The 254,164-nt window shown below is 48.3% G+C and overlaps 3 protein-coding genes and 3 long non-coding RNA genes across 16 annotated transcripts; 4 read left to right on the forward strand and 2 right to left on the reverse strand.

Annotated features, from left to right (window-relative positions):
• Positions 1 to 26,091: 26,091 nt before the first annotated feature.
• Positions 26,092 to 65,861, reverse strand: LOC140918461 (uncharacterized). The gene is made up of 2 exons (XR_012161191.1): positions 64,905 to 65,861; positions 26,092 to 26,755 (listed from the first exon to the last, which is right to left on the reverse strand). It is a non-coding gene; the product is annotated as an uncharacterized lncRNA (long non-coding RNA).
• Positions 64,948 to 86,127, forward strand: ATP6V0C (ATPase H+ transporting V0 subunit c). Its single transcript, XM_073362915.1, has 3 exons — positions 64,948 to 65,321; positions 83,413 to 83,596; positions 85,297 to 86,127. Exons 1-3 carry the CDS (start codon positions 65,246 to 65,248, stop codon positions 85,499 to 85,501), a joined length of 465 nt encoding a protein of 154 aa, XP_073219016.1. The 5' UTR covers positions 64,948 to 65,245; the 3' UTR covers positions 85,502 to 86,127.
• A 14,887-nt stretch (positions 86,128 to 101,014) lies between these two features.
• On the forward strand, positions 101,015 to 104,720 carry LOC140918466 (uncharacterized). Its single transcript, XR_012161197.1, has 2 exons — positions 101,015 to 101,471; positions 104,175 to 104,720. It is a non-coding gene; the product is annotated as an uncharacterized lncRNA (long non-coding RNA).
• Positions 104,721 to 109,602: 4,882 nt separating this feature from the next.
• Positions 109,603 to 133,857, forward strand: AMDHD2 (amidohydrolase domain containing 2). Of its 2 annotated transcripts, none has more exons than XM_073362923.1 (13): positions 109,603 to 109,684; positions 110,462 to 110,580; positions 112,762 to 112,866; positions 113,544 to 113,680; positions 117,092 to 117,231; positions 117,876 to 117,930; positions 118,820 to 119,032; positions 123,190 to 123,278; positions 123,968 to 124,112; positions 125,201 to 125,308; positions 126,044 to 126,112; positions 130,228 to 130,329; positions 130,962 to 133,857. In XM_073362923.1, exons 3-13 carry the CDS (start codon positions 112,784 to 112,786, stop codon positions 131,048 to 131,050), a joined length of 1,230 nt encoding a protein of 409 aa, XP_073219024.1. In that variant the 5' UTR covers positions 109,603 to 109,684; positions 110,462 to 110,580; positions 112,762 to 112,783; the 3' UTR covers positions 131,051 to 133,857. The 2 variants fall into 2 exon arrangements, with proteins under 2 accessions (XP_073219024.1, XP_073219025.1); XM_073362924.1 differs by having other exon boundaries at positions 109,611 to 109,689.
• Positions 126,775 to 145,372, reverse strand: LOC140918465 (uncharacterized). Of its 2 annotated transcripts, none has more exons than XR_012161196.1 (3): positions 144,222 to 144,975; positions 131,767 to 131,958; positions 126,775 to 129,260 (listed from the first exon to the last, which is right to left on the reverse strand). It is a non-coding gene; the product is annotated as an uncharacterized lncRNA (long non-coding RNA). The 2 variants fall into 2 exon arrangements; XR_012161195.1 differs by lacking the exon at positions 144,222 to 144,975 and adding an exon at positions 145,191 to 145,372 and having other exon boundaries at positions 126,776 to 129,260.
• Positions 145,064 to 220,553, forward strand: C10H8orf33 (chromosome 10 C8orf33 homolog). Of its 9 annotated transcripts, XR_012161192.1 has the most exons (10): positions 145,286 to 145,389; positions 147,670 to 147,737; positions 149,289 to 149,379; positions 150,891 to 151,028; positions 165,650 to 166,365; positions 172,903 to 172,993; positions 173,115 to 173,261; positions 173,429 to 174,871; positions 215,009 to 215,057; positions 220,539 to 220,553. XR_012161192.1 is itself a non-coding variant. In XM_073362919.1 (9 exons), the coding sequence occupies exons 2-9, from the start codon at positions 147,729 to 147,731 to the stop codon at positions 174,744 to 174,746; spliced, it is 1,344 nt and encodes a 447-aa protein (XP_073219020.1). In that variant the 5' UTR covers positions 145,287 to 145,389; positions 147,670 to 147,728; the 3' UTR covers positions 174,747 to 183,850. The 9 variants fall into 9 exon arrangements, 6 of the variants coding, with proteins under 6 accessions (XP_073219019.1, XP_073219017.1, XP_073219021.1 ...); XR_012161194.1 differs by lacking the exons at positions 215,009 to 215,057; positions 220,539 to 220,553 and adding an exon at positions 203,460 to 204,261; XR_012161193.1 differs by lacking the exons at positions 215,009 to 215,057; positions 220,539 to 220,553 and adding an exon at positions 186,865 to 188,593.
• Positions 220,554 to 254,164: the final 33,611 nt, after the last annotated feature.

Here is a 254,164-nt window from a genome sequence, read left to right on the forward strand (position 1 = left end):
TGCAATTTTGGCATCGGACCACCTTGCAACGGAATACATCAATAGGAAGGGGGTAATTGTGGATCACTGCAGGCGTTTCACTGATGTCAATGCGAGGTGGTCCAGGAACATGCATGATGCAGGCATCTTCAGGAACACCGGCCTGTACAGAAAGCTGGAAGCAGGGACTTTCTTTCCAAACCAGAAGATTAAAGTCGGGGATGTTGAAATGCCCATAGTGATCCTGGGAGACCTGACATACCCCTTAATTCCATGGCTTGCATAGGAAACCTGGATAGCAGTAGGGAGCACTTCAACAATAGGCTGAATAGGTTCAGGATGACCCTGAAATGTGTGTTTGGCAGATTAAAGGCATGCTGGCAATGCTTTTATGGCAGGTTAGACCTCAGTTAGGCTAATATTTCTGTGGTCATAGCTGCATGTTGTATATTGCACAATATTTATGAAGGTAAGGGTGAAAACTTTGCTCAGGGGTGGATTGCTGAGACAGACCACCTGGCTGCTGATTTTGAGCAGCCAGATACCAGAGCTATTAGAGGGGCACAACAGGGGTCAATTCAAATCAAGGAGGTTTTGAGGCAACACTTTGAAAATGAAAACCAGTATTTTATATTACTATGCTTGGGACTGCAGTGCTTAATGAAATCAAATTTTGCTAGGAAGCACTTGTGATTTTTGTGATCTAGGATTCCAGTAAGCAAATGATTAAACTGCTTGTGTATGTCTTTCTGCCACCTGCTATCACAATTTGTAGGAAACAAATAAATATTACTTATCATTCAAAAACTGCTTTTATTGCATCACCACACACACGCATATGCTTGAGGTACCAGGAAAGGGCTCACTTTCAGAGCTGTGCGTAAGTCCAGCTATCATTTGAAAAGGTGTCCATGGGGGTGGAGTGAACAGGAAAGCGAGAAGTCCTGGAAAGGAGAAAGGAATGCATCAAGTTTGGGGGGGGCACATGGGAAAGAGTTCTGAATGTGCTGAAGGGGCACAGATCTGCTCAGTCTAGAATGTTATGAGGGACTTCAGCATTTGAGTTTGCTCCTCCATAACTTTAATCATCCTCTCAGTGGCATCCTTAACAAAGGCCTCATTTTCTTTTCTGTCTTGCCTTTCAATTTCCCCTTCATTCCATGTGTTCCCTCTTTTCTGCATCTGAGTATTGCAGCAGCTCCCAGAACATGTCCTCCTTGCTCTGACTCAGGCATTTTCTTATCTGGAAGAGGTGCTCCCACAGTGTGTAGAGGGTGTCTCTGAAGGCCACATCTGCAGAATCACAAGGAACAATACACAGAAGTATGATTAAGTACATACACAGCATTGAAACAGTACAGTAAAAAACACCTCTAATAACATACCATTCACTTTCTCACTGACCCTTGACAAGCACACATGTCAGCAAACACCCCAAGCATGGTGAGTTTACCTCAAGGCGGGAGGCATTCTACATGGGGAGAAAAGCAATATGAAAGCATTGCGGGGCAGTGGGACAATATTCTAAATTTTCCCACCCTTTTCCACAGGCGGGGGTCATTGTAGCAGCTATGTCACTCCTGAGAGTAAGCAAGGATGCATTTTCACTTCCAACTCTGTCCCTATGCTGCTCAACTGTGTGCTGCTTTGGTCCCTGCACAAGTGATTGCAGAATGGTGTGATAAAGTTTCTTTCAATAAGGGAAGGAACAAAGCAGCTCTGCCACAGACCCGACCCTTCAGTAGAGGATTGCCAAGTACCTCCAGGAAAGTTTCCTAGAGATCTCTCTGTAGGATTCCTGTAAAATCTCATACTGGTTACCCGCACAGGGAAATGTCCAACACACAGAAACACAGCCAGCCTTGTACATTTCTACGCCTTCTACCCACCTCTGCACTTCACAAAGCAAAACCATGTACCGGGGGTATCCTCTCCTGCTTCTCGCTTGCCAGAGTGCAACTGCCAAGACTGGGTGGAGTGAAGAACAGCTCTTGACTGGACACACCACCAGGCGACCCTGCCATGGCCTCCACATCATCCTCTAACTCCACCTCTTCGTCAAGGACTTCGGTCTCTGAGTTATGTCCGCTTTCTACCAGCTCCAGCCCTGCTGAAGTATCCACAGGGCTTTTGGCAATGGAGGTGGAGTCACTGCCGAGGATAGCATCCAATTCCTTATAGAAACAGCAGGCCTTCAGCACAGCATTAGAGCAATGGTTAGCCTCCCTTGCCTTCTGGTAGACCTTCCGCAGCTCCTTTTCTCTGCACTGCACCGTGTCCTGATCATAGCCCTTTTCACACAAGCCTTAAGAAATCTGCCTGTAGGTATTGAAATTCCTCTGGCTGGAGTGCAGCTGGGACTGCACAGCTTCCTCTCCCCAAATACTGAGCAGATCCAAGAGCTCTGCAGTGGTCCAAGCTGGAGAGCATCTGCTGCATGGAGCCGCCTTGGTCAGCTGGGAAGATGCAAAGTGAGTTCTCTACACCGAACAAACAGGAAGTGGAATTTCAAAAATTCCTGGGGCTTTAAAAGGGGAGAGGCGGAAGGTTGTTTACCTGGCTGCAGGGCAGCAGAGTTAGAATTTCTGACCAGAACGGTCAGGATGGGCATTGTGGGACACCTTCCGGAGGCCAATTAAAGCAATAAAATCAAGCGCGGTGGCTACACTGGCACTTTGTCAACAAAACTTTTGCACAAAAAGCTGTATGTCTGTCGTCGAGATGGTTTTATTTTGTTGCCAAAAGTTTTGTCACCAAAAATGGCATTGCAGTGTGTACACCTCCACTGTTTTGCTGAAAAAGCTGCCTTTTACTAACAACGCTGTGTAGTGTAGACCAGGCCCTCGTTCAATACCCCTGATGCTCTACTGACTGTGTAATGCTTACAGTGCTTCTCTGCAATAGGAATGATCGCTGAGCTCATTGTTTTCATAGAATCATAGAATATCAGGTGTGACAGGGTCAGGCCAGATGGCTACAGGAGAGTGATCCTATTGGGATCCACTGCTAAAGTTCCCCCCCGCCCACCTAAGAGGGGGATCCACAGGACCTGGACACCAAATAAATCCAGGGGACAACTAATGAAATAACAGAGACAGGAGTGTGGTCAAAGGGTCAAATGAAGGGAACTGGCCGGGGACACTGAGCAGAGAACCCCAGACTGCGTCCACTGCTCCTCAAAGGCATCAAGGGAGTCAGTGGATGCTGCCCAGAGGAACTCTGCCCACATATGTGAACACATGGAGGATTGGAAATAGGCCACACAGTCACAGGAGACTCTATCGGCCAACCTCCTCACTCTGGTTTTATAGATGGCCATTTTAGGTAGGGCCAGGAGGAGGTTGACCAGGAGATCCCATGACTTTGTGGGGCCACGGATAGGGAGTGCATAAAGAAGAAGGTGAGGGGTAAAGTGCAGCCAAAAACATAATAAAATATTCGTGAGGAGCCGGAATAGGGGCTGCAGCCTGGCACACTCCAAATATATATGTGCCAGGGTTTCCCTTACCCCTCAAAAGGGGCAGGTGTCTGGAGTAGGGGTGAAGGAGCCACCAACTGATATCTCCGGCGGGCCTCGGGACCAATGTGGAATATAGGCTGGCCCACTGGGGCTCCTCGCCCTCCAAAGGTGGCAGAAGGTCCTGCCATTTTGTATCAGGGCGGGACACGAGGATGAGGGCATGAAGGGTGTGGCGCATAAGAGTGTATAGATGTTTCCTTAGCGCAGTCTGGAAGCAGACTGGCTGCAGCTCATGAAGCTTGTTCACGGTGAAGGGGTGCGGGGGTTTGTTTGGGTCCACAGGGCAGGGGCCCAATGAAAATGTCTGGTGGGCCTGGGGTGGAGGGTGGGAGGGGCGAGAGGTCGAGGTAAACCTGAGCAGCGGGCGGTAAAGCGGCTCTCACCTCCTGAAGTACGTGCCAGTGAGTACGAGGTCTGGAGAGCCCCACGCACTGAGCAAGCATCAGGGGATCCAGCCAGTCTCCCCGGTCGTAGTCCAGGAGGTCTCCGACTCTTGTGATTTCTCCCAGGACCAACCTCTGGCGCACCAAGGAGGACTCCACCACCTGCACGCAAAGCTGGGGGTTGTGTAGCAGGGGCTCCGTGAGGAGATCTGCCCCTTCAGTGGCCACCATGGACCTGGTCGTTGAAAGCAGTTTCCAGGTCCGGAGGATGTCCTGGTAAAAGACCGGCAGCCTGGAGAGGTCTCGCGGAAGACCTCTCAGATGGAGATAAAGGAGCTGCCACTCGTATCGGAGCCCTCGGAAGTGGTGCAGGAAGGCGTGCACCAGGATGCTCCACGCCGGACTACCTGCACCATAAAAGAGCCTCTGCAGGGCCTGGAGGCGGAAGACATGGACTTGAGTGTGCAGAAACTTCAGGGCCTGCCCTCCCTCCTCCAGGGGTAGATGGAGAACCCCTGCAGGGACCCAGTGCAGTCCTGACCAAAAGAACTGCACAATCAATGTCCGGAGGTTGTCCAGGAAACCCGGGGCCGGAACTAGGGTGTTGAGCTGGTACCAGAGCATGGGCAGGACTAGCTGATTAAGCACCAGTGCTCTCCCTCAAAGGGAGAGGCATCAGAGTAGTCCTGTCCATTTCTGGAGCCACTCTATCACCCTGCCCTCTAAATCATGCCAGTTCTCTGGTGGAGAGGGATGCATGGCAGAAAGGTAAACGCCGAGATAGAGCAGCGGACCCGCGCTCCACCGGATGGCTTGAAGCGCGGGTGGGAGGGAGCTCACCTGCCAGCCGTCCCTGACCACCAGGCCAGAGCTCTTGACCCGGGCGGAGGAGGCTGCCGAATAAATGGCCTGGCAAGCCTCCACCCGCGCCAAGTCGCCCGGGTCCTGGACCATGAGGAGCACATCATCAGTGTATGCCGATAGGACCAGCCACAGCTCTGGCTCCCGCAACACCAACCCCGTCAACCTCCTGCGGAGGAGACAGAGAAAGGGCTTGATCGCCAGAGCGTACAGCTGGCCCAAGAGGGGGCACCCCTGCCATACTCCTCGCCCGAAGCTGACTGGTTCGGTCAGGGTCCAGTTGAGCCTGACCAGACACTCTGTGGAGGCGTACAGCACCAGGAGAAAATCCACAAACTGGGATCCGAAGCCAAACGCTCACAGAGTGCTCAGGAGATACCCGTGATCCACCCTGTCGAACGCCTTCTCCTGATCCAAGGACAGGAGGGTGAACAACAGACCATCCCTATACCCAAGTTTCAAATGGTCCTGGACCAGATGTAGGTTGTCAAAGATGCTGCGGCCCGGGGACAGTGTAGGTCTGGTCTGGGTGGACCATGTCCACCAGCACAGACCCTAGCCGCAGCGAGATGGCTTTTGCTACGACTTTGTAGTCCATGCGGAGGAGCGAGATGGGATACCAATTTTGTAAATCGTGGAGGTCCCCCTTCTTTGGCAATAAGGCAAGCACGGCTCGCCTGCACGAAAGAGGGAGGACCCCGCTCTGCAAAGACTCGGCCCAGACAGTGACTGGGTCTGGGCTGAGGACATCCCAGAACACGTGGTAGAACTCCACGGTCAGCCCATCCATGCCTGGAGATTTATTGGTGGGCGTGTGACAGAGGGCTTCCGAGAACTCAGCCAGAGTGAGAGGCAGCTCTCGCTGGTCTCAGTCGCCCATGCTGACCATAGGGAGCTCCTCCCAGAGCACTCTGCAAGCATTAGGATCGATCGGATCCAGGGAGAAAAGGCTTGCGTAGAAGATTTTTGCTCTCCCGCACATCTCCACCGGATCCGTGAGGGGGGTGCTGTCTTCTGCCAGAAGGCGGGTGACATGTTTCTTGGTCCCCCTCTTTTTCTCCAGGGCGTAGAAGAAGTGGGAGCCGCGATCCCTCTCCCAAAGGAGGTGGATGCAGGATCGAACAAAGGCACCCTTGGCCCGATGGTCCTCGAGGGCCCGGAGCTCCTCCCGCTTCTCCCGGCATGCTCTGCAGAGGGGCGGATCCTCGGGGCTGGTGGCCAGACGCCTCTCCAGCTCTAAAACCTCCTGTTCCAACTGCTCTATCGCCGCATCCCTCCGTCAACTGGCACCCCGGGTGTAGTTACGGCAGAAGAGCCGGGCATGCACCTTCCCCAGGTCCCACCACCGCTGCGCTGAGGGAAAGGCACGCTGCTGCGCTGAGGGAAAGGTCCTCACCAGACCAGCCAGAACTCCTGTAAGGACATCACAAAACCCACATCCTCTAACAAGCCGTTGCTGAAATGCCAATAGGCCGGCCCCGGCCTCTCCGCACAGAGGGAGGCCGTCACGGTGGCTAAATGATGGTCAAAAAATGGGGCCAGTCAGATGCTGGAGGAGAGTGGGCTCATGAAAGGTGGAAGCGTGATAAATAAATGCGGTCCAACCGGGAGTGGCGCGTTGAAAGTTGAAATGTCATCCTGGTGGTGGTCGTGCGAGACGTCCACCAGGGAGTGATGTTCGACTATCTCCCAGAGGACGTCTGCGGCGGTCCGGCACTGCTCGGTCCCCGAGTGGTCCAGCTCCTCGAGGGTGGTGTTAAAGTCCCCGCCCAGGACCAGGCACTCGTGAGGATCCAAGGTGCTGAGGAAGGCAAACGCCTACTGATAGAATCGCAGCCACTCTGGGCCCAATGTCAGGGCAGAGACATTAACGAGGTTGACCACGAGCCCCTCCATACGGACCCAGAGGTGCAGCAGGCGGCCCGGCACAGCCTTGGCGACCCCCAGCACCTCGGGCCATGGGCCAACAGGGTCCCCACTCCAGCTGTATGAACTGTGAGATGGCTAAAGTAGACCCTGTCCCCACAGTCCAGCTGCCAGCTGTCTTCGGCTGCCAGATTCGTATGGGTCTCCTGCAGGAAAACCACAGAGTACCGCCCCCTGAAGAAAGGAGAGCACCTGGGACCTGCGGAGACCCATCCTACAGCCCCGGGTGTTCAATGGTGCGATGATGATGGGTGCCATGAAGAGGGCTGGGGGGGATCCTCGCCAGCAGGGACACTCGCGGCCCCCATTGGGCCATGCAGCGAACCGTGACCTACCCCGTAGGTGAGTAACGAGTCATGGAAGCCGCGGACCAACTAGTAGTCTGCGGCGGCCTGCTTCCCGGTCTTTTTACCCTCCCCCATAAGGGCCCTTGTGGCCCAGAGGATCTGATGAAAGTCCCCCTATCGCTGCAGAGCAAGCTGTACCTTGTGCGGGAGCCATGGACGTCTTCTAAAAACTCCCACAGCTCCTCTTGCAGCACATGGAGGGGTGGGGTTACTGTCTCCTGGCCATCCCGTGACAGGGCCCCTGGCACAGCCCTGTGGCCCACCGAGATGGGCAGGCAAGGTGCAGACCCCCGAGGGGGCGCCCGATGGGCTGGTGCCACGCAGCCTGTCTCGAACCCTGGGGCCATAGTGGGCGGCAGAGGGAAGATAGCAGCACCTAGAGGGTTGGGACAGGGAAACACAAAGGCCACTCCCTGGGGGTCATTTGCTGGAAAAGGGAAGGAGACAGCCCCGGGGCGGCAATAACATTGAGCGAAGTGGAGGGGATAGGGAGAGGGTAGGGCTGGGATCAAGGACAAGGGCAGGGACAGAGGTGAAAGTCTGGGCTTCAGAAGCCAAGCAACTGGGTGGTGGCACCTCCCCGTCAGGCTCAAGGGTTTGGGGGGTGGGGAGAGGGCACTCAGCAATGCCGAGCGCAGGCTCTATGGTTGGGTTGGCAGCCACAGCATCAGGAGGTGGACTGTCTTCTGTAGAGCCCCCGACAGGGAAGGAGGTTGATGGCTCCACACCAACGAGGGATGCCCCTGGTGGCTCAGGTCCCGGCTGCATGGCACTGGCCATTGCCTGAACAGGCTCAGCAGCCGTCAGAGGGGTGCCTTCTGCGGCCGGGTTGATGGAGGAGTCCAGGGGTTCCTCGGAGGCTGGAGCAGAAGCAATGGTCACGGGGAGGGAGCATGGGGAAAGAGGGACTGGAGTGAGGTCGCCCAGATAGAGGCCCGCTGGCAAAGGGTCGTCCTCCCCCTGGGCGACCAGGGTCAGACCCAGGGCCTCGATCTCCTCATATATGGATGGGAGATCGCTTTCCACCACCCCAGGGTTCTCCCTACCAGCACCCAAAGCGACGGTCACCTCGGGGCTCACAGGGGCTTCATATGGTACCAGGGCAGGCGGGGCTCCCTCGGGGGCCTTGGAGGGGAGGGACACCTGTGGAGGGGAGATACTACCTTGCGGTGCTGCCACGTCTTCCTCAGCAGGCACCAGTGGATGTAACACACCCGTGGGCAAACCGGAAGGCTTGGCATCGGTGCCCCCCTTCCTGGTCTTCGGGGGAGGCCTCCGCATCGGATGGAAGGAGCGGAGCTCGAGCCTTCCATTTGCCCCGCTTCCCCTGTACTAGGGCCCAGCCCTCCATGGCATCATCCGGGGGGCTGGCTAGCAGGGGTTGTGTCAGGGGGCAGAGGCGATGGCTCAGGGACTTGGGGGGTAATGGTGGGGCATCACGAGGGAGGGAAGATTCCCCCTGGGGCAGGCCCTCTCCCATGCCTGGTGATATCCCTGCCGCACCCTCCTCCACAGGCCCCACCAGACTGCAAGCAGCGGGGGCGGGGCTCTCCTGCTCGTCTGAGCATAATGGGGGAGGTGCCCATTGAGCCCGAGCTGGAGCAATGGTGGACTGGGAAGGAGGAGGGGTGGCTTCGGGCACTGGGCAGCCGGGGCGCCGGCAATGACAGGGCCGGTGCCCTGCTGGGACTCGGGGGTCCCGGATGCACCTCCGTGCCGGGCCAAGGGGCAGTCCCTCAGGACATGCCCCATCGCCCGGCAGAGGTAGCACCGGGCCTCCCCAGTGGAGTAATGCACCCGGTAATGGGCCCCCTGGTAGGGGACCAGGAATGACCCCTCGAGCGCTTCTCCGTCACGCGCCGCCAGCGGCAGTTGAAGCTGCAACTGCCAGCAGAACGAGAGGATGTGACAGAGGGCAGGGTCTTTGCAGCCCAGTGGGAGAGGGCTAACAACGGAGATGGGTTTCCCCAGGGTAGAGAGGGTGGGTAACAGGGTGGCATTGGGAAGAAAGGGAGGGACAGAGCTCAGGACCAGACGGACGCCCAGGTGCTCTAGCAGTTCCAGGGGGACGAACGTGCCCCGCACTGCCAGTCCCTTCTCCATCGCCACCTGTGTGGTGGCCTCCGATGCTAAGAAGAAGACGAGCTCCCTCCCACCCGCACTTCAGGCCATCAGGTGGAGCGCGGGTCCGCTGCTCTATCTCAGTGTTTACCTTTCTGCCACGCATCCCTCTCCACCGGAGAACTGGCATGATTTAGAGGGCAGGGTGATAGAGTTGGGAAGATTCTCCCTCTCCCCCAGACACCAAGATGCCCTTTTTATTCCTCTGCAACATGCCTCCCCCTCCATCCCCTTTACCTGTGTGCACAGGTGCAAGAGGTGGTACCTGACCTTGGACTCACAGTCTAGTGCTATGTTGTATTGTGCCTAGACTGATAGGGCAGCTAATTGGTTGTTAGTAAGAAAAATACCCTTGCCAATAACCATAGTCCCTTCCCAGGGATTCACTCACAAGGGCAGCTTTTTGCTTGTATAGTTGTTTTATCTTGGTCCATGGGGAAGGTAGCAAAGGGTGTGTGGCTGACAGAGCTGATGCACACTACTCCAATGCAGCTATCTGTTGAGTGTCTTTGTCATGCTTCACTAGTTAGTGAAACTTCACTTATACCTTATTTAATGGCCCCTTTAACTCAATGACATTTTAAATTCACTGGGGGCAAGGTGTGCTGTATTGAATAGGAAATGTACTGGCCTCCATCTAGACCGTAACCTCACTTTCAGTCAAACCCACCCCCTAACATGCTGTACAAACAGAAGTGAAGGCTTATGATTGTTTCCTCAACACTGTAAAGGGTCTCTGGGGAGAGGGGGAGCAGCTTTAGGGCCACAAGGCAAAGCTTAGTCCAAGCAATACTCAGCCCTTTAGAACATCATCCCCTCCCTAGGAGACACTAACTATATACAGAGTTTTGGAATTGCAGACGTGGAAGCCACAGGGGAATAACTGACTGGGAGGGGAAGCTGGGTTAGCATGTGTTTAACAGAGCCCGTAGGTCGGGTGGGTCATAATCAGGTGTGCAAGTTTCCCAAGCAAAGGTCTGGTTATTTTTTCAGGCAGGGCTAGTAGCTGTATTTTGGGCTGTCTTTTAAACCCTCTGGGTCCTTTGGTGCTGCTTTGTGCTGAGGTAGAACCCCCTCCAACCAGAAGCATTCTTGCAGCTGTGAGGGGATTTACACTGCTCTGCTAGCCAATGAGAGTGGACATTTTGTCTGAGCCCTCTCACTGGCCACTAGTCAGGGCAGCCTCCAGTCAATGTCCACTATTCCTGAGCTGTGGTGTTGAGCTATTTGGGTGAGTTCCTTCTCAGCAACTCTGCAAGGAAGGAGAGGCAAGATCTTGGACAGATAACAATTAGACTACACAAGTTTCAAGAAGGAGATTTTTGTCCTGAATGTTGGAGCATGACCTGTCCTCATCAATCTAGCCAGAACCTACTGGCAGGGTCTGGATCTCTGCTTTCCTTGTACACAAAGCAGAAGGGATAAAAAACACGGAACACCCAATGCCAGCCAGTTCCCCTCCTGTCTTTAAACTGGATTTAGAGGCAGAGGATGTATGTGGAGCTTGATATTTAATTAGTTTCCTGCTAACTGATGAACCTGCACCTCTGAAGTGGGAGTGGGAGGTTGACAGCAATGGTGACTCCCAGAAACACTTTTTGATGTCAGTGCTCATGCAATTCAGAAATAATGATGACCCACTCAATTGCCTCTGAGCTTTTAAAAAGCAAAGGGACATGAAATCTCAGTAAAAGTGGCAGAGTCCTGTGGCACCTTACAGACTAGTAGACGTATTGGAGCATAAGCGTTCATGGGTGAATACCCACTTCATCTGATGCATCCGACGAAGTGGGTATTCACCCACAAATGCTTATGCTCCAATACGTCTGTTAGTCTATAAGGTGCCACAGGACTCTTTGCCACTTTTACAGATCCAGACTAATGTGGCTACCCCTCTGATACAGTAAAAGTAAATGCATTCTGAGCCCAGCAAAAGATGCATACCACACCAAAGAGCAATAACATTCAGGTCAAGGATGAGAAGCACTGATTTGTGCAAGGGGCATGAGGAAGAAACAGACGAACTAGAAAACTAGATCTTAATTTCTTAGCTTATCTGCAGTAAAGCACCTCTCTTTTGGCAAACTGTCCCCTCTCCAAGTCACATTGACAGCCTTCCTTCAACAGGAAACCAAGAAAGGACCAAAGTTTGACAGAGGTTCTCAGACTGCTTCATGGCATGGACCACATCTTAACAGAAAGATTGTCTTATAAAGGCAACCCTTCCCACATGTGATTATGACACACAGGCCCATTGGTGGTTCACTGCTCTGACAGCAACTCTTGTGAGGCCTAACATACTCACTACACCTAACACACCGTTGTCATAATCTGTCTCTAAAAAGCATCATGTAGGTATCATACAAAAAGGTAACATGCTGGTCCCAAAAATCATTGTGTCTGTACAGGGTGTGTCCAGAATTATAAATATGCTAGAATTATGTTCTTAAACTGTTTGGCAAGCAATGCATAAGTCCAGTCTGCCTTAGACAAAGGAATATGAATTTGCTTGTCTGATCAGTTTGGTCATCTGGCAGAGACGATGAAGGTTCATTTACATGTAAGGTAAACCAAGCTAACCAATGGGGAGAAGATAGCATGGCCTCTGCACTACAGCAGAAGAGAGAAACTTTGGGCTTACTTTTCAAATACATTTCAGAGGTTTACTGGATTATAAAAAGAAGTGGGAGAGAACCCCTGAGTTATCCTTCACCCAGGGAGGCAGGAAAACCAAGCGCTTTGACCTCTGTTTTGGATTCTGGCTAAGGACTAGCCAGTTGTGCAGGAAGAATGACTATGGTGAGACACCTTCTATGAACAAAACCATGCAGTTTGTTAAATTGAGTTTCAGTCTTAGTAGCATATTTTCACTTGTGTTTGTTTGTAACCATTTCTATCCTTATTCCTTCCACTTTGTATCACTTATGCTAGTGTCCATTTGTTACTAAACTTGTTTTACTTTTAGTGTAAGCAAGCAATGGTTGAAGGGAAGGGTGTGTTAAGCCCAGATAGCACACAGCAGCCTGTTAGGGTATCTCTTTTGGATCAGTGAACTCAACACTCGAGGGAAGACAGTTGGGGGAAAATTCAGGCCTGGAAAGTTTATTGTGACCCTGCAAGAAGTAAGCTGGCTGGTGGAAACCAGGATGAGGTCAGGGTGCTGTAAGCAGGCTCTTGATATCCAGGCTCTGAACCAAAGCTGCATAGGAAAGAGGCAGCCAGGGTTACATGGCAGATGGTGGCACAGCCCCTTATCTGTCTGGGTTGAACCCCAAAGCATCCCAATGTCATGTAGACTGTCATGGTCATAGGGCTGGGCGTGTCTCTGTCCCATTCTGGTCTCTCTGAATGCACACTCAATTCTCATGCCTTTACCTCTCCTGGGGTGGAATCCCACAGTTTTCCCTCTTAGCTCTTGTCTATACTCATGGCAGCATGTAGAGTACAGGCACTGCACGTGTAACTACACACCACAGTGAAAGCAGGCTGTATCCACAGTTGTCGCTCCAGTATGTAACTACAAGCAGCAGTGAAAGGCGCTGGCAGGGGAAAGGCAGCAGGGAAAGAATCTAAATGCACCTTGCACCCTACCCTGCCAGAGCCTGTCCCTGCTGCTAGAGCATTTCATTGCTGTGGGGAAGGGCTATGGCATTGGGCAGGCAGTGGGACCCTACACCTCTAAACATACTAGTGTGGACATGAGAGACACTGCTTGGGCATGTGGGGGGTTCAGGTATGTAGGGCTCTCTGCTCTACTCACCTAAGCCATGCCTCACCATCTACACTGCTATTCATACCCATGCTACAGCCACTACTGTTCAAGACCAGGCCTGGGGGCTACAGTGTCCTGCGTACCCACGGGGCTTACTGGTGCATCACCTGTGGTTGCTCCCTTTGGGAGTTTGTGACCAGTAGTGAATATAATGACCAAACAGCCTTCTTAAAATAGAGTGGCGACTGTTCTCATAGTAGAAAGATGGCATAAGAGGAAAAAAAGGCTTTAAAACAACAAACAGTCACACCTATAAAGAACAGGAGGACTTGTGGCACCTTAGAGACTAACCAATTTATTTGAGCATGAGCTCTCGTGAGCTACAGCTCACTTCATCGGATGCATACTGTGGAAAGTACAGAAGATGTTCTTATACATACAAACCATGAAAAAATGGGTGTTTACCACTACAAAAGGTTTTCTCTCCCCCCACTCTCCTGCTGGTAATAGCTTATCTAAAATGATCACTCTCCTTACACTCTCCCAACTTGATTATCATACACATTGTAAGGAGAGTGATCACTTTAGATAAGCTATTACCAGCAGGAGAGTGGGGTGGGAGGAGAGAAAACCTTTTGTAGTGGTAAACACCCATTTTTTCATGGTTTGTATGTATAAGAACATCTTCTGTATTTTCCACAGTATGCATCCGATGAAGTGAGCTGTAGCTCACGAAAGCTCATGCTCAAATAAATTGGTTAGTCTCTAAGGTGCCACAAGTACTCCTTTTCTTTTTGCGAATACAGACTAACACGGCTGTTACTCTGAAACCAGTCACACCTATGTCTCTCTTAACTAACTCTTTGCTAGCTCCTGGTGGAACACCAGGCTGGCCCAACATCTTCAGACACGCCAGGATTCCTGTGTCAGTCTGGTTGTCCTGACCAGCTCTCCTTTAAATCAGCCAGTTCCTTTGTTCCTGGATTTTGGCCCTGTTTGTTAAAACCATTTTGGATGGCTCAGCCGGAGGACAAGTCAGCTCCTCAGGCCTATGGCTCTGCCATTGTTTGCCTCAAGTGTTTGCTGAGGAGTGGCATATCTTGAGCTATTCTTCCCTTCTAGCTTGTTTTTTCACACTGAACCCCAATACAGTCATACGCTAAACCTCTCAATAACCAGGTCAAATTCCAGTATCCAGCTGTTATTGCAGAGCTCCCCATCCATCACACAGGACACCTCTCTTTGCAAGTGAGTGAGGGGAGATTTGAGGCAGCTCAGTGAAGCCCCAGAGCTGAGCTCATTGCACAATCACAGCATAAGGGCTTCAGTGGGACAGAGGTGGAGCGCTTTGTGCTGGCTCTTTGCACCAGGGTGAATGTCATGATGTGTGTGTGTCTTTGGGGCCACAGTTAGGATGGGAGCTACAATCAGCTCCTACATGTCTCCATGTATTCAGCAAACAGCTGTAGAACAAGGACGGCTGAAGCAAATGTGATCCAATGCCTGATTCCAACCTCCATTGCTCTCCACTGCCTGTATAATGCCCCTGTGTGTCATTGTCCCAGAGACAAATGCTAAGCCCTCTGCCCTTCTGTTGGTTTACTACACGCCTTTCTTCCAGCTGGCATTTTCCTCCATTCCCTGCTCAAATCCATCACCATGCCCCATGCTGAACTTCTACAGTAACAGCCCTACTGATTGAAATGGTCTCCTTGTGTAAATTTTCCTAGTACACCTGGCCCCTTTTCCCATTTTCTTTAATTATCTCTCCCTTCCTCCCTATCCCCTCTGTGCCAGAGAGAGTATTGAACTTCTGCCATACTCTCCCCTAGAGACACCTGCCCCCCATTTATTAAATAATGCAGAGGGTCCTGCCCCAATTCCTTGCTGGGGAGGCCAGGATGGGTGTCTCTCTGTAGCCCATCTGCACTAGCAGAGGATTCTGGATGCATTAACTCTCTGCCAGCTGGGGACAAATACAAGATTGAGATAGACTGTAAACTGCCCAGAGCAGACCCACCCTTCCTGAGTGCCTGGAAAGCACTAGGATGGAGTGGGTGCTATTGCCGTTAATAATAGTACCATAATTTCAACCTGGGCTCATTACACTGTGGCACAGAATATTATGTCCAGAGTCTGCTTTCTACAGTGGGCCAGCGTGCTTTCCCAGTTACACCATCAGCTCCAGTAGAACAGCACCAGCATAACTGGGAGGAGAACTTGTCCCTGATCAAGCAGGAAATTCCTCGGCAACTTCAGGGAGTTATCAGGATCTCTTCAGGAAAGGCTGTGAACTGGGAGTCTGTAGTCAGTCACATGGGAATGCGTAGAACCCCATTGCCTTTATTTATATAGAGAGCCAAGGCATTATTAAATAATGATGAGATATTTGCTGACAATCAGGCTACTCCCATGTGATCCTGACTGGGTCAGCTGATTGGAAAAAACTGTCCTTCAGGAAGAAGCAACACACTCTTAATATAGACCATGGGACATGTGCATCTTTTCCCCCAAGCTGTTCTCTGTTCATTCTGCTTATAGCAAGCTGTGCTATAGGGGGAGAGGCTCTAGGAATGCATCTCTGAGCAAAGGGGACCAAACTATTTAGGTCTACACAGCAAGTTACTGCATTGCAAGCCAGGGTGTGAATCTTCCCCACACCAGCTTGCTCAGCAATAGCGTCCCATGCAGATACTGGGTACAGTGCAGAGTGCAGCCTACCTGATGCACTACAGATTCACACCTGGCTTGCAGTGTAGTAACTTGCCATGTAGACAAGCCCCTAGACTCACAAACTATGTGAAGTGGCAAAAACCAAAGCTGAATTGACCTGAGATGCCTAAAACCAAGCTAGTAGATGGTCTATAGCACAGATCTTTACTAATTGTTTTTTAAGCAGTCAACAATCCCATATCAGTCCTACACTACGGTCTCTGGGAGCTCCTCTCAGAGGCCATACACTCGTGATGTTCACACAAAAATTTCCACCAGTGAGAGCTCTAGTGCAGACATTTCCAGTGGCTTCTGGTCCAGGGCAGGCCCACAACATTTTGGCACCTGAGGCGGGGAGCTCAAATGACGCCCCCATGCCTCCTCGCTTGGGCCAAAACTTTGAAAGATCTCAATTCTGCCTTCTTCCTGTTCTACTCCTCTCATGGTACTGCTCTGCTACCTACCCTAATAAAGGAGAACATCTTAAAATGCCTTGTTCAAAAATTTTAAGTAACACTTAACTTTCAAACGCCTGAACAGCAAATGTAACTTTTCTAGTCTGCATAGTAAACACTTGCGTTTTTATCTGTTTGAATAATCAAAGTGGTGCTTTCTGCATCTTCTTGGTTGCAAAGATTTGAACTGCTTCCTGAAGGACCACAGCCCGGGCCAGCTCATGCTCTATTGAGATGGTTGCAAGGCCGACCAGCCTCTCCTGTGTCATTGTGGAGCGTAGATGTGTTTTTATTAACTTCAGCTTGGAGAAGCTGCATTCTCCACTGGCAACTGTTACAAGAAGTGTTAGAAGTATGCACAGAGCAACAAAAGCATTTGGAAAGAGGGTGGTCATCTTATTTGTGCACATATATTCCAGAACAGCCTTTGGAGTTGATCCTGCTGAAATGTATCTTGAAAGGGCTTTCAGTTCCTCACCTAAATCACTCGCATCAATATCTCACATGACTGCGTGTTCTCCTCAAGTGGGTTCAGGGAAGCAGCAGGAAACAGGAAGCTCTCTGAGAAGCTGGTGTTAATCAGTCCATGCTCCTGGGGGTGGTAGAAAGGTACATAAGAGGCTCCCCCTCCTCTCTCTCCCTGCAGCTCCTGCTGCTTTCTGTTATTCCCTCTCACCTTTTCTCCTGCCTGCCTGTTATGTCTCTTGTGCCCTCCTTCCTCCAGCACAGCACTCCACCATCTCTGTGCATCTAGAGCAGAGAGAATATGTATGCACCAGCAGCAGACACAATTTTCTACACTCTGGGTCCTAGTGGTGCCCCCCACCCCCACCCCAGTCTGGCACCTGAGGTAGCCGCATCAGTTCGCCTCATGGTAAGGCCAGCCCTGTTCTGGTCTTTGTGCCATTGTGGCTGATAAACTTGAAACAGACTCACTGCTCTCAAGTCTGTAAGTCCCTTCAGTTTCTATCCATGGAAGGTTTCAGAGTAGCAGCCGTGTTAGTCTGTATTCGCAAAAAGAAAAGGAGTACTTGTGGCATCTTAGAGACTAACAAATTTATTTGAGCATAAGCTTTCGTGAGCTACAGCATCCGATGAAGTGAGCTGTAGCTCACGAAAGCTTATGCGCAAATAAATTTGTTCGTTTCCAAGGTGCCACAAGTACTCCTTTTCTTTTTGCGTATCCATAGAAGGTGAGTTTATGGCAGGAGGCTTGGTCCAGGCCCTAGAGGTGAGAATAAAGAACTAGAAGTCAGGAGACCTGGATTATATTCCTGGTTCTGGACAAACCCCTTCACCCTCTCTGTGCCTTTATTTTCCCATCTGTGAAGCAGGGATAAGGATCCTTCCCTTCCTCTCTGGGGTGATTGTGAGGCTGAATGTATTAATGTGTGTGAAGCACTTGGAGATCTTGAGATGGAGGCTGCCGTGCAAAGCAGCATTGTACCTTGAAAGCATTTCATTTCCCCATGTCATTGTCTGAGCTGCCAAAGCTGCAACTGTTACAAATGACCATAACTTCATCCAGGTCTTTTTGAAATCAAGCCAGTGACTTTCACAGGCTGACTCTGTCATTGCAGAAAGCACATTTCCTTTTGTCTGCAGCAGTTACTGCCCCAATGTCTTCCTTGTTCTTGTATTATGGTGCATGTTTAAAAGAGGAACAGATAAGTTTCCACTTACGCCCTATAAATGTATATACCTCCTTCAAGTCCCCTCCTACTCTTCTTCCTAGGCTGAAGAATACTAGCCTGTATAATTCTTTATCATAAGCAAACCCATGGCTGTCTTCAGCCCTCTTTTCTGAGCCTTGTCATTCTCTGCTGGTTCTCTCTTAAGATGATCAATCTCCTCCCTGAGTAAAGGAGCCATAAACTCGAGACATTCCTGGCCAGCCAACATCAGGGATGGCTGGAGTTCTCCTGCACCTAAAGGGGCCTTAGATCAGGAAGGAGCCTGCCAGCCAAAACCAGCAGATGGGTACCTGTCCTTCTTGTAGGGCAGGGCTTCCCAAACTGTGGATCATACCCCCTGGGGTCATCAGGGACCCTTTGGGGGTCATATCTGGGCTGATACCCCATGTTGAGGGGATGCAGAAAAGGAAGGAGAGGGAACAGGATTCCATTCTCAGGGTGCAACGTGCAGCAGCCCTCCCCCACACTGCCCAACAGCTGTTGAGGGGTGCAGCAGCAGGGAAGCACTGCCAGACTCAGCTGGCAGGGTGAATCAGAGGCAAGAGAAAAAAGTCCCTCTTCCATCCTGCAAGGTTTGTGGGATGCACACAGTCCCAGGAGGATGTTTGGTGGGTTGCAACCCACAATGAGGTTGTCTTATCTGGCCCAATCACCATGGTAGCTGAACACCTCACAATCTTTAGTATATTTATCTTCACACCTGGCAGAGGAGGGCTATTATACCTATTGTACAAGTGGAAAACTGAGGCACAGAGAGGCTAAGTGACTTGCCTGAGAATGCACAAGAAGTCTGTGACCGAACAGGAACTTGAAGCCAGGTCCTGGGTTAGTGCCTTAAACACTAGACCACCCTTCCTCTTTATTGTGAGCTACTGTTCACAAGGACTCCAGATCCAGCAGTTTGCTGAAGCCTGGATCATGGGCTGCAAGGCCTGGCATATTATTGTCTATACAACACTTATGCTAAACCCTTAGTGAAACGGTACTCTTTATTTATGATAATAATGTAGGAAACTTTGGGTGCATTGCATTTGCACAAGAGTGATGTAGTGGTGGGAGTCTGCTATCGACCACCGGACCAGGGGGATGAGGTGGATGAGGCTTTCTTCCGGCAGCTCACGGAAGCTACTAGATCGCATGCCCTGATTCTCATGGGTGACTTTAATTTTCCTGATATCTGCTGGGAGAGCAATACAGCGGTGCATAGACAATCCAGGAAGTTTTTGGAAAGCGTAGGGGACAATTTCCTGGCGCAAGTGCTAGAGGAGCCAACTAGGGGGGGTGCTTTTCTTGACCTGCTGCTCACAAACCGGGTAGAATTAGTGGGGGAAGCAAAAGTGGATGGGAATCTGGGAGGCAGTGACCATGAGTTGGTTGACTTCAGGATCCTGACGCAGGGAACAAAGGTAAGCAGCAGGATACGGACCCTGGACTTCAGGAAAGCAGACTTCGACTCCCTCAGGGAACGGATGGCCAGGATCCCCTGGGGGACTAACTTGAAGGGGAAAGGAGTCCAGGAGAGCTGGCTGTATTTCAAGGAATCCCTGTTGAGGTTACAGGGACAAACCATCCCGATGAGTCGAAAGAATAGTAAATATGGCAGGCGACCAACTTGGCTTAATGGTGAAATCCTAGCGGATCTTAAACATAAAAAAGAAGCTTACAAGAAGTGGAAGGTTGGACATATGACCAGGGAAGAGTATAAAAATATTGCTCGGGCATGTAGGAATGTTATCAGGAGGGCCAAATCGCACCTGGAGCTGCAGCTAGCCAGAGATGTCAAGAGTAACAAGAAGGGTTTCTTCAGGTATGTTGGCAAAAAGAAGAAAGCCAAGGAATGTGTGGGCCCCTTACTGAATGAGGGAGGCAACCTAGTGACAGAGGATGTGGAAAAAGCTAATGTACTCAATGCTTTTTTTGCCTCTGTTTTCACTAACAAGGTCAGCTCCCAGACTGCTGCGCTGGGCATCACAAAATGCGGAAGAGATGGCCAGCCCTCTGTGGAGATAGAGGCGGTTAGGGACTATTTAGAAAAGCTGGACGTGCACAAGTCCATGGGGCCGGACGAGTTGCATCCGAGAGTGCTGAAGGAATTGGCGGCTGTGATTGCAGAGCCACTGGCCATTATCTTTGAAAACTCGTGGCGAACCGGGGAAGTCCCGGATGACTGGAAAAAGGCTAATGTAGCGCCAATCTTTAAAAAAGGGAAGAAGGAAGATCCTGGGAACTACAGGCCAGTCAGCCTCACCTCAGTCCCTGGAAAAATCATGGAGCAGGTCCTCAAAGAATCAATCCTGAAGCACTTGCATGAGAGGAAAGTGATCAGGAACAGCCAGCATGGATTCACCAAGGGAAGGTCATGCCTGACTAATCTAATCGCCTTTTATGATGAGATTACTGGTTCTGTGGATGAAGGGAAAGCAGTGGATGTATTGTTTCTTGACTTTAGCAAAGCTTTTGACACGGTCTCCCACAGTATTCTTGTCAGCAAGTTAAGGAAGTATGGGCTGGATGAATGCACTATAAGGTGGGTAGAAAGCTGGCTAAATTGTCGGGCTCAACGGGTAGTGATCAATGGCTCCATGTCTAGTTGGCAGCCGGTATCAAGTGGAGTGCCCCAAGGGTCGGTCCTGGGGCCGGTTTTATTCAATATCTTCATAAATGATCTGGAGGATGGTGTGGATTGCACTCTCAGCAAATTTGCGGATGATACTAAACTGGGAGGAGTGGTAGATACGCTGGAGGGGAGGGATAGGATACAGAAGGACCTAGACCAATTGGAAGATTGGGCCAAAAGGAATCTGATGAGGTTCAATAAGGATAAGTGCAGGGTCCTGCACTTAGGACGGAAGAACCCAATGCACAGCTACAGACTAGGGACCGAATGGCTAGGCAGCAGTTCTGCAGAAAAGGACCTAGGGGTTACAGTGGACGAGAAGCTGGATATGAGTCAGCAGTGTGCCCTTGTTGCCAAGAAGGCCAATGGCATTTTGGGATGTATAAGTAGGGGCATAGCGAGCAGATCGAGGGACGTGATCGTTCCCCTCTATTCGACATTGGTGAGGCCTCATCTGGAGTACTGTGTGCAGTTTTGGGCCCCACACTTCAAGAAGGATGTGGATAAATTGGAGAGAGTCCAGCGAAGGGCAACAAAAATGATTAGGGGTCTGGAACACATGAGTTATGAGGAGAGGCTGAGGGAGCTGGGATTGTTTAGCCTGCAGAAGAGAAGAATGAGGGGGGATTTGATAGCTGCTTTCAACTACCTGAAAGGGGGTTCCAAAGAGGATGGCTCTAGACTGTTCTCAATGGTAGCAGATGACAGAACGAGGAGTAATGGTCTCAAGTTGCAGTGGGGGAGGTTTAGATTGGATATTAGGAAAAACTTTTTCACTAAGAGGGTGGTGAAACACTGGAATGCGTTACCTAGGGAGGTGGTAGAATCTCCTTCCTTAGAGGTTTTTAAGGTCAGGCTTGACAAAGCCCTGGCTGGGATGATTTAACTGGGAATTGGTCCTGCTTCGAGCAGGGGGTTGGACTAGATGACCTTCTGGGGTCCCTTCCAACCCTGATATTCTATGATTCTATGATTCTATGATTCTATAAGACCCTGCTTGCAAAAGTGGATCAAACTCCTGTAACTGAAGACAGAGGTTCAGGAAAGAGAAGGAACCGAATGCAGATAACAGGGCAGGAAAACAGATGGAGGCTGTGACAGTATTGCTCTTGTAACTTGCTCCCTAAATCAGAGACGGGCTCCCTCCCAAAGACACCCAGCCTTTATTAGTAGCAGATACATGTGGTTGTGGGCAGCACTGGCGTCACTTCTGGCCTACCAAAGCCTGCCCCTGCTGAGTCTAAAATATAGTCTGCCATTGCTGCCTTTTTCAACCATTCTTTCAATGGTTTGTGTACTGCTGCATCGTCTGCCATTGCTGCGTCTTTCACCAGTATGAAATTCATCGGGCTTTTTGTTACGGCACAGGAATGGGAGTTGGGAGTTCAAATCCTGGCTCTGGCACACATTCCTTCTGTGACTATAGACAGGTGGTGGGATCTCCCTATGCCTTGGGACCCCATCTGTAAAATGGGGATAATAATCTTTCCTTTCTCCTATGCTGTCTCACTTGGCTATTTAGATAGTAAGCTCTTCAGGGCAGGCACTGTCTCCTCCTATTAGTTTGTACAGCACCTAGCGCAATGGGGCCTTTACCTTGGCTGAGGCCAGGAGGGGCTGCTAGAATGCAAATAATGAAGAGTAACTTTTAAGAAAATGGAAACAAAAATATTACCAAACAAACAGCCATTCCCCTCCCTGACCTGCAGACATGTGTTTCATGCTTAGCTTGGCTTCAGCCATCTCAGCATGTTCACAGAAACATCTTTTTCATGTCTGTTGTGTGAATAGGTAAGATTCCTTAGTGTAGTGAGATCTGAGAAGGAAAATCTTTGAATGGCCTTAATGGCCACTTTCAGCAAAGCCAAACTGGTTATATGATTAGTTGTGCTCAGCAGGGGTAAGGATGGGGGTGGGGAAGAGGAAACTCTTGCACAGGCAGTTCTCGTCTATATTTTTTCCTTGATCATTTGAAGAAGAAAAAAACAATCTTGCAAATGTTTCCACCCTTCTGCCCCGAATTGGATTGCAGAGATAGGGAGTGTCCAATACCAACACCAAGAGCTGACGCCACCCCTGTGACTGGGTCCTTGTTGTATCCTAAAACCGACAGGGCCTCTTTCCAGATCCAAATCAGATATGGCGCAATGATTTTGTAAGACCAGCTAATCCCATAAGATCTCCACCACTCACGATGGCAGCAGTCTCGCTCTATCAGCTGCAAGGCTGGTTTGCGAGAGTTTAGAAGACCCCAAACCTAATCCGGATCTGACTCATCTCTATTTCCCCTCACCCGCAACCTAGCAATAGACAAGGCATTCTTCACCAGTTCCTCTCTCTGCAAATGAAGGGAGAGGCAGCCTCTGACAGCAGAGATCCCAGTTGCTCTTCTCCACTGGTGCTCTCGGGGAGGGAGGGTCACAGATCCCACTGCAGTGAGGGCCCTGTGTGGGAATCACACCTTCAGGTACAGTGCCCTTCTCTGGTGTGTGGAGGAACCTAGAAGCAGGAGGGGGTGGATCTGACGTACAAAGCAGTGTTCTATTTTTTTCTAGGCAGGTTTAATGATAGGATCTTCAGAGGCTGGGCCCAATCATGGCTGAAAGCATCAATGCTTCTCTTTGGAAGCTTAGAGATGCGATCTAATGAGCCCGGGGCATGTGAAAGAATAAATGAGAGACAGTGAAAGGTCGGAACATGAAACACCATCCCAGGAAGTAAACTTTGCACAATATTTCTTTTCATGATCATTCCTTTTTCTGCTGTGAAAGGGGAACAGAAAGTCCCAGCCCTGGCTGGGGAACAGCCACTTGCTGAGTTTTCTTTGAGATTTTATGTTTAACATGCTGTGTGTGTTTGGAATGATCCCACGAAACTCAGAGCCCCAGCATTCTAATTCACAGACATTCATATAATGTGATGACTGGTCCCATGCCAATGTCAAGCTGAAAATTCCTTTCAATGAGAAACATTGTATGCAAAAATCCTCCTCTCAGATCTGCACAGCGGCTATGAACGCTGATTTCCTGCTCTCCCTGCATGTGCAGAACTCCCAGTGGCATCAATGAGAGATCTGCATGGGCAGGAGGGAATAGCCCAGGTGAAAGCTGGCATGTGGCTGAGAAAGCTGTTTAGCAAAAGACAGCCTAGATAAGCAGATGTGAGTTTCTCCTGAGAGCCCATTCCGTTTGATTAACGAATAGGGCCCTAAAATGTTGGTATGCAGCTTATTTTCTGGCATTGTGCTAGGGGAATCACTTGAAGTGCAGGCAAACCTGGATATTTACATGGTAAATGTGCTTGTTTTTTCCATCCTCAAAATCCCACTCATTGCCATCCTGTATGTCGTCACCAGACCCCTAGCTCTTGCCAACAGACACCATGGGGGATCATAAAGGCTGCGATAATGTAGACCTTGTTGAAGGAGAAAATGGACAATGTTGATCCAAGGTTCTCTAGCAATGGTCCATGAACCAACCATCACAGACCCCCAGAACCCTCCCTGCAGTCCTGAATGAAGTGTTGTTGAGAACCTAGCAGTGTGAGCATGTGTGCGGAGCTGCCAGGTTAGGAAGGGCAGATGGTCCATAAGCTCCATGTATTACAAAGAATGCCACAGAATTAAGATTTTTGTTGTGGGTTTTTTGTTGTGGGTTTTTTGTTTGCTTGTTTGTTTGTTTGTTTGTTTGTTTTGGAGAGTTAGTCAGCGTGGCCTAGTGGCTAAGGCGGTGGACTGGGGTGCAGGATATTGCGAACCTTGGCTCTACCACAGATTGGCTGTTTGACCTTGGAGAGGTCATTCATTTCCTCATTTCCCCCTATCTATAAAACAGAAATAGTGATACTGACCTGCTTTGTAAAGTGCTGGGAGATCTATGCATGAAAAACACTTCATCAAGACCTATGAGGGAAGACTGAAAAAATTGGGTTTGTTTAGTCTGGAGAAGAGAAGACCGAATGGGGACATGAGAACAGTTTTAAAGTACATAAAAGTTTGTTACAAGGAGGAGGGAGAAAAAATGTTCTCGTTTACCTCTGAGGATTGGACAAGAAGGAATGGGCTTAAACTGCAGCAAGGGAGGTTTAGGTTGGACATTAGGAAAAACTTCCAAAGGGCACATCTACACTGGCAAAGTTACAGCGCCGGCAGTTACAGCGCCGCTCAGCAAGAGCTGAAGGAAAACTGCTGTTGAGTGTTCACACTGTCAGCTGCCTGCGCAATAGCGTGTTCACACTTGCAGCGGCATTCGGAGCAGTGCACTCTGGGAAGCTATCCCACAGAGCACCTCTTTCTCTTCTGCCACTAAGAGTTGTGGGAAAGAGGAGGGGGTCGTGGGGCATCCTATCCCAATGACCCATGATGCATTGCTTCACATTCCAGAAATCCCTGTGCTTCCATCGCATTTGGCGCCATCTTTCAACAGTTTGTGTACTGCGTGCCCTGCCCTGCCTCTTTCGAGCTGCAGGAATGGATCCCAAACTGTTGACCAGTATGCTGCTCGCTCTGACTAACACATCACAAGTGGCAGTGGAGTTATTCCTTATACTACAAAGGCAAGAGGAGTGCAACATTGATCTCGCCACGTGTAGTAGCTGCGACATGAGATTGCTTCTGGGCTTAGGAAACAAGCACTGAGTGGTGGGATCACATCGTGATGCACCTCTGGGATGACGAGCAGCGGCTACAGAAATTTCGGATGAGGAAATCCACATTCATGGGACTATGTGATGTGCTTGCCCCAGCCCTGTGGTGCAAGGACACAAGAATGAAAGTTGCTCTGCTGTTGGAGAAGCGTGTGGTGATCGCACTGTGGAAGCTGGCTACTCCAGACTGCTACCAATCAGTCGCTAATCAGTTCGGAGTAGGAAAGTCTACAGTTGGACTCATGTTGACAGAAGTGTGCAGGGCCATTAATTGCATCCTGCTCCGAAAGACCGTGACTCTGGGCAACGTGTGTGACATTGTGGATGGCTTTGCACAAATGGGCTTCCCTAACTGCGGAGGGGTGATAGATGGCATGCACCTAGCCACCAAGTACATTAATTGCAAGGGGTATTTCTCAATGGTTCTCCAGGTGCTAGTGGATCACTGTGGGCGTTTCACAGACATTAACTCAGGCTGGTCTGTAATGGTGCATGACACACTCATCTTTCGGAACACTGGCCTGTTCAAGAAGCTACAAGCAGACCAGAAGATCACTGTAGGGAAAGTTGAAATGCCCATTGTGATCCTGGGAGACCCTGCCTACCCCTTAATGCCATGGCTTATGAAGCCATACATAGGGCAACTTGACAGCAGCAAGGAGCGGTTCAACAACAGGCCGAGCAAGTGCAGAATGACCGTTGCGTGTGCTTTTGGCCATTTAAAGGCCCTCTGGTGCTGCCTCTGTGGGAAGCTGGACCTGGACAATGACATTATTCCTATTCTTATAGCCATGTGCTATACGCTCCATAATATTTGTGAAGGGAAGGGTGAAAGCTTCACTCAGGGCTGGACCGCAGAGACTCAGTACTTGGAGGCTGCATTTGAACAGCCAGAGACCAGGTCTATTAGAGGGGCACAGCACAGGGCCATAAGGATCAGGGATGCCTTGAGGCAGCAATTTGAAACTGAAATCCACTAATATTTGTTGCTATGCTCGGGATTGCAGTGCTTATAATGCTAGGAGGTGATTGGTGTACATGATGCAATAAGGGGGGTTAACATAATTGTATGTTGCTTTATAGTGCTCTGTTTGATTTCAATTAGTAGAATAAAGATTGCTTTCAAACAAACACAATTATTTTATTAAAAGACAACAACTGGAGGAGAGAGTCAAACTAAAAAAAACCCAACAGCAGGGAGTGGGATAGAGGAAGGGAAGGTCCCAGGAGGAGGAGGGGTCCTGGGATGGCTAAAGATTTGTGTATGTCCAGGGATCATATCCAACCTTCTCCTTTGGAGTACAATGCAACAGGTGCTGTACTTCAGCAGGGCCAAACTGCAGAGGAATGAGTGTTGAGTGCAGTGGGTAGTGGGAGTCCACAGTGCTGGACAGTGAGGGGGAGGAGTGGAATGCTGCAGATATAGACTGGAGCCAGGAGGTTGATCAGAGTGTGTTGGCAGTGTCTGGGAGGCATATGGGAAAAAGTTTTGCGAGAGCGGCTGCAAGGGAGGGCGAGCGTGGCGCTGCTTGGTTTGAGTGTGTCTGCTTGGTGCTCCATAATCTTTAAGAGCCATTCCGTGGATTCATTCTGGCATGCCGTGTTCTCCTTTCAGTCCCTCTTCTCACTGTCCCGCCACTCCTTCAATTCCTGTTTCTCGGTGGCAGAGTGCATCATAACATCACGCACAAAGTCCTCCTTAGTTCTTCTTGGCCGCTTTCTAATTCTGCGCAGCCATTCAGCTGCCGATAACAAAGAGGGAGGCTGGACTCCTAAGGTCATCTCTGTGAAGTTTAAATGCAACATTTTACAGAAGCAGTATTGTTTGCAACACAGACAACGCTAATTCAGTGATTTAAAACACAGTCAGTACTTACACACCTGTCACTAACTGGCTGACCCCAGGCAAGCACACATGAGCCACAAGACCCCCAAAATAGTGAGCAGCCACAAGGGCAGGGTAAATCACTCTTCCCGGACCCTGCTGGCACACTGGGCACGTGGCTCTTGGGGAGAGCTGGCACTGTAGGGGAGGCCTGGTAATCATTCCTGTCCCCAGCCTTTCCACAGGATGTGATCATTATGGAAGATATCCCATTGCTGAGGATGAGCAGGGAATCAAAGGAGGGTCTTCTCCAAGCCTGCAGCTTCTGCCCTGGCATAGGAATGCGGCTCGCCTATGTGCAGCAATGGTTGTGTCCCCCACCCCACCCCCCTGGAATGGCACAGTGGCATGGGAAAGTTACCGTTAATGGGACAAGAAACAAAGCAGCTCTGCCAAAGAACCTGCAGCAGTGGATTGCCCAGTATCTCCACAAGAGTTTCCTGGAGATCTCTGAGGAAGATTCCCATGAAGTGAGGGAGTCAATCAACAGCGTGTTCCACTGCTCAGACTAGGCATGTGGTGGGAGACAAGCCTGCTTTCTGCAACCTCTCCTGTTTGCACTTTGCCAACATCTGACAGCTGTGACTGGCTATCCTCCTCCAGGGAAGAAAAGAGCTCCTGGGGGCATGCATCTGTGGCCTCTGAGTCATCCTCTGCCTCTGGGTCCCCCTCCCCCTCTACATCCTTGTCCAAGATTTCCTCCTCCTGGCTTGGTCCACTCTCGACTGGCACGCGAGCCACTGATATAGCCACAGTGGTCTTCGCAGTGGAGGTGGGGTCACCACCGACTATCGCGTCCAGCTCTTTGTAGAACCGGCAGCTCATGGGCACAGCACCAGAGCGGCGGTTTGCCTCCCGCACCTTGTGGTAGGCATTCCACAGCTCCTTCACTTTCACCCTGCGCTGCCATGTGTCCTGGTCATGGCCCCTTTCTATCATGCATCTAGAAATCTGTCTGTAGGTATCATAATTCCGACAGCTGGAGTGCAAAGCTTCCTCTCTCCCCAAAAGCCGATGGGGTCCAGCAGCTCGGCATTGCTCCAAGAGGGGAATCTCCTGCTGCATGGAGCGGGCATGGCCACCTGGAAAGATGCACTGAGACCACTGCACACATCAGCGAGTAAACAGGAAGGGGACTTTCAAATTTTCAAAGGAATGTACGGGGTGGGGCTGACGGTTGGTCACCTGAGGGCAGGGCAGTAGAGTTCGAACCGATGGCCAGAGAGGTGAGAACAGGCATTGTGAGACACCTCCCGGAGGCCAATCACAGAGCTGTAATCGCCACGGTGTCTACACTGGCACCGCAGTGCTGCACCCCCAGCTCAGAAAACTCTACGCCTCTCGTCGGGGTGGGTTTTTAAAGCGCTGCATCTGCGCAGTTTCTGCGCACTAAGTGGCTTGGCCGTGCGTGCACCTCAGGACTTACAGCGCAGAAAACTGCTTTACTGCGCAGAAACGTCCTAACTGTCAGAGCGGTTAAGCACTGGAATTAATTGCCCAGGGTGGTTGTAGAATCCCCATCATTGGAGATTTTTAAGAGCAGGTTAAACAAACACCTGTCAAGGATGGTCTAGGTAATACTTAGTCCTGCCATGAGTGCAGGGGACTGGACTAGATGACCTCTCGAGGTCCCTTCCAGTCCTATGATTCATAAGAGTTAGGAATTCATACTGTTATCATCAGTGTTCACGTAGCCTGGAGCAACAAAGTAGAAGAATCTGAGCTGAGCTTCAACACCCATGAAGAGACTGAGAGAACAAATTGCTAATCCGTAGGAGGGTAACAAAATTCTCCAGTAATGGTCCAAAAGCTGGAGAGATTGAAAATCATAATGGCAGAAAATAAATATCTACATCTCATGACTGTTGGTGGGAGGGGAAGAGCTGGCTCTGTTGGATTTAATTTACAAACTGATATCCTGGCAATTTGATCTAGAGAGCTGAGACAGAGCAGGCAGGAGAAAGGTGTTACAGAACAGTCTATCAGTCTGGTACAATCTGAAGCAGAACGACAGCAGTTTTCTTTGGCATGATCAATGGGCAGCAAGGACTGCACACAGCTCTTCAGAAACAGGACATGTCCTACAAGGAAACCGAGGTTTTAGTTCTCCCGATTTGATGCACTAGCACACGGCTGCAATTGTGGGATTGCAAACGCTGCGGGGGATGATTAAAAAATACCATCTGCTTTCCCTGAGTTTTTTAGCATGAAGATATTTCAGTTCCTGCCAATGGCTGTCAAATCCACCTCATACAAAGCCTACATTTTGAGCTAAAACTACTTCCCAGTGTTCTGTTAAGGGAGTGTGGTCTAATAGTTATAGCTTAAAAACAGCATGGCATCCCCACCCTCTGGATCTGCAATGAGCTCTCCTCTGCCAGCCAGGGGAGTGGAGGCCAAGATCTATTAAAAAAACATTAAAATACTAACAATACGTAGCTCTGATTATATCTAGTGCTTTAAAGATCTAAATGTTAGTTAGAATTCATTAAAAATCCACATCCGCCCACTTCCAACAGAGGGTAGGTGAGAAGTTTGGATTCCCTTGTTTCTAAGATTAGCCTCTTCAAAAGTGTCTCTCTTTGGGTCGTGACAGCATAGCTATTCTTCACTGGAGCAAAAATCCAGCGCCCCACGCACTTCTGTCCTGGAAGGGTTACTGGGTCCCTCTCCAGTCCAGCTGTGGGAGTTTCCCCACAACTAATTATCCCTTTTGTGCTGAACAGAGTCAAGAAGGTCCCACTGGAGAGGCCACATATTGATTAAGGGGACACTGCCAATTTAACATCAGGGGCCAGATCCCTGCATTAAGGCAGCCTTACACTGCTTCCCACAAGTCAGCACAACGAGCACATTCCACGATCAAACCCCTCTCTAATGGAATGTGATGGTCTGAGGACACTGAGGCCAGGGGACTTAACTCCAAAGCTAAGCCATCACTTGCACTCTGGTCTCATTTCTGCTTTCATATATGTTTGAGGCCACCTCTGCTTTTACAATTCCTTTACCTTATGAACATATTAATTAGCCTCTTACAGTTTGTATGCCAACTTCCACCTTCTCTGTATGTATATATATATATATATATCTTCTTACTATATGTTCCATTCTATGCATCCGATGAAGTGAGCTGTAGCCCACGAAAACTCATGCTCTAATAAATTTGTTAGTCTCTAAGGTGCCACAAGTACTCCTGTTCTTTTTGCGGACACAGACTAACACGGCTGCTACTCTAAACATATCAGGGAGGGTCCTCAGTGCATAGACTATGGGGAAATGGGCCATTCTGGGATCTGAATGTGGAGGAGGCTTGGAATCAACTTTAAGTCAAAGTTGTAGAAGCTCTCTGAAGCCTGCATCCCAAGCAAGGGGAGGAAATTCATAGGGAAGGGTTGCAGACCAAACTGGATGAACAAGCATCTCAGAGAGGTGATTAAGAGAAAGCAGAAAGCCTACAAGGAATGGAAGTTCGGAAGGATCAGCAAGGAAAGCTACTTTTTGGGGGTCAGGAAGTGTAGGAATAAAGTGAAAACTGCCAAAAGCCAAGCAGAGTTGGACCTGCAAAGGGAATTAAAACCAATAGTAAAAGGTTCTACAGCCATATAAATAAGAAGAAAACAAGGAAAGAAGAAGTGGGACCACTAAGCACTGAGGATGGGGTGGACATTAAAGATAATTAGGCATGGCCCAACACCTAAACAAATACTTTGCCTCAGTTTTTAATGAAGCTAATGAAGATCTGAGGGGTAGTGGCACGGTAGCTAATGGCAACAAGGATATGGGAGTAGAAATTACCACATATGAAATGGAAGTCAAACTCAAACAGTTTAATGGGACTAAATCGGGGGGTCTGGATAATCTCCATCCTAGAATATTAAAGGAACCAGCACATGAAATTGCAAGCCCAACAGCAAGGATTTTTAATGCATCTGTAAACTGGTGGATTGTACCTTATGACTGGAGAATTGCTAAGATAATTCCTATTTTTACGAAAAGGGGGAAAAGGTGATCCAGGAAACTACAAGCCTGTTAGTTTGACCTCAATTGTATGCCAGGTCTTGGAACAAATTTTGAAACAGAAAGTAGTTAAGGATATAGAGATGAATGGTAATTGGAATAAACTACAACAGAGTTTTACAAAAGGTAGATTGTGCAAGACCAATCTGATCTCCTTCTTTAAGAAGATAACTGATTTCTTAGACAAAAGAAATGCAGTAGTTCTAATCTACCTGGACTTCAGTAAGGCATTTGATACAGTTCTACATGGGAAATTATTAGTTAAATTGGAGAAGGTGGGGATTAATATAAGAATTGAAAGGTGAATAAGGAATTGGTTAAAGGGACAACTACAATGGGCCATACTGAAAGTTGAACTGTCAGGCTGGAGGGAGGTTACTAGTGGAGTTCCTCAGGGATAGGTTTTGGGACCAGTCTTATTTAACATTTTTATTACTGACGTTGGCACAAAAAGTGAGTGTGTGCTAATAAAATTTGCGGATGACACAAAGTTGGGACGTATTGCCAATATGGAGGAGGACCAGAATATCATGTGAGAAGATCTGGATGACCTTGTAAACTGGAGTAATAGAAATGGGATTAAATGTAATAGTGCAAAAGCTAGGACTTATCAGTTGGAAGTGACAGAAAAGGAGAAAGACCTGGGTGTATTTGTTGATCACAGGATGACTATAAGCCGTCTGTAGTGGGTTGGACTCCCACTCGGGCCCAGAGGGATTTAAAACAGCCCTGAGAGAGGGCTGTTGTAGAAGGAAGGCAGCGGGGCTGATTGGGGAAGAAGCCTCAGCTGGGGGCCATGCCCCAGTCAGGGTCCAGCTGGCTCTATAAAGGCTGTGACCCAAAAGCCCAGGGAGATTCTCCCTCCACCTCTAGAGGGAGAAGGGCCTGGCTGCAAGGTGCTGAGCAGGACCTAGTTTGGAGCAGGGCCGGGGAAAGGCCAAGGGAGCCGGGGAGCTCTAGCCTAGAAAAGTCCCAGGCTGCGGGCCTGGTAAGGTCTATTAGGTATGGCGAGTTTCAGGGGCAGCTACAGGTAGGCAGAGGCAGCAGGTCCAAACCCAACCTTGCCGGTGATGAGTGGCTCATACTGCAGTCTGCCCCAGGGCACGGGGGCTAGCTGGTGACTGGCAGGAGCCTATGACTGAGGTGAGGTAGGGTGTTCCCCTGGGAGGGGGAGACCCAGAAGTGTGGGGTTACTGACAGGAGGCAGCACCCAGTGAAAGGGGCACCAGGGTCCTGGGAGGGACATGGGAGCCAGCAGCAAGGCAAGACACTGGCCTGAAGAGGGCGCTCTGGAGGCTGGAACGCTAATTCCCAAGGACAACCAGCAGGAGGCACCACCGGTGAGTCTGCGCCCCGTGACACTGTCAGTGTGATGCAGCTGTGAAAAAGGCGAATGCACTCTTAGGATGTATCAGGAGAGGTATTTCCAGTAGAGACAGGGAAGGGTTAATACTATTATACAATGCACTGGTACAACCTCATCTGGAATACTGCATGCAATTCATGTATCCCATGTTTAAGAAAGATGAATGCAAATTAGAACAGGTGCAGAGAAGGGCTACGAGGATGATCTGAAGAATGGAAAATCTACCTTATGAAAGGAGAATCAAAGAGCTTGGCTTGTTTAGCCTAATCAAAAGAAGGTTGAGGGGAGATATGATTGCTCTCTATAAATACGTCAGAGGGATAAGTACAAGGGAGTGAGAGGATTATTTAAGATAAGCACCAGTGTGGACTGTAATACAGCAAGGCCTGGGAGAGTGGTCCTATTGGGTGCTGAGAAGTGGGTGGGCATAAGCCAGCCTGGGGAGGAGCTACTGAGCCTGGAACTCAACTAGAACCATGGGACAATGAAGAAGAAAAAACAGGACAGATGTGGGGGTCAAAGGGCCAAAACTAGGGAACTGGAAGGGGACACTGAGCAGAGAACCCCGCACAGTGCCCACTGCTCCACAAAAGCATACAAGGAGCCAGCGGACGCCACCCAGAGGAATTCTGCCTGGATGCACGAACAGACGAAAGAATGAAAACAGGTCCCACAGTCACAGGCCCCCGCCTCAAGCCAACCTCCTCTCCCTGGTGTTATAAATGGCCATTTTGGTCATGGTTAGGAGGAGGTTGACAAGGTGGTCCCACGACTTCGTGGGGCCATGAATGGGGTGTGTATATATAAAAAGGTGAGGGGAAAAGTGCAGCCAGAACCTCAACAAGAGGTTCTGGAGGAGCCAGAAGAGCGGCTGCAACCTGGGACACTGCAAACAGACTTGCGCTAGGATCTCCCTCATACTGCAAAAAGGGCAGGCATCGGGAAGAGGGTTGAACAGAGCCAGGTACACGCCCATGCTCACGGCTCCATGGAGGAGCTGCCAACTAATCATAGAATATAAGGGTTGGAAGGGACCTCAGGAGCTAATCTAGTCCAACCCCCTGCTCAAAGCAGGACTAATCCCCAACTAAATCATCCCAGCCAGGGCTTTGTCAAGCCTGACCTTAAAAACTTCTAAGGAAGGAGATTCCACCACCTCCCTAGGTAACGCATTCCTGTGCTTCACCACCCTCCTAGTGAAAAAGTTTTTCTTCATATCGAACCTAAACCTCCCCCACTGGAACTTGAGACCATTACTCCTCTTCTGTCATCTGCTACCACTGAGAACAGTCTAGATCCATCCTCTTTGGAACCCCCTTTCAGGTAGTTGAAAGCAGCTATCAAATCCCCCCTCATTCTTCTTTTCTGCAGACTAAATAATCCCAGTTCCCTCAGCCTCTACTCATAAATCATGTGCTCCACCCCCCTAATCACTTTTGTTGCGCTCCTGCTGGATGCTTTTGAATTTTTCCACATCCTTCTTGTAGTGTGGGGTCCAAAACTGGACACAGTACTCTAGGTGAGGCCTCATCAATGCCAAATAGAGGGGAATGATCATGCCACTTGATCAGCTGGCAATGCTCCTACTTATACAGCCCAAATGTCATTGGCCTTCTTGGCAACAAGGGCACACTGTTGAATCATATCCAGCTTCTCGTCCATTGTAACCCTAGGTCCTTTTCTGCAGAACTGCTGCCTAGCTGCTCAGTCCCTATTCTGTAGTAGTGCATGGGGTTCTTCTGTCCTAAGTGCAGAACTCTGCACTTTTCCTTGTTGAACCTCATCAGATTTCTTTTGGCCCAATCCTCTAATTTGTCTAGGTCCCTCTGTATCCTATCCCTACCTTCTGGTGTATTACCTGGTGGGCAGTGGAACCAAGGTGGAATGCAGGCTGGCGCACCGGGGTCCCTCACCCTCTGTAGCTGGTAAAAGGTCCCGCCACTTGGTATCAAGGTGGGACACGAGGGTGGGGAAATGAAAAGTGTGGAGCATGAGCATGTAGAGATGGTCCCATGGAACAGTTCAGAAATGAACTGGCTGCAAATAGCGCAGCCGACACAGGGTACAAAGGGGCTGGGGTATTGAGGGCTCACGGGGCAGGGGCCCAATGAAGAGATCCGGAGGGCCTGGGATGAGGCGCCTCTTTTGGAGGAGATGGAGAAAGGGCTCAATGGCCACAGTATACAACTGGCCTGACAGCGGGCAGCCTTGACACACTCCTCACCCGAAACTGACAGGTTCGGTCAGGGTCCAGTTGAGCCTGACCAAATACCCCGCGGAAGCATACAACACCTGGAGACAACTCACAGAGAGAGATGGGTAAAAGAATGAAAGACAGCCCCACAGTCACAGGGACCCCACTCTGCCAACCTCCTCTCCCTGGCCATGGCTAGGAGGAGGTCGATGAGGTGGACCCGCGACTTTCTGGTGCCTTGAGTCAGGTGTGCATAAATAAATGCGGGGAAAAGTGCAGCCAGAACCTCAATAAGAGGTTCTGGAGGAGCTGGAAGAGGGGCTGCAGCCCGGGGCACTGAAGGTACGCATGTGCCAGGGTCTCCCTCACGCTACAAAAGCGACAAGTTTCAGGGACAGAGGTGAACTGCACCAAGTACACGCCCGTGCTCATGGCTCCACGAAGGAGCCGCCAGCTGATATCCCCGGTGGGCCATGGGACCAAGATGGAATATAAACTGGCCCACCAGGGTTCCCCACCCTCCACTGCTGGTAAAAGGTCCCGTCATTTGGTATCTGGGCAGGACATGAGGGTGGGATAATGAAGCGTGTGCAAATGAGCGCGTATAGATGGTCTCTTGGTGCGGTTCAGAAATGAACCAGCTGCATAGCACGCAGAGGCTTGGGGTACAAGGAGTGGGAGGCCAGGAAGGCTCACAGGGCAGGGGGCCGATGGAAGGCGTGCGCCAATACACTCCACGCCGAGCCACCTACACCATAAAGGAGTCTCTGCAGGGCCTGGAGGCAGAAGACATGGACCTGTGTGCGCATGCACATCAGGCCTTGTCCTCCCTCCTCCAGGGGAAGATCGAGAACCCCCGCAGAGACCCAGTACAGTCCTGGCCAAAAAACCTCCAGAACCAACCTCTGGAGATTGGCCAGGGACACCAGGGGCGGGCACAGGGTGTTGAACCAGTGCCAGAGCATGGACAGGACCAGTTGGTTAAGCACCAGTGCTCTCCCCCGGAGGGAGAGGCACCAAAGCAGTCCTGTTCAGCCCTGCAACCGCCCAGTCACCCCGCCCTTTAAATCGTGCCAGTTCTCTGGCTGAAATGGATGTGTGGCAGAAAGGTAAACACCAAGATAGAGCAGCGGACCCGCGCTCCACCAGATGGCCTGAAGTGCGGGTGGGAGGGAGCTTGCCCACCACCTGTCCCCAACCACCAGGCCAGAGCTCTTGACTCAGTTGACCCGGGCGGAGGAGGCCGCTGAATAAACAGCTTGGCAAGCCTCCACCCGCACCAGATCTGAGTCCTGGACCATGAGGAGCACATCGTCAGCATATGCTGCCAGGACCAGCCGCACCTCCAGCTCACACAGCACCAACACTGTCAACCTCTTACGAAGGAGAAGGAGGAAGGGCTCAATGACCAGAGTATACAGCTGATCCGACAAGACATCCTTGATGCACTCCTCACCCGAAGCTGACAGGTGCGGTCAGGGTCCAGTTAAGCCTGACCAAACAGTCTGTGGAGGTGTACAGCACCTGGAGAAACCCCACAAACCGGGACCCAAAGCCGAATGCCTGCAGAGTGCCCAGGAGATACCTGTGGTCCATCCGGTTGAATGCCTTCTCCTGATCCAATGATAGGAGGGCGAACGACAGACCATCCCTACACCCAAACTCCACGAGATCCCGGACCAGATAAAGATTATCAAAGATGGTACGGGCCAGGACAGTGTAGGTCTGGTCAGGATGGACCACATCCACCAGCACAAACCGCAGCTGCAGCAAGATGGCCTTCGCCGTGGCCTTATAGTCCATGCTGAGGAGTGGGAAGGGATGCCAATTCCAGCGATCGCAGAGGCTCACCTGCATGACAGAGGGAGGACCCCGCCCTCCAGAGACTCGGCCCAGACAGTGACAAGGTCTGGGCCAAGGACGTCCCAAAACACGTGGTAGAACTCCAGTCAGCCCGTCCATACCTGGAGATTTATTGTTGGGCATGAGATGGTGAGCTTCCAAGAACTTGGCCAGAGTGAGAGGCAGCTCCAGCTGGTCCCGGTCGCCTGTGCTGACCGTCGGGAGTTCGTCCCAAAGCACTCCGCAGGCATCGGTGTCAGTTGGATCTGGGGAGAAAAGGCCAGTGTGGAAGGCCCAGGCCCCCTCACGCATCTCCACCGGATCCGTGAGGGGGCGCCGTCCTCCACCAAGAGGCAGAGGATGTACTTTTTTGCCCCTTTTCCTCCCAAAGCAGACCAAATGGTGGTCTGAGAACATGGCTGGCCAAACGCTGGAGGAGTGGGCCTGTGAAAGATGACAGCGAGAAAAATAAATGCGATCCAACTGGGAGTGGCTCGATCATTGTTTCTCCACCCAGACAAAAGTAAACGGAGAGACATCGTCCAGGTGGTCGCGCCAGACATCCACCAGGGAGTGATGAGCTACAATCTCCCTGAAGACATCTGTGGCGGCCAGGCTCAGCTCAATCCCCATGCGGTCCCACTCCTCCAGGGTGCAGTTGAAATCTCCGCCCAGGACCAGGCACTCACGAGGATCCAAAGAACCAAAGAAGGCTGACACCTGCTGGAAGAAACGCACTCGCTCCGGGCTGGATATCAGGGCATAGACATAGACGTTCTGGGCCCTTCCACCCAAGCCCAGAGGTGCAGCAGGTGACCCGGCACGACCTCGGTGATCCCCAGCACCTCAGGCTGTAAGTGCATGGAGACCCACCTTACAGCCCTGGGTGTTCAAAGTGGCAAAGATGGACAGCAGCATAAGGAGGGCTGGGGATGATCCTTGTGGGCAGGGGTGCTAACCCCAAAAGCAATCAAGGCGTCATAGAAGAAGCGGGTCTATTGGTAAGCCTCAGCGTCCCGCTTCCTGGTCCCTTTGCCCTCTTCCAAAATGGCCCTCGCAGTCTGGAGAGCAAGATGGAGATCGCCCCAGAGCTGAAGAGCGAGATGCACTCTGTTCGTGGAGCCATGAGTGTCCTCCAAGAAACAGTGCAGCTTGTTCCTCTGCACAGTGGGGACTGGCGTCACAGACCCCGGAGTGTCTCCCAATTGGGCCCCCCTACCATCCCTGTGGCCTATCGAGACAGGCAAGCAGGGATCAGATCCCCGCTGCGGCGCCATCCAACTCAGCACTCGGCACTAGGGACAGTGGCGGAGGGAGAACTGCAGCTCCCGATGGGCCAGGAGAGGAAAAAACAAAAACCGCCTCCCAGGGGCCCTCATAAAAAGAAAATGAGGCAACCCCGGGGGTGGCAGCAACAGGAGAAGGGAAGGAGAAAAGGTTAAGGACAGTAGCAGGGGCTGGAACAGGGTCAGGGACAGGAGCAGTTCACAGACCTAGGACAGGAACAGGCTTAGGACAGGGACAAAATCGAGGACCCGAGTGGGAAAGCCACCAGGACACAACGCCTCTCGATATGGCACGGTGGTTGAAAGGGCAGCAAGGAACTGGGATGCCCCCACAGCGCTAGAGTCAGGTGCCTCGCTAAATGAACCACCCATGATTACAGCACTGGTGGGAGAAGAGGGGGGCACAGGCTGCCACCCCATCTTAGATGGAAGGGCACCTGTGGGCTCAGAGCCCAGCTGCTTGGTGTCAGCCGTTGCCACACTGGGCACAGCCAGATTACCAACCGCGGCCGGGCAGATGGTCAGGTCCCAGGGCATTACAAAGGCCAAAACAGGGGCAACCACCTGAGGCAGGGGAGAAAGGATAGGTGGGGCTGACAGATTGCAATTGCCCTGACAGAGGCCCTCTAACAGGGGGGCATCCGCCCCCCTCGGTGGTAAGGGTCAAAAATAGAGGCAAAGTCCCCACTCGGGGACCTACACCTACAGGGTCCCCCTTGACAGCAGCCAGGGCAGTAGCCACTTTGGCGCCTACAGGGGGCACAGATGGCAAAGAGGCAGCAGGGGCACTCCCCAAGACCCCCTCAGGGAGGGACTCCATGAGAGAGGCGGTACTACCTGCCGCCGTGGCTGCAGCAACCTCGGCTGACTCCAAACTATGAACATCAGCAGGGGACTCAATGGAAAGCCCAGCACCAGCAATCCCCTTCATAGTTTTACACGGGGTCCCTTCCCCCTCAGTAACAAGAGGGGGGTGCTAGGCCCGCGCTCCCCACTTACAGCGCCTCCCTCATACAAGCTCCCAGCTCCCCGAAGAAGGGGGCTAGCTGGCCAGGTCAGAGCCAGGCGACGAGGGCGATGACGGGAGGGCAGGGGAAGACAAGGGTGGGACAGCAGGGAAAGGAACAGACTCCCCCTGAGGCTTGGGGGTCAAAGGGCCAAAACTAGGTGGGAGAGTGGTCGAGAGGAGATATATAAGCCCTAGGCTAATTAAGGTGTGGTTCCCTGAGTGACAATCACCAGTGATCTGAGATTCTGAAGTCTCCATCCTCAGAGGAATATGTGGCTCCCCTAGAGGAAAAATTGCCTTTCTAACCTCAACCCATGACTCTAGAGTCATGTGCTTTCCAAGAGGCTGTGCATGGGGCACAGGAAGGAGGAAGTGACCTTGCTGGATGTACAGTATTTACGGGATGTGCTTGCTGAGAAGGGTGGGGAGTTGAATCCAAGATTGCCAACTGTGCCTTCCTCTCACCACAGTCAGGATATGGGCCAGATCCTCCGCTGGTGTAAACTGGCTTCACTCCATTGATGTCAATGGAGCTTCTGCAGTTTATGTATTCCTCTGACTCTGTTGTTTTAGTTAGGGTTACCATATTTTAGGTTCCCAAAAAGAGGACACTGCTGGAGGGGGGAGCTGGAGTGGGGTACAGTTGGGGATGCTGCAGGGAGTACCTGGGGGCTGCTGGAGGAGTGTGCATACTGGGAGGAATATATGAGGGATGCTGGAGGGGATACCTGAAGCGGGGGTACTCACTGAAGGTGAGGTGGGCAGTGTCGCTCCCTGTCACAGTGGCAGGGTGACTGGTGCAAACCCAGTACACAACAGCCATCAGTCAGTGCCTCAGTGCGAGACTCCGCACCTCAAGGCTGGGAGCCACGGCTTGGGTGGGCAGCATCCAGCAGCTGTGGCTGTAGGGGACTGGACCAATCAGCTGCGGATGCGGAAATGGACCAATTGAAGCTTTTTCTGAGCTGCAACGACTGCTCTGCAAAAATTCTGGACATTGCCTGGTATTTGAAAAATCCGTCCGGACTGAGGGCAGAGGATCAAAAAAGAGGCTGTGTCTGGGAAAACCTGGATGTATGGTAACCCTATTTTTAGTTAACTCATGCACCCTTCTCTGAGTCCCAAGGGACAGGCTCTTCTTCTAACTCTGATACCATTACACAGTATATTTTAAATAACAGGCAAGTTTGTATCAAAGAATTCCCTCCCAGTCCACCTCATCTAATTTCAGCAATGGGCTTTTCTAAGCCAGAGCCTCTTCCTTGCCAAGCACAAGAATCAGCATAAGTATCATTTGTCCTCTATGTGAGGAAATTGAACAGGATGAATAGTTGGGCAAGCCCATGGGGTAGCAGTGGGCTTCTCTCTGCCACCCTGTCAAGGTTTCTGCCCCAGTCTGAACTCTAGGGTACTGATGTGGGGACCCACATGAAAGACCCCCTAAGCTTATTTTTACCAGCTCAGGTTAAAAACTTCCCCAAGGTACAAACTTTGCCTTGTTCTTGAACTGTGTGCTGCCACCACCAAGCGTGTTAAACAAAGAACAGGGAAAGAGCCCACTTGGAGAAGTCTTCCCCCAAAATATCCCCCCAAGCCCTACACCCCCTTTCCTGGGGAAGGCTTGATAAAAATCCTCACCAATTTGTACAGGTGAACACAGACCCAAACCCTTGGATCTTAAGAACAATGAAAAATCAATCAGGTTCTTAAAAGAAGAATTTTAATTAAAGAAAAGGTAAAAGAATCACCTCTGTAAAATCAGGATGGTAAATACCTTACAGGGTAATCAGATTCAAAACATAGAGAATCCCTCTAGGCAAAACCTTAAGTTACAAAAAAGACACAAACAGGAATATACGTTCCATCCAGCACAGCTTATTTTACCAGCCATTAAACAAAAGGAAATCTAACGCATTTCTAGCTAGATTACTTACTAACTAACTAACTGAATTCTGAGACTGCATTCCTGATCTGTTCCCGGCAAAAGCATCACACAGACAGACGAACCCTTTGTTCCCCCCTCCCAATTTTAAAGAATCTTGTCTCCTCATTGGTCATTTTGGTCAGGTGCAGCGAGGTTATTTTAGCTTCTTAACCCTTTACAGGTGAAAGGATTTTGTCTCTGGCCAGGTGGGATTTTATAGCACTGTATACTAGAAAGGTGGTTACCCTTCCCTTTATTTTATGACACACCCCCACGTGCCTGGGCAGGTCTTCTGGCACTGACTATAGAAACACCACCATGGACTGTCTCTTCTTCCCCACCCACCATTCCACAGTCCTTCAAAGCTCTCTGGGACCTAAAATCATTCTATCCAATAAGACCAGAGGGATATGGAGGAGGGGAAAAATCTTTCAAAAATTCTTCAGTGTAATAAGGGTTTGCTACAAATACAGATACTCAGACAGGCAGGTAATACACCCCACTACCTAAGAAAAATCATAGCTCTTTTGGCTATGATCATAGGTAGGGCCCTACCAAATTCACAGTCCATTTTGGTCAATTTCACGATCATAGGATTTTTAAAATAATAAATGTCATGATTTCAGCTATTTAAATCTGAAAATTCATACTGTTGTAATTGTAGGGGGTCCTGACCCAAAAAGAAATTGGGGGGGGGGTGGAGGACGCAAGGTTATTGTAGGCAGGGGTTGTGGTACCGCTACCCTTATTTCCGTGCTGCTGCTGGTAGTGGCACTGCCTTCAGAGCTGGGTGGCTGGAGAGCGGCGGCTGCTGGCCGGGAGCCCAGCTCTGATGGCAGAGCCGCCGCCAGCAGCAGTGCAGAAGTAAGGATGGCCTGGTATAGTACTGCCACCCTGACTTCATAAGACTGGTTTAATAGCTGATGCATCCACTTTACCCAGCTGGGTAGGCAAAATGAACCCCATTTTACAGATGGAGAAACTTGCCTAAGGACATACAGCAAGTCAGTGGCAGCATACACCCTAGGACTCCTGACTCTCAGCCCCCTGCTGAGTGCACTAGCCCACAGTCTGCCTCACTCTATGATCCTATTTACTAGAAGAAAAAAGTAAGTGTTTGTCACGCCTGCCCGTTTCGTGGAAAGAGCCAATAGACATGAGCTCTCAATTATGATAAATATGCATATTTCTTTGGCTGCTGCAGGGTCATTTAAAAATAAAACTCCACAAAGGGCCTGGGTGCACCTGGAGCCTGTGTCTGCCAGAAATCCCATCTGTACCCAGCCTGTCCCATTGCCCTCTCCTCTCCCTGTGGTTGATTCCTTGCATTAGTGAAGGAACTGATAACCTTTAAATGCCCTTTAACAATCACACTTGCAGGGGAGCAGCCTGTGCCAGGGATCGTGTACAAAATCCTGGACTATCACACACACAGTTGCCTCTGTGAATCAAAACAGGAGCCCTGTTGGGCTGAGTAAGGATGTTTTCCTTCCTGATCTTAGCAGTAAGTGCGTGTCTTCTTCCTAATCATTTATTTTCAACACATGCACTAATTGCTGGTGGTCACTGGGCAGGGCTCTACACTTTTCTTCTCATTGTGATATTGCGAGCTGGTCCCTAAATGGGGTCGGCTTGCTCACTGGCCACACCATTCACAAAATCAGGAATACATGAATTTTATTTTACTCTGCCAGGAGCAGCAGCATCACATTTCATCCAGCCTCCTTCATGGACCCTTTTCTTCCTACTTCTGCATGTCTGGCTGATGGAGAGCACAGATTTCTGCTTCCGTTCCCCCCCCCACAACCACTGTAAATCCATCACTATCAGATGGATGGCTTTTCATATTCAGTGACAGAGCTGTTAAACTGCTGTCATCTGAGGATCACTGTGCTGTTGCTAATGAGACGGGTGTGTCTGTGGCTGCATTTGCTCTCCATTCCACATTTAATATGGCAATACACACACACACATCTGTGTTAATGCAATTAAATGCACAAAGCCAGAAAATTAAAGTTATAGTCCCCAGAGCAAACGTAGTTCATCCCCCCCCCTTACCTTGTGCATATTCAGCACAAATGCTGTTAAATATATGCCTCAAGCTGCAATTTAGCTGAGTTACAGTTGCTGTGGGAACTATAATTTTGGATTCTGTCTTCCAGCTGTTTAAATGCTCACCCTTGATGTTGCACCATCATCTTGAATTCCATTGTCTTTTTTTTGTTAAGAGGAAGAAAATAGTTTTACACGGGGTCCCTTCCCCCTCGCTAACAAGTGTAATTGTGTAACTGCTGAACTGGAATTAATTTGCAAACTAGATACCATTAACTTGGGTTTGAACAGAGACTGGGAGTGGCTGGGTCATTACAGGTTTCAGAGTAGCAGCCATGTTAGTCTGTATTCGCAAAAAGAAAAGGAGGACTTGTGGCATCTTAGAGACTAACAAATTTATATGAGCATAAGCTTTCATGAGCTACAGCTCACTTCATCAGATGCAAGTGAGTTGTAGCTCACGAAAGCTTATGCTCAAATAAATTTGTTAGTCTCTAAGATGCCACAAGTACTCCTTTTCTTTTTGGGTCATTACACAAATTGAATCTATTTCCCCAGGTTAAGTATCCTCACACCTTCTCATCAACTGTCTGAAATGGGCCATCTTCATTATCACTACAAAAGTTTTTTTTCTCCCCTGCTGATAATAGCTCATCTTAATTAATTAGCCTCTTAGAGTTGGTATGGCAACTTTCACTTTTTCATGTTCTCTGTATGTATATATATATTCTTACTATATGTTCCATTCTGTGCATCTGATGAAGTGGGCTGTAGCCCACAAAAGCTTATGCTCAAATAAATATGTTAGTCTCTAAGGTGCCACAAGTACTCCTGTTCTTTTTTCTATCAGTTCTAACCCAGAGACTTACATTCCACCCTAGTTATATCATACACACACATTTCCAGTGTGCACACATCACAGAGTGTGTACACATAACAGAGGGTTTTGTTAGTACTCGGGTCACTAAATTTCCTTTATACAGGGAAAAATGCCAGCCGCAGGATTAACCAATTTCTGGCCTTGGTCCTACAAACCCTAACCGCCATGGGTGGTGGATACTTCAAAGAAGCAACACATAAGGACTTGTAGGACTTGGCCTGCTGCTACATATCAACTTTGAAACAAAGGGCCCTGTCATGTACCCGCTGACGTAAATGGCCAAGTTCCCATTGCTTTCAGTGGATGCAGGAATAAGCAAGGAAACCTTGCTTACTTTGGGGTGGCTCATGGAGCTCCATAATACCACCACATTCCTTCTTCAAGTAGAGCTGCAGCCAACAGAGATCAAGGGTACACCTACATTGCAATAAAAGATCTGCGGCACCAAGCCTCAGAGCCTGGGACAGCTGGCTTGTGCTCACGGGGCTCAGGCTGGGGTGCGAAAATGTGCAGTATAGATGATCAGACTGGGGCTGGAGCCCAGGCTCTGACACCCCGTGTGGTGGGAAGGTCTCAGAGTAAGAGCTCAGGCTCCAGCCTGAGCCTGAACCTCTACACTGCGATTTTATAGCCCTGCAGCCCAAACCCAAGTCAGCTGACCCAAGCCAGCTGCATCTGTGCCATGGGTCTTTTATTGCAGTGTAGACATACTCTTAGGGTGGGATTTTCCAAGGCACTCAGCCTAACCCAGCTCCTGTAGTGTTGACCTAACCCTTTCTTTTGAAAACTCAACCCTACAGGGTCAAAGCATACAATGCTCCGTCTGGATCGGCATGTCCAGGCCAGGAATGCTGCATGCTGATGGGACCTTTCATCTCCCAGGGCTGAGGCTGAGACAGGAAGATGGTTTCAATCTGCTCTATTACATGCAAATGACATGCATGCCTGTCCTTCCTGGCAAGCTGCCAGTGTGGCCTCTGGGTTGCTCAGCATTTGGGTTTTGGCACAGGTAAAGACACTAAAGTAAACCATATTGGAAGTGGAATGGGGTTAATCCTACTCATGCCCTCCAGCCCTGGCAATGCAGAGCCCTGACCAGCATGGATCAATGTGGCTCTGTTTTGCCAGGGACAGGGAGTGAGGCCAGTGGTCTGTAGCCCCTGCGTGATGTGCTCCATAGCTCTCCCTGCACCTCAGCAGTGGGCTTCACCAGCCATTCTCCTCCATGGAGGTGAAAGCCCAGGAGCTAGAGGGCTCTTAGTAGCCTGTGGAGAAGATTCCATCCACAGAGCCCTGCTGAGTCCTGTAGGACACAGTCCATTTCCTCAGGCCATGGCTGGACCCAGGATTTGGCCCAAGGGACAAACAAAGTTGGGGAATGTTTGTATCTTCCTGGAGAGAGGGAAGACAAAGGAAACTAGTGTATAATCCAGCCTGGGAAGGTCAGATCCTCAGCTGGTGAAAATCAGCGCAGTTCTCTGTAAGTCAATGGAGTTAAACTGATTTACACCTGCTGAGGAACTGGCCCTGTAACTAAAGTTGATGGATCTAATTCTGACCTCAGTATATATCTATTGACTTCAGTGGAGTCACTCCTGATTTACATCTTTCTAAATGAGATTAGAGTTAGACCTATGGCCAGGGTATAAAAAGGACAGAATTTGGCCCTATGAATCTGGGTTCTCTTTAATCACTGAAAGGGGGGACGTGATACCTTAAGAGCCCTCCTATACTATGATTCCAGCTAAAGATTGTATTTTTTCTGTTTAGCTCCAAGCAATTTATACAACTGGATCCAGCTATAAATAATATTCCTGACTTCCCTGGAGACAGTATGAGCTTTGCAAAGTGAAGTGCTAGCCTTTTTTTTGCTTTCGGTGATTAATATGTTAGCTTACTCACAATTAACCTCTTTTGTATAGTGTTGAGGACAATGAAAACATTTCTTAGCTGTTTCCTTATTTCTTCAGGCTTTGGGAAAATCCCTTAATAGCATGAATATTAACAGTCTCATGTGCTCAGTGCAACGAAAGAGGTCAGGGATCAAGAAGTTAGGTGCTGGGGCTCAAGCAATTTTTTTTACATTGATAACTGATGCAGCAAGCCAAGAGGTGCTGGGGCTCTGAACTACTAAACCTAGAGAAGTCAGGGCTCATCCCCTGCACAAATTAAGCACTGCGTGTACTGCTTCACCCTGACAGTTGGAACAGCTGGCTGCAGTAAACTGCTGCAATCATCTCCATACTCTTGAGACACAGGCAAAGAGGAATCAGAGATTAAGCTTTTGGGGGATTACGAAAGTTATTGTGCAAAGGTTTCTGTGCCCTTTCCCGTTAATCACCATTCATATATAGTCACCTCTTCACCTCGCCTCCTCTTCTGAGACAAGAGCCTTTGGTCACTGCCGTTTTGTGCTTTTCAGTGGCCTCTGTGAAATGAACTTAATTACATCACTCCCATTCCCATTGGATACATGTCCACATCACAGAAAAGAAAATCTTATTACAAGCATGCTACCAAGGAGAGTATGGAGGAACCAGGAGAGTATGGAGTGGAGCCTGGGCTATCTTTTCACCCCCTTAACATGGTCCCTCTAGGGGAGAAGCTTGCACTGCTGCTGCCCATACCGAAAGTATGAAAGAGGGGAAAAGACATCATCAGTTGGCCTCTCTCCTCCCTTCCCATTACCCCACCATCTTAACACCTGGAAGATCGTCTGTACAAAGACTTGGATCTGGGGAGATTGGTCCCAGGCTGCAAAGGAAGTCCAGTCTGTGCACTGAGGAACTGTAACCTGCTTGTGCCTTCTGTCAGAGTGAGACACTGCTTAATTCAAATCATAGAATCATAGAATCATAGAATATCAGGGTTGGAAGGGACCCCAGAAGGTCATCTAGTCCAACCCCCTGCTCAAAGCAGGACCAATTCCCAGTTAAATCATCCCAGCCAGGGCTTTGTCAAGCCTGACCTTAAAAACCTCTAAGGAAGGAGATTCTACCACCTCCCTAGGTAACGCATTCCAGTGTTTCACCACCCTCTTAGTGAAAAAGTTTTTCCTAATATCCAATCTAAACCTCCCGCACTGCAACTTGAGACCATTACTCCTCGTTCTGTCATCTGCTACCATTGAGAACAGTCTAGAGCCATCCTCTTTGGAACCCCCTTTCAGGTAGTTGAAAGCAGCTATCAAATCCCCCCTCATTCTTCTCTTCTGCAGGCTAAACAATCCCAGCTCCCTCAGCCTCTCCTCATAACTCATGTGTTCCAGACCCCTAATCATTTTTGTTGCCCTTCGCTGGACTCTCTCCAATTTATCCACATCCTTCTTGAAGTGTGGGGCCCAAAACTGGACACAGTACTCCAGATGAGGCCTCACCAATGTCGAATAGAGGGGAACGATCACGTCCCTCGATCTGCTCGCTATGCCCCTACTTATACATCCCAAAATGCCATTGGCCTTCTTGGCAACAAGGGCACACTGCTGACTCATATCCAGCTTCTCGTCCACTGTCACCCCTAGGTCCTTTTCCGCAGAACTGCTGCCTAGCCATTCGGTCCCTAGTCTGTAGCTGTGCATTGGGTTCTTCCGTCCTAAGTGCAGGACCCTGCACTTATCCTTATTGAACCTCATCAGATTCCTTTTGGCCCAATCTTCCAATTGGTCTAGGTCCTTCTGTATCCTATCCCTCCCCTCCAGCGTATCTACCACTCCTCCCAGTTTAGTATCATCCGCAATCCTGCTTAGCTTGTAGAACTTAGACTGTGTGTTTACTTTTTGTTTTCTTAAGGTAACTAACTCTGACCTTTATGCCTATCACTTAAAATCTATCTTTCTCTAATCAATAAACCTGATTTATATTTTACCTAAAACAGTGTGTTTTGGTTGAAGTGCTTGGGAAATCTCAGCTCAGTTTACAAAGGCTAACGTGTGTCTACTCTACACTGAAGGAGTGACAAACTAATGAACTTGCACTGCCCTGGGGAGCCTGGAGCAGTGGAAGATGGTACAATTCTGCGGTGTAGTGCTGGAGCTGGGGGGAATTGGCTGGAGCCTCCCTATGGATGGTTCATGAGTAGCTAGGAGAGAGTTCATGGAACACAGTTGGGTGTGTCCCTGCCTGTGGATGTCTCTGTAAGTGCAGTACACACCAGAAGTTTGTAGCTTGACATCAGCATTACCATGTGAGAGGCAGCCCAGGTTGGTAGGAGAGAGGGCTCAGCAGTCCCACAGTCGAGGCTGCACCCCAGGGACCCCATAACAGGCACCGTCCCTGTTTTTTCATTCTTTGGCCCCTGTAATCACTTAAGTCCTAGGCTATGTGGGTCCTCTCTCATCTGAGCAGACAGGCCTTCTCTTGCTTCAGGAATTAAATAGGCTAGCACCTTTCCCCACTATTACACTGGGTCAGAACTCTGAAAGAGGAAAAAGTTACTCACTCTCCCTGCGCTCACACATGCACACACATGAACACTTTGCTGTCAGAGAGACAGGATCTCTCCTTTACTCACATCCAGACCAGTTTTCAGAAAGAACAGTGGCTCATACCCAGAGAAACTTGTTTAACTTGTGACCTGTACACTAACATTGGCAGAGAAATATTTGTGGCATGTGTGAAATTGGAGCTTCATGTCTAGGGCCTTCACCCATTCATTCTGCTACTGACCTGCTGTGTGATCAAAGGCAAGTCACACCAACTCTCTGCCTGTTTCCACCTCATCCTGTGTCTGTTTTGCCTATTTAGCTAGTAAGCTGTTCAGGGCAAGCACTGTCTCTCACCCAGAAATCTCAGCTGGAGCCTCCAGGAGCTACCATAATAATAAAAATCATTAATAAATAAGTCTTTTCTAACAGTAACACTATGATTATGGTCTCATGTGGCTACCAGGTTCACTGGCACCCATTGCAAGCTGGCCATCTCTCCTATGCCTCTATAGTCCTGTGCCCCACCATCTTAAACTAGGCTTAATGTGATGCCTGCACTGATAGTCAATCAGCTCACAGATAGCCAGACAGGGGACCTCTCATCAGTCCAAACTCCATGCTGACATGGCCTATGCCCTCCTGCCACACGTCACACCCACTGTAGCCTGGACAGCAGCCATAAATGAGTAGCGCTTCAAGTACTTTCACATTGGCCCCTGGAGCAGGAGTGCTTACCATATGCAATGCAGCCTGCACACCATGTTGTGTGTGGATGATAGGGTGCAGTTAGCATTACTCTCCTTCACTGCATGTTTGTGTGTCTCTTCCCTCACCTCCATGACAATTGTGCCCCATTTGGTAGAAGAGGAATGGAAGTAAATGATATCCTGTGTGGGTAACAGTTGAACCAGTCTTCAGATTGAGACCTGCCATGGTAGAGGACAACCTAGCTGTGGATACTGGTGAGAGGAGGGTCCATACCACCAGAGCAAAATAGCCCATGGTATCACTATCCTCCTTCCTGGTCTCCATTCTGCAAGAGAACTCACTTCTGGATCCTTACTATTTATTGTATTACAACAGCACCTAGAGGGCCCTCCAAAAAACTGATATCAGGGCCCCTTTGTGCTAAGCATGATACAGCATAGAGTGAGAAGCAGCCCTTGTCCCAAAGAGATTACAATCTAAATAGACAAAACAGACAAAAGGTGGGATGGGAAAGAGACTTGCCCAAGGTCACCCAGAAGATCAGTTGCACAGCAAATAGAACTGAGTCCTAATCCCGTGTGCTTTCTATTGACCATACTGTCTCCAGCTGCTGTCTATTCTGCACACACCTGGTGCTGGGTTCTTCCCACATGTATGAACACAGTCAAAGCCCAGAACGACATAGCCAAATCTGTAATATAAGAAATCTTCTGTGCTTTTCACTTCACGCACATGCCCCAGAGCTTCCTTCCTCATTCTTTCCAGTCTCATTCCCTCTCCCACTTGGGTTGCTTACAGAATCTTTGCAAAGATCAGCCAGGGAATGTATTACGCAGTCACTACAAGTTCCAAGAGTGGCCTATGTTACTAGGAATATTAAATGCAGGATAGTGACTGGAGCTGAAAATAAAGAGAATTGCTCAGGCTCAGTGCAGGCCTTATAACAGAGTGTCTTATTATTGTGCTAGCAACCATGACTGCTGTAGCTAAATTTGCATAAGCATTTTCATTCTAGTCCCCTCTTTTATTGGAAAAAGAAAAGGAGTACTTGTGGCACCTTAGAGACTAACCAATTTATTTGAGCATAAGCATCCTATGAAGTGAGCTGTAGCTCACGAAAGCTTATGCTCAAATAAATTGGTTAGTCTCTAAGGTGCCACAAGTACACCTTTTCTTTTTGCGAATACAGACTAACATGGCTGCTACTCTGAAACCTGTCTTTTATTGGACTAGATTTTCAGAAACTTTTGCCTCTAAGGCTGAAGTTAGCCAGACTTGGTCTCTGCTTGAGGATGAAGCTTTTGGGAAAGTGGTTAAACTATTATTTGTATTTATTTATTTATTACAGTATTGCCTAGAGGCACCTCAGGGTCCCATTGGACTGGGCACTGTTCATACACATAGCGAGAGACAGAGAGCGCACGATCTGAAAGGACAAGACAGATAAAGGGTGAAAGAAGAAAATATTACTATTAAAGCTGGGCAGGAAATGGTTTTCCTGTCACATGAAAATTTTCAAGATTTCAAAGGATTTTTTTCTGTCCCAAACTGGGACAAAAATTACAAATCTCAAAAATATTACTGAGCCAAAAATCCAAAAACATTTGATTCAGGGCAATCAAAACATTTATTTTTATTTTTACTATAAGTGGCTTTAAATGTCCAAATGAAAAGTCATTTCAAATGGAAAACCAGAATTTTTTCATTCTTAAAATGTCAAAATAAATCATTTTGACAATTGGGGTGGGGGGGGGAGGGAATCAAAAATTGTCCATCAAAAAATGTGTCTGACCCAACCTTTTCCCACAAAATATTTCTGTTTCAAGAAATCTGCATTTTCTGATGAAAAAATATTTAGTCTGTACATTCCTGACTGGCTGTAACTATTATCCTCATTTTACAGCAGGGGAACTGAAACCCAGAGATATGAAGTGACTAGCACAAAATCACAGAGAGAGTGTATGGTAGAGTCGGGAACTCAGCCCAACTCTCCGAAGTCCCTGTGAAAAAAACAGAGTAGTTTTCCCATTATAAAAGTGTCAATTGTGACATGTAAAAACAGCTCATGCATCAGGTCAGCTGGGGTGGAAAGCTGAAATTTGGCAGGAAAATAACCCCAGTGAGAAGTGCCTTGAGTGCTTGAGTACACTTTGTAGTAAGATTTGGTGTGACTAACTAAGGCCTCAAGGCAACAAGGCACTTGAGCACATGCTTAATTTTAAGCACTTCCCACTGGACTTAAGCACATACTGGCATGCTTTTCTGAATCTGGGCCTTAGCTGAAAAATGTTGTAAATATGTAGGGAACACGGCAGGACTCCACAGGAGTCCTTGTCTCAAGGAATGTGCATCACCAATGGTGAACAATGAATAAAACAAGGGCAACTGTGCAGTCGAGAACCTGTTCCAGCATCAATCCACACCCATGCCACACTGCAATGGTAACAGGTGCCTTCATTAATGGTGTGGCTGGAATTTGTTCTTGCCTCACAATCCAAGAATTGAAATGGCAGAATCACCACTTATATTACTGCCTCCCAAATCGCCTCTTCCCCTTCAGCTTAATCCCTGGAAAAATGAGTTCAGAATGGACACCTCCCATTTGCTTTGATTACAGTTTGATTACAGTTAGGAAGTGGTTTTCTGGAGTTTACACAAGGGCAAATCTGACCATGGTGAACCCCAACCTCTCCACCTGCAAGCTCTGTTTTGGGAGGGCTCTAAATGAGCCCCTGGTCCCCATTCCCTTCTACTCCCCTGTCTGTCTCCCTGCAGTTTTCTCTCACCACCGCTGCAGTTCTGAGGAGACTCTACATCCCATGTACTCCATGAAGCTTTGCTCTGTGTTACCTCTTTCTGGGGCAGCTAGAGCATGGCAATGCCTTGATGGGACAGAACCATGCTGATGTCCATGCTGTTAGAACTTGCAATAATAATTTGGCAGTTTGTCTGGAAAGCAGTGGAGGAGCAGCCAATGGATTAGCCACTACTCATATCCATAGGGCTAAGACACCAGGCAGGAACCCCAATCCCTCATAATCTCTTTGACCTCCTAAATACAGGCCATGGGCCAAATACAGCCTTTTGGAGCCCAAACAGCCAAACCTTCTGTTTCCTTCTCCTCACAGCACAAACACACTCTGGCATCTCTATCCTCGCCAAACCCACCCCTGATCCCATCTACCTGTCCAGATACCACCCTATCTCCCTCTCCCGCTTCACCTCAGAACCCACTGCATGTACCCACTGCCCTCCTCACTCCATTAAAATAGCTTTTTCCAAGGTTTCTGGAGACCTGCTTATAGCCAAATCTCAGCCTCTACACCGTACGCCTAGACTCGTCAGCTGCTTTTGACACTATCCACAAACTCTCCTCAAAATCTTGCCTTCCCTCAGCTTTCGTGATGCTGCCCTTTTGGTTCTCCTCCTACCTCTGTGGCTGTTCCCTTTGAATCTTTTAGTGGGTCCACTCTGTGACGTTGCACCCCATAAGGCTTTACGGAAATATGCGTATTAATGTACATATGACATAACTGGAATATGTTTGAGGCTACATATGCCATGTAACATATCTCTGTTAAGGTTATGATCTACTGATACCTTCATCCTATTTGTATGCATGTATTATTTTTGTATTCAAAGTTATGAATATTGGCTGTGTACTTGCTTGATTTTTAAGTAGCCTTAGTAAAGCATTTGGTCAGCTTCTTGAGAAAGGAATGTGCAAATTAAGTGCCCAATCAAGAAACACTTAACGAACAAAAAGAAAAGGAGTACTTGTGGCACCTTAGAGACTAACAAATTTATATGAGCTTAAGCTTTTGTGAGCTTTCGTGTGCATCCGATGAAGTGAGCTGTAGCTCACGAAAGCTTATGCTCAAATAAATTGGTTAGTCTCTAAGGTGCCACAAGTACTCCTTTTCTTTTTGCGAATACAGACTAACACGGCTGTTACTCTGAAACCTGTCAAACTTAACGAACAACGGATCTTGGAAGGCTCCAATCCCCATAAGAAGTCTTCCTGGAGACATTCAAGATAGCATGTGAGCAATGGCTGCTGCCTGTAAAAACTGAGTCATGCATGGACATATGACTTGCTCATGTGACTCCAAAACTCCATCTTGGAGCTGGACTTTGCATAGGAGAGAGGAAGGGGTCTCCACGCACAAGAAAAAGTCTATTTAAGCCCATGGGAGACCCCTCCATTTTGTCTTCAGCTGGCCCAAGAGATAGCAGCTCCACCCCAAAGGATATCTGAAAGAAACTGGAACAAAGGATAGTAGCCACAGGGAGTGTGAGTGATTGCTGTACCCAGACTAGAAGGAGACTAGTCTGTAAAAGGAAGCTTACTGGAACAACTCTGAGGGTGAGGTTTTATCTGTATTGTGTTCTCTTACTATATTAGGCATAGACTTGCATGTTCATTTTATTTTGCTTGGTAATTCACTTTGTTCTGTCTGCTATTACTTGGAACCACTTAAATCCTACTTTCTGTATTTAATAAAATCACTTTTTACCTATTAATTAACCCAGAGTATGTATTAATACCGGGGGGGGGGGGAAGCAACTGTGCATATCTTTCTATCAGTGTTATAGATGGTGAACAATTTATGAGTTTACCCTGTGTAAGCTTTATACAGGGTAAAATGGATTTATTTGGGGTTTGGACCCCATTGGGAGTTGGGCATCTGAGCGTTAAAGACAGGAACACTTCTTAAGCTGCTTTCAATTAAGCTTGCAGATTGTGGGACGTGGTTCAGACCTGGGTCTGTGTTTGTGGCCGGCAAGTGTGTCTGGCACGGCCAGGCAGGGCTCTGGTGTCCCAAGCTGGCAGGGAAAGCAGGGACAGAAGTAGTCTTGGCACATCAGTTGGCAGCCCCAAGGGGGTTTCTGTGATCCAACCCATCACACACTCCTCTCCCATGCTCTGTGTAGCCCACGGGGCTTCATCCCTGGCGTTCTGCTCTTCTTGCTATACATCCTCTCTTTGGAGATCTCATCCACTCACACAGCTTTATATGCTGTTTTTATGCTGATGACTTGGAAATCCACCTTTCCACTCATGACCTATCTTCCGCCATCCAACTCCATATCTTAGCCTGTTTCTCTGATACCTCCTGGATGCCTCATCAGCAATTTAAACTTATCATGGTCAGACCTGAACTCTTTATCTGTTCTCCTGAAGCCTCTCTCCCTGCATGCTTACTTCACCATTGACAACACTTCCTGGTCACTCAGGCTCTTAACCTAGGGAATCATGTCTGACAAGGCCTCCCTCTCCCTTGGCCCACACTTCCAGTCTATGTCCAAAGCTTTCCGCAGCATCCTACACAAATTTAAAAAATGTAGCCTCTTCTTTCTGTCCACACCACAAAAACTCTAGTCCATATCCTCAGCGTCTCCCATCTTGACTATTGCAACCTCATCCTCTCTGGCCTCCCTTACATACACACTGTCCCATCCCCCATCCATTCAAAATGCAACTGCTAAGGTCATCTTCACAGTCTTTTGCTCCAATGTGACCCCATCTTTGACACTTTCCATTGGTTTCCCATCTGCATCAAACTGAAGACCCTTCACAATTCTGTTGGTCCCTACTCATCCCTTCTTGGTTCTTGTTGCACTGACTACATGCCCTTTGTGCCATTAAGAATGCCAGCCTTGTACACACATTTGCCTGCTTATCCCTTAACTGACTCTGTGCTTTCTTCCAAAATGCTCCTTATATATGAAACACATTTCCTGAATGAATTTGTAAGGCCTCTCCCCTCCCCTCCTTCAGAACTACCCTCTCCATGATGCCTACATGAGATCAGCCAATGAAGGATGTTCAAGTAATGCAACAGTCTGGAAGAGCCAATTTTATTGATATATTTTCAACTTTCAGATGATTGGGAAATATGGAGTTGTGCACATACCCAACCTTAGTGATTGTATCTTCCTATCTCCACCACCCGCATCCCTGCCCTCCTTTTGTTTGCCACGCTCACTTATTGTGCCTCATTTCTAATTAGACTATAAGATTCATAGATTTTAAGTCCAGGAGGACTGCTTTGATCATCTAGCCTGACCTCCTGCAGAACACAGGCTACAGAACCTCACCCAGCAATTCCTGAATCAAGACCACAACCACTGTTTGAGCTGGGGCATATGTTTTAGAAAGATACCCAGTCTTGATTTAAAGACCCCATGTGATGGAAAATCCACCACTTCCCTAGATAAATTACTCTACAGGTTAAATATCCTTAAGCTCTGCTTGTCTACATATGTGTTTGCTGCCTCATACAATGGAGTCCGGATCCCAATTGAGACCTTTGGGAACAATAATACCAATTAATAATAAACTACAGATCCAAGCATGCAATGCTCCACGTAGATCTGGGAGAAAGGATGATTAAATTAAGATGCAGCACTGCATGCTGGAACCCATAGGCTCTGTGGCTGTATGTACATAATTGAAACTGGCTGCAATATCTTCCATATTGAAAAGGAGTACTTGTGGCACCTTAGAGACTAACAAATTTATTTGAGTATAGGCGTTCGTGAGCTACAGCTCACTTGCATCCGACGAAGTGAGCCGTAGCTCACAAAAGCTTATGCTCAAATAAATTTGTTAGTCACCAAGGTGCCACAAGTCCTCCTTTTCCTTTTGCGAATACAGACTAACACAGCTGCTACTCTGAAACCTATTTCCATATTAAGTGTGGTTCTCTGGCAGAGCACCATGTAGCCCTTAGTTATGTGTCCTTATATAGTCTCTTTCTCCTTACTGTATATTTTTCAACCATTTTGTTGCATGGAGAGTTAGTGGAGAAATAGAATACTATGATGGGGCCTGATCCAAGTTCCATTGTTTTGATTGATTTAAATGGATTTTAGATCAGGCCCAGAAGGAACTGGTTAGCGAGAGTGCATATCACAGCCTACTACTGAACAGAATCAGAGCTGCTCAGCTGTGTGCTATAGGCCCCACACTGTTAATAGCTATGAGTGATTCCTCATGAAGCCTGGATTTTTGGAGCAGGAGGATCTGAGCTCTGTCCCCACCTTCACTGTGAGGTTCAAAAAGGTGGGCAGCAGCAACACGACAACTGGTAGACAAGAGAATTTCTTTTCTTTTAATGCTGTTATTTAAGGGTTGGACTGGAGATATGATGGACTGTGCAATGTTAATAAATGAAATGAATGATGATAAACAGCTACAAGCTGACCAGAATTAGAGTAATTTTAAAACTTTATTCATGCATTTTGATTCAATGAAATAAAATAATATTTCAGGCTCTACTGTATTGCTGTATAATTTTGTAGGGATTCAGGATTGTTGTTAAATCATGCATCAATTACTCTGCAACCTGGCTGAGAGGGTGTGTGTGTGTGTGTTAATTACATTGTAGGGGTGTATGGGAGAGGTAGTACCTTTGAGTGATTTGAACTACTTCAGGGGTTCTTTTCCTCTGTGGTCCAGTCCTCCCTGTACACCCAGCTCTCACCTGTGGCTCCAAGTAGCTGTAAGTATGCAACAGTGGCCACAGCCCGTTAAACTGATTTGGCAGGCAGGCTACACCATGTGAGGGTAACCGAAAGTGTGGAAACAGATGGTGATTTCAGGATTGCCTTCCCAAACATACAAAGACTATTCTGGTAGCCGAGGCAAAATATATTGGTCCAACGACTTGTAAAGCCATATTGTGGAGGGCAAAAGGCATGATAGGGCACTAGAGAAGTCATGGCTATCCACAGCAGCTAAAGAAGCCTCCAGCTGTAACAGCCTTTGTGTTACTGGCCAAGCCTCAGCAGCCAGGAGAATGGGACTGTCCCAGTGCAATGACTTTCCCATTTTAATCAACTTCACGCACACGTCATTCATGCACATTTGTCTTCAAAAGTCCTGTGGGAATGCGGAAGTGGCAAAGCAACAGGTGAAGATGATTACTAGCAGTCGTAGCCACAAGCCTGCACACAGGCGGCCTGGGACACTGGTCTCCCATCCCTGACCCAAGGGCAGCAAGGAAGCTCGGCAACACCCCAGGTGACAGAGCAGACCTTTTTAGGATTGCACTACTCTCCCTTTTTAAGGGAAGGGGCTAGAAAAGGTGCCTCAAATATTGCCTGCCCAAATTAAATCTGGCTAGCTTACCGTGCTGGCGGATCATCCTCAATGTGGTCGAAAACTAAAAAGGTACTAAGGATTGCTGCTTGGAACATCAGGACTATGATAGACAAAGATGATACTTCTCAATTTGAAAGAAGAACTGCTCTCCTTTCAAAAGAGCTAGCCCAATATGGGTTATACTGCATTTTAGTGATGTGATAATAAAATGTTTAAAACCCACCAGACTCCGTCTTGGCTAAAACCTGAACGGAAAAGACTGAGACACAAATATGTAGGACACTGCAAGATAGGTGTCAGGGCAGAAGTAAAGGGAATCAAAGATGGCTACACAGTAGCAGTGCTGCCACAGCAGTGGAGAATACAGACTGAAAACAGTGGTAGCACTGGGAAAATCATGGCACAGATCCAGAACGAGGATACACCCACCAAGAGACAGCTGAGAGCACCTCAGAAGCCCTGTGGGGGTAAGGGTATCTTTTGTGCAGAAATGCCAGACTTCAGAGTAGCAGCCGTGTTAGTCTGTATTCGCAAAAAGAAAAGGAGGACTTGTGGCACCTTAGAGACTAACCAATTTATTTGAGCATAAGCTTTCGTGAGCTACAGCTCACTTCATCGGATACATCGATCATGAAAGCTTATGCTCAAAGAAATTGGTTAGTCTCTAAGGTGCCACAAGTCCTCCTTTTCTAAATGCCAGATGAGTATTATTATCCCTATTTCATGGATAGGGAAACTGAAGCTAAGGCTATGTTTACACTATGGAACTTACAGCAGCGCAGCTGACCGCTGCGGCTGCATCGCTGTAAGGTCTCCCTTGTAGCTGCTCTATGCTGGAGGGGTGGGAGGGAAGCTCTCCCGCTGGCATAATTAAACCACCCCCAACAAGCAGTGGTAGCTATGTCCGAAGGAGACACTCTCCCACTAACAGTGCTGTCCACACCTGCACTTTTGTCAGTGAAACTTTTCTTGGTTGGGGTGTTTTTTTCACACCCCTAGCTGACAAAAGTTTTACTAACAAAAGTGCTAGTGTAGACATAGCTTAAGTGACATAGCCAGAGTTGCATACAAAGTTAGTGGCAGAGTTAAGAATACAACCCAGAATACCTGATTCCCAGTCAGGAGTGAAGAGAAGTGTTTCTTGGGGAGAAGAAACTCCCATTTCCTTCCCACATCAACAGTGGCACCCATCAGCCCGATCTCCTCCCTACTCCACTAGCAGGATGGAAATAGGGGACAACATTATAGTGATGAGGGCAGTATAAGCACCTGAATATAATAGAACAAAGCTCTCCAACCAGTTCCTTCCTTGGACCACTCTTGCTTGGAGTCCCACAAAAGAGTCAGTCCCTGGTTCTGAAGGATCTATGTACAGTTTTATTTGCCCAGCCAGATCCCTGTCCAGATGGACTTTCCCTTGTGGCCACTTTCTGTCAACTGTGACTTAGTTACTCAACTTAGTTCATAGGGGTTTCGGGAGCGTGCAGGTACCATCCAGCCTCAGTAGTAAGGATGGAGGAAATGGGGGTGGGGTATTATCTAGTCTCACTAGTAGGGGTGGAAAGAGCAGAGGCTCCTGGGGAGAGAGTATGGGGACATCCCAGTTTAAGCAAAAGAAATAAAGTCAGCAAAGCCTTGTAATGCACACCCACCCCCATTCATCCTTTGTCTGCATGCTCCTTATGGGCACTGTAATCTCATCAGGCTTCCCTCTGGACCCACTGGGTGGCTGGGCAATGAAATGGCAGATGAAATTCAATGTTGATAAATGCAAAGTAATGCATATTGTAAAACATAACCCCAACTATACATATAAAATGATGGGGTCTAAATTAGGTGTTACCACTCAAGAAAGAGATCTTGGAGTCCTTGTGGATAGTTCTCTGAAAATATCCACTCAGTGTGGAACAGCAGTCAGAAAAGTGAATCATTAGGAAAGGGATAGATAATAAGACAGAAAATATCATATTGATATTTTATATATATCAAAATATCTCTATATAAATCCATGGTACACATATCTCAAAAAAGATATATTAGAATTGGAAAAGGTCCAGAAAAGGGCAATAAAAATGATTAGGGGTATGGAACAGCTTCCATATGAGGACAGATTAATAAAACTGGCATGGGTGGCGTGTGAACTGCCAGCTGGGGGGAGGCTAACCCCTGCCTGCCTGAGGTTACGCCCCTTCCGCCCCCCGGCAGCCACCGGCCTAGTCCCACAGCTAGCCCCCCAGCCCCAAAAGAGTGCCAGGAGGGCAGGCAGCACGTGGCCCCAGCCTGGAGCACAGGAGGGCAGGCAGCGCACAGCCCCAGACTCCCCAGCATCAAGAAGGCAGGCAGTTCACGGCCCCAGCCTCCCCAACACCAGGAAGGTATGCAGCCCAACCCCCACAGTCCTGGAACGCAGGAGGGAGGATGGCACATGGCCCCAGCCTTCCCAGCCCTGGAGCAGGTGGTTCATGGCCCCAGCCCTGGAGCACCAGGAAGGTGGGTGGTACACGGCCCCAACCTCTCCAGCCCTTGCCGGAGCAATGGGATCTGGAGCTGGAGGACCAGAGCCACACATGGGGAGCAATCGTGACAGGGGGTGGGGCCACCCCTGGCTGTTTGAGGAGACAGAGCCTCCCCCAGCCTATGCGACCCACAGCCCATGAAGACTGGGACTTTTCAGCTTGGAAGAGACAACTAAGGGGGGTTATGATAGAGGTCTATAAAATCATGACTGATATGGAGAAAGTAAATAAGGAAGTGTTATTTACTCCTTCTCATAACAGAAGAGCTAGGGGTCACCAAATTAAATTAATAGGCAGCAATTTTAAAACAAACAAAAGGAAGTATTTTTTCACACAGTGCAGTGTCAACCTGTGGAACTCTTTGCCAGAGGATGTTGTGAAGGCCAAGACTATAACAGGATTCAAAAAAGAACAAGATAAATTACTGGAGGATAGGTCCATCAAGGGCTATTAGCCAGGATGGGCAGTCCCCATCTTGTTTCCCAGAAGCTGGGAATGGGTGACAAGTGATGGATCACTTGATGATTACCTGTTCTGTTCATTCCCTCTGGGGCACCTGGCATTGGCCACTATCCATAGACAGGTTTCAGAGGAACAGCCGTGTTAGTCTGTATTCGCAAAAAGAAAAGGAGTACTTGTGGCACCTTAGAGACTAACCAATTTATTTGAGCATGAGCTTTCGTGAGCTACAGCTCACTTCATCAGATGTTTACCGTGGAAACTGCAGCAGACTTTATATACACACAGAAATCATGAAACAATACCTCCTCCCACCCCACTGTCCTGCTGGTAATAGCTTATCTAAAGTGATCAACAGGTGGGCCATTTCCAGCACAAATCCAGGTTTTCTCACCCTCCACCCCCCCACACAAATTCACTCTCCTGCTGGTGCTAGCCCATCCAAAGTGACAACTCTTTACATAATCAAGTCGGGCTATTTCCTGCATAGATCAAGGTTTTCTCACATCCCCCCCACCCCCATACACACACAAACTCACTCTCCTGCTGGTAATAGCTGATCTAAACTGACCATTCTCCAGGTTTAAATCCAAGTTAAACCAGAACATCTGGGGGGGGGGGGGTAGGAAAAAACAAGAGGAAACAGGCTACCTTGCATAATGACTTAGCCACTCCCAGTCTCTATTTAAGCCTAAATTAATAGTATCCAATTTGCAAATGAATTCCAATTCAGCAGTTTCTCGCTGGAGTCTGGATTTGAAGTTTTTTTGTTTTAAGATAGCGACCTTCATGTCTGTGATTGCGTGACCAGAGAGATTGAAGTGTTCTCCGACTGGTTTATGAATGTTATAATTCTTGACATCTGATTTGTGTCCATTTATTCTTTTACGTAGAGACTGTCCAGTTTGACCAATGTACATGGCAGAGGGGCATTGCTGGCACATGATGGCATAGATCACATTGGTGGATGTGCAGGTGAACGAGCCTCTGATAGTGTGGCTGATGTTATTAGGCCCTGTGATGGTGTCCCCTGAATAGATATGTGGGCACAATTGGCAACGGGCTTTGTTGCAAGGATAAGTTCCTGGGTTAGTGGTTCTGTTGTGTGGTATGTGGTTGTTGGTGAGTATTTGCTTCAGGTTGCGGGGCTGTCTGTAGGCAAGGACTGGCCTGTCTCCCAAGACTTGTGAGAGTGTTGGGTCATCCTTTAGGATAGGTTGTAGATCCTTAATAATGCGTTGGAGGGGTTTTAGTTGGGGGCTGAAGGTGACGGCTAGTGGCGTTCTGTTATTTTCTTTGTTAGGCCTGTCCTGTAGTAGGTAACTTCTGGGAACTCTTCTGGCTCTATCAATCTGTTTCTTTACTTCTGCAGGTGGGTATTGTAGTTGTAAGAAAGCTTGACAGAGATCTTGTAGGTGTTTGTCTCTGTCTGAGGGGTTGGAGCAAATGCGGTTGTATCGCAGAGCTTGGCTGTAGACGATGGATCGTGTGGTGTGGTCAGGGTGAAAGCTGGAGGCATGCAGGTAGGAATAGCGGTCAGTAGGTTTACGGTATAGGGTGGTGTTTATGTGGCCATTGTTTATTAGCACTGTAGTGTCCAGGAAGTGGATCTCTTGTGTGGACTGGACCAGGCTGAGGTTGGTGGTGGGATGGAAATTGTTGAAATCATGGTGGAATTCCTCAAGGGCTTCTTTTCCATGGGTCCAGATGATGAAGATGTCATCAATATAGCGCAAGTAGAGTAGGGGCTTTAGGGGACGAGAGCTGAGGAAGCGTTGTTCTAAATCAGCCATAAAAATGTTGGCATACTGTGGGGCCATGCGGGTACCCATAGCAGTGCCGCTGATCTGAAGGTATACATTGTCCCCAAATGTGAAATAGTTATGGGTAAGGACAAAGTCACAAAGTTCAGCCACCAGGTTAGCCGTGACATTATCGGGGATAGTGTTCTTGACGGCTTGTAGTCCATCTTTGTGTGGAATGTTGGTGTAGAGGGCTTCTACATCCATAGTAGCCAGGATGGTGTTATCAGGAAGATCACCGATGGATTGAAGTTTCCTCAGGAAGTCAGTGGTGTCTCGAAGGTAGCTGGGAGTGCTGGTAGCGTAGGGCCTGAGGAGGGAGTCTACATAGCCAGACAATCCTGCTGTCAGGGTGCCAATGCCTGAGATGATGGGGCGCCCAGGATTTCCAGGTTTATGGATCTTGGGTAGTAGATAGAATATCCCAGGTCGGGGTTCCAGGGGTGTGTCTGTGCGGATTTGATCTTGTGCTTTTTCAGGAAGTTTCTTGAGCAAATGCTGTAGTTGCTTTTGGTAACTCTCAGTGGGATCATAGGGTAATGGCTTGTAGAAAATGGCTTTCTACAAGCCATTACCCTATGATCCCACTGAGAGTTACCAAAAGCAACTACAGCATTTGCTCAAGAAACTTCCTGAAAAAGCACAAGATCAAATCCGCACAGACACACCCCTGGAACCCCGACCTGGGATATTCTATCTACTACCCAAGATCCATAAACCTGGAAATCCTGGGCGCCCCATCATCTCAGGCATTGGCACCCTGACAGCAGGATTGTCTGGCTATGTAGACTCCCTCCTCAGGCCCTACGCTACCAGCACTCCCAGCTACCTTCGAGACACCACTGACTTCCTGAGGAAACTTCAATCCATCGGTGATCTTCCTGATAACACCATCCTGGCTACTATGGATGTAGAAGCCCTCTACACCAACATTCCACACAAAGATGGACTACAAGCCGTCAAGAACACTATCCCCGATAATGTCACGGCTAACCTGGTGGCTGAACTTTGTGACTTTGTCCTTACCCATAACTATTTCACATTTGGGGACAATGTATACCTTCAGATCAGCGGCACTGCTATGGGTACCCGCATGGCCCCACAGTATGCCAACATTTTTATGGCTGATTTAGAACAACGCTTCCTCAGCTCTCGTCCCCTAAAGCCCCTACTCTACTTGCGCTATATTGATGACATCTTCATCATCTGGACCCATGGAAAAGAAGCCCTTGAGGAATTCCACCATGATTTCAACAATTTCCATCCCACCACCAACCTCAGCCTGGTCCAGTCCACACAAGAGATCCACTTCCTGGACACTACAGTGCTAATAAACAATGGCCACATAAACACCACCCTATACCGTAAACCTACTGACCGCTATTCCTACCTGCATGCCTCCAGCTTTCACCCTGACCACACCACACGATCCATCGTCTACAGCCAAGCTCTGCGATACAACCGCATTTGCTCCAACCCCTCAGACAGAGACAAACACCTACAAGATCTCTGTCAAGCTTTCTTACAACTACAATACCCACCTGCAGAAGTAAAGAAACAGATTGATAGAGCCAGAAGAGTTCCCAGAAGTTACCTACTACAGGACAGGCCTAACAAAGAAAATAACAGAACGCCACTAGCCGTCACCTTCAGCCCCCAACTAAAACCCCTCCAACGCATTATTAAGGATCTACAACCTATCCTAAAGGATGACCCAACACTCTCACAAGTCTTGGGAGACAGGCCAGTCCTTGCCTACAGACAGCCCCGCAACCTGAAGCAAATACTCACCAACAACCACATACCACACAACAGAACCACTAACCCAGGAACTTATCCTTGCAACAAAGCCCGTTGCCAATTGTGCCCACATATCTATTCAGGGGACACCATCACAGGGCCTAATAACATCAGCCACACTATCAGAGGCTCGTTCACCTGCACATCCACCAATGTGATCTATGCCATCATGTGCCAGCAATGCCCCTCTGCCATGTACATTGGTCAAACTGGACAGTCTCTACGTAAAAGAATAAATGGACACAAATCAGATGTCAAGAATTATAACATTCATAAACCAGTCGGAGAACACTTCAATCTCTCTGGTCACGCAATCACAGACATGAAGGTCGCTATCTTAAAACAAAAAAACTTCAAATCCAGACTCCAGCGAGAAACTGCTGAATTGGAATTCATTTGCAAATTGGATACTATTAATTTAGGCTTAAATAGAGACTGGGAGTGGCTAAGTCATTATGCAAGGTAGCCTGTTTCCTCTTGTTTTTTCCTACCCCCCCCCCCCCCCAGATGTTCTGGTTTAACTTGGATTTAAACCTGGAGAATGGTCAGTTTAGATCAGCTATTACCAGCAGGAGAGTGAGTTTGTGTGTGTATGGGGGTGGGGGGGGATGTGAGAAAACCTTGATCTATGCAGGAAATAGCCCGACTTGATTATGTAAAGAGTTGTCACTTTGGATGGGCTAGCACCAGCAGGAGAGTGAATTTGTGTGGGGGGGTGGAGGGTGAGAAAACCTGGATTTGTGCTGGAAATGGCCCACCTGTTGATCACTTTAGATAAGCTATTACCAGCAGGACAGTGGGGTGGGAGGAGGTATTGTTTCATGATTTCTGTGTGTATATAAAGTCTGCTGCAGTTTCCACGGTAAACATCTGATGAAGTGAGCTGTAGCTCACGAAAGCTCATGCTCAAATAAATTGGTTAGTCTCTAAGGTGCCACAAGTACTCCTTTTCTTTTATCCATAGACAGGACGCTAAGCTAGATGGACCATTGGTCTGACCCTGTCTGGCTGGTCTTATGACTATAAGGAACCCAGCAGACTGTCACCTATACATGTAATAATAACAGCGTTTACTCCACTTTTCTACACACTCACCAGCCCAGCATCTCAAGTCCCCACCCCCAGGCCTCTGGAGCATCCTGCTGTCCAGGAGGGCTCTGGAGTCGGTTGGGTGCACACCAACAGCAGGGCACCCACCCTGCTGTGGATGGCTGGGTCCCCAAGACCCGGGGATCCTGGGCGCTGGCTTAGGCAATTGCCCCGTGCGACGCACTTCCTCGGTCTACGAAGATCATTACCCTCCCCCCGCTCTCTGAACCCCAAGAAAAACGCCCCCGCTCCGCGGGCCACTCATGCAGGCCTTATCTCCCCACAGCTCGGAGAGGGGCGGTGCCTGCTGTGCTGGACGCGCCCCATATGCTAATGTGCGCTGAATCACGCTCAGCTGTGGCCGATGCGCCGGGAGGAAGCGAAGTATAGGGAGTGGACTAAACCATCTGCGCACGGAAGAAGGGCAGGATGATATTCAGATCCCCCCTCACGCCGCTTGGAGACGGACAGCTGGGACCCTGTTTGGTTTGTAACGGGGGATGATGTGCTTGACGGTGTTGTAGGCTGGGGAATAGCGTTTGCATGTTCATGAGTGAGGCGTGAAACCCACCTGGCTGTGAGTGGTCCGACCCCCGAGCGGCGGGGGAAGGAGGGAACTCCGGCGGGCGGGTCATGTGACCTGTCGGCGACCGCCATTTTGTCCTGCGGAGGTTGGGTATTTAGAGCGCAGCGTCCGCAGACAGCGCATATCAGTAAGGACCCAGCCGAGCGCCCACGCTACCACTGCTGCCCCCCCCGTAGATCGGCTTGCGCCCCGACCCCGTCCTAGCGCGGTCTCCGCCGTTTTGTGGCTGAGCACTGCCTCAGGAGGAGCCGGAGCCTCGAGGCAGAAGGAGACCGTCCGCTCCCCGCAGCGCGCAAGTACCGACCGCGGCCCAGCACCGCCCAGCCATGTCCGAGGGCAGCGCTCCCGAGTACGCCTCCTTCTTCGCAGTGATGGGCGCCTCCGCCGCCATGGTCTTCAGTGGTGAGACACCCGGCTCCTTCCCGAGCCCTCGGCGGTCTGGGGGCGATGGTTGCTTTCCCTCGCCGGGGGGCGTGATGCCCGCGGTGCCTGCGCCCTTACCTGGGGGGAGTGGGGGGCTCTTTCCGGCCCTCGGGCGGGGGCGCAGGCTCTGTTAACCCCGCGATGGGCTGTGGGGGAGGCTCGCGTTCCCGGGACCTGGGGAGTGATAGCTGCTGGACGGGGGGTGCTGGCAGAGGGCTTGCTGTTTGGCAGTGCTTTGGGGCTGGAGGGGGGACTCGCCCCAGGCTGGGGCTCCTTGGCCGCGCCGCCCGCTGGGCAGCTGACACTTGAGATGTCTGGGGAGGCAGGAGCGGCTCCACCGCAAGGCACCAGGACGCCGCTCCCCGGGTATGGGGGTGGCCCGTACACTGGGCTTTCGGGATGTTACTGCGGGGGCGGACCCTGCCGAGCCTGCAGTTCCCGTGGCTTGCTGCGGCTCCCCCCTTGTCGAAGCTCTTCGCTTTCTCCGCCTCCTGCCGCCATCCTGCCCAGCTGCTCCATCCGGGCTACTGTGGGCTCTCGGAAGGTTCCGGAGGGAGGGGCCTCCAGGGCGAGACGCTGAGGGTCTGAGGCTGACGTCACTGGGGAGACTCTCAGCTGGTGGAGGAGCCCCCGGCTGATCACGTGACTGCAGGGAGGGTGTGGGGGTTGGTAAGGAAGAACTGTGCTTAGCAAAGAGCCTAATGCGGATGGCCTGAGCCAGCTAGGGCGCTTGGTGCAGGTGCTCTCCCAAGAGGGCTTTTCCTAGCAAATGTGTTGTAAGGACGATGCTGCTATGAATGGGGAAGGGGGCTGTTTCCATATGGCTGAATAGGTGTCCACCTTTCTGACTAATGGAAGCCTTGCAAAGAGGGGGCATGTAATGACTGATCTACAATAGCTTGCCATCTCAATTCACAAGACCAGGGCAAATATTTACTACTTACTGTAAATCTGACTAATGAGCTAACCCACTGGATACCAAGAAAAGAGGACCATTTTGAGTGAGTTTCTGACTTAGTGAGTGATCCCAGAGCTGTTAGTGGGTACAGAGTCAGTTGTAGATGCCCATATGACTACTAGTAATTGTTGTCTCAGGCTTATGAAGCTATGGTTAGCTTTAACAAGTAACTAAATTCCATCCAACCTAAAGATCACTTTTGGATATGGATTAACTTTGGCTGTTAGTACTTGACAGACTAAACTTTGACACATTCTGAATGTCCGTGTAAATGTAAACCTTGGTTAACCAACAAGTTCTTCTGGGATATGTGGTCTTTAGTCCGAATGAATTAGATTTGTTAATCATGGCATTAAGTAAATCTGTCACACTGACTTTCTAGGAACTTTCTTCATTTTGTAGAATAAAAAGCCAGATGGAACCTTCTTTCACTTCATATATGGGAAAATCTAAAGGAAGCCACTCTGGTCACCTGCAGCCACTGAACTCAAAGCAGTGAATCCTTCACATGCTTGTACAATCACCCAGTCACATTGTACTCTATACACAGAGGATTACATTGGCGCAATACTGACTTGTGTTTGAAAAGTCCAGATTTAGTTCTGTTAAGTACAACTGTAAATATGGCAAAGGCCACTGACCAAATAGTATGTAAACCATCACATTACCTACTTCAACTTTAACTATGACTAGCCATTTTTTTACTCCAGTGTCTGACGCTTACAATAGACACAAGTCATCCTTGCTTAGTTCAAAATATATGTAGATATTCCTTAAGTAGGCAGCTGAATTAACCTCTCTTAAAATGAAGATCATTACACAAGCAGAAACTAGTAAGCCTCTCTATACTTACATTTGTAGATGGGAGATAACCTAATCCTTCCAAGCATAATTTTTTTTGTTAAATTTTAATAAACATAGAATATCTGGGTTGGAAGGGACCTCAGGAGGCCATCTAGTCCAACCCCTTGCTCAAAGCAAGACCAATCCCCAATTTTTGCCCCAGATCCCTAAATGGCCCCCCTCAAGGACTGAACTCTCAACCCTGGGTTTAGCAGGCCAATGCTCAAACCACTGAGCTATCCCTCCCCCCCCCAACATCAATTTCACTGGGTACACAAATGCCTAAGTTTCAATCAATGGAATTTTGTCCAAAGTGAGATGCTGCTTGACAACTTACCACTTCAATTTAAGGATATTGACTGTGTATATTTTGACACATGATGACAATTTGTTAATGGTTCCAAAGCTTTAACTTTTCAATTTCATGTGCTGCCATTTAATTCTGACGCCCCAACTTTGTACAACTGAATTTAAATTCAGATCAATAAAAAATGCTTAAGTATCTGTTACAGCTCTTCTGCAATGTACACTGAGCAACTCATTCCTTATTTGGTCACCAACACTACAACATGATCTGGATGCTAAACACCTAGGTCTCTGCTGTACCAGTAGGCTTGTGGAAGATTAGCCTTGCTGGATGGGAGAACTTTTGGTATGAAGTAGTCCAAAATGTGTCAGACCTACACTTGCAAGCAGTAGACAGAAAAATCCTTATTAATTCATTGGTGGTCTCCTTTTTGAGTGCTCATGGGTATAATTACCTCCCCTGAATTAAGGAGAAGACTTCCTTTAGCTTCCCCTGTTGGCTACTTTCATGGGCTTCTGCACATAGATGTTATCCTCTGCAGTAGAGTGTTATGATGCAGATCAGTGGTCATCAACTAGTCGATCACACTCTCCAGCGACTCAGTGGAGCTGCCGCTAAGACCGGCTCCTTGCCTGCCCTGGCCCCATGCCACTCCTGGAAGTGGCCAGCATGGCCCTGGGGAAGTGATGGGGGCAGGGGTCTCCCTCTGCCCCTCTCTGCGATCACCGACCCCGCAGCTCCCATTGGCCAGGAACGGGGCACTGTGCCCAATGGGAGCTGTGGGGTTGGTGCTTGCAGAGAGGGGCAGTGTGCGGAGCCATGTGCTGCCCCACTTTCCCAGGGCTACAGTGGCCTCTTCTGGGAGCGGTGTGGGGCCAGGGTAGGCAGGGAGCCTGCCTTAGCAGCAGCCACACTACACCACCGACCAGGAGCTGCAGGAGGTAAGTGCTGCCCTCCCACAGCCAGCACCCTAAACCAGCTCCTTGCCCCCTCCTGCACCCAAACTCCCTCCCAGAGCTTGCACCCCTCGTCTCTGCCCCGTGCTCACTCCAGAGCCCTTGACACACTGCAAACCCCTCAGATCCAGCGCAGAGCCCTCAGCCCAGTGTGGGTGAGGGAAAGCGAGTGATGGAGTGAGTGGGGTGGGGAAAGGGTGGGGTAGATCCTGGGTTGCCCTTAAATTCAAAAGGTGATCTTGGGTGTAAAAAGGTTGGAGACCACTGATGTAGATGGTTGGCATTGCTCTTCAGTCATTCCTGAGACAGTGTTGGAGCACAGACTTAAGTTGCCTGCTGCAGGGCAGGGTAGGCCAGTGGGTCATCTCCAAATCTTTAACACTGTTGTCTGGCTCGGCAGTGACAGTCATGTCAAGCCAGTGTACTGCAATCTTGGGTATAGAGAAAGAAGTCTGCACACAGACTCCTGCATAATGTAGCTCTAGATGGCTGTCTAACCCTCATCTGCCAGAGGATGGCTTATAAGGCTGGAGGAGGAAAATGATGGGCATGTGATCTTTCCTTGGGAAAGAAGCTGAAGTGGGGTGAAGAGGATTTCACAGAATTTGAATAAACAGAAGGTGGTGGTCTTAACAGCTTGGTAGCCAAACCCAGTCAAGCTTTCTGCTCCATTTCCAAACCCAATGACACATCTCTTTAAACCATTGACACCCATTTTGGAAGAGTAGGTGGTTCTGTTGAGTTGGAAGGAATTGAGCCCCTAAAACTACTCAAAACTGCTCCTATGCTGCTGAAGTGCTTCAGTGGTGGAAGGCTTTGTTCTGTGTCTCTAGTAAATCCACCCCCTCAAGCGGTGGTACAGTAGAACCTCAGTTACAAACTGACCTGTCAAGCACACACCTCATTTGGAACCTGACAAATGAAATCGGACAGCAGCATGCTCCCCCTGTGTGTGGGGGGAGGGGGGACAAGCATGCAGCTGCTTGCATGTATGTGCAGCCCCTGACCCTGTTCCCTGGCTGAAGCACTGGAGGGGGGCAAGCCCCAGACCCCCGCTCCCCAGTGGGAGCTCGAGGGCTAGAATAAAACAGCTGGTGGGGCCGGATTCGGCCCCTAGGCCATAGTTTGCCCACCCCTGCTCTAATTGCTTCTCTTTTAAGTTTCCGTTCACTAGATATGCCTCAACACCCTTCAAGTAACTTGTTAATACCCAATGTTAGTATTCTGAAGGTTAGATACCTACTGCAGGAAGATGATATTGTGGCATTGAGCTGTTCACTTTTACATAATCACTGGGTCTTGAAACCTGTTCCTGATGTGCGAGCATATACAGCTGAAGTGAGGGAGAGTACTAGGCACTGTCTGGCTGTGAACTAGTCCTGTCAACAGATTAAAGGGATTACTTGCTTTGAAAACTAGTAATATTTTTATTACATCTGACCAAGCTTTTATATGAATGAGTCCTAAAGCTAACTAATTAATACTACTGTTAAAAGTTTACCAATCTCTTAAGGGAACGATCCTAAACTAGGCTCCGGAAACCTGCGATCATTTATGCAGACTTATAATAGGTTTGTCACTAATTCAAAGTGACTTTTCTAGTTCCATATTTGCTTCTGAACTGCTGGTTTATCAACTGAGTCTTGCTGATATTGCTGTCAATTCAGGGTAAACTAAATGAGGCAATATCTTATTCATATGTGATCTGTTACTGAATATGCAGACTTAAATGTAGCATTAAAATCTGCAATGTCATGTAGCACTTTTAACTGGTATGTAGCACTACAGTATGTTCCAATGCTTCTTGCCTAAGTGTTAATTGTTTCAAAATAAACTGATTTTAGAGGCAAGAAGCTACCGACTCTCTGGGGAGGGAGGCAGTGGCTTTAAGACTGCATAAAGAACATCTGAGCTCAGTGTCAATTAATGCAGTAGACTTGATATGTTACACAACTCTTTAAGTCATACATTTCTAACTCAAATAAGTCTTGTGTACTGTTTCTTCTGAGGCTTGTATTTCAGAGACTTCTGTCTTTTAGCAAACCTGTTCAAGGCTTGTTCTGTCCTGGCAGGCTTGATGTGGAAACAGTATTGCATACAGTCTTTTTGTTTTGGGTTTGAACACTGACTTTTGATTATAGTAAATAGCTAGCAGAGCTTGTTTTGGTCAGCTATAACTGTGGTGGCCACTAGCAGCATCTGACAGGCTACTGTGACCTTCATGTATTTGAATATCTTCAGACTGCTTACTCAGTGATCAGACCTAAATCATTTCTTGTGGTTTAAATGGAGGGGGGAAGCTATTTCCAGTGGGTAAAATGTGTGGGTGGCTAAATGTCAGATGCTGTTGAGTGGTCAAATTTTATATAATCCTTTCCGTGTTCTAACTCCTACAGCACATCCTTACATCGGAAAAGGAAATAGAGGCATGGTATCAAGACCAAGTGGTCTGCTTCTGCATTTTCATCAGTGGAGACTTCACAATGGAGGGTTGCTGTGTTAAGGGTTATTAGGAGTCTCAAACACTTTCAACCCTGATAATCATTTAAAGCCATAATCCTATATGAAGTTTCACTTAATCTCTTGAATTTGTCCTAGAAACAGGATCATGCTTTTGCTAGGCTGCAAGCAGATGGAAGATTTTTGATGATGGAAATACTACTTTAGTATCTCAGAAATAGCAGATGCCTAGTCTTGTGCACATTAGTTCGTTTTTATCATTGCTGCAAAACTTATATCAAACAAGGGCCCATTTACAGAATTTCTCTGCCTAACAGGTTTTCACTACTGTCAATTCACAGCACCTATGGACTGCCTTGGAATTTTTTCATCACACTTAATAGGTAAATTTCAATGAATCTGCCTGGCTAGGTTTTTTATTTTTCCTCGCTCACATTAGAACTTGCCTTTAGTTAGTATTGCCACCAACATAGAATCCTAGAAATGTAGGGCTGAAAGAGACCAAGAGGTCATTTAGTTCAGTCCCCTGCACTGAAGTATGACCAGGTAAAGCTAGAGCATCCCCAACAGTTTGCGTAACCATCTGGTTAAAAACCTCCAATGATAGGGATTCCACAACTATCCTTGTAATTAGAAATTTTTTTCCTAATATTTAACCAAAATCTCCCTTGTTGCAGAATAAGCTAATTACTACTTCTACCTTCAGTGGACACAGGGAACAATTTATCACTATCCTCTTTGACATCAATTAACATATGGAAGACTTATCTGATCATTACTTCTCCCCCCCCAGTTTTCTTGAGACAAAACATAGCTAGTTTTTAAGCTTCCTTTACAAATTAGAGTTTTTTCTAAATCTTCTCTAATTTTTGTAGTTCTTCTCTGGGATGTCTCCAGTTTGCTGTGCTTCAAGAAAAATGTGGACACCCGGAACTGGACGCACTATTCTAGCTGAGGCCTTTGTAGTGCTCAGTAGAACAGGACAGTTACTTTCCATGTCTTAATATGCCACTCGGGTTAATAAATCCTAGAATGATATAGCCTCTTATACAAGTGCATCACAAGTTGAATGAGTCCACCATAAACCCCAGATCTGGTTCTGCAGTATTTCATGCTACGCAGTTATCTCCCATTTTGTATTTGTGCATTTATTTATTTTTTCTAAGTGTAGTACTTTGCCACTTGCTTTTATTGAATTTCATCTTGTTGATTTCAGTCTGATTCTCTGACTTGTCAAGGTCACTTGGAATTCTAATTTTATTCCCCAAAGTGATGATAACCTCTCCAAGCTCAGTGTCCTCTTCAGATTTTTATACGCATGCTCTCCACTCCATTATCCAAGTCATTAATGACTATTGAATATACTGGATCCCAGACAGACCTCTGCAGGACTGCACTTGGTATACCCCCTCCCCGCCCACCGCCCTGTTATATATCAATAGTTTGCTATCATTTGAGTATGGTTTTGCAACTTCCCTATAGTAACTTCATCTTTCTAGACTATACTTCCCTAGTTACATTGAGACTGTCATGAGGGACTGTGAAAGCTTTAATAAAATCAGTATCGCATCTACAGCTTCCCTATTCACTGCCTTCTAGTACCCTGTCAAAGGAAATCAGGGTGGCTTGGCATGACTGTTCTTGACTTGATCATGTTGCTTAATACTTTTAGTTGCTTACAAACCTTTTTGTTTATAAGGTAAATAGCCTTACTATAGAATAGGGCCGCCTAGCTTATATTTAGCATATCTAAGAATGGTGCAGTTCTCTGAGAGTAAAGAACTATTGGGCACCTGCCTGGTATCTCCTGAAATACTTCTGTACAGAAGCTTGTAAAATCCTCCAGGAGCACATCCTTTGTTGGCAGAACTGTCATTAGGATAACTCAGCTATACATACTCAGTTGCTGGAAAGAGTTCCATGTGCATAGCATAGTACAAACCCTTATTACCAAACATTACTTAAGCACTCTAAATGCAGACCCAAGATGACTTGTCTGCTGCTCTAAATCTCTAGAACTGGCAAAGTATGCTTCAAAATCTTAGGGCCCTTTGTCTAATTCAGTGCCAGGGAATGTGACTAGAATGTGTAATCAAAAATATTAAACCTACTTGATCCCTGGCAATTAGCCATATTCCTGACATCCTGCAAGATCACAACTAGTCTTACTTTAACACTTACTGAAGTCAGTCAGTTAGAGAACAACTTGGCATTGTGGCTTACTACACTAGCTTATGTCCTGGCTTTGGAACAGAACTGCTGCTGTCTTGTTCATTATCCACTCCATTTAGTGGAGAGGATAATGGCAACAGCCAGAGCAAGGCAAGGATATGCCCAAGCACTTTTCTGTAGGACTATATCTGGCGCATGCTTGCTTAAATCACAGATGGGGAGAAGTAGCTACAGGATAGCTGCATAGTAAAGACCCCAGTAACTTTATCCTAAGAACAAACATCTTAGAAATAGCAGATGAAATACTGGATAGAGGAGTGTATGAGGGTGGAGTGGGTGGTAAGTGAGGACCTCTCCCACGCTATTGCTCACACATCATGCTTGACCTGATAGTCTTTGACTGCCTTTAAACAAACTGAGTGCTCACTGTGACTTCAGTGACAAACTTGCAGCCTTACTTCTAACTCATGTCTCAGATTCCATGACTGACTTCTGCACTGGCCACTGCTGGGGCAGTCTTAGGTCCCCTCGTGTTCCACCTTCCCCCCCCTCCCCCACTAGCATCAGAGTTTGTATGTGGGAGGGGTCAGGGGACTGGGTTACAGGATGGGATGAGACAGGCTCTGGGTGGTGCTTACCTGGGAGACTCCCTGGAAGCAGCAACAATGACATCCCCCTCACTCAGCTGCTGGGTGGAGGCATGGCCAGGCAGCTCTGCACACTGCCTTTGTCCGGGGCACTGCCCCACAGCTCCCATTGGCCAAGAACTGCAGCCAATGGGAGCTGCAGGGGCAGTACCTGCGGGCAGAGGTAGTCTATTGCACAGAGCTGCCTGGCCACACCTCTGCCTAGGAGCTGAGTGAGGGGGATGTCACCACTTCTGGGGAGCCCCTCGGGTAAGCACTGCCAGAGACTGCCTCTCCCCCCTCCCACACCCAAACTCTGCTGCTGCGGGGGGGGATGGGTGCAGCACAGGGCTAGGTAGGGAGCCTGCCAGCCCCACCAACCCCCAACACCAGCAGGGGCCCTGGGCTGTGCACTGCCACCCGTGCACCCCAGCACCAGCAGGGATCCCAGGCCATGCACTGCTGCCAGCACCTGCCGGGTCTCCAGGCAGCCCCCAAGTCACAATGTTTTTAGTAAAAGTTACAGACTGATATGGGGCCATGAATTTGTTTACTGCCTGTGACCTGTCCATGACTTTTACTAAAAATACCTGTGACTAAAATGTAGCCTTAGTTAGAAATAACATGGCTGCTTCTTCCTCAGTACTTCAAGGGAGAACTAGTATGTTGTACTCATACTACATTTGAGAAACTTTTTTTTTTAAGTAAATGCAGTGATCTGATTTCCCTTGTCTTCACTTGTAAGACTTACCTACTTACAGGCAGACTACATACTGTCCTAAGCATTCAGGCATTTGGCTGCCAAATTCTTTCCTAGACCCACTTATGATGTAAAACAACCCAAATCTGAAGTGGGATCCCTTCCCTCTAAGTCTCAATATGTAAACTGTAATCCAAGTTTGCCTCAGTTGAGTTCCATATGTAGCTTTCATTCCAGAGTCCTGATGAAAACTCTTCATCAAAGAACATAAGCATGCGCTTGCCTTCAACAAGCTATTTTGGAGGAAATCTTAATTAGCACTGCTCTTGCAAACACTCAAGATTTCTTTAGAATGTGTAAAGAAATGAGGATTTCTTCTAATCTGATTAAATGAGGCACTTGAGACTTGACTAGTGGTGAGCAGAAGTAAACTGTGTAGTATCGTAATTAGATATTAATGTAGCAAAGTCTGATCACATGTTTATACACTGCAAGTTGAGTTGCTATCCATAATCTGTCCAGGAGAGTAGTCAGCCTGACTGAAGAGAGAAACTGCAGCTCTGAGAATGATGGCATTGCTACTATAGCTCTGCAGCGTTTGTAGCCTATTTACCCATTAACCTGGACTTCAGCTTTTAAATAAGATCATCTAATATAAAACTTCTCAATGGCTGCCTGCCATGAAATTGCTCTTCAATTCACTTCAAACTTGGAGCATTTTGGGGTCAGAGTCCTGAAATCTTGAAAGTTAAGTCTCTTTAGATATCTTTACCTAAAACTCTCAAAATGGTTGCTTAATTGAACAAGTGAGTAGAATGTGTTTGGGATGGCTGGTCTGGCTATGTAATTAGAATTTGTGGTGACTGGCTCCTAATCTTCAGTCTGAGCATCCTTGCTGAACTTCAGGGTGTTCAGTCTCTTATGCTTCCAGGTGGTCTGTACTGACTACTTCTCACACTACAAAATTGAACCTCTTCCACAGATCAATAGAGGCTACCTGTATAAATTCACTGAAGTCTTCAGCAGAACAGGTGAAAAGACTCAAGTCTCAGGCTAGATTCAAACTTCATGTGGCATTAACACAGCATTATAGTGACCTAACTTGCGTGGTTAGTGAAGAATCAAATGTCTTCTGATCTTTTAACAGTACTGCAGAGTTCTGCAATTCAAACTTAAACTAGTTAAGGTTGTTTGTACAACCTTAATGCAGAGATAATCATTCCACTTCATACTGCTTATGCTTTCAGTATGGTCTTGCTGTGAATACTTGTTCAAGTCAGAGTGGCCATCTGCAGTCTATGGTCCTCAGCCGACTACCTAGCTGAGTATCTCATCCACCCAAAAGTATACAGCACTTGTAATAGCCACAGTGAGATCCCTTAATCACTTGAAATCGTTTTTAAATATTGGATTAATCTTGTCTGTGAAACTAAGCCAGGACTTTCCTGGCTATAAATATGGATTCAGACTTAAGGTTTCTTGCAAAGAAACCTTACTATCAGCCCTTGTTACACATCAAGGGCTTAAACAGACTGAAAAAGACCTAAGTGCAACTTTCCCTAGTGTTGAAGATAGAGGGATGTTTGTGTGATCTTAAGTGGTAATGGATCAGAAGTTTTTGAGAAGCTTTCTTTTCTTAACTAGTCACAGAAGTTGTAAAGTCGGACTAAAAATACCTTCCTCCTCCTCCACCCCCCCCCCCCCCCAATTGCTGGAATCATTCCAAGTTGTTGACTTGAATTTGTGAAATCATCTTCCAATGTAGCCAGGACCTGAATTTCTAATATCAAACTCAAGAATAGCCTTCTTGCATATTCATCATTAGGGCAATCTGGCCCTAGGCCTGCTACAGCATGGCGCAGAGATAGGGTAAGGCTGTCTCATGGGATAGCCATGCCCATTTGGACTGGCAGAGGATTCTTCCAAAGATGCAAGGACAGTAGTATGGGACCACTTTTCATCAGGAGCAGCAAAGATGGCAACAGGGCATCCCTCACCAGAAGTAAGGGTAGCAGCAGGGGTGTCCCAAATACCCCCTCTAGAGCTAGGGTGTTGAGGTGGGCTGGACCTTCTGCACTCCAGCTGCCACACAGTCCTGCCAGGATGGCATTGGCAGGGACAGATCCCCATCCATCTCAATGGAAAGGAAGTACTAGTCTCCCCCACTCCTTCAGTGCTATCATCTCCATCAATCTGCAGACCTCTGCAAACACTGCTGCATCAATTAAGTCTCACTGCAAAGATTGGAAGGCTATTAAATGAAAGCTAAAATTTTGAGATTTGCATGACTTCATGGCCATGCCTAGGGCCCTAGATTTTGAGTATCTCTAATCTTTACCCTAACATCTTTCTATTTCTCCGTATTCCTCTGATCAGTGTCCACATTGTGGATAATGCAGTGTGGCTTTGTTACTTACCTTGTTCTGCTTTAGAACCCTGGTTTTGCCCAACCCTTCCCTGAAGTTTTAGCCCTGTAAAAAGTCTGCAGCAACTGATGAGTTAGCTATGAGAACTGAACTAAGCAGTTGACAAAGTTGTTTTGCAAAACTAGCTTCCAGAAGAAAAACATTGCTAAACTGATCAAATATGGAAATGTTTTAAATAGATCCTCAGACTTGTAGGACCAGAAAGGCATATTTGGCTGTCCACTGTGAATTCTTCCTCCCTCCCAGAAGCTACAGTACTGCTTTCCTGTAGAAGATGCAAAAAGTCTCTCCAGGCCAGACTGATTAAACACTGCTTCCCCCCCCCCCAAAATGTTATCTTCTACTTAACACTGTTCGAAAGATTTTTCTGTTTTTATAACTTTTTATATAGTTCTTGCTTCCCCTATTTTATGCACTTACCATACAGCAATAGGAGGAACTCCTTTCGGTTTCAGGAAGAGTTCATATTTTAATCTCCTGGGAAGACTGGAGGAGGAGGGTGTAGAAAAAGGAACTAGAAAACTGACCATTCCTCTAAACCTAATCCTAGTCATGTGCCTGTAAGACAAGGTACAGTTTACAGTAATTACTTTCACTTCTAGGTTCAACACTCTGGGGTTGCAAACAGCTGCAGGAAACAGTTTATCTGATTATTTTAAAATACAGACTTTCTCTCTAATGGCTCTTACCTCCAGACCAAGCAGTGAAATACCTAGTGTAGGTAGAAGTTATTCCATCTCAAATGGGTAGGAGGGGAAAAACTTCAATATTGCATCTCACCATAGGCACAGACTCCATGGGTGCTCTGGGGCTGGAGCACCCACAGAGAAAAAATGATGGGTGCTGTGCACCCACTGGCAGGCCCCACAGATCAGCACCTCCCCCTCTGGCTCCACACCTGCCTGCCATGATCAGCTGTTTTGTGGCATGCAGGAGGCTCAGGGGGTGGAGCAGGGATGTGGAGGGGGCGGGAAGAGTGGGGCCTTGGGGGAAGGGTTGAAGTGTGGGTAGAGCCAGGGGTCACACACCCTCCAGTGCATTGGAAAGTCAGTGCCTGTGCATCTCACCTCTAAAATATCTTTGCTACCAGTTGACTCTTGGTAGGTCTAGGGCCCCAGATTTCATTAATCTGTCCCAGTGAAGGCCTGGTGGTCAGTCTGCCTGCAAAAAGCACTTTTAAGCAGTTGTAAATCAATGATCTAATCACCATGAAACAGCTGCTGTACACTGAGTGATATTTGGGCAACTTGTGTCCTCCAGCATTAAAGCATAGGCTTGCAAGTGGCAGGTACAGTTTTACTTCTGTAATGTATTACCACTGGCAGTATCTTGTGGTGGGTCTGGTTTACATACTAAATCTGGTCACTTGTGTTCTGTATTCTGGATTAGCTTTGACCCACTCCAGAATCGTTCAAAGACATGACTGGTTAGACAAACTTTGACCCTGGCTTGCAGTCCAAGCACTTGTTGGCCGCCCCAAAAAAATTAATTGTCCTAGTTGTTTCTGAATCAGTTGAGCTGATGCGGAGTGACTTGGAAGCTGTCCAGGATGTTTCTCTTGCATACAGATTCTTTCAGCATACAGAAAGGTGGACCACTCTGACATGATACTCAAATTGTAAAAAAGTGAGACAAAGTAAACTTAGATCACAAATCAGCTAAGAGCTGCCAAACTTTCCAGAATAAGCTGTACTTTTGCCTTCCTGCTGGAATTGGTGCACTGCATTGCAGAAAACATAATTGGACTTTTACAAGATCAGCACATTCTTAAGCCACACACTGTCTGAGAAACTCAGTGGAAAGTCTAGCTTGCCAGTCAAATGAGCATATCTGCACAACCTTTGTATTCCTTTTCTGCCATCCCATATAAAGGGGTGTTAGGACCCGGTGGAATTCCCCCAAGAGTTCTGAAGGAACTCAAATATGAAACTGCAGAATTACTAACTGGGGTATGTAACCTGTCACTTAAATCAGCTTCTATTCCAGATGACTGGAGGCTAGCTAATATATTGCTGTGTGTTTGTGTTTGAAAAGGCTGCAGAGGCAAGCCTGGCAATTAGACTAAGTCTAACTCTAGTACCAGGGAGACTGGTTGAAACTCTAGTAAGAAACAGCATTATCAGACATATATGAACACAACATGTTGGAGAGTCAACATGACTTTTGTGAAAGCAAATCATGCCTCAATCTATTGGAATTCTTTGAGGGTCTCGGCAAGCTTTGATCCAGTTGTAGTACTTAGATTGTCATAAATCCTTTGACAAGATCCCCATCAAACATTCTTAAGCAAAGTAAGCTGTCATGGAATAAGAAAGAAGGGCTCATAGCTCAGTAACTGGTTAAGAGACAGGAAACAAAGGGTAGGAATAAATGCTCCATTTTCACAATGGAGAGCAAAAGAGGGTTGTCCAAGGAGCTGTACTGGGACCTGTACTTTTCAACGTAATCATAGATCTGGATAAGATTAAACAGTGATCTTAAGGGGGTAAACAAAGCTTGCAGGTGATAGCTTTGACAGCTACTACAATCCTAGGAACCACTAGGAAAGGGATAGATAAGACAATCATTATGCTACTATATAAATCCACGGTATACCCACACTGAATAGGGCAACCAGAATGGCATGCTCGAATCTCAAGATATATTAGAATTGCAAAAGGTGCAGAGAAGAGCAACAAATGATTAGGGTTATAGAAGTCTTTTGTACAAGGAGGGATTAAAAAGACTAGAACTGTTCCCCTTAGAAAATTGATTAAGGGGGGAATATCTATAATCTCAAATGGTGTGTGGGAAAACAAATTGGAGAAACATTTACCCTTTCACATGATACAAAAATCAGGTCACCCATTGAGGTTAATAAACAGGAGGCTTAAAACAAATGTAAGGAAGTACTTCAACCAATGCAGTCAACTTGTGGAGCTCATTGCCAGGGGATGTTGTGAAGGCAAAAAATGTAACTAGGTTTTTTTATAATCCTAAGTCTATGGAGGATGTGTCAGTGGCTATTAGCCAAGATGCTCAGGGACACAATCCTACGCTCTACATGTCTCAACCTCTGGTGTCCAGAAGCTAAGACTAGGGGATGGATCACTTGATAACTGCCTTGTTCTGTTCACTCTCTCTGAAGCACCTGGCACTGGCCACTGTCCAGATACTGGGGCTAGCTGGACTATTGATTTGACCCAATATCATTGTTCTTACGTTCTCAGTCTCAGCAGAAAGTTGTGCCATCTCCTGAGGCTTGCCAAAATCAGAATCCAGTTTTGAATACACTAAACTAAACACTTGTAGCTTACTACATCCTACCAGTGTAGAATTTTCCTACTACCAACTAAGGGCTGACTAAATCTAAACCCTTTATCTCCACCTAATAACTACAGGAGCAAGAAACTGACTAGTTCATGTCCGTATAACTAAAACATGCTTTCCAAAAGCACAACTTCAAACAATAGCATGCTTAAATAATCTCATGAGAGGATTCTTTAGTGCTTCTGTGATTACAAGATTATGGCATGTGGGAAACTGATCTTGTTAGCAGGTTGAAACTACAGAAACCTTTGACTCCCTGTCAGTGCTTCTCTTCCTTCTGTTTTCCTGCAAAATAGCTAGGCCAAAGTATTTTCATTGCGGGCAGAATGTATCCTAAAATCATAACACAGCATGGTTCTAGAAATACCTTCATTTTTAAGGCTCTCAGATTGTATCCTAAGCCAACTAGAAATCTAGTGGAGTAACTATGGTTTGAAGTCTGAAGCAAAAACCTATTACAACTATGCCTCGGTGGGGGAAGGTCAGAATTTACATGTCTGAGGTCTGATAAGTGAAATGGTTACAATATTGCTGACTTCTTAACATTTGTATTTTATGCAAGAAGTGGAAGCTGTCTGGGTCTGTCGGGGACCAACAATCATAGATTCAAAGGCCAGTTAGACTTATAGGATAGGGGTGGGCAAACTTCTTGGCTCAAGGGCCAAATTGGGGTGAAACTGTATGGAGGGCCAGGTAGGGAAGGCTGTGCCTCCCCAAACAGCCTGGTCCCCACTCGCTATCCCCTGACTGGGACCCCACCCCTATCCAATCCCCCTTACCATGCCACTCAGAGCAGCATGTCTGGGAGCCACGCCAGAGCCAGACGTGCTGCCCTGCATGAGCGCACAGCCCTGCTGCCCAGAGTGCTCCCTGCACAGTGGTGTGGCTGCAAGGGAGGGGCCAGGGGCTCACCTCCTGGGCCAGGGGCTCAGGGGCCGAGCAGGACAGTCCTGTGGGCCACATGTGGCCCACAGGCCATAGTTTGCCCACTTCTGCTACAAGATCATAATGGTCCCAAGCTTTATAATGCAGGCCACAGAACTTCCCCAAAATTCCTAGAGCATATTTTTTTTTTTTTTAGGACCGTATATAAATCTTGGACTCAATGCCCAGCAAGACTCTAAGTTCATCTTCTAGCCTGCCCAGAACAGCTATCTAGAGGTAGCACTTCTAGGAGTATAGATGCTTGCTAAACAGGAACATCAAATGCAGTGATGGGGAATTTGGAAGCAAAAGCTGAACAAGTTCATAATATCTAGTTGCTTGGTGTTTTCCTAACCAGCCTTCAGCTTGGTATCCAGCCCTTATGGACTATAGTATCTTCCTGAGTTTGCTGGTAGAAGGCACAAACTTAGACTGTTGGGCCAATTCCTTTTGGATGTTACATAATTAAACTTGGCATTGTTTAAAGTTATAGGTTATGCCTTACAGACTGTAAAAGTTGGTATGAACCAAATTACTGTAGACTACATGGACTCTTCCAAACTAGTTCTTTAACAAGACCACTCCTTTGTCAACATGTATACCTCAATTTACCATGATAAATTCAGCCCAAGGCTTCGGTTGACCTTTCTGTAACTTGTAAGAAATTATATTATAAAAAAATAAAGTAGAACTTGCTTCTAATGACAAAGATGTAACAAGTCATTGGCCTTCTGGAAGTATTGAACCACTCTCTAAAGCATAGCTGTTGCCTAAACCTGCCTCTACACTGAAGCCTGAAGAATTTCACTAAAGTACCAGCTCTCTAAAAGTAGAAAAGTGCTTTGAAGTCCTTTATTCAGAAGCTCTGTAGTACTGAGATCACAATGTCCTGAGAAGCTCCTAGGTTGGTTTGTCAGAGTCAACAAAAGAAGCCATTGAAAGGTGGCTGGCGTGTGGGGAGGCCTAACCCAGAATCATGGACTTACCAAGGCACTAAGTGAATACCAGGATGATGTCCCACATTTGCATCTTATTACCCTGTGAGTTATCTTTTTGAATAACTATTTGCACTTAACAGAACAGCAGTAAAAGAACCAACAGCTGTCAGCATCTGACAAGGAAGAGATGTAAGGCAACCTGAATCAGAAAATTTAAATAATGAACAGTTACTAGACAGCAACTGGTTCTTCTGATTTGTAAACAGCATGGGATTCCTACAAGCCTCTGTACAAATAACCTCCTCTTGCAGACATTTGCTCTATAACAGTTCCGTACTTCAAGAGGAAACCATAAAAATCCTTACTTGTAAGCAGAACTGTGCTTCAGTTGGCCCAGCCTGTGTAAACACTTGTAGTGGCGTTCTCTGAACACGTCTATGGGGAAATGCAGATAATACCCTGACCTGCAGTAGGCTTCCCCTTAGCGGAGAGCCAGATCATCATACTTGGGCAAGTTTTAAAATGGAGTGCAATAGTCTAATGTGAATTAGCTAAGTTAACTTTCCTGCAGCTAGATTCAGTGCGAGTTGGATTCTTCAGTTGTATGCACTGTGGAAACACCTGAAGGCTATTCCTCTGTAAAGGAGAAATATGATCTGGCAGTCCAAAATCCTGAAGAGGAAGGGTGTCTACAAAGTTTTCAAGCTGTAAAGCTACATCAGATACTTATTTTGTATGCCTCTGGCATTAATCTTAAATGCCTTCCTAGACACACTTAAGTAATTATAATAGATGTGTACCACCCTGTAACTGCTTCCTAATGCCCTTCTACTGAAACCTCATCCAAACCTGTTTAACCATCAGGTTACAGTGACCATACTGCTGCTTGGTAATTCAACATCGGCTCAGTTGTAGTTGCTGGGAGACTTACTTCACTGTCATTGCTTGGGGTGAAAGCTGGTAGCCTGACTAAATGCATTGTGGAGGAGACATTCAGATTCAAACCTGGGCATGGTGATGTCCTAATTCTAGAGGTGCTAGATTAAACCGTAAATCAAAGGGAACAGAACACTGATGCCCATGTTTGTGCCAGTGCCCTGTAACTAGACCATCTTAAATGTAGGAAATAGCAGTTTCCAGATAACATAGCACATTCTTGGGACATCAGGCTAACTAGCCTCCTAGCCTAGCTACAGTGTGTGATGGGCGGAACAGGCTCAACTTGGAAGAAGTTTAATCTTAATGTTACCTTGGGCAAGTCATTCCTACTTCAGCATTCCCCCACCAAATGAGAGATGAGGGAAATATTTGCTGAGGCTGGTGCCAGTTTACCTACCTACTAGCAAAGCCCTATGCTAACTTAATAGGGTACAATAGCCTAGAAAACTCTGCTCTCGTAAGTGTATATGGTATTGTAGGGATACCATTAACATTGTTTTCCTCTTTTCCAGCCTTGGGAGCTGCTTATGGAACAGCAAAGAGTGGCACAGGTATTGCAGCCATGTCTGTCATGAGGCCTGAACTGATCATGAAGTCAATCATCCCTGTTGTCATGGCTGGTATTATAGCTATCTATGGCCTGGTAGTGGCAGTCCTTATTGCCAACTCCCTTGCACCTGGCATCACACTATTCAAGTAAGTTTTTGCTATACCTGTCAATAGCAGTGTTTGGGAGCGTTAACCTGAAACTCTTGACCCTTGTCAAATGACTAGATATCACTTAAACACTGCTGCAGAGAAGCCTCTTATTATGGAGTACTTGGAATCTGTGGTGATAAGGGCAGTAAAGTACTTCGAGCATTTTATAGCTATAGAATAGCTTGTAATCCTGTAACAATCTGGTCCAAAGTTCCGATCCACTTTCCACTGTCCTATAGGAACTCAGTACATCATGCAAAATGGAGAGCTTCAGTACATGGTTGTCTAACCTTGCCATTCTGTTTCCCTTCATATATTACTGTAAACTGGCATTTAAAGTTGTCCCACTATGGCCCATAAGCAGTTCAAGAAAGGGGTCATCAGCCAGTGAGAAGAACTTTACAAACAGTCCCTGTTTATGGTACAGCTCCTGATTAAACAAAGACTATTTAAAGACTATTTAAAGACACTTACAAGGTGTGCTAACTTAATTAGGCTGGTCAAATACACAATTTGTGAGCTTTGGTATGCACCAGAGTTACCAGGGAGGTGTTTGTGAATAATTCAACTTAGTGCTTATTTCAGAGCATGCCGGTAAATTAATCCTTTAGCTATGCTAATGTCTCAACAGTTGCCTTTTTGCACCTGGAGCAGTCTGAAATCCAATCCCTTCCGTGCTTCCTGAGACAAGCTGAAACTACCCTAATAAGGCAGTAACACCTGTAATTCTGTAACTTTCTAAAGTCTGTCCTATTGAGGACCACTAAAATCTGCCTTAATCCTAACTGGGTAACAGAAGCAGAAGGATCTTCAGATACTGAAATTAAGGCAGTCCTTATTGCCAACTCCCTTTCAAGTGGCAACTCTTCTGCCCTAACAGATTTGGAATTTGTTTAAGCACTCTTAGTTTTGGAAAAAATCTCTATGCAAGTTAATGAGGGACTGGCACTCCTCAACTGTCCAGTGTGATACTGTTAAACCCCTTGATTCTAGAAATAGGACTACATCACAATGCAGGAGTTACTGTGCAATGCTGTCCATCAGCAGTAGAAAGTGAAATTATGCTCTACCTTTATTCTTGGGAGGAAGCTGGCACTCCAGGTGTCCTGACAAATGGAATTAAAACAACTTGGAGCAAAAGTTGTAGCTGTGCAGCACAGTATGGCAAACACTTCTATTGGGATAGAACTTAATACCAGAATGACTCCTTACTGTACACATTAATGATTAACTGCCTAGAAAACCTATGCAAAGCTATAGTTGCCAGAGTCTTGAATGTTTAATGAACCGTTTGATTCTTACATAGCTTCATGTGCTGCCAGTGTTTGGAATTGCTTCCTACTAAATTACTAATGCTCTTTCAGAAGCATGCTTCCAGATAGTATATGGGCTTGATGTCCTGTCAGGTGTCTGCATTTGCTGACCCTGAGAACATGAGATTCCCAACTCTGTTCAACATCAGTCGTCTTCCAAGACTACACCACATGTGTAGTGGGAGATAAAGCTAGGTGTACAGTTGGGAAGTTCCCTGCTGAGATTGTGAGGGAATATCTGTCCCTTTAGGAGGATGTGGTTCCCCCTTCAAAAGTGGTGATGGAAGTGCTGTTTCTACAGAAAAATGGCAGTTACCTTTTTGACCCAGCCCTTGAACTTGAGATCTATCATTCACCACTAATTGTCTCATCCTTGATCTGCAGGAGCTTCCTTCAACTGGGTGCTGGCTTGAGTGTGGGCCTCAGTGGTCTGGCTGCTGGCTTTGCCATTGGCATTGTGGGTGATGCAGGCGTACGGGGGACAGCACAGCAGCCCAGGTTATTCGTGGGAATGATCCTGATCTTGATCTTCGCTGAAGTCTTGGGTCTCTATGGCCTCATTGTTGCCCTGATCCTTTCCACAAAGTAAACACCACAGAGTATGATGTAAAGAATTAAACAAAATCACATTTAAAACAAAAGCTCCAGAATGAAAATGGTCTCAACAATGTGTACAGTTGTCTTAATTTGGTAGTGGATCTCTTGTAAATGCGCAATGTATGTTAGTGACTTGTCTGTCCTGTGTGTAATTCAATATTAAACTGGATGGGCTGTCCCAAGCCTGCTTCAGGCTTGGCATGACCTATGTTCAACTTTCCACCCATTTGCCATTAGAGTATGTATAAATAGGAACTAGAAATGTAATTTTTTTCTCTTCACTGGATGTTTATTTATAAAAGACTTGACATGTTCATGCATTATGGAGCAAGAATTTTCAATTTCCCATGCTATATATATTAATCATATATAGGTAGATTATTACACTGTGGGGTTAATTGTAAGTGCAGAGAATTTCTTGGATGTAACTTGATGCTAAAGATTACTGTTGTGTCCTGGTATTGGAGTGTGAGAATTGTTTGTTTTTACTTATACAGCAAATGTCCAACACTCCCATGTTTCCAGTAGTAAAATTTATGCTCCAGCATCAGTCGTGCACCCAGTGTTGGGTTTTGCAGTTATACAATGTTTCCAAATAAAACTTCCTCCACTACCCTACTGTAGCAGATCTTGTGGTTTATTTTAAATCATGTGAAACAGTGGCTAATAAGTGGTATCGCACTCCACCTCCTAGACACCCCCAACCCACACATACATACTGTCTGAATCATGGGAGCAGGCAGGATTCCAATACAGTTGAGCATATAGTAATGGAAGAGTTCATACTGCAGTGCATCAAATATAGCCTGTACATGAAAGAAGCAATATGTCCCCTTACCAAGGATAATGAGCTCTTACCTAAGCCAGAGACCTACTTTACACTGGCTGGGCACTCTGACAGCACTGGGCTAGAGCAATGCTTCATGCACTCAGTCCTTCCAGCCTGCTGCATATTAAGTCAGAGTTAACAGGATGTTAAGTGTGCTGAAGACCCAGTTATCACAGTGCTACTGTTAGCTTCATTGGTACTTGGTGCAACTGCAATGGAAAGGGTGCAGGACTAGCAATACTTAATTGATGCATCATCCCTCTACTTTCCCAGTGTGCAAGCTACTTAAATGCAGCTTCTTTGCTGTAAACCTGAACATAAAAATGGATAATAAAACAGTACATGCCAAGAGAACAAAATTGTCTGTGGTTGAGTGCTCTCAAAACACATTTAAAGAGAGAGACAATATCCCTTAAGCAGACTATCCATGGTTCACTCCCTGCTAGGTAGAAATATCACCAGGTAGCTTACTGATCAGGCTAATGCTGCATGTACACTTCAGAGTTTTTAATACTGCTTCTGTGGGGGTGGCAGGAATGGCTTGCCCATCTGTGCTGCTGATCGCCTGTTCTGTTCATTCCCTCTGGGGCACCAGGCATTGAGTACTGGGCTACTTGGACCTTTTGGTCTGAGCTAGTACGGCTACACTTATATTCTTATGCTGTGGAAGCATTTCTCAAGGAGCATAGACATGAGACGTCTTCAGACTGAGCCAAAGTCTTCAGCTACTTCCTTATTGTGACTTGCCCTAAGGACAAGCTCTTGTAATTGTTTCTGCTGGTGAATAATGTAGATCAGTGATGGTCAGACTGAGGCTCATGAGCTCTTATTGTGTCTCTTTGCAGCATATTAGTTAAATCAAGTGTGTTAATATAACCAGTTGTAAGTGATATAATACTTAATCAGTTATTTTGCTATGAGAATATATATAAAAAGCTAAATATGTCCCTGTCCTGCTTTTTTGAATGAGTCTATAGCACTACAGGTTTCAGAGTAGCAGCCATGTTAGTCTGTATTCGCAAAAAGAAAAGGAGGACTTGTGGCACCTTAGAGACTAACCAGTTTATTTGAGCATAAGCTTTCGTGAGCTACAGCTCACTTCATCGGATGCATACTGTGGAAAATACAGTGGGGAGATCCATATATATAAAGAACATGAAACAATGTGTGTTACCATACACACTGTAACCAGAGTGATCGCTTAAGGTGAGCTATTACCAGCAGGAGAGCGGGCGGGGGGATGGGGGGGCACCTTTTGTAGTGATCAAGGTGGGCCATTTCCAGCAGTTGGCAAGAACATCTGAGGAACAGTTGGGGGGGGGGGGGAGAATAGTTTTACTTTGTGTAATGACCATCCACTCCCAGTCTCTATTCAAGCCTAAGTTAATTGTATCCAGTTTGCAAATTAATTCCAATTCATCACTTTCTCCTTGGAGTCTGTTTTTGAAGGTTTTTTTTTGTTGAAGAATTGCAACTTTTAGGTCTGCAATCAAGTGACCAAAGAGATTGAAGTGTTCTCCAACTAGTTTTTGAATGTTATAATTCTTGACGTCTGATTTGTGTCCATCTTATTCTTTTATGTAGAGACTGTCCAGTTTGACTCATGTACATTGCAGAGGGGCATTGCTGGCATATTGGTAGACGTGCAGGTGAACAAGCCTCTAATAGTGTGGCTGATGTGATTAGGCCCTATGATGGTGTCCCCTGAATAGATATGTGGGCACAGTTTGGCAATGGGCTTTGTTGCAAGGATAGGTTCCTGGGTTAGTGGTTCTGTTGTGTGGTTGCTGGTGAGTATTTGCTTCAGGTTGGGGGGCTGTCTGTAGGCAAGGACTGGCCTGTCTCCCAAGATCTGTGAGTGATGGGTCATCCTTCAGGATAGGTTGTAGATCCTTGATGCGTTGGAGAGGTTTTATTTGGGGGGTGACGGCTAGTGGTGGTCTGTTATTTTCTTTGTTGGGCCTGTCCTGTAGTAGGTGACTTCCGGGTACTCTTCTGGCTCTGTCAGTCTGTTTCTTCACTTCAGCAGGTGGGTATTGTAGTTGTAAGAATGCTTGATATAGATCTTGTAGGTGTTTGTCTTTGTCTTTGAGGGGTTGGAGCAAATGCGGTTGTATCATAGAGCTTGGCTGTAGACAATGGATCGTGTGGTCTGGATGAAAGCTGGAGGCATGTAGGTAGGAATAGCGGTCAGGTTTCTGGTATAGGGTGGTGGTTATGTCCATCGCTTATTAGCACCGTAGTGTCCAGGAAGTGGATCTCTACCATCAACCTCAGCCTGGACCAGTCCACACGAGATCCACTTCCTGGACACTATGATGCTAATAAGTGGTATCACCTCCATTTTTACCTTAGCTGTGAAGTGAATCTCTGAGCTAGCCTGGCAGAATCTCTGCCACTTGAGGGCTTGTCTGTAGTGGGTGTTGTGCACCCATGGTAGCTGTGCTGCACCAGTACAAACCAGATTAAGTTGTACTGGTTCAAACCCTGATTTTGTATGCATGCAGCTACTGTGTCAAACAATTCCCCACATGGACCATCCCTGAGGGTCTGTACGTTCTGAATCCAGTGTACATAATACTTTAAGGATGGCTGCAGCTTCCCAGCTGGCTTACTCAAGAAGCAGCAGCTATCTGAGGTATTTATCTGGACCCATCACTATAGTAGCTGAACACTGCACAGTCAATGTAGTTATCCTCACAACACACCGGTGAGGTGAGGCAAGGCAAGGCAGTGCTGCTATCCACATTGTGGAGAAAGAATTGAGGCACAGAGGCGAAGACATTTGCACAAGGTCACATGGAAATCTGTGGTAGAGCAGGGAATTGAACCCCAGTTTCCCAAGTCCCAAGTTAGAGTCCTAACCACTGGCCCTGCCTTCAGCAAAAATGTAGAAACTTTTACTGCATTTAAAATTTGACTCCTTGTACTGAAGGTGACTGGATTACAAGGAGTAATAGAATTGCCATCCTAACTAGAGGACTTTTAAAAACCAAGCTCTAATTCATCTAAAGAATAACAGCCTCATCACAAAGGCATGTTTGAGTTTGTTACAAACTGCTCCTGACTTGGAATCAAGTGTGTGTAGATTAAGTTACCAGTTATTTAAATCAGTTCTTTGCTAAAAGCTGACTTGTGTCTGGATTCATTGAACTGACCAGATATCCTATAACTACAGCTCTAGGGGTGACTCCCTTCCAGTTGCTTTCATTTCAGTGTCTTTGTTGATTTTAAGACATGGAATGGACAAGTTTTCCACTACAGGCACATGCTTTGTAGCTGTGCAGCTTTCTTGGGGTGAAGTGTGTGCTTTGGATACATCTACACTGCACCCAGAAGAGTCATGTGCAGTGTGTGTAGGTATACTTGCACTAGCTGTAAGAGAGCTAGCTTGCTAAAAATGGCAATGAGGACACAGTGTCATGGGCTCAAGCGCTAGTGAGCAATGAGTGTTATGAATTCAGGGCGCTGGATGAAGTCCTTGCTGCCATATCCTCACTGTTACTTTCAGAAAGGTAGCGAGATAGTATCTAGCATAGGTGCATCTACACAAACTGCAATTTACACCACATTTAGGCCAGATCTATACTAGGACCACTTTGCCAGTGTAGCAATACTGATATTATACCAGCAAAGCACCCCTAGTGTGGATGCAGCACTGTTGCTAACATAGTTTGTTCCGGCCCCATGCCCCTTGTAAGTTATATGGGCACAAGCACAGTTTGGCTAATATAACTGTCTACACTAGGGGCTTTTGCTGACACAGCTGTGTTGGTCAGAGATCAAATTTCACACCCTGACCAATGTAGTTGTGCTGGCAAAACTCTGTAGTGTAGACCTGGACATAGGTTGTAGGGGCAAAGAAAAATGTGGAAAATGCCACAATTCTACTAGGAGCACCAGATTGCATGAAGAAAAATTCTTTCTGACATTTCTGAAGCCTGAACAGACCAAGTGAGAACACAGAGACAGAGTCCTAATCTTCAAACTGCTGCTGGACCAATGGTCTTCAGAAAGTTGTACAGGACCTATATTATACATTTCCAGCAGCACAACTACATCATCTCTTCTCACCCTTCTGCACAGAACATCAGATGAATTTTTTAAAATTTCTCATCTCAAGCTGCTTAAATTTTATCTTCCAAATATTAAAATCCTGCAGCCAGCCTAGAGATTTATACAGCGCTCATGGCAGAGTTAGAGGAGGGCCTAAAAGTAGTTAGGGATATGCATGCAAGATCCTTCACATTTATGCTCTTCAGGGAATACACACAGTCAGGATGGTATTTAGACAATTGGAAAGCATATTAGCAAATTGCACATGAAATAGCAATAGTAAATGCTGGAAGTAACTTTAATCTGTAATGGCTGCATATGAAACAAGCCCCCGAGCAAACTGAAGGCACTGGTCTAGAGAAGTCCTAAAACTTAACTGCTTCTGACTCAGTTGTACCTTCTTATAAGAGCTTGTAATGGTTAGAAGGACCAGGTATAATAAGTCTATAGTATGACTCCTGCATAACTAAACATAGCTGTGATCCTCAAATGGGTTAGAAAGCCAGGCATCTCCCATGGTATGTAATTGATATTGAAGTATGCATGCATCAATATGACTAGAGAGCAGAGGATACCAGGTGAGGGTAATTTATTTTGTGTACCTACAAATTGTTAAATAGCAGTAGGAAAAACAAGTTCAGAGGCATGCCTCTGAATTTATATTTTGGCCAGGGCAGTTCCTCTAACTGCCTGGCTGTGGTGATTGTCACTGACCACTCCCAGGCAGGAATAAGCTTGTTCAAGTCCTTCATGTGTTGCATCTGCAGATGGCTCTAGTGATTCAGACCATTGAGAACTATAGGATCGTTCAGTCTCTCACTTTCCTTTACCCCCAACAGGCTCCAGCAATCTACCCCATCAGCATGCTGACCTACCTATCTGCCAGGGATAAGCCTTGTAGACTCAGGGTTTGGATGAGGTGTTTAGGAGTTTGAGTTTAGTTAGATTCATAGATTCCCAGGCTAGAAGAGACCATTGTGGTCATCTAGGCTGACCTCCTGCATAACACAGGCCAGAGACTGCCCCAGAATAATTCCTAGAGCAGAGCTTTTAGCAAAGCATCCATCTTGATGGAACAATTGTCTGATAGAGACTCCACCCCGACCCTTGGAAAAGAATACACAGGCTCTGGAGTGCCCAGTTTTAAAGGGGGATATAAATAGTTCCTTCTACCACAGCAGGTTACCTGCCTGTGAACCTATACTTCAGCCATTCTCTGAGTACAGCAGCATGAGTCACCCCTGCAGAGATAGGAGAGAGAGAGAGAATAGAAAAGATGGATCTGAGGTGATAAACATCCATTAACAGTCAGCCCAGGCTCTGGCTAGGCCAGGTTGAGAGATGGTGGGTGTCAGATACTGCTTACATACACCATGTTCTTGTTTAGCTGACTATCCCTCCTCTCTCTAACTCTTTCCAGGTGTCTGACTTCTCTAGAGATCCAGGAGGAAAGGGCAAATGAAAATGAAATAAATTATTCATGGGTCTCACTGGAGACTAGCTTAATAGAAGTTTGGTCAGTGACTGACCAGGTCCTGTGCTTTTTCCAGAATCCCTTTGTTGGGCTAAAAAGGCTCTTAAAATGAGCTGCAAGGAAATAAAACTCCCATTCAGACAAATGGCCATTAATTTTATCATGGTACAGAGGTGTTCCTGTGGCTGATGCTTTACCACAGATGGGGAATGGGGGCAGGGGGACTTCTGTTTTCCAGTGCTGCTGGGTGTGATGGGTTCCCCCCAGAGTGCTGCCTGGAACTGGGGTACCACTGAGCCTCCCTGACCCACCAGCCTCTCACACTGAATTGCTGTGACAAGTTGCTAAATTCTCCAATCTTGCTCTTTCAATCAGTATACACACAGGGACACAACTTGCTGTTGTAAAGGCAGTCAGGCTTTCTGACCAGCCCCTACATGGGAAGGCTTATACAGCTAGGGCACATACCAGCTTCTCAGGCACACACCCCCTCTAGAGGGTAAACCCAACATTATACCATCTTGTGCTTCACAGAGAACTACAGCGTAAGCTCATTAAATTTGCCCTCTCCCTCAGTGTGGAGAGAGATATGCAACAGCTTCTGCCCCAAGTTATAATGTCCACACACTGGTTTTAGAAAAAATGAAAACAAGTTTATTAAATACAAAAGAGATTTTAAGTGATTATAAGGGATAGCGAACAGATCAAAGCAGATCACCTAGCAAATAAACAAAATGAAAGAACTAAATAAATAAACTAAAGAAATTGGATATGAGTAGCAAATTCTTACCCTAAATGATGGTTTAAGCAGTTTTTGGTGATTCTTGGGGCCAGCTGCCCTTGCTCGCAGCTTAAAACCCCAGGTATTTGTTTCACAGGCTAAAATTTTGGGGTTTTTTGGCGCAGAATTTTTAATTCTTTGGTGCAGAATGCCCTCAGGAGTAAAGAGCCTGGTTTGAAAGACTAAGAAATGCATAGGACTAACTGCTATCTAATTTACCTAATATAAATAATTGTGCATTGCAGGGTCCTGTAATCTTCCTTGATACATTTATCCCAAGTTTAGGAAATTTTCAGACAAGAAATCATTAAGATGAAAGTCAGAAAATTTACTTAAGGAAAAAATCATTAGAACATTCTAGTGTAAAAATCAATGTCTGCACACAATATTTTAAAATTCTGCAAATTTTATTTGTGAAATAAATGTGGAGGCTCCATCATGGCATTGGAGAGCATAGGCCACTGGCTGCACAGATGGGAGATCACTGTGCAGCCCCGCTGGGACACAGACTCAGCGGTGAGGCTGCACACAACTGTGACACAATGAAAGAACCAGGCCTGCCCCAGAAACACCCCAGGGCCCTGCCCCTCCTTGCCAGGTGCACTAGGTGTGGGCAGGCAGGCTCAGCAAGGCAAGATCCAAGTGTGGAGGGGCTTAGTGTGGGGGGAGCCAGCTGTGGGTTGAGAGGGTTCTGTGTGGGGCAATCTGGGTGCAGACGGCTCAGTGGAGTATCCAGGTTTGGTGGGGATCTGGGTGCACAGGGCCTTGTTGGGGGGTTCTGGATGCAATGGTAATGGGACTTTGCAGGTGAAGGTGGTCCAGGTCAAGGTAGCTGGGGCTCACTGCGGGAGGTCTGGATGTGTGGGGGGGATAGAGCTTGGCAGGGGGGTCTGAGTGTGGGGGTCTCAGTGGGGTGGGGATCCAGGTGCAGCTGGTTGGGGCTCGGTGAGGTGGGAATCCAGGTGGCTCTTTGGGGTGGTCCAGGTGTAGGGGAAGAGAGACTCATCATGGGGGGTTCTGAATGCAGGGGGGTGAGGCTCGATGGGAGGGTCTGGGGATGAGGGTGTCTGGATGCATGGGGGTTGGGTGGATGGGGGAGCAGCTCCCTGTACAGGGATCCCTCCCCCTGCAGCTGAGGAGTGATGGTTGCAGGAAACATGGAGGAAAGGGGGGAGTTTCTAGAGCTTCCTGCAGCTGGGAGAGAAACCTGGGGGTGGGTCCGACCCCGCCACCGATTCTGGATAGGGGAAGAGGAAATCCCGTCCTCCCCAGCCCAGCTGGGACTAGCAGCTGAGCCTGGCGCAGGGTAGAAGCCACCAGCTAGGTCTTCCGCAGTCCCGCTCCCTATCCCACAATGATTTACCTCTCTGCCAGCTGCCCCTGGCATCCGAAACATACTGCTGTGGAGGGTTGCATGACCATTCTTGTGGCTTCCCCATCAGAAAGTCATTTTTCTATAGGGAAGCAAAGAAATCTGCGGAGGACATAAATTCTGCACATGTGCAGTGGCACAGAATTCCCCCAGGAGTAGTGCGTCTTTGGCTAAAGACATTAAGTCCTTAAAATTTTTGAATGAGTCTAGTTTCTAGGTCAAGCTGGTTTTGGTATTGATGTTCCAAATCCAAGATTGTCAGCTCTTTGGAGCAGGGACTGGCTTTTCTGTGTTTTCACAGCACCTATCACAACAGATTTCTGGTCCATGACTGAGGTTCCTAGGCGGTATGATAACAGAAATAATAAATGACAAATAACATTAATAAAAGCATTAGAAAACCCTGAGAAAGCTTTATAATGCAACACCTTGCATCTAGTATGTACAGCTATTCTTATAGGTCCCAATCCTGGAGTCCAAAATGCCTTCTGCAAAATGCTGAGCATCTGCAACTCTCATTGACTTCGAAGGATCAGGCTCTTGGTTAAGAGTCGGCTAAGTCCAATCTTTTCTAGAGGTAACCAGGTGCACGTAGCTTAGGCTGAAATCCTCCCTCTCATTCTCACTTGCCGAGCAGCTATGCTGACTGGTTCTTTGTCAGCACGTCAGGCTGCCATGTTTATGCAGTTCCCTCCACAGGGGCTGCCAATTTGACTGTCAGCCTCTGTTCCTTTTGTGGAGACAAGGGGTGACCCCAAGTGGCTAAAAATTATAATTACTGCCTAAAAAAACCTCCCTTCCCCTTTGGGTCATGCATACTGAGATGAAACCCCATGAAAGCATGAGTCCCAGACTGATGTATTCCCCGGGTCATCCATGAAATCAGTTTCAGACGAGATATTAAGGATTAAGACTATTCTTTTAGATACCTGAGTGAGTGTACATGAGAGATCAGAAGCTGAGATCCCTTTGGCATGTTGGTTTGGAATTGTTGAGCAATCCAGAGCGTACAAATTGCAAACTGTTTAGAATTCAGGTCGCAGCTTTATCAGTACCTTTTGGAGATGAGCCCCCCCATGCTTTTGACCCATTCTCACGCTAGCATCCTTCTCTCTCATTGGCATCCTCTGATAAATTAATCTTGGGTCTTTCAGAAACTTCCAATAACAGTTGGCAGTTCTGATCCTCTCAAATAAAGTCAATGTGGCATTGAAAATAAAAAATTGACACTGATAAAAGTTAAGCAGAATCAAATATTCTAGAAACTGGGCAAAGGTAGGTTGAATCCTGTAGTTACAACTTAATGGTTAGGCAGGATTCAAAGTCTTACATCTAAGCACAGACTGCTTTGCTCTTTCCAGCAGCATGGAGGAAGTTTCAAGCTATTATGCATGCACCCTTCAGCAGGTTCAGTGACTCACCCTTTGGCTTGCATCCTCTTCTTAGAACTCATGTCATGCAGGTGTCAAAAAAAGCCTTATTAACATGCCAGATCAAGTCAGAACATCCTTAATCAATGGATATTAAACAGAATCCTAAAATGTAGGGCTGGAAGGGATTACAGCTAGTCTGTCCCCCTGCGCCAAGGCACGATTCAGTATATCTAGACCATTCCTGACAGCGGTTTAAACATCTTTAAACAATGAATATTTACGTTTTAAATAAATTTCTCTTCCATAATCTGGGAAGTTCTCCCCAAATTGGCTCTGGAGGTAGAACAAGCCTATTCACACTTATTTGCGTATACCAAGGTTTCCTTTTGATCTCATAGTAGAGTATGAACCCACACTCACCTTTTTATGCATACGCACAATTTTGCACCTTCAGAAGGTGCTCTCCCTCTTGAGCAAACAGCCTGGCATTGGAATGTATTTGTGGATGGCATTTTCTCTCTTCCAAATGGCTGCGCTGTTTCTTCAGCTTATGACCATGCTGTGAAAATGAACCATTACTGACAACAGCTGGGCTCAGTAATGGGTTAAACCACAGTAAAAGGCCCGAAGGGTCAGTGATGGGTGCCGCTGAACATGGTTTAACTACCTATTAGGGCAGGAACAACCTGTATCACACACACACTCAGAAACTGTGTTCCAAACCTGCTCTGAGCAATTCTTAACTAAGGATTTCCAGCATGCTGCTGAGCATGGCTTTTCCTTGGCTGAACTTGTAGCTGCCCTGCTGCTGTCACCCATTGGCAGCAAGGGGTAGTTTCCATAGTGTAGATGAGGACATTATTGTCAGCTATTATGGTGCTGAGCGCAGTATAAAACTTTACCTAAATTAGATTGCTTGCCAGCCTGAGATGTTACACACACAAAATTCAATTCCTTATCATTTATCTGTGTGCAATGTGATTCATTAAACAGCAGATTGCATCAGTGCCCCGTCCAAATACAAAACTTGCTAAGGAACTTGTCTTTCTATGCAGTGTTGTTGGAGTGTGAACCATCAGGCAAATGGACAAGCAAAAATTACATATTAAAAAATTCTTGAGAAGAAAGGAACCATCTCATGCAGGAAGCCATCAATTAAGGGGCAAGAAGAACATAAACGAAACGAACGATTTAGCAGGTGGACTATTTGGGACATTTGCTTAAACTGAAGGGAAATATGGATGATGTTCCCAAGTGTCCCCAGCTTGTAATTTATCTGTTTGAAATATTTGGGGCCTGATCCAACTCCCACTGAAGTCAATGGAAAGACTGAAAACATTATAAAAGTGAGCCTTTTTGCTGTTATCATCATAATCACTGGAGAGAAAAGAGCAGGTAACTAGAAGTTAGAATTGAGAGTCAGAACACCTGGATTCTATTCTAGACTATCACTGACTCACTGTGTGACCTCAGGTAAAGTCACTATTAAAGGGACACGGTCAGGTTAAAAATAATATTGAAAAATAACTTGCCTTGCTCAAGTTCCAGACACCACATGTGGACATGATTTTCAAAGGTGTAATATTTTTCCAATAAGATCTAAAATTCTTGGAGAAATGAAGTTAGAGGTTCCGGAATCATATATTTACCTCTGCTCCATTGTAGCGGGGTGGCTACCCTACTCCTAAAATAGAAGGGTTTTTTTTGTTTGTTTGTTTTTTAGCAGAAAAGAATTTTATTTGTGTAACACTTACAAAGAATCACCAAAGAGGGTAAAGCAAACTATGCAACAAAACAAAAGCAAACAGAAGGTATAACACAGCAGCCTTCAGGAGGAAGAAGTGTTCAGGCTAGCCTGGGCCCTGAGCGGGGGGGCTTCCTCGACACTCGTGGTCTTCCACCTTCCTGAGTTACCTGGTGGCCTAGAGCTGGGGGGCTTCCTCGACACTCGTGGTCTTCCACCCCCTCGAGTTACCTAGTGCCACGCCCAGTGTCACCGATTATTCCTCTCCTGAGAGTGCCCGACAAGATGGGCACGGCTGCAGGGTGGGCGGTTTGAGGGTGGGGGGGATTACACCCACGTGTTATAGGACCCCTCCTAGGCGACAGTGATGATTGTATCCACAGCGGCAACGGCTGGGGCTGGGGTCTCTCACTCTTCCCCTCAATCAAAGGGTCAGACGGAGGGAACCGGATGGGGTCACCGAGCAGAGAACCTCGGACAGCGCCCACCGCTCCTCGAAGGCGTCAAGGGAGTCGATGGACGCTGCCCAGAGGAACTCTGCCTGGATAAGTGAATGTACTGAGGATTGGAAAACGGCCCTACAATCGCAGGACGCTTCATTAGCCAACCTCCCCTCTCTGGTTTTATAAAATAGAAGGGGTTAAAAGCAGCCCTGGAGAGGGCTGTGGCTGGGGCTGGCTGATTGGGGAAGCAGCTGCAGCTGGGCCACACCCCAGTCAGGCCCCAGCTGGCCTGTATAAAAAGGCTGTGAGCCAGAGTCCCAAGGAGTCTCTCTCCAGGCTGGGAGAGAGCAGGGCCTGTCTGACAGGGTACTGAGGGTGGTACAGTGCTGGGGAAGGAGCAGGCTGAGCAAGGGTGCTCCAGGCTGGCAACTCCCCAGGCTGTAGGGCCTGGTCCAAGGCCCATAGAGGTACTGAGAGGAAGGCAGCAGGTCTGAACCCCCTTGCCTACAATGAGTGGCCTTTACACGGCAGTCTGCCCCAGGGAGTGGGGGCTTGGTGATGACTAGCAGTAGCCTGGACTGAGGCAAGGTGGGGATAGTGGGTTGGGGGTTCCCCAGGAAGGGGAGACCCAGAGGCAGAGTGTACAGGTACTGACAGGGGGCAGATCCCCAGAGAAAGGGGCACTGGGGTCTGTGAGGGATACGAGGGCCAGAGCTCTGCGGATCGCCAGCCTGCAGAGGGTGCTCCAGGCTGGAAAAGAGCTAGTTCCCAACGACCAGCAGGAGGTGCCGCAGGGGTGAGTCCGCTCCTTTACAAGTGGTAGAGAATGCAGGCACTAGCAGTCCGCCCCGCTACAAGGGGCAGGGCATGGACTGTGGGACAGAACAGAGAAAGGAGAAAATGGTGGAGAAGTTGGACTTTTATTGGGGGGCCCAGCTTGCCAAGCAGCAGAGAGGGTTGCTCTGGCTATTGCAGGGGTGGGCACCCAGGCCCTATAAGAGATCAGGCACCAAGAGCGGGAGGCTAGGGCCTGGGCTCAAGCACTGTTTCACCTGTGGGCAACTGGGATGCTTCAGGAGGGAGTATCCCCACTGGGAGGGGGCAGAGAGCCCCACCCAGACAAGGTGCCCCCTGTGAGGGCAAGAAGGGGGCCTTCAGCTTGTTGGGTCTGTGGGGAGACTTCAAGAGGGAGTGCCCCTGCAGGGCTCCCAAGGCCTGGGCTAGCCCAGAGGGAAGGGCTAGGGCCCAAACAGGCTGTGGTAGGGTCGTGGCCAAGGGAAGACACAAGTGGTGGTTTCACTGCCACTTAAAGGGACGCTGCTCCCTAAGGCAGGAAGGGGGAAGTGTCCGAGACAAGGGCTTGGTCTGAGACCAGCCCCAGGGAAGGGGTGGTGAAGACTGGGGCCACGAGGGAGAAAGAGATTGGGGCAGAGAGGCCCCGCCTAAACCAAGAAACCTACACTGGGGCCAGGAGGGCTACAGTGAGGACCCAAATGGAGAGGGGAACCCCCGTAGAACCAGGGTGGTCTACGGTGGGAACCCAGACCCTAGAAGAGGGAAGCAGGTGGCTCCAGAGTGTGGAGGGCCTGCGAGAGGAGAGGGATGCCCTGTGGGCCCAGCTGCAAGGGAAGCTGGGGCAATAGGGATCCCCTGTCCCCGTGAGAATAGTCTTAAGGGGGGAGGTGTGTGGTGGGGCAGTGCCCCACCCCCATGCCAGATTGGGCTACAACAGACCAGAGCAGCTGCGCAGGGCAGCAGCCAATCAGGGAGGGCCTGTTAGAGCCAATCAGGGCCCGTATTACAGCCAGCCAATCAGGGCTAGGCTAGGCCCTATATAAAGACTGCCCAGGAAGGGAGCAGGCAGTCTCTCCCAGGCCTTCAGAGGGTGAAGGACAGTCTCCTGCGTGAGGAGACTAGCCCTATTGGGATCTGGGAAGTCGGTGGGCGAGGGGAGCAGAAGGGGACTCCCGCCCAGTACCTGTCGGGCTGCAGGCCCTGAGAAAAATGGCCTAGCCAGTGCAAAGGGGCTGAAGGGGAAACGGCCCAGGGAGAGAGACGGACAAAGGGAGAGAAGGAAGGCTGCTGCCAAAGGGTCCCTGGGCCAGGACCCAGAGTAGAGGGCGGGCCTGGGTCCCCCCCCCTGCACTTCCACCTGGCTGTTTGGAGTGGTCATCACGGACTGCACCAGACCCCTGCCAAAAAGGTTAGACTTTGGGGTGTGGTTAGCCATTGTGGCTGGGGCAAAGAGAAGGACTGCTCATAACACCAAACCCCTGGAAGGGGGTGAGACCGGAGCAGTGGGCACTGCTGGAGGGCAGTGTCCTGAAGAGGACACCACAATCTGGGAGCAATGTGGGTCGAGATGCCAATCTAGGGCGAGAGATGGACGGGACACCACTTGCAGAGGGCGCTCTGCATGAACTGAGCTAATTCCCCGAGTGAACAGCAGGAGGCGCTGTGCTGGTGACTCCCAACTCCGTCACATCCATAAACAAAGAAAGGGCTAACATTTCACTGAATTATTTCTGTTTATTAGTGGGCATAGCGAGCCAGCTCTCTAAGCATTTACATGATATAAAACACACAGCTTTTTGTTCTGTAGTCGTATAGTGCCTAGCACAACGGAGTATGCATGGGGCTCTATAGCAGCACTAACACAATACTGATGACAACTGGCCAAATGAAACAAGGTCCTATGCTCAAGCCAATGGCATTTCTCTATTTGTCTGGGTGTAACATGATAACTTTTGAAACCATATCTGATCAATCCAAAATGTTCAGTGGATGTTCTAGGCACCAGTGGGCAGAACTTCTCCTGATTCTGGTAAAAATCAGGAACACCGATGTGATGGGTTGCCCCCCTTCAAGGTACCACCTGATGTACTGAGATACCACTGAGCCTGCCTGTTCTGCCGGCCTGAGTCCCCTTTAACCTGTCTTGCTGAGCCAGGTTCTTAAGCCTCCTCTGCCACACGCACAGAAAGGGCGACACCCAGCTGCAGAAAGACAGACACTGAGCCCTGGTCTACACTACGAGGTTAGGCCGGATTTAGCCACGTTAGGTCTATATTATAAGCAATGCGTCTACACAACCAACCCCGTTCCATCGACCTAAAGGGCTCTTAAAATCGACTGCTGTTCTCCTCCCCGGCAAGGGGAGTAGCGCTAAAATTGACCGTGCTGGGTCGAATTTGGGGTAGTGCAGATGCAATTCAACAGTATTGGCCTCCAGGAGCTATCCTAGAGTGCTCCAATATGACTGCTCTGGACAGCACTTTGAACTCCGATGCACTAGCCAGGTACACAGGAAAAGCCTGGGGAAACTCTGAATTTCATTTCCTGTTTGGTCAGCATGGCGAGCTCAGCAGCACAGGTGACCATGCAGTCCCAGAATCGCAAACGAGATCCAGCATGAAGCAAATGGGAGACACTGGATCTTATTGCTGCATGGGAAGAAGACTCTGTGCAGGCCGAACTCTAATTTAAAAAAAAATGCTATCTATATATGCCAAAATCACACAGGGCGTAATGGACAGAGAATACAACAGGGACACACAGCAGTACTGTGTGAAAGTTAAGGAACTCAGGCAAGCCTACCAAAAGACAAAGGAGGCAAACGGTCACTCCAGGTCAGAGCCCCAGACATGCCGCTTCTATGATCAGCTGCATGCCATTCTGGGGAGGACTCTACCACTACCCCGCCACTGTCTGTAGACACCTGCAAGGGGGGAGTCTCACACAACAGGGAGGAGGATTTTGTGGAGAAGGAGAATGCGCAGCAGACAAGTGGAGAATCTGTTCTCCCAGGCAGCCAGGACCTTTTCCTCACCCTGGAGCCAATACCCTCCCAAGGCAGGTTCCTGGACCCTGAAGCTGGAGAATTACCTCCTGTGAGTGCACATTTGTAACTACAGTACAGGGTTTAAAAGCAATTGTTTAATGTTTGATTTGCCCTGAAGAATTGGGATGCATTCATGGCCAGTACAGCTACTAGAAACGTCTGTTAACGTGTCCAGGGATGGAGCAGGAATCCTCCAGGGACATCTCCATGAAGCTCTCCTGGAGGTTCTCATAGAATATCAGGGTTGGAAGGGACCTCAGGAGGTCATCTAGTCCAACCCCCCCTGCTCAAAACAGGACCAATCCCCAACTAAATCATCCCAGCCAGGGCTTTGTCAAGCCTGACTGTTGTGAGGGCATTGCGCATGGCAGCAGAGTTACTTGCAAAGTTACCGACAGAGGGATGAATCGCAGGCACCCGAGTGTGATATAGACACTGACTCATATCCAGCTTCTCGTCCACTGTAACCCCAGGTCCTTTTCTGCAAAACTGCTGTCTAGCCATTCGGTCCCTAGTCTGTAGCGGTGCATGGGATTCTTCCATCCTAAGTGCAGGACTCTGCACTTGTCCTTGTTGAACCTCATCAGATTTCTTTTGGCCCAATCCTCTAATTTGTCTAGGTCCCTCTGTATCCTATCCCTACCCTTCAGCATGTCTACCTCCTCCCAGTTTAGTGTCATCTGCAAACTTGCTGAGGGTGCAATCCACACCATCCTCAATATTTTCATAAATGATCTGGAACAAAACCGGCCCAAGGACCGACCCTTGGGGCACTCCACTTGATACCAGCTGCCAACTACACATGGAGCCATTGATCACTACCCATTGAGGCCGACAATCTAGCCAACTTTCTATCCACCTTATAGTCCATTCATCCAGCCCATACTTCTTTAACTTGCTGGCAAGAATACTGTGGGAGACCGTGTCAAAAGCTTTGCTAAAGTCAAGGAACAACACGTCCACCGCTTTCCCCTCATCCGCAGAGCCAGTTATCTCGTCAAGAAGGCAATTAGATTAGTCAGACGTGACTTGCCCTTGGTGAATCAATGCTGACTGTTCCTGATCACTTTCCTCTCCTCTAAGTGCTTCAGAATTGATTCCTTGAGGACCTGCTCCATGATTTTTCCAGGGACTAAGGTGAGGCTGACTGGCCTGTATTTCCTAGGATCCTCCTCCTTCCATTTTTTTAAAGATGGGCACTACATTAGCCCTTTTTCCAGTGTCCAAAAGACTCTGAAAGCCTTTGCAGAAGTTTTCTGAGGAGGGCTGCCTTATGTCGTCCCCCATGGTAGGACACTTTACTATGCCAAGCCAGTAGCAAGTAGTGTGGAATCATTGTAGCACAAAGCATGGCAGCGAATGATCCTGGGTTTTGGTCGCATTCAAGCAACATTCAGTCTTTATCTTTCTGTGTCAGCATCAGGAGAGTGATATCATTCATGGTCACCTGGTTGAAATAAGGGAATTTTTGTAAGGGAACAGTAAAAGGACCCCGTTCACGCTGGACTGTTTGCGCTTGGCTAAAAGGGATCATCCCAGAGAATAGCCACATGGTGGGGTGTGGAGAGGAGTGTGCTGCACATCCAACTGAAAACCGCAGCCCCTCCTTTTAAATGGCAAACTCAACCAGTATTGCTTGCTATGGGAAAGGAGGGCGCTGTGGTTTGAAACTGTCAAGGTTCCTTCCCCACTCTGAACTCTAGGGTAGAGATGTGGGGACCTGCATGAAAGACCCCCCCCTCCCCCCAAGCTTATTCTTACCAGCTTAGGTTAAAACTTCAAGGTGCAAACTTTGCCTTGTCCTTGAACCGTATGCTGCCACCACCAAGCGTGTTAAACAAAGAACAGGGAAAGAGCCCACTTGGAGAAGTCTTCCCCCAAAATATCCCCCCAAGCCCTACACCCCCCTTTCCTGGGGAAGGCTTGATAGAAATCCTCACCAATTTGTACAAGTGAACACAGACCCAAACCCTTGGATCTTAAGAACAATGAAAAAACAACTATGTTCTTAAAAGAGTTTTAATTAAAGAAAAGGTAAAAGAATCACCTCTGTAAAATCAGGATGGTAAATACCTTACAGGGTAATCAGATTCCAAACATAGAGAATCCCTCTAGGCAAAACCTTAAGTTACAAAAAGACACAAACAGGAATATACATTCCATTCAGCACAGCCTATTTTACCAGCCATTAAACAAAAGGAAATCTAACGCATTTCTAGCCAGATTATTTACTAACTTTTTACAGGAGTTCTGAGCTGCATTCCTTTCTGTTCCTGGCAAAAGCATCACACAGACCCTTTGTTTCCCCCACTCAAGCTTTGAAAGGAACATGTCTTCTCATTGGTCATTTTGGTCAGGTGCCAGCAAGGTTCTTACCTCCTTAACCCTTTACAGGTGAAAGGGTTTTTCCTCTAGCGAGGAGGGGTTTTATAGTTCTGTATACAGAAAGGTGGTTACCCTTCCCTTTATATTTAGGACAGAAGCCATTCCCATATGTTATGAAGGCAGAAGAAGCCAACCCCACATAGCCTTTGGCTTACCATGGCTGCCTGGAAACAGAATTCTGTTGCCCAGCTGTGTATAATGTGTCACCATATGGGCAGGCACTCAATATAAAAGGCAAAATGTGACCTTGTACTTAAAGCACACGTGCTGTCTGCTGTTAATTGCCTGATTTACTGTGAAAGTCTCCCTTTTGTTCTCAGAAATGTATCCTCATAAATTTTACTCTCCCTTTTTATCTCCCCTGCAGGTGCAAATGTTTCTATGCTCCCCCATCATCTCCCTCCGTGGGGTTATCGCAGATTAGAAGGTGAAAAAAACGCACTCGCAATGACATGTTTTCTGAGCTTGTGCAGTCCTCCTGCTCTGAGGCATTCAGTGTCAGAGGCCAGGAAAGCATTAGGTGAGCACGATGAGAAGAGGCAGGAAGCGATGCTGAGGCTAATGGGAGAGCAAACAGACATGCTCAGGCATCTAATGGAGCTGCAGGAAAGGCAACAAGAGCACAGACTGCCGCTGCATCCACTGTATAACCGCTTGTCCTCCTCTCCAGGTTCCATATCCTCCTCACCCAGATGCCCAAGAACACAGGGTGGGAGGCTCCGGGCACCCAGCCACTCCACTCCACTCCACAGGATGGCCCAAGCAACAGAGGGCTGTCATTCAAACAGCTTTGATTTTGTAGTGTGGCTTCAATAAGCAATGTGGCCTTATCCTTTCCTCCCCTACCCCCACTGGGCTACCTTGTAAGTTATCTCACTTTTTTTTTTTAATTAATAAAGAATCAGAGTTCGAAGGGACCACAGGAGGTCATCAAGTCCAACCCCCTGCTCAAAACAAGACCAATCCCCAATTTTTGCCCTAGATCCCTAAATGGCCCCCTCAAGGATTGAACTCACAACTCTAGGTTTAGCAGGCCAATGCTCAAACCACTGAGCTGTCCCTCCCCCTGGTTTCAAAACAATAGTGACTTTATTTCCTTTGCCAGCTGTGATCAAAGTGGGGAGGGTGGATAGCTTACAGGGAATTAAAAATCAACAAAGGGGGCGGGTTTGCATCAAGGAGAAACACACACAACTGTCACACCTTAGCCTGGCCAGTCATGAAACTGGTTTTCAAAGCCTCTCTGATGTGTAGCACACTTAGCTGTGCTCTTCTAATTGCCCTGGTGTCTGGCTGCTCAAAATTGGCCATCAGGTGATTTGTCTCAACCTCCCACCCCACCATAAATGTCTTCCCCCTTACTCTCACAGATATTATAGAGCACACAGCAAGCAGCAATAACAATGGGAATAATGGCTGCACTGAGGTCTAATCTAGTCAGCAAACTGCGCCAGCGAGCTTTTAAATGTCCAAAGGCACATTCTACCACCATTCTGCACTTGCTCAGCCTGAGGTTGAACAGCTCCTTACTACTGTCCAGGCTGCCAGTGTACAGCTTCATGAGCCATGGGAGCAAGGGGTAGGCTGGGTCCCCAAGGATAACTATTGGCATTTCAACATCCCCAACGTTAATTTTTCTGGTCTGGGAAGCAAGTCCCTTCTTGCAGCTGTTGGAATAGCCCAGAGTTCCTAAAGATGCAAGTATCATGCACCTTTCCTGGCCATCCCCTGTTGATATTGGTGAAACATTCCTTGTGATCCACCAGTGCTTGCAGCACCATTGAGAAATACCCCTTGTGGTTTATGTACTGGTTGGCAAGGTGGTCCAGTGCCAAGATAGGGATATGCATTCCATCTATTACTCCACCACAGTTAGAGAACCCCATTGCAGCAAAGCCATCCACTATGACCTGCACATTTCCCGGAGTCACTACCCTTGATAGCAGCAGCTCAGTGATTGCATTGGCTACTTGGATCACAGCAGCCCCCACAGTAGATTTGCCTACTCCAAATTGATTCCTGACTCACTGGTAGTAGTCAGGCATTCCAAGCTTCCACCAGGCTACCACCACTCACTTCTCAACTGTCAGGGCAGCTCTCAGCTTGGTATTCCTGCATGTCAGGGTGTGGGAAAGCAACTCACAAAGTTCCAGGAAAGTGGCCTTACATATGAGAAAGTTTCGCAACCACTGGGAATCATCCCATACCTGGAACACTATGCATTCCCACCAGTCTGTGCTTGTTTGCCGGGCCCAGAATCAGCATTCCACTGTATCAACCTGCCCCAATGCTGCCATGATGTCCCAATTGCCACATCCCATGCTTTCAGGAATATCTGTGTCCATGTCCTCCTCACAATCATCCTTGTGCTGGTGTCTCCTAGACAGGTTCTGCACATATGGCAGGATAATGTGCGAGGTGTTTACAATGCTCACAACAGCAGCAGTGAGCTGAGCGGGCTCCATGCTTGCAGTGCTATGATGTCTGCATGGGCAACCCAGGAAAAAAGGTGTGAAACGATTGTCTGCCATTGCTTTCATGGAAGGAGGGAGGGGAGACTGACGACATATACCCAAAACCACCCGTGACAATGTTTTTGCCCCATCAGGCATTGGGAGCTTAACCCAAAATTCCAATGGGCAGCAGAGACTGCGGGATAGCTACCCACAGTGCACCGCTCCATGAATCGATGCTAGCCACAATATTGAGGATGCACTCCGCCGACTTAATGTGCTTAGTGGGGACATAATAATCAACTGTATAAAATCGCTTTCTGAAGATCGACTTCTATAAGATTGACCTAATTTCATAGTGTAGACATACCCTGAGATTAGCTCTGAGAAGATTCATCTTAAGGGACTTGCCCCAGCACTCAGGTGCCCACCTCCCTTGGAGTGCAGACCCTAAGGTATATTGTCTTGTGCAATATGTCTTATGTACAGGGCAAGCTCATAAAAGTTCGCCCTCTCCCTCAATGTGAAGAGAGATATGCACAACTTCTTGCCCCCCTCTCCGCCCTGTTAGAAATTGCACAATCTGGGTTTAATAATAAACAAAACAAATGTATTAACTATAAACGGCAGATTTTACGTGATTATAAGGGATAGCAAACAAAACAAAGCAGATTACTACGCAAATAAAACAAAACACAAACTAAGCTTGATTCACTAAAGAAATTAGCTACAAATAGTAATTTATCATCCTCTGTAGCATGGGGCTGGAGGATTCTCTGCTACTTGAAGTCTTTAAACCACAATTTGAAGACTTCATTAGCTCAGACATAGGTGAGAGGTTTTTCGCAGGAGTGGGTGGGTGAAATTCTGTGGCCTGCATTGTGCAGGAGGTCAGACTAGATGATCATAATGGTCCCTTCTGACCTTAGTATCTATGAAACTATGAAACTTATCCTAAATGTTGTTTCAGGCAGATTGCAAAGGTTCTTGGAAGCCAGCTGCACTGGCATGCAGTGTGAAACTTCAGGTATTCTTACTCACAGACTAGACACCCTTCCAGCCTGGGCTCTACTCTTTCCCCCCAAGTTCAGTTCTTATTTTCAGGTGTTTCCCAGCATCTTTTTGGGTGGGGAGGCAGAGGACAACCACGATGATGTCACTCCCCTGCCTTATATAGCTTTTTGTGTATGACAGGAATCCTTTGTCTTCCAGTGAAAAAACACTGGCATTCCAAGGTGGGGTCCAGTACCAGGTGACTCAGTCACATGTCTCTACAGGGTCATAGCAGCCATTACTCACAACCTGTCTGGAGCGTCCACATGAAGACTAAGCTCTTTCACAGTCCATTGTCTATGCTGATGGCCCATCAGCCCTGTCTGACTTTTTCATTGTTGTACCTGAAGGGCTAGTTATAGGTGTTACCCAGAGTAGCACATTTGAAATACTGATACATGTTAAATATTACTAGCTTCAGATACAAAAATGATACATGCATACAAATTGGATAAACACATTCAGTAGATCATAACCTTTTCAATGATACCTCACATGACCCCTCTTGCATAAAACATATCTTAGTCATGCCATATTCATATCAGAACAATATTTCTATGAAGAATTTGGGATGTGGTGTAATGTCATAACTGGAAAAGCTGTTTTCACTTAAAAAGTTGCTCTTGGCTCTGCCTGTGGAGAGCTAGCTAAGAACTGGATGCTCAGCCGTCAGGGGAGCCAGAGGGAGAGAGATGTAAAGGAGCCTTCATTCCTTCCTCCATCCAAGCGTGCTGCCTCCCCCCAAGCCTGCTCTGTAGTGGGGGAGGCAAAGAGAAAGAGAGATGGCACCAACCATCTGCCCGTCCCTTCCGATCTGCAGGGGAAGAAAGGTATGAAAGAGACACACACCCCTAGCCCATGGGGTGGGGGTGGAGAATGGGGGACCCCTGTATGGGGAGAGGAAGGACTGGGGAACATACCGAGCCCCGGCATAGTAAGGAGCGGGGGAGTCAAAGACAATGGTATGGGGGAAGGGGGGTCACAGAGAGCCCCTTGCATGGGAGAGGGGGTGGAGGTGGTTCCCTGAAATAGAGGAGGCTGGTGGGGTGGGATGGAGGAATGCAATGTGCTCAGCCTACAGAAGTAATGAAGTGTGCAATGCCCTAGTAATCCCCTATCAAAAAAGCTTTTAAAAAGAAATTCCTCCGAACAGCCCATGCAACCTCAGGCGAAATCCCCTCCTGATAGCCACCCCACATAGCCCCGGCTCCCTGGAAATACAAAATTACCAAACAAATTCAATGCTCCCCGTATCCATGGCCTGATCGCCACAGGAGCTGAGCAGCCATAGACAGGTTTTTAGAGGAGAATTTTCACAGAACTGACTGCAGCCATTCCAAATAATGTATTTACATTTGTGAACTGACTGGTGCTGTAGCACGGATCTCTGAGGAGGTACAAAATTAAAGCCTACTGACTTGTTGTGTGACTTTTGGCCAATCATTATATTGATGGAACAAAAATACCTATCTCACCAGGGACTACTTGCAAAGCACTTTGAGATGAGGGCAGGGGACCATTCCAGATCCTGGTAACATGCATTTGTAAAGGCAAAGGTAGCTTGTCCCTATTCTAGTCTACTAAGATGAGAAAAGTGAATAAAGATGTTTTTAAAAGCGGAGCATTGCATTACAACATGCTGGCAGCTTGATTTCAGTTATGTGACTTTGATACCCTGCTTCACATTGCATTATTGTAACTGGCAACACAACCTCCTCTCATGGCAGCAGAGCTCACCCCAGCTCACAAACTCAGAAAAGGGTCAAATGGATCCAAGTTCCCTCCCCCACATCTCCCGTAACCTCAAAACCCTCTGGGTCTAGCCACCCTCAGGATCTCTGGCTCCGCCTGGCAGAATCATTTGATGATTTAACTAGGAATTGGTCCTGCTTTGAGCAGGGGGTTGGACTAGATGACCTTCTGGGGTCCCTTCCAACCCTGATATTCTATGATTCTATGAATCCTACCGGCAGCCCATCACAAATCACCCCCAGTGATATGCTCACAACTCACCCGCTAAGCTGCTCTCCAAACCTGCCCCTAGCTACCCATCCTGCAAGCTACCCCCCTCACTGACCCGCCCCCAAACCTGCCTCGCTACCCACCCGCCCCCCAAACATCCCCCCAGCAACTCACCTGCCAAACCTGCTCCCAGGGTCGAGCTCCCTATCTGAGCCCTTTGGCTTTACGACCTCCCTAAGAGGGCGGCAGCAGCTGACTACCCTCCTTTACTTCGCCCTTCCCATGACGGCAGCCGATCACGTGCTCAGGGTAACCCCGCCTTCCCGTCGCTTCCCAATCAGCTGAGTAGACTCACCTGACCGGACGTTGGGGAGCCGCTGCTGCCGCAGGAGCGGGCAGAGCCGCAGGGGTAAGGTGGGGACCTTGCCCCCGCGCCGGGAGTAGCATGGCTGGGCTGCCCCTGCATCCTCGGCCCGGTCAGAACCCGCAGAACCGGGCCCGGGCTAAGCTGTCTTAAGGACCTCCATTCTCCCCCTCCAGCTTCCTATCCCTTCTGCCCTGCGCTGACGGGCCTTAGGGAGCCGGGAGATAGACTTGAGCTCAGCTGAGCTGCACCAGCCACCCCGTTTTCTGCTAATTCTGCGTCCTCAATACTCTACCAGAGCGTTGGGGTGCCAGCGAGGGAGCATGGCCTGAGCTCCTTCCACAGTACCCTCTCTGTGCCTGCCCCCAACTCTGTCTGCTGCTGCCTTCTCGCTGTGCTGGCTCCTTGCAGGGACACTGTCTCCCTCTCAGTACCTGGATATGGGGGGTGGATTTTTTTTCCCAGTAGGACAGCAATAGTGGGACTTGCACTGGACTGCATAACCCCTCTCATCTGCCTAGCGAGGTATCTCTGAAAAGAAGAGCTGCTGCAATGCCACTGAAACTACCTGGAGGACCCAAAAATATGGAGAGTGGGGAAGGAGAGAATAAAGGGGCAGGGACTATCTTTCATTCTGTGTTGTCAGTGCTAGCCCAAAGTGGCTCTGATGCCTTCGAGGGCCTCTCGACTGTACCATAATACAATATAATTTATTCAATTACTAAAGTAGGAGTCTGGTCTAACTGTCTGTCAAGGAGTAGGATACTCAGAGACTCTCTGCTTTCATTTCCACTGTGTTATACTTAACAGTTTCTTCCACAGGTACCAGCAGACTGTCAATGCAGTCCTCCTCCAAAGTCAGTATGGGATGCTGAGTGAGAGGAGCAGTATCACAAGCTGAAAAGGTTGAAGAGCTCAAATTGATCTTCCCAGGAACTAAGGTTAGTTGAAAAGAAATCAAATGACTTCTATTCATTGTTTCCACTCTCTGTGCTTGACTTTCCTGTGGTACCATGTTGTGTTTCAAAATCATAGCATTTGGGGCAGTTTGGTTACATTGTCAGCTTTTACGTCCTTTTCACAGAATCGTAAATTGGAGCATCTTACTTAATTATTTCTAGCATCCCTTAGGGGTAGTAACATGTTAGTAAAAGGTCTGTTGTGGTCTGGATTGTGTGATGTGTCCTGGATGGAAGCTGGAGGGACGGGAAGGAGGCCCTTGAAGAATTCCACCTGGATTTCAACAATTTCCATCCCACCATCAATCTCAGGCTGGACCAGTCCACTTCCTGGACACTACAGTGCAAATAAGTGATGGTCACATAAACACCAACATATACCGGAAACCTACTGACAGCTATACTTATCTACATGCCTCCAGCTTCCATCCAGGACACATCACACGATCCATTGTCTACAGCCAAGCCCTAGTTTACAACTGAATTTGCTCCAATCTCTCAGACAGAGACAAACGCCTACAAGATCTTTATCAAGCATTCTTAAAACTACAATACCCACCTGGGGAAGTGAGGAAACAGATTGACAGAGCGAGACGGGTACCCATAAATCACCTACTGCAGGACAGGCTCAACAAAGAAAATAACAGAACACCCCTGGCCATCACATACAGTCCCCAGCTATAACCTCTCCAACACATCATTAACGGTCTACAACCTATCCTGGAAAATGATTCTTCGCTCTCCCAGACCTTGGGAGGCAGGCCAGTTCTCACTTACAGACAGCCCCCCAACCTGAAGCAAATACCATCAACTACACACCACACCACAGAAACAGTAACCCAGGAACCAATCCCTGTAGCAAACCTCGTTGCCTACTCTGTCCCCATATCTACTCTAGCGACACCATCAGAGGACCCAACCACATCAACCACACCATCAGAGGCTCATTCACCTGCACGTCTGCTAATATTGTATGTGCCAGCAATGCCCCTCTGCCATGTTCATTGGCCAAACCGGACAGTCCCTAATAAATCTGTTTGTCTTTAAGATGCCACCGGACTCCTTGTCTCTCTAACTTGGTGTGACTATTGAAGGGTGTTTTAAGACTAGCCTGGATCAATTGTTTGTCAGCAGGACTTCAGGATTTTGGGGTGCTTCTAAACAGAGAAACAAAATGTGTGTGTTGGTGACCTAAAGATTCCTCCTCTTATTGCCTCCCCGTCCCCGTATCCTCCTGTGCTGCTGGATAAGTGGAGCCAAGCTGCAGCTGTGAAGGTCCTGGTGGAGTTGCAAACACCTGAAACCTTTCAGTGGGGAAATGCTCTAAGTAAATAAGGAGCCCTGGAGCAACCAGACCCCCCACCTATCAGAGCATTTTGTGTGCAGTTTGACAGAGATCAGGTTATTTTCTGTCTTCCTCCAAATACTTCTCTCTCCAGCCTAAGGGCTCTGAGTAGCTGTCCCATCCACTGTTCCATATGGGTGAACCACTGCTTGGAGCCTCGTTCTTCTTAGCATATGTGCAATGTGCCTCAGGTGGCATGTGACCAGGATTCATCACTGAATTTGTTCCACTGGTTGGATCATTAGGTTCCCTGACCCGGGCCGGGTACTGATGGGGAACATGACATGAACGCTGATCCATGCCCCTCAGAGCCTCATTGACTTCATAAGAGCTCCTTGCAGGTTTAAGGGTCCGTGGAGCAGCTTGGAGAATCATGGTCCTGGAAGTACAGTAAAACAAAAGAGCACAAAGAAATGATATTCACTAAATTAAGTTGTCTATCTTCTTGCTTTTCCCTCCCCCCTTTTTTTTCTACTTCCATCTCCAACACATTATCTCCATTTTTGCCCCACAATTATTTATTTGTGATATAGTAGCACACTCTGGTCCCAATCAAGGTTAGGATCCCATTGCACTGGGCACTGTCTGAACTCACTGATAATCCCTGTCCCATCTGGCTGACCTCTCTCTACTGTATTCTCATTCTGCTTTTTTCTTTGTAAAGCAGCACCTCCTTTCTCTCATTTTCCACCAACCTGCCCCAGGTCTCCTGAGTCTCAACCCTGTGTGCAAACCACCCTTCCTTTCTCATTCTTCTGTCTGTCCTTGGGTTACTGGAAGTATCCCATCCTCTGCATCATTCCCCTTCCCTGTTTCAGGTGTTTTCTCCAAGCCCCGACAATGCCGTCTAATAAGTCTGTCTCGGATGCTCCAATCTTCCAGTTCACTAACTGCCGGATTTTGAGGAGTCACCAGCTGCAAAGGTGAGCAGATAGGGCTGTTTGCCCTGGGATGGCTGCCTGCATACCAAAATATGCTCCTCCGATGCCGTGGAATGCGAGGTATAGACGATATTGGACCCCAGAGTGCTGCTCTTTGGAAAAACCAGGCCTGGGAGTTGAACCTATGCAGATCTCTTGCATGGCAGCAAAGAGCACTAACCACAGGGCTGCTGGTTCCTACAATACCCCAACTTCCCTCTGTTTTGTAAAGCTGCAGTTGTTCCCTGTAGCAGAAACCGAGAGGTCTCAACTATGTTTTAGGTTGCCACCTAGGTAACAATCAGAACAGGCATAGACTCTTGCTAGAATCATTTGATCCATGCTAACCTCTTCCTACATCCTCCCTCTGCAGGGAGAGAGGAAGGATGCCAGCCCTTCCAGTGAAACTGTATAGGCATTGTTCATGTTGGGGTGACATGTGGGAAACTTCCTAGAGGTGACACATGCAGTTCCCTGGGGCGGGAGTGCCTGGTGTTGATTTGGTTCTTCCACCTGCTGACCATAACAGCACATGGTGGGTTAACCACCAGCCCCTGTGTTGGGGTGGTCTATGCGCTAATAGGTAAAGGGGGACTGAATAGTGTGGAAAGCAGTCCAGGCCTCTCCCCTGCTGCTGGGAGGAATTGTTCATCTTTTATTCTGTGTGATTCTTCCGTCAGGGAGGATCTGTGGGTGCGAGAAGGGAAGATCCTTAACCCAGAGAAGCTGTTCTTTGATGAGAAGGGATCTGCTGATATTCAGCTGAATTGTAAGGACAGCATCATCGCCCCCGGATTCATTGATGTGCAGATTAATGGTAAGGCATTCCAACTGATCTAGAGCAGATCTGAGTGAGAACCAGGCTCCACGTGTGCCATTTAGAAACAGACCAATGAGTTCCAACACAAACGTATCCCCTCCTGCCCTTTGAACTCTGACTCACAGTGCGCCTGTTTCCTGAAAACAGACTTTGTTGGGACGTCAGCTGCGTCAGCAGATAAGGTTTGCATAGCTTCTAGTTTAGCAGTCTCTGGCTGGCTCTCCGTTTTAAGGCCTTGTCTACACTGTGCAGTTTTGTCGGCAAAAAGCAGATTTTGCCAACAAAACAATGGAGGTGTGCACACTACAAAGCTACTTTTGGTGCAAAACTCTGCTGTTTTGCCAATAAAATAAAACCACCTCAATGAGAGGCATAAAGCTTTTTGCAGCAAAGTTAAAGTGGCAAACACTCAGTGTAGATGCTGCCATTCATTATGTCGACATAATTAGCCTCCTCCAGTACCCCACGATGCCCGTTGTGACCGCTCTGCTCACTGTTTTGAACTCGGCTGCCCTACAGGCATGTGCCTCTCCACTTTCAAAGCTCTGAAGCTTTGACATTCCTCAGCCTGGAGAGCTCACAGAGCTGCTGTGGGAGAATACGGAGGGAATCCCAGAACCACAGGCAGGCAGAGCAGGCTGCTGCTATGGGGAGGAAGAGGGAGAGAGACTGCTGTGCAAAGCCGGGGGCTGATGGGGAGCGGGGGTGGTGTCCCCTCTTCCAGGAATGATTGCTCAGCCTGCTGTCTGAACTTAAGAGAGAGCATGCGGACACACTCTTCCCCAACACACATTCTTTCTGTCTCTCCTTCCCTGTCCTCTCACCAAACTCTCCCTGTCTCTCACGCTCTCCTTCCTCCCCCACACACACACTTCAGTTGAAAAGTGGCTGACGATCTAGTAGGATGCCCATGGAACATAGGATTGAGAAACCTGCATCATGTGATGCTATACTTGTCCCATGAGGCATTGCAAACCTTTCCCAAAGCACCCCGTGGCCAGTTGCACAGTGGGATAGCTACCATCAGTGCTCTCTGTGTCAATGCAAGAGCTGCTAGTGTGGATGTGCTCCTCCAACACAAGGAGCATAGTCTGGGCAGGCAGTAGCAGTCTGTTTAAAGCAGCATAACATTTGTTGACAGTCCATGTGTACGCTACAGAGTTTTAAGTTAGGAGGTATAAAAGCTGGGTGGGTCGCCATTGGGAGAATTGTGGAGATGGGCTGGGTTTTGAGAAGGGATCTGAAGGACGATGTGTAGTGTGGCATAAAGGATCAGAGAGGAAGGATGGTCCAGTGGTTAGGGCACTAGCCAAGGACCTGGGAGACATGAGTTAAGTCCCTGCTCCACCACAGATTTCTTGCATTATCTTGGGCCTCTCTGTGCCTCAGTACAATGGGATCAGAGTCTTAACCTGCTTCCCAGGTGTGTGTAAGGATAAATGAATAATAGCTCATGAGGTGCTCATATACTGTGGGAATAGAGGTCAGGTAAGTACCTAAGAAAGATTAGGGGGCAGTGTGGGGGAATGAAATAGACGGGTCAGGTCCCTTCTGGTGGGTTTGCCTGCTTGCCATTGGGGATTAGTGACCAGGACAGATAGTGCAATCGGGTACTCCACATCTCCTTTTATATTGGCTTAGAATCATAGAATATCAGGGTTGGAAGGGACCTCAGGAGGTCATCTAGTCCAACCCCCTGCTCAAAGCAGGACCAATCCCCAATTAAATCATCCCAGCCAGGGCTTTGTCAAGCCTGATCTTAAAAACCTCAAAGGAAGGAGATTCCACCACCTCCCTAGGTAACACATTCCAGTGCTTCATCACCCTCCTAGTGAAAATGTTTTTCCTAGTATCCAACCTAAACCTCCCTCACTGCAACTTGAGACCATTACTCCTCGTTCTGTCATCTGCTACCACTGAGAACAGTCTAGAGCCATCCTCTTTGGAACCCCCTATCAGGTAGTTGAAAGCAGCTATTAAATCCCCCCTCATTCTTCTCTTCTGCAGACTAAACAATCCCAGTTCCCTCAGCCTCTCCTCATAAGTTATGTGTTGCAGTCCCCTAATCATTTTTGTTGCCCTCCGCTGGACGCTTTCCAATTTTTTCACATCCTTCTTGCAGTGTGGGGCCCAAACCAGGATACAGTACTCCAGATGAGGCCTTACCAATGTTGAATAGAGGGGAATGATCATGTCCCTCGATCTGCTGGCAATGCCCCTGCTTATACAGCCCAAAATGTAAAATGTTGGCCTTCTTGGCAACAATGGCACACTGTTGACTCATATCCAGCTTCTCGTTCACTGTAACCCCTAGCTCCTTTTCTGCAGAACTGCTGCCTAGCCATTTGGTCCCTAGTCTGTAACGGTGCATGGGATTCTTCCATCCTAAGTTCAGGACTCTGCATTTGTCCTTGTTGAACCTCAACAGATTTCTTTTGGCCCAATCCTCTAATTTGTCTAGGTCCGTCTGTATCCTATCCCTACCCTCCAGCATATCTACCTTTCCTCCTAGTTTAGCGTCATCTGCAATCTTGCTGAGGGTGCAATCCACACTATCCTCCAGATCATTAAGGAAGATATTGAACAAAACCGGACCCAGGACTGACCCTTGGAGCACTCCACTTGATACCAGCTGCCAACTAGACATGGAGCCATTGATCACTACCCATTGAGCCTGACAATTTAGCCAGCTTCCTGTCGACCTTATAGTCCATTCATCCAGCCCATACTTCTTTAATTTGCTGGCAAGAATACTGTGGGAGACCGTGTCAAAAGCTTTGCTAAAGTCAAGGAAAACGCGACCACTGCTTTCCCCTCATCTGCAGAGCCACTTATCTCGTCATAGAAGGCAATCAGTTTGGTCAGGCATGACTTGCCCTTGGTGAATCCATGCTGACTGTTCCTGATCACTTTCCTCTCCTTTAAGTGCTTCAGAATTGATTTCTTGAGGACCTGCTCCAAGATTTTTCCAGGGACTGAGGTGAGACTGACTGACCTGTAGCTCCCCGGATCCTCCTCCTTCCCTTTTTTAAAGACGGGCACTACGTTAGCCTTTTTCCAGTCGTCCGGGACCTCCATGATCGCCATGAGTTTTCAAAGATAATGGCCAATGGCTCTGCAATCACATCCGCCAACTCCTTCAGCACTCTCGGATGCAGCGCATCCGGCCCCATGGACTTGTGCTTGTCCAGCTTTTCTAAATAGTCTGTGGAACCCAAAATCCTCCCGCACCCTGCTGGCTTGTAGCACGCCCTTTATTCTCAAAGCTAATCTTCAATTGCATGTTATATTAGGCACCATTTACAGTCCTGTCTCCAGAGCTGGCCTCCCTGGTTTCTAGAGCCAATTGCCATGTCACCACTTGGCATTCCTGAGTGCACAGCTGTCCTTGTTTCCTTTATGGTGCAGGGGGCTTTGGGGTGGATTTCTCCTTGGCCACGGATGACGTCCAATCAGGGATCTCTCTGGTGAGTCAGAAGATTCTCTCCCATGGCGTGACCTCTTTCTGCCCAACCCTGGTGACCTCCCCACCATCTGTCTATCACAAGGTAAGGGGAGCCCCACAGGGCACCAAAATACTCAGGGCAATGGGGCTGGCACCACTGGATCAGGTGGCTAAGCCTTGGGGGCTTCACCACAGAAGTGGAATGTGTGGGCTCTGTGATGTCAGCAGCCTGTTGGGAAGGGGAGGGAGTGTGAGGAGCTGGGTTCTAAACCCAGATGGCTTGTCTGCACATTTAGGCAGCTGACGCTGCAATATTCCCAGTGTCCCATGAGACAAGTTATACAGGGCTTGGGACGTGCTTTTTCTCAGAGCACAGTGTATTGCAAGTCATCCACAGTGATCTGTTTTGGGTGCTTTTGAGAACCGGGGCTGGGGTACATAGAACCCACCTTCTTGTGGGCCCGAAGTAGTGTCCCCCTCCAGCAGAGATTAACCCTTTCTGCTTAAGTCCAGTCCTTCACTCTGCCCCACCGCTACGAGAACTGACCAGGCCATACCCAGCAGAAAAGCACATTTAACCCTGGGGCTAGTTTTTACGATTCCAGCTGGGGTAGTTACCTCTCTCTCACTGCCCTGGGGCTGAGTGGGTGAAATAGTTCCCTTTGGCACTCAGGCATTATGCTAGGGGCCCTAATGCAGGCAGGGTACTGTGTCTGTGAGGCTTCTAACACATCCCCATCCTTCTAGGTTCTTCCTCAGATCAGCGTAAGAAATGGAGGGCCTCATGGGGCTGGTATCCTGGGTAAGTGAACAGCAAGGTCCTGTCCTCTTGGCCTTACTCCTCTATGGAGGGAGGAGAAGCAGCTGCTGTGGAAAGCATTCACTGTGGCTGGGAGTGTTGTGCCACAGGGAAGTGGGGGTGGGGTTGAGATTTTTACCCTGTGCAAGGCCAGGTGCAGCCTAGCCAGGACTCCCGGAGATCTCTGTACGCTGGCTGCCATGTTCCTCCCTCAGTTCCACCCCATGGTACTTGCTACTGCACTCCTCTCCGCTGGGCTCTGCATCCAACATGTTGGCCCTGCTGGAATTGGGCAGTGTGTGGCAGTGGGTCACTGTGAGAGGGCAGACTGCCCATGATGGCAGCGATGCCATCTCTCTTGCCATGTTGACGAGAGCAACCCAAGGGCCTTCATCATTCTGAGGAGTGGGGAGATCTCGGCCTGACAACTGGGGGTGAGGCACCTCGGGGAAGGCTGCACCTCAGGGACCTTGCTTTGCTACTTAAAATTGAGCTGCTGGCATTTGGGGCAAGCTCGTTGAGGAGAGTGGGAAACAGGCAGCAGGAAGGGGCTGTGGGGAGGTGTGGGCTGGGGCAATAAAGATTATAGGTGCCAGCACAGGTGAGGTCAAGCAAAGCCAGACAAGAGTGGATGGCGAGGGGAAGGAGTCTGGGGTAGGGGATAGAGCAGGATAACAGTTACAGGGAGATGCGAAGGAGCCTTGACTTTCTCTTACACTGCAGCTGCCTGTTTTTTCATTCTCGGAGCCAGCTTGCAGAGGGAGGGGGATTGGTAATTCTGAGGTGGGGCTGGCCGGGAGAGGGGATTTGCTGGGCTGAGGTGGGGGTGTCCTCACCCCCAGGGAAAGAAAGGGAAACAGTTGTGGATATTTTTTCCCTCCCTGGTGGGCAGGAGCCCATCTGGAGGGGCCTTTCATAAGCAAGGAGAAGAAGGGGGCGCACCCAGAGCACTACCTCAGCACCTTCGATTCGGGAGCTTTCCAGGACCTGCTTGCCACCTACAGGTACCTGGACTGTGTCCGGATCGTCACCCTGGCCCCTGAGATGAAGAGGAGCAGTGAGGTGATCCAGGAACTTACCAGACGGGGCATCTGTGTCTCGCTGGGTAAGGGTGTCTGCTGGCTAGGGCCTGGAAGGCTATGTGGGTGGGTCTGGGCAGTCCCTTAGAGGCCCAATCTGTTTGCTCACATTGCTCGCCCTGGGCCTGATCCTCTGCTCTGTCACAGTGGTCTCATGCCAGTGCAGGTGCATTGAGGTTAATGGAGTTACCCTAGCAAATCAGGCCCATTGTCTGTAGTGCAAAGTGCAAGCTGTGTGTTCAAGCCAACATGGCTATGAGAACCCTAACATCTGCATTTCCTGGTGTACTATTTGAATAGTAACCGTAATCGTGCATTAGTGCAAGTTATCTGCATTGGATTTCCCTCTGTCTTTTTTCCAACCTCAAAGGAAAACCTTTCTGCTTCCACTCCTCATGTCCACAACTGTGCAGAGTTAATGTCCTTCAAAGCTCTGGAGCCCTGCAGTGAAACAGAAGTACAAAAACTCATCTGTGTAACATGGCTCTAAACTGGGTGGGCACATCTGACGGTGTGCGTGTCTTAATGTTTCAAAGTGCTTGTAAATAAGGGCCAAATTCCACTTTGATAAGAGTGAGCAACTCTGACTCCAGCAAAATGGAGGAGTGGGGTGGGTGGGTCATCTGTATTTGAGGGAAGAATATGATCCTGACCTTTTCTTGTCTTAAACTTAGCTAAGACCTCAGTGAGGGCCAACCACATGCAAAGGTTCAACTTCTAAAGTTAACCTGTTTGAATTCTCCTTGCACAAAAAGTCTTAAGTGTCCAGTTGTAGCCACCTTAAATACCTGCCCTCTGAAAACTAGGGCCTTTACTGTGTTTCAAGTTACACACCCAAAAATGGAGGCATCACTAATCTCTGGAAAATATAGCACAGTCCTTTTTTTTTTTTTTTTTTAAGTGGAAGCCGTGTGTGCGGAGAATCCTCCCCCCCCCCCCCGCCTCCCCCCCCCCCCGCCACCCCCATACACACACACTGATAACTTAGCACTGGCTGGATTTTGCTCATGGTCTCCTCACAAGCTCTCCTTTGGGGCTGAGATCAAGGATAGAAAAGCTTAACCCCACCAACCCCCATTGTTCCTCTTTGGGCTGAAATTGATGAACCATGCAAAAGAAGGGTTTATGCAGCAAAGTCAGGAAAAGTGTGGGATCCTTACTGAATGGGGGAGGCAACCTAGTGACAGATAATGTGCAAAAAGCTGAAGTACTCAATGCTTTTTTTTTTTTTGCCTCGGTCTTCACAGACAAGGTCAGCTCCCAGACTGCTGCACTGGGCAGCACAGTATGGGGAGGAAGTGAGCAGCCCTCAGTGGTGAAAGAACAGATTAAGGACTATTTAGAAAAGCTGAACATGCACAAGTCCATGGGTCCAGATCTAATGCATCCAAGGGTGCTAAGGGAGTTGGGGGATGTGATTGCAGAGCCACTGGCCATTATCTTTGAAAATTTGTGGCGATCGGGGGAGGTTCCGGACAATTGGAAAAAGGCAAATATAGTGCCCATATTTAAAAAACTGAAAAAAGAGAACCCCGGGAACTACAGATGGGTCAGCCTCACTTCAGTCCCTGGCAAAATCACAGAGCAGCTCCTCAAGGAATCCATTTTGAAGCACTTGGAGGAGAGGAAGGTGATCAGGAACAGTCAGCATGGATTCGCCAAGGGCAAGTCATGTCTGACCAACCTGATTGCCTTCTATGATGAGATAACTGGTTCTGCAGATACGGGGAAAGCAGTGGATGTGATGTATCTTGACTTTAGCAAAGCTTTTGATACGGTCTCCCACAGTATTCTTGCCAGCAAGTTAAAGAAGTATGGATTGGATGAATGGACTATAAGGTGGATAGAAAGCTGGCTAGATTGTCTGGGTAGTGATTAACAGCTCAATGTCTAGTTGGCAGCTGGTATCAAGCAGAGTGCCCCAGGGATCAGTCCTGTGGCTGGTTTTGTTCAACATCTTTATCAGTTATCTGGATGATGGGGTTAATTGCACCCTCAGCACGTTTGCAGATGACAATAAGCTGGGGGGACAGGTAGACACGCTGGAGGGTAGGGATAGGGTCCAGAGTGACCTAAACAAATTGGAGGATTGGGCCTTCTGATGAGGTTCAACAAGGACAAGTGCAGAGTCCTGCACTTAGGAAGGAAGAATCCCATACACCGCTGGGGATCTGGGACCTGGGGATCACAGTGGACGAGAAGCTGGATATGAGTCAGCAGTGTGCCCTCATTGCCAAGAAGGCCAACAGCATATTGGGCTGTATTAGCAGGAGCATTGCCAGCAGATTGAGAGAAGTGATTATTCCCCTCTATTTGGCACTGATGAGGCCACACCTGGAGTATTGCGTCCAGTTTTGGTCCCCCCCACTACAGAAGGGATGTGCACAAACTGGAGAGAGTCCAGCGGAGGGCAACGAAAATGATTGGGGGCTGGGGTACGTGACTTATGAGGAGAGACTGACGGAACTGGGGTTATTTAGTCTGCAGAAGAGAAGAGTGAGGGGGGATTTGATAGCAGTGTTCAACTATCTGAAGGGGGGTTCGAAAGAGGATGGAGCTAGGCTGTTCTCAGTGGTGGCAGATGACTGAACAAGAAGCAATGGTCTCAAGTTCCAGTGGGGGAGGTCTAGGTTGAATATTAGGAAAGCACTATTTCACTAGGAGGGTGGTGAAGCACTGGAATGGGTTACCTAGGGAGGTGGTAGAATCTCCATCCTTAGAGGTTTTTGAGGCCCACCTTGACAAAGTCTTGGCTGGGATGATTTAGTTGGGGTTGGTCCTGCTTTGAGCAGGGGATTGAACTAGATGACCTCCTGAAGTCACTTCCAACCCTGATATTCTATGAAATCATAGAATATTGCCCTCCGCTGGACTCTTTCCAGTTTTTCCACATCCTGCTTGTGTGTGGGGCCCAAAACTGGACACAGTACTCCAGGTGAGGCCTCACCAATGTCGAATAGAGGGGAACGATCATGTCCCTCGATCTGCTGGCAGTGTCCCTACATATACATCCCAAAATGCCATTGGCCTTCTTGGCAACAAGGGCACACTGCTGACTCATATCCAGCTTCTCATCCACTGTAACTCCTAGGTCCTTTTCTGCCAAACTGCTGGCTAGCCACTCGGTTCCTAGTCTGTAGCGGTACATGGGATTCTTCCATCCTAAGTGCAGGACTCTGCACTTGTCCTTGTTGAATCTCATCAGATTTCTTTCGGCCCAATCCTCTAATTTGTCTAGGGACCTCTGTATCCTATCCCTACCCTCCAGCGTATCTACCTCTCCTCCCAGTTTAGTGTCATCTGCAAACTTGCTGAGGGTGCAATCCACACCATCCTCCAGATCATTTATGAAGATATTGAACAAAACCGGCCTGAGGACTGACCCTTGGGGCACTCCACTTGATACCGGCTGCCAACTACACATGGAGCCATTGATCACTACCCATTGAGCCCGACAATCTAGCCAACTTTCTATCCACCTTATAGTCCATTCATCCAGCCCATACTTCTTTAACTTGCTGGCAAGAATACTGTGGGAGACCGTGTCAAAAGCTTTGCTAAAGTCAAGGAACAACGTGTCCACCGCTTTCCCCTCATCCACAGAGCCAGTAAATCTGTATATAATCAGCCATAGCATGCGCTGCCCTACAAGCCGTATAAAAGAAAAATCCAGAAGGGCAAATTTCTGCCTCCAGCAGGATTCAAGGCCCCTGGAAAGGACTACGGTTCTCATCTTCATTGGGAAAAACAAGCTCATTCCATCACTGTAACAAAGCCCCGCAGTCTCATCTTATCAGCACCCTCGCAACCTGAAGAAGAGCTCCTTGTAAGTTCGAAAGCTTGTCTCTCTCACCAACAGAAGTTGGTCCAGTAAAAGATATTACCTCACCCATCTTATCTTTCTGCTGAAGTCCTTGGAAGCCAAGCACTCTACGTGCCTGGTACGCTGCAGTAGGGATCCAAATTAATCTCAAGCACTGTAACTGGAACTTCCATGGTCCAGCTGGGTTCTGAATGAGGCTGTCAGAACTGGAGTGTAGCATGATTGAATAATAGATGGATTTCCAGCAAACTTCTGGTGATTTGTGGACTGAGCACACTTGCCTCTCGGTGTTGTTGGAGTAAATGGAGAGAGTAAAGGGGGAAATAGCAAGAGAAGTCACCTGGTGCTCTTTATTCACAGGACATTCTGTAGCTAATCTGTCTCAGGCAGAGGAAGCTGTCCGGCATGGTGCTACTTTTATCACCCATCTGTTCAATGCCATGTTACCTGTAAGTAACCGAGGGGACCCGTGGCTCACTCTGGTTTGTCTTCTCCTCCATGAACATTTATTCTCTACCACGCATCTGGGTGGGTTGTCGGCAGGGGGATGTGACTCTGAGTCTAAACGCACAAGCCCCTATTGCCCGAGCTGAAGACCCAGCTCTGTTAGCTAAGGCTGTAGCAGGCTCATCAAACTTTTTACATGGGCCGGCCACCACTAGTGGGGGATAAAGTGCCACCCTGAGTGGATTATATCACCATGCATGCCTATTCATTGTCACTACGTCCAGCTGCTGCCCTCATAGAATACCAGGGTTGGAAGGAACCTCAGGAGGTCATCTGGTCCAACCCCCTGCTCAAAGCTGGACCAATCCCCAATTTTTGCCCCAGATCCCTAAATGGCCCCCTCAAGGATTGAACTCACAACCCTGGGTTTAGCAGGCCAGTGCTCAAACCACTGAACTATCCTGCCACCCCATGGCAGCACCCCCTATCCGGGCCACCAGGGTGACCAGACAGCAAGTGTGAAAAATCAGAACAGAAGTTAGCGGGGCAGTAGGTGCCTATATAAGACAAAGCCATAAATTTCAGGACTGTCCCTATAAAATTGGGACATTTGGTCACCCTACTTGGCACTGGCAGCCTGTGGGTTTCTTCATGGCAGTCATCACACCTGTTTTCTCATCCCTTTGCACAGTTCCACCATCGCGACCCTGGGATCGTGGGGCTGCTGACGAGTGACCAGATTCCTGCCAGGCGGAGGGTGTTCTATGGCATGATATCAGATGGGATCCACACCAACCCTGCGGCTCTGAGAATTGCTCATCGAGCGCACCCCAAAGGTGAATCACTGGGGATCCCCTTGGTCTGGACAGCACAAGACCTCTGAACCCAAGTGCTGTGCCCATGTGGATTGCTTTTCTCCCAGCTGACATGCAGCATCCTCTTCAAATGGTACCAGATGGGATTACTTCCACTTAAGAATGGTGTGTGTCAGGGACCTGGCTGGCTCTGGATAGTGGGAGCTTTCACCTCTAGGTTACTGGTTTCATACCAGTATGGCCTGTGCATGGTGCTGGTGGTTCCTCCTCGTTCCTGCTAAAAGAAGCTGAAAAACTATGATTAGTTGCTATTGTTTCCATGTGAGCAGTTGCTGTAGCTGCCCAAAGGCTGTTCTGTGGTCAGGAGTGTTGGGAGGAGCAGGCTCCCGGAGTCTCTCTGAGGTATGGCCCATGCTGTTGGGGCTCCCTCCAACTCTCAAAGAATAGGTGTCTGCATAGCACACCATCATAGAGAGTGGGGTTAACTGCCCCCTTGTTGACCATCTCAGGAGAGATGCCCAGAGAACGTCCCAAGTTCTTGCCCTGGGAATGCGGCCTCCCAGCTTGGGGGAGGCCGATTGGTAGCCCAATGGGAGGTGAAGAGTGACCCATGCTCTACCTGTTCTGTGGATAACCAGGGGACTTCAGGCACCAGGGCACCCCTGCACCCTTCTCCAGTGCTGCGGGAAGGGAAGCCTGTGTGTTGATGGCCCCTTACGAGTAGAGTCCAGTGTCACTCCCCACCCCCTACTGCACTTACACGTTCTTTGTAGCTCCGAATTACCCAGCTCACAGCCAGGTCCTTCAGCCCAAACCTCTGTGTGACCTGCCCAAAACTTTATGCTTGTCTTGTGAAACAGTCTGTCGTCTCCCTGCTTCTCAATCTTCTTTCCCTCCCCACTTTCCTAAGCTACAGTCAGCCCTGCAGCCAGAAGCTACGGTGCTCTCGGGAGAGTCCTCCTTGCTGGGTCACAGACATTCTGACTGGTGCCATTACCACTCCCAGCAGAATGAAATGCCTGGGACTTGCGCCAAAGAACTGGAGAGAAACCTCCTGCAAAGCTTGGCTGCAGGCTAGAGCTAATGTAGCCCCTTCTTGTCTCCCTTAGGCCTGGTGCTGGTGACAGACGCCATTGCTGGAATGGGGCTGGCCCCGGGAAGGCACACCCTGGGCCAGCAGGTGGTTGAGGTGGACGGGCTGAACACATACATTGCAGGTGAGTACTCCATACGCAGCCCTGTCACCTTCAGCCCCCACCTAGGGCCACGTGTGTTTAAGGCAGATCCCTGGGCCTTCCAGATGGCTCCACTGGCTGCAGAGCAGGTGTGAGCCCTGCATGTGCTGAGCTAGCAAAGGCTGCCAGTGCTATGAGGGAGCTCGCTGTTGCCTGGCCCAGAAGGGAGTGCCCTTTGGCTGTGTCTCACTCGCTGTTGGCTGATTGAAATCCTGACCCCCTAGTGGTGAGGTACCTTGCGAAGGGAAAGGCTGGGGAGGAAATATGAGCAAATGGTGCCACATCTCACGTGGCAGAGGGCACTGGTATGAGGCACATGCTCTGCCATTATGGGAGGTCTTGCACTATGTGGGACAATAGAAGCTACTTCATCCCCATTAAAGCCAAACCCTCCCCTAGGGTTGTGGTGCCCATGAAAGCGAGGTGCCAGGAGCACAGGGCAGAGTCAGGCATGGGGTGAGCAGGAGCTGGCCATGCACCTCTAACAACCTGTGATTTCCAGTCCAGAACCTCCTTCCCACCATACTCCTCAGTCCTGCCCTGTCGCACCCCCTGCAACCCCAGCCTATTGCCAAAATCTGCTATGGCTTCTCTGGAGCTGAGGCTGAGAGCCCTCAGATTCATTCCACTTGTGGAATAGGATTGTAACCCCACGAGGACCGCTGCTGTTAGATGGCAGGTGGATCTGCTCAGTTTCCTGTCTTTTCTCCTGCTCAGGGACAAAGACGCTGAGTGGCAGTGTAGCAACCATGGACTCCTGTGTTCGGCACTTCCTGGAAGCCACAGGTGAGCCCAACTCACTTACTGCTCTGCTTGCAGGCTCTGGGATGGAGTACAGGACCCCCTGCTTTTATCACCTCTCCTAGGGCCAAAGGTCTCTACACATATCCAGAGAGCATAGGAGGGAGATCCTCTCCCCAGACAAGGCTGGCTGTGGCATTCTTTCCAAGCCCTCAAGTCAGCAGAGCCACACTGGGTGCCAGCCAGGGAGAGATTAGGCTTTACTCTTACTGCAATGAGGACGAGCGAGCTCCTCTGTAGTCACAGGTACAAAGGAACCAAAGGTGAATAATTTTGTCCACAACTTCTGATTCCTCCCTTCCTCCCTCCAGCCACACTGCAACTGCTTATCCCTCTCCTGCAACCCCTCTGGGCCTTTCCCTGCAAGCACCATCCAAAAGTAACTATTAAAAAGTTGTGTCTGAGTTGCTCTTCCTCATACACGTTTGTGTCCTCAGTGGTTCAGCAAAGTGTCCATCTCTCTGTATGATTGTTCACTCCTCCTCCCTCCTTTTCAGGGAGCAAAGGGGGTTACCAGGCTGAGTTGTGGCCTGTTGTATTAACTTCAAGGGTCAGAAGAGATAAAGCGTTCCACTGTCCAACATAAAATGAGTGATGCAAAGAGGCCCAGGGTCTGTCAACCAGGGTCTTGGTGTATTAGATTTCTTGGCAAACATACAAAAGCACTCATTCTAAAGCTGAAAGTTTATTTATCAGGAACAAGAAAGAAAAACAAGCATTTATACTAAAACTGAGTGATTACACAAAACAAGCTTAATCAAACCCTTTAAAGTCGCTCTCCTTTGGGAGAAAAATTAGTCTCATTTTCAGAACAACCTTTCTTTAAGTAAAAGGAAAGGGTTAAATTTACATTCAGTCCTGATCTGGAAAGTGTATTCATTTCTCCTGTGTCTGACAGACAGACCCACATGAGGCGGAGGTCAGATAGGACAGAAAAGGTGGGGAACATATGGCTGTGGCAGGTTTGGTCACAGAGACTCCTTTGGGACTGTCACCTGATATGCTGAGACTACCTCTGAGACCATTTTCTCTGCCAGTGTGAGCCTCCGGAACCCGGCCTTGTTGAGCCAGACACACCAGTCTGCTCCAACACAGACCCAGGGTCTGAACCTCATGCCCCAAATCTGCAGACTTAACTGAAAATGGCTTAAAAAGTGCTCCTGACTCTAGTACCCAGACACCCAGCTCCCAATGGATCCAAACCCCAAATAAATCTGTTATACTCTGTATAAAGCTTATACAGGGTAAACTCCTAAATTGTCCGCCCTCTTAACACAGAGAGAGAGATGCACAGCTGTTTACTCCCCCAGGTATTAATTACTTACTCTGGGTTAATAAAAGTGATTTTATTAAGTATAAGTGGTGCCACTAAACTGGGAGGAGAGGTAGATATGCTGGAGGGTAGGGATAGGATACAGAGGGACCTAGACGAATTAGAGGATTGGGCCAAAAGAAATCTGAGGTTCAACAAGGACAAGTGCAGAGTCCTGCACTTAGGATGGAAGAATCCAATGCACTGCTACAGACTAGGGACCGAATGGCTAGGCAGCAGTTCTGCAGAAAAGGACCAGGGGGTTATAGTGGATGAGAAGCTGGATATGAGTCAACAGTGTGCCCTTGTTGCCAAGAAGGCCAATGTCATTTTGGAATGAGTAGGGGCATTGCTAGCAGATCGAGGGATGTGATCACTCCCCTCTATTGAGGCCTCACCAGCGTCAATCTGGAGTACTGTGTCCATTTTTGGGCCCCACGCTACAAGAAGGATGTGGAAAAATTGGAAAGAGTCCAGTGGAGGGCAACAAAAATGATTGGTGGACTGGAACACATGACCTATGAGGAGAGGCTGAAGGAACTGGGGATGTTTAGTCTATGGAAGAAAAGAATGAGGGGGGATTTGATAGCTGCTTTCAACTACCTGCCAGGGGGTTCCAAAGAGGCTGGATCTAGACTGTTCTCAGTGGTAGCAGATGACAGAACAAGGAGTAATGGTCTCAAGTTGCAGTGGGGGAGATTTAGGTTGGATATTAGGAAAAACTTTTTCACTAGGAGGGTGGTGAAACACTGGAATGCACTACCTAGGGAGGTGGTGGAATCTCCTTCCTTAGAAGTTTTTAAGGTTAGGCTTGACAAAGCCCTGCCTGGGATGATTTAATTGGAGATCAGTCTTGCTTTGAGCAGGGGGTTGGACTAGATGACCTCCTGAGGTCCCTTCAAACCCTGATATTCTATTATAAGTCATAGACAGAACAAAGTAAGTTACAAGCAAAATAAAACAAAACACGCAAGTCTAAGCCTAATTCATCAAGAAACTGATTAGATAAAATCTCACCCTCAGAGATGTTCCAATAAGCTTCTTTCACAGACTTGACTCCTTCTTAGTCTGGGCCTAATCCTTTTCCCCATACAGTCCTTGTTCCAGCTCAGGTGGTAGCTGGGGGATTTCTCATGACTGCAGCCCCCTGTGTTCTGTTTCACCCCCTTTTATAGCTTTGGCCCAAGGTGGGAATCCTTTGTCTCTCTGGGTTCCTACCCCTCCTTCTAAATGGAAGAGCACCAGGTTTAAGAGGGATTTCAGTATCAGGTGACATGGTAAGACCTCATTCTTCATTACCCATAGGCTAGCCCCCCATGTCCACAAGTAGGCTTGCAGGTAAATAAACCATCTACAGCCCATTGTCCTAGGCAAGGGGTGCCATCAAGATTCTAAACCACCATTAATGTCCCACACTTTGCATAATTACAACAGGACCTCAGAGTTAACATCGTTTCTAGTTTTAGATACAAAAATGATACATAAATACAAATAGGATGAACAGACTAAGTAGATAAGCTTTGTAATATCTTACAAGAGACCTTTTACATAAAGCATATTCCAGTTGCATTATATTCACACTCATAAGCATATTTCCGTAAAATCATATGGTGTGTAACATCAAAGACTTTTGTTGACATCTTTGGAATACTGGCTGGTTGGTCAGTCTTAAATGGATGCTTTGGCTGGCAGGTCGACCACGGCCCCAGTTGCTTGGATCCTGGTTCACTTTCCCATCAGGGATGTCCTCTGGTTGGGTCTTTTCTCCTTAGATGGGGCAAGGCTCTGGTCAGCTCATCTCACTGTGCTGATGCAGTGCAGCTGATTTCAGGATGATAGAAAGCCAAGAGAATAAGAAATAGGACAGGAAGGGGGACAGTGGGGGGGAACAACATGAAAGGAAGGGAGACAAAACAGGATCTTGTGCATCTCTGTGATGCTGGCAATCAGGTATCCCCACTGGTGGGCTAAGGACTGGGTGTCATAATGCTGTGATGATTTTCAGAACTCAGGTGAAAATAAAATTCCTTAACTGAGAGCAAGGCCAGCTGGCATTCTGCCTGGAAGAAAGTCTTTCAGTCTGGTCTGCTCCTTCCATCTTGGGGTGAGGGAAGATGAGATGAGACAAGGTTGGGGGTGAATGGGAGAAGAGATTTTTTTTTCAAAGTCTTTTGTTTGAGGAAGTCCCAAAAGGGGAAATGTTGGTGGCATAGTTCATCCCCCACATTATTTTCTCTACCCACTAGACCCAATATCCCTCACACCAATTTTGGTCCATTAACTTCTGGTTCCACATTCTGTTTTTACCAAGGATGATTTCAACACAGTCCTTGAGTCATACCATCAGGTCTCTGTTTAGACTAACCTAGCTTCTTTGTCTGGTACTCTTGCACTTGTTTATAATTCATTTATTGGCAACTCAACCTACTGTTCATGGTTAATTTCCAAGTAGGCAAAAATTGTTGGTTAGCATTTTGTCTTATGAGCTTTCACATGCTTTGCACATTTGAGCTTACAACGGGGGTAAATGTTATGGGCCTAGTAGTCACAGCAGACCCAGCATGTGTTGGATTTCAGCGTGTGGCTGGGTAGCAGCCAGCAGCCCCCCGCTGTTCCGTTTCCCCCAGGGATGGCTGTCGGTATCTTGGCAAGACCCTGATTCAGCTGGCACCTTGCTCCAGCAGCCCTACCTTGTCTGAAGGGCTGCCCGCTGTGGTAAGCAGTGGGGGGGGATCCTGAAAGAGGATGCTTGTTAACTGCCATAACAAGGCACTGTTCTTCCCCAAAGGATGCACTGTGGAGACAGCCCTGGAGGCAGCATCCCTCCACCCTGCCCAGCTCCTGGGAATTGAGCACCGAAAGGGGACGCTGAACTATGACAACGATGCAGGTATCAGCATGATGGCAGGTTGATGTGCCACTTCATCATTCTCCACAGTGTCTTCTGGTGGCTGAGGCCAGGGCTGGAGTAGCTGTGAGCTCCCCAGCCCACCATCACCATTTCCCAGGGGGGTGGCTCCTAGAAGGAGCTGAGACTGACACACCTATGAGCTCCCTCACCATTGGGACTGCTACACCATTCCCTACAGTGCTTCCTACTGATACAGGTTGGGGCTGGGATCGGCTGTCTGAGGCTCAGTAACATGATGCCCTCTCAAGCTTGGCCTTGGCACTTGGATTGGGAAATGGCTCCTTTGATTCCTATTGTCTCTATTTGAATCCATTCCTCTCATTCTGTCTCATCCCTGTGGTATCTGTAAACCAGGGGAGGTCGCTCTCCCTGTACAGACCCAAGATGCAACTGCCACCCCCAGAATGGTGGAGATGCCAGCCTGGGTAGGGGCAGTTCTACCACTGTTGGGGTACGTGCCTTACTGTAAATCCTCTGCAGTCTCCGTGGATATTGGAATGTCTCCTCCATGAGCAGGAAATGTAACCCTTACAGTCCTTTCCCATGGCAACCCCAACAGATTAAGCACCACTCCTGCTGCCTCTGATTCCCACTTCTTCTGTCTGCTGCAGATTTCCTGCTGCTGGACAACAGCCTACACGTGCGAGCCACGTACATCGCAGGTGAACGGGTCTGGAGTCAAGACATCTTCACTATATGAAATCAGAGACTCACCTGGGACTGGCAGCACTCCTGCAACCCTGGTGCCAACTACCAGCTCCCCCAAGTGCCATGTTCAGTGGTCACTGGCAGCCGCATTGTCCTCTCCCTCTCAAAGAATGCTTTAAGACCTTGGTGTTTCTTCCTCCTGGGTCACCCTTGAAAGTACCAAAGAGCTGCATGTCCCAGAGCAGCCCTTGCTTTCAGTTGACAGCCCTGCCTGCAATGAGTTCATCAGCTCTCTGCTAGACAAGAGTGGGTGGAGCTCTGCTGCTGGGATCACTCTATGATGGAGCTACCTGAAGGACAAGGTGCCTGTCTGTCTCCTTGTCCTCTCCAGAGCACTGCATTTGAGCACTGCTGTAGAGGAAAGGGTAGCTGCTCCATGCGCGTTTTGTGTCTATATGTGACCACATAGGTCTGTGTGCATATCACTGCAGACACACAACACTAACTTCACCTCCCAGGGTAGGCCTCTCGCTGTGCCCTTTGTCTCTCACCATTGGGCCTCTTAGTACCAGCATGTCAACTTCCTAATGTTAATCTGCCCATTTTCTGAAGAAATCCCAGTGGCCTTGAAGCAGCTCTGGTGACAGCCTGCAATCTGTTTGGGAGCCTGTGGAGGGGGCGACTTCTTCACCTGGCACTGTCAGCCATGAAGGGCCGTGATTTCATGTGGCACCCTTGATTTCCTGTACCCCGAAGCACAGTACTCACCGCCTTGCTCAGGCTGTGGGCAGCCCTAGTGCCTTGTGTTGCTCCCTGGGGTGAGACCCACACCGCCAACTTTCCTCCTGGGCTGAATCCTCAGGGGTGTGTACAAACCCAAGAAAAGCAGGAGCTGCTGGCTCCTCATGCTATCTTGCTGCTTTGGCGGCGAGTTTGTCTGCTGGGTGCATGGACTTCATTCTGCAACAGAAAGCAATGTTGGTCTTGAACTATGTACACATGCAAAGTGGGTCTTACAGGCTCTAGTATATATTCCCATCTGTATTAAACCAATATGGCTGGAGAGCTTCCTGAGGACTCCACACAGCTTGCTGGTCTGTTAGTTTCTTTGGGCATGGCTGCACTGGAAACTTCAAAGCACTCCCACGGGAACGCTCCCACGGCAGCGCTTTGAAGTGCGAGTATGGTCATGCACGAGCGCTGGGAGAGAGCTTGCCCAGCACTCCTGGTAATCCACCTCCACGAGGGGATTAGCTCAGAATGCTGGGAGCACGTCTACACTAGCGCTTTAAAGCGCTCAGACTTGCTGCGCTCAGGGGGGTGATTTTTCACGCCCCTGAGCCAGCAAGTTAGAGTGCTATAAAATGTAAGTGGACAGGCCCTACGTGTCAGTGATGAGGCGAGATGCTTTTGCTGTAGGGAATGTATCCAAAATGGCAGTGATGTAACTAGACACCATTCCATCTTGAGGTGCAGGGTTCTCTCAGGGTTTATATCCTCACTAGAAGCTCTGCATGGGATTAGATGGTTGCTTATCTGCTCATTCTCATAATTACCTTCACTTGATGTCAGTTAGCTTTCTGCCTCTCTATAGGAGGCTGAGAGAGTTTCCTTTCTAAACCTGATCTTGATTATGAACTTACCACCAAGAAAAATATATCTGAAACACCCCCTCATAGGTAGAGGAGACAGTGTCTGTCGGATTGACCTAAATCATCTCAATGATGGGACTTAAACCTGTGGGGCATCTTAGCAAGTTTCAAGTTCATAAAGAAACCTTAAATCTGGTGGGTTTTAGTTAGATTTGTTCTTCCTTGCCATACCTTTTTATAAGTTCACTGGAAAAAACATCTGAATAAGGCCTCATTGTAGATGTAACCCCTGCTGGCATCACTGGTCTCCTCAGAGAATTTCTAACATCTGCTGCCTAGATCAGCGGATACTCTGCCCTCCCAGGCTGCAACATTTGAAGGAGATGTCAAGTGTGCGAGCATGTGCAGCACTCTGGGGTTCCACCCCTCACCACTGGCACTTCTGACTGCTATGGGGCCTCTGTATAAAATTGGAGGAAATGTCAGGACAAAGAAGTTTGATAGACCCTAATTTTGAGAATGTTTTTAATTGAATAAATGTTATAGATTTAAGTGCTCAAACTGCAGTATAAATATAGTCTGACTTTAAGAATGAGGTGGATCAGTTATCCACTGGAGAGAATTAACCATTCTATATGCACGTATGATTGAAACTCCCCCATACCCACCCTTTTATGTACATACAGTGTGTTGTAGACTGAAATGGAATGTTAACAGGCCAGTGTTCAGACTGTCAGTTGCTGTGTGGTGGTCACTGTGACAGTTCCTCTCCCCACCCCACCCCCCGGTGCAACCTGGAACTGGGGTACTGCTGAGCACTTTATTTTACCAATCTGGGTTCCCTCTCAGAATGCCATTGTAATAAGCTGCAAAGCCCTTCAAGTTTGCCCTCACACAAACATCCACAGGCGGGGGCCACACCTAGCTGTGTTCATGAATGTTCTGGCCAGCCACTACATGAACTAACAATAGTAGTTTTGGCTCCAGCCAAAACACCCCCAGGCCAGGACCCTGGCATCCTGCGCAGGTCCAAAAAAGCCTGACTAGTAAAGATTACAATTATCCAGTCTGCCCTTCCCTCAGTGGAAAGGAATATGTACAAACCTTTGTTAACTGAGCTGAGATTTTTCCCCCAAAACACTTCCCTCACACTACACTGTTTTTAGGTAAATATAAAATAATTTATTATAAGTGATAGCAAACAGATCAAAGAAGGTTGTATTTTGTTTAAGTAATCATATACACTACACAGGTTTCAGAGTAACAGCCGTGTTAGTCTGTATTCGCAAAAAGAAAGAGGACTTGTGGCACCTTAGAGACTAACCAATTTATTTGAGCATGAGCTTTCGTGAGCTACAGCTCACTTCATCGGATGCATACTGTGGAAACTGCAGAAGACATTATATACACAGAGACCATGAAACAATACCTCCTCCCACCCCACTCTCCTGCTGATAATAGCTTATCTAAAGTGATCATCAAGTTGGGCCATTTCCAGCACAAATCCAGGTTCTCACCCTCCGCCCCCCCCCCCCCCACAAACTCCCTCTCCTGCTGGTAATAGCCCATCCAAAGTGACCACTCTCTTTAAAAGTGGTATGATAATCAAGGTGGGCCATTTCCAGCACAAATACAGGTTCTCTCCCCCCCTCCCCCACAAACTCACTCTCCTGCTGGCAATAGCTCATCCAAACTGACCACTACACACTACACAGGATTTGAATCAAACAATATCTCACACTGTTAGATAGAATCATAGAAGATTAGGGTTGGAAGAGACCTCAGGAGGTCATCTAGTCCAACCCTCTGCTCAAAGCAGGACCAACACCAACTAAAATCATCCCAGCCAGGGCTTTGTCAAAACCTCTAAGGATGGAGGTTCCACCTTACAGTACAAGCAGTTTATAGACGTTTTATGTGCAGGCAGGAATCCTCTCTTCCAGCCTGGGACCAGCACTTCCCCCTAGTTCAATCTTTGTTTCAAAGGTGTTTCCAGGTGTTCTTTTTCAAGTTTAGACTTGAAATTAGACAAAGGTTCCTAACCATCAGAGGAGTGAAGTTTTGGAATAGCCTTCCAAGGGAAGCAGTGGGGGCAAAAGACCTATCTGGCTTTAAGATTAGACTCGATAAGTTTATGGAAGAGATGATATGATGGAATAACATGATTTTGGCAAATATGCCCAATGGCTTGTGATGGGATGTTAGATAGGGTGGGATCTGAGTTACTACAGAGAATTCTTTTCTGGATGTCTGGCTGGTGAATCTTGCCCATATGCTCAGGATTTAGCTAATCACCATATTTGGGGTCAGGAAGGAATTTTCCTCCAGGGCAGATTGGAAGACGCCCTGGAGCTTTTTCGCCTTCCTCTGTAGCATGGGGCACGGGTCACTTGCTGGAGGATTCTCTGCTCCTTGAAGTCTTTAAACCATGATTTGAGGACTTCAATAGCTCAGACGTAGGTGAGAAGTTTTTCGCAGGAGTGGATGATTCTGTGGCCTGCGTTGTGCAGGAGGTCCGACTAGATGATCATAATGGTCCCTTCTGACCTTAATATCTATGTATCTTGGGTGGAGGGTGAGGCTTCTTGGTGATGTCACTTCCCCCTTTTATAGTTTCTTCCATAGGGCAGGAACCCCTTTGTTCCAAGACAAGTTCCAAGCCCAGTTTGTGGAAAAATATAAGTACCAAAATGGAGTTCAGTACCACATGATCTCATCACATGCCCTTGCATGCTTCACTGAGTCATAGCAGGAGCCATTACCCATACTTCCTGAGGAAGGTCCATCAGGTGTAGATAGGCTTCTTCTATGGTCCATTGTGAGTTAAGTGTTTTCTGATGGGCCATTCAACTTGAATAGTTCCTTCACAATGTGCTGGCCAGACGAGAAGTAAAGCTTTGTGGGTGCTATGCAGAGCAAGCACACTTGAAATACAGATGCATAGTCAATATTCATAACTCCAGATACAAATGTAATACATGCATACAAATAGGATAATCATTCAGCAAATCATAACTTACCTTACATGACACTTTGTACAAGGTGCATCATAATTATGTCAATCATAACACTATGGTGAACATGAGGTGCAGAGTGTCACAGTCAATTGTTAGTGTGTATTAATATGGGATGGTTGAATTGAAAATGAATATGTTCAGGGGAGTTGGTGTGCTCCAGTGACTGAATGTTTGGAGAGCACTTTTGGTGAGGGGAGTGAAGGTTTTAAACTTAGTTCCTTTGATTTTTAGGGCTTGTGTTGTCGGCCAGGAAATCCACAGGAGAAACCTGAATTCTCAGTTAACACAGGGTTGTGGTTTTGTGTAGGTTTTTTTATTTGGGCGTGGGAATGCGTACAAATAAATAGTAAAGGGATCAGCTAGTCTCTGCTTTTGGAGGTAAGCCTAAGGCTATTGTGACAAAGCTCTGTCCTTGTCTCTGTGGGTCCTACACTTTCTGGCAGATTTCGCTAGCCTCAGAGGCTCACTGTGACCCTCCACGTAGCCCTTCTCTCTCTAGATGCAAGGGTCACAGCCTACTGAGCCATATTCATCATAAGCCAACAAGGGAGGTGAGGAGAAGCTACCCTCCCTTACATAGTCTCTTATCTCCCAGTCTCAGTGGTTAATCGGGGGGGGGGGGGGGGAAGAGGCACAAAAGGGGAGCCCAGGACCCTCTCTACTCTTGGCTCCAGCCCAGGGACCCTAATAGTATCAGCTATGGTAGCTAACTTTTTAGAAACAGGACACATACAATTCCCTGGGCCACTTCCCTACAACAGCCCCCACTTTACCCTTACCTCAGGGTCTCCTTCCTTATGCTTGATATGGTTTGTGCTGCTCAGTCTCTCTAACATAGCTTCCTCCTATAGTTCCTGACACACATACACCCACCTAACTAACTGGGAGGCTTTTAACTAGTTTCAGCCAGCCCGATTGGCTTCAGGTGTCCCAATCAACAGCTGTTCTCCCTACCTTCTGGAAAGTTCCTAATTGGACCCAGGTATCTTAATTGACCTGGAGCAGCTGTCATTTGCTTATCCTGGTAACAGGGATTTGTTTAGCCTGGAGCTACTATCTCTGTCTCCCACTCCTTTCCTATAGCCCTCTGGCTTGGAGGGAGGTGGGAGACTACTGCTCCTAGGCCCTGGGCTCTCGCTGCTCCTGCTCCAGCTACTCCCCTGGCTGGGCCAGACAACCCCCCCTTCTCTACTATCTGGCTGCTGGACCACCCTACCCCCCCAGTTGTTACTGCTCCTGTTGCAGCCCCTTGGGGGGGCTGCTGGCCTGCTCCCCAGAGGAGGGGAGTGAGGGACCCCACCCCCAGCTGTTGCTGCTGTAGACACCACCACTGCCAGAGAGGGGTCCTTCCTGCTTGGCCACCAGACTGCCTGCTGGAGCTGCTGTTGCTGCCTAGGAGCTGTTGGAGTCTTGAGGATAAGGAAAAAGGGGACCATCTGCTGCTGGGGAAGCATGCAGCACCTCTGCAGACCCCTGTGGAGGGGGCCTTCTACAGGCTGAGAAACTTTCGAACTGTGCTCTTGTGGGGGTCTTGACTTTGTTTGTGAGGACACAGGGGGTGTGGTGTGGCGCCTCCCCTTGGTCCATCCATGTGTCCCCACCACCAGCATCGCTGCCCCCTCCACTATCCCCACTGGCTGCTTACTCTCTGCCTCAGCTCCTGCCTCTGGGACTCAGCTGCTTGATTGGCTTGCCCCACCCTGCTTCCACCATTTGGGCCTCAAGCAGTGGCCAGCAACATTGACTTTTTTTCTGCAAACGCACATGGGCGCATGTGCCCCCCTCCCCTTGGACCGCCACCCCCCCTTCCCTGAAGCAGTCTCCCCCTCTCCGCTTGCACCCCTTTGCTTCCCCCTCAGCAGCTTCAGTTTGTTTGCCTGCCCTGCCCTTTTCCCTCTGCAGTTTTGTTTGCCCCGCCCCAGCCTCTGAAGCTAGCCCCTGATTTCCTTGTCCTACCTCTAGCCTGGTTGTGTCCCCCCCTCCCCGGCTCCTCCCTGTGGTTCTCCTGCCCTGATTAGCTCCTTGCTTCATGCACCCAAGCCCCCTCCCATGTGCTTATGCCCCTCCCGTTTTGCTTGAACCCATGTCACTGCACTCCCCAATGCTATTATAACCTCTTCCTCCCCTAGTGCAGCTAGAGGAGTCTGAATCCCATCCTGTGTGGGTGACTGAGCCCCCAAGTTCTTGATAGCCCCCCCCATCCAGCCCTCCCCTTTGACACCCTCCTCCCTGCCTGCAGCCTAGCAGGGAGGAGTGGTCGCCCTGTTTCCTCACTTCCCTACAGCCTCTCCGGTGTCTGTCCTCCATCCATGCTCATTATGGCAGGGGACAAAGTAAGTGGGAACCCTCAGGCAGCCCCCACTGCCCCTCCTCCACCTGCCCACCCCCCGTTGTCCCCTGTGGCTCCCACCTCGACTGCCATTGCCAAACCACCTGCTACCACCCCCTCTGGGGCACCGGCAGCAGCGGGCACCAGGGTAGACTCCATTGCTGCTACCTCCCTCGCCCCCTCAGACTCTGTGGTGGGGGGGTGTCCCCCAGCTAGTGGGAAAGGCCAGGGAAAAAAGGGTAAGGGCCCCACCAAAGAGACAAGGCCCTCCGTGGTAGGGGCTGCCCCCTCTGCTGCAGCCCTGCCACCGGCTGTGGCATCCCTCCCCATTGCTCTCTCCACCAGCACTGCGGGTGCCCCTCTCCCAGCCCCCAGGGTGTACACCCAGGTGGCGGCGACCCCACCCCACCCCCCCGCCTGCCGCTATGTCACCTCTCCTGGCCACCGCCTCCACTTCCATCTCTGGTGGCCGGGGCCCCTTCCCCACCTTGACCAGAAAGCACAGCGTCTGTTGCCTCCTGGTGCCCGCCTCGTCCCACGTGGAGACCTACGTGTGGGCGCTGATGAGGGTGGTGGGACCCACGGCCATCGTGGTGGCCTCCAAAATGTACGGTAAGGTAGTCTTCTTCCTGGCATCAAAGGCCGCTGTCCAGGAAGCGGTAGAAAAGGGCCTGGCGGTGGAGGGTGTGTTCATCCCCCCCCTGCAAGACCTGGGCATCCTACTGGTCCTGACCTCCGTCCCTCCCTTTCTTCCCAATGCTGCCCTGCTACCCACCCTCTCTACCCTTGGGAAACCCATCTCCGTGGTTAGCCCTCTCCCGCTGGGTTACAAAGACCCCGCCCTCCGTCACATCCTCTCATTCTGCCGGCAGGTACAGCTTCAACTGCCGCTAGCAGTGCGTGACAGAGAGGCACTCAAGGGGTCCTTCCTGGTCCCCTATCAGGGGGCCTGCTACCGGGTGCATTATTCTACAGGGGAGGCCCAGTGCTACCTCTGCCAGGCGATGGGACATGTCTGGAGGGACTTCCCCTTGGCCTAGCACGAAGGAGTGTCCGGGACCCCCAGCAGGGCGCCGCCCAAGTCATCGCTGGCTGCCTAGTGCCTAGAGCTGCCCCTCCTTCTTCCCAGCCCACTACTGCTCCCACTTGGGCCCTAGGGGCACTTCCCCCAGCACGCCCAGATGAGCAGGAGAGCACCGCCTCTGCTGCATGCAGTCTGGCGGGGCCTATGGAGGAGGGTGCAGTGGGATTATCGCCAGGCATGGGAGAGGACCCGCCCCGGGGGAATCTTCCCTCCCCGCCAGCAGATGATACCATGAAGGGCTGGGTTCTAGTAAGGGGTAAGCAGGGCAAGCGGAAGGCTCAAGCTCCGCTCTTCCCATCTGAAGCATAGGATGTAGAGGCCCCCCGCCCCGAAAGACCGGCCTGGTGTAGTTATGTGGCGCTAATGTGACGCCTGCAAGGAAGGTGGATAAGGGAGCACGGGACTTCCCAATCTCCCAAGTTACATTGCATAGGCTCCTCAGTGCTGGGACACTGTGCTGCTATGTGTCCCCACTTGCCACATGCATAACATCTATAATTACTTTTAATCACTCCCCTACCATGGGGATTAGTGTTTTAGTCCCAGGGTTCCCCACACTTAGGCCAATCCCTTCCTTCTGGGGTCCCCACTGGTTTTTGCCCCCCACCCTTCTTCCACCTCAGAATCCCCAGGGGTTTGGCTGCCCAACCTTCCTTGGGTAGGCAGGTCAATTCCCTGGGTGTCATGCATCTTTCTACCAGCGTGATCATCTCACCATAGGTGGATGGATCATTCTGGCCTACCCATTTGCGGAGACCTGGTGGCATCCTCACATGTAATGGTCCATGACGAGGGTCTCCAAAATCTCCTCCAGGTTGCACGCCTCAGGCTGTAACTACTTCCAAGCGAAGTGTCTGAGGTCGAATAGCTGGGACCTCAGGGGTTTGTTCTCCTGGTATTTCCACTCATTGAACCTCTGGGCCTGCACTGCTGCTGTCACCCCAATCGTGCTAGGATCTCTGCCTTCAGCAGGGTATAGTCAGTGGCACCTGTGCCAAGCAAGTCAAAGTAGGCCTTCCGGGCCTCTGCGCACAAAAAAGGGGCGAGAATGCTGGCCCACTGCTCCTGGTGTCACGTTTCATGCTGAGCAATCCTTTTGAATGAGAGGAGATATGCCGCTACATAATCTTCCGACATCATCTTTGGCAGACAACCAGTAGGCCCCTGGGCCTGGGTGGTAAAGATCTTCAGCTGGTCCATTACCTCTTGCAAGAGGGCACGATCTTGAGTCACCTGGATCCATTAATAATTGATTGGTTTCCTGCTGTAGCCACAGACTCCTGTTGTGCCATTACCTGAACCCAGGTGGCCTCCTGCTGGGCTGCTATGGCTTATACCAGAGCTCTTACCACCTCCTCTATTGTGGTACAAAGCAAACAAACCAAAAATCCAAAACCCCAGTTCACTTTTTTTTTAACCTCTTTCTTCCACCACACTATGAATGATGATCCCATGCCTTACACCAGTTGTGACAAAGCTCTGTCCTTGTCTCCATGGGTCCCACGTTTCCTGGTGGAATTCACTAGCCTCAGAGGCTCACTGTGACCCTCCATGTAGCCCTTCTCTCTCTAGATGCAAGGGTCACAGCCTACTGAGCCATATTCATCCTAAGCCAGCAAGGGAGGTGAGAAACTGCTCTCACAGTCTCTGTTGTCTCCCAGTCTCAGTCATTAACTGGGGGGCAAAGGGGAGAGCCCAGGCCCCCACCCTACTCCAGCCCAGGAACCCTAATAGTATCAGCTATGGTAGCTGACTTTTTAGAAACGGGACGTGTACAATTCCCTGGGCCATTTCCCCACAGCAGCCCCCACTTCTCAAGATCCACTTCACCCTTACCTCAGGGCCTCCTTCCTTGTGCCTGATATGGTTTGTGCTGCTCAGTCTCTCCAACAGAATGGCTTCCTCCTACAACTCCTGACACACACACACCCACCTGACTAACTGGGAGGCTTTTAACTAGTTTCAGCCAGCCCCTGATTGGCTTCAGGTGTCCTAATCAACCTAGTTGTCCTTCCTGCCTTCTGGAAAGATGTTAAGTGGCCCCAGGTATCTTCATTGACCTGGAGTAGCTACCATTTGCTTATCCTGGTAACAGGGATTTGTTTAGCCTATGGCTAATATGTCTCCCATTACTTTACTATAGCCATCTGGCTTTGCCCCATCACACTATGAATATGTGACATTCCCCTCTGGTGTTATCCAGACTGATGATCTGCTAGGTCACTCCAATCCTTGACTCTGGGAGCCAGCCTTACCCTGCTCTGTTGTGAGAACCCCCACTCCTGGGCTGTTCTCACACAGCCTCTGGTATGTAAGCAGCTCCTTGGATTGTGCAACCGAATGACACTAGCCGATATCTCTGGTCCCAGACATAACCCTAGGAACCTCAGTCTTGCAGTGTCCAGTTATGCCTGCTGGACACTGCAAGCTTATATGAGTTCATCAATTTAACAAAGAAATTGATATGTACCAGCCTTGTTATCCTAAGGGGAGTCTCTGACAGGCTTTAAACCAAACGCACTACTTCAGGTAGAATAAACAGATTTATTAACTACAAAGATAGATATTAAGTGATTATATGTCAAAGCATAACAAGTCGGATTTGGTCAAATGAAATAAAAGCAAAACACGTTCTAAGCTGAGTTTAACACTTCCAAAGCCCTTACAACCTTAGATGTTTCTCACCACAGGCTAGCTGATTGCCCTTCACCCAGGCTTTCCCCTTTGATCAGTGCTTCAGTCGCTTGGTGTTAATGAAGACGTCTATGCAGTGTGCAGCAGCAGTCAAAAAAGCAAACGGGATGTTAGGAGTCATTAAAAAAGGGACAGAGAATAAGATGGAGAATATCTTATTGCCCTTATATAAATCCCTGGTACGCCCACATCTTGAATACTGTGTACAGATGTGGTCCCCTCATCTCAAAAAAGATATACTGGCATTAGAAAAGGTTCAGAAAAGGGCAACTAAAATGATTAGGGGTTTGGAACAGGTTCCATATGAGGAGAGACTAAACAGGCTAGGACTTTTCAGCTTGGAAAAGAGGAGACTAAGGGGGGATGTGATAGAGGTATATAAAATCACGAGTGGTGTGGAGAAAGTGAATAAGGAAAAGTTATTTACTTGTTCCCATAATATGAGAACTAGGGGCTACCAAATGAAATTAATGGGCAGCAGCTTTAAAACAAATAAAAGGAAGTTCTTCCTCACTCAGCGCACAGTCAACCTGTGGAACTCCTTGCCTGAGGAGGTTGTGAAGGCTAGGACTATAACAGGGTTTAAAAGAGAACTGGATAAATTCATGGAGGTTAAGTCCATTAACAATATACATGAAATTACAACTTATAACATTACTATAACAACAATGCTCAGTGCATCATGAGCCTTCCAAAGACACCCGACATGACAAACTTTGCATTAGATACCACACAATCATATTATAAGGATGAACATGAGGGTGCTGGATGTTCCCCAAGGTACAGAACGTCACAGTATACTGTATACTACCGTGGTAAGTTGACCTAAGTTATGCTACTCCAGTTATGTAAGTTGATGTAGCTTAGGTCGACTTACCACAGCATCTACACTGCACTGTGTTGATGGGAGACGCTCTCCCACTAACTTCCCTTATGCTTCTCGGGGATCTGGAGTACCAGAGTCCACCAGAGAGCACGCTCTCCCATCAATTTAGCAGGTCTTCACTAGACCCACTAAATAGACACCTCTTGCATTGATTGAGATTACTGGTTCTGTGGACGAAGGGAAAGCAGTGGATGTATTGTTTCTTGACTTTAGCAAAGCTTTTGACACGGTCTCCCACAGTATTCTTGTCAGCAAGTTAAAGAAGTACGGGCTGGATGTATGCACTATAAGGTGGGTAGAAAGTTGGCTAGATTGTCGGGCTCAACGGGTAGTGATCAATGGCTCCATGTCTAGTTGGCAGCCGGTGTCAAGTGGAGCGCCCCAGGGGTCGGTCCTGGGGCCGGTTTTGTTCAATATCTTCATAAATGATCTGGAGGATGGTGTGGATTGCACTCTCAGCAAATTTGCGGATGATACTAAACTGGGAGGAGTGGTAGATACGCTGGAGGGCAGGGATAGGATACAGAGGGACCTAGACAAATTGGAGGATTGGGCCAAAAGAAATCTGATGAGGTTCAATAAGGATAAGTGCAGAGTCCTGCACTTAGGATGGAAGAACCCAATGCACCGCTACAGACTAGGGACCGAATGGCTAGGCAGCAGTTCTGCGGAAAAGGACCTAGGGGTGACAGTGGACGAGAAGCTGGATATGAGTCAGCAGTGTGCCCTTGTTGCCAAGAAGGCCAATGGCATTTTGGGATGTATAAGTAGGGGCATAGCGAGCAGATCGAGGGACGTGATCGTCCCCCTCTATTCGACATTGGTGAGGCCTCATCTGGAGTACAGTGTCCAGTTTTGGGCCCCACACTACAAGAAGGATGTGGATAAATTGGAAAGAGTCCAGCGAAGGGCAACAAAAATGATTAGGGGTCTGGAACACATGACTTATGAGGAGAGGGTGAGGGAACTAGGATTGTTTAGTCTGCAGAAGAGAAGAATGAGGGGGGATTTGATAGCTGCTTTCAACTACCTGAGAGCTGGTTCCAGAGAGGATGGTTCTAGACTATTCTCAGTGGTAGAAGAGGACAGGACAAGGAGTAATGGTCTCAAGTTGCAGTGGGGGAGGTTTAGGTTGGATATTAGGAAAAACTTTTTCACTAGGAGGGTGGTGAAACACTGGAATGCGTTGCCTAGGAAGGTGGTGGAATCTCCTTCCTTAGAAGTTTTTAAGGTCAGGCTTGACAAAGCCCTGGCTGGGATGATTTAATTGGGGATTGGTCCTGCTTTTGAGCAGGGGGTTGGACTAGATGACCTCCTGAGGTCCCTTCCAACCCTGATATTCTATGATTCTATGATTGCAGAAGCCCCCTGATCTACTGGTAAGTGTTGAAGTGGCCTCAGTCTTGCAAACACTCCTAAATGTGCTTAACTTTAACAGCTGAGTAGCTGCAGTGCCCTCCTGGGGATACTCTTTATTGAAGCAGCTGCAAAATGCAGGCTTAGGGGCTTAATGTTTGCCTGCCCAGCTTCAAATTAGATATGATTGCTTCACTTTCTCATCCCCCCACCATCCCCAATAAAATGTTCTTATTACAGATTTCCCTTTAATAATTGTGCTCACCTGGTCCAGTGCTATCAGCTCACCCTTCTGCTCCAGAAGGCTTTTTGCAGAAGGAAGGGAGCAACTACTGCCAGCTGAGGGGAAAATGAGGCTGTGCACTTGGGCTGTGGTATCCAGCAGAGTGCATCTGTGTGCAATAAACTGCTTCTGTGTTTTTTCACTGATCTCTATTACTGGTCTAGTAATAAGGGGAGAGACAGAATCCCTCTTAGGAGTAGTATGTTCCGAGGCAGTCTGCTGCTATACTGTGGATTGGTGCTGTTTGGTTTTTCCCTTGGTTCTTCAGGCATGAAGCACTAGACACAGCTCAGGGTTGGGACTGCTGTATTCTGGGCAGGGGCATCAGTCCTAGAGAACTTCCATTTTTCCCCACCTCCTGCCCCCACTACAGGAGCAGAGTGGGGACAAGGTTCCCTGCCACCAGGACCATGCTGCTGCTGCTATCCTCCAAGGCAAGCAGCCTTGCCCCAGATCTCTCTCTCCCTCCTCAGTGCTTGGGGTACAGAAACTACTGCTCTAGTTTAACACATACACCCAGTACACCAAGAGCAGAGCTAGAAGCAGAGATGCTCACACCTTCCCCCTACATCTAAAATGAGTTCTCCTGGGAACAAGGGAGATGCCTCTTTCCTGTGGGGAGTTGCTCAGATACCACAGCCCCTTGAGCCCAGTAACACCCAGGAGGGAGCTGTGGCCTGTTGTGCCCTTACCCGGCTGTAGGGACCGAGTGGAGATACATGCAATGAGGGGTGACAAAGGAGCGCACCTTGGTCAATAGGACCCAGCTGCTGAAGCACGTGCAGGTGGGTGGCGGGCAAGCCCCGGCCTGGGGCCCCAGCCCACACCCTGCACAAAACGCTCCTCTTGCTTGACGCCGCCATTTACCCGGGCACGCGCAACGGACGCCCTGCCTGGCTGGCCTCCAGCACAGGCGCTGGCTCGGCCCCATCCACACACCCCGCGTCTCACCTGCAACTCACGCCAGGTAAGTAACCCCCTAGGAGCCCAATCTTCCCCAGCGCACCCCAGGCCGCGCCCGGCCCAGCCCCGGCTCGGGAGTCCCCGCACAGTGCAGCGCGCCGGGCCAGAGCGCAGGGCGGAACTTGCGGGAAAGGAGCGCGGTGGCGGAAGGAGTTTGGGGCCGGACCGCCCCGCCCGAGATCGACAGGTGAGGAGCAGAGCCGGCCTCGGGGTGTCTGTGTGCAGGGCTAGGGGCAGGGACGCCCGTCTCTTTCTGCAGAGCTGAGGGGGCTGTCCCGGTGCCGAGCTCCATTCCCCCCCCCCCGGGTGTGTGTGTGTGTGTGTGTGTCTGTCTGTAGAGCTGAGGGGGGCTGTCCCGGGACCGAGCTCCCCCCCCCCCCCGGGTATGTCTGTCTGTAGAGCTGAGGGGGGCTGTCCCGGGACCGAGCTCCCCCCCCCCCGGGTATGTCTGTCTGTAGAGCTGAGGGGGCTGTCCCGGGACCGAGCTCCCCCCCCCCCCCGGGTATGTCTGTCTGTAGAGCTGAGGGGGGCTGTCCCGGGACCGAGCTCCCCCCCCCCCGGGTATGTCTGTCTGTAGAGCTGAGGGGGGCTGTCCCGGGACCGAGCTCCCCCCCCCCCCGGGTATGTCTGTCTGTAGAGCTGAGGGGGGGCTGTCCCGGGACCGAGCTCCCCCCCCCCCGGGTATGTCTGTCTGTAGAGCTGAGGGGGGCTGTCCCGGGACCGAGCTCCCCCCCCCCCCCGGGTATGTCTGTCTGTAGAGCTGAGGGGGCTGTCCCGGGACCGAGCTCCCCCCCCCCCGGGTATGTCTGTCTGTAGAGCTGAGGGGGCTGTCCCGGGACCGAGCTCCCCCCCCCCCGGGTATGTCTGTCTGTAGAGCTGAGGGGGCTGTCCCGGGACCGAGCTCCCCCCCCCTCGGGTGTCTGTCTGTAGAGCTGAGGGGGCTGTCCCGGGACCGAGCTCCCCCCCCCCTCGGGTGTCTGTCTGTAGAGCTGAGGGGGCTGTCCCGGGACCGAGCTCCCCCCCCCTCGGGTGTCTGTCTGTAGAGCTGAGGGGGCTGTCCCGGGACCGAGCTCCCCCCCCCCCCCGGGTGTGTGTGTCTGTCTGTCTGTAGAGCTGAGGGGGCTGTCCCGGTGCCGAGCTCGCCCCCCCCCGGGGGTGTGTGTGTGTGTCTGTCTGTAGAGCTGAGGGGGGCTGTCTTGGTGCTGAGTTCCCCCCCACCCCCCCTGGGGTGTGTGTCTGTCTGTCTGCAGAGCTGAGGGGGCTGTCTCGGTGCTGAGACACCCCCCTCCCCGGGGGGCGTATCTATCTACAGAACTCGGGGGGCTGTCCCGGTGCTGAGCCCTGCCCTGGAGTGTCTGTCTACAGAGCTGAGGGAGCTTTCCCGGTGCCGAGCCGCCCTTTCCCCCCCACGGGGTGTATGCGGAGCTGGGGAGAGGGGCTGTCCTGGTGCTCATGGGGTTGAGGCTGGCAGGGAGTAGGTTATAGCTTTGACAGCCATGACCAACCTGACAGCGTTACTGGTTCATCTCTTGCATCATTAAACAGACCAAGGGGTCTTTGTACCCAGTTGTGCCAACTGTGCTGTGGGCTGTTGACCCTTTACTGTGTAGCCCATTGCAGTGGGGGGTTGTGTGCTTTCAGTAAGGATTCCTTGGCTGTGGAACTCTAGTCTCTTCCCCCTGCTCCACAGAGCCCTGATTTTTTTTATCAGAACAAAATGTATCTACAACCTGGACTTACCCTGAGTAGGTTGAATGGGGCATGAATATTTGGGGAGGAGAAGTAGGGTACTGAATTTGTGGAGGGCTGGGTGGTTGTTTTGTGGATATGGTTCCAGTGGGATCTGTTAATAAAGAAACATACAAGCTCTTAGAGTTTGGTAGGAGACATTATTGCACTAGACATAATTCAATCATGATGATGGGTTGGGTCAACAGCCACTGGCAGCATCTTTTATTCTGTTGGGCTTTGACCCTCAGTTGTGAGCATAGGGTTGCCAGGTGACCAGTTTTCGACCAGAACGTCCAGTCTAAAAGGGACACTGGCAGCTCCAGCTGCTAAAAGTCTGGTTGGCCATATTAGGTGTGCAGCCGATCATTAAAAGACAAAAACAGTCACTTTGCATTCTGTGCAAACCAGTCAACTGACACTGCCGCCTCCCCTAATGACATCAGTGATTGGTTGCTGAAGAAGCTGGAGTCTGTCAGAGATGGAGCGCCAATTGAAAGTAGCCACCTTAGTTTTGATCCCATTCTTTCCTCCCGCCCTTAGAAATTCCCCACAATAGGGAGCTTTCTGAAACAAGCAACTAGGTAGAATGGTTTTACTCCTTTCCCACTCCTGAAATCTTACTTTTGAAGTATGCCAAGGGCTGCTTCCATCACTGCTTTCTGCTGCCTCTGGATTTCTTCATTCCTCCTTATGATATAAAGGAAGCAAAAGCTCACTTACTGTCTTGTGCTTCTAGGTAACAGGAGCGATGTAGGAGGATTCCAGAGCTGAACATCAGCAAGGCCAACTTTCCTAATGGAAGAGGTAAAAATTCAGTGTGCTCTTCTCTGTCTTCTGCACTCAAGTTAATTGATACAATTAAAACTGCCATCTGCCCTGATCTTTCAAGGCATCTTCCTGCTGCCCTGTGGAGAGGTTGCCATGCGTTGTTTCCCCTCCTTAAAGCTCCCCCCAATTCTCCACATATCAACAGGCTGACCATATGTCCATCTGTTAATACTTGTAATGGCTTTTTTTAAGCTTTCATATTTTTGTAATGATAAATGCAATGGAACATACTGTTCAGAGTACAGCACTTTGCTAACAGTATTACATTCAGGTAGAAAAGTTTGTATTGATCCCCAACTTCATGCGATTGCAAAATGAAACTCTAATTTAAAACATTTCAGAAAATTAAAAAGGGACCAATATAATTTCTAACTTGTCTTTAAACTTGTCATCTTTAAACATACACAAACTATTTTCATTTTAATTTTACCTATGGTATATTCTTGAGGAATATAAGAAGTCTTGGCAGACAATCAGTCCTAAGGTCTACCACTTTTATAGTAATAATGAAAAAGAATCCAGTCCAAAGTTTTTAAAACTGACTAGTGAATTTGGGAGTCCAACTTGAGACACCTTAAAGAAGCCTGTTTTTCTGAAAATGATGAGCACCTGCCCTCTTGAATTCAGGCCCCGTTGAAGTATTAGTATTATTAGTCAGTTTTGAAAATCTTGGCCTTAATCTTTTGGGTTTAGTGAGTCCTCTGTTTGTTCAATGTAATTTAATTATGTATGTTCAAATGTATTTAAATTATCTGTTTGATTTTGTTTGACATACTTTGCTCTTTACATTGTAACATAGATACAAAGTTATTTAATGCAACCAAGAGAGATTGGGTGGGGATGGGGTATAAGTTATACAAGGGAAATAGGTTTCAGAGTAGCAGCCATGTTAGTCTGTATCCGCAAAAAGAAAAGGAGGACTTGTGGCACCTTAGAGCCTAACAAATTTATTTCAGCATAAGCTTTCGTGAGCTACAGTTCACTTCATCGCAGTTAGTTAGTTAGTCTCTAAGGTGCCACAAGTCCTTCTTTTTACAAGGGAGATAATTTCTTGACCAAGAGATCTGTTAGACTGGAGACTGTTTTGCAAAGAAGATTGGTGGGAACCCATCACTTTGGACCTTTACATTAAACAGGGCATCGAACTAGAAAAATCCTATAGGGAAAATCCTGATGGCATAGAAATGGACAGGATGACAGACAGTGAATACATCTTTTCTGTCACTAATTTCTATGATACAGGGGCCTCATTCAATAGGCTTTTAACAATTTAACCATAAAACCACCACCACCCTCACTCTGAGCCTGGATTAATACTGGGCCCATTGTACTTTTATTCTTCATTGCTTTGCAGCCTATGCAACATTCATAGAATTTAAGGCCAGAAGGGACCATTGTGATCATCTTATCGTAGCTCAGGACAGGGAATTTTTTGGTGTCAGATGCAAGGGTGTGGGGTTGGTTTATGTACACGTCCGTACATTAAAAATAAACATTGTCCCATCTGTGCACTTCCCAATATCCCAGGCTCCCCAAGGGACATTCCAAGATGAGCTGGAGTGGTGTATTTTGCAGCTGGAAACAGGCCTCCTTCATCTCAACCCAACCCCAAAACAAGGTATGCTGCCTCCCCCAAGATTTCTGGCTAAAATCAAAATCTATGCTGGTTCAGTTCACCCAGAAGCCTTTCTAATTTCTCTGGCTGTTGAATTATAATTGGAATTCATTCTAAACGTGAAATGTAATTAAACATTTTGGCTTTATTTTACATCTGTTCTACTTTGAACTCCATCTGCCTATCTGCCCTTACTCCTGTAACCTGGACTGTCTCCTTCCTTATGCATTGTTTCTTCTCTCCTCATTTTCCTTTTAGCCCCTTTGCCTCATTCCTCCCTTCCCCTTATTTGTACCCTTCCACTTACATATTCTTCAGCTACTTCAGGCTTCCTACACTGCTTTGCAGCTCAGACAGTGGTTTTATCCCCCTCGGTGCGTTGATCTATCACATTCTGTATCTGTTACTTATCTGTGGTATAATCCCACAATCTCAAGTGACTGCTGCTGCATAGTATCAATAGAGATACCCCTTAAATGCTTGTAGCTTTATTTTTTTTAAGCATTGTCCCTGGAAAAAGGTGAAATCACTTAAAAGAGAAACATTGAAATACTGGCTTCAGGTGTATTCCGGAATGTTTCAAGATTTCATACCTGTTGATCCACCAGGCCCTGTATCATGCCTCTCTCAGTGACCACTGCTTAGTGGTTCAAAGGAAAGTGAAACTTCCCTTGTAAGGCATTTGGCTGTCTTTGTTGTGGTGCACGTAAGGATACAAAATTCTTTCCTGAACGCTGCAGCCATTGGTTTATGCAGAAGCATGAGATTTGATCATTTATATATTAAAGCATTGCTTCATATGCTATTGGTCATACAAGTCTAGTAACCTGTAATCCAGCGGTTCTCAAACTGTGGTTTGGGACCCCAAAGTGGGTCACAACCCCATTTGAACGGGGTTGCCAGGGCTGGCTTAGACTTGCTGGGGCCCAGAGCTTCAGCCCTGGGCAGCAGGACTCAGGTTGCAGGCACCCAGCCTGAGGCTGAAGCCCTTGAGCTTCAGCTTTGGCCCCCCACCCGGGGCAGTGGGGCTTGGGCAGGCTCAGGCTTTGGTTCCCCTTCTGAGATTGTGAAGTAATTTTTGTTGTCAGAAGAGGGGTGCCATGCAGTGAAGTTTGAGAACGCCTGCTGTAGTCGATGCCCACATACTATGGGGACAGGTACAATAGAAAGGTATATGCAATAAGCACATAAGAGTGCTCGCTGGAAAAGTATTACATGGTATTGCATCCATTTGTAAAAATCCTGAAAATAGCTATCTCTGAACCACTGATAAGGGACTAATTCTGTATGTGGTATAAATACCCAGTGTCCTAACCAGTAGCCATTCCAGTCCTCATGCAGTCAAAGAATAGCGATTAGGACACGTCTGTAAGTGCTGCCGCTTTGAGACTTTTCTCCTATCTGAGTACCTGGCCGAGGGAAAAATCGCCATCATTTCCCTCCCTGACTATGATTCGTAGGACTCACTGTGATCCCGTTTCTTGTCTTTGTGTCGGTCGGTTTCTTGAGTGCAGCAGAGGAGACACGGCACGTCCTCAAAATCCTGCGCTCCCGCAAGGCTGCCTTTGTGAAGAAGCGGCAGGTGATGAACCACGTGTTTGGGGATTACCAACTGAAGATGGCTGAGGAGCAGAAGAGGACGGAGAAAGCAGGTGAGGCTGGGGCCATCCTTAAAGTCTACAGAACCATTTGGTTCCCTCTGATGTGGTGTCCAGGTGTTAGCAAATGGCCTTTCTTGAGGCTTCTCGTCCAGTCATTCCCATGAGGAATAAACCTCCTTTCCCCCGTCCTGTTCTTTAAGGGGCCAGCCAGATGCCATTAAAGTGGAAGGGCCTTTAAACACATGTAATCCCAGGACTGAAGGGGGTTTTGAGGATGAAGTAAAGGCTGTATCTGTTTAAACTTCATGGCATCACCATGGTGTGGGGTCCAGTGTTAAGGAGAAGTTCATAGTTTTGGAAGCCCTATTAGTGACAGCTAGAGTAAGGCCTAACATGGCACTGAGCAGGATGAAAATAGCAGAAGATGGGACTCCTCCAAGAATCCATTGTGGATCTGTGTGTGAGATTGGTGAGGGTGGTGGTGCACAAGGCCCGAATAAATAGGACCAAGTCCCCCATTCCCGCTGCATGTCAGGCAGTCCCATATGGAAATGGAGAAACAGCTAGTTCTGCTGCACTGGGTATTGTGATACAGCATGGCCAGAGGGAGCAGGAGAGTGTGGTTTTCTTTGTTTTGTTTTTTTTGAAGCAGAAAAGAATTTTATTTGTGTAACACTTACAAGGAATCACCAAAAAGGATAAGGCAAAACTATGCAACAAAACAAAAGCAAACACAAGGTATAACACAGCAACCATCAGGAGGGAGAAGTGTTCAGGCTAGCCTGGGCCTAGAGCGGAGAGGCTTCCTCGACACTCATGGTCTTCCACCCCCTCGAGTTACTTAATGCCACGCCCAGTGTCACCAATTATTCCTCTCCTGAGAGTGCTCGACAAGATGAGCACAGTTGCGGGGTGGGTGGTTTGGGGGTGAGTGGGACGTACACCACGTGTGATAGGACCCCTCCTTGGTGACAGTGATGATGTTATCCACAGCGGCAACGGCTGGGGCTGGGGTCTCTCGCTCTTCTCCTTGATCAAAGGGTCAGACGGAGGGAACCGGACGGGGTCACCGAGCAGAGAACCTCAGACAGCGCCCACCGCTCCTTGAAGGTGTCAAAGGAGTCGGTGGACGCCGCCCAGAGGAACTCCGCCCGGATACGTGAATGTACTGAGGATCAGAAAACGGCCCTACAATCGCAGGACGCTTCATTAGCCAACCTCCCCTCTCTGGTTTTATAAATGGCTGTTTTAGCTAGGGCTAGGAGGAGGTTAACCAGGAGATCTCGCGATTTTGTGGGGCCATGGATGGGGAGTGTGTAGATAAAAAGATGAGGGGAAAAGTGTAGCCAAAAGCGTAATAAAATATTCGTGAGGAGCCGGAAAAGGGGCTGCAGCCTGGCACACTCTAAATATATGTGCACCAGGATTTCCCTCACGTTGCTAAAAGGGCAAGTATCCGGGATGGGGGTGAACCATGTCAAAAACACGCCCGTGCTCACAGCTCCGTGAAGGAGCCGCCAACTAATGTCCCTGACGGGCCTCGGGACCAAGGTGGAATACAGGCTGGCCCACAGGGGTTGCTCACCCTCCAAAGGTGGCAGGAGGTCCCGCCACTTTGTATCGGGGCGGGACACCAGGGTGTGGGCATGAAGGGTGTGAAGCATGAGTGTGTATAGATATTTCCGTCGCGCGATTTGGAAGCTGACCGGCTGCAGTTCATGCAGCCGGCTTGCAGTGAAAGGGTGAGGGGTTTGTTGGGATCTACGGGGTAGGGGCCCAATTGAAAGGTCCGGTGGGCCTGGGGTAGAGGGTGGGCGGGGTGCACCCTCGCGCAGGGCTCAGTTGAGATAAGCCCGAGCAGCGGGCGCAAAGGCGGCCTTCGCCTCCTGAAGTACGTGCCGGGGGGTACGAGGTCTGGAGAGCCCCATATGCTGAGCGAGCGTCACGGGATCCAGCCAGTCTCCCCGGTCGTAGTCCAGGAAGTCTCCGACTCTCGTGACTTCCGCCAGGACCAAACTCTGGTGCACCGAGCGGGACTCCGCCGCCTGCACACGGAGCTGGGGGTTGTGTAGCAGGGGCTCCGTGAGGAGATCTGCTCCCACGGTGGCCTCCACGGACCTGGCCGTTGAAAACAGTTTCCAGGTCCGGAGGAGGTCCTGGTAGAAGACAGGCAGCCCAGAGAGGTCTCGCGGAAAACCTCTTTGACAAAGATAAAAGAGCTGCCGGTCGTATCGGAGCTCTTGGAAACAATGCAGGAAGGCGTGTGCCAATATGCTCCACGTCGAACTACCTGCACTATAAAGGAGCCTCTGCAGGACCTGGAGGCAGAAGACATGGACCTCAGTGTGCAGACACTTCAGGCCCTGCCCTCCTTTCTTCAGGGGTAGATGGACGTGCACAAGTCCATGGGGCCGGATGAGTTGCATCCGAGAGTGCTAAAGGAACTGGCGGCTGTGATTGCAGAGCCATTGGCCATTATCTTTGAAAACTCGTGGCGAACGGGGGAAGTCCCGGATGACTGGAAAAAGGCTAATGTAGTGCCAATCTTTAAAAAAGGGAAGAAGGAGGATCCTGGGAACTACAGGCCAGTAAGCCTCACTTCAGTCCCCGGAAAAATCACGGAGCAGGTCCTCAAAGAATCAATCCTGAAGCACTTACATGAGAGGAAAGTGATCAGGAACAGTCAGCATGGATTCACCAAGGGAAGGTCATGCCTGACTAATCTAATCGCCTTCTATGATGAGATTACTGGTTCTGTGGACGAAGGGAAAGCAGTGGATGTATTGTTTCTTGACTTTAGCAAAGCTTTTGACACGGTCTCCCACAGTATCCTTGTCAGCAAGTTAAGGAAGTATGGGCTGGATGAATGCACCATAAGGTGGGTAGAAAGTTGGCTAGATTGTCGGGCTCAACGGGTAGTGATCAATGGCTCCATGTCTAGTTGGCAGCCGGTGTCAAGTGGAGTGCCCCAGGGGTCGGTCCTGGGGCCGGTTTTGTTCAATATCTTCATAAATGATCTGGAGGATGGTGTGGATTGCACTCTCAGCAAATTTGTGGATGATACTAAACTGGGAGGAGTGGTAGATACGCTGGAGGGCAGGAATAGGATACAGAGGGACCTAGACAAATTGGAGGATTGGGCCAAAAGAAATCTGATGAGGTTCAGTAAGGATAAGTGCAGGGTCCTGCACTTAGGACGGAAGAACCCAATGCACAGCTACAGACTAGGGACCGAATGGCTAGGCAGCAGTTCTGCGGAAAAGGACCTAGGGGTGACAGTGGACGAGAAGCTGGATATGAGCCAGCAGTGTGCCCTTGTTGCCAAGAAGGCCAATGGCATTTTGGGATGTATAAGTAGGGGCATAGCGAGCAGATCGAGGGATGTGATCGTCCCCCTCTATTCGACATTGGTGAGGCCTCATCTGGAGTACTGTGTCCAGTTTTGGGCCCCACACTTCAAGAAGGATGTGGATAAATTGGAGAGAGTCCAGCGAAGGGCGACAAAAATGATTAGGGGTCTGGAACACATGAGTTATGAGGAGAGGGTGAGGGAACTGGGATTGTTTAGTCTGCAGAAGAGAAGAATGAGGGGGGATTTGATAGCTGCTTTCAACTACCTGAGAGGTAGTTCCAGAGAGGATGGTTCTAGACTATTCTCAGTGGTGGAAGAGGACAAGACAAGGAGTAATGGTCTCAAGTTGCAGTGCGGGAGGTTCAGGTTGGATATTAGGAAAAACTTTTTCACTAGGAGGGTGGTGAAACACTGGAATGCGTTGCCTAGGAAGGTGGTAGAATCTCCTTCCTTAGAAGTTTTTAAGGTCAGGCTTGACAAAGCCCTGGCTGGGATGATTTAATTGGGTATGGGTCCTGCTTTTGAGCAGGGGGTTGGACTAGATGACCTCCTGAGGTCCCTTCCAACCCTGATATTCTATGAAGAACCCCAACAGGGGCCCAGTGCATTCCTGACCAAGAGAACTCTAGAATCGATGTCTGGAGGTCGGTCAGGAAACCCGGGGCCGGGACCAGGGTGTTGAGCTGGTACCAGAGCGTGGACAGGACTAGTTGGTTAAGCACCAGCGCTCTGCCTCGGAGGGAGAGACATCGGAGTAGCCCCGTCCATTTCCGGAGCCGCTCTATCACCCCGCCTTCTAAATTTTGCCAGTTCTCCAGTGGAGAATGGTGCATGGCAGAAAGGTAAACACCTAGGTAGAGCAGTGGGCCCACGCTCCACCGGATGGTCTGAAGCGCAGGTGGGAGGGAGCTCACCTGCCGCCAGTCCCCCACCGCCAAGCCAGAGCTCTTGACCCAGTTGACTCGGGCAGAGGAGGCTGCCGAATAGATGGCCTGGCAAGCCTCCACCTGCGCCAAGTCCCCCAGGTCCTGGACCAGGAGGAGCACGTCATCGGCGTACGCCGATAGGACCAGCCGCAGCTCCGGCTCCCACAGCACCAACCCCGTCAACCTCCTGCGGAGGAGACAGAGGAAGGGCTCGATCGCCAGAGCATATAGCCAGCCCGAGAGGGGGCACCCCTGCCGTACTCCTCGGCCGAAGCTGATCGGTTCAGTCAGGGTCCAGTTGAGCGTAACCAGACACTCCGCGGAAGCGTACAGCACCTGGAGAAAACTCACAAACTGAGGTCCGAATCCAAACGCCTGCAGAGTGCCCAGGAGGTAGCCATGGTCCACTCTATCGAACGCCTTCTGCTCATCAAGAGACAGGAGGGCAAACGACAGACCATCTCTACGCCGAGTTCCAAAAGATCTCGGACTAGAAATAGGTTGTCAAAAATGCTGCGACCCGGGACAGCATAGGTCTGATCTGGGTGGATCACGTCCGCCATCACGGACCCTAGCCGCAGCGAGATTGCTTTCGCTACGATTTTGTAATCCATGGTAAGGAGCGAGACGGGACGCCAATTTCGTAAATTGCAGAGGTCCCCCTTCTTCGGCAACAAGGCAAGCACCGCTCACCTGCACGAAAGAGGGAGGACCCCGCCCTGCAAAGACTCAGCCCAGACAGTGGCTAGGTCTGGGCCAAGAATGTCCCAGAACGCGCGGTAGAACTGCACGGTGAGCCTGTCCATGCCTGGAGATTTATTGGTGGGCATGCGACGGAGGGCTTCCGAGAACTCAGCCAGGGTGAGAGGCAGCTCTAGTCGGTCTCGGTCGCCCATGCTGACCGTGGGGAGTTCTTCCCAGAGCACCCTGCGAGCGCCAGGATTGGTCGGATCCGGGGAGAAAAGGCTTATGTAGAAGTCACGGGCCCTCCCACACATCTCCACTGGATCCGTGAGGGGGGCGCAGTCTTCTGCTAGAAGGCAGGTGACGTGTTTCTTGGCCCCCCTCGTTTTCTCCAGGGCGTAGAAGAAACGGGAGCCGCGATCCATCTCCCGAAGGAGGCAGATGCGGGATCGAACAAAGGCACCTCGGGCCCCATGGTCCTCGAGGGCCCAGAGCTCCTCCCGCTTCTCCCGGCATGCTCCGCAGAGAAACGGGTCCTCGGGGCTGGCGGCCAGATGCCTCTCCATCTCTAAGACCTCCCGTTCCAACTGCTCTATTGCTGCATTTCTCCGTCGGCTGGTGCCCCGGGTGTAGTCACGGCAGAAGAGCTTGGCGCACACCTTCCCTAGATCCCACCATCGCCGCGCCGAGGGAAAGGCACGCCGCTGCTCTCACCAGGCCAGCCAAAACTCCCAGAAGGACGTCACGAAGCCCTCATCCTCCAACAGGCTGTTGTTAAAGTGCCAATAGGCCGGCCCCGGCCTCTCTGCACGGAGGGAGGCCGTTATGGTGGCTAGATGATGGTCAGAAAATGGGGCTGGCTGAATGTCAGAGGAGTGGGCCTGTGAAAGATGGAAACGGGATAAATAAATACTGTCCAACCGAGAGTGGTGTGACCGATGGGCCTCCAACCCGGACAAAGGTGAACGTGGAAGTGTCATCTGGGTGGTGGTCACGCCAGACGTCTACTAGGGAATCAACTATTTCTCGGAGAATATTTGCAGCGGCTGGGCTCAGCTCGGCCCCTGAGCGGTCCTGTTCCTCGAGGGTGGTGTTAAAGTCCCCTCCCAGGACTAAGCACTTGTGAGAATCTAGGGTGCTGAGGAAGTTGGACACCCGCTGATAGAATTGCGGCCGCTTCGGGCTCATTGCCGGGGCATAGATGTTGACGAGGTTGACCACGAGCCCCTCCATACGGACTCGGAGATGCAGCAGGTGGCCTGGCACGGCCTCAGTGACCCCTAGCGCCTCGGGCCGTAGGTTGGGGGAGAACAGGGTCGCCACTCCAGCTTGTCGAATCGTGAAGTGGCTGAAGTAGACCCCATCCCCCAACTCCAGCCGCCAGCTGTCCTCGGCGGTAGGATCCGTATGGGTCTCCTGCAGGAAAACCACAGAGTACCCCCCTTCCCGAAGGTAAGAGAACACCTGGGACCTGCGGAAAGCCATCCTACAGCCCCTGGTGTTCAAAGTTGCAATAATGAGGGGCGTCATGCAGAGGGCTGTGGGTTTCTTGTTGGCGGGGGTGTTTGCAGCCCCCAGCGGGTCGCGCAGCAATCAGTGACCCATCCCGTAAGTGAGTAAATTGTCACGGAAGCTGCGGGCCCGCCCGTAGGCCGCAGCGTCGTGCCTTCCTTTCCCTTTACCCTCCTTTAAGAGGGCCCTTGTGGCCTGGATGATGTGATCAAAGTCCCCCCCATAGCTGGAGAGCTAGCTGTACCCTGTTGCGGGAGCCACGGATGTCTTCTAAAAACTGTCGCAACGCTTTTCGCGGCTCATGGGGGGGGGGGGGGGGTTGCGATTTCCGGGTTATTCCCTGGTGGGGCTCTTGGTGCAGGCTTGTGGTCCGCTGAGGCGGGCAGGCAGGGTGCAGACCACCAACGGGGCGTCTGACAGGCTAAAGTTATTAGGTCTGTCTCAAGCCTTGGGGTAGAAGAGGATAGGAGCTGCAATTTTCCCTCCGCCAATGGGTCGCGGCAGGAAAATGCAAAGACTGCTCCTTGGGGGGGATCCGCAAAAAACGGGAAAGAAATAACCCCGGGGCGGCAATAGCATTGTAGGAGGAGGTGGATTGGGCAGGGACACGGGTGGGGGCGGGGGCAGAGGCGAGGCTCTGGGCTTCGGGAGGCAAGCAGCTGAGAGGTGGTGCCTCCCGAACAGATTCGAGGGTTAAGGAGATGGGGAGGGGGCTCCCAGTGATGCTAGGCGCAGGCTCTGTGGTGGATTTAGCAGCCATGGCTTCAGGTGGTGGACCACCTTCTGCAGGGTGCTCGCCGGGGAAGGCGGTTAGGGGGAGGGAGCATGGGGAAAGGGGGACTGGGGTAAGGTTGCCCAGATCGAGGCCAGCCAGTAGTAGGTCATTCTCTCCCTGGGTGACCGGGGTCAAACCTAGGGCCTCGATCTCCTCATACAGGGAGGAAAGGTTGTCTTCTGCCCCCCTGGGGGACTCGCCTCTGGCAGCCGCTATGACGGTCGCTTTGGGGTTCGCGGGGGGTTTGGGTGATATTCGGGCAGAAGGGGCTTCCTCAGGGGTCTCGGAGGGGAGAGTCTCCCGTGAAGGGGAGATTTTACCTTCCAGTGCTATTTTGTCTTCCACTCCTGACACCGGCGGATGGATGTCTCTCATGGGCATAGCGGAAGGCTTTGTGTCAGTGCCTCCCTTCCTGGTCTTCCGGGGGACCTCTGCATCGGATGGGTGCAGCGTAGCTCGGGCCTTTCGCTTGCCTCGCTTTCCCTGGACTAGGGTCCAGCCCTCCATAGCATCGTCCGGGGGCTGGTTAGCAGGGGTCATGGCGGGGGGCAGAGGCGGTGGTTCAGGGGCTCGGGGGGGTAAAGGTGAGGCAACATGAGGGGGGGGCGGTTCTCCTGGGGGCGGGTCCTCTCCTATGCCCGGTAATATCTTTGCTGCACCCTCCTCCGTAGGCTCTGCTGGATTGTTAACAGCAAGGGCGGGGCTCCCTCGCTCGTCTGGGCATTGTAGGGGAGGTGTCTCTTGGGCCCGGGCAGGAGCAGCAGTGAATCGAGCAGGAGGAGAGGTGGTTTCAGATCTCGGGCGGCCAGGGGTATCCGCAACGACGGAGCCGATGTCCTGCTGTTTCTCGGGGGTCTCGGGTGCCCCTCCCCACCGGGCCAAGGGGCAGTCTCTTCGGACATGCCCCGCTGAGCGGCAGAGGTAGCACCGGGCCTCTCCTGTGGAATAGTAGACCCAATAGGGGACTAGGAAGGACCCCTCGAGCACCTCTCCGTCACGCGCCGCTGGCGGTGGTAAAAGCTGCACTTGCCGGCAGAACGAAAGGATGTGACGGAGGGCGGGGTCCTTGCAGCCCAACGGGAGAGGGCTGATGACGGAAACGGGTTTCCCCAGGGTGGAGAGAGCGGGTAACAGGGCAGCATTGGGTAGAAAAGGAGGGATGGAGGTCAGGACTAGGTGGACGCCCAGGTCTTCTAGCGGCTCCAGGGGGACAAACACCCCCCCCACTGCCAGGCCCTTCTCCACCACCTCCTGGGCGACAGCCTCCGATGCTAAGAAAAAGACGACCTTCCCATACATTTTGGAGGCTGCCACAATAGCCGTGGGTCCTAGCACCGTCGCCAACGCCTGCATGTATGTCTCCATGTGGGGCGAGGCGGGCACTAGGAGGCAACGGACGTCATGCTTCCTGGTCATGGTGGGAAAGGGGCCCTGGCCGCTATTAATGGTAGCGGAGGTGGGGGGTGGGTGAGATGACGAGGCGGCAGGTGGGGGTGGGGCCGCCACGGCCCGGGCATACGCCCTGGGGGCCGGGGGAGGGACGCTCGCAGAGCTGGTGGAGGGAACAGCGGGGAGGGATGCCATGGTCGATGATGAGGCCACAGCGATGGGGGCAGCCTCTGCCATGGAGGGCTTGGTGGTTGTGGCGGGGCCCTTCCCCTTCTTCGCCCCCTGGCCTTTCCGGCTAACCGGGGGGGGCTTTCCTTGAATTTGGGGGGGGCGGTGGGCGTAGCAGCAGTAATAGTCGCCCTGGTGCCTCCGGCTGCCAATGCCCCAGCGGGGGCGGTGGCAGGTGTTTTGGCAGCAGTGGTGGGGAGGGGGGGTTGGGGGTTGGGCAGGGGGGTAGGTGGGGGAGGGGCAACAGAGGTTGTTAGAGGGGTTTCACCCCTCTCATTCCCTGCCATTGTGAGCAGGGAGAGATGGGGAGACACCAGAAGGAGTAGGGGGGAGGGGGAAGCAGATTAACCACTTCTCCCAGTTGGGCTGCAGGCAGGGAGTGGCCAAATGGGTCTGACTGGACAGGGAAAGGAAACAGGAGTTGGGGTCAGGTAATAGGGGCAAACTGTGGGGTGGGCAGTCCGGGGGTGGGGAACGCAGACCCACGCGCGTTTATCCAAAGAGTCTCGTTTGGTCGGCTGTTGTGTCTGGTCCGGATGATGGAATTCAAAGCAAGCACTTGAGGCTAGAGGCAGATAGCAGGTTGCCAGCAGGGACAGACGGCGGGAGGGGCCGTGACGGTTGTAGTAGTATTGGGGGGGGGGGCGGCACCGATGGATCGGGGAGCAGCTCCGTGCCACATGGCCTGTGCCCCTACAAACGCAGTTAAGACACAGTCAAACTCCCCCCACACGAGAGTACAGTTCAAAAGTTACTCAGTCTTACGGCCCTCTCCACAATGATTTGTAGCTTCCCTGGGCGATGTCTCTGTCAGCTGTCTTCTCTCCCGGTCTTTGTGGAGCATTCCAAAAATGCCAAGCAAAGATAAGAAGACGAGTAATCGCGGGTCCACAAATGAACAGCAAAACGGTTGGGTCTGGGGGCGTCCACTCCCCTCCTCCGGGGAGCTGGTCGGCAGTCCTCCCCCCCCTCCTCCTCTGGGGGTTGCAGCTGGAGCAATAGCAGCGTCCGAGGGCGGGGGGGGCAAGGCAAGCTAGCAGCCGACCAGCACTCGAATGGCAACAAAAACAAAAACAAAAAAAACGAAGAAAAACCGTCTGGCCCGGTCGCGGGGGGGGGAACTAAAGCAGGGGCAAAAAGCAAGGAAAGCCCATGCCAGAGGGCAGCAGGACATGGCTAGAAGGGAGCCTTCTTCCCTGGAGAGGGAAGAAAGTTTGCTATAAATTAATTAAAGCACCTGAAGCCAGTCACATGATAATATCTCCCTGCTTCAATCAGACAAGAGGAGGAGTTGAAGCAGAGTGGATTGGCATTGGAGCAGAGAGCAGTTTGGAGGGAAGCAGAGGAGAGTTTGGAGAAGTGCTGCAGTGGGCTAAGACGACCAAGACCCTAGGTAAAGGGACACCTGATTTGTGCAGAGGGAGGGCAGGAAGCCCCACAAGCTGAAGGGCAGGAGAGGGAAGTAGACCAGGGGAAGGAATTGCTAGTTCTAGTGGTTTACCGCTATCCCTAGGGCCCCTGGGCTGGAACCCGGAGTAGGGGATGGGCCCGGGTCCCTCCCTTTCCACTCCCCTCCTCTAGGACACTAGTGGGGCAGTTAATACCCCAGTTCAGGGGCAAGAAACGGTGCCCTGAACCCCCCCCCCCCAAGAAGAGAGAGCACGAGACCCCTCATAGTAGTGCCGGCAATTTGCTGCACGTGGTGTGAGAAGTGGGATCTACGCGCTGGGGACTTAAACCAGGGTTAGCCATCCCTAAGGTCAAGGCCCTAATACAAGCCACCACAGCCCAGCAGGAGGCTACCCGGGTCCAAGCAACCGCCCAACAGGAGGCGACTCAGATGCAGCAGGAGACTAATCATCTGTTGTTGAGTCAGGCTGCCCAGGACCGAGCCCTGCTGCAAGAGCTGGTGAACCAGATGAAGGCCCTTATGGAGCTGAACCACAACTGCGACGGGACCCAGATCATACGGGCCCACCACTGCCTACAGAAAATGACACACGAGGATGATGTGGAGGCATACTTCCTGGCTTTTGAAAGAGCAGCCCAGTGCCCCAACAGGGAAGAGTCTATGCAATGTAATGTTGAGGATCATGGGGAGCAATGTGGCCTAATCGACCTGGTAGGGGTCACAATGACCTTGCATGGGTATACAAGATCAATAAAAATGAATGGTAGTGAGACCACAGCATTAATAGATTCCGGGAGTGTTGTCATGCTGGTCTCAGGGAAGTTGGTGGGGCAAGACCAACTAATCCAGGCCAAAAACACAGGGGTAACGTTCGTTCATGGCACTGTAAATTTCTACCCCACAATCCCGGTACGGATTGTGGTCCAGGGGACTACTACCAGAGTGACTGCAGGGGTGGTCCCCAGGCTCCCCTACCCTGTCTTAATTGGTAGGGACTTCCCCGGGTTTGAGAGCTTACTCCCCCCAGTAGAGCCAGGGGAGGGTAGCAACCTCTGGGTTGAGACGGAGGCACCTACAGATAGCCTCACCCCAATGTTTGCCGAATTTGTCCCAGAGTTATTCTCATCCCCCGGAAAACCCCAAAAGTCTAGGCAGGAAAGGAGGGCAGATAAAAGATTGGGGTCCAGGATTCTAGCAGAGAACCAGAAAACCTCCCTTGTTGGTAGACAAACCTGTTCAGAAGGCCAGGAGATAATTCAGGCCAGTGAGGACTCGGAGGCAGTTCCTAGCCCAAGTAGAGGCAACCCAGGGGGCGGAGTAGAAACAGGCCCCCTGGAATTAGGTCAGATTGGTACCGCACATGAGAATTTTGGGCAGGACCAAGCCAATGACCCGCTATATGCAAATGTGAGGGAGGAGGTAGTGGAAGTAAATGACGTACCTGTGGAAGGAAAGGCCCAAGGCCGTATTATGTGCTCAAACGCGATCTGTTATACGGGATAGCACAAATACGAGGGGAAGAAGTAGAACAACTTAGTCGCACGGAAACCCACAAGGGTAGTACTAGAGTTAGATCACAGTCATCTATTTGGGGGACATCTAGGAGTAGACAAGACACTGGATAGAGTCCTAAGAAGGTTTTATTGGCCAGGATTACATGCAGAGGTCCAGCGCTATTGTACCTCCTGTCCTGAATGCCAGTTGCATAGCCCCCAACCTCACTTGCGGGCCCCATTAGTACCTTTGCCTATTATTGAAGTCCCTTTCGAGAGGATAGCCATAGACATAGTGGGCCCACTGGAAAGATCGGCATGGGGCCACCGAAACGTACTAGTCATCCTTGACTACAACACACGGTATCCAGAAGCCATTCCTTTAAGAAACCCCACATCCAAGGCAATAGAAAAAGAACTACTCCAGGTTTTTGCCAGAGTGGGCATCCCTAAGGAGATCCTGACAGACCAAGGACATACTGCAACTATCGGGCGAAAATACGGCGATTTCAGTTGGGGGAACGGGTGATGGTGCTAGTGCCGACAGCAGAAAGCAAACTCCTCGCCAGCTGGCATGGACCATATGAGATAGTGGAAGCCATTGGGGAGGTGGACTATAAGGTCAGACAACCAGACCGCTGAAGGCCAGAGCAAATCTACCACATCAACTTACTGAAGCCCTGGCGTGACCGAGAGATGTGCCTGGTCATTCGGGGAGCTCCATCCCAGACAGACGACCCACAGGGGCAGGTGAAGATATCTCCTGAGTTGACCCCAGAACAACGAACAGAGGTCATTGATATGATGCAACGGAACCGGGATGTGTTCTATACACAGCCAGCCCGTACGACACTGGTCCAACATCGTATTGTCCCCAGGCCCGGAGTGAGGGTGATGATAAGACTGTACTGGATACTGGAACCTAAAAGGGAAGAAATTAGGACAGAAGTGAAGAAGATGCTGGAACTCAGGGTTATTGAAGAATCCCACAGTGAGTTGTCCAGCCCTATCATCCTAGTTCCCAAGCCTGACGGCACCCTGAGGTTTTGCAATGACTTCCGGAAGTTGAATGAAGTATCCCAATTTGATGCCTATCCTCTACCACGCATTGACGAGCTAGTTGATCAGTTAGGCAAGGCCCAGTACCTAACCACTCTGGACCTGACCAAAAGATATTGGCAAATTCCCCTGGCCAAGAATGCCAGGGAAAAGACTGCCTTCTCTACACCGATGGCCTGTTCCAATACACTGTCCTCCCTTTTGGACTCCATGGGGCCCCTGCAACATTCCAACCACTTATGGACAAATTGCTGCGACCCCATGCCAAGTATGCCTATGTAGATGACTTAGTCATCCATAGCTCTGACTGGGAAATGCACCTAGGAAAAGTAGAAGCGGTGCTAGACGCCCTGCGGAAGGCCGGCCTCACTGCCAACCCTCTCAAGCACGTGATAGGACTAGCTGAGGCCAGATACCTTGGGTATGTAGTAGGGAGAAGTTTGGTGAAACCCCAATGGAATAAAGTGGAGGCAATACAAGGTTGGCCTCGACCAGTCCGCAAAAAGCAGGTCAGAGCATTTCTAGGGGTGGTAGGATACTATCAGAGATTCATCCCTCATTTTGCCACAAGAGCATTGACGGATTTCATAAAGGCTCGGGGCCCCGAGATAGTAAAGTGGACTGATGCAGCAGAAGGAGCATTTGCAGATTTAAGGACAGCCCTTTGCTGCCATCCAGTACTCATAGCTCCAGACTTCGAGAAGGAATTCATCCTACAAACAGATGCCTCGGAGGTAGGGCTAGGAGTCGTCCTTTCGCAGATGGTAGGAGAAGAGGAACACCCGATCTTGTACCTCAGCCGGAAACTCCTCCCCAGGGAACAAAAGTACACCGTCATTGAAAAGGAATGTCTGGTGGTAAAATGGGCTATGGAGACTCTCCGCTACTACCTACTGGGGCGGCGGTTTACCCTCGTAACAGACCATGCCCCACTCCAGTGGATGCACAGAAACAAGGAGAAGAACGCAAGAGTGACTAGGTTGTTCCTATCCCTGCAGCCCTTCCATTTCCGGGTACAGTGTAGGGCCGGAAGCCAATACGGCAATACTGATGGCCTATCATGACAGCACTGCCTCTCGTCTGAAGTAGCCCAACCCCGTGGTTGAGCAAAGGGGGGGGGATATGTGATACAGCATGGCCAGAGGGCAACAGGAGAGTGTTAGAAGGGAGCTTTATTCCCTGTAGAGGGAAGAAAGTTTGCTATAAATTAATTAAAGCACCTGAAGCCAGTCACATGATAAAAACTCCGTGCTTCAATCAGACAAGAGGAGGAGTTGAAGCAGAGTGGATTGGTGTTGAAGCAGAGAGCAGTTTGGAGGGAAGCAGAGGAGAGTTTGGAGAAGTGCTGCGGTGGGCTAAGAAGACCAAGACGCTAGGTAAAGGGACAACTGATTGGTGCAGAGGGAGGGCAGGAAGCCCCGCAAGCTGAAGGGCAGGAGAGGGAAGTAGACCAGGGGAAGGAACTGCTAGTTCTAGTGGTTTACCGCTATCCCTAGGGCCCCTGGGCTGGAACCCGGAGTAGGGGGTGGGCCCGGGTCCCTCCCTTTCCACTCCCCTCCTCTAGGACACTAGTGGGGCAGTTAATACCCCAGTTCAGGGGCAAGAAACGGTGCCCTGACCCCCCCTCCCCCCCCAAGAAGAGAGAGCGTGAGACCCATCATAGTAGTGCCGGCAATTTGCTACAGTATTTTGCCCACAATCCCTTGCTGGTACCAAAATACAATAGCATTCTGCATTCACATGGGTTGGGTGTCCCTTATAGAAGTGAATTGTTCTAATGTGGCACCAACATGGTAAGAAATCAGAGAAGTAAAAGAAACACAAATCTTCCTCTTCTCTCTAGCCATGAAACCTGGGAAAGCGCAAATACAGCAAGGGAAGGCGTCTGCTTCAGGGAGCATGGTGTATAGGAAGCGATCTGGACAGACCTCTGAGACAGCAACAAACTGGTTCACACCATCTGATAATAGCTTCCAATTCAGCTTTGCACTTCCTGAGATGGATCCACAAGCAACCACTGGAACTTTGGAAGAGGCCCAGGGGGTAGGTGGCTCTGAACAGAGGCCCATCAGTGTAAGTTCACTCAAATCTTCTAGTTCTGGGGGAGTGTTGAACTTTTCCACCACTGGACAAGAGCCCAAGTTTGCTTTCAATTTTGTCATCCCAGATAAAGATGGCCCCATGATGCCGTCTGTTGTTACAGGCCAAAGAGCGGAGAGTGTAGCAGAAAATGTGACATCACATGGCTTAGCATCTGCAGGACCAATGAAGCATTCAACCCTGTTGGAGGCTAATATGCCTGAGGTTGTGGGCTGTGTGGGTGGAGGATTAGGGAGAGAGGCTCTCATTTTTGAGACCCCAAAACCAGAGATTGCTTCTGTAGATGAGGTGAAGGCAGGGAAGACAGCAGCAGCTGGAGCGCCCAAGAAGAAGAAGAAGAAAAAGAAACCATCAAATAGTAAGAAGGAGATGGCAGAAGCTGAGGTCAGCAAGAAGGTGAAGGTGGGAGCCAGTGGATGTGAAGACACAGATTTGTCCGTCCAGGACAAGACCATGCAGGTATGTGAATTAATTTCTGGCTAATAAACATAACCTCACTGTTAAGGCTCCATAGTTTCGTTGGAAGGGAAAGTTAATGTATGTGTGGGGTTTCTAAATCTGTGTGGTGGCACAGGCTGGAAACGAATAGCCATTTATTGCTGCTTATCCCATTAGGGTTTCACTGTGACCAGAAACCTAACAAGTGGGGGTGGACTAGGTGGCTCAAGTTGATGTTACTTTTCCCTTCCCTAGAACCATGTCTGAGAGTCTGCAAGCGCTTTGCAGACATGTAATGATTTAGACTTTGTAGCATCCCTGGCTGGTAGGTATTATCCTCATTGTGCAAATGGTGAAATTGAGATACAGAGAGGTTAGCTGACTTGGCCAAGATCAAGATTGTCACAGAGCCAGGAACAGAGCCCAGAAGACCTCCTGCGTCCCAGTCCTTGTCTCTAGATTTATAATGGCACGGAAAGAGGTTGAAGGCACCAACTGCTCTGAGTCCTGTTTTTAAGAGATCATTAAAGTACACCTTACCATCTGCTAATGCTGCACTGAAGTCTATAGTTTCTGTTATGTTTTTCTTTAAAATGTCAGTGAATTTAGGCCTCATGAATGGTCCCAGATCAGCAAGGCTGGAATGTGAAGGCTGCAACACAGGAAACAGCTGTGAGAGGTTCCTCCATCACCCAACTGCTGTGCCTCAACCCTGACCTTGAGAGCCCCCTTCCAAGAGTGTGTGTGTGAGGTGGGAGGGTTCAATCTCTGGCCATTCTGTTACTGGCCTCTCTATTGAGACAGACAACTGCAGTTTATGCGATGTGGACAGCTGTCCATTAGGAACTGGACTGAGACGCACAGACACACCTCAGAAGATGAATCTCAGCAACTACTGCCCTAGACCAGACCAGCCTGGGGTCAAAAGCCCCACAGCCCTTTACCTGTCTCCTGAGGTATCCATCCCTCAGGTGGGCACTGTATATAAGGCACCAGTGGGTAGCTTTCCTAGGTAACCGTGAATTAAATCCAGTCTATTGGGTATGCTGGATAACACTTAGGCTATGTCTACAGTACGAAATTAGGTCGAATTTATAGAAGTCAGTTTTGTAGAAAGTGTTTTTATATAGTCGAGCGTATGTCTCCCCACACAAATGCTCTTAGTGCATTTAGTCGGCGGAGTGCGTCCACAGTACCTAGGCAACCGTCGACTTCTGGAGCATTGTACTGTGGGTAGCTATCCCACAGTTCCCACAGTCTCTGCCGCCCATTTGAATTCTGGGTAGAAATCCCAATGCCTGATGGGGCAAAAACATTGTCACAGGTGGTTCTGGGTACATATTGTCAGGGCCCCCCTTTCCTCCCTCCCTCCGTGAAAGCAAGGGCAGACAATCATTTTGCGCCTTTTTTCCTGGGTTACCCATGTAGACGCCATACCACGGCAAGCATGGAACCCATTCAGCTCACCGTCACTGTATGTCTCCTGGGTGCTGGCAGACACGGTACTGCATTGCTACACAGCAGCAGCTCATTGCCTTTTGGCAGCAGGCAGTGCAGTATGACTGGTAGCCATCGTCGCTGTACTCCAGGGTGCTCTTTTAGCTGACCTCGTGCGGTTGGTCGGGGCACCTGGGCAAACATGGGAGTGACTTAGCCAGGTCATTTCCCTTTTAAGTTTCGTCTCATGGAGATTCAGTCCTGCTGGCAGTCCTACTGCACCGTCTTCTAATGAGCAGCCAGGAGACGACGATGGCCAGCAGTCATACTGCACCGTCTTCTGCCGAGCACCGAGGAGATGATGATGACCAGCAGTCGTACTGAACCGTTTGCTGCCAGCAAGATCTATAAAGATAGATGAAATGGATCAAAACAAGAAATAGACCAGATTTGTTTTGTATTCATTTTCCCCTCCCTTCCTCCCTCTCTCCGTGAAATCAACAGTCTGCTAAACCCAGGGTTTTGAGTTCTAGCCTTGAGGGGGCCATTCTGTTTCTCCTTGATGCAAAGCCATCCCCTTTGTTGATTTTAATTCCCTGTAAGCCAACCCTGTAAGCCATGTTGTCAGTCGCCCCTCCCTCTGTCAGAGCAACGGCAGACAATCATTTTGCGCCTTTTTTTAGCGCATACGCCATAGCACTGGGAACATGGAGCCCGCTCAGATCACTGCAGCAATTATGAGCACTATAAACACCGCATGCGTTATCCAGCAGGATATGCAGAAACATAACCTGCAAGAAAAGCGAAACCAGGCAAGGAGGAGGCGACTGCAGCGCGGTGATGAGAGTGATGAGGACATGGACATAGACTTTTCACAAAGTACGGGCCCCTGCAATGTGCACATCATGGTGACAATTGGGCAGGTTCATGGCATGGAACGCCAATTCTGGGCCCGGGAAACAAGCACAGATAGGTAGGACCGCATAGTGTTGCAGGTCTGGGACTATTCCCAGTGGCTGTAAAACTTTCGCGTGCATAAGGCCACTTTCATGGAACTTTGTGACTTGCTTACCCCTGCCCTGAAGCGCAAGAATACCAAGATGAGAGCAGCCCTCACAGTTCACAAGCGAGTCGCGATAGCCCTGTGGAAGCTTGCAACGCCAGACAGCTACCAGTCAGTCGGGAATCAATTTGGAGTGGGCAAATCTACTGTGGGGGCTGCTGTGATGCAAGTAGCCAACGCTATCACTGAGCTGCTGCTATCAAGGGTAGTGAGTCTGGGAAATGTGCAGGTCATAGTGGATGGTTTTGCTGCAATGGGATTCCCTAACTGTGGTGGGGCCATAGACGGAACTCATATCCCTATCTTGGCACCGGAGCAGCAAGTACATAAACCGAAAGGGGTACTTTTCAATGGTGCTGCAAGCACTGGTGGATCACAAGGGACATTTCACCAACATCAGTGTGGGATGGCCGGGAAAGGTACATGACGCTCGCATCTTCAGGAACTCTGGTCTGTTTGAACAGCTGCAGCAAGGGACTTACTTTCCAGACCAGAAAATAACCGTTGGGGATGTTGAAATGCCTATAGTTATCCTTGGGGACCCAGCCTACCCCTTAATGCCATGGCTCATGAAGCCATACACAGGCACCCTGGACAGTAGTCAGGATCTGTTCAACTATAGGCTGAGCAAGTGCAGAATGGTGGTAGAATGTGCATTTGGACATTTAAAAGCGCGCTGGCACAGTTTACTGACTCGGTTAGACTTCAGCGAAACCAATATTCCCATTGTTATTACTGCTTGCTGTGTGCTCAACAATATCTGTGAGAATAAGGGGGAGACGTTTATGGCGGGGTAGGAGGTTGAGGCAAATCGCCTGGCCGCTGGTTACGTGTAGCCAGACACCAGGGCGGTTAGAAGAGTACAGGAGGGCGCAGTGCACATCAGAGAAGCTTTGAAAACCAGTTTCAGGAATGGCCAGGCTACAGTGTGAAAGTTCTGTTTTGTTTCTCCTTGATGGAAACCCCCCTTCTCCCCCCCTCCCCCCGGATTCACTCTACTTTCCCGTAAGCTAAGCACCCTCCCCTCCCCCCTTCGATCACCGCTTGCAGATGCAATAAAGTCATTGTTGCTTCACATTCATGCATTCTTTATTTATTCATCACACAAATAGGGAGATAACTGCCAAGGTAGCCCGGGGAGGTGGTGGAGGAGGGAAGCACCGGGTGGGGTGGTGGAGGAGTGAAGGACAAGGCCACATAGCACTTTAAAGCTTTTATTGAATGCCAGCCTTCTGTTGCTTGGGCAATCCTCTGGGGTGGAGTGGCTGGAACCCCCCCTCCGCATTCTTAGGCGTCTGTGTGAAGAGGCTATGGAACTTGGGGAGGAGGGCGGTTGGTTACACAGGGGCTGTAGCGGTGGTCTGTGCTCCTGCTGCCTTTCCTGCAGCTCAACCATACACTGGAGCATGAGTTTGATCCTCCAGCAGCCTGAGCATTGACTCCTGCCTTCTTTCAGCAAGCTGACGCCACCTACCATGTTCAGCCCACCACCTCTCCTCGCAGTCATATTGTGTTTTCCAGCACTCTGAGATTGTCTGCCTCCACATATTTTGCTGTGCTCTGTCAGTGTGGGAGGACAGCATGAGGTCAGAGAACATCTAATCACGAGTGGTTTGTTTTTTTTTGCCTTCTAATCTTCACTAGCCTCTGGGAAGGAGAAACATATGCAGCTGGTGGAGGGGAAAAAAGTGGGGAGAGTGGTAGTTAAAAAGACACATTTTATAGAACACTCTTTCACGGTAAACCTTGCTGTTAACATTACATAGCACATGTGCTTTCATTACAAGGTCGCATTTTGCCTCTTATTGAGGGTATGCTGGTTTGGTGTGAGAGATCACTCACACAGGGCTGGGCAGCAGAATTCGGCTTGCAGGCAACCATGGTAAGCCACAGTCTTTTGGTTTCTTTAAGCTTCATAACGTGGGAATGGTTTCAAACACCAGCACCCTCATTTCCCATACGAAGTAGCCGTTGGGTTGCCCATTAAAAATGGGTTGGCAATTTAAAAGGAGGGCTGTGGTTTTCAGGTTCACGTGCAGCAGAAACCCAACTAACCGCCCCCCCAGCCCCCTCCCCCACACACACCCAATTCTGTGGGATGATGGCTTCACCCCCTCCCCCCACCGCATGGCTAACAGCGGGGAAGATTTCTGTGCAGCCACAGGCAAACAGCCCAGCAGGAATGGGCACCTCTGAATGTCCCCTTACTAAAACCACGCTGTTTCAACCAGGTGACCATGAATGATATCACTCTCCTGAGGGTAACACAGAGAGATAAAGAATGGATGTTGTTTGAAGGCCAGCAAACACCAGGGCCATATGCTGCCATGCTTTGTTCTGCAATGATTCCCGACTACATGCACTGGCCTGGCATGGTAAAGTGTCCTACCATGGAGGACAGGATAAGGCTGCCCTCCCCAGAAACCTTTTGCAAAGGCTTTGGGAGTACATCCAGGAAAGCTTTATGGAGATGACCCTGGAGGATTTCCGCTCCATCCCCAGACACGTTAACAGATTTTTCCAGTAGCTGTACTGGCCGTGAATGCCAAGGCAAATTAATCATTAAACACGCTTGCTTTTAAACCATGTATAATATTTACAAAGGTGTACTCACTAGAGGTCCCTTCTCCATCTTCAGGGTCTGGGAGCCCACCTTGGGTGGGTTCGGGGGGGTACTGGGTCCAGGGTGATAAACAGATCCTGGCTGTTGGGGAAACCAGTTTCTCCGCTTCCTTGCTGTGAGCTATCTACAACCTCCTCCTCATCATCATCATCTTCTTCACCCCCAAAACCTGCTTCCAGGTTGCCTCCCACTCCTTGGATGGAGTCAAAGCACAGGGTTGGGGTAGTGGTGGCTGCACCCCCTAGAATGGCATGCAGCTCATCATAGAAGCGGCATGTCTGGGGCTCTGAACTGGAGCAGCCGTTTGCCTCTGGTTTTTTTGGTAGGCTTGCCTGAGCTTAATTTTCACGTGGCACTGCTGCAGGTCCCTGTTATAGCCTCTGTCCTTCATGCCATTGGAGATTTTTTCAAATATTTTGGCATTTCTTCTTTTCGAGCGGAGTTCTGCCAGCACGGATTCGTCTCCCTGTACAGCAATCAGATCCCGTACCTCCCTTTCGGTCCATGCTGGAGCTCTTCGGCGATTCTGGGACTGCATGGTCTCCTGTGATGATGAGCTCTGCATGGTGACCTGTGCAGGTGAGCTCGCCTCGCTGGCCAAACAGGAAATTAAATTCAAAAGTTCGCGGGCCTTTTCCTGTATACCTGGCCAGTGCATCTGAATTGAGAGCGCTGTCCAGAGCGGTCACAACTGAGCACTCTGGGATAGCTCCCAGAGGCCAATACCGTCGAAATGCATCCACAGTACCCCAAATTTGACCCGGCAAGGCAGATTTCAGCGCTAATCCCCTCGTCGGGGGTGGATTAAAGAAATAGATTTTAAGAGCCCTTTAAGTCGGAAAAAAGGGCTTTGTCGTGTGGGACGGGTGCAAGGTTAAATCGAGATAATGCTGCTAAATTCGACCTAAACTTGTAGTGTAGACCAGGCCTTAGTGTTTGGATAGCTCCTTCTGTTTTCACAGACATTAACTAGCTAACACTTGCACATCCCTGGGAGGGTAGGGCAATAGGAGACAGGCCACTAGATTCTCTTCTGGGTTTTGTAACTCACTCACTGTGCAACCTTGGGAAGGTCACTTCACCTCTCTCTTCCTTAGTTTTCCCCACTGGAAAATGACTTATTTTATGTTTGTATAACTGCTGTCAGACCAAAGGCTCCCATAGTGCTGGACAAACATAGGCAAGCAAACCTTCCACATACAGGTGTTGGGAGGCTTCAGTACTGTTTGTGCAAAGGCTTGAGATCATCAGGTGGAAGGTGCTGGACATAAAGTGGCTTCAGGAATATGAAGTGAAACCAGCTCTGAGGGTGTGAAAACATGAACATTCAACTCCTAAATCTGTAGATCCTTGATTTTCCTTGCTGACTAACAGATGCAGTTTTAGTTTTGGGGCAATTTCATTTCCTCCCCTCTCTGTGTTCTGTTTTATGTAGCAGTCAGTTAAACAGCTGTGGAAGGAAGTGGATTGGTGTGTGGAACAGCTGGAACTTGGCCTGAAGACACAAAAATCCACTCCAAAACAGGGTGAGTAAGCCAGAGAGTGTCTTGTTGGAAGGGAAGGGAGGCAGAAGCAGTGATGCAGGGAAAGAGCAAAGGGAGAGAGTTATATTCTGTGTGCACATGTCTCTCCTTTCCAATGATTCAGCTGAAGAAGCTCTCTGTGCCATCAAGACACTCCGCAGTGACAAGGCTGTGCTGGCAAAGAAGTGTCAGGTCATGCGAGCCATGTTTGGAGATTACAAGAAGAAGATGGAGGAGGAGAGACAGAAACAACTGAAGCTCATGCAGGCAGGTATGAGAGGCAGACCTACATAAGGGTCCAGGATGGGAAACGATGCCTGAAAAAAGGGAGCAGGAATACTAATCCCTCCATTGTCCATGTAGCCCTAGAGAATGGAATTCTGGTGCATGAGAAGCCTTAATGGTTTTTCTTTCTGTCTTTCTCTTCCACTCTGTAAGCTGCGAAGTCTGCTCAGGTCGTGGAGGTGAGGGAGAATGCCCGCAGAAAGAGCAGCCAGGTCTTCAGGAAGCGTTCAGAGGCGTCCAGGAAAAGCCCAAGTTCTGCAGGATCCCCTTTTCATCCTCCCAGCCATTCTGAGTCACCACAGGTGTCTGGCACAAACTTGTTCATGATCCCAACTTCCCAAGAGGAATTCCGCTTTAACTTTTTTTAGGAAAGTCCGTTGAACATTTATTGTTTTTGTTTCATGGCTGAAAATGTTGCCAAAACCTGTATAATCTTAGGGGGTGAAAGGATGCTGAGCAGGGAAAAAGGATCATGTTGTGGGAAACATGCATAGGTTCATAGTGAAAAGAGACTAAGTGCCTTAGATCAAGTGTATGTAACAGCTCTACCTATAATGCATACAACTCCACAGACTCAGTCTGTGGGCTGGCTCCTTTCCTCATACACACCTTTAGGAGGTGCCTTTGCAAATTATCAGTATGGAATGAGTTGGACTTTGCATTTCTTTTATCTTCATGGCAATTCCATGGGATAATCTTTTTGTAAAGGGGAGATTCTCCCCCCCCTTTTTTTTTAAATAGCACAAACCAGTTATGATGGTTTCACAGGTCCTGGTCAGTACTGGTATCCCCATCCTCTGCAGTGTGCAAAGATTCAGCATCACTCAGAGAGAGAGAGAGAGAGAGTATGTGAATCACAGGCTACTGGCCATTCAGAGTGTAGTCTGAGAGGAGAATTCTATGATGAAGGTCTACAGATTAACTTAAACCAACAAAGTGGTATAGGGACAGCACCAACTACCACCAGACAAGAAAGGATTTTAGTTTGAGCCGCAGTCCCTTGCTCTCTGGGCCAGTTGGTGGGAGCTCTGTGAAGGAAGCACAGTCAATCTTGGAAAAAGAAGCTTTGCTCTTGAGCAGCCAACTAATGAACAGTAATGACTGACCATACCTAGCTTTCTTTCACCAGAAGGGTGAGTCAGCTCCATGCCAAGCCTTGGGTGGAGGTGAAATAAAGTGGGAGAGCCCAGCAGAGGACTTACTGAAATAAAAATATTTATATGATCAATATCCAATCAGTGAATATTTTTATTTTTTGGACAATTAAATGAGTCTGTTTCCAAAGTCTTGATGATACTTCAGTTAATGTGCCTATGTGTATGCTATGCTGTGTGCATGCAGAGCATCCTCCCTAGTGAGGGAGTTTGAAAATCTGAAGGAACAGGCCATGTTTTAAATAGAGACCTGACATCACTTGTCCCTGAAGAGCTCCGCTTGAATCTTCTTTTCCTCCCTTTTTGTGGCCCAGTAAATCGTCAGAACAAACGGCTGTACAAGCGGATTCTTGAATGTACTGAGAGCAAGAATATTTGCTGGAGAGGACTTCAAAAAACTGTTGCTGAACATAACAAGGAACTTATTTCATCCTTGACTCAGGTATAATAAATTGCCTCCTGGGGTGTGCATATATTTTTTAAAATCTTTAAAATATATATATATTTATGGCTGCACCCCTGAGGAACATCTAGAGCTTGGAAACAAATTTGGTAAGGAGAAGATATATGGTCAGAAAAGGGATAAGTAAAGATGAAGAGAAGGGTGATAGCTTAGCACTTTGAAGGCAATTCTTCTGTTGTATGCGAAGTGCAGCTCTCATGCTGGCTGTATGGAACAGAGTAACAAAGTAGGATTGAAACTCCTTGTGGGTATAAAAAGTTTTTGTATTAAACATGAAAAAGCTATGTCACTCCCAAAGTTCTAGCATTTTGATGCAGTTTACAAAGACACTGCAATAATTTTTTCCATTGCTGTAGAATTATGACAGTCTTTTATCCTCACTAGTTTTGTGGTCTCCATTAGGCAAATTTTGTCTTTTTTGTCTTGCTTCCAAAGAAGCTGGAATTAATATAGCAGTTTACCATAAAATCCTGTTATCTCCAAAGGTGGCAGGGGACATGAAAACTTCTTCCAAAACTTGGGAGAGCTATTCTGTGGGCTTTTACAGGTCTGTGCTTTGGACCTGTATAAAGCTGGTCTATAAAGCCATATTCCCATATTCATTTCCTTGTGCTGCAGCATGGGAAGATCTAGAGTGCAGCTGTTCAGTAAAGGGGTACATTACAGTCCCAGGCAACAATACCTTACCTTTGTAAATTGGAAAGTTGACTGATCACAAGAATGGGAATAGGCTGTGTTCAGTTGATGGCTCTTCCACAGACGCACTGTGTCCCTGAGCAAGTCATTCCAACTGTAAAATGGGGATACTGCTTGCCTATTTCAAAGACTTGTTGAAAGTTAGTTAATAAATAATCGCTGTATAAGAAGCGAGCTTACAGCAGTTTTTAACTCCACCGTTGTTGCTTTCTCATGCTTGAAACATCTCTGGACCATTATCAGTTGTTAATGTATCTCTTGACTGTTTTTGGTTGAAACCGCACAAACCAGATGCTGTGGATTCCACAAAAATGTTGTTTCATAGCAAAGACACAGTGGCTTTTAATTTAAAATTTTGTTATCTATTTGGAATTTGGGGGACTTTCCTTGTCACCGTTTGTAAAAATATGGGGCCTAGATTATGTGACTATCCCTGTAAATTATGAGCATCTCTTGGATACCTTCCACCCTTTGCATTTATATATGATTCTTTGTAGCCTTGCATTGCTGGGCCTTTTGTGGCCACATCTGTAGGCTTGCTTGGGCAGTTGGCTTGGCGTGGTAGGGATCATGGACATCTCACAAAGGAGTTGCTTTTGTACTTGGCTGAGTGTTAATGAAAGTCTTGTAGCACAGGCTGACTAGATAGTCTGGTTTTATAGTGCTGGCCGAGTTACACTGAAAGTAGGCGTTTGTTCTGGTTTTCTTATAACGATCTAACCAGCCTTCTGCTGTAACACCCCAACCATTTCCTTACTGGGGAACTTTCAGCTCGTACTGCCTGTGTTGCTTCCTGGTGTGTAGGCTGCCTCTACAAGTGAATTGTGCAAAATTGAGGTGCTCCAACTCCTAAAGCATTGTTCCAGTGAAATTTAGTCTGCGGATGGGCAGTCACATACTGCAGCATAGCACTGAAGTGTCTGGGCCCTAAGAATTATCATTCAGGTGAGGAAGAGAGTGGGTTGTGGAAGCAAGAAGGCTGGAAGGTCGGGGGAGTGGGGGGTCGGTTGCTTGTCAACCCCTTTTCCTGTGGGAATCAAGTATGGCAATCAGAGTGCGGTGGGTCCCTCCTTATGATACGGCAGTCAGATGGAGGAAAGTTGCATTTTGAAGTCTTTGTGCTCCTCTGATTTGGTGTTAGCAATTTCTAAAAGAAAATTCTGTGGATTATTTTATGATAATTTAATTTTTACTTTTCAAAACTCTTACCAGGCAATAATGATCCAACTGCTCACCAAGCTGGATTGTTTGAAAGAAATGTCATTAATTAATGGAATGGATTCATTTATACTGCTAATTGCTGTTGGACTGCCTAGAGAGTGGATTAACCCGAGCTGTATATTTTTACTTGAGGCAATTGTTTTGAATGAGTGCTGCTAACTCCTCTTATAATGATGCATCTTATAGTTGTGGGAAAGTGAGGGTGTTGAAGAGGGTAGAGAATTAAAATTCAGTAGTACCCACTGATGAATATGCAGTGTGACCCACTGGAGAGAGAGGGTTTCCTGTTAGAGCCCAAAGTGGCATTGTGCAAATTTAAGGCCCTGATTCACCAAAGTACTTTCAGCATGTGAGTGGTCCCTATTCACATAGCTGTCAAGCACATGCTAAAGTGATTTGCCGAATTGGGGACTTTATTTCCTTTGAATAGATCAAAGGGACAGATGATAGACTAGAAAAAGTTGAGGCTGATCTTCATTATAGGCAGAGCTGATAGCACTGCCTGCAGTTAAGATTGTCTGCCACTTTCCATTATAAGATGTGTTTTTGGTTGCTCATTAACAAAGCCTACAATTTTGAGCCAGAGATCACAGAAGTCAGGGAATCTGACTTCCAAAGGCTTCCGTAACTTCAGCCCCGGGGGCTGGGAGCTGCAGGGTCCTGTCGCCTCCTCAGCGGCAGGGAGCTCCCGGCCACTGTGGGCAGGAGGGGTACCCTGAAGTTCCCAGCTGCTACCGGTGACATGGGGACCCCTGCAGCTCCTCGGCCACCGTGGCAGCAGGGGGATTCCTGCAGCTCCCCGCCAGCTGCAGCAGGACAGGGGGATCGGCAGGGCAGGTGGACCCCAAGAGCTCCCTGGCCACCCCAGCGGGGCAGAGGGACCCCCAGAGCTCCCTGGCCCCCACCATGGGGGGGGGGGAGGCAGAGGGATCCCTGCAGCTCCCCGCTACTGTGGAGACAGGGAAACCCTGGAGCTCTGAGCCCCCACAGGTGGTGGGGGCCCCGCAGCTGCCCAGCCCCTTCCCATTTTATCATGGATATTTTTAGTAAAAGTCAGGGACAGGTCACGGGCTTCTGTGAATTTTTCTTTATTGCCCATGACCTGTCCTTGACTTTTACTAAAAATACCCCGACAAAAACTTAGCCTTACTCATAACGTTGCCAAATTTCCAGCTATTTGGGCAGAAATTTTCCATGCCAGCTGTTTGCCTCAGGCTGCAATTTTTTTTTATTTTAATTTAATTTTTTTTAAATTTTAGTTAAAAGTGAGTGGCCATTTCTAAGAATGAGGTTGGGGAAAATACGCCATTTGCTTGTGCTGGAAAAAAGAAAATCTTACATCCATTTCATTGAGACGCTCTAGTGTCCCCATGTTGTGGAGCGGGGACTTGAAATTTCATTGGGAATGGGGCAGGAGCTTGGCCCTTGTATCAGGAACGTGTGTTTTGACATCCCTGTGAATATCTGACTAAATTTGGCCAAGTTATAAACCTTTGATAAATCTCAGTTTGCTCAGACTCAGTGGACACTTGTTAGAGTTTAATAGCTAAATCTGAGGTTTTTCTTTGAGTGCTTGCTCATGTCGATTCCAATATAGGGGTGCATGTGTTGCGTGCACCATCCCCGGAAATTTTTCCTGCTGGTGGTTTCTGTCGGGTCAATTCTGGTACATAGGCACCTGCCAACCTGCTGCCTCCTCAGTTCCTTCTTTCTGACTGTGACAGTTGCTGGAACGCTCTTGTTCTCTTGCGCTGCAAGCAAATACTCATCACCAGTGCCGAACAAAAGGACAAAGAAGTTGGACCGGGGACGATCCTCTTTGGGAAAAGTGACAGACAAAGTGAGACCTGTGCCAGGCTACTCTCACACTGGCGACGACCAGCCTGCACCATTGATTCTGACCCCGGGAAGGGACCCATCGAGTCCAGTGCGCATGGATTCCCCACCTAGGATGAGCCAGAAAGATGACTCAGCCCTGGCCATGCCAACTACGCCAGAGGCATATGAGCCAGCAAAAGGCTTTCAGTCCCTTCCAGCACCTTCTCTGAGACGAGGCCAATCGGAGGTAGGCCTGGTACCGCAGGAATTGTCCCATGGATGCAAGTACCCATCTTGGGCAAGCCTTCAATGATGGTGAAACACTTCCTGGTATCTCACTCATCCTCTAGAGACTCCACTCCTGGCCGATCACAGTCCTGGCACTGCTCGCAATCACAGCACCGATTGGAATCCCGACAACAGTCATGACCCTGGCACCATCCCACATTGAAGCACCAGTCACATTCCTGGACCAAATCTTCATCAAGGCACCGCTCCTCAGTCGTGATACCACCACACGGCACGGGTGGGTAAGGCACCTCCGTGGTCACCCAGAAGTGGGTCCTCAAGCTCAAAGTCGATGGCAAGGTCATATACCTTGCAACGGAGCAGACATCTAGCAAGACCTTGGGCATCCTGTGCCGGTGACCCAGGGGTTGACCCAGCCAACATGGCCACCTGTGCAGTGGCAGAGGCCACTACAGTGGCCAATGTGGACTCCATGGGCAGCACGATCCTACCGAGCCTTCCACATTGATCGGTCCCACTCGGCACCCTGGAAGGCAAGGGCACCTCAACCTTCCCCTTCGAAGAGAGGTTCAGTTCCAGGCGCAGAAGTGGATGAGACCCAGGATACCCCCGTGGGGGAGTGACCAGCAACGAAAGACATGAAGGCCCAGATGACAGTACAAGCCTCCTCCTCATCTTCCCCTGATGAGGTAGTCAATAGCACCCACACAAGATGATTACAAGGCCCATCAGGAGCTCTTGTGTCGGGTGGCTCAAATCCTGAATGTGCCAGGGCTGACTCCTCTATCTCTTCTGCTTGTAGACATACTGGCACACTCGGGTCCAGCCAGAGTGGCCCTACCTTTAAACGAGGTCATTCTCTAGCCCATCAAGGCTTTGCAGGTGGAACGGAAGAAAGGGAAAGCTCAGTGGTTTGGGCATTGGCCTGCGAAACCCAGGGTTGTGAGTTTAATCCTTGAGGGGGCCATTTAGGGATCTGGGGCAAAAATTGGGGCTTGGCCCTGCTTTTTAGGGGGGAGGGATAGCTCAGTGGTTTGAGCATTGGCCTGCTAAACCCAGGGTTGTGAGTGCAATCCTTGAGGGGGCCATTTAGGGATCTGGGGCAAAAATTGGGGATTGGTCCTGCTTTGAGCAGGGGGTTGGACTAGATGACCTCCTGAGGTCCCTTCCAACCCTGATATTCTATGAGTACCTTTATACCCATCCCCCATTGTGTTCCCTAGTTGTGGCTGCTGCCAATGAGTGGGGGAGAGAGGGACAACAAGGACCCTCACCTAAGGCAAAGGAGGCCAAGAAACTGGACCTGTTGGGGAGAAAAGTCTGCTCTATGCAGAGCCTCCAACTGAGGAGGCCCTCCTAAGTTGCTTACCATTTTAATTCATGGTCTGCCATGTTAAAGTTCAGGGAACTCTCATAAACAGAGTCCAGATCAGAGTTTGCAGCTTTGGTGGAGGACGGTAAGGCTGTATCCAAGGCATCCCTCCAGGCGGCTTTTGGGCCATGGCCACAGCCGTCATGATGAGGTGGAGCTCTTGGCTCCAGTCCTCTGGACTCCCTCATGAGGTCCAGGAAACAATTTAGGACCTGCTGTTTGAGGGAGCTTCTCTCTTTTCAGACTAGACAGACGCCCGCCTAAATAGTCTGAAGGATTCCAGGGCCACTCTGAAGTCGTTAGGACTTCACATGCTGGCCCTGGTTCGTAAACATTATGAGCCGATTCCACCAGCCTCAACAGCAGAGGCAGGACTTCAGTCAGCAGAGAAACAAGGGCTTTAGGAGGAGACATACACCTTACCCCCCTTCAACATCCATGTCTGCACCTGCAAAACAACCTGCAGGGTCTAAGCAGTCCTTATGAGGGCGCGCCTGAGGACAATGCAGAGACGTGGTGGAAGGGCACGTGAACCTCATACAATCCACTTTCAGGAACGTGGGGCTGCTGATAAACAAGCACAAGTCGACTTTCTCTCCTATACAAAGGAGTTCATAGAAGCAGTTCTCGACTCGAACCAGGCCAGAGCCTCCTTGCCAAAGAACCACTTCCAAGCCTTCAAAGAGATCATAAACGGCCCGAGGTCCTTTTCCCATCACCATGGCACGAAGATGCTTGAGGTTCCTGGGATATATGGCCTCCTATACCTACGTGGTGCAACATGCGCAGCTCAGACTGTGGCCTCTTCAAGCATGGCTGGCATTGATATGTATACCAGGCTGTCACCTGTTGGACAAGGTGGTCACTCTTCCCCGAGCAGTAACGCTCACTCCTCAGTGGTGGCTGGACCAGGACACAGTGAGTGCCAGAGTCCCCTTCACAATGCCTGCCCCTTCAATGATTCTGGTAACTGATGCCTTGGACATGGGATGGGGAGCTCACTCCTCAGGACGCCAGAGGAATTAGACTTACAAATCAATGTCTGGGAGCTAAAAGTGGTGAGCCTAGCCTGTCAGGTGTTCTGTCACAACCTACATGGCAAATGCATGTCAGTCCTCAGATAACCAACCATGATGTTTTATATAAACAAACAAAGGGGGGCTCGCTCCTCTCCCCTGTGCCAGGAAGTGCTGGTTCTATGGGGATACTGCATTGCTCACCCCATTCACCTGGAAGCCTCCTATCTACCAGGTGCTCAGAACGGGGTGGCGGACCACCTGAGCAGATTCTTCACCAATCATCACGAGTGGTCCATCCAACCAGACATCTTGAATGCAGTTTTCCAGAAATGGGGGTCTCCCTAGGTGGAGCTGTTTGCGACCAGGTTCAATAGGAAATGTCCCCAGTTTTGCCTGTACCTAGGAAACAGCCTGAGCTCACTCTCAGGTGCCTTTCTCCTTCCCTGGGGAGGGAGGTTTCTCTACACCTTCCCCCCCCACCCCCCCACTCATCCACAGGGTCTTGCTTAAGGTAAGGAGGGACGAGGTGCACATAATCCTTATAACACCAGCATGGCTGCGCCTGCATTGTTTCACAACCTTGCTGGCCCACTCGATAGACACGCCAGTCAGCCTTCTGGTGCTGCCAGACTTGAACTCCCAGGAGCACAGACATATGCTCCACCCCAACCTCAAGTCCCTACACTTGACAGCCCAGAAGCACCATGGCTGAATGAGGCAGAACAGAGTTTCTCAGCATTGGTGCGTGCTTTTCTTATGGATAGCAGAAAGCCGTCAATTAGAATGGCCTATTTGGCTAAGTGGAAGCGGTTTACGCTGTGGTCACTGTGGAGAAAGATCCTACCTTTGGAGGCCCCACTGCCCGTTGTCCTGGATTACTTGCTCTACTTGAAAAAGGAAGGTCTTGCGGTATCATCCATCAGGATTCACTTTGCTGCAATCTCAGCATTCCACCCAGTGGCGAATGACCGGTCGGTATTTTCAAACCCGATCTGCGCCCAATTCTTGAAGGGATTAGAGTGTTTGTATCTACAAGTGCATCAACGTTTGCCTCCTTGGGACCTCAACCGGGTAGTGTCAAGACTGATGGGACCACCGTTCAAGCCAGTGGCAACATGCCCCTTGCTCTACTTATCCAGGAAGACTGTCTTTCTAGTAGCCATTATTTAGGCCAGAAGAGTCTCAGAAATCCAGGCCCTCCCCTCTGAACCACTGTATATATTTAAGGTCTGACTTTGACCACATCCGTCCTTTCTCCTGAAAGTGGTCTCACATTTTCACAGTAGCCAGGACATTTTTCTTCCAGTCTTCTATCCCAAGCCTCATACTAATAGGCAAGAGCAGGGGCTGCTACACTCTCTGGACGTTAGAGGTCCATTGGCCTTTTACATAGAAAGGACCAAGCCGTTCTGAAAGACAACTCCAGCTTTTCATCGCTATCGCAGACAGGATGAAGGGAACCCTGTCTCAGTACAGAGAATCTCCTCTTGGATCACATCTGCATCCGCATGTGCTATGACCTAGCTAAAGTGTCACCTCCACACTTGACAGCCTTTAATAAAATTTACTTTTTTTAAGGCCAGGATTGGATTTTTGGTGTCCTCCACACTACATAAGATCTCAAGCCTCTTCAGCAGCATTCGTGGCTCAAATCCCAATCCTGGTTATCTGCCGGGTTGCAACCTGGTCTTCCATACACCAATTCACCTCACGCTATGCCATGACTCAACAGTCCAGAAATTATGCAGCTTTTGGCACAGCAGTCCTCTGGTCTGTGTCGCAGCGAAACTCTGATCTTATCACCTAACTGATTGCTTGGGAATCAACTACATTGGAATAGACATGAGTAAGCACTCAAAGAAAAAAAGACGGTTACTAACCTTTCCTAACTGTTGTTCTTCAAGATGTGTTGCTCATGTCCATTCCACAACCAACCCATCTGCACCTTTGTTGGAGTTGCTGGCAAGAAGAAACTGAGGAGGCGGCGGGTCGGCAGGTGCCTATATACTACGCCATGAAGGTGCCACTCCAGGAGGCACCAGAGTCGATCCAACAGATACCAATAGGGGAAAAACTTCCAGCAATGGTGCATGCGGCATTGGAATGGACATGACCAACACATCTCAAAGAACAACAGTTTTATGGAAAGGTTAGAAACCATCAATAACAGACCTAAAAGTGTCAATTCTTCAACAACAAAAACTTCAAAAACAGACTCCAACGTGAAACCGCAGAACTGGAATTAATTTGTAGATTGGACACCATCACATTAGGCCTGAATAAAGACTGGGAGTGGTTGGGTCATTACAAAACCTAAACCTAATTTCCCCCTACTGTTACTCAACCTTCTTGTCAACTGTTTTGTAGTGGTAATGAGAGTGGCCCATTTCAAAGTTATTTTTCCTCTCTTGGTATCCTACTGTTAATTGAATTGTCTCGTTAGACTGACCTCACACTTGGTAAGGCAACTCCCATCTTTTCATGTATTTATATCTGCTTCTGTCTTTTCCACTCCATGTATCTGATGAAGTGGGTTCTAGCCCATGAAAGCTTATGCCCAAATAAATTTGTTAGTCTCTAAGGTGCCATGACTCCTCATCTTTTTCTGTTTGCACTAAGTATGCTCCATCCCCACAGAGCGATTGAGCATGTTCCATCCTAGGGCTGCAGGAGCTGAGCAGCACTTTCCTTTCAATTGCTCCTCCTGGTTGCCAAGAGGCTACTGAGGTGCTGGGGGCCAGAACTGAGCAGGGAGATTGTCTGTCTCTCCTGGGCTCTCAGGGTCCACCCTTGCAGGCGCCCTGGCAGCAAGGAGGAGGAGGATACTTTATTGGAATACAGAGGGGTGAGGAATGGCATCTGGGAATGAGGAGGTTGTGGGTAGAGGGGGGAAAGGAGCTGGAGGTGGGTAGAGACTGGCCAGGGACACATAAACTGAAGGGTCTATAACCATTAGAGTACACTCTCCTCCAGAACTTGGAGCTGAATCCAGAAGTCCTCAGTCTCTACATTCCTCTGTTGTCAGCAAATAACTGTGAAATCCATTGGCAAAGTGTGTGTCTAGTGCAGGGGTCTCAAACTCAAATGACCACGAGGGCCACATGAGGACTAGTACATTGGCCCGAGGGCCACACCACTGACCACCACCCACCCCCGCTGCCCTGGCCCTGCCCCCACTCCACCCCTTCCGTGAGGCCGCACCCCTGCCCCACCTCTTGCCACCCCTTCCCTGCCCCCATTCCAACCCCTTCCCTGAAATCCCCACCCTAACTCCGCCCCCTCCCTGCCCCCAGTGGGTGCAGGAGGGGTGCGGGATGCAGCAGGGGGCTCAGGACAGGGGGTCGGGGTGCAGGAGGGGTGTGGCAGGGGGCTTAGGGCAGGGGGTTCGGCTGCAGGAGGGGTTCAGGGGGCGGGTCTGGCCCGGCACGCACTGGGCGCAGGGCAGGCTCCCTGCCCTGCCCCGCCCTCCCCTGCCCCCATGCCGCTCCGGGAAGCGGCCGGAACCTGGGGGGACACAGGGGTCTGTGTGTTGCCCTGGCCATGCCTCCAGTTACCTCCCCTGAAGCTCCTATTGGCCGCGGTTTCCCGTTCCCGGCCAATGGGAGCTTTGGGGGAGGTACCTGGAGGAGCGGCCAGGGCAACACAGACTCCTGTACCCCCCCAGGTCCCGGCCGCTTCCTGGAGCAGCGCAGGGACAGAGCAGGCAGGGAGCCTGCCCTGCCTCCAGTGCACGCCGGGCTGGAGCCACTCTATGTAAATGCTGGGGAGGCGGGGGTGCCGTGGAGAGCTGGCGGGCCACAGAAAATAACCCCGCAGGCTGCATGTGGCCCACAGGCCACGTGTTTGAAACCCCGGTCTAGTGACTGGTCTACATAGGGTAACAGCCTACTACAGCTACCATTCACTGCATTAATTCAGGTGGTAGAGATCTGTGCTGAAGATATAAAGGGTGAACCCGGGGGGTTGGGTTTGGAGGGGGAATCGATATAGTTTCATGTGATGGCATTTGTTTTTTCAGGGTTTTTTTTTACACTAGTAAATTACATCCAAAACAATTATGTTAAAAGAATATTAAGGTTGGAGTCAAAAGGTTGGAAATAGCAGAACTGAGGTTGCTGGTGCCCTGGGGTGAGCCTCTGTCATCGTGCAGAGTCAGTAATGGATGGGAGAAGGCCAAAATTCTCTTCCGGCTCAGGGTTATTTCACAAAGAAGCAGGGAGTGGGTTGGAAACAAAGAAATTGGAGTTGTTTTTGCTGGTCATTGAGCTGAGGAGTGTTAGATGGCGGAGGCAGCCAACACCTGGGCACAGTCTCTGTCCCTTTTTGGCTTGGCACCCTCATCTGTAATAATATCCCACAGCAAGGGCTCTGAAACACAATCCCATTCCAGTCAGGCCCTGGAAAGAGCAGCACCACCAGTCAAGCTTTCCCTACTCACTGATTGGCCCAGTACTGACAGCTCCTTTTATCAGTTTCCATTTTGGCTGTAATACCCAATGCTAAGAGCCGATTGGCCAACCACCTCCTTCTCCTTCCCCCTGGGATTGGTTGAAGGAGTGAACTGATTGGTCCCTGGGCTGCCCATGTTGTGCATGAAGTAATCAGGTGTGACAGCAGAGCATTCGAGTGCCTAGACATAGAAGAACAGCCAACGGGAGATCTTGGGCTCCCTGCAAAGGTGCAGCTGGAGTTATCTGTGGAGTCCCAGCAACCACTTCCATCATCTGCTTTGACTGCCTCTCCCCAAGGCCAGCAGAGAGAGAAGCCACCTGAAGTCACTCCCACTGAACCTTTATCTAAAGTAACAGTTTGTTTATCATTCACCTTGGTCATTTAATCTTTTTTTTAATAGTGTTAAAGAGGGTGGGGAAAAGTGCATTTAACAATCATTGGGGGAGAAAATATTTTATATCTTCAACTAAAAATGAATCCTGAATTACAATTTTTTTTAAATCAAACAAAAGAAAACCTTGATATTTAATTAAAACAGCAGCCAAGGAAATAATCAATACTCGATTTAAACATAATAAAAGAAAAGACTTAATATTCAGGCTCCAAGGAGGAATTGGACTTGGAGCTACCTAATTTCACATAGAAACTAGCTGTGAAGTTCCTGACCTAGGATTCTTTGGGACTCTCTTCCCCTGAAGATATTCCCCCCCCCCCCCCCCCCAAGAGACTGCAACTAAAAGTTTCAAGCCAGTAAAAAAAGAAATATTGGTGATTTGGGACTGTAAAGAGCTGGCAGGCATAAGCTTGTAACTTTCCACTGAAGCTGTTTTATTCAAAAGGTAGAAGAAATCATTTTATTTTCCTCTCTTGAAGAAAATATCTGTTTTATTGGCTGTTTACTGCTTATGCTATTTTCTTACTTTGGTATTTTCATCTGAAGAATGCTTTTTAAGCATTTTAATGCATTTGGGTTTTTTTTTTGCTTAAATTTTTTTTTGAACATTTTTCTAGGTAAATTAGAGGGTGGTTTAATTACTGATCCTCCTCATAGTAATAGACCTTTTCCCCCTTGACAGTGAAAACAGTGAGGCTTGTGAATTGAACCCTTGTGTTGGTTGGCAGATCTCTCTCTCTCTCTCTCTCAGGTCTGTCTAAGGCACCTATCTTCCTAGTGTCTAAGTGTCGAGATGGAAGAAGTGTGGGTTGTCTACTTGTGCCTGTTCTTGCTTGTCTTGGTGCTTATTTTAAGGAAGCGTGACCCAGATTTGGAGGCCGCAAAGAAAGTTACAGAAACACGAAGCACCCCAGTGCCAACCACCTATTATTCCAGTGGTGCTGGCAAACATCTGGAATACACCGAAGAAGAGATGGAGAAATCCCTGGAGAGGCTAACCAGCATCTTGTTTGAGGTGGACGCTAGAAAAAGGGAAACCCACCATGAGCAGAAAACAGCAAAGGCAGAAGCCTATCACCATCACAAAGCACCTGATGCAGAGTCTGAAACTAAAGAGCTAATGGGAAAGGGGCCAGGACATTCCCAGCATCTATCTAGCCAGCAGAGGGTTCAGGTAATGGAGCAAGGCCACCCAAGAATTTCAGAGTCAGCACTACATTGAGCTCTTGGTTGATATATTGAGTGTTGTTGAAATATATATGGTGGGTCGGTGGGTGGGGATGTGTATGTATGTAACACACACACACACACACACACAGGCTTATGCTGTATTTCAACATGATCCAACAGTTCAACCCTAAGCTCCATGTAGTGTGTATGGGCTATAGATATTTCCCACTTGTGTGTATATGAACCTGGTAAATCCACCTTATTTTTGACTGTACTAAGCGTATAAGTAACTAGGATTTTTTTTATTTTAAGAAATAATGGGCCAGATCCTCAGCTAGTACAAATCTGTAAAACTCCTTAGACTTTAATGCATCTGTGTCCATTTAAACCAGCTGAGGATCTGGTCCAATATGTACAGATGCTCTTCTGACACCCACCCTTGCCTGTTGCAAGCATAATACTGAATGATGGACAGTGTTTATATATATATTTGCCCTTATGTGGGGTGATAATTCATATTATTTTGGTGTTGTTCCTAACTCCTAAGAATATGAAAAATGCTGTTGTAGACTTGTAAAATTCAACTTGCCTTGGGCAAGTAATTTTTTTAAGGGTGTAACCCCTTGGGGTTTAGAGAGCATGGCCCTTTTAAATCTTTTCCCTAGTGGGGCGGGGGAGCAGTGAGAGAAAGGAGGGAAACTTGAGGGTGTGGCTGTGGAGCCCAGGGAGAGAAGGGCTGCAGCAGGGAGGCCCTGGACAAAGTGAAGGAGAGAGAACCTGCCTGAAGCCTGGGAAGGACAGGGCAGCTGATCGGGGACACCCCAGGACAGGAGCCAGGAGGAGCACTGTGCCAGGGAGGAATTGCCCGAGAAGGACAGGCCGGAGCTGGACCCATTATCACTGCTGCCAGAGCTGCATGGGGCTGTGAGTACTGGGGCTTGTGACTCTACATTGGGAATAAGGAGGGAGGCTGCTAGTTAGTTAAGTGAGGAGATTGTCGCCCTGTATGGCTTTGCAGAGAGCAGCAGAAGAGGGCACCGGAGGGGTTTGTTGGGGAAAGTTGACTGGCGCCAAAGACGACCAGGAGCACCCAAGACTCAGCACTGGACTGGAACTTTGCTCAGGACTCCTGAACTCTGTGTTCAGACACATTGCTCAGCGTCTGCCCTTTCAGACTGTGCTACCACTGGGTTGTGGGGCCTTGGTTTGGATGCAACCCTGTTCTACTTCTCCCCCTACATTTTCCTCTTGTTGTTTTTTTCCTCTCGTCCCTCTGTAAATAAATATCTCCCTTTGTTATATCCATTGTACTTTTCCTATGGGTGTGTGTGTTCATTCTGGGGGGGTTGGAACAGGTGTCCCTGGGGTGGAAGGAATTTTTCCTGCTGAATTCCTGCGCGCTCTGTCTCTTGGCCAGAGCTACCTGCAGAGCAGAGTCCATCTTGGCCATGAGGGCACTAAAGTTACAAGGGTTGGAGACAAGTTAAATACCTTTATTTTTTTTAATCATTGCTCTCATCACAATAAATCAGATTTTTGTGCTTGGGCTGACAGTTTTGTGGCAGTTTTGCAAAACTCTATTAACTCTCTGCTAGCAGCTGTCTTCCATTGCCAGTACCCCACTAGTGAGATAAGAAATTATTTGCTCAAGGGAAGATATTCTAAAGGCTGAGTCCCTGATGCCCAGAGGGTCAGACAGGCACTTGATGTCAATATCCCATTTCTTGTCAAAGCAGCAAGAGATGCTCCCAACTTCCCCTGGTATGAGTTACCACTGTATACTGCCTTTTCAGTTAACTAGACTCGGAGCAGCTGACTAAGAAATCCCATTTTAAATTCCCAGTCATCAGCAGCTGACAGAGTGGCTATTTATGGATTAAAATAATCTACCTAAAGGGAGGTAGAGGTGGAGGATATCCATATGTGAGATTATTTCATGCAGCATATGTTGAGAGACCCAATAACTCGGTTAACAACAAACTCCCTGGCATGTATTTTTTTGAAGTGTAGGTGCTGTTAGTTTTATTCTCTCTTCAGTAGGCTGAAAATGGCAAAGATCTGTATTTGAAGTACTGTGGCTCATCCAGTGGAATAATGGCATTCGTTTTTGTTTATAGACCCTGTCACAACCATAAGGTAGCCTAAAATTCCTCCTTACCTGTAAGGGGTTAAGAAGCTCAAATAACCTGGTTGGCACCTGACCAAAGGAACCAATGAGGACAAAAGATACTTTCAAATCTGGGGAGGGGCGGGGGAGGCTTTGTTTTGGGTTCTTTGTTTCTGTGTTCGTTTGCTCTTGGGACTAAGAGGGACCGGACATCAATCCATGTCCTCCAAACCATCCTGAACCAGTCTCTCATATTACAGAAATTGTAAGTACAGCCAGGCAAGGCATATTAGTTTATCTTGGTTTTCTCAACTTGAGAATTTTCCCTTTGATGGAGGGAGGTTTATCCCTGTTTTGTTGTAACTTTGAAACTAAGGGGGTTCCTCTGTGTTTTGTGCATCTTTTGTTACCATGTAAAGTTATCTTCCAACCTGATTTTACAGAGAGGATTTTTACCTTTTCTTTCTTTTTTTTTTTTTTTTTTAATTCTTCTTTTAAGAACTGATTGATTTATTTTTATTTTTTTTCAGTGTCCAAAGATCCAGGGATTTGGATCTGTGTTCACTTTGTAACCAATTGGTTAGGCTATTATTCTCAAGCCTCCCCAGAAAGGGGGTGTAAGGGCTTTGATTAATGTACCATTTGGATGCACCAAAAAGTGCAGCTGTAGATGAAGACTTTTGGGTCTTGATCCAGGAGGCTCTGAGACACTTTGATCCTTCCACTGTACTAGCAGTCTGAGGGTGTTTTCACCTTTTAATGTCTTATAATAATTCAAAGTGAATTTAGTGTTGGTGGAAGGAGGTGGTTTGGGACCTCACAGGATTGGAGTCTTCCATTTATTCATTGAGCAGAGACCGTTCGGAAGGTAGCATGCACGCTTACCCCAGTACGTGCCGCAACCTTCTGCTGAGCTGGCCACCTCTGGGGCTCAGTCTCCATGGTTCACTCAGCCCTGAAAGTGCCAACAGTAGCGGCAGTTGAGCTGGTGATTTTTGAGATGTGGGTCATTATCCATTAGGAACTGGACCAAGACCAATTCATTTCACAGGGGTTGCCCAACAGCCTTTATATGGTAATGTTAAGACACCACTGATTTGAAGCAGCACCTTTGAGTGAAAGGTGCTGTATTACGTTGCCAGGTACCTATGCCATCTAGTCAGAGGGGAAGCCCACTAGGGAAGGGGCGGCCAACCTGTGGCTCCGGAGCCATATGCGGCTCTTCAGAAGTTAATATGCGGCTCCTTGTGTAGGCACCGACTCCAGGGCTGGAGCTACAGGCGCCAACTTTCCAGTGTGCCAGGGGGAGCTCACTGCTCAACCCCTAGCTCTGCCACAGGCCCTGCCCCCACTCCACCCCTTCCTGCCCCCTCCCCTGAGCCTGCCATGCCCTCGCTGCCCCTGCCCCCAGCCTCTGGCATGCCACGAAACAGCTGATTGGGCGGTGTGAGGAGGGCTGCTGGTGGGTGGGAGGCGCTGGGAGCCGGGAGGAGGGAGCTGATGCGGCGGGCTGCTGATGTATTACTGTGGCTCTTTGGCAGTGTACATTGATAAATTCTCAGGCTCAGGTTGGCCGCCCCTGCACTAGGGGCTTTGCTATTGCTGTTGATTTTATATGGAAGACTCTCAGATGCTATAGTGATGGCAGCAGTATAAAACCTATAGATATTCACCTGAAGTGAAACGTTACATCCATGTTTACTCAGTTTGAAACATACTTTGCTCTAGTTCTGAGCTAGAAACAGCTGAGAGTCTTGAGCTGCCATTTCATCAGAGACAAGGAGCCTCAAGCTGAACTGGGATGCATCTCTTCCCAGCTAGATTTCCATGCTTCCAATGTGGCTGATCATAGAAGTTCCAATGGGAAATCTTGGACCCTCCAGTGGAAGTATTGAGCTAATATATCTGCAGCTGTCCCTTCTCCCATATCGTGCTATGCTGGGTGCCAAGAAATCTAGTAGTTTTCAAGAACAGCTGCTGTTCACTTCTGGTACCTGATAATGAATGATTTTTAAATATGGTCAGTTGCCACAATCATAAAATTGAAGTCTTGTAAAAGTATATGATTGTGTTATTGCAACATCCAGTTAAGCTAATTTAACAAATCTAACAAAATTAAGGGGAGCATTTCATTACTAAAGCGTGAGTTTTGTAAGAAGTTTGAAGTGACTGACTATCCCATTTGTAAAATAGTTACTATGGATGCTCTGAAGCCGCTTTTGATGAGTTGGATACAAAATCTAATTTCTGATTATAGATTATCTTTCCTTGGTATTTATGAAACTTGATTGTTACGGTTTCTTATTTCTGCTATTGTTCTATGGGTCAACTGACATTTGGTAACCCAAGTATGTATGTATTTTCCAAATACACTCGTTTTGCTCTGTAAAACTAGACCGATACATTCATAGATACATAGATTTTCAAAGTCTGAGGGGAACATTAGACCAAGTCTGACCTCTTGTATAACACAGGCCATAGAATTTCATCCAGTTACCCCTGTATGGAGCCCAGTAACTTATGTTTGACTAAAGTATATCTTCTACTACTGATCTTGAAAAAGGGGTAATAGTGAGATGGCAAAATTTGCAGATGATACAAAACTACTCAAGATATTTTAAGTCCAAAGCAGACTGTGAAGAGTTGCAAAGGGATCTCACAAAACTGGGTGACTGGGCAACAAAACGGCAGATGAAATTCAGTGTTGATAAATGCAAAGTAATGCACATTGGAAAACATAATCCCAACTATACATATAAAACAATGGGGTCTAAATTAGCTGTTACCACTCTAGGTAGAGATCTGGGAGTCATTGTGGAGATTTCTGTGAAAACATCCACTCAGTGTGCAGCAGCAGTCAAAAAAGCAAATGGGATGTTAGGAGTCATTAAAAAAGGGATAGAGAATAAGACAGAAAATATCATATTGCCTCTATATAAATCCATGGTACGCCCACATCTTGAATACCGCATGCAGACCTGGCTGCCCCATCTCAAAAAAGATATATTGGAATTGGAAAAGGTACAGAAAAGGGCAACAAAAATTATTAGGGGTATGGAACAGCTTCCGTATGAGGAAAGATTAATAAAACTGGGACTTTTCAGTTTGGAAAAAAGAGAACTAATGGGGGGTAATACAACAGAGGTCTATAAAATCATGACAGGTGTGGAAAAAGTAAATAAAGAAGTGTTATTTACTCCTTCTCATAACACAAGAACTAGGGGTCACCAAATTAAATAGGCAGCAGGTGTAAAACAAACAAAAGGAAGTATTTCTTCATACAGTGCACAGTCAACCTATGGAACTCTTTGCCAGAGGATGTTGTGAAGGCGAAGACTATAACAGGTATCAAGGAGTAGCCGTGTTAGTCTGTATCCACAAAAACAACAAGGAGTCTGGTGGCACCTTAAAGACTAACAGATTTATTTGGGCATAAGCTTTCATGGGTAAAAAACCCACTTCTTCAGATGCATGGAGTGAAAATTACAGATGCAGGCATTATTATACTGACACATGAAGAGAAGGGAGTTACCTCACAAGTGGAGAACCAGTGTTGAAAGGGCCAATTCAATCAGGGTGGATGTAGTCCATTCCCAATAATTGGTGAGGAGGTGTCAATTCCAGGAGAGGCAAAGTTGCTTTTGTAGTGAGCCAGCCACTCCCAGTCCCTATTCAAACCCAAATTAATGGTGTTAAATTTGCACCTTCTCTTACTCCATCTTCCACCAGGGCTAGTCATCCTGTTATACAGACAAACTCTCAAAGAACTAGAGTTGTTTTTGTAATTCATGGCAGTTACCCAGACCATTGGATAGGTGCCCCTTAAAAAAAAAATCAGTTTTTCCTTGGGATCTCCAATTGTCTTTACATTGAACTTTACACTTGATTTTTAGATAATTTAATCATTTATTTTGCAAACCATCTCTCTCCTCCCCATACTTGTGGAAGCTGAACAGTCTAGTAACATGAACCACTTGTTACAATTCAAACACACAAAACCACGTGAAGGGATTCAATACTCAAATATAAGGGGCAGGAGGCTTAGGTGGGTGTAGGTCATAAATGTGGGACCAACAGCAGTCATATTATGAAAATGCAATGCAAATAAGGGGAATCCCGCTCCACTGAAGTCTCTTGGAGCAGGGTCAGACTCTCAAGTTGTTTTTTAAAGGTGGAGAGAAATGAACTGAGACAGATGGCACAGAGGATGCCTCTCCCTCCCCCCAGGAAGAGTGGGATCCCCTGCTAATCCCCTCCTTGTTGTTTTTGCTAATCTTAAAGTACTCTGAAGAGAGGTGTCAGGGTGCACATACCCACTAGGGCAAGGCAGAAATAGGAAGTCTTCAGTATAGCCAAGGGCTTTAAAAACCAAGCATGCCAACTTAGTCATTCAGGGGTGACAGGCTAGTGTAGTAACCCAGCTAATGACAACATGGGGGTTGTGTCCAAATCTGCTTGGCTGTAGATTGGGGTAAGGCTGCATGATAGGGCAAATTAAAATTTGGCATAAGCATGTCTTAGCCTGTCTCCTTAGAGTATTTACAGCTAGACCCTGTGCTGTCGATCATTGACTGTAAAATTAAATTATCAGTGGTGTAAATCCATAGTAACTTCCTGGCTGTGTAACTGAGACCAGAATATGGACCTGTATATATATTTATTCTCTTATTCAGACTGGATTCACCTTTGGTCAGATTGTCAGGTAAAGTCACTTCTTTCAGTGGACGTGCCTACAGCCAGTGCTTCTGAACCCAGTAGCTTTTTTCCAGCGTTAGGGTTAGGGCTGTCCTAAACGTGGGTCTCCTTTAGCAGGCCTCAGAAAGCTATACCCAGGAAACTGCTTTTGGTGATGGTGCTAATATAAGTCTAAGTCATATGTGTTTGGCATTTATTACAGCAAGTGGACAACTGAAAGGAAGTATTTATTATACATACTTGATAGTGTTGCTTCTTATGATACAAGAATGGGCCCCTCTCCTTCACTCACCCCAAATTTAAAGAGACTAGTAGGCTTTCTATTAACTGACTTCTGATGACTTCCAATCGCTTTGAATTTTGCAGCAAGGGACTCTAGTGCTTCTATTTTAAGGTGAGGAATCCATCCTGACACACACACCCCACCCCTTTTGCTTGCTGTAAGGCAAGGCCTAGGAGTGGAAGATCCAGTAGGATGATAACATCTTTTGCAGGTTCAGAGCTCATCATAAGTAGAAATAATTTATTACAGGTCCAAAATTTCTCACTCCTGGGACCAGGCCTATAGCTCAGCTGTTGGTGACATTTAAAATACAGCTATATTTGTAATATAGCAGATTAGTCTTTATAAATTTGCAGGATTTAACTTCCATTTGGCTATGAAATCAACATGTAATCTATGAGGCCCTGTAAGAATCCAGTATATCCCAGAAGTTTATAACATCATCCAACAATCAGCAATGCTGATGTTAGCATATCAGCTCTGCAAGCAAGGAGAAGATGGCAACATCAACCACTCTTTTTTAGTGAGGTCTTTCAGTAGTTTGTCCTTTGGGTAAGGCAGGAGGCAGGACTTCTTGCAGTTTTGCCCACTACAGTTCACTATTTAGGAGATGGAGGAGTAATAAAGAGCCCAATCTTAGATTGTAAACTCTCTGGGGCAGGGGCCACCTTTCTGTTCTGTGTTTTTGTACAACGCCTAGCACACTGAGGTCCTGTGCCATGACTGGGGCTGCTAGGCAATACAAATAAATAAGGTCTAAAAAGACACCCCATTTTTGTCACTGTTTTTAGTCATGTTGAACCAACCCGATGATAGTAGATCTAGAATTTTCAGTGGAGGTATAGGGATTGGGAGTGGGTGTGGCTTATTATGTAAATTCGTAAGGATATTTGAATTCTGAAGAAAATAATTATGTTTTGTCCCAAACAAGTTAGTTGTGCTTTTTTAAACTAGATCTGAGCCTGAATCAGAACCACAGATCTGATCATTCCTAAAACTTAGGGAGTGGTTGAAATCAGACCACAGATCTGAAGTTTTGCAAATGGCCCCACCTTTGTTTGTACTGCGTAATTGTGTGACTGTTTTATGCAAACATATTTCAGCTTTGGGTCATTTGCTGCATGTCTTATCACTGCTGTGTGGTTAAAGAAGCATCTTAGCTGTATGGTGTTTCTTCTGCTCCTAGCTGGATGAGTATAGCTGCGGTAAAAGGAGGCGAGTGTGATACGACATGATTCTCTCACGAAGAGAATGGGAGCAGTTGTGGGAGTTAGGAACTAATCATAACTAGGGAAATTTTAGGATAGTTTCAACTTTTTCCTTTACTTGCCACTTGAGTCAGGCATTGACTGAGACATCACTGCTAACAAAAGCAGTTTATGGTAATATAAGTGTGTAATGTGTGCATCCATGGTCCCAGACATAAAGGTACTGACCAGATGCTTGCATGACTTATTTAATGCTCTTTGGTTCAGGGATTTTGAAAAGTACAGGGAACGAAGAGTGCAGTCATATGCCCTTGGCCAGCTCCTTTAATTGAGTTTGTACCAGAGCTCTGGCCAGGAGTTTTGGAAAAACAGTCCTACCACATGGAACATGTTGTTAAGCAATGTGTCATATAAATTCTCAGTGCATTAATTGAATTTATATTTTTTGCCATCCAAGCAGTATGAAAGGAAGGCAGAAAATTGGGTGGGTTTTTTTCCCCTCTGAGACTGAACTGCTATTGAGGCTGATCCAAAGCCTGCTGAATTTAAGTTTCTAATGTTTTTGCCACTCATTACCAGTAACTGCTAATGGGATTTTTGCTGTTTAGTTGTATACACACATGCCTCTCTATCAATGCTGATTGGACACTACTGTAGGTGAGTGAATGGGAGAAAGTTGAAGACTGGCTTTGCCTATCAAAAGAATCATAATGAATGCGCTCCATGAAGTACATTTTAACACTACCACAGCAGATCTACTTCACCTTTGTCTCGGCTGTAACAACGCTTTAGAAATTCTCCTTCATCAGCTCATGTACTGGCCTATCAACATGGAGTGGATTTGGCTTTATTAATATTATGTGTATTTTGTTGGAGACCAAAATTCACTTAAAATAGGTTTGTACAAGACCTTCAAATTATCTCCATCTTTGTTTCTTCTAAAGGATTGTTCTTCTCTTGTTAAAAAACTGGGTGACATTTTCTTTTCATTGTTCTGTCATTGGAGCTCACAGGATGGGAAGCATTTCTTGGGCAGAATCTGTTACATTCAAATTGGCATTGTTATGAGCAGTCATCATAATGTGCAAGGTACTCCACAAGGAGAATCTCAAGACATTTTGCTGCCCATCCCACAGGAGCCATTGGTTTATCCATGGGAGGGGGAAATCTGACCCATAGCATGAAATGTCAGCACTATTGGCCGGATCCACAGCTCTATGGGAGTCTTTCCAGTAAATTCAGCGGGCTTTGGATCAGGTTCTAGAGCAGTCCAGGTCTGGAGGAAATAGCACCCGCACCCCAATTTTCTGCCTTTTGTTTCATACTGCTTTAACGTTGGAGGAAGAATTTTAACAAAATGTCAAACTTGTGCCTAGTAAAGTTCTTGTGATTGTTACATTAGTATTAAGGCAGGATAGAAATTGGTTGTTATTGTCTCCTAGTGGATCCATATCCCAAAGTACTTATGCTACAAATACAACCAGAGGTGCCTTTTGGGCACTGTAATAGTTCTCAAGAGTTGATATCCTTGCCATCTGTGTCAGAGGGGAACTCTTTTCTTCAGCTCTTAGTTTTGAGAGAACCTTTCCCAATGATGTAAATAACAATAACAAAAGTATAGTTAAGCAGGTGGGTGTATATCACAAAGGTTAGAGTAGAGGCAATAGGGATCCTTTTACCTCTAGGTTGCTGCTTCAGAAGCTACTAGGTTGATAGTGACTGAAGATTCTTGCTGTCCAACTATTCAGTGCTTGTGTGACCGTTTGTGATCTCAGTCCAGGTCTTCGCAAACACACGTCAACAAAGGTACTAGCGGAGATGAGTAAAATCTTTGCAGAACCCAAGAAGTAAGATAGCAAACAGACTGTTACTGTCCATGTCAGACCTTTTTGTGGATACCCAGAGGATTTCAGCCTCCAGGGCTTTCGAACTTCACACTTTTAAACAAGTACCAAATTTGCTTTATTTTTAAAAGGCATAATTTTTAATTTTGAACTTAATTATCGAATGCAGGTCACAGTTTTTCCAGTGGTGAGAAATGCTGCTTATTATGTTTCTCTTCTGGTTACTGCACTCTGCTAACTTTATTTTGTTTGTTATAAAATTGGCCTATTGCACCCTCTTTAGATGCATGGACAGAAAGTCAAAACAATACATATATATTCTCACTGATTGACATGTCAGACAACATAGACTTCATCTACAGAATAGTGCTCAACACACTCCCACAATCTCCCCATTAGGCAAAATTGTGAGTGAACAGGTCAGCTTTGCCTGAGAGGTGAATACATTCAAACTATAATGGTCCAATACATGGAAACAAATTCCAAAGATGAGATCTTAGAAGAGCTAGTCACCAGATCCATCAACTGATAGCCTGTTTGTAAATCTGGATAGCAGTTATCCCAGTTGTGCACAAGGAAAGAAACTGTGTGGCTCAAGCTTTCTTATCAGATTTTGCTCCCAAGCTATTTATTCTGTCTGCTCTTGTCGAAAAGAAACATTGCCTTGTTTATGCTATTCTTTTGTCTCATAATTGGAATCAAACTGGAACTTGGATCCACCCCCAAGGAGCTGCAGCAGTCAAAAATAGACTGTTTGATAGGCTGAACTGTTGAGGGACTGGGCAGGTGTATTGGACATTTAGACCTTGGCATTTCTGCCAGATGGGAAGAGAGTCTCCAGTCAGAAAGAACATGTAAGGTGAATTCTAGGTCAAACCAAGATAGCAGGTTGTTTCAGCCAGCCAATGAAAATTAACCAAGTTTTGACAAACCAGGCTTCAAGTTCTCTTCTAACCTTGGGCACCGGAATGGAATCTAGCACAGCAGCTAGCTAGCCAAAACATAATAATGAAGTGTTTGTGTCAGTGCTCATAGTGACAGATTTACAGCTAATCGTATATCTTTCTTCAGGTTCGAGGCAGCTGAAGTGCCAGTGAAAACTGATGATGGAGTAGAGAGGGCCCTGAAATAGCACATTGTCACAGAGGGAGATGGGGGAAAATAATCTGTTGGGGCAGAGCAATTACAGAACACGAGTAAGATTCATTAGGCAGCAGACATGTGAGAAGGCTCTTTTCAAGCAGGTGGTAAGCCTGTACCTTTCAGCTGGCATCACTCTCCTTCCAAGCATTTGCGTCCATCTGGAGTTAGTGTTCTGGGATTAATGCTGTCCATGTTTCTGGCCCTTTGACCCGTACTTCAGCCACTTGAATGCTCCTGTTAAAACTTTGCTCTTTGAAAGACTGCTGACTTCCCACCCCCAGGCTGCTCCTTCTGCTTGTTTCTACAATGCCTAAATCCACTCTAAATTCGTAACACATCAGCGAAGTCACTGGTGAAAACCCTGGGTGCATCTGCTGCTGATCTGAAAGCCAGGTCTTGCTTTACACTTGTTCCAAACAATGTGCCATCCCTGCATGCTGTAATAACACACTGTCTGAGGGCCATTGGCTGAGCAGTAGCACACATTCTGTGAGCAGTGGAGAAGGAATCTTAGACTCCTGCTCTTGCAGGGAAGGCTGATGTCACATGCCACTGCTCAACATGGGCAATATTTAGTTACACTCAGGCCCCCACAGGAATGTAAGGCTATACCAATATGATCTAATATGATATTCCACATGACTGCTACATAAATGCAGGAGCCCTTGGAAGCCTTGAACCCAAAAGGTCAAATTAATGTCATACCATGTCTCTGCCAGTGACAGGGCTTCTGGAGTGCAACTAGGGAGAGATAATCAGCTATAATTTTACCACCCATGCTATATTTTTCCTTTCTTTGTTCAATATCTCCCACCGCTTGATAACTTGTTATAAAAACTTCCATCTCTATATCCTAGAGGGCAGCACACTGGGTCCAGGGTGAGCCAACCGTCTGCATCAGACTTTCAGCTTATTGTCTGATCTATGTAGGTTCTTACCTAACTGCCACTGCCGTTACCGCAGTATAAGTGATGGGGAGAGATCAAGAGACCCATCTAGCAGGAGGAGATGGTCAGTGGGTACCTGACAGGAGAGGCCGATGCCAACAGCAACACCTACTTTAGGAGCCCCTTCAAGACATTTAGAAGGGATGGGAAATTGAACTGTTTTCCCCACCCCAAAGGTCAGTTCCAGATTGGCAGTGCATGTTTCCTGGGCTAGCGATAAATACAGACTCCAGCGCCAAGGCATATTCACGGAGACCCAGTTAGTCACAGCAGCCCTTCGAAACAAATGAAACTAATGGGGTTCATGTGAGATTCCTGTTACAGCCAGAGAGTGACATTAATGAGTGCCTGCTGTCCAGGAGTCCTCCCTCCCCAGGAGCTCTTAGCAAAAGAGCAACAAGCTGTTAAAGGCTTCAGAAAGTAGGTGGCAGGACTGGTGGCAAATCCATGGATGTTAGCATAGAGTTGGTCCATAAGGGCAAAAATATATCTAATTTCAACATATTATTATCAAGGGGCTCGGCATCATACAGAACGTCCAGTAAATATAGTCCTTGCTCCAGATAAACACCTACCACTTTTTATCAGTAGATCTGAAAGCACTTAACAAAGGATGTCAGCATCATTATCCCCGTTATACAGATGGGGACATAAAAGAGGTGAAGTGACTCAATCAGGTTAACCCAGCAGGCCAGTGGTAGACCTGCAAATAGAATCCAGGACTCCTGAGTCCTAGTCCAGTTCTCAAAGGCCACACTACCAGTGTTATTACAGTCTAAGCAAGAGTGATACAGAAGAAGCAGAACACAGTGGGAAACCCAGAGAGGATTTTATGTTTAAAATCCAACTTATATGATTGTATTATGGACTCTTTTTATGGGCAATACAGATTTAGATTCCAATGCACAGTCAACCTGTGGAACTTGTTGGCAGGGAAGGCCAAAACTATATTAAAAAAAAAACAACTAGATAAATTCATGGAGGACAGGTCCATCAATGGCTATTAGCCAGGATGGTCAGGGTTGCAACCCGATGCTCTGAGTGTCCATAGTCTCTCTTTGCCAGAAGCTGGGAATGGGCGACAGGATGGATCACTTGATGATTGCCTGTTCTGTTCATTCCCTCTGAAGCACCTTGGCATTGGCCACTGTACTGAGCTAGATGGACCATTGCACTGACCCAGTATAGCCAGTCTTATGTTCTTAATAATTATTGTAATTGTTTATATTACTTTAGTGTCTACTGTTGACTGGGGCTGTACTGTGCTAGACTGTGCAGGCATATAGAAAGGCACAGCCCCTGTTCTGAAGTGCTTACACTGTAAGTTAAAATAAGATGCAACAAGTAAGGGAAAATAGGGAAACTTATGTTAACAGTACTAAGACCATGTCTACACTTACAGGTAGATCTGAGATCAATGCAGCTGGTGTTGATTTAGTGGGTCTGGTGAAGACCCACTAAGCCTATGGCAGATTGCTCTCTGGTTGATTCCAGCTCCCTGAGAAGCATAAGGTAAGTTGGCGGGAGAGCATCTCCTGTCAACACAGTGGGGTGTAAGTCCACCTAAGCTGTGTTGACTTCAGTTACTTACCGCAGTATTGTAGAAAGTCATATGATTCAGCCATGTGTATGTGTGTGAAATTGATTCAATTACATCATGTTGTTGTTAGCTTTTTCTTTGGGGGAGAGAGTTTTTGTTTTGTTTTTTAATTTAAACTTCTTTTATCTTAATTTTTATTTTTTAAACCTCAGCCTAGTTCTTATATTTTTTAATTATTTTTATCACTACTGTTTCTTTTTTTTGTTAATTTTTAAATTTACATTCAACTTCACAGACTCTTGAATATCACACCTATTATTATCCCAAATACCAAACCCACAAGTCCTCCAGCACCAGTGTGTTGGGGGTCACAGCATCAATGAGTTTCCACTTCTTCTTCTTCTTTCATGTGACAATCAAAAAGAAGTGGGCTGGGATTATAATTGAATCCTAAGATTCAAAAGCCATTCTGATGCTTCTAGAGGAGCTTGGTGGATCCCACTTTTACCATCACGGTAAGCGTGAGAGGGGCAGTTATCTGTGATGTTACATGGCTTGTACCTCACCACAGTCACAATTTGGTGATTCTTTAACTTTTCCATTCATGAAGGAGATAGCCATACCTTCCATACATTGTCTGAATGAAGATCAGTGCAGTCCACCGCCTACAGGGAAGACAGAACCCTGGAATTATTCTTTTATTGGGTCTTCAATGAGGTCTTTGTTTGGGACCATTCCACAATTTGAGCCAGCAAGTGCTAGCTTCCTTTCTGTTGGCCTGTGGCGTTGATGCATTGATTCAGCAAGCTTCCTGGATATGAGTCAGGAGAGTGACAGTGAATTGAGGTTTTGGTTTATTGGCAGGTCCGGAATGGCCAGAATCTTGTTTAACTTCCAGACCACAGCAACGTCTCACCTGATGTTGGCTGGTGTGATGCTCGCCTAAAGTGGGAGCCTCAGTATTAGCATTGATGTGAGAGAGTCATTAACGACCCTGAGTGCAGCATTCATTTCAGTGTCAATGAGATTGGTATGGGAGCTGTTGCACCAAACTGGCATGCAATACTCCACTGTTGACAAAATCTGGGCTTGTACTGATGTTCAAAGCTTATGTGTATCACATCCCCAGGATGTGCCAGCAAACGTCTGGCAAACCCTCATCTTTATCTTCTTTTTAGTGTTGTCAAGGTGGTGATAGCTCGGCATCCAATTCAGGGTAGCTCCCAGGTACCATGGGTTGTGGTCATGCAAAAGAGGTAGACCATAAAAGTCCACTTTCAGCAGACTTTGGCATCGTGGTTGTTCAAGTGGAAGGCAGAAATAAGTGTTTTCAAAGTGTTGGGTTTCAGTCACCAAACTTTGAAATATGTCTCAAGTATCCAGAGTTCATTGTTCGTGACCTTTTCTGTGGCCTTCAGAGAGGACATTTGTGTTGTTAGCACACTGTCATCCACATACATGAATTTATGGGATGATGTGACCAGAATATCACTGGTATAGAGATTGAACAGTGTAGGCATTAAAACAGATCCCTGTGGGAGGCCATTGTTCAATCTTCATAATTTGCTAGAAGACTCACCAAGGTGTGCAGTGAATCTTCTGTTACTCAACATCTCGGTGATGAGTCTGATGACTGATTGGCTTGGGAGAGCTAATGATAACTTCAGCAGGAGACCTTTGTGCCATACAGTATTGTATGCAGAAGAAATATCAGTGAATGCTGCTGCTGTTTTTTATTTTCGCTGGTAGCCAGATTCTATGTAGCTGGTTAAAGCCAGCACCTGACCACAGCAGTTGTGACCAGTTCTAAATCCAGCCTGTTCTTTGGAAACCAGTTGCTCCAGAGTTGGCTGTAACCTTTGAAATAGGACCTGCTCCAACAGTTTATAGCAACTGTTAAGGAAGGAGATGGGCTGGTAGCTTTTGGAGCCAGTGGCCTCTTTTCCAGGCTTCAAAATGCTATGAGCTTGGCTACCTTCCACTCTTTCAGTATTATGCCAAAAGAGTGGATGTTGCTGAAGAAGTCTGCCAGTCAACTTCTTGCCTTCAGGCCAAGGTTCTTCAGCAACTTGGGGTATATTCTGTCCATTCCTGCCACTTTCCTGGACTTAGGATATGTCTATGCTACGAAATTAGGTTGATTTTATAGAAGTCGATCTTTGGAAAGAGATTTTATACAGTCGATTGTGTAGGTCCCCACTAAGCGCAGTAAGTTGGTGGAGTGGAGCACTGTGGGTAGCTATCTCACCGTCCCTGCTGCCCATTGGAATTCTGGGTTAAGCTCCCAATGCCTGATGGGGCAAAAACGTTGTTGCAGGTGGTTTTGGGTACATGTCGTCAGTCTCCTCTCCCTTCTTCCCTCCCTCCTTGAAAGCAATGGCAAACAATCGTTTCTCATCTTTTTTCCAGGGTTACCCATGCAGACACCATAGCACGGCAAGCATAGAGCCCACTCAGCTCAGCACTGCTGTTGTGAGCATTGTAAACACCTCGTGCATTATCCTGCAGTATGTGCAGAACCTGGCTAGAAGCCACCAGCATGAGGACAATTGTGAGGAGGACATGGACACAGATGTTCCTGAAAGCACGGGATGTGGCAATTGGGACATCATGGTGTCAGTGGGGCAGGTTGATACAGTGGAACGCCGATTCTGGGCCCAGCAAATAAGCACAGAGTGGTGGGACTGCATAGTGTTGCAGGTATGGGATGATTCCCAGTGATTGCGAAACTTTTGCATGCATAAGGCCACTTTCCTGGAACTTTGTAAGTTGCTTTCCCGCACCCTGAAGTGCAGAAATACCAAGATGAGAGCTGCCCTGACAGCTGAGAAGCAAGGGGCGATAGCCCTGTGGAAGCTTGCAATGCCTGACTGCTACTGGTCAGTAGGGAATCAATTCAGAGTGGGCAAATCTACCATGGGGGCTGCTGTGATCCAAGTACCCAATGCAGTCAGTAACCTTCTGCTAGCAAGGGTAGTGATTCTGAGAAATATGCAGGTCATAGTGGATAGCTTTGCTGCAATGGGGTTCCCTAACTGTGGTGGGGAAATAGACAGAATGCATATCCCTATCTTGGCACTAGACCACCTTGCCAACCAGTACGTGAACTGCAAGGGCTACTTCTCAATGGTACTGCAAGCACTGGTGGATCAAAAGGGACATTTCACCGACATAGAATCATAGAATATCAGGGTTGGAAGGGACCCCAGAAGGTCATCTAGTCCAACCCCCTGCTCAAAGCAGGACCAATTCCCAGTTAAATCATCCCAGCCAGGGCTTTGTCAAGCCTGACCTTAAAAACCTCTAAGGAAGGAGATTCTACCACCTCCCTAGGTAACGCATTCCAGTGTTTCACCACCCTCTTAGTGAAAAAGTTTTTCCTAATATCCAATCTAAACCTCCCCCACTGCAACTTGAGACCATTAGTCCTCGTTCTGTCATCTGCTACCATTGAGAACAGTCTAGAGCCATCCTCTTTGGAACCCCCTTTCAGGTAGTTGAAAGCAGCTATCAAATCCCCCCTCATTCTTCTCTTCTGCAGGCTAAACAATCCCAGCTCCCTCAGCCTCTCCTCATAACTCATGTGTTCCAGTCCCCTAATCATTTTTGTTGCCCTTCGCTGGACTCTCTCCAATTTATCCACATCCTTCTTGAAGTGTGGGGCCCAAAACTGGACACAGTACTCCAGATGAGGCCTCACCAATGTCGAATAGAGGGGAACGATCACGTCCCTCGATCTGCTCGCTATGCCCCTACTTATACATCCCAAAATGCCATTGGCCTTCTTGGCAACAAGGGCACACTGCTGACTCATATCCAGCTTCTCGTCCACTGTCACCCCTAGGTCCTTTTCCGCAGAACTGCTGCCTAGCCATTCAGTCCCTAGTCTGTAGCTGTGCATTGGGTTCTTCCGTCCTAAGTGCAGGACCCTGCACTTATCCTTATTGAACCTCATCAGATTTCTTTTGGCCCAATCCTCCAATTTGTCTAGGTCTTTCTGTATCCTATCCCTCCCCTCCAACGTATCTACCACTCCTCCCAGTTTAGTATCATCCACAAATTTGCTGAGAGTGCAATCCACACCATCCTCCAGATCAACCAATGTCATCAAATCAGTATCCTCCTTGGGGTACTCCACTTGATACCAGCTGCCAACTAGATATGGAGCCATTGATCACTACCCATTGAGCCCGACAATCTAGCCAAACTTCTACCCACCTTATAGTGCATTCATCCAGCCCATACTTCCTTAACTTGCTGACAAGAATACTGTGGGAGACCGTGTCAAAAGCTTTGCTAAAGTCAAGAAACAATACATCCACTGCTTTCCCTTCATCCACAGAACCAGTAATCTCATCATAAAAGGCGATTAGATTAGTCAGGCATGACCTTCCCTTGGTGAATCCATGCTGGCTGTTCCTGATCACTTTCCTCTCATGCAAGTGCTTCAGGATTGATTCTTTGAGGACCTGCTCCATGATTTTTCCAGGGACTGAAGTGAGGCTGACTGGCCTGTAGTTCCCAGGATCCTCCTTCTTCCCTTTTTTAAAGATTGGCACTACATTAGCCTTTTTCTAGTCATCCGGGACTTCCCCGGTTCGCCACGAGTTTTCAAAGATAATGGCCAATGGCTCTGCAATCACAGCCGCCAATTCCTTCAGCACTCTCGGATGCAACTCGTCCGGCCCCATGGACTTGTGCACGTCCAGCTTTTCTAAATAGTCCCTAACCACCTCTATCTCCACAGAGGGCTGGCCATCTCTTCCCCATTTTGTGATGCCCAGCGCAGCAGTCTGGGAGCTGACCTTGTTAGTGAAAACAGAGGCAAAAAAAGCATTGAGTACATTAGCTTTTTCCACATCCTCTGTCACTAGGTTGCCTCCCTCATTCAGTAAGGGGCCCACACATTCCTTGGCTTTCTTCTTGTTGCCAACATACCTGAAGAAACCCTTCTTGTTACTCTTGACATCTCTGGCTAGCTGCAGCTCCAGGTGCAATTTGGCCCTCCTGATAACATTCCTACATGCCCGAGCAATATTTTTATACTCTTCCCTGGTCATATGTCCAACCTTCCACTTCTTGTAAGCTTCTTTTTTATGTTTAAGATCCGCTAGGATTTCACCATTAAGCCAAGCTGGTCGCCTGCCATATTTACTGTTCTTTCGACTCATCGGGATGGTTTGTCCCATGTTGACATCAACGTGGGATGGTCGGGAAAGGTGCATGACGCTTGCATCTTTAGGAACTCCAGGCTGTTCGAAAAGCTGCAAGAAGGGACTTTCTTCCCAGACCAGAAAATTACCATTGGGGATGTTGAAATGCCAGTAGTTATCCTTGGGGACCCAGCCTACCCCTTGTTCCTATGGCTCATGAAGCTGTACACAGGCAGCCTGGACAGTAGTAAGGAGCAGTTCAACTATAGGCTGAGCAAGTGCAGAGTGGTGGTAGAATGTGCCTTTGGACGTTTGAAAGCCTGCCGGCGCTGTTTGCCTATTGTTTTCATTCCATGCATTCTTTATTTATTTAAAAAAAAAAGTGAGATCACTGACCAGGTAGCCCGGGACTGGTTGAGGGAGGAGGGAAGGACAAGGCCACATTCCTTATTAAAGCTACACTACAAATCAAAGCTGTTTGAATGACAGCCTTCTGTTGCTTGGGCCATCCGCTGGAGTGGAGTGGCTGGGTGCCCGGAGCCTCCACCCCGCCCACCGCATTCTTGGGCATCTGGGTGAGGAGGATATGGAAGTTGGCGAGCAGGGCAGGCAGTTATTCAATGGATGCAGTGGCGGTCTGTGCTCTTGTTGCCTTTCCTGCAGCTCCACCAGATGCCTGATCATATCGATTTGCTCCCCCATTAGCCTCAGCATCCCCTCCTGTGTGTTCTGATCACATTCACTGAATGCTTTCCTGGCCTCTGCCACTGAATCATAGAATATCAGGGTTGGAAGGGACCTCAGGAGGTCATCTAGTCCAACCCCCTGCTCAAAGCAGGACCAATCCCCAACTAAATCATCCCAACCAGGGCTTTGTCAAGCCTGACCTTAAAAACTTATAAGGAAGGAGATTCCAACACCTCCCTAGGTAACGCATTCCAGTGTTTCACCACCCTCCTAGTGAAAACGTTTTTTCTAATATCCAACCTAAATCTCCCCCATTGTAACTTGAGACCATTACTCCTCGTTCTATCATCCACTACCACTGAGAACAGTCTAGAGCCATCCTCTTTGGAACCCCCTTTCAGGTTGTTGAAAGCAGCTGTCAAATCCCCCCTCATTCTTCTCTTCTGCAGACTAAACAATCCCAGTTCCCTCAGCCTCTCCTCATAACTCATGTGTTCCAGTCCCCTAATCATTTTTGTTGCCCTCCGCTGGATGTTTTCCAATTTTTCCACATCCTTCTTGTAGTGTGGGGCCCAAAACTGGACACAGTACTCCAGATGAGGCCTCACCAATGTCAAATAGAGGGGAATGATCACGTCCCTCGATCTGCTAGCAATGCCTCTACTTATACATCCCAAAATGACATTGGCTTCCGGATCCAGGGGCCAACCAAACCGGGACGCACCCCACATCCCAGACGGAGGTCTTGGCAGGAGGGGATGGACTCATAGGACCCCCCCCCCCCCCGGAGTGGAGAAGATGACTTTGAGGGTAGGAAGTGACCCAGGGGCATTTTAGAGACGGGCAGCGTTAAAGCTGCACTGATGCTCGGCGTGTTGCGGGCGGATCCCCACCGAGCTAAGCACGAGGGGAAACCCAACCAATAGGAGAGCCTGGGGTCGGGACCTGGCGGAGAGGGCAGGCCCGGGTCCCCCTACCCGCCCCCCACCATTGGGATACACTTCCCCGCCTGAGAGGGAGTTATATGGACTCTGGCCGTTAGGCCACGCTGCCCTGATGTGTGGGGTGAGTTATCTGGACTCTGGCCGCTAGGCCGCACCACCCCGCTTGCGAGGGGGATTGTATGGACTCTGGCCGCTAGGCCGCACCACCCCACTTGCAAGGGGGATTGTATGGACTCCGGCTGCTAGGCTGCACTGCTCCAAAGCAGGAAGCGATTTATGTGGACCCTGGCTGTCGGGCCACACCGCCCGATACTCAGGGTGACACATGGACTCCAGCCATTAGGTCCCACTACCCTGACTAAGGGCTGAGCACAGGGAAACCGGCCATTGTGCCACATTGGAACGCCCTTACAGGACAGGCGTGGGAAAGTAAAAGTGGTGAGGTCCCGACACCCCATCCACCCCGCCACAAAGGGGCGCTGCAGTGCCGGATCCGTCACACCCCTGTACTGAAGTTACAAATGTGCGCTCACCAGAGATGCCTTCTCTGCCTTTAGGGTCCAGGAACCCGCCTTGGGAGGGTATTGGCTTCAGAGTGAAGAAAAGGTCCTGGCTGCCAGGGAGAACAGATTCTCTGCTTGCCTGCTGTACATTCCCCTCCTCCTCCTCCTCCTCTTTGTCATCCACAAAATCCTCCTCCACGTTGTGTGAGACTCCCCCCTTGCAGATGTCCACGGACAGTGGTAGGGTAGTGGTAGGGTCCCCCCCTAGAATGGCATGCAGCTGATCATAGAAGCAGCATGTCTGGGGCTCTGACCCGGAGCGACTGTTTGCCTCCCTTTGTCTTGTAGTAGACTTGCCTGAGTTCCTTAACTTTTCGCGGCACTGCTGTGTGTCCCTGGTATAGCCTCTCTCCACCATGCCCTATGCGATTTTGGCATATATATTAGCATTTCTTCTTTTTGATCGGCATTCAACCTGCACAGATTCTTCTCCCCATACATCAATTAGATCCAGTGTCTCCCGTTCGCTCCATGCTGGAGCTCGTTTGCTATTCTGGGACTGCATGGTCACCTGTGCTGCTGAGCTCGTCACGCTGACCAAACAGGAAATTAAATTCAAAATTTCCCCGGGCTTTTCCTGTGTACCTGGCTAGTGCATCGGAGTTCAAAGTGCTGTCCAGAGCGGTCACATTGGAGCACTCTGGGATAGCTCCCAGAGGCCAATACTGTCAAATTGCACAACGCTGGATCTGCACTACCCCACATTCAACCCAACAAGGTCGATTTTAGCGCTACTCCCCTCGTCAGGGAGGAGTACTGCAGTCGATTTTGAGAGCCCTTTAGGTCGACGGAACAGCGTTGCTTATAAAATCAACCTAATGCAGCTAAATTCAACCTAACCTCATAGTGTAGACCAGCCCTTAGTGTTGGACAGACCCATATCCACTTCACCTACTCTATATAGGGGGCAGAAAAGGGTGAAGACAACTGGCACTAGTTTGATGCCTAGTAAAGTTGTTTGTGGACTTACCTGATGTTTTTATCCATTGGCACATGGGAGTTGACAGTTAACTGTGTAGCAATGGCATTCACATTTTTACTTGAGATGGTTGGTAGGCTGCTGGAACCACACTGCCTAAAAGACAGAGGAGCTTCCGGGTTTTGTGGCTTGACCTTGTGAAGTCAAGAGCCATCACGGTTTCACACAACCTCTTCCTTCTTGCTGAGTTCAAAGACTCAAGCAGTGCCATTGCAGTTTCAGGGCTTTTGTTGCCGTGATATTGCTAGAAGAGTGTCTCACTCTGTTCTGTCCAGCAAGGAGTGAATGCTTTTCTGAAGGCCCTCGCAATCCTCGATTTGGTGGTTGATATTAGTAGGCCTACTAAGCAGTGGTGAGCTGGATATAGTGAGATCTGGTTTATCAAGCCCTGTACAATCATTGCATAGCAGGACCAGTCAGCAGACTGTAAATTCCAGTGCAGGGAATCAAATGAGTGGAACATGTAGATCTACAGAAATCATAACTGGGCAGTGTTGGCTGTTGGGAAGGTAATTGAGAACTTGTAGATGACAGTTGGTGGCCACGGATGTCACACGACAAAAAACAAAGGTTGGGAGTGTAGCACTTCCTCTGTCGGGCCAGCCTGAACATGCCACTGTTTTTGGCATCATTAGAGGAGGTGCTGGTCTTCTGTGAAAGACCAGCATGTTAGTTGTGCTCCAGCATGGTCATTCTTGTTATAGCCCCATAGGCTATGATGGCTATTGGAATAGCCAATGTAGATTGTAGGATGGTTTGGTGTTGGTAACACTGGACATGGCCATTCCATTGATGGTGGCTTGTACATGTTTATAACTGTCAGATCACCCATCTTGATGGCAGTTGAGTAGGGATTTGTGATAGGCATGATCTGGATGGAATCCTTAAGGTCATGTTTTATGTACATTGCGAGTCCATACTTGGGATGATGGCTTCCAGATACAAGGGCATATCAATTGATCATCAGTTGGTGGCCTGCACTCTCCAAGTGTGTTTCTTGTAGTGCAAGGACATTAGTGTTTTGAGTCTGCAGTATCGTTGTGATGTAATAATACTTTGCATTGGATAGTCCCTTGATATTGAACTGCATAATCTGCAGCAATGGGCCTATTGGAAGGGAGGTTTGGCTCTGACATAGGCCATTATTGCCATTGATTTTCTGACCTGGAGGTCCTTTAAGGATGTTTGGTCGCTGATTTGATGACATTGGTTGTGTTTTTGCACATAACGGGAGACCGCATGAAGGTTGTCATTTCCTCTCCCATGTGAGACACTTTGTGAACTGGTGCAGAACTTCATAATCCAGTTTGGCCTCATTTCCTCTTTTTAATACATCTTTTTCTATGTAGAACTGGCATTCTCAACCGCTGGTACACTGCACAGGAGGTGAATTGTTGTCTTTGATGGAATGGAAAGTACTGTAGTGAGCTGGCTTGCATCTGTCTGCACCAGTCCCCTGTATTGGCTGGAATTAGAATTGCTCAACTGCCTGTCATAGGCTCTATACTGCTAACCATATATGCAGATTCTCCTTTAACTCAAGAACTGTCTATTCTTCTAGAGCAGGAGATTCTAAGATTAGTCGTCTTGCAGTTCTTGAATAGGTGTGATATGCAGCATAATGACAGCTGTGGTGGACCATCATTTGTTAAATCTTAGAACCATAGGACTAGAAGGGACCGCAAGGATCATCTAGCCTAATGCCCAACCAAGATGCAGGATTTGTTGTGTCTAACCTGCTGCAATGACCCCTTTAAAAGGTGTGCGGTTTGACTTGCTCTTTCTGCTGGGAAGCAGGTTCTGGGGGGCACTTCCAACTGGCCTCTGCAGCCAAGAGTCCTGACTTGCTGTCGAGAGAATCACAGAGTTTAAGGTCAAAGGGACTGCCAGATTGTCTAGTCTGACCTCCTGTATTTCACAGGCCACCGACACACCCCAGCAACCGAAATGAGTCCAAAGTATCACAGCCCACAGGAGACTAGACTGTTCTGTGCCACAGGAAGAGAATAGGAGGGACTGAGATGCACCAGTGCCCAAGTCCCCTGCAATAGCACAGAAATGATTGTGAGATTGTGACATTCTGTACCTTGGGGGAGGGTGTTGTAACCCTCATATTCCTAATTTTCATATAATTGTGGTTTACGTATAAAGCATGCCTTGTAAGATATCAGGGGAAAGGTTATGATCTGCTGAAAGTCATTTCTCTATCTATATATGTGTATCACTAATCCATATGAAATTATGAGAATTGTGTAGTATGGTTGTCACTAAAACATGCTGTAAGTTGGGGGAATCAGCCAAATATTATCTCCACAGAGGCAACAGCAAGGAAGGTAATGGCTCAGTAATGCTCACCTGACTCTGAAGGTGGGGGGGGTGGCAAAGCCAAGAGGGGAAAAAAGGACATGATAAAAGGGAGAGAGATTTGCCATGCTGCTCCTCTCTCTTCCACCTACATCTACAGACACCACACCAAGCAACTGAAGCACTGATCAAAGGGGAGAGCCTGGCTGAAGAGCAACTAGTCAACCTGTGGTGAGAAACATCTAAGTTTGTAAGGGCATTGAAAGTATTAAGATCAGTTTAGAATGCATTTTGCTTTTATTTCATTTGACCAAATCTGACTTGTTAGACTTTAAGTGATTATAAGTCAAAACATATCTTTATAGTTAATAAATTTGTTTGTTTATTCTACCTGAAGCAGTGTTTGGTTTGAAGTGTGTCAGAGGCTCCCCTGGTGATAACAAGCCTGATACATATCAATTTCTTTGCTAAATTGACAAACTCATATAAGCTTGCCGCATCCAGCGGGCAGAACTGGACACTGCAAGACAGAGGTTCGTAGGGTTGTGTCTGGGACTGGAGGTATTCACTAGTGTCATTTGGTTGCACAATCCAAGGAGCAGCTTACATGCCAGAGGCTGTGCGTGAACAGCCCAGGAGTGGGGGTTCTCACAGCAGAGCAGGGTAAGGCTGGCTCCCAGAGTCAAGGATTGGAGTGACCTAGCAGATCACTGGTCCAGATAACGCCAGAGAAGAATGTCACAGAGATACACACAGATGATCCTGGCAAGTGACCCACAGCCACTGCAGAGGGAGGCAAACCCCTCATCCCCAGGGTTACTGCCAATCTGACCTGGGGGAAAATTCCTTTCTGACCCCACATATGGCAATCAGTTAGGCCCTGTCAAGGTTCCTCCCCCACTCTGAACTCTAGGGTACAGATGTGGGGACCTGCATGAAAAACCTCCTAAGCTTATCTTTACCAGCTTAGGTCAAAACTTCCCCAAGGTACAAAATATTCCACCCGTTGTCCTTGGATTGGCCGCTACCACCACCAAACTAATACTGGTTACTGGGGAAGAGCTGTTTGGACGCGTCTTTCCCCCCAAAATACTTCCCAAAACCTTGCACCCCACTTCCTGGACAAGGTTTGGTAAAAAGCCTCACCAATTTGCCTAGGTGACTACAGACCCAAACCCTTGGATCTGAGAACAATGAAAAAGCATTCAGTTTTCTTACAAGAAGACTTTTAATAAAAAAATAGAAGTAAATAGAAATAAAGAAATCCCCCCTGTAAAATCAGGATGGTAGATATCTTACAGGGTAATTAGATTCAAAAACATAGAGAACCCCTCTAGGCAAAACCTTAAGTTACAAAAAAGATACACAGACAGAAATAGTTATTCTATTCAGCACAATTCTTTTCTCAGCCATTTAAAGAAATCATAATCTAACACATACCTAGCTGGATTACTTATTAAAAGTTCTAAGACTCCATTCCTGGTCTATCCCCAGCAGAAACCAGCATATAGACAGACACACAGACCCTTTGTTTCTCTCCCTCCTCCCAGCTTTTGAAAGTATCTTGTCTTCTCATTGGTCATTTTGGTCAGGTGCCAGCGAGGTTACCTTTAGCTTCTTAACCCTTTACAGGTGAGAGGAGTTTTCCCCTGGCCAGGAGGGATTTCAAAGGGGTTTACCCTTCCCTTTATATTTATGACAGGCCCTGAGCATGTGAACAAGAACCTGCCAGGTCCGCACCTGAGAGAGACAATGCTCTGTATCACCACAGAGCCCTGGTCCACTCCTCTAATGTCTCATCTGCAGCCATGGCCATCCCTGATGGATGGATTCCTTCAAAGGAAGGGGAAAAAACCATCTCCAAATACAATGTGGGAGAATCCTTTCCTGACCCCACCAGATGGCCAGCTGAAACTCTGAAGCACGAGCTTTAGGAACATAAGCCATAAAGCAGAATTGAGCCCCAGGGCTTTTGAACCCTGCCCTGATCTGCACCATCACAAGCAACCCTGTCATACAACTGCTCTCATAAATTTATCCACAATTTCTATTGGGAGGCTGTTCCAGAAGCGCACCTCTCTGATGGTTAGAAACCTTCTTCTAATGTCCAGCCTGGATTTGTTCATGGCCAGTTTATAGCCATTTGGTTTTGTGCTAACATTGTCCTGTAGCTTAAATAGCCTTCACCCTCCCTGGTATTTACGCCGCTAATGTATTTTATACTGCACTCATATCACCTCTCAGCCTTCTTTTTGCTAGACTAACCAAGCCAAGCTCTTCCAGTCTCCTCTCAGAAGACAGGCCCTCCATTCCCCTGATCATCCTAGTAGCTCTTCTCTGTACCTGCTCCAGTTTAAATTAATCTTTCTTGATCATGGGTGACCAGAACTGTACACATTATTGCAGATAAGGTCTTACAAGTGCCTTGTACAAAGGCATTAACACTTCTCTATCTCTACTGGAAATGCCTCATCTGATGCATTTTTCACACATAACACATCACACATTTTTCACACATCACATCGGTGGCTCATTGTCATCCTGTGATGGACCAGCACACCCAGGTCTCTCTCTTCCTGTGTCAATTCCAGTGGTTGAGCCCACAGCTTGTAGCAGAAATTCTTATTATTAGACCCCACAAGCATGACCTTGCAATTTGTACTATTGAAGGTCATCTCATTTCTGTATCTCTGATCAGTGTCATCCAGATTTTTCTGCATAATGTTCCAATCCTCCTCTGTATTGACAATGTCTCCCAGCTTTGTGTCATCAGCTAATTTCATTAGCACACTCTTACTTTTTGTGCCAAGATCATTAATAAAAATATTGAATAAGATTGGGCCCAAGACCAGTCTTGTGGAAGCTCCACTACTAACCTCCCTCCAGTCCCTTTGTTTTATGGTGGTGGTGTTTTTTCAGGCTCACACTGGCAGAGACCTCACCTGAATTAGGGCTTCAGTCTTGCAACAGATGCATGAAATAGTGTCTTGTACTAATACTGTTTTGTATTTTAAAAAAAATTCATAGGCTTATAGTGTGTCCTCTACTTGATAGAATGGAACCAGGTGACTGTGTGGCATAGCCCTAATACTGCTAAAGGTAAAGGAGATTTTCCTTTAGCTGAAGCAGTAGCTGTCTGTGCTTTCTGAGCAGGAGGGTATGAATTCTAGCCTCACTGCTGCTGCAGCAATAGGGCATGTCTACACTGCAGTAAAAGACCTGCAGCTGGGGTTAATCATTCCAGGGAGAGGAAGTTAATTATGTCCTGGACAGAAGGCTGCAGTATTGATGTTTCTTTTGTTTTTGCTGTGTGTTTGTTTTAAAACAGGAGAAAGCCACTCATCCTGGAGGCCTTGGGAATATCGTGGATGAGATTGGTGAGTTGGGCTGATCAGTGGGATCACAGACGTCACAGAGCTCGCTGGAGTAATTTCGTCTGTCACATGCAGAATGGCGCAACAGACCAAACACACTTAGCTTTGCTTTCTGCAGCACAGTGAGCACCCAGCAGTGGATTGTGATTTCTTCTTAGTTAACTCCCGGAGTCCTGGGTTCAGGTCTAGTGTATAACCTGCTAACCAAATGGAGATTTCCCTGGAGAGAAAGTAAATCCAGAGGGAGGAAATGCAAGAATTTGAGTGTAGGGGAGTCCTGGCTGCGTTAGCGTAGTTGGGGTGTGCTAAGGGAAGGAGCATTCACCATCTGGATGCAGTGACTCCAGAAAGTGGTAGATTGAAGTGGGAATCCTAAAACTAAGTCTGGGCTTCCTCTTCCCCCATTTAATGCCATTCATCACACTGCACCCAGCTGCAGCCATCCTAGCCATTCAGCTGGTCTGAGCCTGCAGTCAGCCACTAGTCAGCACTATTATTATGGAGTAAGCACTATCCATTGGAGTTCCTTTTTCACCTGATTCCAGTGTTCTCCTGATACCTCTCTGGGGAGTCCCTAGGGTCCGCCCCTAGACTTAACTTACTTCTTTAGTGCCCTGGAAACATTCTTAAATGTAAACCCTTCCAGTGCCATTGCTAACCTGTTGGGTTGCAATCCTTGACAGTAAAGCTCCAAGTATAATAGACCATGTGTTACCTGCTTCAGATGAATGGATCTGATCCGTTATGGAACCACTATGTTGAGGTACCTCTGAGACCTTGTCCACTTGGTTCCCCAAGATCTTTGTTTGACACTGGTCTCATCACTCAGGGTCCTTTATTTGGCATACCTCAAAGCTATGCTGAGTTGATCAGACTGAGATGTGGGGGTGGGCACAGGCTATACCACACATCCAAAGTTATACAGAAACTCCCTTCCGTTATATACGTTATATTCACTATATATTGCATTACTCTGCAGGAACCAATCCCTTTATAGCAAGCTCTGCCCACGTGCTGTCCATATTCAACTTTACTCTTTACATCATCTTTACACTCCTGACTTCTCTTCTCCATTGTTCTCTTGTTCTTAGTAGATGATTCCCAGGGTGTTCTCCCTCTTATCTTAGCTAGCTCAGACATTCTGTTTCCAGCCTGCTTATCCATTTACCTACCTAATCCTGTCTCCCAAGATATAAGGCCTCCTCCATGTTTAATTACTCATGTCAAGCCAGTTCTACATAGGGGTATGGGATTATGTAAAGCCCCTGACACATGATTCTGTCAATCCAGGATGTGAGAGTGCCTTCCCCATATGGTACGTGTGTGCTTTACATGATTCGTGTCATTCATTTTATCAAATTTCATCAAATTACCCTCTCCCCTTACAAATCAGCTCTCATTTCAGATGCAGAATTCCACTACACCCCAGCCCGTTAGTGTTCGCAAAGCTGGGAAACAGTTTTGCATGATCTAGCTGAATTCTGGAGCTGGTCAAAAAATGCCAGTAACTTTTTTACTTGAAATTTTGAGGGTTTTTTGTTTTCATCAAACGTCTCTTGAGAATTTTTCAACCAAAATGATACACCAAAAACCATTTTCAGATAAAATGTACAGTTTCCAAAATCTGAAAATCATTCAGTAAAAATGTTCAGGTTTGGGTTTCCATTTTTTTCCCATGAAAAACCAGAATAGTTTGTTGAAAATAATTTTTTCCACACAAAAATTGTTTTTGACCAAAAGTCTCATTTGTCAGAATTATGTCTTGCCAGAAAAATGTCTTCCAGCTTTATCAAATACACCTCTTTGGCATTGTGTGTTTGCGGTCAGCTGCACATACACGCGTTTGACTGTGAATAGGTGCGTCATACCACGAGTGACCTGGGTGGCCAGTTTTGAAGCTTAGATAGTCAGTACCAATACTAGACACAACATAAATGCTCCATAGATGGCCATTCATTCATTTGTGACATCGGTTGAATGCCGGTGAACGATGCACCAGGGCTTCAGAGAAAAAGCCCAGATCTGCCGAATTATGCATCCAGGGAATGTTATTCAATTAGCTCTCTGCAGAAGTTTGAACTCTACATGTTGAAGAAAAGGAACCCACAGCGTTTCCTCCTCTGCTCATTATTTTTGGTTTTGGCCATATCCCTCATCTTGGTCTGTCTTGTGCCGTTCAGGCACAGCCCTGCATTGGGGGTGGCATAGCCCTAAATGGAGCTCCTGGAAACAAGTTCAAGTGCTTCCCTTAGCTCTGGGGAGTGAAGGGTAAGCACAGTCCTTGCTGCGCCTGCTGAAAGGGTGTGATGTGCTCCCTCTACCTGGTGTAAGACCAGCTGTCCTGGCCAAAGTGGCACAAGAGAGGGGACAGATCCATAGCTCCCACCCACTTTTGGAGACCAGTGCCACTGTAGGGTCTAGTCGTCTGCTCTAGGAGCACAAGGACTATTATTTTGCCAAGAACCCTCTAATGCTGCCTTGCGTAGCTCCATGGGGCTGGTCACAGTCCTGTCCTTAGAGACCCCTCCTTGATGTTGGAGGAATGAGAGTGCTATGTTCTCTTGTGCTGCTGGAGTGTAATGCTCTCCAAAAGGTCACTGTATTCAGTCACTAAATACAGCACCAAAAATAAATGCTGAATTAAAAAGTTTTGAAATGATAAAGGCATTTCCAACTAAAGGAAACCTCAGGGATGTTTTATAGGCTTGCAGGAGCTTTGTGTCAGATGCAGGACTCATAAGCACCAGGGAAGACAGAAGTTCAAGTCCTAGCCTCCATCAATGGTTAACCTGATCAAGAACTGGTACTGCAAGGCAGTCTCAGAGCTTATCAAAGACAGAGAGAGCGAGATCATAGAATCATAGAATATCAGGGTTGGAAGGGACCCCTGAAGGTCATCTAGTCCAACCCCCTGCTCGAAGCAGGACCAATTCCCAGTTAAATCATCCCAGCCAGGGCTTTGTCAAGCCTGACCTTAAAAACCTCTAAGGAAGGAGATTCCACCACCTCCCTAGGTAACGCATTCCAGTGTTTCACCACCCTCTTAGTGAAAAAGTTTTTCCTAATATCCAATCTAAACCTCCCCCACTGCAACTTGAGACCATTAGTCCTCGTTCTGTCATCTGCTACCATTGAGAACAGTCTAGAGCCATCCTCTTTGGAACCCCCTTTCAGGTAGTTGAAAGCAGCTATCAAATCCCCCCTCATTCTTCTCTTCTGCAGGCTAAACAATCCCAGCTCCCTCAGCCTCTCGTCATAAGTCATGTGTTCTAGACCCCTAATCATTTTTGTTGCCCTTCGCTGGACTCTCTCCAATTTATCCACATCCTTCTTGTAGTGTGGGGCCCAAAACTGGACACAGTACTCCAGATGAGGCCTCACCAATGTCGAATAGAGGGGAACGATCACGTCCCTCGATCTACTCGCTATGCCCCTACTTATACATCCCAAAATGCCATTGGCCTTCTTGGCAACAAGGGCACACTGCTGACTCATATCCAGCTTCTCGTCCACTGTCACCCCTAGGTCCTTTTCCGCAGAACTGCTGCCTAGCCATTTGGTCCCTAGTCTGAGATCTTTTTCTGTGTCCTGCTTCCAGAACAAGCTGTACAGGAGACAGCATACACAGAGTTGTATGTGAGAAGACTGCACTAGCCCATCCCCAGGAGCCACTGTGAGGGTCAATGATAAAGACAATTCATCCTGGATTTGCTTTTGGCTTAGTGATCTTTGGCTCTTCAGATAAGCTTTTTCTTTGCTCTTCTGGATTTTCCATTTCTGCTAAGCTCGGCCAATTCTTTCTGTGTGAACGGCAGAAAGGAGACAAAGCTTCTAAAAGAATGACTGCCTGCAAGGGAGCTCACAGCAGCATGGATGTTCCTGCAGCCCCACCAGGCATTACAGTAGGCAGCGGTGGGTGACCGAGGAAATGGAGATCAATTGAAGGTTGGGCACTGGCAGAACGTACAGTGCAGTCTGTCATCCATTCCATATGTACAGCATATAATGCATTCTCTTCATGGTTAGGGAGGATACCTAAGGCCGTATTGGATGGCCTACTCCAAGTGGGATGAGCTTCTGGCATAGTTCCTGCCAATACCTGCTAGGGCTGGAATAGAAAACTTGAGGAGGGGACCATTTTCTACCTCCTATGGGACAGTGAATACAGCTAATTATCAATGACTCTAGCTGGTTACTATGCCAAGAAACATGTCACTTGACTCTGATCATTCATTCTGCTGACTGGCTTTTCTTTAAAAAAAACAAGTTCTCCTTTCTCAGGGCAAGTCAACACTACCGCACTATATCAGTGCAGCTGCACTGCGTCTGGTGAAGGCATGCTATGCCGATGGGATAATCTCCCATTGGCATAATTATTCCAGCTCCATGAGAGGTGGAAGCAATATTGGTGGGAGAGTCTCTCTCGCTGACATAGCGTTGTTGTGGACAGCGTTTAAACCAATGTAACTTACATCTTTCTGGGGGGTGTCTTTTTCACACCCCTGAGCAATGTAAGTTACATTGACTTCAGTGGTAGTATAGACCAGCCCTTAGTAATACCAGTGTAAAGCTAGAGCCACCCCAACAAACTGACTCTGGATTTACAGCAGTGTAGCCGAGGTCTAACTCTGGCACAGAGTCAGTATTACATAGTAGTACACCATGGTGTATGTGTTGTGTCCAATTCTATAGTAGTTGGTGTTCTGTATGAAATATGCTGCACTATATTATATAGATTCTTCTCTACCATGAGAAGACTATACTTTTAAGGCAAACCGAAAAAGAAAAAGCAATGTGGCTGTGTGCCTTCATAGAGATATGGTGGAAGCACAACTGAAACCAAATAATAATAAAGATGGAGAACTGGAGATAGATAATGACATCTCAAGAGGGTCAAACTTCATCTGCAGTTTTCCTACCCCTTAAAATGGCTCAGCTGTTGTTTGGGTCTCCAGGGTGGACGGAGTCAAATTCTGCTACTCTACGCCATTTTAGACCCCCCCTATGCTAGCTCACAGTATCTAAAATGGTTTATAATAGGATTTGGCCTCATCCATGTTTTTAAATCATTTTAGCTGCAGTTATATTTAAATTGCTTGTTAAAATGGTTCAATAAAATCTATTTAAATAACACTGTACACTTCTCTAGCACCTTCTTCCGCTGGTGTCCAAGTTCTTTACAAACATTAAGGAATCAATCCTCACATTCCCCTATGAAATAGAATTATCCCCATTTTACAATTAAGGAATTTGACCCCAGAGAGATTATATGACTTGCCTAAGGTTACAGGCAGGGTGGGACTAGAACTCAGTATTCCTGACTCCCTGGCCTGTGTTTTAGCCACAAGGGTATGCCCCTCCCCATTTGAGGGCTAGTGTAGGCAGGGCATAAGAGTTGAAAGACACACATGCAGCCAGTGTTTGCCTTCTGTTTCACTCAGCAGAATTCTGAGATTCTACCTTTATCTCCCCCTGCACCCACAGACGCTATAAATCCCTCATGATCCTGAGTTGTAGGATCCTTACAACTGAAGAGGGCTGAATGGGCTACTACTACTAAAAACCCCAGTGGGTTGCTGTTAATTATCAAGAGTCCCCATCTCTGTCCTCCTGACCCTGCAAGCCTGCTGAACAAGAAGGCAGGTTGACTCAGACCAAGATCTCATGTTTAGAAGCATGGAATGCTGCCATCACCTGCCAAGCTAGTGAGTGCGCCTCAGTTCTGAGTGGAAGGGGTCAGATCTGTTCCCCAGCCCTTCAGTGGAAGGTAATTTCAATTGCCGAAGTAACCCTCCTGAAACATGTGAAACACCTACCCACTGATTTATTAATACAGCCTATTTCCTGAGAGTTACATATCCCAATAGCTACAAGGTAAGGGAAAGATGTGGGACTGCTGGGCACACTGCACAGGTACCGAGGCCTGGTTAATAACACCAATCCATATCAGTCACCTCATGGGAAGGCATCCTTCTGGAATCCACTCTCCCAAAATATGATTTGGACATGAGTCCCCGCGCACAAGACTGGGACTGAACTGAGTGCAGGGATGTGCTTAGGACTGACTGGATGGGGGCCAGGGAATAGTCAGAAGTGCTGGGAACTTGGGCTGTTTGCCTTAAGGACATAGTAAACAGGAGTTACAGAAAGTAAATGCAAATATTCCATTCTACGGGGACTAATAGCAAGGAACTCTGAGTCCCTTCCACCTAGTAGCACTTAAATCAAAGATCTTGCAGTGCTTCCCAAACAGAGTACAGGATAGCCCTGGTGTTCTGACCAGCACTGAAATAAGTGCTAATGTCCAGGCAGTGGTTGAACATATGGGCTCAGACTTGCAAGGCAGCCTAGAAGATTTGGACACCCAGTCAGCACTAGAAGTAACAGGAATTGAGCATCCACATGCAATGACTGGCTTTGAAAATCTGAGCCATAATGGCTGGCTGTTTGCAGGTATGTGCACTAGCAGGGCTTGCTTCGGATTTGTTGCACCAGTGTAAATGCAGAGCCAGCACACTAAGGTCAGTTACACTGGTGTAAATCCAGAGTTATGCCACTATGGTCAGAACTGAGGCACTGGTGTTGAAGTCATGGCTCTGAGACTCAGTAAGAACTAGGGCAAATGTCAAAGAAAATCTCCCCTTTAGGAGCTGGAAACAATACTCTCAGCTAATCAAAGTGTGCACAGTGGAGCTCTCCTCTAGGGCTGTCCAGCAAAATTTTTCCCCCGGGTATTTTTTCTCCTCTTCCTGCTGATGTGAATTGTCTTCCTGCCACATATTTGTTTTTGCAGGTCTGAAATGACTGTTTAGTCTAAGGCTGATAAAATCTAGAGGGGCTTCTGTTAAGTGTTTCCTGTTAGCCCATTGGCCTTCCTATAGCTCCATCCACTCGGCTGAGCTAAAGATGGCAGGTAAAGTACTTCCTGCTTGTAACTCACCCATGTGCTGTAGAGACAATAGATAGACAATATATAGACAATACCACATAAATCAGATACATACCTCTGTGGAACTAGGGCTAGAACCCTGCTTCTTCCATTCCAAACTGTTATCACTCAAGCTGAAAGCTGCAGTAGATCCTGTCTCCTTTCTGTTGGCCAACCACTGAAGGGCAGCATCCTGGGATCTCTTCTCTCGTGGTCTGTGAGCAACTGTAGCCTGCTCTGAGCCACTTCAACAGGACACAGAGAGATGCCTGTGGATCAGTGAGCCTACAAGAATGGCCATTTGGAGCCTCCCCTAAAAGCCCCGTGAGTTGGGTTTACGTGGGGGTGTCACCATTTAATCTGGAGTATTGAGGGTGGGGTGTTCACGAGGAAGTCATATGTTGATAAATTAAAATCAACGTTATTAACTATTTCACAGCTGGTCATTTTAGCAGAAACATCTACCCTGGTGCTATGGGGGAGTAGTCTGGGGCTGTGGGTGAAGCTTGACTAAAGTAACTGTATTGCCCTGCAGCTCCAGTCTGCCCCTTGGCAGTTTCACACAGATGGAAGCAATGCGACGCCAGTGGAGTTACACCAGGGATCAGTCTGGTCAAGAACGCGGACTGGCTCTCTCCCTCTGCTTATGTAAGACTCATGAACCATATTGCACTCAGCAGCTAGTGCTGGAACTAGGGTATTACATTTTGTCTGCAGCTGGGAGTGGGTTTATACTGTTATTTAGGCTCAAGAACCTTTCAGAGGCTGCTTGAATAGACTTGGTGAACAGTGGGGACTTTACTGGTGACCACAGCCAAGTCTGAGATAGGGCGCTCTTGGCAATGGTCATAGAAGTTCTTTCTACCAGTGGTCAGAGCACAATTCAGGACAGCTTTCTCAGAAGCCCAGCTGCCCATTCTTCCTTGCCAGAATTGACCTAAATTGCCCCCTGAAGGCATTTCAGAGCATGGGGAGAATGTGTGTAAGTGGCACTGACAGTGACACATTATATTGCCCTGCAATATAGGACTGCGGGGAAGAGAGATGGGGCCATGAAGGATTCCCCTCAGATTCCTGCACCTGCCCAGATATGTCACTGCTTTGCCCCCACCTGCCCAGACTTGCAGGGGGGCTCTCAGAGAGGGATGGCGGATGATGCCATATACCACCCTATTTTGGGGCACGAGGAGTTTGCATTTCTCTTCCCTTCGGGGTGGTTTGTAAGAAGGCCTGTTAGGTACTCAGACCAACACAGGTCTGAGGGGTAACTGGCTGCAGGCTGTCTGAACTCGCAGCCCAACCACAGCAGGCACTGGTGGAGGCTGATGGGAGGGTGACCCAGAGCAGCTGTGTAAAGATTAAAGGGAGCCTCTTCAGACATCTGCTTGTTCACTTCAAAGGCTGTAAATGGATTAAACCAATCTCCAGTTAGATCCCCCACACTGAGCAGGAGAACGCTTTGAGCCATCCACTCACTCAGAGCCTCCGACGCCCCTTTGCCCGGGGAAAACCAGGCCAAGCACAAGCAGCAGCAAGAGCTATCGTGTTTGTTAGTGACCAGAAAAAGAAGAACTTAGAATCATAGAATCTCAGGGTTGGAAGGAGCCTCAGGAGGTCATCAAGTCCAACCCCCTGCTCAAAGCAGGACCAATCCCCGACTAAATCATCCCAGCCAGGGCTTTGTCAAGCCTGACCTTAAAAACCTCTAAGGAAGGAGATTCCACCACCTCCCTAGGTAACCCATTCCAGTGCTTCACCACCCTCCTAGTGAAAAAGTTTTTCCTCATATCCAGCCTAGACCTCCCCCCCTGCAGCTGGAGACCGTTACTCCTCGTTCTTCCTTGGCTCAGTGACCATGATTGATTCACCTGCCTCAGAATGGAACCATCAGGCCCTTTGGGAGATAGGCTGGAGCTGGAAGCACAGCTGGTTTCGCAGCAGTCTGTGTAGGGCCTTGAATTTCTAACTACTGCCTCTGCTGCCCCAGGCACTAACCAAGTCTGTCTTGCTGCCAGAACTCAGGACCACGGAAACCTTTCAGTTAAAGCCAGGCCGTGAAGGCTACTCTTGAGGGGGTAGGCCTGTTGTGGCAGAGGGCCAGATGAACCAACGGATTCCTTCCAGCTTTCATGTCTGTGGTCTCTGTGAGCCAGCACCATGCCAACGTGGGGTGCATTATGCCTTCAGAAGGCACAGCACATGGCAGGAGTGCTGGGGGTGCCTACAGCAGCTGCTTTAGCTATTTTACAGTGCTCTCCCCAGCACTCATGCTAGTGCCCCAACACATCCCCCCTTGGCCAGTTAGTGCTTGCCAGACTGGTCCCCCTTCCTCCCACCCCCAGCACTTCCAGAGCACCAGTAACCAAATTACACTTGCCATCTGCAAATGTGCTCTGGGAGGGGGAGGAGAGAAGGGGCCCCCTTTGCCCATTCCCCCCTCAAGGGCACCTGCCTAGGAGCATGCATAAAATGGAGACCTGGGTGTATAGCTGTGATCCCCAGAGGCGTTGCTCAGAGGGCAATCCAGCTGTTGCCACACGTGCCTGTTCACTCTGATCTACTCCCCCACTCTGCTCACGGGGGAGTTCCCTCATTCTGAGTAATTCTCACTTAGTAAGAGCCGCTCTGTCCAGCCCTACCCTGCTGCTGAATGGGGCTTGCCAGCTGACATGGCATATAATGGGAAAACTTGTAGCTGACGCACCCATCTGCTCAGCAGCAAGTTGGGCACCATTTCCACAGCCCTGGGTACTGAGTCAGCTTGGGGAGTCGTTTGCAAGGGCATCTGTAACTAGCTCTGGGGAGGCAGTGCCTGGAGAACAGACTACACGTTGCAGGAGGAAAAGAAGCAGAGCTGTGCACTGGGCACTGGGCTTGTTCCAGTGAAGGCAAAGCTGAAATCAGCACTAAATGCCAGTGCTGGGAGCTAGGAGTCGCCAGCCGGGGGGGGGGGGGGGGGGGGGGAGTCTGGAGAACAGCAGGAAAGAGGTAACAAAGCTGCAACTGATCTTGGAAAGACCAGTCCAGTCCCCAGAGCTGTGGTTCTTTTCCAGCTCCTTCATTCACGGCCCCACCTCCCTGCCCCATGGTAAAATATCTCATTCCATGGGATACCAGGAGCCACTGCCCCTGGCTGCCTGCATGTAGGTAACTGTCACTGTTAATGACTTGTTGGGCACAAAGAAGTGCTGCACAAGACAGAAGGGCCAGACCCTCCTTCAAGGAGCTATGTAACGGATCGTCAGAAATGCTAAGTACCCATAACTCCAGCTAAAGCCATGGGGAGCTGTGGATGCTCAGCACCTCAGAGTGTCAGGGACCAGTGGAAACTGTAATTCTGCCGTGCTGTAGAGGAAGTTTTGAAAAGTTATTGAGGGGGGGAGGATAAGACCCCCCCCCCAAGACCAGTGGTGGATTAGCCACCGGGCTAATGAGGCTTATGTCCAGGGGCCCTGGCAAAAATCTGCCAAACTGCAGTGGAAGCCTGAAGCCCTGGCAGAAGCGCCAGATGGGCAGACAGGGCACGGGAAACCCTTGTGCCCTGACCCTGCTCCCTGGCAGAAGCACTGGGTGGTGGGGGAAGCCCCAGCACTCGAACCCGCCTGTGGCCCTGGGACTGGAGTAGCTCTCACTCCACACTGCAGCCCATGGCCATGGTGGGGAGACAGACCTTCTCTGGCCTTGGGGGTGCAGAAAGGAGCAAACGGGTTGCAGGGCCACATTGGGGGCAGAATGGGACAGGATCTTGGGTGGAACAGGTGCAGGGCCATGGGGGGAGGGGCAGAACAGGGATGGGCCCACAGGTGAAAGGGGTGGGGAGGGGCCCACAAAACCTTAATCCAACTCTGCCCAAGACATCATTTACTTTCTTTCAATCTGTGGGAAAAGGGGGAAATTGAAATTTTGAAAATTCAAGATTTTTAAAAATATTCTGTGAAAACTGATGGAAAAAGCGATTCAATTTTGAACCTCATGAAATGGAAACAATTTGGCAGTTTTTCATGAAATTATAAATGTTTTTGCCCAGTATCCGAATGGCTGGTTTCCCTCTCCCGTCAGAATGCTGATGAAGGAGGCATGCCCTAGTTTTTCCTCTTTCCAGACTCTTTCTGCTTCCTGCTGCCGTTTGCACCATGCACGAGACTGACTCACTTTCACTGGCTTCTCTGACAGCTCCAGTTCCCAATGTGTGCAGTGGCAGCTTGCAGAAGTAGTGACATCACAGCCTTCCTGAAAAAAACCTGGAGTAAAATGAAGAAGAGAAGGCTCTCCCTGAGCGTGGCAGAGAGGGGGATGCTGCACATTTGACATTGCATTTACTTTTTTTTTTTAAAGGCAAAAACCCAATCTTCTCCGGGAGGCTAGGTCAGATATATTTGCTATTTCTTGAGACTAAACTTCCCAATATGTTTGTACAGCAGCATACTTAATCCATTCTGAAATTCAGTCGCTGCAGGCTGACTGATTGCTTCAGTGGAAGCCCTGTTTCCTGTTCCTCAAAGAGGGCAGCTTCTCCCAGGCTCCCTGTGGCTGATTCAGTGCTCAGCACTGGCAGGAGAGAGCAACGTTTACAATAAGAAAAGCTACTGTCTCCAGAAACTCTCATTTATTTGGCCTGGTCAGTTTCCTTTTGATGTTTGGAGTGAAACTCCCCCTGTACAATCTGTGTTGTTCCACAATAGGTCCCTTTGCTCTCTGCAATCCTGTGACTGTAAGGCCTGATGGTGCTGGTTCCTGTCTGAACATTGATCTCTTATGGCAATCGAGAGGTCTCTAGCTAGCAAGCTGCAGTATCTGTTTTCTTTTTTGTGCAAGCTGCTCTGGACCGTGTTGTTTAGCATTGGCTACTTTGGCACTCCGAGAGCTGGGCCTCTGAGTGTAAGCTATTGGGGATCAGATTTTTTTTCTCTGTTACACCACCATAAATCCAGAACAACTCCATTGCAGAAAATGGTCTAGTTTTATACTGATGTAACCAAGATCAGAATCTGGCTCTGGTGCATTGCAGCCATCATGCATTCAGATGTACCACTGCTTGCCACCCTTTGCTGATGGATTTGCCACAGCCAATGGGCTCCCCATACAGCTCTGCCGGTACCCCTTACTCCCAGCCTGCAGCCCCCTGCTAGCCCAGCCCTTGACTCCCAGCAGCAGTTGAATGACGTGCTGCCAGTGTTCTGCTGGAATCTTGGCACTTCAGTAGGAACAGGCCTGGTACGTAGGGGTGCACAGTAGGTGTGTGTTGCCTCAAGAACTTGGGCCACTTCAGTGAGGTATATCTCAGGTGATGCTGAAAGCAAGTTACTCGAAGCATCAGGCATAGGCACCAACTCCGTGGGTGCTCCAGGGCTGCTTAGCACCCATCAGCAGCCAACTGCCCCTCCTCCCCCTCCCTCCCCGTGCCTCCTTCCTGCTGTGATCAGCTGTTCCGTGGCCTGCAGAAGGTGCTGGAGGGAGGGGGAAGAGTGGGGACGGGGCACACTCGGGAGGAGGGGGCAAAACTGGGTGGGAAGAGTCGGGGCAGGGGTGGAGCGGGAGCAAGAAGAGGCAGGGTGGGCCTGGGTGCTAGGAGGAAAGGGTAGAGTGCGGGCTGGGGCTGAGCGGGCCTTGAGTACCCCCCGGGCAAGGAGGTGCCTATGGTCCAAGGAGTACAATAATCCCCTTCATATGCATGGCCAGAGTGCTCTTATTGCTTTAATGAAATGGGATTTTACAGACACATAAGGAACCAGTTAGCTATGGGTGTGTCACACAGGATCTAGTCCTGGGCAGAGAGCCAAAGCCACTTCCTGTTGCCTAAATGGAGTGGCTGTAAATGGGAACAGAAATCAGTAGGCAGCAAGGCTTTATTTAGCCTCCACTTCCAACAGACTCACCCTCCGTAGGGTACTTGGAAGCCAGGGGTTTGCATAGTACAGTAAATTAAACTCTGTGTTGTGTAGGAATCTGACTGAGCTAGGAGTCAGAGGGCAGACGCCCTGTGGGAGGAACTTACCGCCAACTGCCCCAGGCCTGATGCCCACTGCTCCTGCCCAGTAGAAACAGTTCAACAGCAGTTTCAGCCCCTGACTGCAGTGCAAAGGCCAGGCCCAGGGAGACACTGGCATCCCCACCCCTTCATTCTAGAGCTGCTGTCAGTCCTTTATATCCTTGACCATTTCTCTGCCCTACAACAATCCGTCAGGTGTTGCCTTTCCTAAGAGCAGCACTGATCGTGCTGTATGTCCACTGGCCAGCAGGAGGTGCTCTTGAAACAGCAGGTCCCACCTCTCACTCTGCCCAAATTGTATCTGTGTCAGCTGGTTTTCAGGGTGCAAGTCCCTAAGTTGTTCCTGAATCCAGCACTGCTGAGTGGCAGAGAGCTGCAGAGCCTGGATCCACTGTGTGCATCTATTTCACTGAGGAAGTACAAAGTTCCCTGGGTGCTGCTGGGCCTTAGCTCTAGCTGGGATGTTAGATTCCTATTAGAGCTGTCACTCCAAGTCAGAGATCCTGCTATTGCTCTGTAAGGAGTCATTAGCCTGGAATCCTGATGTGGGGAAATGGTCCACATGGGAGCATTTCCTAACTTCCCCAATGGACACAGCACCCCCTGCATAAGCCATGCCCAGTGCTCCACTCGGGTCAGGGGAGTTACAGCAGGGATGAATTTAGCTCACGGTATAGTTTATCCTCAAATCGGTCAGCCTTAGACTTACCCCCAGAGCCAGGCAGTAAAAAAATAACAGGTCCCAATTCGGAGCCCTCTCATCCAGAGGGTGGGAGGAGGAAAACCAAAGTAGGTAAGTAGAGAAAAGTTCCTCAGGACTCCATCTGGAATGGGCGCAGCTGGGGAGAGATGAAAGACAACTGGGCATCAGCAATTCATTCTCCCGGGACAACAGACTCCAGTGCCCCTCAGTGCAATCATGGGCGATCAGCAGCGCTAGCCTGGATGGGCTGCTCTAAAGTACTCTGGGTACTGTGAGGTCTGTGTTGCCATAGCAATGTCTCCATGGGACATGTGACAGAAAGTTCCTGTAAAGGGGACGGTATTCCATAGTGATGGGCAGCGGGGAGCCTTGTTCCAGAGGCAGAAGCCTGAACCTGGCATTGTCATTGTATTACAGTCCTGGTCTTGGCTCCTGGGACTCAGTCATCAGCAGGGTCATGTTGTGCTGCTAGGTGTTCTACATACAACTGGGACTCAAGTGGCACACGAGGCTTCCAGTGCAGGGTAACCTGCTCCCCTTAATGAGTAGTCACCAAGTGCTAAGAAGGACTCCCCAAGTCCCGTCCCAAGCAGACACTGGGCTCAGTGTAAAGTCTGGGGTGGCTTCTCGAAGGGATGACATTCCCTTCAGTGGCTGTTCCAAAATCCTGGTCTGGCAATGTCCCTTTGACATCACACATCAATCCCTTAGGCTGGGGTTCACTGAGTTCATGGGAGTTACGTGCCTTTGTGAAGCCCACCCTTAGTGAGCAAATGTCCACATCACAAGGCACTCCTGCTGGAAGCCTGCCCGCATGCAAAGGAGAGGCACATAGAGTGGGACTTGAATCATTGGTAGGAGAAGTGGATGAGAATTGTATCAGGTTAGGAGCGAGGTCCATGTTAGAAATGCTTGCAATTGGAGGTCTGGATAGATACCTCATCCTAGAGATGGCACAACATCCTGCAGCATAGAGAAAATAGGAATTGGAAGGTTACTATTAACTTCAGGGAGGGAGCCCAAGGAATAAGCTGGAATTGCGGTAGAGCGGGGCTAGATACACATGGGCTCACGTATAGACTGAGCTGGGCATGTCTGCACTGTAGTTCTCATCTCAGGATCGGTATATGCGCTAGCTCCAATTGAGCTAAAAATAGTAGTGGCCACATGTGTGGTGGCTCAGGCTAATCACCCGAGTACCTACCTAAGACCTCGGACAGGACTGTACTCAGGGGGCTAGCCCAACCTCTCACCCATGCTGCTACAGCCACCCTGCTCATGTTTAGTGTGCTTGCTCAATCAGAGATAACCCATGCACATCTCCCGGAGCTGGGAAGGACACTTCCCAGCTGGAATGTAGACGTACCCACACAGTTCTGGAGGTACAGCACAGTTATGTGAACATAAGTGATTCACTAGATGCAAGACTCTGAAAAACTGATCACAGATTCAAGGGTATCAGGAGAAATTGTACCAAATCAAGCTGTATGCCTGCATTTATGTATATCTCTATGTACATACCGAAAACTCAGTGCATTCTGTGTGTGATTGGGGTAATACCAATAAAAGCTGAGCTACTGTTGCCTCTTGTTTGTTTCATTTAATAACCAAGCTGAAGTGCTCTCTGCTATTTCTTTGCTTTTCCCTGTTGTCTTCTCTGGACTAAATTCTGTGCTCAATTTCACTTGGATAAAGTCAGACCAACTCCATTAAAGTCAATGGAGTTACTCCAAATATACACTGGTGTAAATAGGAGCAGATCCTATGAGCCTAACCTTCAGCTGGTATAAACCAGAAGAGCTCCCATGCTGATTTACATCAGCTGAGGATCTGACTCAATGTTTTTAAAAGCCTCACTAGAGAGGTGCAGTGTTAACTCCAGGGGAACTTGCAAGGAGATATTGGAGCACAGTGAGTTACCAGCAAAGAGCTTCTTTTAAAATGTGTTGGAATCACAGGTAGTGTTGCCAACTCTCAGAATTTTGTTGCAAGTCTCGCCATAATTAGTGTTTTTCCTAAAGTCTCAGCCCCTGGAGTCACATGACTGTGTGAGACTCTCTGCTTTTAAGTTAAGAACAAATATGTTTTTAGCCTTACAGTTTCTGGATAAAATCTTGAAAACATGGCCCGAAAGGCTCACAAATCGGAAGGCAAATAAAAGAATCACCAATGTATTGCTTTTAGTATCTCGTGACTTTTAAGCCAATCTCATAGTTTTGGGGAGGCCTGCTCCATTATTTTTGACTGCTGGTTGAGGGTGATACGGCCCGCATCAGTTAGGCCTCCAAAATCTGGCCCCAAGTGATTTGTCAATCAATAGTATAACACCATGTTAGTATTCATTATTTGTACTGTAGAAGTGCCTAGGCGCTCACCCATGGCATGGGCCGCCAGGGCCTCGTTGTGGTAGGTGCTGTACAAATGCAGAACAAAAGAACAGCTCCTTCCTCAAAGGGATGTTGACCAGAAACCTTGACAGCTGAGCTCTAATCATGGCATAGAGCAGATCTATATCCTCTGCTGCAATATCAAGGGTTAAATAAATATTTATTTGTTATACAACGTTTTGTGAGCCCTGCTGCTTTTCATAAAGGTGTGCTAGAATCATGTAGGGTAGCAGAGGGCATACAGAATGCTCACACAAACTTCTCCTGCAGGCAGTTGGTATTTCCTAGTGTTACAAGCACAGAGTCTCGATGGAGCTCCACGGGCATTTTAATAATGGAGTCAAGCTTTGTAAACATTGTTCCATCTCTGTCACACTATCAGAGGTGAAGCTAAGGGGAAAAAACTCCTCTCTTCTTGTGATGGGCCAGTAGCCCACACTGGCAATGACAGGGTTAGTGGGAACTGGGGACCCCAATTAGCCCATTCTGTGGCACCTGGAGAAGAGATGGGCAATTATGGATTAGAGCCAGCTGGGTGGTCCAGCAGAGCGGTAGCGGGGACTGGAGTTTTCTGTCTCTGGGAAAGGAACCACTGAGGGAGCTTGTGCCCTGTCCCTGTTGGAAGAGATGGTAGCTGGGGAGAAGGGGGTTCCTAAATCAGGCCTGGGTCAGTGGCACAGGAGGAGCTGGGTTTCCTCCGAGGCAGTGTCTGCAAGAGTGAGGATGAGCTGCAGAGCCTGGGGGAGAGGAAAAGCATCTGGGGAGAGTTGGAAGAGTTCTCGTTCCTTGGAGTTAGGACTCTGCTATCCCCGAAGGAGCGGGACTTTCAGCATGACCTGGCTGGAGGGCTAAGTCACTGCAGTCTGGAGGAGGAGGAGGGTGAGACAGCGATGCTGGCTCTTGCCAGAAGGAGGCACTCCAGGATGGTGAGTCTGTGACAACCCTCCATAAACTCCCTAGGGATGAAGCCTGGTCCCAGAGTATGCAGCCCAGAATCTCCCAGATGCATTCAGAAGCGATCTAGAAGCACAAGCCCAAGTTCTAGAATCAGTTCCCTGTACACACATGGGTGCCCTTCCCTGTTGTTGTGCTGTCTGCCATACAGGGTGCAGCAATGCACAGGTGGTTACTTTCCCTAGTGTCACAAACTTCTGTGGTAGGGCATATACCTGGTTAAACTCCAGGGCTAAGGATATTTTCATTGGGGATTTAACACTCTTTCTTTCCCTGTGGATTTCTTGTAAGCCCCAACCACATCTCAGCCAAGTGACCCTTATCTAACATAAATAAGGGTCTTAAGAGAGACTTAGGCAAGCAGTGTGACTGGAGCAGGAGGTGCTTTCCTGGGATACCATTGAGACAGGAGGGGAAGAGCAGGCTAAAAGCTGCCACCTTCTCTAGATCCAATGCTGGTGGCCCTTCTGTGGCAAATCTGCCATGGAGAGACTCTGACACGGGCAGTGTAGTCACACTTTATTGCCGGGGGAGAGCTGTCACGATGATAAAAAAATAACCACCCAGAACAAGGAGTAGTAGCTTTATCGCTGGGAGCACCGTGGTGCTTTTCAGCGCTAAAACTTTTGTCGCTCAGGAGGATGTTTTTTCACAGTCTTAATGTGTGAATGAAGGTCTTTCTCCCAAGGAGGGGCACGTGCTGCATGGGGGAGGTGCGTGAGAGGTAAAAGCACGATAGGCCGAACGTGGGGCTTCTCTAGATCCATGGAATCAAGGGGCTTCTCTGAGTTTAAGAGCGAGCAGAATTTGGCCCATTAACAACATACTCTTGTTCTCATTGCTGTCAATGGGACCTTTGCCGTTGCCATCACTGGGGACAGGCCAAGGCCCCCACTTTGTCCCAACCATTGCCTGTCCCCTGCATAGGCAGAAAGCCAGCTGCCTTCCCAGCCTTTTCTCAAACCCCACTAACAACATGGACTTGTCAGCAGTTCCCAATACCCAATCTCCAACTTTGCTGAAGAACGGGCTCCAATTTGGGGTGCTCGTGCTTCAAAGGAGAAAAGCCATGGAGGAGAGCAGAAAAGAAAGGCAAAGCGAGAGAGCTGTGATGGAGACAGCATGGTGTTGACCCTAGCACAGTAACCATCAGTGTATGAGATGGGGTGGTGCTGTTATAGTGTCCTTAAGAGCCTCTTCTTCTCCTCCTCTCCTGGTGGACAGACAGTACCCTGACTGGGAATGAGTGGGTGGGGGGACTTGTGCTTTGGAGCTTTCAAAGGGAGGGATCCAATGGAGTTTCCCAGCGACATCCAGCAGATGCAGAACAAAGCCACTCAGGCAATGCCTGGCCCTATAAAACAATTTGCACATGAAGAAATGAGTTGCAATCTGAGGGCAAAATTCTGCACTTGTTTTCACTGGTGTAAAGCTGAACTAACCTCACAGACATTAATGAATGTGACTGAGTGGAAAATTCAGCTGCTCCTGCTCAGGCTCTAACCAGACCCTTTTGATAGAATTACAGCTCTATGTTCAAATGGGGTCAGATCTTTTAGGCTTTTCCCAGCAAAACTCCTATTGCCTTTAGTGGGTCAAATACTCTAGTGCTTACTCAGGCAAACCAGAGCAAGTTGTCCTGAAGTCACAAGAAGTGATTTAAAAATTGAGGACTGTAAGGATTTGGCCTCTTAGAAGTTCTGCCTGGTAAGGGGCAGAGGTTTGCCCAGGATTCTTCAATCTCCTTTTCTTTGTACTCTAGACCCGTCCCTCTTGTTCTCCCTGTGAGCGCTGAGAAATAAATGGTTTTCCCAAGAAATGGTCATTTGGTTGGTCTGTGGCCTTCAAATGTAGCCTGTGTGAAGTTGAGAGAGGTTGTTTTAATGTAACCTCTAGCAGTAGTCCCTTACCCCCTTCCTTATGGCGGTCAAATGGCTATGAGAATTAATTCCCTAATTACCAGTGATGTTTCAGTGAACACGGCCTAATGATGAGGCAGCAGATGTTGCAGTACTTTCTTTGCAGGCCCAGAGGATGTAGAAATGAGCTCAATGGACTTGTTTTTCACTATAATTATGTGCTAAATGTGGACACTTCTGTGGGCTTATGTGAGGGCCAGTAGCTTGGAACAAGTACCGAGAGTCACGCACTCCCGTCTGGCACCTCTAGATAGAGCAATAAGGAAAGTGAAAGAACAGTGAATCCTTCCCCTCCCCACCCCCCTCCACACACACTCATCACTCCTGGTTTTTTACCAGATTGGGTCAAGCCCTGCCCTCACTTGGGCAAAACGTCAGGTAAAAACATTGCTTCTCTTCTCCCTCATGCCAGGGTAAACTGGAGAACATAAGAACAACCATACTGGGTCAGACCAAAGGTCCATCTAGCCCAGTATCCTGTCTTCCAACAGAAATCAATGCCAGGTGCCCCAGAGGGAATGAACAGAACAGGTAATCAGCAAGTGATCCATCCCCTGTCGCTCATTCCGAGCTTCTGGCAAACAGAGGCTAGGGACACCATCCCTGCCCATCCTGGCTAATAGCTGTTTGTGATGAAGTGGGAATGTTCTTAATGTTTTCTCTGAATACTGTGTGGGTGTCTCAGTTTCCCCTGTGTGTTTCTTAAGTATCTTAGGTGGTGGGATAAGGGTGTGTAATTGTTGTAGAGCCCTAGAGGGCAGGTGTGATGCTGTCTGCACAGAGAATGGCCAACACCCTGTCTCCTGGCAACTGAAGTTCTGGGCCCCTCCCCTGCAAGGTACCAACTGAAGGTGTTGGAGAACAAAGAGATCAGGTGGTCTCCTTGCCCAGGAAAGAGACAAAGGCCAGAGGAGGGGCTCGAGGGTAACTAAGGCTTGGCCGGTGGAAAGGAGGCAGTCTTGGCTGGCTGGGGGTTCAGGGGGAGGACCAGAGCCATGGCTCTGGGCTCCCCTCCCTCCAAGATGGAGCTGGCTGAAAGTCACTGATTTCTGTGCTAATAAGTTCTGCCCTACGCTGTGTTCCTGTCAACTAATAAACCTTCTGTTTTACCAGCTGGCTGAGAGTCACTGCTGACTGTGGAGTTGGGGTGCAGGGCCCTCTGGCTTCCCCAGGAGCCCCGCCTGGGTGGACTCGCTGCAGGAAGCACACGGTGAAGAAGGGGATGCTGAATGCTCCGAAGTCAGACCCAGGAAGGTCGAAGCTGTGTAAGCTTCTTGCCCTGGAGACAGTATGCTCAGAGAGACGAGGCTCCCCCAGAGTCCTGACTGGCTTCGTAGAGAATAGTTCCAGAGCACCCCAGTGACTCCGTGACACCATTGATGGACCTCCATGAATTTAACTAGTTCTTTTTTGAACCCTGTTATAGTCTTGGCCTTCACAACATCTTCTGGCAAAGAGCTCCACAGATGGACTGTGCATTGTGGGGGGAAAATACTTCCTTTTGTTTGTTTAAGGTGCCACCGGATCCTTGTTGTTTTTGTGGATACAGACTAACACAGCTACCCCCTGATACTTCCTTTTCTTTGTTTGTTTTAAACCTGCTGCCTATTAATTTAATTTGGTGACCCCTAGTTCTTGTGTTATGAGAAGGAGTAAATAACACTTCTTTATTTACTTTCTCCACACCAGTCATGATTTTATAGGCCTCAATCATATCACCCCTTAGTTGTCTCTTTTCCAAGCTGAAAAGTCCCAGTCTTATTAATCTCTCCTCATACGGCAGCCATTCCATACCCCTAATCATTTTTGTTGCCCTTTTCTGTACTTTTTCCAATTCTAATATATCTTTTTTGAGATGGGGTGACCACATCTGCATGCAGTAGCTCTGTCGATTAATCGCAATTAACTCAAGCGATTAACTTAAAAAAATTAATCGTGACCAATCGCAGTCCAATTGAAATGTATTAAATATTTTGGATGTTTTTCCACACCCTCAAATGTATTGACCTCAACTGTTAGAGAGCTTATTCCTTCACTCTCCCACTTCCCTGGTCTTTCTCGCATGAACAGAGAGCAACAATACCCGAAGTCCGAAGGTGCAAACAATTCAATGTTTATTAGGGTGAACTTCCAGCAAGCTTAAATCCAAGTTCCTTTATCCTTATTTTTGAATCCCAACTTACTTCCTGTTTGCCCCTAATTTATGTAGTAATATTCTTAGCTATACCTTAACCAATCATTCTACTGAAATTTACCTAACCAATCCTAACATATTGTAACATGATTAGCTAACCAATTATATCCCACCACCTTAATTAGTTTACACCCAGCAAAATTAATTATACAGCAAACAGAAACAATCACAGAACCAGACAGAGACCATGCAAATAAACAATAGCAAAGTGGGAACTATAATGACAAAACAATACAGAAGTGAGGATTTCACAACTACCCCTATAAAGACATAAGGGTTTCCCAGCTGTCTATTGATAAGCAGCAGCATATTAAGGCCTAGGCCTAGGGCAGCAAATCTGCAGGGGCAGCAAATTTGTAAGTGCAGCCAGAGGCGCCAACTTCCCCCGGCACCGGTGGGTGCTTGCATCCCCCAGGCCCAGCCCCAACTCCACCCCTTCCCCGACCCCATTCCAACCCCTTCCCCAAAATTGCCGTCCCAACTCCACCCCCTCCCTGCCCCTATTGATCCCCTTCCCCAAATCCCCACCCCAGCCCAGCCTCCTCCCCTGAGCGTGCTGCGTCCCCCCCTCTAACCCCCTCCCTCCCAGCTGCGCGAAGCTGTTTCACACACAAGCGCTGGCAGGGAGGGGGGAGAAGCAGGACCCGGCGGCGTGCTTGGGGAGGAGGCTGAGTCGGAGCGGAGGTGATCTGGCGCGGGGGGCAGTGGGGGCAGTAATTATTTCAGGACCTAGGGGCGGCAAAATCATTAATCCACCACTGTTGATAAGTAAGTTCTTATCAGACAGAAAACTATCCAACTAAATTTCCTTTTACATCTTGTAGGCTCTTCCCTTTCTTTGGAGGTGATAGATCGGATCACCTTGCTAACAGCCCCATATTGACTAGTTTGGAATGTGAGGATGTGACCAGTTGCTTCCCAGCTTATGGCTGCCTCTGCTGCTTAGCCAAAGGCATTGGCCTAAGAACAGGGCCTCAGACTGTGACAGTGAGAGAAGGCCCTTACACAGATTCTTTCTTGTATACCTCTATTACTAGCTAAATGATAAACATATACCTACATTCTTAAAGTATAGGTCTTTACAGGCAGACCTGAATATCTATATCCTAACACGCTAACCCCCTTTTTTTTTTTTTTCTTTTGCCATCCTCCTGCCCAGGTATCCCTGGAAAAGCATAGGACATATGGTGACACACTTCCTGATAGGGCCAGGCATCAAGGTGGAAGGTGTCGATGCTCCATCTGTCCCACTGCCCCTTGTGTAGTACCGTGCCCTGCACCTTCTCTCGTACGGGCATACTACACCTATTCCAGTTAGTGTTCCAGACTTCCCAGTATAGTGGGCCCGAGAAGATTGGGTACGGGTTTTCTAGTACACTGGAGGGGGAGGGCTTACTACATTACTTATAGGTTATAATTAGTGGCTGTTCTCTAGGGGGTTGTGCCCCCCCCCCCGATCGTTTCCATATGCAACGTAACACAAATATAGTTAACAATACACCAGCTGCTATGATAATCCACAGCAACACTGAGAGTCCTGACCACTGCAGTGTGGTCCAACATCCTGGCCACCACCAAAAACACTGCTTCTCCTCCTTTGATAAGGTTAAAATTTTGTCAGTGCCATCCTGTAGTGTGTATTGTAAGTGTGTCCAACTGTTGGCGCTTGCAGCAAGTTGCTCTTGTAATCTTTGTGTACTTTTGTCCATATTGTGTGACCATTGAATATCCACAGTGAAATTTGGTATTGTCCAAAGCAATTCAACTACTTGGTACAGCATGGGGTAGTAGGTGCTGGTTTGATTGTTTACAATGATTAAGTCCTCTGATCCATTGGTGCACCACAGTCCAGGTGGCAGTGTATAGAAGTTCATAATTTGGTCATACACTGGAAGGATTTTGCCTCCCAGTGTTATATTCCAGGATTGCATACATTGCCAACAGAATACACTGTACCCCATATACATTACCCCTAAATGCCCCCCCTTTTCAATAGGCCATTGATCCTGCTCCTCCATAGTCATAGGAGAGGGGCACATCCATATTCCTCCTCTGGATATACAACTGCATAATGTGATGACAGTCCAGTTTACCCCCATTCCATCCCCCACACACACCTATTTCCTAGTGGCTCCCAATGCGCTCCCCCTTCCCTAGTTACTCCCATAGGGTTCAAGGGGGACCACCCTATTTGCATTTCCTTCCCAGGGTATCATAGTAACAATTACACAAGAACTCTCCCCACAGGTCGGGGATGTTATTTTCCAGGTAGATGGGTATGTTTTTGCAATTGTGGATAAATATGGGCTAGCCTCCTGATTTAATACTGAAGGCCATTGTTCTGACCGAGCATCTTTCATAATATCCATTAACATTATTAACTGAGCATTTTGAATACCTACACACACTTCTCCCCATGTTAGTCTTCTGAAGCCATCCCCTACCCATGTCAGCAGGTCCAATAAGTTAACTGCAAGTTTACCTCTACTGCTGTCCTCCACCCTGTGGTAACTGCCAATAGTTGCTGTGCCATTAATTTGTTGTTGAAATTTCACATTTTGGCTTACCAATTGTTTGGTTACTCACTCATCCCCCAGATTCCATGTACCCAGCATAGTGTTCCCCGCTGCCCACAATCCCCTTTTCCAATGACAATTCCAGGTGTGTCCCCACACCCACCAACTGAATTGTTGTTTCACTCCTTTTATGTACATACTACAATTGGGATGAATTTGGTCCACCCACCATTCCTGGGGGCGTACCACCCATGTAATAGAGTGTGACAAACCTCTGTCCTTGTCTCCTTGGGTCCCACGTTTCCTGGTGGATTTTGATAGCCTCAGAGGCTCACTGTGACCCTCCATGTAACCCTTCTCTCCCTAGACACAAGGGTCACAGTCTACTGAGCCATTTTCATCTTAAGCCAACAAGGGAGGTGAGGAGATACAACAGTCTCTGTTGTCTCCCAGTCTCAGTGATTAATTGGGGGGGGGGGCAAAAGGGGGAGCCCAGGCCCGCCCTCTACTCCGGGCTCCAGCCCAGGGACCCTAATAGTATCAGCTATGGTAGCTGACCTTTTAGAAACAGGACACATAAAATTCCCTGGGCTACTTCCCCACAGCAGCCCCCACTTCCTCAAGCTCCACTTCACCCTTACCTCAGGGCCTCCTTCCTTGTGCCTGATATGGTGTGTACTGCTCAGTCTCTCCAACGGCACCACTTCCTCCCACAGCTCCTGACATCCACACCCACCTGACCAACTGGGAGGCTTTTAACTAGTTTCAGCCAAGTCCTTGATTGGCTTCAGGTGTCCCAATCAACCTAGCGTTCTCCCTTCCTTCTGGAAAGTTCTTAATTGGCCCCAGGTGTCTTAATTGACCTGGAGCAGCTGCCATTTAACTTATCCTGGTACCAGGGATTTGTTTAGCCTGGAGCTAATATATCTATCTCCAACTACTTTTCTATAGCCATCTGGCCTTGCCCCATCACAAGAGTGAAAGGACACGTTAAAAAGTGCTGGCTGCACCTGCTTCCACAGTGGCTCCCACACATTTGCTTGTCAGGGAATATTCTCGGCTCCACGCTGTGGCCACTTTAAATTTGGATTCTTCCAACTTGGCATTCATATCATTTGTAGGGTTACATTCTGTAAAATGGTTAACTCATCATACACCCAGCATCCCAAAGTGGATTTTACACCTAATGTAATATGTACACAACACTCACACCTTCAGGGATTATCTTCCATGGACATACCATGTGGTTACATATGGTAACATCACACCTTAAATGTGGGGCCCTATTTTCCCAAGAGGGTTCATTTGCTCCAAGAGACCAGAGGGTTAATATTCTTTGGATCCTCTGTAAAAAACCACATAGCTGGGTAACTGTGTTTTCCACTATCATTAATCATGGCAGCACCCAGGGAGTACCATGCAATATTTCCTGATAAATTTGAAATTCTCCACCTGGTTGGGATTCCCACATCTAATCCATAAACCATATACCAACACTTCCAAATTCCTCTTGGAGTATTAGTGGTATATCTTTCTATGGGGAGATTCTCATAGTCTTCATTAGCTTTATTACCACATGTTGCATGTGTAGCCATCCATGTGTTTCCTCCTTTTGACACTTCACATTGTGGGATTTGAATAGAATTTGTAAATGTGACAATTGTGATTAGCACTAGTAATTGTTCCATCCAGGGCCAGGGAATTTTCATCCTTTTCTCCTTTTCGAGTTAACCTTTAATACACACATAACAAAATTTACACATCCCCTTTCCCAATCCCCTGTTTATACCTTTTTATTTGCATGCAGTGAACCCACTCCCATCCTCCATTCTCTGTACCCAGGAATAGCAGACTGGGCCCAAATTGGTCAAGGACAAGATGGGGGCCCTACCGTTTAGGAGCTGGGAATGGATGGTGTTGACCTGGAATCTTGTACATCACTAGATCTCCCACCATGAGTAGATCACGCTCCCCAGGAAGGTCATACCATGCTTTGACTCTTGCTGCTCCTTGCTCGTCTCGCCAGACCACCGCCTGCTGTACTTTTTTTACATGTTCGATTAGAGTTAAAATCCATTCTTGTGTTACACCGTGTGTAGTGACTTCCCCAGGTACTGGTAACTAGATTTTCCCACCGTTCCATGGGCCTTCCCATGAGAGCTTCATATGGAGAAAATCCTGTGATCTTTGATTCTCGGGCCCTTATTCTCATTGAGACAAAGGGCAGTAACTGTGACCAGTTTTTTCCTCCCATTTCCACTCCCTTTCTTAGCTCACTTTTAATGGTGCAGTTCATGCTTTCCACCTGCCCCGCAGCCTGTGGGTGATAAGCAATATGAAACAACTGTGTGATTCCATTGAGGGCTGATAGCTCCCCTAACAGATCTGACCAGAAAACAGCTCCTTGGTCTGAGTCAATCACCTTTGGGACCCCCCAGCGAGTGAATACCTCATTTACCAGTATTTCAGCAGTTACCCGGGCAGTTTGATACTTTGTGGGGAAAGCTTCCACCCACTTGCTGAAAGCATCCACTACCACCAACATGAATCGTTTTTTCCTGTGATCTGTGGTAGGGGTCCTGTGTAGTCAATTTGTATTCTTTCCCATGGTCCCCTTGGGGCTTGTCTCATTAATTCTCCCCTTAGCACCTTGTGAGGTGGGCTGTGCCTGGCACAGTCCAAACAACGTTCCAGATGTGATTTTATATCAGCTGCCATTCCTGGCCACCAGCACAACCTTTTAAAGGTCCCTGTGCCTCCTCAAACCCGGGGTGTCCCCCTGCCAAGCTTCCATGCACTCTGCTTAAGAAAGCCATCTGAATTCCCTGAGGGCACAACATTACTGGTCCCTCAGTTGTTAAGACACACCAAATCCCTTCCATTAGTTCCACCTTTGGCACATGCTTGTCCCCAAGTTTCATGATGCCTTCCAGTCCAGGATCAGATTCTTGCAACTCTCAAATTCTCCCTCCCTGATCTGTATGCACCCCGCTTCTTGTTAACACTGTGACAGGCACACTCTCTTCTGGCTCCCAGGGCCATGGGGGTGCCTCTGTTGCAGCCCGCTTGGCCTCTACATCAGCCAGATTATTTCCTTTCCTTAGGGGTCCTGTTTTCTTGTGTGCCTTTAGCTTTACCACATTGATCCATGTAAAACAGTGACTGAGCTCCTCCACTCGCTTCCACGAGGTAGCATGCTTGATTGTGGAGCCGTCGGTTGCCCTGAAATGATTATCCACCCACTTTCTCAGCATTAATGTGGCACCACGAAATACGTAATCTGAATCTACCACCACCCAACATTCTGGCTCAAATTTGGGATCCACTTCATTTAAAGCTGTTAGCAAGGCTGCCAGTTCTGCCTCCTGAGCTGATCTTGCTTCTAGTGAGAAACCAATGGTGCTGACTGTCTCATTGCCTCTGATTTCCACAACAGCTAAGCCTGCAGTTTTCCGTCCCCCTTGATACCTCCAACTTCCATCCAAAAACCATACCAGTGTCCCCTCCTTTACCTGATTGGGGTTAGATGCCCAAAACACCTGATGTTGGGTTTTACCTGGGCTGGCGGTGCCAGCCAGATGTAATCCAGCTACCCAGACTATGGGTTCCTTTAACACTTCTGCTTTAATGTTTTCTACCTGTCGAGCCAGCAACCATTTGGCAGTATGCTGCAAACTCACTGGTCCCTGTAAGATAGTGTGCATGTTTAACAGCCACAGGGGTCATGATGAGATCAGACTATTACTTTCTGCATTCCCGTGAGGTATTTGAAATTCCCTACCCCCCAGTAGGAGCACAACAGCACCTTTTCACACCATCCTTCAGTTCCACAGCACTCAAAAGTCAAGAGGCAAAGGCCACAGGTCGGTCCTTTGCTCCATACTCCTGTGTTAATGCACAACCAATGGTAGCATCAGATACGAAAGGGTACAGAGAAAAGAGTTTCTCCCCACCTGGGGAGGCCAGCACTGGAGCTCTGGCCAGGTTTTCCTTTAGCACTCTCACTGCCTCAGTACACTCTTCTGACCATTCCAAAGTTGAGGCTCGGGGTAGGTCAAATAGAGGCAGGGTTATTTCTGCACAATTGGCCACAAAATCCCTGCAAAATCCAGTTAGACCCAGAAAACTTTGCAAGCTTTTAACATCTGTAGGCAGTGGCAGGGACTGAATCAGTTGCACCCTTCCCTTATCGATTTCCCTTCCCATCTGGGACACTTCCACTCCTAAGTAGGTCACGCTTGTCTGTCCCATCTGAGCCTTTTTCCCATTGACCTTCAACCCTGCTCTTGCCAAAGCTTGCAGGACCTACTTGGTTAGTTCCCTGTCTTCTTCCTCTGTCCCTGACATTAGCAACAGGTTGTCTACATATTGTATGCACCTTGCTGAATCCACCCCCTCCAGAGCCTGTCTCATGTATCTGTGAAAAATTGCAGGGGAGTCCCAATATCCCTGGGGTAGAACTGTCCAGCAGAATTGTCTGCCCTCCATGTGAATGCAGTTTTATACTCACACGAGGTAGCTAGTGGCAGAGACCAAAACCCGTTAGCTATGTCCAAAACAGTGAAAATTCGGAACTGGGGTCCAATACGGGCCAACATTTCAGGGTACGCTGCCACCACTGAGGCTGGTGAATTGGCCAGAGCATTTAGTGCCCTGTAATCCCCAGTGAGGCACCAAGTACCATTTGGCTTTCTCACTGGCCACACAGCAGCATTACAAGGGGATGCAACTGCCCGAATCAGTCCCCTCTGTTCCAACTCCGCAATAGTTGCCCCCACCTCTGCCAATGCCTCCTGAGGAGGATACGGTTTCTGTGGGGGAGGGTCCCCTCCCTCCAGCAGTACCTCCATGCTGCCCCTACCACAATCCAGGTTATCCTTCGCCCACACGGGATGTGTTCCCACCCAGCCGGGGGTAGTGGGAGGGCATGCACCGCTTTAATGGCCATAGTGACTATCCTCATAGGAATGGTATAGCCCTGACCATCCTGCGTCTGCTTCAGTAAACACACCCCATTGGCTAAATCCATTACAAATCCCAGTTTGTGTAAATCTCCTGCCCCCAACAGATTAAGCATATCATTACGACCCCACATAATCTCCCCTTCCCCCCGGATTCCTTTGATCTGTCCACGCCTCAGGGTTAACTGTGTCTCCCCTCCCGTTTTCCCTACAATTGTCACAGTCCCTTCTGAGGGTCTCCCCTGCCCCCATGTGGTTAAGATGATGGCTGCTCCAGCGTCTATCAAAAAATCTCTCATGGGACTCCCTTCGATTGCCCCCTGGAGCGTGGGGCAACCAGATGCGTCCCGTCCTAAACTGAGAACATGGACAGGACGCCTCCCAGGGTACCCCTAAGTTGCAGCACCCACCTCTGTCCCTCCCACTGGTTCACAAGGGGACTGGGGGTCCTGGCACCAAAGACATTCCTGTCTCCAAGCAAAACTGTGTGTCTGGCATTTCAGGCAGTCCCAGTCCCCTGGCCTCCGGGGCCACTTTCCCCTGATCTGGTAAGATCCTGGGTAGTCAGTTTAGCCTGCAGTCTCTGGACCTGTTGCTCTATAGCTGTCCACTCATCCCTGACTACCCCCCAAAGCCACAACCTCTCCTTCTACCTCCTCCTCTCTGGGGTGACCCATCCCTTTTCACCTTGTATTGATCCCCTGAGTAATAGCATGGACTGGCTTTCCCCCCTGATGCATCTGCCTCCACACATCTGCCTGTTCCAGAAACTGGGGTAGCTGATTGGGAGCAAGGTCAGGATGCTGCAACTTTAAATGCCCAACAAACTGCGGATCGCTCAGCTCCAACCATTTCTCCAGCAATTCCACACCCCTACCCTGCTCCACACCCCCACCAGGTCCCGGTGCTCCTGCCTGGGGCATTACCCATGGACCGTCCAGGGGATCCACCCAGCACCTTGCCCATGCCTGTATGAGATTAAGTGTATCCCGCCCTGTTTCCCCAGGGATTCGCTTCATCTTATTCATCCCCGCAGTATGAGAGTACACCCCAAACAACTGTTTTGCCTCCTGTCCAGAGATTAGAAATGGGTGTGCCACTCCTGCCACATCGATTCCCAAGGTGCCTCGTCCCAGAAGACTATGCCATATGATCACCAGGTCCTCACGAGTTAGACCCTCCATCTCTCTGCCCACCTCCACTAGCCACAGCACAAACTGATCCCAATCAACCCGGGGTACCTTTCCCAAGCGGCCCAGTACTGCCTCCCGGTCCTTCAGGGACAAGGGGTGGATTTCTGCCTGTTCTACTACTTGTGGGGCATGGTCCCCCCACCCTGCAACCAGGGCCACTATTCCTGCCTTCTGCAGTTCCTCCCGGGTAGCCTCTCTTGCAGGGGCTGTAACTGTGGATTGCCGGCTTACAACGTCCACTGGCAGCAGTGGGTACAGAGTTTTTTCAGGGTAGGGTGGTGGAGGTGTCTCCCTCAGTTCCATTAGTGGGGCGGATGGCTTGGGGTCCCCAAGTCCATTGCCCCCATGTTTACAATGATACAATTCCTCCTCTAAGTCTCCTACTCTCCCCAGCAGTTCATCCCTCTCTCTCAGGATTGCCTCACAAGACTCCTCTGTCCGTGCATCATCCCGTGCCTTCAAATCTGCTACCTCTACTGCTAACACGGATTTTTCTGTTAAAATCCGTTGCTGATCCACAATCCCCTCCAAATCCTTAATGTGTTGGAGGAGATTGGCTTCCCTTTTTACCCAGTATGCCATCCCAGCACACGAACCTTGTGATACCATTCCCTTTTTCCGACAATCCTTTCCCTTGAGATCTCCCAAAACCTCTCCCATCTCCTTCTCAATCTCATCCCAGGTGAACCCCTGCACCTGGTATGGGCCCTGATTCTTCCTTATCCATTTGTTCAAAAAATCCTTTACCCCAGCTTGCCAGAACCTGCAACTACCATTACAAGAGCTCCCCATACCCCCTCCAAGCAGCTACGCAGACTGTTGGGGCGGGGGATTTACAGGCTGCCACTCACCTATCTGATGAGATGTATCCAAGTCACGGCACCAAGATGTTAGAGAGCTTATTCCTTCACTCTCCCACTTCTCTGGTCCTTCTCGCATGAACAGAGAGCAACAATACCTGAAGTCCGTAGGTGCAAACAATTCAATGTTTATTGGGGTGAACTTCCAGCAAGCTTAAATCCTAGTTCCTTTTTTCTTATTTTCGAATCCCAACTTACTTCCTGTTTGCCCCTAATTTATATAGTAATATTCTTAGCTATCATAGAATCATAGAATCATAGAATATCAGGGTTGGAAGGAACCTCAGGAAGTCATCTAGTCCAACCCCATGCTCAAAGCAGGACCAATCCCCAACTAAATCATCCCAGCCAGGGCTTTGTCAAGCCTGACCTTAAAAACTTCTAAGGAAAGAGATTCCACCACCTCCCTAGGTAACACATTCCAGTGTTTCACCACCTTCCTAGTGAAAAAGTTTTTCCTAATATCCAACCTAAACCTCCCCCACTGCAACTTGAGACCGTTACTCCTCATTCTCTCATCTGCTACCACTGAGAACATTCTAGATCCATCCTCTTTGGAGGTAGTTGAAAGCAGCTATCAAATCCCCCCTCATTCTTCTCTTCTGCAGACTAAACAATCCCAGTTCCCTCAGCCTCTCCTCATAAGTCATGTGTTCCAGTCCCCTAATCATTTTTGTTGCCCTCCGCTGGACGTTTTCCAATTTTTCCACATCCTTCTTGTAGTATGGGGCCCAAAACTGGACATAGTACTCCAGATGAGGCCTCACCAATGTTGAATAGAGGGGAACGATCACGTCCCTCAACCTGCTGGCAATGCCTCTACATATACATCCCAAAATGCCATTGGCCTTCTTGGCAACAACGGCACACTGTTGATTCATATCTGGCTTCTCATTCACTGTAACCCCTAGGTCCTTTTCTGCAGAACTTCTGCCGAGCCATTTGGTCCCTAGTCTGTAGCAGTGCATGGGATTCTACCATCCTAAGTGCAGGACTCTGCACTTTTCCTTGTTAAACCTCATCAGATTTCTTTTGGCCCAATCCTCTAATTTGTCTAGGTCCCTCTGTATCCTATCCCTACCCTCCAGCCTATCTACCTCTCCTTCCAGTTTAGTGTCATCTGCAAACTTGCTGAGGGTGCAATCCACACCATCCTCCAGATCATTAATGAAGATATTGAACAAAACCGGCTGCAGAACTGACCCTTGGGGCACTCCACTTGATACCGACTGCCAACTAGACACGGAGCCATTAATCACTACCCGTTGAACCTGACAATCTAGCCAGCTTTCTATCCACCTTATAGTCCATTCATCCAGCCCATACTTCTTTAACTTGCTGGCAAGAATACTGTGGAAGACCATGTCAAAAGCTTTGCTAACGTCAAGGAACAACATGTCCACTGCTTTCCCCTCATCCACAGAGACAGTTATCTCATCATAGAAGGCAATTAGATTAGTCAGGCATGACTTGCCCTTGGTGAATCCATGCTGACTGTTCCTGATCACTTTCCTCTCCTCTAAGTGCTTCAGAATTGATTCCTTGAGAACCTGCTCCATGATTTTTCCAGGGACTGAGGTGAGGCTGACTGGCCTATGGTTCCCAGGATCTTCCTTCTTCCCTTTTTTAAAGATGGGCACGACATTTGCCTTTTTCCTGTTGTCCGGGACCTCCCCCAATCGCCATGAGTTTTCAAAGATAATGGCCAATGGCTCTGCAATCACATCCCCCAACTCCTTTAGCACTCTCAGATGCAGCTCATCCGGCCCCATGGACTTGTGCTCGTCCAGCTTTTCTAAATAGTCCCGAACCACTTCTTTCTCCACAGAGGGCTGGTCTCCCCCTCCCCATGCTGTGCTGCTGGAAGCTGACCTTGTTTGTGAAGACAGAGGCAAAAAAAGCATTGAGTACTTTAGCTTTTTCCATTTCCCCTGTCACTAGGTTGCATCCCTCATTCAGTAAGGGGCCCACACTTTCCTTGGCTTTCTTCTTGTTGCTAACATACCTGAAGAAACCCTTCTTGTTACTCTTAACATCTCTTGCTAGCTGCAACTCCAGGTGTAATTTGGCCTTCCTGATTTCACTCCTGCATGCCCGAGCAATATTTTTATACTCTTCCCTGGTCATTTGTCCAATCTTCCACTTCTTGTAAGCTTCTTTTTTGTGTTTAAGATCAGCAAGGATTTCACTGTTAAGCCAAGCTGGTCACCTGCCATATTTACTATTCTTTCTACACATTGGGATGGTTTGTCCCTGTAACCTCAATAAGGATTCTTTAAAATACAGCCAGGTGTCCTGGACTCCTTTCCACCTCATATTAGCCTCCCAGGGGATCCTGCCCGTCAGTTCCCTGAGGTTGTCAAAGTCTGCTTTTCTGAAGTCCAGGGTCCGTATTCTGCTACTCTCCTTTCTTCCTTGTGTCAGGATCCTGAACTCAACCAACTCATGGTCACTGCCTCCCAGGTTCCCATCCACTTTTGCTTCCCCTACTAATTCTTCCCAGTTTGTGAGCAGCAGGTCAAGAAGAGCTCTGCCCCTAGTTGGTTCCTCTAGCACTTGCACCAGGAAATTGTCCCCTATACTTTCCAAAAACTTCCTGGATTGTCTGTGCACTGCTGTATTGCTCTACCAGCAGATATCAGGGTGATTGAAGTCTCCCATGAGAACCAGGGACTGCGATCTAGTAACTTCCGTTAGTTGCTGGAAGAAAGCCTCGCCACCTCATCCCCCTGATCCGGTGGTCCATAGCAGACTCCCACCACGACATCACCCTTATTGCTCACGCTTCTAAACTTAATCCAGAGACACTCAGGTTTTTCTGCAGTTTCATACCGGAGCTCTGAGCAGTCATACTGCTCTCTTACATACAATGCAACTCCCCCACCTTTTCTGCCCTGCCTGTCCTTCCTGAACAGTTTATATCCATCCATGACAGTACTCCACTCATGTGAGTTATCCCACCAAGTCTCTGTTATTCCAATCGCATCATAATTCCTTGACTGTGCCAGGACTTCCATTTCTCCCTGCTTGTTTCCCAGGCTTCTTGCATTTGCGTATAGGCACTTGAGATAACTTGCTGTTTGTCCTGCTTTCTTAGTATGAGGCAGGAGCCCTCCCCTTTTGTATTCTCCTGTTCATGCTTCCTCCCGGTATCCCATGTCCCCACTTACCTCAGGGCTTTGGTCTCCTTCCCCCAGTGAACCTAGTTTAAAGCCCTCCTCACTAGGTTAGCCAGCCTGCTTGTGAAGATGCTCTTCCCTCTCTTCGTTAGGTGGAGCCCATCTCTGCCTAGCACTCCTTCTTGGAACACCATCCCATGGTCAAAGAATCCAAAGCCTTCTCTCCGACACCACCTGCGTAGCCTTTCGTTGACTTCCACGATTTGACGGTCTCTACCCAGGCCTTTTCCTTCTACGGGGAGGATGGACAAAAACACCACTTGCACCTCAAACTCCTTTATCCTTCCCAGAGCCACGTAGTCCGCAGTGATCCGCTCAAGGTCATTCTTGGCAGTATCATTGGTGCCCACATGGAGAAGCAGGAAGGGGTAGCTATACCTTAACCAATCATTCTACTGAAATTTATCTAACCAATCCTAACATATTGTAACATGATTAGCTAACCAATTATATCCCACCACCTTAATTAGTTTACACCCAGCAAAATTAATTATACAGCAGACAGAAACAATCACAGAACCAGACAGAGACCATGCAAATAAACAATAGCAAAGTGGGAACTATAATGACAAAACAACACAGAAGTGAGGATTTCACAACTACATCTATAAAGACATAAGGGTTTCCCAGCTGTGTCTATTGATAAGTGAGTTCTTACCAGAGAGGAAACTATCCAACTAAATTTCCTTTTACATCTTGTAGGCTCTTCCCTTTCTCTGGAGGTGATAGATCGGATCACCTTGCTAACAGCCCCATATTGACTAGTTTGGAATGTGAGGATGTGACCAGTCGCTTCCCAGCTTATGGCTGCCTCTGCTGCTTAGCCAAAGGCATTGGCCTAAGAACAGGGCCTCACACTGTGACAGTGAGAGAAGGCCCTTACACAGATTCTTTCTTGTATACCTCTATTACTAGCTAAATGATAAACATATACCTACATTCTTAAAGTATTGGCTTTTACAGGCAGGTGAATATCTAAATCGTAACATCAACCACAACACAAAACACAAAGTGCACACCGCTAACTCCACATTATTACTTTAAATTACAAATATCTGCACTCCAAAAATGCTAAACAAAAGTTGTGCTGCACGTTAACCCAAAAACCGCAGCCCCTCCTTTTAAATGGCCAACCCAACAGGTGCTTGGTATGGGAAAGGAGGGTGCTGCTGTTTGAAACCATTCCCACATGTTATGAAGGTTGAAGAAGCCGAAAGACTGCGGCTTACCATGGCTGCCTGCAAGCCGAATTCTGTTGCCCTGCCCTGCATGTGTGATCTCTCACACAAAACCAGCAGGCCCTCAATATAAGAGGCAAAATGCGACCCTGTACCGAAAGCACATGTGCTATGTAATGTTAACAGCTTGGTTCACAGTAAAAGAGACTACCCATTGTTCTCTAAAATGTGTCTTTTTAACTACTACTCTCCCTTTTTTTCCTCCCTCAGCTGCAAATGTTTCAATGCTCCCCCTACCATCTCCGTCCCAGAGGCTAGCACATATAAGAAGGTGAAAAAAACGCACTCGCGATTAAATGTTCTCTGAGCTCAGGCAGTCCTCCCGCACTGAAAGAGCTCAGCAGAATGTGTGGAGGCAAACAATGGCAGAGTCCAGGAAACCAGAAAATGAACACAAGGAAAGGAGGGATGAGCAAGATGAGAGGTTGCGGGAGCAAGAGGAGAGGTGGCGGCAGCTTGATGAGAGGATGCAATGCTGAGGCTACTGGGGATCAAACTGATATGCTCTGGCATCTCGTGGAGCTGCAGGAAAGGCAGCAGGAGCACAGACCGCCACTGCAGCCCATGTAACCACCCGCCCTCCTCCCCAAGTTCCAGAGCCTCCTCACCCAGACATCCGAGAACGTGGGGAGGGGGAGGCCTCCAGGGTCCCAACCACTCCACCCCAGAGGACTGCCCAAGCAACAGAAGTCTGGCATTCAATAAGTTTTGAAGTGCAGTGTAGCCTTGTCCTTCCCTTCTCCCCTCATCCACCACCCCATCGGGTACTTCCCTCCACCCCCACCCCTCCCGGGCTACCTTGGCAGTTATCCCCCTATTTGTGTGATGAATTAATAAAGAATGCATGAATTTGAAACAACAATGACTTTATTGCCTCTGCAAGCAGTGATTGAAGGGGGGAGAGCGGTTGGCTTACAGGGAAGTAGAGTGAACCAAGGGGGCGGGTTTTCATCAAGAAGAAACAAACAGAACTGTCACACCATAGCCTGGCCAGTCATGAAACTGGTTTTCAAAACTTCTCTGGTGCGCAGCGCGCCCTGCTGTGCTCTTCTAATTGCCCTGGTGTCTGGCTGCACGTAATCAGTGGCCAGGTGATTTGCCTCAACCTCCCACCCCGCCATCAACGTCTCCCCCTTACTCGCACAGAGACTGTGAGCAAGCAGCAATAACAATGGGAATACTGGTTTTGCTGAGATTTAACTGAGTCAGTAAACTGCACCAACACACTTTTAAATGTCCAAATGCACATTCTACCACCATTCTGCACTTGCTCAGCCTATAGTTGAACAGATCCTGACTACTGTCCAGGGTGCCTGTGTATGGCTTCATGAGCCATGGCATTAAGGGGTAAGCCGGGTCCCCAAGGGTAACTATAGGCATTTCAACATCCCCAACAGTTATTTTCTGGTCTGGGAAGTAAGTCCCTTCCTGCAGCTGTTCAAACAGACCAGAGTTCCTGAAGATGCAAGCATCATGTACCTTTCCCAGCCATCCCACCTTGATGTCAGTGAAATATCCCTTGTGATCCACCAGTGCTTGGAGCACCATTGAAAAGTACCCCTTGTGGTTTACGTACTGGCTGCCAAGGTGGTCCGGTCCCAAGACAGGGATATGCATTCTGTCTATCTCCCCACCACAGTTAAGGAATCCCATTGCAGCAAAGCCATCCACTATGACCTGCACATTTCCCTGGGTCACTACCCTTGATAGCAGCAGCTCAGTGATTGCATTGGCTACTTGGATCACAGGAACCCCCACAGTAGATTTGCCCACTCCAAATTGATTCCCAACTGACTGGTAGCTGTCTGGCTTTGCAAGCTTCCAGAGGGCTATCGCCACTAGCTTGTGAACTGTGAGGGCTGCTCTCATCTTGGTATTCTTGTGCTTCATGGCAGGGGAAAGCAAGTCACAAAGTTTTATGAAAGTGCCCTTACGCATGTGAAAGTTTTGCAGCCACTGGGAATCTGCAACACTGCAACACTATGCGTTCCCACCAGTCTGTGCTTGTTTCCCAAGCCCAGAATTGGCATTCCACAGCATGAGCCTGCCCCATTGCCACCAGGATGTCCAAATTGCTGGGGCCCATACTTTGAGAGAAGTCTGCGTCCATGTCCTCATCACTCTCATCACCGTACTGCCCTTGCCTCCTCACCTGCTTTTGCAGGTTCTGGTTCTGCACATACTGCAGGATAATGAGCAAGGTATTTACAATGTTCATAACTGCCACGGTGACCTGAGCGGGCTCCATGCTTGCTGTGGTATGGCGTCTGCAGGAGAGCAGACTTGCAGCGGAAGTGGTCGCTGACGACGGATGCCACGAGAATAGATATTTATAGAGAATGACAAGAGGACCTGTGAGGTGGATTCATGAGAGGAGGAGAGCAGAGTTGCAGCAGAAGCGGTGGATGATGACGGTTAGCAGTCCTACTGCACCGTCTGCTGAAAGCAGTATGGCATCCACATGGAAAAAAGGCACGAAACAATTGTTTGCTGTTGCTTTCATGGAGGGAAGGGCAACTGACGACATGTACCCAAAACCACCCTCGACAATGTTTCTGTCCCATCAGGCATTGGGAGCTTAACCCGGAATTCCAATGGGTGGCGGAGACTGTGAGAACTGTGGGACAGCTACCCACAGTGGAGCACTCCGAAAGTCAATGCTAACCACGGTAGTGAGGATGCACTCTGCCGACTTAATGCGCTTAGTGTGGACATATGCAATTGACTGCAATCAATTTCTAAAAATCGACTTCTATAATATCAACCTAATTTCGTAGTGTATACATACCCTTAGTAACTCAGGTCTAAGTTCTCCTGAGCCCCTTCTCACAGGACTGGCCAAGAGCCTTTCCCATCGGGGATACAGATGTAGTTTTGTTTAGGACTTCCACATAGATGGGTGGTTCCTAATGGCAGACCTGCTCTCCACCATCCCACCTCATCACAGCTCCCTGGTGCTCTGCCTCACAGCAACTCAGGCTTCTGGAGTAAACACAGAAGCTGAAGTATAAAAATGGGGTGTGTGGGCTTTCCAAAGCCTATGAGTCACACTCATCCACCAGATGGTAGTGTGGCAAAGGGAGGAAACCTATATATCAGTGGTTTTCAATCTGTGATCTGGGGACCCTTGGGGGTCCACAGACTATGTCTAAGATTTCCAAAGGGATCCGCACCTCCATTTGAAATGTTGTAGGGGGTCCACAAATGAAAACTGGTTGAAAACCACTGCTATAAATAATTCCATAGACACTGCTTGGGTTGTAGTTGGGTGGGGAGAGGGGGTAGAAACAGAAGTGCTGGTGAATTTTTGTAAATGAAAATATTATCAGTGAAAAATGCTGAATCAGGTGGACTGAAATATTTTGCAAACTTATATCAACTTTGGCACATTGTTTAGGTTAAAAAAATCCTTTTTAGACAAAAAATCCTCAAATGTTTTATTTAAATGTTTTTGAAATTAAAATGTTTCATTTTGAAATTTCCTTTAATTTTATTTGAAAAAATAAATATTTTAAAAATGCTCAAATCAAATGAAAGGCTTTAATTAACCTGAAATGATTTTTGCCCTCACTAATTTTACTAAAAATTTCATTATTGGGTCACCCCAAACTGATTTTTTTTAAAAATGTTGTTTGTTTGTTTGACAATTGCTAAACCCTGAAAAATCCCTGATTGGCCCTGCTGTAGTACTGAGCCTTAGCAGTGTGTGTGTGAATTTGGAATGATTCTGCATTTTTTTGCAAGGGCTGACAGAATGTCATTTGATTCTGATTATTACAAGTAGGGCCCGGAAACTCAGCCTTTTGCAAGGATGGCATAAGATCTCTCACCACAAAGGGAGTTTCCTCCAAAGAACTATTTCCCGGATTTCATGTTATGTAAAGACCTCATGATAGCTTGAAAAGAAGCCAGAAGACCAAAGCTTCCAAATCTTTACAATTAAATTAAACAACTCCATCAGGAGATAGATTTCCTTCCTTATCTTTGGTTTACTGTACAGAAGAAAGCATTTTCTAGAGGTCAGTACAGATGAGGGAGTCAGGAGCCCTGAATTCTATTCCTGGCTTTGCTACTGACTTTCTCTGTGAC

Source organism: Lepidochelys kempii, chromosome 10 (genome assembly GCF_965140265.1).
Source record: "Lepidochelys kempii isolate rLepKem1 chromosome 10, rLepKem1.hap2, whole genome shotgun sequence".
NCBI classification, from domain to species: domain Eukaryota; kingdom Metazoa; phylum Chordata; order Testudines; family Cheloniidae; genus Lepidochelys; species Lepidochelys kempii.

What these genes read in the sequence shown, in the direction of transcription:
- ATP6V0C (XM_073362915.1), top strand. Translation starts at nt 65,246, where the DNA reads ATGTCCGAGGGCAGCGCTCCCGAGTACGCCTCCTTCTTCGCAGTGATG. An exon ending in CGCCGCCATGGTCTTCAGTG is followed by an intron (nt 65,322 to 83,412) that starts GTGAGACACCCG and finishes CCTCTTTTCCAG; the next exon opens with CCTTGGGAGCTGCTTATGGA. An exon ending in CCTGGCATCACACTATTCAA is followed by an intron (nt 83,597 to 85,296) that starts GTAAGTTTTTGC and finishes CTTGATCTGCAG; the next exon opens with GAGCTTCCTTCAACTGGGTG.
- AMDHD2 (XM_073362923.1), top strand. Translation starts at nt 112,784, where the DNA reads ATGCCGTCTAATAAGTCTGTCTCGGATGCTCCAATCTTCCAGTTCACT. An exon ending in CATTGATGTGCAGATTAATG is followed by an intron (nt 113,681 to 117,091) that starts GTAAGGCATTCC and finishes TTTATGGTGCAG; the next exon opens with GGGGCTTTGGGGTGGATTTC. An exon ending in GAACTATGACAACGATGCAG is followed by an intron (nt 130,330 to 130,961) that starts GTATCAGCATGA and finishes TGTCTGCTGCAG; the next exon opens with ATTTCCTGCTGCTGGACAAC.
- C10H8orf33 (XM_073362918.1), top strand. An exon ending in CAACCCAACCCCAAAACAAG is followed by an intron (nt 149,380 to 150,890) that starts GTATGCTGCCTC and finishes TCTTGAGTGCAG; the next exon opens with CAGAGGAGACACGGCACGTC. An exon ending in GAAGAGGACGGAGAAAGCAG is followed by an intron (nt 151,029 to 165,649) that starts GTGAGGCTGGGG and finishes TCTTCTCTCTAG; the next exon opens with CCATGAAACCTGGGAAAGCG.